Genomic DNA, 243,793 nt, shown 5'->3' on the forward strand with positions numbered 1-243,793 from the left:
CGTTTAAAACCTTGACTTGAGAGAGACTGTCAACGATTACAGCAAAGAGCTGCCGTTTTTATGAGTTTATGTTTTCTTACTCAGCAATGTCAACACTTTGTATTCAATACTTTTATAACCCATAAAATGCGCGTTTTTTTTTTATTTCCACTGAGCGCTACAACAAGCAGTGCAGCAGTAATGAAGGAGTAGGAAAGTGTATCTATAGGTTTGCGTTGTTGTTATTATTAGTGGCTTGGGTCTTTTTTAATATCAAGGAATATTTCACGTTCTCTGTTCATAAGAGTAACAGAAATAATGCGGTGCGACTCGAGTTTCGCCATCAGCTGGAAGACGGTGTCCCTTTTTGGTCAGTGTCAGTGGAGGAAAGGGAGAGCGGAGGGATGTTGAGAGACGGACCCTCAGTCTGCTGCTGTCACCCTCCGCTGAGACTGACAATCAGATGAAGGCACCATCAGCCCAGTAAAATAATTTAAATGTATGCTCACTCAGCTGTGCCTCACAAGTAATACAACAAATGGATCGGTGTGATCATATAGCCTTCCTCAAATTTTGAAATATAATTTTAAAAAATGTTCTGAACAACAATGCATTGACAGGTAAATTCAAGTAAAGCAGTATGCGGTGATAATGTATTGATGTATTTATGTATTTTTTAGGTCATGTTAATCAAAAAATCCGAGCGGTAGATCTCTGCATGCATTTTGACTCAGAAAGTGATCTTGACTCAGAAAAGGTTGGTGACCACTGTTTTATATTGTTCAATTCAACTTCAACCTAAAATAATGTCCTGCATCTCCATCAATTTCTGCATTTCCTGCACACATTTGAGATCATTTCCCCTCTGCCACAATATGGGCAAAAATACTATTCTTTATTTTTAACCAAATGTTGCAATTGCGAATTAGATCAAACAATTAGGTGAACTTTTGGAATAATGGAAATATCATGTTTATTATAATTCTATAGTTACAATATAACTAATGGTGGGCACTTTGAATACAGTGTTGTTTGACATGACAACAAATGAAAATGCCATGGACGAGATATTGTGACAGGGTAGGAACCAAAGTGATGTTCAGTGTTTCCTAGGGGACCCTATAATCTTTGGCTACATTAAATCTTTATTCATATAGCCAACATATTCATGCTTCGCCTATTCTTCTTTGATTTAGAAGATACTGTGGCACAAATGACATGTATTAGCTAGCTACGTTTGCTCTGACTCAGTACTTTTATTAGCTAACTAGCAATTAGCATTAGTGGCTAACACAATTTAGCTTAACTTGCTAAGAAATTACAAACTTGCTGTTTGCAGATTTAAGAAACACAAACTATATTGCAATTATAGAACACTTGTGGATTTACAGTGAAGCATGATTTACAGTGAAGCATGGTGGTGGCAGCATCATGAAGTGGGGAAGCTTTTCAGAGGCAGGGACTGGGAGACTAATCAGGATGGAGGGAAAGATGAACAGAGCAAAGTACAGAGAGATCCTTGATGAAAGCCTGCCCCAGAGCACTCAGGACCTCAGACTGTGCCGAAGGTTCACCTTCCAATAGGACAACGACCCTAAGCACACAGCCAAGACGATGCAGGAGTGGTTTCGGGACAAGTCTCTGAATGTCCTTGAGTGGCCCAGCCAGAGCCCGGCTGTGAACCCGATCGAACATCTCTGGAAAGACCTGAAAATAGTTGTGCAATGCTCCCCACCCAACCTGACAGAGCTTGAGAGGATCTGCAGAGAAGAATGGGAGAAACTCCCCAAATACAGGTGTACCAAGCTTGTAGTGTCATGCCCAAGAAGACTCAAGGCTGTAATCACTGCCAAAGGTGATTCAACAAAGTACTGAGTACTGAGTAAATTTTTTGTCATTGTGTCATTTAATATTTTTTTTAAATTTAGTATAAGGCTGTAATGTAATGAAATGTGGAAAAAGTCAAGGGGTCTGAATACTTTCCCGAAGGCACTGTATTCACATGTTGCATCTTAACCAACTATATATATATATATATTGTCTCTAGACACAAACTGCATGTTTTCAGTAGCCAGCAAGATCTAAATATCACATTTAGAGTTTTTTGGGGGGGGGAAATGTAATATATCGCAGCACTGTGGCATAATAATGGGGGCAATTCTGACTTGAATAGTGTTGAACAGAGATCACAGGTACAGAAGTTGCACTGATCATTCTGATCAAGCACAGATCACACATGGGCCCTATTACATACATGTTTGGTATGAGCTGTGTGCACCTGAACTGGCCATAGGCCTTTAGACTTTTCCCCCCTTAGTACAAAGACACGATATTCCTCCAAACCCACTCAAAAGGCAAAAAAGCAAACAGCTCTTACTATTCATCTTTCTCTGTAGAGCAATGTGCGTATGCATATCAAAGTGTATGCACTACTGTACGTCACTTTGGACAAAAGAGTCTGCTTAATGGCATATAAAGACGTGTTATTACATTGGTACGAGACAACCAGTAAACTTACATTTTTAAATAAGAGGAAATGGCTCAGATCAGGCACTGAGTGTGTGTGTTGGATCAATACAGGAGGGGCCATTGGAAGAGGAGTGCTTGGCTTGACGGGAGGGTTCAGCCTTGGAGTGGATGGAACGGGGAGGGAACTCGTGGGCTCATGGTCTAGTAAGAACAGCGTGGGGTAAAAGCACTCCCAGACTGAGCATAGTAGGTGTGAGGGAAACAGCAAGCCCGCTCCTGTGAAGATATCGCAGACCTGTGTTTCGTAGCAAGGGTTAAGGTAAGAAAATAGTTTTTTTCCCCAGCAAAGATTATGTTGAATTCTAATTTGAGGGCTATTCTGTATATTTGGTATGAATGAAGACTTGGTTGGATTTCATGATCATAGAGATTACACTAAAATTGTAATGGGAGCAATGTTAAATTGGGTGCACATCCGCAGTGTACTCTATCTACAGTATGAAGCATCATTCATTTATAACTATTTGATGCTTATACATACATCTCTGTCTTGCTCAATATGGCATTTGTGGTTGTTCTTGCGATCCAGTATTGAAATAAATAATGAATTGAGACCTCAAGCTGATTTATCCTTTACCCTACTCTTTTTACTATAGTCTTTCTAGTTTGTGTGTATAGTTGAAAAGGCTGAAAGAAATTACATATTTCTGTTGACATTCCATTTGGACAAGAGCCAATGAACTCCCTGTAAAGGGATTCACTTGAATTGATGACTTCCATTTGAATATTGGGAATAAACGTTTAAAACAATTGTGCAATAAGTATTTGAATGTATTTGACACGTATGTATTTGACCCATGTCCGATGTTAACAGAAATCCCATCAAATATTAGGGTCTGTGCGGACACAAAATGATCATGAATGCAAACTGAAGACACATTTTGTCTTGCATAGTAGCCTATTTGTAGCCTGCTTTGTTTTGAAAGTCAATTGCAGTTTTTACGTGTAAGTACGCAAACTCACTGGGAAGACCATGTGTTCCTAAGAAATATGACTGGTCTTTAACAGTATGTGTTCCAAATGCTCCATGAGAAGTAATACAACGGCAGAACAGTGCACACTGTTGAACACAATAGCTCTCAAAAGATTAGAAAACCGCCTTACTCTTGGGAGACCTCATTGTCACGTCTCAGGCCCTTTCGAGTGCACGGTACCAGAATCAAATCATATTGTCTTTATTTTCAGTTCTTGTGACAAGACAATGCCGAACCATAGGGGGGCCAAGTTCGGTATCCATTGCTAATCCAGCCGCTCCAATTTAGCTTTGTCTTCCCACCGTTTTCCCTTGTTAACGGCAAGAAAGGACTCAGAACCTCAGGCCTGGAACAAATCACGAATGTCATCTCTGCTCATGCAGATTGCAATTGTTTGTGGGCAACCCGCAGCCCTGAGGTCTTGGGACCTGAAGAGCGTAAGGAGGGCAAGGGGTGTGCTCCAGGGGTGTGTATTCGACCCCTTCCAACACCTCTTCGGTCCAGTTCAGTTCCTTACCCCACCGACGGCCCCAAACAAACGATACAATAGCCTCTCCAGGAGGCAAGTCCATCTCCGAATCTCCCCATAATTCACATGGAAGGGTCAATTGTACAGTAGCCCTTTGAGAATGACCACCAACCGACACAACTTATTCTTTGGGGGGAAAAAGTGGGGGTGACTGAAAAAATGTATGGAAAAATACAGAGGCACAAAACAGTGCATGGGTAGACAATCGCACTACCCCGTTCAGTTATGGAAAGTGCCAGTAAGGTTGGCCTTCAAAGTCTTCATAATCCACTGAATGCAAATGTAATGGATTATTTGAGGTGTTTATTAATGATGACAATACGTTGTATAAGGGTTTCTTGCTGCTGCATTATGCAGATGTTTGTTTAAAGATACACTATGAAAGTAGATCTATTCTGGAAGTTTAGTTAATTACGACAAATTTGGGCTTGAATGTGGCTGTATGGGTTCATACACATAAAATATTTCTGACTGTCCATTTGGTGGACCCCTTTTGTTTGAAGAGAACACGTTGGTCTCCTTTTTCGGCTGCCGTTAAGGCGGCACTAGTCTTAAACGCACGTTAGTTTGTAATTTCGTCATGTAAAAACTGTCGCACTGGCATTTTCTAGCCCTAAAACAAAATGTTTTACCTGTCTTATATCAGTTCCTTGTACTCAGATAGGCTGGGGGGAAGTATTTGAGGTGTGTCCTTAAAAAACGTGATCCAAAGTGCTAATTTTAGGCAGGAATATTTCAGATCAACCAAAATCTGGTTTGAGCGTTAGGCTACGTGTCCATGCCCATCATGAAATGAGAGATGAGAACATCGGTAAGAGTGAACCTTGTATTTAAAAGTTATTTTCCTGTGACAATTGCTTGTTTTCCGTTTCATATGTTTTACAGCCCAAGCCCTCCCTTACCTTAGGCCTACTGTAGCGAAAGGCTGGTTCAACAGCAATGTATGTATTTTTTAATCCCGGCGATTCTATGATGTCATTACATTTTACATTTATTTATTGTTGTTTATTGTTTCATTTCATTACAACCAAACTTATCAGAATGATTCAACCTCCTGGTTTTATGGTGACGCATTCAATGCAACTCCTGGAGATGTGTGAATATGATCTGATCTGTAAGATGGTTCTGAATGTTCATAAAACATATTTGGCAGCAGTATAACGGGTGAGTGGACATTCTCCCTTTCTCTTTATATTGGATCCGGCTACTGTGAAAAGTTTGGTTGTGAGTAAAACCCTCCGTTCTCTCCGTTGTTTTAATAGTAGGCCCACGGGGAGAAATGATGGCCCCTGTAAGTGTGACATGGCCTATTTTAAAACAAGTTGTTGTTTTCGTTTTGTTCTGAATTTGATGAGAATTATTCGTTACGGTCACGGATTCTCCCAGTACTGCTGTTCATTCAATGCACCAGTTCCGGAGGTCTACGTTACCAGCCTCTAGGCATCACTGAACTGTCTCATTATGCACACCTGATTCCAGATCCCCTGATTAGTAATTGTATACAGTTGAAGTTGGAAGTTTACATACACTTAGGTTGGAGTCATTAAAACTCGCTTTTCAACCACTCCACAAATTTCTTGTTAACAAACTTTTGGCAAGTCGGTTAGGACATTTTTCTAACAATTGCTTACAGACAGATTATTTCACTTATAATTCACTGTATCACAATTCCAGTGGGTCAAAAGTTTACATACACTAGGTTGACTGTGCCTTTAAACAGCTTGGAAAATTCCAGAACATTTTGTAATGGCTTTAGAAGCTTCTGATAGGCTAATTGACATCATTTGAGTCAATTGGAGGTGTACCTGTGGATGTATTTCAAGGCATACCTTCAAACTCAGTGCCTCTTTGCTTGACATCATGGGAAAATAAAAGAAATCAGCCCAGAGCTCAGAAAAAGAATTGTAGACCTTCACAAGTCTGATTCATCCTTGGAAGAAATTTCCCAAACGGCTGAAGGTACCACGTTCATCTGTACAAATATTAGCACACAAGTATAAACACCATGGGACCACGCAGCCATCATACCGCTCAGGAAGTAGACATGTTCTGTCTCCTAGAGATGAACGCACTTTGGTGCGAAAAGTGCAAATCAATCCCAGAACAACCGCAAAGGACCTTGTGAAGATGCTGGAGGAAACAGGTACAAAAGTATCTATATCCACAGTAAAACGAGTCCTATATTGACATAACCTGAAAGGCCGCTCAGCAAGGAAGAAGCCACTACTCCAAAACCGCCATAAAAAAAGCCAGACTACGGTTTGCAACTGCACATGGGAACAAAGATCGTAATTTTTGGAGAATTGTCCTCTGGTCTGATGAAACAAAAATAAAACTGTTTGGCCATAATGGCCATCGTTATGTTTGGAGGAAAAAGGGTGAGGCTTGCAAGCCGAAGAACACCATCCCAACCATGAAGCACGGGGGTGGCAGCATCATGTTTTGGGGGTGCTTTGCTGCAGGAGGGACTGGTGCACTTCACAAAATAGATGGCATCATGAGGGAGGAAAATTATGTGGGTATATTGAAGCAACATCTCAAGACATCAGTCAGGAAGTTAAAGCTTGGTCGCAAATGGGTCCTCCAAATGGACAATGACCCCAAGCATACTTCCAGTTGTGGCAAAATGGCTTAAGGACAACAAAGTCAAGTTATTGGAGTGGCCTTCACAAAGCCCTGACCTCAATCCCATAGAAAAAGTGTGGGCAGAACTGAAAAAGTGTGTACGAGCAAGGAGGCCTTCAAACCTGACTCAGTTACACCAGCTCTGTCAGGAGGAATGGGCCAAAATTCAACCTACTTATTGTGGGAAGCTTGTGGAAGGCTACCCAAAACATTTGACACAAGTTAACCAATTTAACGGCAATGCTACCAAATACTAATGTAAACTTCTGACCCACTGGGAATGTGATGAAATAAATAAAAGCTGAAATAAATCACTCTCTGATATTATTCTGACATTTCACATTCTTAAAATGAAATGGTGATCCTAACTGACATAAAACAGGGCATTTTTACTTAGATTAAATGTCAGGAATTGTGAAACTGAGTTTAAATGTATTTGGCTAAGGTGTATGTAAACTTCCGACTTCAACTGTATATGTGCCCTCTTTTCACCATTGTCTTGTTGGTTATTGTTCCCCTATCCGTTGGTCTTGTGAGTACCCGTGCTTTGTTTCGGCTTTTGTGCTGCGTGTATTGAGTCCTCGTTGTTACGGGTCTCGTCCTATATATTGTGCTGCACTTGTTATTACAGGTCTCGTCCCGTGTATTGTTATTACGGGTCCTAGGTCTTGTTATTACGGGTCTCGTCCCGTGTATTGTTATTACGGGTCCTGGGTCTTGTTATTACAGGTCTCGTCCCGTGTATTGTTATTACGGGTCCTGGGTCTTGTTATTACGGGTCTCCTCCTGTGTATTGTTATTACGGGTCCTGGGTCTTGTTATTACGGGTCTCCTCCTGTGTATTGTTATTACGGGTCCTGGGTCTTGTTATTACGGGTCTCCTCCTGTGTATTGTTATTACGGGTCCTGGGTCTTGTTATTACAGGTCTTGTCCCGTGTATTGTTATTACGGGTCCTGGGTCTTGTTATTACGGGTCTCCTCCTGTGTATTTATTAGAGGTTTAACCTCGCTCTTTTGTTTGGGTTACATCCCTGTATTTTTGTACATGTCTTTGTTTTAGGCTTCGTCCCCGTGCCTTTCATGGCATGTTGTGTCTTTGGATGGAGTATTAAAACCCCCTATTATGTATCGCTGCGCCTGTCTCCAGGCAGTTATACAACGTGACAAATGGTAACATTACCCACTACTGTATACTGTGATAACTACCACATCTGGGAAACTTCACTTTGATAAACAAAATGTTCCTCAAACAGTAGCTCAACGTTTGCATGTACATCGGCCTCATACCCTGCACACACTGAAATACGTGCCCTTCAAGTAAGGCATCTATCTCGCTTGAAAGCTTATTTTCCTCCTTTTTTGCCAAATGTAATATGTATGCATATCTATTCAATACATTTACATCTTGTCTCCAATGACCAAAAAACATAGGGATGAAAACATTGGCCATCGATTTTGAAGCCTGTCATAGTCAATGTTTTGAAAAGTCAATCCTGCTCAAGCGAGGCCATTAAACAATGCATATGCTTTTTGTTGTAATGTTTACTGTTTGAACTAAAGCGTGTGTTGTGGGGTGGGGGTGGGGGGGGTACTGTTATGGCAAACTCTACTGTTCTGACAGATGGTGGCGAGCGTGTGAGTCCTACTGTGCTCTGCGGGGCTTGAAGCTTACGAGGGTAGGACTGTCAAAAAGACTCAGCCGATTGAGCGAATAACAATGCTTTTATTACTTGAGAAGACCCAATTCTCTGTCATCACTCCCAAAATGAATAGCCTTGTATTGTGTGTAAGTTATATTTTAAAGAATAGATCATGTTTGATTACACTTTATACAGTATGCAGATAGCATGTTGTGAATAGACAGTAATTATTTGATAAACTTTGTAGACAATTTGGCCTGATTCCTATTTTTAGTCATGTCTGCATATACAGATATTGTACTCAATAAAGTATGTGTGCCTATAGAAAGTACAACAAGTATCCCTTCCCCTTAACTTCCTGGAATTATGTACTTATACTGTATCTTTTTAGTTGTATCTGACATCCACAAACTTAGTGGACAAATTGTTTAATTTACAATGAACCAGAAAGGAGACAAGTTTATTACTATTGAATTGACGTTAAACTGGAATCATTTTAGTGAATTTCAGTAGAGGGACATTTTAGGTGTTGGAAATCAATAAATTCAACAGTTAAAACCAAACTGAAATATCTTTCAGTATCTCCAAACAAATGTACTGCTCTATGTTGACATTTTGTTCTAAATCACCAAACATCTGATCCAGGACAAATAGTCTGATCTGGTTTAGGAACACTGCCATGTGCTACTGTTGAATGTATTCTCTGAAAGTGTGTCTCTCTCTCTTCCCAACTCCTCTATTCCCCCTCTTTCCTTTGCCCTATCCCTCTCAATTTGTTGCAGTGGTCCGGAGGTGTCAAAAGGCCAGGGACCGTGACTTTTAAGGTGACCCCGGAGCTCTCTGACAATGAGGGACCCCCATTTGCTATGGTAACGAGTGGTGGTGGATGAACCTTCTGGATGGATTGAGGTGAGGGCTGTTTTTTGGGGGGGAGGGGGTTAGTGGTCTCCTGGAGGGGTCTTTTCTAAGTACAGGGGGCACGCGCCAGCTGGCACCGGTGGGGAGACGCCTTTTTGCACACCAGCTGGAAGCAGGATTTAACGCCCCCCCCCCCCCCCAATCCGACCCCTCCTTCATGGTTTGAGGGGCGTGTGGATTAGGTTCACTGCTGTTTGTTTACGGCACACTTCTATTGTTATGGCCGTTTACATATGTATATGTTTGGGGCCCGCCCAAGGGACAGACCTGCCCATAGTAGTCCTCCTCCAACTCAGCTGCCAGCCCGTCATTGGCTTTTAAGTCCTGCTTGGCTTCAAAAGAGAGAGTATCACCGCTGCCAATAGAATCTCCATGCTCGGTGTTACTGTGTATTGTGGTTTGGGTAACCCTTTAATAAGATTCTAGGTTGTGTTCATTGGGGCACACTGCTTTAAAACGTTTCATGACAGTAAATTAAAATGAGTGTTTTTATTGGACATCAGATAATGTTCAGATAATGCCTTCACGTTTCACTACGTTTTGGAGTGTGTTCCTACTGAACACGACCCAGGTATTTTTAAATGCATCATGTGAACCGATCAGTGGCCACATCTGGTTTGATGAGGTCACAATGGCCAGGTTCATGTTCATTAGGCACCAAGCGGAAATAACTAAAACAGGGAGGGAGTAACTGGACTAAATACATTTTGTTTCAAAATGTTTTTAAAAAATTATATTGTGTGTTCTAATGAACATGACCCATGTGTGGGCACTTTTGGGACAGATTGGGATTCATTAGATCGAAGGGAGCGATCTCCTGAGAAAGACAAGGGCATTGTAGCTGAGTGTGTGGGGCTCCATGGATAGACTGGGTAATCTCTGCAGGCAACTGTGATGTCTTATGGTTTCTCACATTGACCTGGAGAGGTTCTGCAGTTCGTCTGCTCATACATCCTCTCGTTCGGAGTGAAAAACACAAAATAATGTAGATCATTCTATAACATGGATCCCAATGCATCCATCTATCTGTCTTATCATAACTAAGAGTTATGTACACTATACCTCTGCAATAGTTTTTTGTGAAAAATAGACATGTCAATCATTGGGTGGATGAAGACCACTTACACATCATGTGTACCTCACGCAAATTTCATTTGTGACTCGAGCCGGGGCAGAAATGGCTGGTAAGTGCAACTGCTGTTTCTGTCTCAGGAGCCCCTTTTGGAGACTATGGAAGATTATTGGTTTGCTCAACTCCTCCATCGTCTCCTCGCCTCCTTTTAAAAAAAGTAAAAGGTAACCGAGGAGAGGAGGGGAGGAGAGGAAATGTGGAAACAAATGCACTTGTATGAAATGAGACCATCCTTCTTCATTCACACGTCATCATGCAAATTATGTTTACAGGGGTGGAATCCCAAATGAAATGTGTGAAGTAGTAAAAAATACATGTAGCTAGTTGTCCTAGACATTTTATAGATAAAGGGATAAGTTGCATATCGTTTTTAAATATGTGCCTCCTTTTCTCCTCCCAAGTAAACAGTTGATTCAAAGGGGGTGTGGCAGATCCCATAACTCTTTCGCAAAGGACTCCGGTAGGATACTCTTGTGCTTATTCGGCGGGAGGAAGCTATGGAGGAGGTGAGTACACTCTGTTTGTCTACTAACTAACTGATACTCTCCTCAACCACTTATCGGTTTCCGGGTCAGAGGAGAGAGGACGGAGGAGTCCAGGAGAGGACGGTCTTTTGCCCCAAATGAGAATCTCCCTTTGAGTATAAACAGTCAACTGCCTCTTACACCTCCACGTAATGGATCAAATTCCAACTTGATTAGACGTCCGATGAGTTGCTGTGATTTGGCCTAATCTCAGCTGGCAACTGTGAGCAGTTCAGTGTTTCCTCTCACAGTGGCTACTGGGGTTCTGCTAAACGCAGATGTTTGCCTCTCCTGCACCACAATACAGTCCAGTACAGTAGGTCCCTGGCTGGAACAAGCTTTTGGAGAGGCGCCCAGTCTCCAAGGCGTCAATAGAGATGACCTGCCGCCGCAGTGTCCTTCCTTCAAAATTGTCACTGGTGTTAGCACTTAACATGGGATAGTCCCCTACTGATGGTTTACGGATGTTGAAAAAACTATCAACAAATTGTTTAACTATCCACTAACCATATCCATAAGTCAAATGTTTTGTTTATTTTTTATTACAGAGTTCAAATTTGCAATTGCAGCATTGACACATTTTTTTTTAAAACAAAGAACAGCTCAATCCCTCGCCTCCACCTACCCCAGTCCCACCCTCCCTTTCCATCCCAGATTAATATATATATGGCCTCATAACTCCAATTCTATACCTAACCATAACACAAAATCTAACCCTAACACTGGCAGGTCATGGCATATCAACAAAGCTGCAGTTAGTTAGTTTGAGCCTCTATAGAGCTACTGTGGGGGCTATCCAATAAAGTGGGGGTGTCTCTTTTAACTCGTCCATTTCCTCTCCTAATCTTGTTTTAACCATTTACTAACTCCCTCATTTGCCCACTTGCAGTTGGTTCTTTTTGAGCCAGAATGGAACCCCGGTTTCCATGACTGAATGCAGAGCTTTCTGATGTTGATGATACTGCATCAGGAACTGATTGGATGATGTCGATGGGCCATCAGTTCTTGATGCATTGCCTTCAGCATTGAAAGAAACACCACACAGTGTGTTGCTCTTTAAAAATATGATTTTCTAGTTTTTTCCATGTATGTTGTCTTGTAATTCATGTAAAAAATAACAATAATTCAAAATACTGTAATTGAGTATCATGAGTTTTATGTTTTGTAAACTTGAATGAATAAGCCTTTTTAAATGTTTAGTCACGTTTATAAATGTTTACAAATAAATGTGGAATTGTTTATGAGTAGTTTAATGCTTATTCATGATAATTATTATAAAGTGTTACCAATGTTTTGTTAAGGCAAAGATTAGGACACCAGGTACTTTGAGATAATTAAGGAATAGAAGCTGTCATTGTACCTTTTGGTTAGAATTTGTGTTAAAGAGAATGCTTGTTATGAATGGTTTGACATATACAAAAAAAATGCAATCACATATGTCCATCATTGATTTGGGGTAAATGTGTGGTGTGCAATGCAGAATGATGACGCTATTAAAGGATGTTGTATAAGTTTAGTATGCTGTAGTGTACCTCAAGTAAATGTTCTCATGGCTATTCAGACCACAGGAGGCTGCCGAGGGGAGGACAGCTCATAATAATGGCCGGAACAGAGCAAATAGAATGGCATTAAACACATGGAAATCATGTGTTTAATGTATTTGATACCATTCCACTAATTCTTATCCAGCCATTACCACAAGCCTGTTCTCCCCAATTAAGGTGCCACCAACCTTCAAATGCTTTAGTTCAGATGAAAATTGCTGCAAACATGACAATCGACTTCAAGACAGAATTAAGAACTGTAATACCATAACCAATGACAAGGGCGCCACCTGCCAGTCACAATATGAATGTATCTATTTTCATATTGTGCATTTTTTTAAAGCAAAGACAGGAAGGGAAAGGGGGATACCTAGTCAGTTGTCCAACTGAAATGTGTCTTCTGCATTTAACCCAACCCTTCTGAATCAGGACACACTCAATCAATACCATCTATGGAGTAAGTGCATTACATTTTCACATGCAAATACTGTCTGATTTCTGTATATCAAACATTCCATAAGAGCAACTACTTTTTAAAACATGTGAAGCTATCCATAAATTCTTTACAATAATAGGTCCTTCATTTTGGATTATGGTGTGTGTGGGTGGCATGTGCACACATGTAGCCTAACTAAGGTAAAACAGTTGATCTCCTATTGTCACAAGGCCTCTAAGTAAAGCTCACAATGAATTGATACTAGCTTTATCACTGAATAGGTGTTACTATCCTCACAAACGATGCTGAATCAAACCATAACCCAGGATATAGGGGCTGAGTGAATGTGGTCTGGAATTTGTGGAGGAGGGTCATTGTGTCAGAGATGTTGTAGAAGGACAGAGTTCCGGCACTGTGGTTCAGGTACACTCCTACTCTAGAGGAGCAAGGAACATCCATTCTCCGTTATTTTGGAAGAAACAAGTGTAGGGCGGAGGGGAGCAGTATATCCTCCAGGATTGATCATTGATCCCAAAACAATTCTGATAACCTACTTTCCAGATCTCTTCATTTGACACTACTATATCAGGGGATTGCCCATTATACTCTACCTCTCAGTAGACGCAGGCTCCAGACAGACTCTCTCTATACAACACCTGAGGGTGGTTGATCAATCTGACTCGATGGTACGAATAGGAAAATTCGTGGTCACTTTTCTATACCCCGCAGACACAAATTAATTTACTGTATTGGGATCCAATGTCAGCTGGCAAGAGTCTAGACTTCAGACACTATGGAGACAGGCCGACTCAACTTATAGCGCACATGGTTGAAGAATTGACTCATGTTAAATCAAGCGGCCAGAATATGATTGTGTGGATGTTCATTTTGGCACTTTGCACAATTATTTTGTCCTATGAAAATGTTGCCCTAAGTATCCTAAGGTGAAAGCCTGTAAGAAGTTCTGTGAGAGGGTTTAGTACATGCAGGAACATTCATGTACGCTTTTAAAGTAATACTGCAGGAAGGATAAACCGATATACCTTGCTAATCAGTTTCATATACAGTGCATTCTGAAAGTATTCATTCCCCTTCACTTTTTCCACATTTTGTTACGCTACAGCCTTATTGTAAATGTATTAAATAAAAATAAATCCTCATCAATCTACACACAAAACCCCATAAATGACAAAGCGAAAACAGTGTTTTTAGAAATGTTTTCAAATGTATAATTAAATGTCACACAGAAATACCTAATTTACATAAGTATTCAGACCCTTTACTATGAGACTCGAAATTTAGCTCAAGTGCACCTGTTTCCAGTGATCATCCTTGAGCTGTTTCTACAACTTTGAGTCCCCCTGTCATAAATTCAATTGATTGGACATGATTTGGAAAGGCACACCTGTTTATATAAGGTCCCACAGTTGATAGTGCATGTCTGAACAAAAACCAAGCCATGAGGTCGATGGAATCGTCCGTAGAGCTCCGAGACAGGATTGTGTAGAGGATTGTGTCAAGGCACAGATCTGGGGAAGGGTATCAAAAAAGGTCCCCAAGAACACAGTGGCCTCCACTGTGGGTAGTGCGTACAGCCCAGTACATCGCCGGGTCCAAGCTTCCTGCCATCCAGGACCTCTATACCAGGTGGTGTCAGAGGAAGGCCCTAAAAATCATCAAAGACTCCAGCCACCCCAGTCACAGACTGTTCTCTCTGCTTCCGCACGGCAAGCAGTACTGAAGCGCCAAGAGGTCCAAGAGGCTTCTAAACAGCTTCTACCCCCAAGCCATAAGACTCCAGAACAGCTAATCTAATGGCTACCCAGACTATTTGCCCCCCCCCCCCCGCTACTACTCTCTGTTATTATACCCTACCTGCATGGACATAATACTCTGTACCGGTACCCCCTGTATATAGTCCTGCTATTGTTATTCACTGCTGCTCTTTAATTGTTTGTTTTTCTTATCTTACTTTTTTCATTCATTTTTATTGATTGGTATTTTATTAAAACTGCATCGTTGGTTAAGGGCTTGTAAGTAAGCATTTCACTGTAAGGTCTACACCTGTTGTATTTGGCGAATGTGACAAATACAATTTGATTTGATTCTTAAATGGAAGAGGTTTGGAACCACCAAGACTCTTCCTAGAGCTGGCTGCCCGGCCAAACTGAGCAATCAGGGGAGAAGGGCCTTGGTCAGGGAGGTGACCAAGAACCTGATGGTCACTGACAGAGTTCCAAAGTTCCTCTGTGGAGATGGGAGAACCTTCCAAAAGCACAACCATGTCTGCAGCACTCCACCAGTGCTCCAAAAGTTCACCTTCCAGCAGGACAACGACCCTAAGCACACAGCCAGGACAGCGCAGGAGTGGCTTCAGACAAGTCTCTGGATGTCCTTGAGTGGCCCAGCAAGAGCCCGGACTTGAACCAGATCGAACATCTTTGGAGAGACCTGAAAATTGCTGTGCAACGACACTCCCCATTCAACCTGACAGAGCTTAAGAGGATCTGCTGGGAGAAATTAGCCAAAAACAGGTGTGCCAAGCTTGTAGTGTCATTGTCACGTAGAGTAGGCCAGAAGACTATACTGGAAAACCTAACCTCTATCAAAATAAAAAGATGGTAGAGTTCTTCTATGCAAGGGTGTTTATTTACAAAGTGATTCCGGAACAAAAACAACAGTACTGCCATCAAACATATACCTTATGGGACAACTTTTTAAAAAACAACACAAAAAACAGTGCTGCCCCATTCACAGCTCAATCCAAAATGGCCTCTCCATGAACTGAAAGAGAGGCTCCTTTTGTAGGGCTAGCCCCTCCCCTCAGAACAATTAACCCTAATTAATTAATCAATTACCTCGTCAAACCTACATTTTCCATTAACTAAACATACTAAAGTATATACATTGCAACATGTTTATGAAACAATATCACAACATAACAGTTACAAAATGACATCACTACTGACAGTGTCTTTCAATATGCACATTTACATTAATGAGCCATTTGGGACAGGCACTACAAAGTCAGATCAATTCCCTTTGCTCGGGGCCTTATCCAGCATACCCGGAAGCTACAGAGATAGAGAGAGGAACAGAACAGAACAGAACACAACAGAACAGAACAGAACAGAACAAACAACGCGCTCATCCATAACGTCGATAAGTAAAATACATATTGCCTATATTAAATATTGTTGGATTCCGGGTTTTACATTATAGCCATTACCATATATATGATTCAATATTATCTGCTGTTGGCTTGTGTGGATGTATGTATGTGTTATGCAACATAGCTGACTTGAAACATTGTTAACAGTTTCAGGGCCATGGGCCTTTCTCATGATGGAAAAATACAGAGTAGCATGAAGACAGGAACTGTGCAATGAGTTGGGGGGGGGGCACATTCAGAGCGTGGTATTGCGAGAACAAACGGTCTTTTTAACAGGAGCCAGGTGCGAGATAACGGTATCGAGCATGAGCGCATGGATGTTCTTCACAGCAACAGTTACATCTATCAACTGAAGCACTTAGGGGGCTGGGACCAGCTTCTGCGCCAACAATCAACAATAGGCTGGGTGAGTCTAAACCACGCCCAGTCTCTACTTTGACAGGCCGGCTCGGAAGCAGGAACTACTGTCATCAGGGTATATTATAATATCAGGAACAAGTCAGTTGTCAGGAACAAGTCAGTTCTCTGTTCTGCCCTGCTTGGTATTACAGTGAGCCCGTATATACGAAAGTTGCATTTGCCATTTATTACTTAGCTAATAAAAAATACATAGTATACAATCGGTGACTCATTGTTATATTTATCCTAATACCCGATTCTAATTTACGCAACTCTAACAATATGAACATTGACAAGTGTGAAATGTATCTATTAAGACAGAAAAGTTAACTTGTGTGTCGACCCACATTGTTACCTTATCTGATAATGGAGCAGGGAGGAGTGATGAATGTGTGTGTGCGTTAAAGAACCAAATGCTGCCAGCGGCCAGTGACGGACTTCTACGTCACAGTCATAACCAAGAAGACTCGAGGCTGTAGTTGCCAAAGAGGGGTCTGAGTACTTTCCGAATGTAGATATACCTTGATTATCATATCATTTTGAAGAATTATCAATAGCGATGCCCACCACAACAGTCACCCTCGAAGCATCGTTACCCATCGCTCCACAAAAGCCGCGGCCCTTGCAGAGCAAGGGGCGAGGGGACGTGCACCCCGACCTGGGCGCCCGTCCCCTCGCCCCAGGGACGCTCTGCACACGTCAACAGTCACCCTCGAAGCATCATTACCCATCGCTCCACAAAAGCCCGGCCCTTGCAGAGCAAGGGGAACCACTACTTCAAGGTCTCAGGGCAAGTGACGTCACCGATTGAAACGCCACTAGGCGCGCACCACCGCTAACTAGCTAGCCATTTCACATTGGCTACACTTAGGTATACCACGAGTATGACAAAATGTTTAGTTTTGCTGCTCTAATTACGTTGGCAACCAGTTTATAATACCAATAAGGCTCCTCTGGGGTTTGTGATAAATGGCCAATATACTGTACTACGGCTAAGGGCTGTATCCAGGCACTCTGCATTGCGTCATGCTTAAGAACAGCCCTTGGTGGGGCTGCAGGTAGCCCCACCAGTGTTGGGCCAGCAACCGGAAGGTTGCTAGATCGAATCCCCCGAGTTGACAAGGTAAAAAATCTGTAGTTCTGCCCCTGAACAAGGCAGGTAACCCACTTGTTCTTAACTGACTTGCCTAGTTAAAAAAATATATATTTAAAAAAAAGTGGTGGTATTATTGCTTAAATAACACACTGTATATTTGCACAGTAGAAATCAATGGCTATAGTTCGTACATATTCTATGTGTGTGCTGCTTTTGAAAGCAAAAGTCGAATTTAAAACATTGTCATTGTTGAATTCGATGTTCATAATAGCAAGCCAGGACTGATGGTTTGGTTAGCTAAACTAGCAAGTTTCTTTGTTTGGTTACCAAGGAAACTACTGTAGCGACCTAGTAAACTTGCTTGCTACTTCAGTGAATTGAACACATTTCTACCGGCAAATGAACACACTTCTAGCGGTAAATGTTTTAAATTATAGCCTGGTATAAAATGGATAATCAACTCGGGGCTCTATGCGTTCTCTGGAAAATAATGCTGGTCCGTAGAAGGTTAGGTCCACTCCGCTAACAGCAGCGTGTCATGGAACACACCTTCCACGGCGTTCATTATTTTCCAGAGAACGCATAGCCCCTCGTTGATCACTCCTTAAATATTGTCCTAGCACTAGTCTCTCTATTTAACATGAGTAGCTGGCTAGCAAGCATATGAGGTTTGATTATACGTGTTGAGATTACCATAGCACGAATACTAAAGGTTGCAGTAGTGTGAGATTGACAACGTATTCCTTGACAACGAAAAAACTGTTTTTTTCTCTTTGTTCTAGAAATTCATTTGACCAACCTTTCCCTGGTATTTTGGCCGTTTTCTCCATGCTAGTAAAAGTCTACACACCCGTTGCACAGTCTTAACTTTTTGCTGCCTTAAAATGTAATCTAAAAAATTTTTTAAAGATTTTTTCCCCCCTACCGAGCTACACAACCTTCTCCATATGTTCAAAGTGAAACCAAATTAATAAAAACTAAGAAATAAACATGTATTGATTCACACCCCAGGGTTAATACTTGGTGCAAGCACCTTAGGCAGCCATTACAGCTGTGAATACGTTTTAATAAGATTCTACCAACCTTGCACAACTCTTGGGGCAATATATATCCATTGTTTTTGTCAATATTATTGAAGCTCATTACATTTGGTTGGGAATTATTGATAGACACTAATATTCAAACCGTGTCACTGATTTTCAAGCATCTTTAAGCGGGGACTGCGACTAGACCATCCAGGAACACCTCTTCGAAAGCCGTTCTGGTCTAAAACTCCATCGCAGGGTTAGGTTTTCAGAAGACTGGCAGGTTTTCCTCTAACTTTACCCTGGGCTTTGCTCCTTTCATATTTTTTTTTTATCCTAACGTACTCCCCAGTCCCTGCCGGTGACAAACACACCCATAACATAATGCTGCCCCCACAATACTTGAAAATACAGACCATCAACAATATTGCATTCAGTCAACATTGCTGGCCTATATGACAAAGTGAAAAGAAGGAAGCCTGTGTTACAAAATGCAGTGAAACCCTCTGTATTGTCAAGTACTAGCATCATGTTATTGGTGTGTTTGTCACCAGCAAGGACTGGGGAGTTTGTCAGGATCAAAAGGAATATGAGAGGAGCAAAGCCCTGGTAAGCGTTAGAGGTAAACCCACCTCAGACTTCTGAATACATAACCCTGGGATTAGCAATATGCATGCTCCACCCACCTGAGGACCTGTCTTTTTCAGCCATCTATTTCCTGTGTTTGAGGGGTGCAAAATCCACTTGTCACTTAAATCTCGCTGGATTTATTGTTTTCATTTTACTCCTGCAACTCTTTCATACTCTTGCTTGTGCCTGATTTTCCCATTAAAAGTTCCGGCCGCATAAATGTTTTAATGACTTGCCAAACACACCCGGTAATGGCTGAAATGGGCTCAGTGGAATACATCTATAAGAACGTTAAAACTCCAGCGATAATTGAGCTCCGGCGATAATTGAACACATCCTCTCGACACTTACATCACAAGAAAGAGAAGAAAGATAGCTTTATTTTTATGAGTGTTCATTTTTTTGTGGAATTCAAGAAAGTTATCATTTAATACAGTTGAAATGTTTACAAATGAGATCCGATTAAATGAAAGCATCTTCCGAAAATGAACACTTGGATTATAATGATATTATGTCTGATCTCGCAAACAATGTAAAGTATGTATAGATAGGTGTAATCTAGAGCCAAGCATGTTCATTTTTAATCTGAGGATATGCTGCTATTCACATGTTGAACATGACAACAGCAGTAATTAATGGGGCGGTCTAGACAGCACAGGTGAGTACAGGTAGGCCTGGACAGAGCAAGTGTTTGGTGGTTGCAGCCTAGTTCAACCCCTTTATCTTAATGTATTCATATATGCAAATACTCCCAGTGTATTTATGCAAAGCTGGCACATATACTTGCTTTTATTTTAACACAAAATATTAAAAAAGGTACCTGATACCATTAGAAAATGTATATATGAGTGCATTCTAAGAAAACATTAGTAAAATTTTACAATAAATTACCTGAATTCCCACCAACATCGCTGACATTATTTGTTTGTGCAAGAAAACATTTTGTCTTTATCTGATGGATTTTAAAAGTGCTAAAAGTTTTGATTATTTTCATCCATTGTCCAACTGTTGCATTTATTAGAATTATTTTGAAAACCATTTAATAATTTTGATGACCATGAATGCTCTGGCGCGGGACGTGGACCCCACTCCACCATAGTCCTTCTCCACCTCCGTGGCCTCTTTATCGCGGCAACCCTCGCCGCCGACCTCGGACTGGGGACCCAAACCACGGGTCCCGAATGGACGGAAGATTCTGGCAGCACCGAATGGACGGAAGATTCCGGCAGCACCGGACAGGTGGGCGATTCCGGCAGCTCCTGGCGGCTCTGGCAGCTCAGGAGAGACGGGAGACTCTGGCAGCTCAGGAGAGACGGGCGACTCTGGCAGCTCAGGACAGACGGGCGACTCTGGCAGCTCAGGACAGACGGGCGACTCTGGCAGCTCAGGACAGACGGGCGACTCTGGCAGCTCAGGACAGAGCTGCCTCACGGCATAACACGGTGCCTGCCCGGTCCCTCTCTCTCCACGGTAAGCACGGGGAGTTGGCGCAGGTCTCCTACCTGACTACCCAATACATTTTTGGGGCTGCCTCTCTGGCTTCCAGCTGCGCTGCCGTGCTGCCTACTCATACCGCCGCCTCTCAGATTTCGCTGCCTCCAGCTCTGCCTTGGGACGGCGATATTCCCCAGCCTGTGCCCAGGGTCCTTTGCCGTCCAGGATCTCCTTCCATGTCCAGGAGTCCTGAGATCGCTGCTGCTGCTGCTGCCCGTTACCACGCTGCTTGGTCCTTTGGTGGTGGGTGCTTCTGTAATATTCGTCGTCTTCCTCTGATGAGGAGTAAGAGAGATCGGACCAATTTGCAGCGTGGTAAGTGTCCATTTTAATAAGACAAACTGAACACTATAAAAATATAAAAATAACTAAATGAAACAAACAAAACGTTCCCATGTGGTAACAAAGACTAACACGGAAAATAATCACCCACAACTCAAAAGTGAAACCAGGCTACCTAAATATGGTTCTCAATCAGGGTCAACGATAAACAGCTGCTTCTGATTGAGAACCATACCAGGCCAAACACAGAAATCCCAAAACATAGAAAAAGGAACATAGACAACCCACCCAACTCACGCCCTGACCATACTAAAACAAAGACATAATAAAATAACTAAGGTCAGAACGTGACAGTCACCCAGTAAAATACTACTTGAGTAAAAGTCTAAAAGTATTTGGTTTTAAATATACTTAAGTGTCAAAATTAAATATAATTGATAAAATATAATTAAATATCAGAAGTAAAAGTATACATCATTTAAAAGTCAGGGAAAATGTATGGAGTATAACGTACATCATTTTCTTTAGGAATGTAGTGAAGTAAAAGTAAAAGATCTCTCAAATATAAATGGTAAAGTAAAGTGCAGATACCCCAAAAAATGACTTAAGTAGTACTTTTAAGTATTTTTACTTATGTACTTTACCCCACTTATGATTCCAAACCAAATGTATCGTGCACGCGCTCGTGCGTCTGCGTGCGCCATCGTGCGCATGTTGATTTTGTCCCCCCACACCAGGTCGAAATATCAAAACAAACTATGAAACAATTATATTAATTTGGGGACAGGTCGAAAAGCATTAAACATTTCTGGCAATTTAGCTAGCTAGCTTTCTGTTGCTAGCTAATTTGTCCTGGGATATAAACATTGTGTCGTTATTTTATCTGAAATGCACAAGGTCCTCTACTGCAACAATTAATCCACAGCTAAAACAGTCAACCGAGTCTGTTTCTTGTAATCTCTCCTCCTTCAGGCTTCTTCTTCTTTGGACTTCATATGGCAGTTGGCAATCAACTTCAAGGGGCATTATCACAACTGACTGGACTGGAGTGTAAACCTCAGTTCATCTTTCAATCATCCACGTGGGTGGGTATATGCTCCTAAAAACCAATGTGGAGATGGCACGTGGGTATATGCTCCTAAAACCCAATGAGGTGGGAGAGGCAGGACTTGCAGTGCATCCAGCGTCACAAATAGAACCAAGTTCTATTTTAGCGCCTGGCTACGCAGACGCTCATTGACGTGGACGAGCAATGTGGGTGCAATGATTGAGTAACATGTATGTATACATTTATTTAGCAACACTCGCACAGATGACACGAGCGGTGTGTTCAGCATGTAAGAGTTGTGCAAAGTTGGTAGAATCATATTAAAAAAGATTCACAGCTGTAATGGCTGCCAAAGGTGCATCCGCCAAGTACGAACTCTGGGGTATGAAGGCATACACAATCTATTTATCTATTTATTTTATTGCTTTTTAAAAAATTTGACATTTTCTTTCACTTTGAAAATGTGGAGTAGGTTTTTTAGATCTGTGTGGGGAAACCCAGTTGAATCCCTTTTAAATTAAATGTTAAGGCAGCAAAATGAGAAGACTGCAAGGTATGTGTAGTTTTTCACTGGGTGTGTAGACTTTCACTCAACACTGTAGGGTGGCAGATAGCCTAGTTGTTAAGAGACTTGGGCCAGTAACAGGTTCGAAACCCCAAGCCAACTAGGTGAAAAATCAGTTGATATGCTTTGTTTTGGATAAGAGTGTGTGCTAAATGTAAAAATGTTTGTCCTGTAGCTGATCTTTCAGTTTCTTAAAGATGTGGGGAAATGTATGGATAGAGAGGCCTCAGATCCGGTAGAGACACAGAGAGACTGGAAACTCTACGGAGAGGCAAATGGGTAGAATAGATTATGAAAGACAAACTTTACTTTAGATCAAGCTCATTTCAAAGAAAAATAAGTCTGGTCAAAGATAGCCATTACAGGGTATTTTGGGGGACACCTAATTTATAGATGACACCTGGAGGAAATGGATTTGATCTTCTGAGTTTGAGAGCTGCTCCAGGTCAGCATTTCAACTCAACTCACTTCAGACTTTTCCTGGGCTTTGATCAGCTCCTTCACATCAGAGAGCCTTCTCTCAATGGAGTGCATGAGCTCAATAAACATCCTCTCACTGTCTTCCACAGCTGCCAGTGCAGAGTGCTGTACGGAATCATAAACACAGAGGTGGGGTGGAGTCCATTTCAACCAACCCATTCACTCAGCTCTTACCTGGATCCCAGACAGAATGTAAATGTAAACATGTAAATAATTGATATAGATGACCCTAACACTTATCTTTAGAGAGGCCACAGCCTGTTTCATGTCTTGCATCTCCTTCTGTCTCTCCTGGATTGTCTGCGGGATTTCGGATGTTTCTCCCCCAACTGTTTGCCTATAAATAAATCCTATGAATGTGAAATGCCTTTAGCCATTTATATTTGGAAACTATTCATATTCTGGTGTTTGTCATGTTTGAAATATGTTATGCCCTATATGAACTCAATGTGAGGATTGGCAACAACAACTCTCCCACGCTAACTCTTAACTCAGCCCCCGGGGTATGTCTTCAGTCCACTGCTGTACTTTCTGTTCACCCACGACTGTGTGGTGGTGTCATGACAACAACCTCTCCCTCAGCGTCAGCAAAACAAAGGAGTTGATTGTTGACTTCAGGAAAAAGAGGAGGGAACATGGCCCGGTCCACATCAATGGAACTGCAGTAGAAAGAGTCACAAGTTTTAAGTTCCTTGACGTCCACATCACCAAGGACTTGTCATGGACCAACAACACCACTCTTGTCAAGAGAGCGCAACAGTGTCTCTACCTTCTTAGGCTACTGAAGAAATTTGGCGTGCTGCCCCGGGTCCTCTCCAAATACTACAGCTGCACCATTGAGAGCGTCCTGACAGGTTGTATCACGGCCTGGTACGGGAAGTGATCCTTCCACGACTGCAATGCCCCCCAGCCACGAGGTGTTCTCTCCTTTACCGTTGGGCAGACGGTATCAGAGCATGAGGTCTGATACCAACAGGCTCAGAGACCGTTTCTATCTACAAGCCAGTTTCTCACTACAAGATGCTGAACACTTGAACTGTACTGACTACCTGCTTTTGATTCTCCGCACCTTAGCACACATGCACTCACTCATACACACATACATTCATGATACACACACATCACAACTGCTGCTACCAGGCTCTTATTTTATACTGCCCCCACCCCCCCTTCCCCAATACACATGTAAATATTGGACTATAAATTGTGTCTTCCTGTATGATACTTATAAGTTATAAAGGTTTATTGTATTCTACTGAGCCATTTACTTTATGTTTGTATTCTTATATTTTATTATATAATGTTGTGGTATTGTCGAAAAGGAACCTGCAAGTAGGCATTTCATTGGACGATGTATACCATATGTATCCCGTACATACGACTAATAATACAACTTGAAACAATGAGATTAAATGTATTCCTAAAAGACAACTGAAGTTTATCCTGACAACAGTTAATGATTGATATTTTATATATTGTACATTGATATTTTCTGGTCGTTGGCTGTTGTTTTTTGTTCGTCCAGTTACAGTATATCACCTCAGCAAAAACACTTCCATTTAATTATCAATATACTGCATGCTTGCAAAAGTATTCATCCCCCTTGGTGTTTTTCTGATTTTGCCATAGCATGGTATTCTTTCACTGTAATAGCTACTGTAAATGGAACAGTGCAGTTAGATGAACAAGAATTTAAGCTTTCTGCCAATATCATATATGTCTATGTCCTGGGAAATGTTCGTGTCACTTACAACCTCATGCTAATCGCATTAGCCTACGTTAGCTCAACCATCCCATGGGAGCGACACCGATCCCAAAGAATTATTTTTATTTAAGTACTTTACACCACTGGTTTTTGAGACAGGGTGTCACCCAAAGCTGTAATCATTAGGTATTTTGTCGCAAAAAATAAATATATATATATTTATGTATATATATATATATTTATGAAAATACACAAGGACCAGAGGACTCAGCTGCTTTCACTGTAGATTGCTGTAATTCATATCACATATCATATGTAGTTTTTATACATTATAATCAATTTGCATGAAAATGAATTGTTATGAAAAATTCCATAATTGTCACATGCTGTTACAGTATCTCTAACCCTGGGGTTATGTTAAGCCCCCCAACGTTCTGTATTGTTCAGTTGAAGTTCTAATTAAAAGACTACAGTTAGCTATGACACTTGTGGTCATGTCTATCATTCAAACATAACACCTATAAATCAAGGGGTCGTTCATTCATTTAAATCAATGTAAATCTTACAGAGGCTGTCAGAGGAAGTGTGATATTGGGAGAATCGCAATTGTCCCCTCTAACCTTCTTCTCCAATGGGTTTTGAGAATGAAGTGAGAAGAGCGGACTTGAGGAGTATGCAATTGGGATTTTCCCTATGTTGTCAATGTAAGGATGAAAATTGGATGTTCATCATTGACAATTGTGTAAATCACTTAAGTAGTACTTCAAAGTATTTTTACTTAAGTCATTTTGGGGGTTTCTGTACTTTACTATTTATATTTTTGACAACTTTTACTTCACTACATTCCTTAAAGAAACAAATGTACTTTTCACTCCTTACATTTTCCACGACACCCAAAAGTACTCGTTACATTTTGAATGCTTAGCAGGACAGAAAATGTTCCAATTCACACACTTATCAACAGAACCTCCCTGGTCATTCCTACTGCCTCTGATCTGGCAGACTCACTAAACACAAATGCATCGTTTGGAACATACGTCTGACTGTTGGAGTGTGCCCCTGGCTATCTGTAAATAAAAAATGTAATTGTGCCATATGGTTTGCTTAATATAAGGAATTTGAAATTATTCTTACTTTTACTCTTGATACTTAAGTATATTTAAAACCAAATAATGTTTTACTTTTACTCAAGTAGTAATTTACTAGGTGACTTTCACTTTTACTTTAGTCATTTTCTATTATTTTACTCAAGTATGACAATTGGGTACTTTTTCCACCACTGATCATTGACCTGTGTCTATAAAATCCTGTCTGTCACCTGAACTAATTGAGAAGGTGGTTGCATGTCAAGAATAAAGTTACGATTTATAGAGCTCCTGTATGCTGCCTCTGGTCTTAGACTTCATATAGTTGACGCTACATTCTCTGAACCCTCCAAACTGCGCTTACATTAACAATGACATTGTAACAAAAACATTCTGGCACTCACTTATTTTCACATCTCCGGTAGAGGGGGCGCAATGCTTTTTATTAGATACAGTAGAAATTACTATGCAATGTTAAAGAGACAAAAACATTTGACGCGGATGTAGAGAGTGTGTAACCTGTAAAGATAGCACCACCTCCCGATCATTTTGTTAGGCTGTGATACCCTGGTAATTTGTACATACATTTACCGATTTCGGGGAGAAGTTGCTTCTTCAGATTCACCATCACTTCTGACGGGACCCTCCGGAGGATAATAATCAATTGAGTATTGATACACACCCAACTAAAAAGTAATTTTACAGGTAAATTGCAACCCTATCGAATGCAAATGAAACCGTACCTTGCATAGCCTAACATTACATTTTGCACAACTCCAAAATAGGTTGCATGCTTTTAGAATACTAACCTACACTTGATCTGTTGACTTGAAAGCGCATTGTTCAGGAGACGTTAAATAGTTTATTATAAATCCAACAGATTGTTATTATTTTTATTTATTTTGCATCATAGTCATAATCGGAAATTGGTTTTGTTTATCATCGCTGCATCAGACATTCGCACAATGTCGGTATTGCTAGGTTTCTATTCAATTTATTTATTTGACAGGGACAATGCACATTAATTAACAGTTCCCTAAATGTGCCAGATTTAGGCAGTTTGGTAGTTTTCATCTGTAGTCCCTAGGCAGATAGTTGCTATCTAGTATCTAGCCTGTGGTTTATCTTGTAACTCAAACTTTACTACGTGGGGCGATTAGTGTTAAAATATGTTATGTTGATAACGCTAAATATGACACCAATAAGATATAATGATTTATAAGACTTTAAAGTAATTACATTATGAACAAGAGCTAAACGCGGAATGGGGATGCACTTCCAGAGAAAACACATGAAACTGATAGGGTGATTCAGAAGATAGCTGGAGGGGGATTTGAACCTTTGCCAATAAAAAAGTGAATGCTGCAACCTGGTCTCAGAGCATTTCGTATCCATCTGTATTTAATTTGAAATACTCTTACATTTCGTATGGTATGTATTAATTTGTGGATGTCCAGGGTTAGGGGAAGGATTAGCTAACATGCTAAGTAGTTGCCAGTTAGTTTAAAAAGTAGTAAGTAATTAACAAAAATGCAAAAGTTGTCTATGATGAGATTCAAAAATACAACCTTTTGGTTTGCTAGATGTTCGCATTGTTATACACCCAACCAACCACCCTCCCTCCTTCCGATTTTCCCTTAAGTAACCTTCTGTCTTATGTAACCATACCAAACAGAACATAGTAGGTAGCCTAGTGGTTAGAGGGTTAGGCCAGTAACCGAAACGTTGCTGGATTGAATCCAGGGCTGACAAGGTAAAAGTATATAGTTCTACCCCTGAGCAAGGCAGTTAACCCACTGATGCCGAAGACTTGGATGTTGATTTTGGCAGCCCCCTGCACCTCTCTGATTCAGAGGGGTTGGAATAAATGCAGAAGGCATTCATTCAGTTGTACAACTGACTAGGTATCCCCCTTTCCCATATCACACCAAATTGAGTGTCCCGGATTTACTTTTACTATGTTACGTCTTGTCTCTGAGACAAGGCTCTGCTCCCAAAGGAGATGTTTGTACTTGCCTAACAATTCCTCTCCTGATGGAATTATTTTTCTTAACGACATACACCAACTGATGGTGCAATAAAGACGCTTTACAATTGGTTTTCACTCTACACGCATGCAAACACACACACACACACACTGGTAGGCAATTATTCTGTAGTCAAATTCACTGTTGTAAATATGGAGGAGAATGGCAGAGTCGTAGTTGTATGATTTACTAGTGTCTGCATCCCAGCTGACCCACTATTTGGGACACCCTTATTAATAGATATCTACTTTTTCAGACACTGGATACACAATATCCATATGCCAGCATCAGCTACTTGAGCATTAGGTATTGTGGTATTACTGTAAGTTTGCCCCAGGTCATGCCCAGGAATTTGAACATGATTTTCCAAGCACTTCCTGTTTGCAATGAAGGAACATTGTGCAGATGGGATGTTGCTCTAACCAGCTTAGGAAAATAGTTGAGAGAAAAGATAATAAAGGAAATAATAGAATGTGCTGAATTCTTCATTAAGTACGTGTTTTGCTATACAGGTCATAATGCCAATGTTAATGTATGCAGCATATAATGTTATAATGAGCATATAGTCATATTCTATATAATTTCATGATCATTTATAAAATGGACAGAGCTATGAATTTGGTTTGTGAGAATGATGTCCATGTTGACACAGATCTCAACATAGTGCCTTCCTCAGCAGGTGTTAGAAAACTGGAGTGAGTACTGGCCATGGGATTCTCACAGGAAGGTTGTGGACTACCATTTGGGAAACATAAAGATAACTGAACCAAATTAGATGTATTCTGCAACCATTTTGCCACATTTTGGAACATCTTGAGACTCAACGTGTTCACAAGGACACTTACTCAAAAAACACATTTTCTCACTCAATCTTTCTCTTAATGTTGCAGGGACGTCAAAATGCTACGGATTTACTTGTGCTTGAGTGTTGTTGTCAACGTGGCCGTCTCGCAGGAAGCTGAGGAACCCATCTCATACACGGCAAGTACCCCTCTCACAACCTCCACATGCAAACACTGCAGTGCCTGCTGCCAAAAAATAGAGTGGGTTTCCCGGAGCCTAGTTCCAGTGCCAGACTAAAATGCACATTCAATGGCGATCCTCCATTGGAGACTATAGGCTTAATCTGGGAAACTGGCACTAAAAGACGCAGCCCCTTACCGGAAAAAAATGGCTTCTGTCAAACGGTTGTGGCAACTCTTTGGTAAATTTTCCGCAAATTTGCGCTAAGCTCATATTTTCACATTCAAATTACTTTTGTGGCAAACTGTGGCGTCAAATTTGCGGTGACGTGAACTTCTGGCAAACCATCCTGGAAAGCTTGTAGCAAACATGACTGTTTCCTGCAAAATAAGAAAAGACTAATTAGTTCAGATTTTTGGTTAGTTTGTGTATTAACAACATTTTATGCAGCGTTGGGGAGTAGTGAACTACATGTACACTGACAAAAAATATTAACGCAACGTGCAACAATTTCAACAATTTTACTGAGTTACATTTTAAAGAAATTAATTAGGCACCAAACTATGGATTTCACATGACTGGGACTACAGATATGATTATGTTGGGTCACAGACACCTTACAAAAAAGGTAGGGGCGTGGATCAGAAAATCAGTCAGTATTTGGTGTGACCACCATTTGCCTCAGGCAGCGTGACACATCTCCTTCGCATAGAGTTGATCAGGTTGATTGTGGCCTGTAGAATGTTGTCCCACTCCACTTCAATGGCTGTGCGAAGTTGCTGGATATTGGCAGGAACTGGAACACACGGTCATAAACATCGATCCAGAACAACTCCGACATTGATCGTCCTAATATTTATATATTTCTTAATTCCATTCTTTTACTTTTAGATGTGTGTATTTGTTGTGAATTATTAGATACTAGTGCACTGTTGGAGCTAGGAACACAAGCATTTCACTACACCCACAATAACATCTGCTAAATATGTGTATGTGACCAATACATTTGCTTCCCAAACATGTTCAATGGGTGACATGTCTGGTGAGTGTGCAGGCCATGGAAGAACTGGGACATGTTCAACTTCCAAGAATTGTGTACAGATCCTTGCGACATGGAGCCGTGCAATATCATGCTGAAACATGAGGTGATGGCAGCGGATAAATGGCATGACAATGGGCCTCAGGATCTCGTCACAATATCTCTGTGCATTCAAATTACCATCGATAAAATGCAACTGTGTTTGTTGTCCGTAGCTTATTCCTGCCTATACCATAACCCCAATGCCACCATGGGGCATTCTGTTCAGCAAACCGCTCGGCCATATGACGCCATGTACGCTGTCTGCCATCTGCCTGGTACAGTTGAAACCGGGATTCTTCTGTGAAGAGCACACTTCTCCAGCATGCCAGTGTCCATCGAGGGGTGAGCATTTGCCCACTGAAGTTGGTTACAATGCCGAACTGCAGTCAGGTCCAGACCCTGCAGAAATTCTTTGGTTGTGCAAACCGACACTTTCATCAGCTGTCTGGGTAGCTGGTCTTAGACGATCCTTCAGGTGAAGAAGCCGGATGTGTAAGTCCTGGGCTAGCGTGGTCACACATGGTCTGCGATTGTGAGGCCGATTTGGATGTACTGACAAATTCTCTAAAACAGCTTATGGTAGAGAAATTAACGTTACGTTTTTTGGCAACAGCTCTGGTGGACATTCCTGCAGTCAGCATGCCAATTGCACACTCCCTCAAAACTTGAGACATCTGTGCCATTGTGCTGTATGGCAAAACTGCACATTTTAGTGGCCTTTTTTGTGTGTCCCCAGCACAAGGTGCACCTGTGTAATAATCATGCTTAATCAGCTTCTTGATATGCCACACCTGTCAGGTGGATGAATTATCTTGTGAAGGAGAAATGCTCACAATTTGAGAGAAATACGTTTTTCTGTGCATGGAACATTTCTGGGATCTTTTATTTCAGCTCATGAAACATGGGACCAACACTTTACATGTTGTGTTTATATTCTTGTTCAGTATAGTTAAACTAGTAATTTAACTACATTTCCAGTAGCTTGGTGGTAGTTGAGCTAAATTCAAATCTAGGTAGTGCTCTAAGTAGTTTAAGCATATTTTGTAATATTTCTAAACATTTATTTGAAAATGCAAAGTTCATCATCAATATAAATGACAACACTAACCGTTGTGAATTTAGAAAACATGAACACTAAATGGGAACAAAGTTTGCGTGTGTGTGATGCTTACTTATGCTGTCTTACAAACAACAAGCCTGTGACTCTGCTCTTTGCAGACAGGTGTGTTGCACTGAGAACACCAGTAGCTGACTTTTCTATCCTTTGCGCTTGGGCAGAGCTGGCACCTCTTCCTCTTCTGGCCCTGGCTGCTCTGAGTGGTGGTAGCATGGCTCTCTTTCATCACCCCACAGCTTTCTATTGCCTCAGTTCTTCTATGGAGATGGGAGAACCTTCCAGAAGGACAACCATCTCTGCAGCACACCAACAATCAAGCCTTTATGGTAGAGTGGCCAGACGGAAGCCACTCCTCAGTAAAAGGCACATGACAGCCACCTAAAGGACTCTCAGACCATGAGAAACAAGAGTCTCTGGTCTGATGAAACCAAGACTGAACTCTTTGGATAGAAGGCCAAGCGTCACGTCTGGAGGAAAGCTGCTCATCCACTGTGACGCAGTGTTCACTCCAGTAAGACCCCTTTTTACTCAGTCTATTTGACTGGTTTTCACTCTCCTCAGAGGGGGAGTACTCCCCATCTGTAGAATCATCTAGGACAGCTGGACTACCAGGTGCATCCACAACTCCAACTTTAGCCACAGGCACATAGTCTGTGCCATCTGAATTGGATACCTCTGATTCTGAGTCAGAGGCAGCATTGGCTTCCTCATCCAGCATGTGTAAAACCATTTTGGTTGTATATCTGGCAGCATTCTTATGAGCCTCCTTATGATACTCCTTTTACTCAATGAGTTAAAAAGGATAAATGAAAACGGTTATTAATGAACATTATAAACAAGATATATGATAAATATTTGATTAACTACTTTGATTTTATTGTTGTAGCAAAAAGAATGTGCAATGCAGTGGATTCCATAAGAAATACACATGGGTCATATTTGATCCACATTTGAAAACTTGGGGTAAGGAATTCCTGGAATATTAGATAATAAAAAATAAAAAAATGTTTTGGGGGGGGGTCAATACAGCAACAACAAAAAACATTAGGCCGGGTCATTTTGATCCGGCATATGCATCCTAGGGTTAATAGTCTAAATTAAACATTCTGTTAAGATATGACCCCAACGTGATCTGTCCTTGAAATTTGTAGTCTATGACATTTCAGATTTACATGGTGATCATTTTTCACGAGGTAGTTTGAATGTAGTGAACTACTTTTTCAAAGTAACTTTAGGTAGCCTTTTACACTCGCACCTGTACACAGGTTGAAAATGGCAGATGTGGACACTGATAAGAGTGTAAATTTCAACACAGTGGCTGTACAGTAACATGCTTTACATGACGTCAGATCTCAAGGGTCTCCGCTTCACAGATCTGTATAGGTTTTGACTGACAGCCGTTCTGAAATTGAAAGCCACGCGCTAATGATGCTTGGGCTGACTCATAACCTGCAGACCCCACAGTTATATTGCGGGGCAGGCAGGTTTAGGGTCATGAAATATTGTGTGAATGAAGGGCGGGTGGGTGGCGGGTTGAATAAAGAGAAAACAATAGCCTACTGTAGCCTACTGTTCAGATGGATTAAATGGAAACTGAAATCTGACTGTAGGTCTATAACCTGCAGAATTAAGCATTTCTTCCATTAAAATTATACACCAAATGTAGGCAAAATTAGGACTCAGGAACAGGAGTGGAGAAATATGATTTCTTTCTTTCAGCATCTTGAGAGAATGTGAATGCGCAGTTAGATACCTTCTGTAGAGGTGCTATCTTAATCAGCATCATAAAAGCTGATTGTATTTCAACCACATAAAATATACATCCAAGCCGAACTTAAATCTTATCAGAAACAAGTTGGGTCGTTTTCACAGCTTTCTATTTCCTTTCCTTACATTTTAGTATTTTTTTATAGCATTTTCTCACCGGTCCCTTAACGTCTTTGCTCCATGAAAGAAGCGGAGATGACAGAAAACTTTACCAATGTCAACTAGATTGAAGCATTCATTCTATCGGTTTATGACGGTTTATGACGGTTTATGACATTCTTCTGGCGAGCAAGGGTTTATTTAGTCACATATAATGACAGAAGAGAAGCGGCATGTATCTATAGACAAATTGACTAACAAATAGCCTACGAAAATGTCAAAAATTATAAGTAGAAACATACCTAAATCAGGAAAAAAAGCATGGACCCCTGTCAAAAATCTTTCTGCCTACAGCAAATGTTTTTCTATATTATGGGTTAGGGTCGGTTGTGGGCCTCCAGATTTTCACTTTATCGCTTATAGTCAGGCGGGTGGGGATGGGTTATTAGCAATTGCGAGCGTGTGCACCCCCACCATGCGCGACAAGAAGTTGCCCCCATCCCCATCCCCCACTTATTGGGCAGCTTTAGCTACATTTTGGTTGTCTGAGTGAGGGAAATGCTGTAAATTAAGAGGACTCTATGTATTTTGAAAGTTGAGACATTGAGATTATAATACATCAACCGTGTAACCCGTGATACAAGTATTCAAAGTCCTTCACATGGATGGCTGACTCGTGTCCCAGGTGACCTGGTTGAGGATGTTGGGATATGACATGGAAAGCCACTAGGGGCAACAGTGAGCACTGTTACCTTCAAGAAGGTTTCGGTTTTGCTATGGCGGGGTTTCCCAAACTTGGTTCTCAGGACTCCAAAGGATGCATGTTTTGGTTTTTGTCCTATCATTACACAGTTGATTCAAATAATGAACTAATGATCAAGCTTTGATCATTTTAATCAGCTATGTAGTGTTAGGGCAAAAAACTAAACGTGCACCCTTTGGGTTCCCGGGGACCGAGTTTGGTCGTGCCAGGGTGTTGTGGACAGGGATGGCAAATGGGTGTATGCATCTGCCTCTGATTCCAAAGGTTGCAAGTTCAAATCCAACGATAGAAAGTTTTTTATTTATTTTTGTTTTAAGCCTATCCCAAAACTTAACTCTTTCCTTGGGGTGGCAGGTAGCCTAGTGGTTAGAGCATTGGACTAGTAACTGAAAGGTTTCAAAATCAAATCCCCGAGCTGACAAGTTACAAATCTGTCGTTCTGCCCCTGAACAAGGTAGTTAACCCACTGTTCCTAGGCTGTCATTGAAAATAAGAATTTGTTCTTAACTGACTTGCCTAGTTAAATAAAGGTAAAATAAATTTTTAAAACATTCAGAGTTAATGCCTAAACTTAACCCTAACTTTAAAAATTCAGAGTTAATGCCTAAACTTAACCCTACCTTAAAAATTCAGAGTTAATGCAACAACTTTGAAATTTGAGAAACATGGATGAATGTCTAATTCTGAGATATAGTTAAGTAAACAATATTTTTCTTAAGGGTAGTTTAACTTATTCCAGTGTGAAGTAATTGGTAGCTTGGTAAACTATATTTTCAGAGTAGCTTCCTCAACACTAATTAAATGTCTTATATGCATAAACCAAATCACATATAACTTTAAATGAACTTGCTATTTTAGAAGCTAAACTAAACATACTTAATGTACTAAATATACTAAACTACATGTATTAAATGTCTTAATAACAGATAAAAAAAAATATCCTGAAAAATCCTTATCTTGAAATGATTATCAGCATGCTAATGAAAAAGAGCAATAACTGAATATTCCCCAAATAAATAGTTTATTTCATATTTTTATGTAGCTACAATATTTACATGAGAGAAATGTGAACACTATGGGTTATGGGGATTTTAACCTTAGGATGTTTATGTTCATGAACTAAGTGATTACTGATGAGAAATTAGCTTTCAACCAATGGAAGTGAAAAAATAATAATATACACACAAAAAAAACTATTGCCTTTTTGAGTGAACTTTGGAGATGGCGGCCTTGTGGAAGTCCTTCGTCCAAAGCTTAATAACTGCATGCACTGAAACAATCAGAAAACACAAAACCAAAACAACATTAAGATCCTGAAAACAATCACTGAAAACTTCTTTCTGAAACTTCCATTCTATATTCTATATTTTCAACAATAAATCAATTATTCTGCCTTGTGTAAATGCTATACTAATAAAGAAAAATGTAGCTAGCATAACCTGGGACGCAGGCCTATTAAATCTAAATTTAAATATGTGGCCAACTGTTCCTAGAGAGCCACAACACATTTGATTCAAACTAATCAATCGATCAACAAGAGCTATAAGTTTAAAGAGCAATGAAATATCTATTTTTTTGCAAAGAATAAATGTATAGCAGGCTACATTTATGAGAATAACTCATGTATGCATTTGCTTACCTTATCAAACTTGAAGAAGATTACATTACACTCATTTATCGCAAAAAAAACAACTGTTATGAGTGAATGCACCACAAACATATTTCCAGGGTGTTGATGCATCCTCTTCCCAATGCAGCCTCTTCCAACACGACGGGTAGGGGAAGGGTATCCATCTGCAAGAGTGAAGTTTTGCTCTGATGTCAAGTCAGCTCATATTTCTTGTTGCTACTTTAACTTAGCTGTTATGCTAGCTAACATGGTACTGAACAGTGACGCTAGCATATTGACATTTGTTATTACAAGACAGCAAGTCTTTACCTAAAAATATAACGTTAAGTGTTTAGGTAAATCATTAGTTAGCTAGCTAGCTATCACATTAATTGTGCAAAAAGCCAGCCAGTGGCGCTGACAAGTTGCAACAAAATGTGTTTCACTCTATCCCATAAAACATGACACTGCTAAACAGGCATCAATTAGATAACACGATGTTTAAGTTTATTAGAATGTTTAATAAGTTAGACACTCACTGTACAACTTGGAAGGTAGATCACTTCAATAGATTTTTCTTCTCCCACTAACTGGTCATCAATGCTTACTGGTCTTGGAACTACTTCTGGCAAGCTGTTTGCCACTAGTGGCATTACATACTATTGTTGCCTAAGGTTTGCTGCAGATTCACCACTGGTGGCAAACATTTGCAAACTTCTGGCAACATTTATTTGCAGCAAATTTGCCATAAACTTATTTTTGTAAAGGGCAGCACAAGCAAAAGTCAATATTGAAGGACAATATAAGCTTTTTAAAGTGGGATTTAATTCAAGTCAAGGATGGGGTCAATTAAATGTTTTAATTCAGGAAGTGAATTGAAATTGAATTAAAAAATTGAAAAATCGTCATTGTAAAACATTTGGACAATTTGTATTTCATGAAGTAAAATGTTCATTTTGAGTTGACCCCAACCCTGATTCATGTACCAAGTGAATGTTCGTGAAAATGAACAGAGGGTTTGGAATAGACATTGATGGGATGGGATAGCATTGGCATGTCTCCAGTGGAGGATGTCTCCTTCTCGACAAATGACTGTAGTCGAAGTTGTTGTTGTTGGAGCTGTTGAATTATGGAGGTAATAACATCTGGACTCATGGAGACTGGAGACAACACGTGCCTGTGCACACACAGTGGCAAGTCCCATGACTCAGACGAGAGCGAGCGAGGCGAGCAGACATTCCTCCCTGGATGGCAACAGACTAAGCAAATTGTTTTGGGTGAATTAAGGTGTTCTCCAGGCTGACTCCTTAATTGCTGTCTGTCTGATTTCCTAATATACAGGCTCAAAGTGGCATAACAAAGGAGGGTAAGACTACATCTTTAATGAGATGTAGACTGTAAAGCTTCAGAGATATGTGATACGTATTTTGTAGATCAATTAATCAATCAATCCTTCAATCAATCAACAAACCAATCAATTGAGTACCAGATACTTATCCTCTCTTATTTATGTTCACAGTGTACAGATGGCTATACATTTGACATGGAACGACAAGAATGCAAAGGTAAGAGGTGCTTATCCACACTTTGTCAAATGTCCTTGTACGTTTCTGACTTAATGAATAGATTGATTAGTAGAGGAATTGAATAGCACTGTGGAAGAGATAGGATCAGTTCTAGCAGACACTGATACAGTATGTGTATACCAAGAATACCCGGCAGTCTCTATGGGGGTGCCACAGGGTTCAATTCTTGGACCGACACTCTTCTCTATATACATCAATGATGTCTCTCTAGCTGCTGGTGAGTCTCTGATCCACCTGTACGCAGATGACACCATTCTGTATTCTTCCGGCCCTTCTTTGGACACTGTGCTAATAACCCTCCAGACAAGCTTCAATGCCATACAACTCTCCTTCCGTGGCCTCCAATTGCTCTTAAATACAAGTTAAACTAAATGCATGCTCTTCAACTGATCGCTGCCTGCACCTGCCCGCCCGTCCAACATCACTACTCTGGACGGCTCTGACTTAGAATATGTGGACAACTACAAATACCTAGGTGTCTGGTTAGACTGTAAACTCTCCTTCCAGACTCACATCAAACATCTCCAATCCAAAGTTAAATCTAGAATTGGCTTCCTATTTCGCAACAAAGCATCCTTCACTCATGCTGCCAAACATACCCTTGTAAAACTGACCATCCTACCGATCCTCGACTTCGGCGATGTCATTTACAAAATTGCCTCCAATACCCTACTCAAAGAATTGGATGCAGTCTATCACAGTGCCATCCGTTTTGTCACCAAAGCCCCATATACTACTCACCACTGCGACCTGTACGCTCTCGTTGGCTGGCCCTCGCTTCATACTCGTCGCCAAACCCACTGGCTCCAGGTCATCTACAAGACCCTGCTAGGTAAAGTCCCCCCTTATCTCAGCTCGCTGGTCAACATAGCAGCACCCACCCGTAGCACACGCTCCAGCAGGTATTTCTCTCTGGTCACCCACAAAACCAATTATTTCTTTGGCCGCCTCTCCTTTCCAGTTCTCTGCTGCCAATGACTGGAAAGAACTACAAAAATCTCTGAAACTGGAAACAATTATCTCCCTCACTAGCTTTAAGCACCAGCTGTCAGAGCAGCTCACAGATTACTGCACCTGTACATAGCCCATCTATAATTTAGCCCAAACAACTACCTCTCCCCCTACTGTATTTATTTATTTTGCTCCTTTGCACCCCATTATTTCTATCTCTACTTTGCACATTCTTTCCAGTTTTTTACTTGCTACATTATATTTACTTCGCCACCATGGCCTTTTTTTTGCCTTTACCTCCCTTATCTCACCTCATTTGCTCACATTGTATATAGACTTATCTTTCTACTGTATTATTGACTATGTTTGTTTTACTCCATGTGTAACTCTGTGTTGTTGTATGTGTCGAACTGCTTTGCTTTATCTTGGCCAGGTCGCAATTGTAAATGAGAACTTGTTCTCAACTGCCAACCTGGTTAAATAAAGGTGAAATAAATACAAATATTGATGGTGGAGGTGGTGGTTTTCCTGGTATACCCATGCTGACTTGGTGGTGTTACACTGACCAGACCTGTGTTGAAATACATTTTTTTTTTCCAACCTGGAGTGACAGGTGGGTGGTATTTGCACTTTTGGGGCTATTCCACTGGCAAGCTCAATCAAGCACAGCTTATGTAGTTGAAAGAAAACATACCGTGGCTTACTATATGAACCCAGGTCTGTCTCTGACGGCGGTCCTCCCTTTTTCAGACATCAACGAGTGTACCACGGTGCCCGATGCCTGCAAGGGCGGCATGAGGTGCATCAATCATTTCGGAGGCTACTTCTGCCTGCCCCAGAATGCCCAGATCATCGTTAGTAATGGTGACGACGAGCCCACCGTGGCCCCTCTGGTGGAAGAACAGCCTCCTCTGGCACCCGCCCCTGCTTTGCCTGTCCAACGGGTCATCCAGAGCTCTTTCCAAAGCCAGGGCACCATGCAGTGTGCTGCAGGGTTCGTGGTGGACGAGCTCAACTACTGCCGTGGTAAGAGTAAGCCCATGCAACTTAACTGGGGTGTGTTTATTAGGACTAGGGCACACTATAGTAAAATGTTGAAAATGAGTGTTTCTAATTGGACAAGTACCCTGATTCGTTATGGAAGTGTCCAGCATCATTTTAATCCTACATACAAATATCCCATCAGTCTGATGTAATTTGAAGTATATAGGAATGGATCTGCCAAACAGTTATAAGCGGACTGTAGTGCAGTGCAGTTATACAAACTCAGTAGTAAGGCTAAAGTACAAACTCAGCATTGCAGGGGCCCTAGTTTAAATGAGCAATACCAGCAGGCAGATTTCCTTCTGGAATACTGCCGATGCTAGTTTATAAACAGATATTGAGGCAAAAGATAGTCATCTCAGATTGTCATTCAGTCACATTCAGGATTCATTCCAATTGGAATTCATTCAAAATGATTGCAGTCCCTTTTCAAGTTTAGAGCACTTTGTATGAAAACAGTTCTAGTGAAAATGCAATTGATTGAACCGTTTGAACAGTTTATGCGCTATCTGCAGGTTATGAAGATGCATTGTATTTGATCTGTAAAGTGGGGAACCACTTAACTTCCATTTACCCCTTTGCTCTTTTTCTTTGGATGATGGATTTGCAGCCGTCATTAAAGAATGTCATAATTTGTGTGTGTGCGTGTGTGTGTGTGTGTGTGTGTGTGTGTGTGTGTGTGTGTGTGTGTGTGTGTGTGTGTGTGTGTGTGTGTGTGTGTGTGTGTGTGTGTGTGTGTGTGGTGTGTGCGTGCGTGCGTGCGTGCGTGTGTGCGTGCGTGCGTGCGGGTGCGTCCTCCAATCTCCTGTTGGCAAACTGCGCAAGATTTTAGTCAGGTTGCAACATGCCAAATCCTGGCGGTAGAGGGAAACAATTGCTGTTACATAAACCATTCAATCAGCATGGGGCTACAGCCAAGCTGAGCTCAGGGAAGGAAGGAGATGATCGCCAACAACACATTCCTGAAACATATTTTTTTCTCATTTAATCATAATGTTTCTTTCATCAGAGGGACTGTCTTTAAGTTGGAGTGATTCACAAACTAAAGGCAGACAGATTAGGGGTATTATGATATGTACTATACAGTATTATACAGTATCAGATACAAGATAAAAATGATGCTACATCCCCTAAAAGAATGGCATTAGTGATTTGCATTGATACTTTTCCAGTTTAACATCACAATCAAAACGTACACTGTAACCGAGGAAGATTATTGCAGTGTCTTGTTCTTACAACTGGTAAACATTTGCCACATGCTACATGCGATTCTGGTAACTAATGCTAATAAGACCGTGGCACTTGACCATGAAAACAAGTTCACAGGGCTGAATTCAACTCCAGCATTAATTCTTCAATGTTTACAGATCTGGAAAGGTTTAAGCAGTGTAGTGGTATAGCTTCATCAAATTGCTTGCACCTTCCAGATCAGCGAACATTGAAGGGTTAGGGCCAAGAGGAAGGGATAGGGAGGGAATTGGATTAGTGATTTGTCATTTCTCCCCGAGGAAGGAAGGACATATTTCTAAAGTATTGGAACAGAGCCTGATTATTCTATTGTTCAATACATTGACTGTAAGGTTCAATAGCAACTGGTTATTGAAGCACTACAAAGAGGAGACAACCAGCAGACACTGACTACAGCCAGAGAGGACTTTGGTGGTGGTGCATCCTTTCATCGCACATCTCATCCACCTCAGACATGGACAGATAGATAGGTCTACCAAAACAGTAGTCACGACATCACTGCATGTGCGTACTTATGGGCTTTAGTCTTTAGCATTTGATTTGGTCTGCGGCATATTCTTTCAGAAGCTTAGTTCCCTTGTTTACTCTCTTTCATAATTACATCCCTCTTTTATCTCTATCTGAGGCCATTGAACACAAAGGAAGAGCTGGTGCCCTTCTCAAAACAGTAGTTTCTCATCCTGGATGTTGACATATTTGAAGGGGGGGGGGCTTCCCTCAGTAGTCCCCTTGCGATGAAACATTTTGAACCTGACACCTTGACGGAAACCGAATATATAGGGGTGCCTGGCACGGCATTCTTGCAAGGATACAGGGATCTTTGTAAACCAAGCTTTTTGTTTGAAAAGTGCTCGTTTTGGAGGCTGGGGGTGGGTGGGGGAATATATGTGCATAGACTGTAGTGCGGCAGTATTTCAACATTGTAGTTTTGGCAAATTCTGGCAAGAAGTACTGTATTTGAAGGTGTCATGTTCTTTGCACTCTTATTTCTGGCACAGTGTGTTAATTATTATTATTATGTTAACTATTATGCTACATAGAACTCAAGTTTGATTTTAGGATTGGTTCACCTCTGTCAGCATGTCAACTTTTCACTGGTCTTAATTCATTTCTGTGAAAGAAAGGTTGTAGGGCGACTGTATTGTCACTTCTTCACCCCATACTGTACATGCTGAGTGGAGGCCAGCTTTGTTCATTAGGGCTATTCACCTCCCAATCAGGGCCAAAAGCAGGGTCAGCCGGGCTTTGTTAAGTGTGTGTGTGTGTGTGTGTGTGTGTGTGTGTGTGTGTGTGTGTGTGTGTGTGTGTGTGTGTGTGTGTGTGTGTGTGTGTGTGTGTGTGTGTGTGTGTGTGTGTGTGTGTGTGTGTGTGTGTGTGTGTGTGTGTGTTTGAAAGGGGAACTTGTTTACACAGACTTCCAGCCTCCAGGAGGACAATTCTCACATTGTGTCCATCACTGTCGTCAACAAATGAGTTACATCAGCAGGGTAAGAGTAGCCTGGTCTCAGATCTGTTTGTTCTGTCAATGGCCTTAGGATTTGGCAATAAATACAGCACGAACATATCTGGGAGCAGGCAAGGGTATGAGGGAATTGGTGTGTTTAGCCTTTGAGCTTTCTGTACAGACTTGGTGTTCTCTCCCACACATCTAACACCTCCAACTCCCTGTATATGAATTCCCTATTTTTAGTTCTTTGTATATAGAGACCACCCCGGAGTGGGACTGCAAGGGAACACTGTCTGTGTTGCATTCAGAAAAATGCTTTTGTTGAGCCAGGAAACGGAATATCAGGGGTCTGGACTGCAGAGTGTGTTTTGGAGCAATTTGTCCCATGTTATATTTTTAGATAACAAAAATAAATGGTAAATCATGTAGGGGGGGGGGGGTGATTGGGAAATAATTTTGACATGCAACCAATGTGCATTTTACATTGAATTCAAGGAGTGAACTAATGTTGTACAAATCCCAGAGATACTCCCCACCCTCCCATTTCCACCCCTGGGTGTGCCCCCTGAATCATAATGAATAATAGTACCAAGCAAACAGAAGATGTAATCAAATCAGGTGAATTCAGCTGAAGTCTGTTTTTGTTACATGAAGGTTCCTGGTGGAGAGCCAGACACGATTACCAGGATGTAACACGGGAGCCTCACTGTGGTGGCAGTCCGCCTGCTCCTTCTGACGGTCTACGGCACGCTGGAGTCTCATGTGGGCATCATTCCAAACCTCCTATGCGAGTCTGAACCACTGGTCCACCGCAGGTGCTTCGGTCTGGCTCGGTTCCACTACGGCTCTCCAGGGCTGGCTGATATCCCAGGACACACTGGAAGGGGGTCAGCCCGGTGGAGGAGTGACGCAGTGAATTCTGGGCGTACTCCGCCCAGGGAAGGAACCGGCCTGTGAATTGGGGACCACGGTCGGAGACGATGTCCTCTGGAAGGCCATACTGCCGGAAGACCTGCTGGAACTGTGCCTCAGCGACCTGGAGAGCCATAGGGAGACCAGAGAGAGGGATAAAACGGCAGGATTTAGAGAATCTGTCCACAACAACCGTAATAGTAGTGAAACCATCAGAAGAGGGGAGATCAGTGATGAAATCTGCAGGACTCCACACCAACTTACGGGGGTCACCCTTGAGGGGAGAGAAGAGGCGATGGAGCTGATGTTCTTAATGAAGCGACTGTAGAAGTTGGGAAACCCTAAAAACCATTGTAGTCCCTTTATGGTGGTTGGGACTGACTGCCTCAACCTTCCTTTCATCCATAACTACTCCCTGTGGGCTGATCCGGTATCCGAAGAAGGAGACAGTGGCTTGATGGAACTGGTACTTCTCTGCTTTGACGTACAGGTGGTTCTCCAGGAGGCGTCCCAGGACTACCCGGACTTGGGCCGGGGACGATGAGCAGGGAGACAGGTGGCACAGGTCTTGGAGCAAACCTCCCGGAGATTCTGGTAAACCTCTGGGATGTTGGCATGGAGGGAAACCACAGGACTATCGACTGACATGGAATCACAGGGTAAGGGAAAGCAGGTCTTTCGACATCTGTGTGCCCAGGCAGTGATCTCCATCCTCAACCAGGTGATGGTGGAGACGTGACTTTGGAGCCACAGGAGGACGAGGATTACTTTGTGTAGGGGTGCCTCGATGATGAGGAAGGGAAGGCTTTCTTGGTGCAGGGGTCCTATGGTGATAGTGAGTGTTGCTGTGATGTGTCTGATTGTACCAGATCCCAGGGGTTGACTATCCAGTGCTTGAACCGGAAAAGGAGAGGAGTTCAAGTAACAGACACATCTCAACATCAACTGTTCAGAGGAGACTGTGTGAATCAGGCCTTCATGGTCGAATTGCTGCAAAGAAACCACTACTAAAGGACACTAATAAGAAGAAGAGACTTGCTTGGGCCAAGAAACACGAGAAATGGACATTAGACCGGTGGTAGGTGAGACGCAGAGTAGGTGAACGGTTGATCTCATGTGTGGTTCCCACTGTGAAGCATGAAGGAGGGGGTGTGATGGTGTGGGGGTGCTTTGCTGGTGACCCTGTCAGTGTTCAAATTCAAGTTCAAATTCAAGGCACACTTAACCAACATAGCTACCACAGCATTCTGCAGCGATACGCCATCCCATCTGGTTTGCGCTTAGTGGGACTATAATTTGTTTTTCAAGAGGACAATGACCCAACATACCTCCGGGCTGTGTAAGGGCTATTTGACCAAGTAGAAGAGTGATGGAGTGCTGCATCAGATGGCCTCACCCGACCTCAACCCAATTTAGATGGTTTGGGATTGGACTGCAGAGTGAAGGAAAAGCAGCCAAGAAGTGCTCAGCATATGTGGGAACTCCTTCAAGAATGTTGGAAAAGCATTCCAGGTGAAGCTGTTTCAGAGAATGCCAAGAGTGTGCAAAGTTGTCATCAAGGCAAAGGGTGGCTACTTTGAAGAATCTCAAATCTAAAATATATTTTGATTTGTTTAACACTTTTCTGGTCACTACATGATTCCATATGTGTTATTTCATAGTTTTCATGTCTCCACTATTATTCTACAATGTAGAAAATAGTAAGAATAAAGAAAAACCCTTGAATGAGTAGGTGTGTCGAAACTTTTGACTGGTACTGTAAATGCCAAGTTGTTCTCACAGAATATCATAATGGATGACTTTCTCTACTTCCGCTCTGCCTTTCTGCCATTTCTCTTTAATTTATTAGTCCCTCCTTGTCTTGCAGATGTGAACGAGTGTGAGGGGAGCAATCCCTGTCAACACCAGTGCTACAACATCATGGGCTCCTTCATCTGCCAGTGTGAGCAGGGTTATGAGCTAGCCTCCAACCAAGCCTCCTGCCAAGGTACTGCAAATAAATATTAGGAAAGTGTTCCTAATGTTTGGTATACTCAATGTATAACTATCAGTACCTTCATTTATCAGTACCTTATTGATAATGTATACTGATACAATTTTACAATCCCCCACCCCCCGCTCACACCTAATATTTTCTTTCCTGAGAAGTTTCTGTCAGACTCCCTTTAAGGGTTGACTACGTAATATTTATCTATTCGTAGACATTGATGAATGCGCCTTCTCGAGTTACATGTGCCAGTGGCAGTGTGTGAATCAGCCCGGAGGGTATGTCTGTACCTGTCCCGAGGGATACCAGCTCCAAGGCAACCGAATGTGCCAAGGTAATGTGCCTGTTTCAACTAGTAAAATATCTAGCCCTCTCTTACAACAGCAGGAAGTCGTACATCATAATAATGAATCTTAATACCTTTAAACTGAATCCCCAATGATAACTCATTGGCTTTATGCCTAGATTTGTACTTGTATCTTGGTATAAAGTCAGTATTGACACTTGATTGATTAACTAACAGTCCATGAGATAGACATGATAGTTTGAAATGTAGTTTTAAGCTACGCATTGCTTGTTTACAAAGACTACAAGACCGTTGTACTAAGCTCATAAGCTATTTTAAGTTATTTTCTTATTGAAATGACCATTGACTACATTTTCTCTCAGTAACAACATTTTCTTTCCATTAACAGACATAGATGAGTGTGAAACAGGAAACAACTGCCGCGAGGACGAGATGTGTTGGAACTACTTTGGTGGTTTCCGCTGCTACCCCAGGAACCCTTGCCACGAGCCCTATGTGAAGACAGGAGAGGGGTGAGTATGGTCCGGTGAAATGCATGATGATGATCACATGATGAGTAAACTGGACTGGGACCTGAAGTCTTAGTGGGCTAACACAGTCTTGTGGGGTGCAGGAGACCCAGGTTCAAATCAACGTCAGCAAGACAAAAGAGCTGATCGTAGACTACGGTAAACAGAGTCTAGAACCAACAGGACCCTGAACAGCTTCTACCCCAAGCCATACGACTGCTAAGTAGTTAGTTAAATAGTTAACCAAATAGCTACCCGGACTATCTGCATTGACACTTTTTTTGACCCATCACATACAGCACCTTCAGAAAGTATTCCCACCCCTTGACTTTTCCCACATTTTGTTAGGTTAGAACCTGAATTTAAAATGGATTAAATTGAGATGTTTGGGTCAATGGCTTACACACAATACCCCATACTGTCAAAGTGGAATTATGTTTTTCAACATTTCTGCAAATGAATTACAAATAAAAAGCCTTGAGTCAATAAGTATTCAATGCCTTTGTTATGGCAAGCCTAAATACTGCATGTTCAGTAGTAAAAATGTGCAAGTCACATAATACATTGCATGGACTCATTCTGTATGCAATAATAGTGTTTAACATGATTTTTGAATGACTACCTCATCTCTGTATTCCACACACACAATTATCTGTAATGTCCCTCAGTCGAGCAGTGCATTTCAAACACAGATTCAACCACAAAGACCAGGGAGGTTTGCCTATTGGTTTTGCCTAATGTGACATTGAATATCCCTTTGAGCATGGTGAAGTTATTAATTACACTTTGGATGGTGTATCAATACACCCAGTCACTACAAAGATACAGGCGTCCTTCCTAACTCAGTTGCCGTAGAGGAAGGAAACCGCTCAGGGATTTTTACCATGAGGCCAATGGTGACTTTAAAACAGCTGCAGAGTTTAATTGTTGTGATAGGAGAAACTGAGGATGGATCAACAACAGTGTAGTTACTCCATAATAATAACCTAGTTCACAGAGTGAAAAGAAGGAAACCTGTACAGAATAAAAAATATGACAAAACATGCATACAAAGTGTTATTTGGGGCAAATCCAATACACAATACAACACATTACTGAGTACCGCTCTCCATATTTTCAAGCATAGTGGTGTCTGCATCATGTTATGGGTATGTTTGTAATCGTTAAGGACTGGGGAGTTTCAGGATTTAAAAAAATGGATTGGCACTAAGCACAGACAAAATCTTAGAGGAAAACCGTCTGCTTTCCACCAGACACTGGAAGATGAATTCACCTTCCAGCAAAACAATAACCGAAACACAAGGCCAAATCTATACTAAAGTTGCTTACCAAGAAGACAGTGAATGTTCCTGAGTGGCCGACTTACAGTTTTGACTTAAAAAGTTTCTACTTTAAAATCTATGGCAAGACCTGAAAATGCTTGTCTAGGAAACGATCAACAACCAATTTGACAGAGCTTCAAAAATATTTTTGAAAAGAATAATGGGCAAATGGTGCAGAATCCAAGTGTGGAAAGCTCTTGGAGACTTACCCAGCAAGACTCACAGCTGTAATTGATGCCAAATGGGCTTTTACAAAGGATTGACTCAGGGGTGTAAATACTTGTGTAAATTAGATATTTCTATGTTTCATTTTCAATAAATTTGCAAACATTTCTAAAAACATGTTTTCACTTTGTCATTATGGGGCATTGGGTGTAGGTGGGTGAGAGGGAAAAAATCAATTGAATCCATTTTGAATTCAGGCTGTAAAACAACACATTTTTAATAAGTCAATGGGTATGAATACTTTCTGAAGGCACTGTACTCTGCTGCTAATGTTTACTATTTATCCTGTTGCCTTGTCACATTATTCCTAGTTATATGTACATGTCCACCTCCATTACCTCGTACCCCTGCACATCGACTCGGCACTGGTACCCCGTGTATATAGCCAAGATATCCTTAGTCATTGTGTGTTTATTATTACTTTTATTACGTGTTATTACCTTTCTATTATTTCTATATTTTCTTTCTCTCTGCATTGTTGGGGATGAATTATTTCACTGTTAGTCTACACCTGTTGTTTACGAAGCATGTGACAAATAACATTTGATTTGATTTTGAGGATACCTTTGCCCGTGCACTAAACAACCTTACGCATGTGTTACTTTACGCAACAACAAAAAACTTTACACAGCTGCTGCTCCCCCGCTGGTCCCTCACTCAATCTTCCCGTGAATTCGAAAACATTCCCCAAAATTAGGAGGACATGAAACTCATTTGTCTGTTGTAACTGTTAAGGTTAAGATTACATCATTTGAAATATAAGCAGGAGGCAGCCAGGCAGTGTAAGTTGTGTTATTTTCCCCGCTTTTCAGTCAGTATGTAGGCTCCAACATAAGTTACACACATTGGTGGGGAGTTACAGACAGCATGGACCACATGGGTAAAAGTGTCAGCTAAAATGACCTCATAGCTAAAACTACATGTATTAAAGTGCTAAAAAATACAATTTACACAAAACCACATGGACCACATCAATAAAAGTGCTAGCTAAAAAAAAACACATACTGAAGTCAAAACCACAAGGACCAGATTGATAAAGTGTCTGCTAAAATGACCACATAGCTTAAAACCACATATATGCAACATGTATAAAAGTATCTGCTAACGTGACCATACCCAATGGTTCTCTCTGTCTCTGCATGTCTGTAGGCGTTGCAGCTGCCAGTCGCTCACAATTTGCCGAGGCCTGCCGCCGTCCATCGTCTACAAGTACATGAGCATCTCGTCGGAGCGCTCCGTCCCAGCCGACATCTTCCAGATCCAGGCAACGAGCGTCTACCCTAACATGCACAATACATTCAGGGTCAAGTCTGGCAACGAGGGAGGAGAGTTCATCCTCAGGGTGAGCCCAGAGATGTTTCAGTCACTCAACAGGTATTAACGTTACCATCATGTCAGATGGTGTCAGCATTTGTCACTTGCTTTTCTACCTAAGTGGTAGCGTAATTGAATGATCTCTCGTCTACTGTGTCATTGAAACACTTATTTAAGGTAGGTGTTGGTTTCAGATGTTTTGGCTGCCCTTTGCTATTTAGGGAATATCTTGTGAGATTGCATTTTGAGTGGACAATCCCTTTAATGAAATAATCTTTTGACTTCCCCTGATTGCTATCCCTTACCCTTAAATGGATAGCTCACACACATTTCCCACTTACATCATTATTATTGGATACCTAAAAAGTAGTTTATAGGTAGGTTTGAAGTTAATATTCTAATATTCGCACCAAAAATTATGCTAATTTTACTGGCAGTGGTGTGTTTCCATCAAACTGACTTCTTGCAACTTAAAAGCTGTGCATAATGACGTAGTGCACATAAAAAGGTACTTTGTCGTGTACCTTTTAATTTACAGAATAAAAAAACAGTTCTATGTGTTTCCATCCCACTTTGAACTTGGTCGATAGTGTTGGCACAAAAAGTCTGCGATTAACAGCCAGCTCATAGACACTGCACATAGTGCAAAGGATACATGATGAGATTCTGGATAAGCGCAAGATCATTTTTAATTGTCAATTGGCAGCCATGCACCGATCATCATGTCACCAGCATACAAATGAAGACCCTCAATATTTATTGGAAAGGAGCATCAAGGAAAACAGAAAGGAAAACACGGCACACTGCTGCTCATGCTCCCGGGTGATATTTATTTACAACAACGTTTCGACCCTTAGGTCTTCATCAGGCATACATATCCCAAGTGGGGGTGGAAGGTCCTATATATATATAGGGGCAGTACTCAGTGACATCACTTCCTGAAACAGGAGGTAAAGAAAATGTAGTTTCACAATATTAACACTCAATGTATCAAAATATATGATCATGCACAGGGAATGTGATCAATATTTACAGTAATATGCTTATACATAAAATATTAAATTAGGATAAAAAAAAACACAATTTAGACATATTGAAACTATAAAAGTCAAATTCCTCTCAATGTCCCCTCCCCTGTGTGACATATTGACCATTTTTATTCCAATGTATCTCAGAGAACTAAATAGGATGTCCAGCTTGTTCAAAATGAGCAGCAACCAGATTTTTTTTGTCTCACCTGTCCGTATATTTCTGTGGTGCTCACTGTCTCGAGGCTTCTAAAGGTCTTCCCTATATAAAACAGACCACAAGGGGACATTTCAACATGTAAATAACATTGATGCGGCTTTACGTACAAATGCAACTCATTTACCCACCCCCGCACAGGACAAAGATTTAAGATCAAGGGCCTGATTACCTGCATGTCCACCAATGTTATTTACATGTTGAAATGTCCTTGTGGTCTGTCTTACACGGGGGAAACCCTGTAGCCTAATAAACTGTGGCGTTTTCCTTTCTGTTTTCCTTGAGTTGGCCTACAACTCCAGCACGTATATTCTTCAGCTTTCGCAAAGGAACATCAAGCTCATCACTCTGAACTTTCACCAGTCTGTAAAATGTATCAATAATTATTTCATCTATAGCCTAATAAACTGTGCGTTGTTTTTCCAAGTTGTAGTAGAAGGACATTACGTCTGGTGACGGCAAATTTACTGCGACAAATGCGCCAAAAAAAGGGTTTTCACTGCCATTTGTTGCATTATCTATTTCACTGATTCACCCCGGTCTAGCGTCTTTTGTTCTATCGACATTTTAAGAATGTTTATCGACAATTGCTGTTCCCATCAGACGTGTTGTACATTGTTTTATCCAACAGGTACTTTACTAGCATTAAAATGGTTGGATGGAAACATGGTTTGTGGACCCGGAGGGTCAGTGACCCCAGATTTGTACATTAGCATTAACATCAATGAGTGTAAAATAATGGTAGTGGTAGGACCCTTGTTAGCATCCTCAGAACATGCTAACCAAATAATCCCTTTAACCTACCAGCGCTCCAGTAACGTCAGTGCCATGCTAGTGATGACCAAGCCGCTGACCGGACCGCGGGAGCATGTGGTTGACCTGGAGATGGTCACCCACAACAATGTCCTCAACTACCGCTCCAGCTCTCTGCTCCGGCTCACCATCATCGTGGGACCCTATGCCTTCTAAGTTCCAGTTACAAATTGCTCTTAGGCACAGATCTTAAATCAGTTTACCTGTCCCCATATCTCATATTATCCATTAGAGGATAAAAGGCTAAACTGGCCTTAGATCAGTGCCTAGGGGCACTTTCATCCTACTCAGCCCTCTTACTCCCTCCTAGACCCTCACAAGGCCTAACACTCTCTGTACTGCTTGGATCTAATAGAGATATCCACATACTCCCTGCAAGGGTTTCCCATTCATGGTCCTTGTCCTGTGTTGGCTAGTTTTCATTCAAATGGATGGCTGTATAAATTGGGATTGAATGTATATTGTCTGATCTGCTGGTTGAGCACTGGACTGGGTGAAATTGTTTTGTTTTAGCTCAAAGCGTGTAGTCCTTTCTTGGAGATGGAACCATTGGATATTTGCAGTGAAAACCAACACCCACACAGAGCACATACTGGAGGAGCAGGAGGGTGAAATAGCCAGGCCACGATATCACTGGCTAATGATAACATTGTAAGAGCATAACGTGACTTAAACTGAACACAACTCTTTCTTAATCATCCTTTGCTAAACGTACGTATTGCACTGTAGTAGGAGAATGAGTTCTCGTCACATTTGAAATCGTTGTGAAATCTCTCAACATTAGTCTAGTCAAGATGTGTTTTCCTGCAGAGAAATGACCAGTGTTTGAAATCACACTTGCCCTTTTTATCTTTTTACCATAGTTGCCAAGTGAGATTCACAATCACATCATATCCCCTTTAAGATCACTGATTTTGTTTGTTTGGAGAGCTTTTCATTTATGTAGTTGAAAAGAAACGTACAGTAATGCAATGTGAAGTCAATATAAATACCAATTGTCATTGAAAAGAGATATCTGTTTCAGTTTTCTTGAAGAGAGATAATCTCTATTGGACAGACTATGAGCTTCTGACCAAACTACGTGAGATTTTAGTTCTGGGTTAACCGAGATTAGAAGAGAGACAAAGGCACCTAAAACAGTCAAGCTTATTGGTGAAGTGTGATTTAATGGGTTACAAGTATAGTGATTTGGTGAGGACTGTGATGGAACCGTTTGCAGTGTGTAGTAATCCAATGGCATCCTTAACGAATGGAAATGTATGATCACGTCAACCCTCATCGGAGAGTTGCTCGGCAACCTCTGTCCAATGGGAATAAAGCAATAATGCTTTTGGACGCAAAAGTGATATTTTCAGGAAATCATTGGCAGTGTTGTTTGGTCATATAGGCAGGGGAATTGTTGCTTAACATGTCTGTATGTGTGCCAGAGTGCCTCTTGATCCTGCACAGAACTTCCAGTCAGCGATCAGCCACAAACAGTTAGTCAGGTCATTTCGACACAGAGTTCCTTTCATAAGGAGTCATTGAATCACAATTTTTTTTTAGTAGAGGATTTGACTCCATGAGACTTTTTGAAATAAATATCATGTTTGACAATCAACAAGGAAGCTCAATTGAATCAAAAGGTTCCCACTCCGAATGACATGCAATTTCAACTGTGTATGTACTATATATAGGTAGGTACAGTGTAAGTACAGTATTCCATATCTCTGTGGTTGGAACAGTCAATTTGAGCAAATGTATGTTTATAAAAACTGTTAAAAAGGTAACAGTTGAAGACCTACCATAAATAACAATGTGTACCTACACTGTGGTTGCAATGTACCAGCCTATATAATATACCTATATAATTACCATGTAGATACATAGTTCTGGCAACAATATTATGTGGAAACAAATGTGGTTACATTCCAATATGAAAATGATTTATTGGGGTGATAATAAAATGTAATTGAAGACTGAAAATTGGCAATATAAATGTATATCTTATTTTATACGAAGGAAGTCCACGTGTAGCTCTAATATATAAAACATTCATGCGACTTAACATTGTTATATATATTTACACCAAGCACAAGTTTGTCACAGCTTTTGAGAATATTTACTTCTTTTTTTATTTTTTATAAAAGATACATTTTACTTTGTCTTAGTCATGTACTGTTATTTATTCAAAATAAAGATCTAGTAAGCATACTTGAAGGAATAGATAGTAATAATAATAACAATAGATAGTTTTACTGTTGTCATATTACAAATGGACAACAACAATAGTCCATATCTGTCATCATACAAAATGCCTTCATTTTCCATTACATTTCTATCTGTACTGTCCACAGTTTGTCCACTGAACTGCTCTCCTGCTGTCTCTTGGACTAGAGCATAGTTAACACATCATTTCATTATTTTAGTCCCCATGCTGTCACGCCTTGGTCTTAGGTTTTTGTGTTTTCGTTATATATTTTGGTCAGGCCAGGGTGTGACATGGGTTTACGTGTTGTAATTCGTATTGGGGTTTGTAGTATTTGGGATCGCGGCTGGGGTGTTGTATAGGCTTGGCTGCCTGAGGCGGTTCTCAATCAGCTGTCAGGTGATTCTCGTTGCCTCTGATTGGGAACCGTATTTAGGTAGCCTGAGTTTCGCTTTGTCTTGTGTGGGTGATTGTTCCTGTCTCTGTGTAGTGTTCACCAGATAGGCTGTATTAGGTTTCACGTTCTGTTAGTTTTTTTTTTGTTGTATTTATCGTTATTTCATGTACCGTCACTTTTTTCATTAAAGACATGAGTAACCACCACGCTGCATTTCGGTCCGACTCTCTTTCAACAAACGAAGAACGCCGTTACAGAATCACCCACCACACACGGACCGAGCAGCGTGGAAACAGGCAGCGACCGCAGGAAAAGCGAAAGGAGAAATGGACATGGGAAGACGTATTGGATGGCAAAGGTTGTTACACTTGGGAGGAGATACTGGCTGGAAGAGATCGCCTCCCATGGGAACAGGTGGAAGCACTGAGGAGAGCAGAGGCAGCCGGAGATAAGAGTCGACGATACGAGGGAACACGGTTGGCAAGGAAACCCGAAAAGCAGCCCCAAAAATTTATTGGGGGGGGGCTCAGAGGGAGAGTGGCTGAGTCGGGTGTCAGACCTGAGCCAACTCTCCCTGCTAATCGTGAAGAGCAGTTGCAGTGGGAGAGGCTGCATCACTTGGAGAATTGGACATGGGAGGAGGAACTGGACGGAAAAGGACCCTGGGCTCAGCCTGGAGAATATCGCCGTCCCAAGGAAGAACTAGAGGCGGCTAAAGCAGAGAGACGCTGGTATGAAGAGGCAGCACGGCGACGCGGATGGAAGCCTGAGAGTCGGCCCCAAAGATGTATTGGGGGGGGGGGCTTACAGGGAGTATGGCTATGCCAGGTAGGAGACCTCCCTGTGCTTACCGGGGGGCTAAAGAGACCGGGCAGGCACCGTGTTATGCTAGTGAGCGCACGGTGTCTCCAGTGCGGGTGCATAGCCCGGTACGGTTCATACCAGCCCTTCGTATTGGTCGGGCTAGAGTGGGCATCGAGCCAGGTAAGCTTGGGCAGGCTCGGTGCTCAAGAGCTCCAGTGCGCCTGCACGGTCCGGTCTATCCAGAGCCACCTCCACACACCAGTCCTCCGGTAGCAGCTCCCCGCACCAGGCTTCCTGTGCGTGTCCTCGCTCCAGTATTACCAGTGCCCGCACCACGCATCAGGCCTACAGTGCGCCTCGCCTCTCCTGCTCTGTCGGAGTCTCCCGCCTGTTCAGCACAGCCAGAGCCTTCCTTCCCTCCTGCGCTGTCGGAGTCTCCCGCCTGTTCAGCGCAGCCAGCGTTTTCCTCCTCTACAGCGCTGCCGGAGCCTCCTGCCTGTTTGAAGCAGCCTGAGCTGCCAGTCTGCAGGGTGCTGCCAGCCTGCATGGAGCAGTTAGAGCTGTCAGTCTGCATGAAGCAGCCAGAGCTGTCAGTCTGCAAGGAGCTGTCAGTCTGCAAGGAGCTGTCAGTCTGCAAGGAGCTGCCAGTCTGCAAGGAGCTGCCAGTCTGCAAGGAGCTGTCAGCCTGCATGGAGCAGTCAGAGCTGTCAGTCTGCAAGGAGCTGCCAGTCTGCAGGGAGCTGTCAGTCTGCAAGGAGCTGTCAGTCTGCAAGGAGCTGTCAGCCTGCATGGAGCAGTCAGAGCTGTCAGTCTGCAAGGAGCTGTCAGTCTGCAAGGAGCTGCCAGTCTGCAAGGAGCTGTCAGTCTGCATGAAGCAGCCAGAGCTGTCAGTCTGCAAGGAGCTGCCAGTCTGCAAGGAGCTGCCAGTCTGCAGGGAGCTGTCAGTCTGCAAGGAGCTGCAAGTCTGCAAGGAGCTGCCAGTCTGCAAGGAGCTGCCAGTCTGCAAGGAGCTGCCAGTCTGCAAGGAGCTGCCAGTCTGCAAGGAGCTGTCAGTCTGCAAGGAGCTGTCAGCCTGCATGGAGCAGTCAGAGCTGTCAGTCTGCAAGGAGCTGCCAGTCTGCAAGGAGCTGCCAGTCTGCAAGGAGCTGCCAGTCTGCAAGGAGCTGTCATTCTGCAAGGAGCTGTCAGCCTGCATGGAGCAGTCAGAGCTGTCAGTCTGCAAGGAGCTGCCAGTCTGCAGGGAGCTGCCAGTCTGCAAGGAGCTGTCAGTCTGCAAGGAGCTGTCAGCCTGCATGGAGCAGTCAGAGCTGTCAGTCTGCAAAGAGCTGCCAGTCTGCAACGAGCTGTCAGCCTGCATGGAGCAGTCAGAGCTGTCAGTCTGCATAGAGCCGCTAGATCCACCAGTCAACCAGAATCTTCCAGATCTGCTAGTCAACCAGAATCTTCCAGATCTGCTAGTCAACCTGAATCTTCCAGATCCGCCAGCCAGCCAGGATCTACCGGAGCCTACTACCTACCTGAGCTTCATCTCAGTTCCGGGCTGCCCCTCAGTCCCGAGCTGCCCCTCAGTCCCGAGCTGCCCCTCAGTCCCGAGCTGCCCCTCAGTTCTGTGGGGTTCTGGGTGAGGACTATTAGGCCATGGTCGGTGGCGAGGGTGGATTATCCCAGGACGCGAAGGGGAGGAACTATGACATTTATGGAGTGGGGTCCACGTCCCGAGCCGGAGCCGCCACCAATGACAGACGCCCACCCGGACCCTCCCTATGGTTTTGAGGTGCGTCCGGGAGTCCGCACCTTGGGGGGGGGGGGTTCTGTCACGCCTTGGTCTTAGGTTTTCGGTTTTTAGCTCCTTGCGTTCTGTTTTTTTTTTTTTTTGTATTTATCGTTATTTCATGTACCGTCACTTTTTTCATTAAAGACATGAGTAACCACCACGCTACATTTCGGTCCGACTCTCTTTCAACAAACGAAGAACGCCGTTACACATGCCACATTTGAGATATGACATACTAACTAGACACTTTACATTAAGCAGAATCAATTATTAAGTGTGTGGGCAGGATGGTTCTTCAATTAACGGTGGTATTAGGGCATGGCATTTTGGGATACAAATATATATACACTACCGTTCAAAAATTTCGGGTCACTTAGAAATGTCCTTGTTTTTGAAAGAAAAGCACTCTTTTGTCCATTAAAATAACATCAAATTGATCAGAAATACAGTGGAGACATTGTTATTGTTGTAAAGGACTATTGTAGCTGGAAATTGCAGATTTTTTAAAGGAATATCTACATATGCGTATAGAGGCCCATTATCAGCAATCATCACTCCTGTGTTCCAATGGCACGTTGTGTTAGCTAATCCAAGTTTATCATTTTAAAAGGCTAATTGATCATAAGAAAACCCTTTTGCAATTATGTTAGCACAGCTGAAAACTTGTCCTGATTAAAGAAGAAATAAAACTGTCCGTCTTTAGACTAGTTGAGTATCTGGAGCATCAGCATTTGTGGCTCAAAATGGCCACAAAGATAGTATAGCCCACAAAGATCTCCGCCATGGCACAACCCAAGGGGGGGCGCCAACCCAGACAGGATGACCACATCAGTGAATCAACCCACTCAGGTGACGCACCCCTTCCAGGGACAGCATGAGAGAGCCCCAGTAAGCCAGTGACTCAGCCCCTGTAATAGGGTTAGAGGCAGAGAATCCCAGTGGAAAGAGCTGAACCGGCCAGGCAGAGACAGCAAGGGCGGTTCGTTGCTCCAGAGCCTTTCCGTTCACGTTCCCACTCCTGGGCCAGACTACACTCAATCATATGACCCACTGAAGAGATGAGTCTTCAGTAAAGACTTAAAGGTTGAGACCGAGTTTGTGTCTCTGACATGGGTAGGCAGACCGTTCCATAAAAATGGAGCTCTATAGGAGAAAGCCCTGCCTCCAGCTGTTTGCTTAGAAATTCTAGGGACAATTAGGAGGCCTGCGTCTTGTGAGCGTAGCGTACGTGTAGGTATGTACGGCAGGACCAAATCAGAGAGATAGGTAGGAGCAAGCCCATGTAATGCTTTGTAGGTTAGCAGTAAAACCTTGAAATCAGCCCTTGCTTTGACAGGAAGCCAGTGTAGAGAGGCTAGTACTGGAGTAATATGATCAAATTTTTTGGTTCTAGTCAGGATTCTAGCAGCCGTATTTAGCACCAACTGAAGTTTATTTAGTGCTTTATCCGGGTAGCCGGAAAGTAGAGCATTGCAGTAGTCTAACCTTGTCACGACTTCCGTCGAGGTTGGCTCTCCTGCCCGTTCGGGCGGTGCTCGGCGGTCGTTGTCACCGTCCTACTAGCCACTACCGATCCCTTTTCGTGTATCTGTTGGTTTTGTCTGATTGGTTTCACCTGTGTGTTGTTTAGTTAATTAGTGTCTGTATATAATGTAGGTTGTCCCACCCTTGTTTTGTGCGGGATTGTTTATTTTGTCATTCGTTTTCGTCTGTCGTGCTTATCGTGTTTTCTTATTCTCCGGTTGACCGTGTTTGTTTGTTCACCGGAGAATAAACTTTATTATCGCATTCTGCTCTCTGCGCCTGATTCCACCCACCTTGATTAGACGTGACAGAATCCCGCACCACCATGGAATCAGCAGGAGCAGCAGCGTCTCCTCTCCCATCGATGGAAGAGAGGGTCCTCCATCATACCAGCGTGATTCACCGGATTGGTTCTGCTATGGACCAAATGATGGAGAGAATGGATCGATGGGAGAGGAGTGGCCTCCCCACCTCATCTTTAGCAACCCCTTCTCCAGCACCTCCTGTTTCTGCGACCACATCTGGCTCTGGGGCTCTTCGGCTGACACTCCCACGGGAGTTTGACGGATCGGCGGCTGGGTGCCAGGGTTTCCTCCTTCAGCTGGAACTATACCTGGCTACCGTGCGTCCTGCTCCCTCTGGAGAGGAGAGCGTGTGCGCCCTCGTCTCCTGTTTGACTGGGCGAGCCCTCGAGTGGGCCAACGCAGTGTGGAATGGTCCGGACTCGGCTAAGGATAATTACCCAGAGTTCGGCTGTTTCACCTGCGTCAGGAGACGAGGAGCGTACAGGATTTTGCCCTAGAGTTTAGGACTTTGGCAGCAGGAGCAGGATGGAACGACAGGGCCTTGATTGATCATTTTAGATGTAGTCTCAGTGAGGACGTCCGCAGGGAGCTGGCATGTCGGGACACCACATTCACACTGGATGGACTTATCGATCTGGCTATCCGTCTCGACAACCTGTTGGCTGCTCGCGGGCGTTCGGATCAGGTCCTGTCGTTTCCAATCCCCAGCCCCCCTGTTCCTATCCCTATGGAATTAGGAGGTACGGCTTCAAGGGGGACCGGAGGAGGAGTGTCCTCCTGCACCAGTTGTGGTCGACGAGGGCACACGTCCGACCGGTGCTGGAGGAACTCGTCTAGGAGTCGGGAGGACAGGCGGAACACTGCTCAATCACCCCAGGTGAGTAAGCACCAAACTCATTCAGAGCTTCCTGTCGGTCATGTGTTTGTATTGATTTCTTTCCCTGGTTTTTCCCCCTCTCTACAGCATAAGGCGCTAGTTGATTCAGGCGCAGCTGGGAATTTTATGGATCGTGGGCTTGCGTTAAGGCTAGGGATTCCCCTGGTGTCGTTAGATCGACCTTTCCCCGTGCACTCCTTAGATAGCCGACCATTAGGGTCAGGAGTAATTAGGGAGGCTACGGTGCCGCTGGACATGGTAACGCAGGGTGATCATAAGGAGCAGATTAGCCTGTTCCTTATAGATTCACCTGCGTTTCCAGTGGTGTTGGGGGTTCCCTGGTTAGCTCAACACAATGCGGTGATTTTCTGGCGACAGGGGGCTCTTAAGGGGTGGTCAGAGGAGTGTTCAGGTAGGTGTATAGGAGTTGCCATTGGTGCGACTACGGTGGAGAGTCCAGACCAAGTTTCCACCGTGCGCATTCCCTCTGAATATGCCGATTTGGCTATCGCCTTCAGTAAAGGGAAGGCGACCCAATTACCACCTCATCGTCGAGAGGACTGCGCGATAAACCTTCTGGAAAATGCTGCACTTCCTAGGAGTCACGTGTATCCATTGTCCCAGGAGGAGACAGTTGCGATGGAAACATATGTTTCCGAATCGCTGGGACAGGGGTACATTCAGCCCTCCATATCACCCGTCTCCTCAAGCTTCTTTTTTGTGAAGAAGAAGGATGGAGGTCTGCGTCCGTGTATTGATTATAGAGGTCTAAATTCCATCACAGTGGGGTTTAGTTACCCACTACCTCTCATCGCTACGGCAATGGAATCATTTCACGGGGCGCGATTCTTCACAAAACTGGACCTGACGAGCGCGTATAATCTGGTACGTATCCGGGGAGGAGATGAGTGGAAGACCGCATTTAGTACTACTTCTGGTCATTATGAGTACTGCGTCATGCCATACGGGTTGAAGAATGCTCCAGCCGTTTTCCAATCCTTCGTAGATGAGATTCTCTGAGACCTGCTCGGGCAGGGAGTGGTAGTGTACATTGATGACATCTTGATCTATTCTGCCACACGCGCGGAGCATGTGTCTCTGGTGCGTAAGGTACTTGGGCGACTACTGGAGCATGACCTGTATTGCAAGGCGGAGAAATGTGAGTTTTTCAAACAGTCCGTTTCCTTCCTGGGTTATCGTATTTACACCTCTGGGGTGGTGATGGAGGATGATCGCGTTACAGCCGTGCGTAATTGGCCGACTCCGACCACGGTGAAAGAAGTGCAGCGGTTTTTAGGGTTTGCCAATTACTACCGGAGGTTTATCCGGGGTTTTGGTCAGGTGGCTGCTCCCATCACCTCACTGCTGAAGGGAGGACCGGTGCGCTTGCGCTGGTCAGCAGAGGCGGGCAGAGCTTTCAGTCGTCTGAGAGAGCTGTTCACCAATGCGCCCGTGTTGGCGCATCCGGACCCCTCTTTAGCGTTCATAGTGGAGGTGGATGCGTCCGAGGCTGGGGTTGGAGCCGTGCTGTCCCAACGCTCGGGCGTGCCATCCAAACTCAGCCCGTGTGCTTTCTTTTCGAGCAAGCTCAGCCCAGCGGAGCGAAACTATGATGTGGGGGACCGGGAGTTGTTAGCTGTAGTCAAGGCTCTGAAGGTGTGGAGACATTGGCTTGAGGGGGCTAAACACCCTTTTCTCATCTGGACTGACCATCGTAATCTCGAGTACATCCGGGCAGCTAAGAGACTAAATCCACGTCAGGCTAGATGGGCCATGTTTTTTACTAGGTTCCAGTTTACCCTCACATATCGGCCAGGCTCCCAAAACACTAAAGCTGACGCACTGTCTCGCCTCTATTATACCGAGGAACGGTCAGTAGAGCCAACTCCCATCATTCCACCGTCATGTCTCGTGGCACCGGTGGTATGGGAGGTGGATGCTGAGATAGAGAGGGCCTCACTGTCAGAGCCGGCTCCTCCTAACTGTCCAGTAGGGACCAAGTACGTGCCGAGGGTGGTCCGGGACAAGCTGATTAGGTGGGCTCATACTCTTCCCTCCTCGGGTCATCCTGGTATCAAGAGGACAGTGCAGAGTCTGAGAGGGAGATACTGGTGGCCCACACTGGCTAAAGACGTGAGATTTTATGTCTCCTCCTGCTCAGTGTGTGCTCAGAGCAAGGCTCCTCAGCACCTACCTAGAGGGAAATTACAACCCCTCCCCGTTCCACAACGGCCGTGGACACATTTATCGGTGATTTTCTCACCGACCTTCCCCCGTCCCAGGGAAGTACTACGATCCTGGTCGTTGTGGATCGGTTTTCTAAGTCCTGTCGTCTCATTCCGTTGCCCGGTCTTCCTACGGCCCTGCAGACTGCTGAGGCGTTGTTTACCCATGTCTTCCGGCACTATGGGGTGACTGAGGACATCGTCTCTGATCGGGGTCCCCAATTCACGTCCAGAGTGTGGAGGGCATTTATGGAGAGACTGGGGGTCTCGGTTAGCTTAACCTCAGGTTTTCACCCCGAGAGTAATGGGCAGGTGGAACGCGTTAACCAGGATGTGGGCAGGTTTCTGCGGTCCTATTGTCGGGACCGGCCTGGTGAGTGGGCTAGGTATGTTCCATGGGCCGAACTAGCCCAGAACTCCTTACGCCACTCCTCTACTAACTTGTGTTAGGCTACCAGCCGGTCCTGGCTCCATGGCATCAGAGTCAGACCGAGGCTCCTGCGGTGGAGGAATGGGTACAGCGCTCCAAGGACACCTGGAAAGCCGTTCAGGACTCATTACGGTTAGCGGGAGAACGGCAGAAGAGGAGCGCTGACCAACACCGCAGTGAGACCCCCGTGTTTGCACCGGGGGACAGGGTCTGGCTCTCGACCCGAAACCTGTCTCTCCGCCTGCCCTGTCAGAAGCTGGGGCTGCAGTGTGTGGGGCCGTTCAAAGTCCTGAGGAGAATAAACGAGGTGTGTTATAGGTTACAACTTCCTAGGTATTACCGTATTAACCCCTCGTTTCATGTGTCTCTCCTCAGGCCGGTGGTGGCTGGTCCCCTGCAAGAAGGTGAGGTGTCTGAGGTCCCTCCGCCCCCTCTGGACATCGAGGGGCGCCCGGCGTATACAGTTCGAGGCATTCTGGATTCGAGACGCCGGGTGGGGGGCCTACAGTACCTCGTGGACTGGGAGGGGTACGGCCCGGAGGAGAGATGCTGGGTTCCGGTGAGGGACATTTTGGACCCTTCTCTCCTGATAGAATTTCACCGCCTCCACCTGGATCGCCCAGCACCTTGTCCTCCGGGTCGTCCTCGAGGACGGTGGCGGCGCGCTGCGGGAGCCGCGCGTCAGGGGGGGGTACTGTCACGACTTCCGCCGAGGTTGGCTCTCCTGCCCGTTCGGGCGGTGCTCGGCGGTCGTCGTCACCGTCCTACTAGCCACTACCGATCCCTTTTTGTGTATATGTTGGTTTTGTCTGATTGGTTTCACCTGTGTGTTGTTTAGTTAATTAGTGTCTGTATATAATGTAGGTTGTCCCACCCTTGTTTTGTGCGGGATTGTTTATTTTGTCATTCGTTTTCGTCTGTCGTGGTTATCGTGTTTTCTTATTCTCCGGTTAGTCTGTTATCCTGTGTTGGATAATTTCACCCTGTGTGTGTTTGGGTTGACCGTGTTTGTTTGTTCACCGGAGAATAAACTTTATTATCGCATTCTGCTCTCTGCGCCTGATTCCACCCACCTTGATTAGACGTGACAAACCTAGAAGTGACAAAAGCATGGATTAATTTTTCTGCATCATTTTTGGACAGAAAGTTTCTGATTTTTGCAATGTTACGTAGATGGAAAAAAGCTGTCCTTGAAATGGTCTTTATATGTTCTTCAAAAGAGAGATCATGGTCCAGAGTTATGCCGAGGTCCTTCACAGTTTTATTTGAGACGACTGTACAACCATTAAGATTAATTTTCAGATTCAACAGAAGATCTCTTTGCTTCTTGGGACCTAGAACAAGCATCTCTGTTTTGTCCGAGTTTAAAAGTAGAAAGTTTGCAGCCATCCACTTCCTTATGTCTGAAACACATGCTTCTAGCAAGGGCAATTTTGGGGCTTCACCATGTTTCATTGAAATGTACAGCTGTGTGTCATCCGCATAGCAGTGAAAGTTAACATTATGTTTTCGAATAACATCCCCAAGAGGTAAAATATATAGTGAAAACAATAGTGGTCCTAAAGCGGAACCTTGAGGAACACCGAAATTTACAGTTGATTTGTCAGAGAACAAACCATTCACAGAGACAAACTGATATCTTTCCGACAGATAAGATCTAAACCAGGCCAGAACTTGTCCGTGTAGACCAATTTGGCTTTCCAATCTCTCCAAAAGAATGTGGTGATCGATGGTATCAAAAGCAGCACTAAGGTCTAGGAGCACGAGGACAGATGCAGAGCCTCGGTCCGATGCCATTAAAATGTCATTTACCACCTTCACAAGTGCCGTCTCAGTGCTATGATGGGGTCTAAAACCAGACTGAAGCATTTCGTATACATTGTTTGTCTTCAGGAAGGCAGTAAGTTGCTGCGCAACAGCCTTTTCAAAAAATTTTGAGAGGAATGGAAGATTCGATATAGGCCGATAGTTTTTTATATTTTCTGGGTCAAGGTTTGGCTTTTTCAAGAGAGGCTTTATTACTGCCACTTTTAGTGAGTTTGGTACACATCCGGTGGATAGAGAGCCATTTATTATGTTCAACATAGGAGGGCCAAGCACAGGAAGCAGCTAATGTACTTGTCCTCTTGCTCTGTTGTGCACCGGGGCCTCCCACTCCTCTTTCTATTCTGGTTAGTGCCAGTTTGCACTGTTCTGTGACGGGTGTAGTACACAGCATTGTACCAGATTGTAACGGGTGTCGTCGTCGGATGAGGAGGAATCGGACCAAAACACAGCGTGGTAAGTGTTCATGACTTTTACTGAACTGAGCACTGAAACAAAAATAACAAAGTGAATAAACGAAACCGAAACAGTCCTGTCAGGTGCAGAACACTAAACAGAAAACAACTACCCACAAAACATAGGTGGGAAAAAGCTACCTAAGTATGGTTCCCAATCAGAGACAACGATAGTCAGCTGTCCCTGATTGAGAACCATACCCAGCCAAAACAAAGAAATACAAAACATAGATAAAGGAACATAGAATGCCCACCCAAATCACACCCTGACCAAACCAAAATAGAGACATGAAAAGTTCTCTAAGGTCAGGGCGTGACACAGATCTTCAAATATATGGACCACCCAAAACACAGGGTGCCAGGTCCAGAACACACCGAAATAATTTTGTGTGTGCGTTAGTTAGGTGTGTTCGTGTTCTGGACCTGGCACCCTGTGTTTTGGGTGGTCCATATATTTCCGCGCCCTGTGTTGTAGGCTTGTTTGTTTGTGCCAGATTAAAGTGCACTTTTTCCCTGTGGAACTCTCTGCACCTGATTCCTTCCTCACACACCTAGTCCCACGTGACAGAATCCCACACCTGGCCAAACACATAGAAATAGAAAATCATAGAACATAGACTGCCCACCCAAATCACACCCTGACCAAACCAAAATAGAGAAATAAAACGGTCTCTACGGTCAGGGCGTGACACACACAGTATGTGTGCATTCTATCTTTTTATAGTTTTGTAGTAAATCAAGGGTCATTTCCAACCAACTAATGGATATACGTAGTTCAAAGAAACCCCAATGCTTTAAAAAAAAAAATCTAAAATGTAGTACTGCACTTTAGTGTGTGTGGTTAGATAGTTACAGTACCTATGGAAAGTCTACACCCACTTTACATTTTTTATCATTTTTTTTAGTTACAAAGTTGGATTGAAATAGATTTTTTTAAATTAATTTTTTATTGATCTACCCAAAATACTCAAAGTCAAAGTGAAAATGTATAAACAATATATAACTAAAATCTAGTTGTTGCATAAGTATTCACACCCTTGTTTAGGCAAGCCTAAATTAGTTCAGAAGTCAAGTTTGGCTTAACAAATCACATAAGTTATATGGACTCACTCTGTGAAATAATAGGGATTGACATTATTTTTGAATAATAGCCTCCAGTATTTATGCTGCAGTAGTTTATGTGTCGGGGGGCTGGGGTCAGTTTGTTATATCTGGAGTACTTCTCCTGTCCTATTCGGTGTCCTGTCTGAATCTAAGTGTGCGTTCTCTAATTCTCTCCTTCTCTCTTTCTTTCTCTCTCTCGGAGGACCTGAGCCCTAGGACCATGCCCCAGGACTACCTGACATGATGACTCCTTGCTGTCCCCAGTCCACCTGGCCATGCTGCTGCTCCAGTTTCAACTTCCACCTGACTGTGCTGCTGCTCTAGTTTCAACTGTTCTGCCTTATTATTATTTGACCATGCTGGTCATTTATGAACATTTGAACATCTTGGCCATGTTCTGTTATAATCTCCACCCGGCACAGCCAGAAGAGGACTGGCCACCCCACATAGCCTGGTTCCTCTCTAGGTTTCTTCCTAGGTGTTGGCCTTTCTAGGGAGTTTTTCCTAGCCACCGTGCTTCTACACCTGCATTGCTTGCTGTTTGGGGTTTTAGGCTGGGTTTCTGTACAGCACTTTGAGATATCAGCTGATGTACGAAGGGCTATATAAATAAATTTGATTTGATTTGATTTGAAGTAATCTAACTAACAATTCCAAAACTACTGTCTTATACACACAAGTGTAAGGGGATAAAGAATATGTACATAAAGATATATGAATGAGTGATGGTACAGAGCGGCATAGGCAAGATACAGTAGATGGTATCGAGTAAAGTATATACATATGAGATGAGTATGTAAACAAAGTGGCATAGTTAAAGTGGCTAGTGATACATGTATTACATAAAGATGCAGTAGATGATATAGAGTACAGTATATACGTATACATATGAGATGAATAATGTAGGGTATGTAAACATTATATTAGGTAGCATTGTTTAAAGTGGCTAGTGATATATTTACATCATTTCCCATCAATTCCCATTATTAAAGTGGCTGGAGTTGAGTCAGTGTGTTGGCAGCAGCCACTCAATGTTAGTGGTGGCTGTTTAACAGTCTGATGACCTTGAGATAGAAGCTGTTTTTCAGTCTCTCGGTTCCAGCTTTGATGCACCTGTACTGACCTCGCCTTCTGGATGATAGCGGGGTGAACAGGCAGTGGCTCGGGTGGTTGTGGTCCTTGATGATCTTTATGGCCTTCCTGTAACATCGGGTGGTGTAGGTGTCCTGGAGGGCAGGTAGTTTGCCCCCGGTGATGCGTTGTGCAGACCTCACTACCCTCTGGAGAGCCTTACGGTTGTGGGCGGAGCAGTTGCCGTACCAGGCGGTGATACAGCCCGCCAGGATGCTCTCGATTGTGCATCTGTAGAAGTTTGTGAGTGCTTTTGGTGACAAGCCGAATTTCTTCAGCCTCCTGAGGCTTCACGATGCTGTCTGTGTGGGTGGACCAATTCAGTTTGTCTGTGATGTGTATGCCGAGGAACTTAAAACTTGCTACCCTCTCCACTACTGTTCCATCGATGTGGATAGGGGGGGTGTTCCCTCTGTTGTTTCCTGAAGTCCATAATCATCTCCTTAGTTTTGTTGACGTTGAGTGTGAGGTTATTTTCCTGACACCACACTCCGAGGGCCCTCACCTCCTCCCTGTAGGCCGTCTCGTCGTTGTTGGTAATCAAGCCTACCACTGTTGTGTCGTCCGCAAACTTGATGATTGAGTTGGAGGCGTGTGTGGCCACGCAGTCGTGGGTGAACAGGGAGTACAGGAGAGGGCTCAGAACGCACCCTTGTGGGGCCCCAGTGTTGAGGATCAGCGGGGTGGAGATGTTGTTGCCTACCCTCACCACCTGGTGAAGGTAGGCAACAAAGCACAGATTCAACTACAAAGACTATGGACTTTTTTGAAAATCTCATAAAGAAGGGCAGTGATTGGTAGATGAGTAACAATAACAAATCAGACATTGAATATATCTTTAAAGCATGGTCAAGTGAATAATTATTCTGTTAATAATTATTCCGATGCAGTTGTCCTTCTGACCTAAGCTGCAGGACAGGAAGGAAACTGCTTAATTAAGGATGTCACCATGATGCCATTGATGATTTTAAAACAGCTACAGAGTTCAATGCCTGTGATGAGAGAAAACTGAGGATGGTTCATCAACATTGTAGTGACTTTAAAATAATGACCTAAATGACAGAGTCAAAAGAAGAATAAATATATTCCAAAACATGCATCTTGTATGCAACAAGGCTCTCAAGTAATACTGCAACAACAACAAAAACACGTCAAAGTAATACACTTTTTGGCCTAAATGCAAAGCCTTATGTTTGGGACAAGTACAACACAACATGTCACTGAGTAACTGTCTCCTTTTTGTTCCTATTTGGAATTTTGCTTGATATTTTGAGTAAACTCAGTTATGTTACTCAATACCTGTGTCCTGCGCCTGACTCCGCTATATCTCTGCACCCAATCGCTTACAGGTGGCTGCATCATGGTATGGGTATGCTTGACATCGGCAAAGACTGGGGAGTTTTTCAGAATGAAAAGAAACGGGATGGAGCTAAGAGCAGTGTTGTGAAATCTGTGAATTTATTGTAATGTTTTTCTAATTGTATAACTGCCTTATTTTTGCTGGACCTCAGAAAGAGTAGCTGCTGCCTTGGTTGGGAGAGGAATTCACCTTTCAGCAGGACAATAACCTGCAACACACAGCCAGATCTACACTCGAGTTGTTTACCAAGAGGACAGTGAATGTTCCCGAGTGGCCAAGTTACAGTTTGGACTTAAATCTGCTTGTAAATCTATGGCAAGACTTGACAATTGCTGTATAGTCATGATCCCCAACACCTTGACAGAGTGTGAAGAATTTTGAAAAGAAGAATGGGCAAATATTGCCAAAGGTATTTCTAACATGTATTGACTGAAGGTGGTGAATACTTATCTAATCAAGGTATATTAGTGTTTTATGTTTCATTCATCTTTAAAAAATATGTATATAATTGTTCTTCCACTTTGACATTACAGAGTATTTTGTGTAGATTGTTGACAAAAAAATGACAATTGAATCAGTTTTAATCCCACTTTGTAACGCAACAACATTTTTAAAGAAGTTCAAGACGGTGCAGACTTTCTGAAGGCACTGTCCGTCCAATGATGTGTATCAACCCATGATTTTTCCAATGCTATGTAATGACCAATAAGAGGCTTTGAAACCACTGGCCGCCATATTGGCACTCCCCAGAATGTGCAGTCCTCCATAGGAATGAATGGAATTCTACAGTATTTCAATCAAATGTTTCAAGGACAAAATGACATGTATTTAAGTATTTATTTGTTGTAGTGGGGACAGTAATATTAGTACTCTCCTAAAAATATATTTCAAGGAATATGTTTGAGTGAATATGTTTATATAAAAAATGTAATGTTCAGTTCAATATCATTTTAAAAGTATGCGTCAAGGAATCTGTAATAGAATATACTTGTCAAAAACGAATGTAGACAATTAATGCATGTCTCATCAGTGTGAGAAATGTGTCAGTGTGAGAAGTTTGTTCACTTGAAAGGAGGCCTAAACTTCCTTATGCACATTTCAATAGCACAAATCCAATTGCTATAACACAACTAACAGGTTTTCTATTTAACCAAATCATAATTTAGGCATTGTCAGCAACCTGTGAGAGGCAGCTATAACTCTGAGGTAGATGCGGACGTCTCACTCGTTCGACATCCAGGTGACCTATACCGTCTGTCTTGGAGCCCTGGGACATAACTGTCTCGTTCAACTTCCGCGTCCAGTTCAACATACACTCGAGGGCTCCCCCTGGTGGGGCCGTCCTGGTGAGCTATTTTTTATTTTATTTTTTTATTTCACCTTTATTTAACCAGGTAGGCTAGTTGAGAACAAGTTCTCATTTGCAACTGCGACCTGGCCAAGATAATGCATAGCAGTGTGAACAGACAACACAGAGTTACACATGGAGTAAACAATTAACAAGTCAATAACACAATAGAAAAAGTCTATATACATTGTGTGCAAAAGGCATGAGGAGGTAGGCGAATAATTACAATTTTGCAGATTAACACTGGAGTGGCTAGAAGGGATGTGGAAGTGTAATCAGATCTGAACGGATTGGGCATTGCCAAAATCCCAAAGTATCCCTTTAAATTGAACAAGCCGCAGTATGGCTGTGATGGTGACCCCTGACGAGCTGACTGCCCTGCTGATGGAGAGGGGCGCCAAACTGGATTAGGTCAACGATGAGGGATACATTCCACTCATAGAGTCTGCACGAGGAGATGGTGGTGCTGCTTTTGGCACAAGGTATGGCCTTCTCTCTCTCCCTCTCTTTCTCTCTTTCTCTCTTTGAATTAAGCCAGTACTTCTGTTTTTGAGATTTGACCTACCATGTCCAAGCTCAGTGTCGAGGCAAAATACAAAACCCCTCATTCGGAAAACAACATTGATTATATTCAGATACAGTTTTAAGCTCCTGATCTTATTGAGTTGACAAGCTGGCTTTTCCAAATCAATTTGAAATAATTATTCTGGGGTCAATAGCCAACAGTGGGAATAGATTAGTGCTCCTTTAAAAGTGTGTTCCCTGCAAAACGATCTTGAATCCTCCCTCTATATTGTCTCTGTTTTCTGCAGCTGCCAACATCAACTGCTGGGGCCGACATCGAGCTGGGCTGCTCAACGTCTTGAGCTGAATACCTGCTGGATGTAGGTGAGCAGAACCTCTCCTAACTGGACTGCCTCTCTGTTCGGCTCTCTCAAACCAAACCACTAATCTCTATTTGAGATTCGCTCATCCTCAATTCATCCATTATCGAAATTCACTTGGCTATCACCGAAACCTCCAAATTCACTTGGCTATCACCGAAACCTCCAAATTCACTTGGCTATCACCGAAACCTCCAAAGTTTTGCTTTGTTAACCTGATCACACACACAACCCTCTGTGTGTAATTTGACACCTGTGCTCTTGTCCTCAGGAGCCAATGTCCATGCCACAACGGCAACAGGATATACGGCGCTGACGTACGCTTGTGAGAACGGATGTGGCTGAGGTGCTGCTGCAGATGGGGGCTGACCTGGTGAGACCTCACCCTCTGGCCTCATCTCTATGAAGCACAGTTCATGTCAATACACATCCTTTTTGCATGAGTTGTTCACACGTTTGCATAAGTGTGGGTGTGCCTCCCAAATCTCACCATATTCCCTTCATAGTGCACTACTTTTTACCAGGGCACTCAGGGCTCTGGTCAAAAGTAGTGCACTTTATAGGGTATGTGTCAAACACAAGGCCTGTGGGTTGAAACTGCCTGTGAAACAATTCTATCCTGCCTGCAGAATGATTAAGGTTGTCAATTCATTTTGGCCTGCTTCCATACTGCCCCGCGATGAGCTGCACTACAAGCCACAGCAAGCACTGCCAATGTGATGCACGCCAAACAGTAGTGCATTGCCACACACTTCCCAGACACACACACACACACACTAGAGCCAGCCAGTGCGATATATCATATCATTACTAATGGCACTGACCAAATCTCCTACCGGGCCAAAAGTTTAAAGGGTTATAGGCTTAACGTCCATGCCAAGTTAAGCTTCTGAAGATTCATTGCTGTAGCCTACAGAAAATGTAATCTTGCTTGTCAACATATTGTAAAATAAAGGATTCACACATGGGTATAAATTACTACTTAATGACAATAGGACACACAAACGAGTATAAATGAGTCAACAGTTGAGCCATCTACTTTATAGAATTACAGCCTGATGCGCTTGCATCTTTGAATTCAACGTCAATTACGCCGCTTTTGTATGTCCAGTTAACAGCACGCAGCGGAGGGAAAGTGTACATAGATACATGCCACAGTCCTAGCTAGGCTACTAAAATGTTGCAGTCTGGCTTTTTAAACTTGACAATGAATCAAAACAGAAAAAACGGTATGTATTAATTTGGGAATGTTCATCACCCATTTCGTATGATATGTTACAAATTCAAAATTTGGATTATATGTTACAAATTCGAAAAACATACAATATATTACGAATTTGAAAAATGTATAATATGTTACGAATTCTAGCTAAGTGGCTTACGTTTGCTAGGTCATTAGGGAAAGGGTTAGCTAAATGGGTTAAGGTTAGGGTTAGGTGAGGGGTTAGCTAAAAGGGTTAAGGTTAGGGTTAGGGGAAGTGTTAGCTAACATGCTAAGTAGTTGCAAAGTAGCTCATAAGTAGTAAGTAGTTGAAAAGTTGCTAATTAGCTAAAACACTATAGATGTCCATGACGAGATTTGAACTCGCAACCTTTGGGTTGCTAGACGTTAGCATTGTACTCCCACACATCCACATCCACCCCAACCAACCACCCTACTTTGTTTTTGCCTTAAGTAAATCAAATCAAATGTATTTATATAGCCCTTCTTACATAGGCTGATATATCAAAGTGCTGTACAGAAACACAGCCTAAAACCCCAAACAGCAAGCAATGCAGGTGTAGAAGCACGGTAACCATCTGTCTTATGTAACCATACAGTACCAAACTGTAATAAAATATCATACTAAATTAAGTATTCCGGATTTACATACAGAATAATACGAAATGCTCTGAGACCAGGTTGGTCCATCCATGCAATCCATAAAAACAATAAACATGTTTTATGTTTAAATATTTCAACAACCTAGCTACATTTGGGTTATTTTGAGTTTTGATTATGCACATCTAGCAGCAAAGGCTGGACACGTTAATTATCTCTTCTTTTGTTTTAATATGCTAAATTGCTCTATACAGTATCCTACAGTATGTACATAAGTAGACATAAAGGTCTATGTTTTTTTCTAACTAAACAATGGCCAGTTTGGGTGGCAATTGTATGCATGTTGTTTTGTAAAAACAGACCTATGTCTGGCCTGCAAATTTGTTGTGTTTTTTCACTATGGCCTGTGTGCTGATTCAGTTTGACACCCTTGTTATAGGGAATAGGGTGCCATTTAGGGCGTAGGCTGGGTGTTGTTTAGATGCATGACTGCTTGAATACGCTCATATGTTTCCATGTGTCCGTTTTACTCGCTCCTGTTTGTCTTGCAGAGACATGAATGGTAGGGGGACAGAACCCCTCTAATGAAAGTCAAGAAGGACCAATGTTTGGCGGGGTCATTTGCAGAATCCAAATTGTCAGCATTGTGTATCCTACTTTTGTGTCAAATAGTTATGAAGAAATTGTGGTCAGTTAACAAATACTATGTCTTGTTTGATTTTTTTTGGCCCGGTGCTAGCCAAGGCCAATGTTAATATGCATGTATTTTTTGCTAATAAAGTCTCACAATTGGTAACATTTTTAGCTGAATGCGCATGCATTTAGATGTTATTGCGTGTTCTATATTTTCAGTCACACTGTTGCATGAAAGGAGATCCATGAAGTTAACATTGACAGCATCTCTAAGCCTGAGTTCCTGTCGAGTAAACCTAAGGAGGGCTCACCTAGGGAACTCTGCACTCACAATTCCATTTAGTTCAGGAACTGAATGGCCATTCTTATGGGGAAATCAAATGTCTCATTCAACTGAATTGAGATTAAATTGATCTGTAACTCTTGATTTGCTCTGGCTACTCCCAGTATTGAATGGGGCAGTGCATTTCCTCAAAATCAAGGTGGTCCCTGACAGTTGGAAGACGGACATGAACGAGATATTAGAATCGTCCAGCAGCGACGAGGAGGACACGGAAGGAAAGGAGAGTGAAGAGGAGAAGAAGGTGCTAAGGGTGGTCACACCATTGTGGTGTCCTACCTCCTCCACTAACCCAACAACATCCTGTCGGTCCCCACGCAAGACCTATCCCCTCCCATGACACCTCTCAGGTAGGGACCGCTAGTTACTAACAGACAAATAACTACTGTACTTCTACAAACATGTTTGTTTATTTGTCTGGATGGAGTTGTATTGACACCAAGTTGATACCAAATATTGATACCAACTATACTTTTGTAATATCTCCTTACATCTTATGAGTTCCAAGCTCTGGCCATTGTGGAGCCAGAGAGTATCTTCTAACATTCCAACACCTGCACCCGTCATCACAAAAGGTCAGCCCAACAGTAAATATAGGTCTAACTTTGTTAATTCCCTGACCAAGAAGACAACCTAACACCAGTTGACTACACAAGGCATCAAAGCATTATAATGATTGCTGTAATATTAGATGGTACAACCTTGTAACTAACTAGTTGTGTTGTCCTGTGTGGCTGTCTCAGGTGGCTCCAAGCAGAGGCAGTGCCCCCTACAGGATAACCCTGTCATTGCAGACAGTCCAGACAGACATGCTGCCCCCCTTCCACCCGTACCAGCCCTTGGAGTCCATTGTGAAAGAGACAGAGTGCAAGCTGATCTCCAGCCATAGAGAAGACCCAGCTGCAGAATAAGATGATCCTCAAGGGGCAGTAAACTAAAGAGTAAATGAAGGCCGAAGGCCTGAACGATGACCCGGGCAGCCCCTTTGCACTTTGGCCTCCCAGCAGTCCAGACTTTAGTACAGCAGACTACCCCGACAGCTCCAGCCCTGACCTGCTGATGCTGATGGTGAGTCAGCAGTAGATGTTGGGGCAGCAGTTGACAGGCCTGGGACCGGCCTTCTCACCCAGGCCCCCGACGGACTACTAGTGGCCTTCCCCCTACAGATCGTCACAGACACACCGGTTGACATCATGGTAGATACAGTGCCTTCCAAAAGTATTCACACCCTTTTCAGCACATTTTGTTGTGTTACAAAGTGGGATACAAATTGATTTAATTGTCATTTTTTGTCAACGACTGTAACACTTGTAAAAATGTACAGTTTAAAAAAGGAAAATAAAACACTTGATTAGATAAGTATTCAACCCCCTGAGTTAATACACCTTTTGCAGCATTTACAGCAGTGAGTCTTTCTGGGTAAGTCTCTAAGAGCTTTGCATACCTGAATTGTACAATATTTGCCAATTATTCTTTTTTAAATTCTTCAAGCTTTTTAAATTCTTCAAGTTGGTTGTTGATCATTGCTAGATAGCCATTTTCAAGTCTTGCCATAGATTTTCAAGACGATTTCTAGTCAAAACCACTCAGGAACATTCAATGTCTGCTTGGTAAGCAACTCCAGTGTATATTTGGCCTTGTTTTTTAGGATTTTGTCCTGCTGAAAGATGTCTGTTGGAAAGCAAACTGAACCAAGTTTTCCACTAAGATTTTGCCTATGCTTAGGTACTTAGTGATGTGTTGTGTTGGATTTTCCCCAATCATAACGCTTTGTATTCAGGACAAAAAGTTCATTTTTTTGCCACATTTTTTGCAGTATTACTTTAGTGCCTTGTTGCAAACAGGATGCATGTTTGGGAATATTTGTATTATGTACAGGCTTCCTTCTTTTCACTCTGTCATTTAGGTTAGTATTGTGGAGTAACTACAATGTTGTTGATCCATCCTCAGTTTTCTCCTATCACTCAGCCATTAAACTTTGCAACTGTTTTATAATCACCATTGGCCTCATGGTTAAATCCCTGAGCGGTGTCCTTCTTCTCTGTCAATAGAGTTACTGAAGGACGCCTGTATCTTTGTAGTGACTCTGTGTATTGACAAACCATCCAAAGTGTAATTAATAACTGCACCATGCTCAAAGGGATATTCAATGTCTGATGATTTTTTTTTACACATCTACAAATAGGTGCCCTTCTTTGCGAACCGTTGGAAAACTTCCATGGTCTTTCTGGTTGAATCTGTGCTCAAAATTCACTGCTCGACTGAGGGACTTTACAGATACAGTGGATTCGGAAAGTATTCAGACCCCTTGACTTTTTCCACATTTTGTTACCTTACGGCTTTATTCTAAAAAGGATTAAATAGTTTTTCCCCTCATCAATCTATACACAATATCCCATAATGACAAAGCAAAAACAGGTTTTTAGAAATGTTTGCAAATTTATTAAAAATAAAAAATGGAAATATCACATTACATAAGTATTCAGACCCTTTACTCAGTACTTTGTTGAAGCACCTTTGGCAGCGATTACAGCCTTGAGTCTACTTGTTATGACGATACAAGCTTGGCACATCTGTATTTGTGGAGTTTCTCCCATTCTTCTCTGCAGATCCTCTCAAACTCTGTCAGGTTGGATGGGGAGCGTTTCTGCACAGCTATTTTCAGGTCTCTCTAAAGATGTTCGATCGGGTTCAAGTCCGGGTTCTGGCTGGGCCACTCAAGGACATTCAGAGACTTGTCCCGAAACCACACCTGCGTTGTCTTGGTAGTGTGCTTAGGGTCTTTGTCCTGTTGGAAGGTGAACCTTCGCTCCAGTCTGAGGTCCTGAGCACTCTGGAGTAGGTTTTCAAAGCTGTCATCAAGGCAAAGGGTGGCTACTTTGAAGAATCTCAAATCTCAAATATATTTATATTTGTTTAACATCCTTTTTTGGTTACTACATGATTCCATATGTGTTATTTCATAGTTTTGATTATTCTACAATGTAGAAAATAGTAAAAACAAAGAAAAACCCTGGAATGAGTGTAACGGCTCTCTTCTATCTCCTCCTCTGACGAAGAGGTAGAACAAGGATCGGACCAAAATGCAGCGTGATGATGATTCATGATATATTTTAATGAAGGAAAACCTATACATACAGAAACTACAAAACTAACTAAATGAAATAATGAAAACCGAAACAGCCCTATCTGGTGCAAACACAAAGACAGGAACAATCACCCACAAAATACACAGTGAAACCCCCGCTACCTAAATATGGTTCCCAATCAGAGACAACGAGAATCACCTGACTCTGATTGAGAACCGCCTCAGGCAGCCAAACCTATGCTACACCCCTACTCAGCCGCAATCCCAATGCCTACAAAACCCCAATACGAAACACAACAAAATAAACCCATATCACACCCTGGCCTGACCAAATAAATATATAAACACAAAATACTAAGACCAGGGCGTGACAATGAGTAGGTATGTCCAAACTTTTGACTGGTACTGTGTGTTTGTACAATTTCAAGACAGATGCTGGATATAACTGAGCCGGGTGCTGGATGTAACTCTCAGCTGGATGCTGGATATAACTTATTGCTGGATGCTGGATGTAACTCTAAGATAGAAACTGGATGTAACTGAGTCTGATGCTGGATATAACTATGAGCTGGATGCTATACTGGATGCTAAATCCAGCATCCAGTATCCAGCTCAGTGTTACAGACCCTACTGCAACCTGTCAAACCTGGAATCTGATCAGTAGGGTGCATTGTTACAGAACGTCAGCAGTTGAGATAGAAACATATTGCGTGAACAGGTATGTTATGTGGACACCCCTTCAAATTAGTGGATTCGACAATTTCAGCCACACCCGTTGCTGACAGGTGTAAAAAAAAAAATCGAGCACACAGCCATTCAATCTCCATAGACAAACACTGACAGTAGAATGTCCCATACTGAAGATCTCAGTGACTTTCAACATGGACCCATCATAGGATGCCACCTTTCAAACAAGTAAGTTCATAAAATTTCTTCCCCACTAGAGCAGAACCGGTCAGCTGTAAGTGCTGTTATTGTGAAGTGGAAACGTCTAGGAGCAACAACGGCTCATTCCCGAAGTGGTTCCAAACTGCCTCTGGAAGCAACGTCAGCACAATAAATTCGTCAGGAATTTCATGAAATGGGTTTTCATGGCCGAGCAACCGCACACAAACTTCATCATGCACAATGCCAAGCGTTGTCTGGAGTGAACTCTGGAGCAGTGGAAACACTTACTCTGGAGTGATGAATCACACTTCACCATCTGGCAGTCCGACAGATAAATCTGGGTTTGGCGAATTCCAGGAGAACGCTACCTACCCCATTGCATAGTGCCAACAGTAAAATTTGGTGGAGGAACAGTGGTCTGGGGATGTTTTTCATGGTTCGGGCTAGACCCCTTATTTCCAGTGAAGGGAAATCTTAACACTACAGCATACAATGACATTTTAGACGATTCTGTGCTTCCAACTTTGTGGCAACAGTTTGGGGGAAGGCCCTTTCCTGTTTCAGCATGACAATTCCCCCGTTCACAAAGGGTGGTGCTTTGTCGAGATTAGTGTTGGAAGAACTTGACTGGCCTGCACAGAGCCCTGACATCAACCCCATCAAACACCTTTTGGTATGAATTGAAACACCAACTGCGAGCCAGGCCTAATCGCCTAACATCAGTTTCCGACATCACTAATACTCTTGTGGCTAAATGCAAGCAAGTCCCCGCAGCAATGTTCCAACATCTAGTGGAAATCCATCCCAGAAGAGTAGGGGCTATTATAGCAGCAAAGAGGGGACCAACTCCATATTAATGGGCATGATTTTGGAATGAGATGTTCGACAAGCAGGTGTCCACATACTTTTGGTCATGTGCTGTATGATTGTCTGTCAGGTAGAGTAGGTTAGAACAATGTGTTTTTATGAACTTGGTGCATGAGGTTGTAGGTCACACCATGTTCTTAAGGCATTAAGGCAGCATGTCTTGTGGTAGAATGACAATGCACAAGTGGAGGCTGCTGAGGGGAGGGCAGTTCATAATAATGGCTAGAGCCGAGCAAATGGAATGTCATTAAACACATGAAACCAATTGTTTGATGTATTTAATACCATTCCACTCATTCCGGTTCATCCACTGCAATGAGCCTGTCCTCCCAATTAAGGTGCTACCAACCCCCTGGAATGCACATCTCGTTTGGAACCAGTGCTGGAGAAAGTGTTTGCATGTTGCATCAAAATGCAGCATGAGTGCTATAACAGTTGTTTTGTTGTATGTATGGTTACATGCAAAGTTTGCCTTGCTTAAGCCTGAACAAAAAATAAACGTGGCTTGCCTTACAACCTCCTTGACTGTGGAAATCATACTTATACCGCCACCTTGTGGTTACAGCAAAGTCTACAGTCTTTAGTGAAACTGAATTTGTTTGATGAATCTCTTCAAGACAACTCGTAAATAGATACATTTGGAATACTTCATGTTGCATGGTTGTTTTCCTTTGAATTCACATGGTGTCCCAAATATGGAATAAGAATCGATATGGGTCCAACACTGTTGACAAATGCTGTATGTCGTTTTATTTACTGTTCCAATATGAGTAAATAAAAAAGTATTGCTGTGATTAAAAATGCTAGAGAATTTATCATCACATTTACACTGGGGTGTATTTGACTTGACGTCCTATTTTCAGAACACAGGAAAAGTTGGTAGTTTACGGGCAACACTATTCAAATGTCACTGGGGGAACATTTTTAAAATAACTTTTATCCAATTAAAACGCTCATTTTGTCTCTTTTCAATGACGAAATTATGTGGATGCATTTTCGCCCAATCACAACCAAGTTAAGGGCAAAGATTATCTATTATATTTCCAAGATAACCGAGTGTCCTCTCTTAACAATGGAAATGCATGTCCTCGATGATTGAAGGCAGGCGAGATCAGGTGGGACCATTCTAGAAAATGAGAGTGCATATACGCGTGATAATAACATGTACAACCACGTAGTTTTTCTCAAAGTTGCCGGAATGCCATGTGCATCCACTTATATTAGTACATTTGTAACGGCCTAACCATGACGAGACTTCTATTCGCTCAAATAAGCCTCACGCAATTCGACACTGTCATGGACCTTTAAACAAAAAGGGCTGATCTCACGCAGACAGATTTTGAGCGGAGTAAATGCTCTCGCTTCTTCTCTTCCTCTCTGTTCGGAGCTATGACTCACCAAATAAGGAGCGACAACACCATAAAAGGAAATGTACGGCTGTATATGGCGGAAAGTAGATCTCGAAAGAACGTTTCCCAAGATATAATTCATGCGCGCTAAATGTGTTGCTCTTGTACATCTAAAATGTATTTTCAAAGGGAGACTATTTGCAGATGTTAATAGCATAAATTATCTATTTTGGAAGAGAGACTGGGAATGGTCAAGCGTTTTCGTTGTGAACTATATGGGATCGCGGAGTAATACCAATGGGTGTAAATCGAAATGTCCTTATGTGGAGAAGAGTAGGGGGTTGGGTTTGATTGATTAGTTGTAGGCGGAAACAACTTCTAACTACAACTTTGCACAGTTATGGTAAATTATATGCCATGGACAATTTCTTTCGTTTACACTAATCTGTGCTAATTCATTTGACCGTGTTTCCTAAAGCTCACAGAGAACACGCAACAGCACTATATAGCTAGCTAGCTAGGCTTTACTTGTTGATAAAGTCGCTAGCTAAATGACATTTAACTAGCTAGCTATCTCTCGGTTAGTTGGATTTCACGGCAATTTGCACCAACAAATTGAGGAATGGACAGTTTTTGAATAATTTCTGTTCGATCACAACATCGCTCATTTACGCATAAACCCAGTGGGTCCATCGACCGCGGCGGCGCGAGAGGTTTGAAGGCCTGGGGGACAGGTTCGGAATGTTGGGGGGAAACGGGGCAGGATTAGGTACAAGAGCAGGGGGCGCACGACCTGGAAATGGGACTGGGTTGACAGCTCTGCAAGTTAATAACCCAGGAACGAACATGAGTGGTGCCGAAGGTGGAAGGTTTGACGACCGAATCAGAGAATACTCAGCCGAGGTGGTGTACAGCGGCTCTGAACCAGAGTCCGACTCCGGGGATGATGATGATACCATGGGTTCAGCCGGGGACCGAAGAGGGGTGAAACGAGAGAGAGCTGAGATGGAAGTCGCTGCATCGACGACGTCTATGGGGCAACCCCCGGGAGGTTATGGTGGTGTCACGGGAGGTGCAACAGGGGCAAAGCCAGGCAAGAAAACCCGCGGACGAGTCAAGATCAAAATGGAATTTATAGACAACAAACTTCGGCGGTACACAACTTTTAGCAAGAGGAAGACTGGCATTATGAAGAAGGTTAGTTGTCAGTCATCTATCTATGTTTTCATTGTAGACATGCTGCCAACCTGTGCTCATGCTCCCACACCTGCGCAGACGTTTCATTTCACAGCCACAAGTGTTGACGCTATAGTAAACATTCATAAAAACAAAAATGTGCCTATTGGTCTTAATTTAAGGTTAGGCATAAGGTTAGCAGTGTGCTTAGGTTTAAAATCAATTTTACGAGAAATTGTAAAAATAGACGGGGGCTATGGTAACTAGTAATGACCTGACAGCTAACTAATTGATTTAACCTGTATTTTATTTTTATTTTTTATCCCTGAGTCATACAGAGACCAAGGTCTCTGAATTGCATAAATTACAGGAAAATGCACATCAAAATGCAAACAGAAAGAAAAACACTGTCATAAAAAAGAAACGCATTCATCAGTAATAAGGTCCTCAATCAGCTTTCTGAATTGCGCTAGAAGCACCAGAACATCACCTTTTGAAGATTGTTCAACAAATATGGTACAAGAAAGGAAAATCGGCTTTTAGTTAACTCAGTAGAGACGGCCATCCCCGAGACTGGGTGTGGTAATTTGTATGTCTCAAGTTTAGTAATGATGTTAGGTACAGTGGGACTTTATGTAAAAGGGCTTTATAAATGAGAACATAGAAATGTATCAACCTACGTGACATCAGAGGGCCAACCAACTTTCTGGTAGAGAATGCAGTGATGAGTACTAAAATTGTCGCCCGTAATAAAGCACTATGATAAACTGCATCTAACTGCTTGAATGAAGTGGTAGCCTCATTCATATAGGTGATGTCGCCATAGTCTGTTCAGTCTGCCGTCGGTCCTAATCTGCCTTCTACTATTTAGCGAGAGGCAGGACCTATTTCTATAGAAACTCAATTCTCAGTTTCTTAACTAACTCATCAATATGCATTTTAAAAGACAGCTTTTCATCTAACCAGATGCTAAGATATTTTTAAGCACGGACACTATCTATATGGACACCATCCAAAGTACATATGCTTAAATCAGACATATTTTTATGCGCTCTAGAAAACCACATATACTTACTTATAGATGCATTCACTACTAATTTGACAAAGTTTTTCTGTAATACAATAAAGGCAGACTGTGGTTCAGAGAGCCTGGTCAACCGAGGGGCCAATAGCATAAGCAACAGTATCATCGGCATACAAGTACAGGTAATTATTTTTTACAGACAAGTCTATTGTTAATGTAAACATTAAAGTACAGGGCCCAGAATCGACCCCCTGCGGGACACCTTTTCTCATTTCCAGGAAACCTGATTTAACACCATCAATAGAACTCAATCTCTATCTGCCAAGTATAATTATTTTATGTGGTAACGTACAGCGAACTCATTTGAGTTCAATGGCCCCATTATAGATGATATTGATAAAACAATGTTTTCATGAAGGGTTCTTGATTAGGCTGTCCAGAGTAGCTACTTTTCATGAGCTGCTATATAGTTCCAGGACTTGATTAGCTTTGTAGAACAATTCAGCTTCTACAGAGGATCAATAGAGACTGGTGAGAAGAACATTTTAATGCATTCCAGCAATCACCTCCCCAAGTTATAGCCCAGTAAAAACCTGAGCATGAAAATACTTGCTGCCAAAGCCACTTTCTTTTCAAGGCAGCTCAATATTGTTTGATCTGGCCTGTTTGGTTAGGTATGACACTATTTGCGTTTAGGTTGGGTCATCATGTGTAGGGCGATAACCTCATCCTAGATAAGTCTGTCAAATGGGACTACAGCAGCAGCATGCCTGTCACAAGTACACTGAAATGCCTTTCTTGCAAGCTCTACAAAATAACAAGGTAGAACAAAAACATGCAAAAGTAAGAAGCTGTATACAGGGTCAGTTCCAATAACATATTTACAATATGCAGGGATACTGGAGTGACAGAGTTAGGTATGTATACGGGTAAGGTGACTAGGCATCTGGATATATGATAAACAGAGTAGCAGGAGTGTAAATGATTGTGTGTGTAGTGTAAGGTCGATCAATTAATCGGCAGGGCCGGTTTCAAGTTTTCATAACAATCGGTAATCTGCATTTTTGGATGCCGATTACATTGCACTCCGCGAGGAGTCTGCTGTGGCAGGCTGACCACCTGTTACGTGAATGCAGCAAGGAGGCAAGGTAAGTTGCAAGCTAGCATTAAACTTCTCTTATAAAAAAAACAATCAATCTTAACATAATCACTAGTTAACTACACGTGGTTGATGATATTACTAGTTTATCTAGCTTATCCTGCGTTGCATATAATCAATATGGTGCCTGTTAATTTATCATCGAATCACAGCCTACTTTGCCAAACGGGTGATGATTTAACAAGTGCATTGGTGAAAAAAGCACTGTCGTTGCACCAATGTGTACCTAACCATAAACATCAATGCCTTTCTTAAAATCAATACACAAGTATATATTTTTAAACCTGCATATTTAGTTAATATTGCGTGCTAACATGAATTTCTTATATATATTTAGACTTAGGGATGCCACTCGTTAGATAATTTTTTTTTTTTGAAATTATAGTTTCTGGATTTAACTATTAATGACCTAAGGCTCATATTTCTGTGTTTATTATAATTAAGTCTATGATTTGATAGAGCAGTCTGACTGAGCAGTGGTAAGCAGCAGCAGGCTCGTAAGCATTCATTCAAACTGCACTTTCCTATGTTTGCCAGCAGCTCTTTGCTGTGCTTCAAGCATTGCGCTGTTTTTGACTTCAAGCCTATCTACTCCCGAGATTAGACTGGCAATACTATAGTGACTATAAGAACATCCAATAGTCTAAGGTATATGAAATACAAATGGTATAGAGGGAAATATTCCGATAATAACTGCAACCTAAAGCTTCATACCTGGGAATATTGAAGACTAATGTTAAAAGGAACCACCAGCTTTCATATGTTCTCATGTTCTGAGCAAGGAACTTAAACATTAGCTTTCTTACATGGCACATATTGCACTTTTACTTTCTTCTCCAACACTTTGTTTTTGCATTATTTAAACCAAATTGAACATGTTTCATTATTTATTTGAGACCAATTTAAGTTAAAATAAGTGTTAATTCAGTATTGTTGTTATTGTCATTATTACAAATGTGTGTATATATAAATATCAGCCGATTTAATCGGTATTGGCTTTTTTTGGTCCTCCAATAATCGGTATCGGCGTTGAAAAATCAGTCGGCCGACCTCTAGTGTAGAGTCAGTATAAATGTGTGTGCTGGAGTGTCAGTGCTATTTAGCAGTCTTATGCCATGGGGATAGAAGCTGTTCAGGAGTCTGTTGGTGTCAGACTTGATGCGGAGACAAGTCTTTGGCTTTGGTGGCTGGAGTCTTTAACGATTTCCCTAGGTCTTCCTTTCACACCACCTGATAAGAGGTCCTGGATGGCAGGGTGCTCTGTCCCAGTGATGTGCTGGGCTGTCTGCACTACCCTCTGTAGTGCCATGCGATTGAGGGCGGTGCTGTTGCCATACAAAGCAATGATTATTTTAAAAATCTTTATTTAACTAGGCAAGTCAGTTAAGAACAAATTCTTATTTACAATGACGGCCTACCAGGGAACAGTGGGTTAACTGTCTTGTTCACGGGCAGAACGACAGATTTTTACCTTGTCATCTCTGGGCTTCGATCCAGAAACCTTATGCAGCCAGTCAGTTATTATGCAGCCAGTCAAGATGCTCTCAATGTGTAACTTTTTGAGAATTTGAGGGCCCATGCCAAACCTTTTCAACTTCCTGAGGGGGAAGAGGAGCTGTCGCCATTTGGACAATTTTAAGTCCTTTAGTGATTTGCACACAAGGAACTTGAAGCTCTCAACCCTTGTTCGCAGGCTAGTAAGTGTGTGGTGAAGGAGATCATTTGGTTTGAGAAGCAGGGAGGTATTTAGGTTGGGAATTAATGTTTCCTACTCAAAGGGGCTTTAAGCTCAGGGAACTTGGCCAGTTATCTGTTAGGCTACCTAAACTGTACAATGAGTAGATTACATTAAGGCCTTTGCAAAGACAAAATGTCCACTTTTGTTGTTGACCAAATACTTATTTTCCTTCATAATTTGCAAATAAATTCATAAAAAATCCTACAATGTGATTTTCTGGAATTTTTTTCTTCTCATTTTGTCTGTCATAGTTGAAGTGTACCTATGATGAAAATTACAGGCCTATCATCTTTTTAAGTGGGATAACTTGCACAATTGGTGGCTGACTAAATACTTTTTTGCCCCACTGTAAATGCACATTCTTCCACAGCAACCATGTTATTTTGAGGAAGCCTATTTTTGATTCTGAGTTCGGACATAAAGTTTGAACTATTTGTAAGATGCATACTTTCAGTTATTTTCTGAACTCCATTCACTCGTGCCTGAGCATTGAGTGAGACTGGTGCTGTCGACACGTACAGATCAAATACACCGCTGCAGATGACGTAGCCTCGCAAGCTAACCGCCGAATGTGACGACAGAACCGAAGCAAATCATACAATCTGGCCAGGTTGATATCAATATTTTAATTTGCTAATATTGCACAGTGTAACGCGATACTCTTAAGACCGATTCTTACGTACAGTCTGCGAAGGCCTTCAGGAGTTAAACAATCCCGCTCAGGGCAGGGGTACTTCACAGATTTTCGTACCCAGGTATGCTGTATGCAACAGGGAGGGGCAAAAAAAAGTTTGATAACCTCTGTTACAAAACAGGCAATGAAAGGGGCTACCTAAGTCAGTCAGTTGCACAACTGAATGCATTCAACTGAAATGTGTCTTCCACTTTTAACCCATCTCCTCTGATTCAGAGAGTTGTAGGAGGCTGCCTAAATCTACATCCACGGCGCCCGGGGAGCAGTTGTCTTTGGGGGTGTGCCTGTGTACGCAACAGGCTACCTGCTACCCCAGGAGGCTTTGGATCGCTTGGAAAATCGGACTGCAATGTGGAAGATGGAGTAAGGCGCTACTTTGATGTGCCACATCTTTGAGCCATCACTGCTTCTCCATGGTGCACTGCCAACGTGCCCCCCCCCTTACAGAGCGATACTGTGTAGGCGCCTAGGCAACCACAAGGTTCCTTCCCCTCTGCAATGATGCAATGCCACTTGTGCATATACTGTGTTGGAAAGGGGATACCTAGTCAGTTGAACAACTGAATGCATTCAACCAAAATGTGTCTTCCACATTTATCCCAACCCCTCTGAATCAGAGAGGTGCAGGCAGCTGCCGTAATTGACATCATCAGGGCCCAGAGAGAAGTTGTGTTGCTCAAGGGTGAACGGCAGATCTTTCCACCAAGCTGGTTTGGGGATTCGAACCAGCGATCTTTGTTACTGGCCCAACGCTCTTAACCACTAGGTTAAGAGCGTTACCTGCCAGCCCAGGGTTGGTGTGTGGGTGAGTGTCCGCACAAATGACAACCTACAGAAAGTGTTGCTGCAAAGTGGAGGATACAGGAGAGCTAGGCCTAACTCGCTCAATCTCTTCAACTCTATATTCTCCTTCCTATCGTTTGCCACTTCCTGTCTTTGTAGCCTTGTTTTCTAACTAACACTGGTTGCTTTCTGATGTCGTTCCAGTTTTATGAGCACCATAAAGTGCTTGAATTCATTGAATAGCATACACAGCCAACTGGCCAATGGCTGCTGCCAAAAAAGATCCCCTCCCCTCCTACTACAATAGTGCCTGGGAGCTCTGAGCTTGTTAGAGCCATGCTTCCTGCTGCGTACACAGGCACAATGTTATGCATGGCTGTGGGGTTCCCCTTAGAAACAACAGCTTGTGCTCAACGAGATCCTGTTAAAAGCTTTTAAGAAATAGCTATGCATGTTGGAAGGAAGCTTGGTCTAGGCTGCATTAAGTAGGGCACTGGGTTGTGGTACTAATAGCCTGTGTGGAACAAACATGACCTTCTGACATTCTAAGTAAGGAATCCCGTTAGTTCTATTCATGACATTTCTATTTGCAATTATCCACAACGTTTGCCATCTGAACGTGGCCTTGCACTGCTCTAAGCAACTAATGCGCTTGTTCAGAAACATTTACCTCTTACTCTCCCAATAATCATTAGCCTGACTCTCTCCACTTGTAGGACCACAGCCCAGAGACCACGTTCATTGTTCTCTCCAATATCAATATATACTTGTTAGTTAGAAGATGTGCTTGCTGCCACACAACATTGCATCAGTGCTAAGGAATTCTGTGTGTTTGCGCCTAAAGTGTTGTCAGAGCACATTTGTAGAATGTTTGCATTGAATATCAATGTACTGTCATTTTGATTTAGGGATTAAGCTGGTTAGAAAAAGGAATAACTTGTCATAAATTAGGGAAATGATTTGGGCTGTGTAGAGCTCAATGAAGCCAGTTATGAGTGATTGTCTACAGGTAAAGGGAACAGTTAGTGTTGCTCAGGAGTTTGTATGAATGGTTTTGCATTTATATCAAATCAAACTTTATTTGTCACATGGCCGAATACAACAAGTGTAGACTTCACTGTGAAATGCTTACTTATAAGCCCTTAACCAACAGTGCAGTTCAAGAAGAGCTAGACATTTTTTACCACGTGGACTAAAATAAAAAAGTAGCACAATAACGAGGCCATATACAGGGGCCACCGGTACCGAGTCAGTGCGGGGATACAGGTTAGTTGAGGTCATTTGTACATGTAGGTGGGGGTGAAGTGACTATGCATTGATAATAAACAGCGAGTAGCAGCAATGTACAAAAGGGAAGGGGGGTGTCAATGTAAATAGTCCGGTGGCGATTTTATTAATTGTTCAGCAGTCTTATGGCTTGGGGTAGAAGCTGTTAAGGAGCCTTTTAGACCTAGACCTGGCGCTCTGCTACCGCTTGTCGTGCGGTAGCAGAGAAAACGGTCTATAACTTGGGTGACTGGAGTCTCTGACAATTTTATGGGCTTTCCGTTGACACCGCCTAATTGGGGCCGATTTCAAGTTTTCATAACAATCGGAAATCGGTATTTTTGGGCACCGATTTACGATTTATTTTTTATACATAACGGACTTGCCTAGTTAAATAAAAGTTAAGAACACATTCTTATTTTCAATGACTGCCTAGGAACTGTGGGTTAACTGCCTTGTTCAGGGGCAGAACGAAAGATCATTACCTTGTCAGCTCAGGAGTTCCAATCTTGCAACCGCACAGTTAACTAGTCCAACGCTCTAACCATTGCACTCCACGAGTAGCCTGCCTGTTACGCGAATGCAGTAGAAGCCAAGGTAAATTGCTAGCTAGCATTAAACTTACCGTATAATAAACAATCAATCATAATCACTAGTTATAACTACTGATCCAGTTTAGCAGGCAATATTAACCAGGTGAAATTGTGTCATTTCTCTTGCGTTCATTGCACGCAGAGTCAGGGTATATGCAACAGTTTGAGCTGCCTGGCTCATTGCGAACTAATTTGCCACAATGTTACGTAAGTATGACATACATTGAAGGTTGTGCAATGTAACAAGAATATTTAGACTTAGAGATGCCACCCGTTAGATGAAATACTGAACGGTTCCGTATTTCACTGAAATAATAAATGTTTGGTTTTTGAAATGATAGTTTCTGTATTCGATCATATTAATGACCAAAGGCTCGTATTTCTGTGTGTTATGTTATAATTAAGTCTGATTCAACAGAGCAGTCTGACTGAGCAGCAGCAGACCTGTAATCATTCATTCAAACAGCACTTTCGTGCGTTTTGCCAGCAGCTCTTCGCAAGCACAGCGCTGTTTATGACTTCAAGCCTAGCAGCCTAATGGCTGGTGTAACCAATGTGAAATGGCTAGATGGTGTGCGCTAATACTGTTTCAAACGTCACTCGCGTTTAGATTTGGAGTAGTTATTCCCATTGCGCTGCATGGTCCGCGGCTTTTGTGGAGTGATGGGTAACGATGCTTCGAGTGTGGCTGTTGTCGACGTGTTCCTGGTTCGAGCCCAGGTAGGGGCGAGGAGGGGGACGGAAGCTTTACTGTTACACTGGCAAGTGCCTATAAGAACATCCAATAGTCAAAGGTATATGAAATACAAATGGTATAGAGAGAAATAGTCCTATATATATACTATATTAACTACAACCTAAAACCTCTTACCTTGGAATATTGAAGTCTCATGTTAAAAGGAACCACCAACTTTAATATGTTCTCATGTTCTGAGCAAGGAACTTAAACGTTAGCTTTTTTACATGGCACATATTTTACATGGAACACATTTTTACATGGCACATATTACTTTCTTCTCCAACACTTTGTTTTCGCATTATTTAAACCAAATTGAACATGTTTCATTATTTATTTGAGGCTAAATTGATTTTATTGATGTTTTATATTAAGTTAAAATAAGTGTTAATTCAGTTTTGTTGTAATTGTCATTATTACAAATAAATAAAAATGTTTAAATCAGCCGATTAATCGGTATCGGCTTTTTTGCTCCTTCAATAATTATCGGTATCTGCGTTGAAAAATCATCATAATCGGTCGACCTCTAGTTTGGACCATGATAGTTTGTTGGTGATGTGGACAAAAAGGTACTTGAAACTCTCGACCCGCTCCACTACAGCCCCGTCGTTGTTAACGGGGGCCTGTTCGGCCCGCCTTTTCCTGTAGTCCACGATCAGCTCCTTTGTGTTGCTCACATTGAGGGACAGGTTGTTGTCCTGCCAGTTCTTTGACTTCCATCTTATAGGCGGTTTCATTGTTGTCGGTGATCAGGCCTACCTACCACTGTTGTGTTGTCAGCAAACTTGATGGTGTTGGAGTTGTGTTTGGCCATGCAGTTGTGGGTGAACAGGGAATACAGGAGGGGACTAAGTACACACCCCTGAGGGGCCCCAGTGTTAAGAATTAGCGTGGCAGACGTGTTGTTGCCTACTCTTACCACTTGCGGGCCGCCCGCCAGGAAGTCCAGGATCCAGTTGCAGAGGAAGGTGTTTAGTCCCATGGTCCTTAGCTTAGTGATGAGCTTTGTCGGCACTATGGTGTTGAACACTGAGCTGTAGTCAATGAACAGCATTCTCACATAGGTGTTCCTTTTGTCCAGGTGGGAAAGGGGAGTGTGATTAAGATTGTGTCATGTGGATCTGTTTGGGCGGTATGGGAATTGGAGTGGGTCTAGGGTATCCTGGGGGATACTGTTGATGTGAGCCATGACCAGCCTTTCAAAGCACTTCATGGCTACTGACGTGAGTGCCACTGGGTGGTAATCATTTAGGCAGTCTACCTTCTATTCCTAGGGCACAGGGACTATGGTGGTCTGCTTGAAACATATAGGTATTACAGATTCGGTCAGGGAGAGGTTGAAAATTTCAATGAAGACACTTGCCAGTTGGTCCGTGCATGCTTTGAGTACATGTCCTGGTAATCTGACTGGCCAAGCGGCTTTGAATGTTGACCTGTTTTCAAAGGTTTTGTTCACATCGGCTACCGTGTACGTTATCACACAGTCATCCAGAACAGCTGGTGTTCCCGTGCATGCTTCAGTGTTGCTTGCCTCGAAGTGAGCATAAATGGCATTTAGCTCATCTGGTAGGCTCACATCACTGAGCAGCTCGCGTCTGTGTTTCCCTTTGTAGTCCGTAATTGTTTTCAAGCCCTGCCACATCCGACGAGCGTCAGAGCCTGTGTAGTAGGATTCAATCTTAATCCTGTATTGACTTTTTGCTTGTTTGATGGTTCGTCTGAGGGCATAGCGGGATTTATAAGATTCCGAATTAGTGTCCGGCTCCTTGAAAGCGGCAGTTCTATCCTTTAGCTCAATGCTAATGTTGCCTGTAATCCATGGCTTCTGGATGGGATGTGTACGTACGGTCACTGTGGAGACGACGTCGTCGATGCACCCATTGATGAAGCCGATGACTGAGGTGGTATACTCCAATGCTATTGGATGAATCCCGGAACATATTCCAGTCTGTGCTTGCAAAACAGTCCTGTAGCATAGCATCGGCATCATCTGACCACTTCCATATTGAGCGAGTCACTGGTACTTCCTGCTTTAGTTTTTGCTTGTAAGCGGGAATCTGGAGGATAGAATTATGGTCAGATTTGCCAAATGGAGGGCAGGGGAGCGCTTTGTATGCATCTCTGTGTGTGGAGTAAAGGTGGTCTAGGATTCTTTTTTGTTCTTTCTCTGATTGCACATGTGACATGCTGGTAAAAATGTGTTAAAACTGATTTAAGTTTGCCTGCATTAAAGTCCCCGGCTACTAGGAGCGACGCTTCTGGGTGAGCATTTTCCTCTTTGCTTATAGCCTTATAGAGTTGGTTGAGAGCGGTCTTATTGCCAGCTTCGTTCTGTGGTGGTAAATAGACAGCTATGAGTAGTATAGATGAGCATTCTCTGTATACAGCTTTTCATGAGGTCTCAAATGACTTTGCATTGAGACCCTGTGAACAAAAACTCTAGGCCTATATCCTAAATGCAAATCGATTTAGTAATCCATCCATTTTGTCTTACACAACTATTCACTGCAACTGTAGGGTAATGCAATAGGTACAGTATAGCCTATCACAAATGTTACAATATATTGATAAATATACATGCAAGGGCCTGTTAATATCTATTGACGCCCAACTTGATGACCTCTGTATATCCATAGAAACATCAGTGTCCAAGTGCTGTTCGCCGTTAACGAAAGAAGTCTGCTCAGACAAGCGTCTGTCCGATGGGATTTTTCTTGATGAAGCAGTTCATTTATTTATTTATTAGAATTAGACTATTTTTAACATGTGTTTTGCAATTAAAATTGATAAATGGATAATTAATTTGTGCACTGAAAATCACATTTTCTCTTTTATTGTGTTACTGTAAAGTGTATTGCACTTTCAAAGGCATTTTTAGCCCCTTACACTCCCGGAAATTGGCCTATGTGGATAGGGCCCAATTGAAATGTTTCTAACAGAAGAACTATAAAAAACATATGCATAACCAGAACATGAGATTATGGGGAAATGATTACATTTTGGTTATTTCAGATCAAAGGTGAGGACACTAAGACTGAATCCAAACCTTACACTCTGATTTTGTGCATTTTTAATTTATTGTGCTTTTCACAGCATTTGTCAATGACATATTAAAAATACTTGGATACTGCACATTCAGTAACATAATAAGAATATTAATTTATATTTTGGAGTAGGTGCAAGATAGGAAAACGATTACAATGGTTTTGAGTGAGAGGTCGAACTGGTGTCTCCAAGAGGTCACACACCTCTCCAAACTGTGTACAGTTCCTAAGTCATTTCAATGCACGTTTGACTCAAGGAAAGAACTTTCAACTATAAGGTGCTTTTTTTGAGCTCTCCTAGCTTTGCCATTGAGGAACTGAGGCAAGCACACTTGTAGTTTTTTATTTTTGAACACAGCTCTGTGTCCCCACCGTCATACCATTGCTGTTTACATTTATATGTCGCAATCTGGGTCAGGTGGGCATAATTTGAACGCTTATTCTATTGCCAACATGGCTAGCCACGTTATAAAATACGATCTCAGTCTTAGGCTTTCAAAAGGTACTTCAGAGAAACAGATTGTAATTTTGGTGCATATAGAATTAGTGCATTTAAGTACGTGTTTGCGTCTAATTTTCTTCACAATACGACAAACATAAGCTCATTGTGTTCAGGACAACCCAGGGTATAACGCATATCATCCTTGTAACTGTGGATCAAACAGCGCTCATAAAGCTTGATACTGTAAATGTATGTATTCAAATATGGAAATGTGAAGCACACATCAAAGCGATATTTATTATAACCCTCAATGTCTCATCTTTCAGAACACATCGACTCCTCTCGATTTACAGCATTTCCCTCACTCAGACAACAAATGTGCAAAAGTAGCCCAGTTTAGACGGAAGGATGGGGGGCATCTTGTTGTTGCACACATGGTCAAGTTTAGAACAGCTGTCAGTCAACCCATACAGCGCTGTGAAGTGGTGAACCTGAGCTCTGTACCATGTATAGCATGTTACTCTACAGGCACTGCGTTCCAATGTAGGCACTTATCAATGACAAACATTTTTCAACCTGTATATGGGATGACAGGGACAGTGGGTGGAAAGGGCTACATTAAGTTTGATTTAATGCCTGGCGCTCTCTCATCCCTCTTCCCACTCCCCCAGGCCTACGAGCTCTCCACTCTAACGGGCACCCAGGTCCTCCTCCTGGTGGCCAGCGAGACGGGCCACGTCTACACGTTTGCCACGCGCAAGCTCCAGCCCATGATTACCAGTGAGACGGGCAAGGCGCTCATCCAGACGTGCCTCAACTCGCCCGATTCGCCGCCCCGCAACGACCCGTCCACCGACCAGCGCATGAGCGCCACAGGCTTCGAGGAGACGGACCTCACCTACCAGGTGTCGGAGGGTGACAGCTGCGCGGAGCCCCCCAAGGTGAGGTGGTTAGACAGTCTCCTGGGATTAACGCAATGGATAGCTGCTTCAGAGCACCTGGCTTACCACGCATCGAGTTGCCGAATGCTGTCTTTATATGGGGATTTTAGCATAGCAGTTGCATGGAGGTGATTTTCAAAGTAATAGATTAACAAACATGTCACTCTTTGGCCTACTGTGCATAATAATAATGTGGAAGAGGTGTATTGTTGCTCTGTTCATTCTTTCTCCTGTTGGGAAATGGGCACAGGCTTCAGAACCGAAGAGGTTTGCTAGGTTACTATGCAGTGCCGGAAAGAAAACCAGTGTAGAATGTCATCACTTGTAGTTGCATTCAGCATCCCTTGAAAAGGGTGTTGGCTGTCTTAATCTCAGACTGTGTTAGAATTAAAGGCACTCGCCAGTGGTAGCTTCACCATCTTATTCTGGTTAAATGTGTGGGAGAACAAACTTTAAGCCAGAGAACTTTTGTAGCCACCAATTTTTTATTTATTTACGCAACAACAACAAATCGTTGGATCAAAGTCATAGTTCAACCTCACAGGATATAATATTGCTTAAACGGTTGACATCACTACAGGGTCCTTTAACCAAAGCTGACCGATGGGTTAACTGTTAAGTCTCCTTAGACTTCACTGTTATTCATGAGCATATGAAAAATAAACACATCTGAAATGCTTCACAGCAGATTGATAAAAATAAGATTTGGCCTCTTTGTCCATATATGGGATGGTTTCCTCTAGTTCCTCTCTTGGCAGATGGCTGCTTGCATTCCATATACGCTGCAGCTGTTTTCAGAGTTGGTTGGAGACTGTGATTTTCAAAGAAACATGGTGAGCTCTATGTGAGGAGGTTCAGCGACGTACACCTACCCGAAGCGAAGTCTTTTGCTTGAGTAAATAAAAAGGGCGTTTCGTTGGGCTAGTCTTGAGCCTTATTGTCCACTTGAGGTCAAAGTTTCATCTCTCACCTGGTTTAATGCAGAGGGGAAGAAATGGTCGCTTCCTCGGATGGTCATGTAGTTGGCTTCATTTACCAGGCACAGGCCTACACTTTCACTTTGGAATTATAGCGTGAGCTACACAAGTTCACATCAATATTTTTGTATTAATGACTGGCCCATTGACCCCCATTTTAGAGCAGTGAAGCTTATGACCAGTGACAACAAATCATGTCATCATGATGCGCAGTTTGATTAAATGGAAACTAATTCTGTGTTAGATTATCAGTGTTTGTGGCTAGGATTCGGGGGATTTTTCTGCTCATTAAGCTTCTTTACTCAACCAAGAGCCAGACTTGCTTTGAAATATAATTGGTTGTTGATGAACCACGGTACTACTTCGGCTCACAGCTGATGTGGTGGGAGGAATCCTCACTGTTCACTCTGGAGAGGAAATTGCTTTTCAAATGAGGTTAAATGGTTGTCTGACTAGTCACCTCTGTCGTGGTGTTGTGCAAAGCACTGATAGAAAGACGGTACAGACGACAAGGTAGAGCCGCACGCTGGTGCAAGGAAGCTGTTGTCACAGGAACACTGAAATACAGATGGACAGGGACGCTATTCAGGAGCAAAAGTGGGCTTGGCTGGGGTTCTGGACTCAATCAATCAGACCACAGCCAGACAGACGCCCACAGTCGGTGTCATAACAAGAAACAGGCCATCCAACGCAAACTTAGTAGGGCATAACACTCGTAACCTAGGTTTTAATTGTTTGCTTTACTCTCGGTAAAGAGACCGGCTATGAGCTCGTGAGGTGGTGGTATTCCCTGACAGGAGGTGAGCCGCGAGACCCCGGGTTGTTTGTTTACTAGTTTTGTCCCCTCTCTTTTGGAAGAGACTCGTTCAGCAACTATTTTTGGAGGAAGAAATGTACTTATGCTCGGAGGGATAACAAAACTTTATTCAAAACTTTATTTAACTAGGCAAGTCAGTTAAGAACACATTCTTATTTACAAGGACAGCCTACCAAAAGGCCTCCTGAGAGGACGGGGGCCTGGGATTAAAAATTAAAAATAAATACAGGCTGTAGATGTCCTCTAGAAAGAAAAGGAAACCAAGTGCCCTAGACTAGAATGCACGATAATGAATGCAAGACAATTAATGCGGTCAGTTGAGTCTGTTCAATATGTTAGTACGTACTAACTCAAACACTCCATTTCCCAACAGGATTGTGTTCAGTAGGGCACACCGTAGCAAAACGTTTTGCAAACCAGGAAGCAACCATTTTTGTTCTAATTGGACACATTCAGGTAGTATATGTGTCAAACTCATTCCACGGAGGCCCGAGTGTCTGCGGGTTTTCGCTCCTACCTTGTAATTAGTAAGGAACTCCTATCACCTGGTTGTCTAGGTTTAAATTGAAAGGGGAAAAACAACACAACTTAGACACTCGGCCCTCTGTGGAATGAGTTTGCACCCCTGAAGTAGTACCTCCCTGTGGGCCCCCAAAAACAGCCATGGTTAAAATGTCCCATCGTTGAGAGGTTCATTTTACATGCTGTACCTTCAATAAGTTTCACCACTAACGAATGTTATTTTGACATTACCATAAGCGCTTCAAACGTAAATTTTTAGCGCTGCTGGATCAAAGGTGCGTGCGGCTGAATGCAGCATTGCTGTCGGCACACTTGACATGTCCTGCAGTTGACTAGAAGCCAGCCAGCCTACTGCCCAAGTATTGCTGTACAAGTTTCGGGAGGACTGCGGCACACATCTGCATTTTGCTCTCCGATGCGCTACAAACGGGACACACGTTAACAGTGCAGTTGACAGTGAATACACCCAATGCAAGCTCAGAAAGTACATGGCAACTATTAAAGTGGCACTCCAGTCTCCTTTTCATCTCATTTAACACCTGATTCACTTAAAGCTGCAATATGTCACATTTTGGTGACCTGGCCAAATTCACATAGAAATGTGTGTTATAAATCTGTCATTCTGATTGAAAGCAAGTCTATGAAGCAGTATATCTGTTTTATATGCGCTATTTCTATGCTTGCTGTACTTAAGTTTTTTTGTTGTCTTTTTTACCTAAGTTAAAAACTTCAAGGATTGTACCCTTTTATTTTAATTTTTTTACCATTTTCGCCTAAAATGACATACCCAAATCTAAGTGCCTGTAGCTCAAGACCTGAAGCAAGGATATGCATATTCCTGATACCATTTGAAAGAAGACACTTTGAAGTGTGTGGAAATGTGAAATGAATGTCGGAGAATTTAACACCTTAGCTCTTGTAGAAGATAATACAAACAAAAAAACATGAATTCCCCCCCCCCCCCCCAATCATCTTTGAGATGCAAGCGGAAGGCCATACTTTAAGGTGGGAGTCTAGCTGTAGTTTAGATGTGTGCAAAGTTTCAGACTGAAGAATTACATTACTGCGCACTGTTATGTATCAAGTCTGCCAGGAGTTTGCCCAAATGTGTCGAATTTATCAAATTTAAGTACATAACTATAGAGAACATACAAAAATGCAATTGTCATAAAAACATTAAGTTGACACACTCCCAGGAATGTCATACATAATGGATAATTAGCTTATACCCTTTCACACATCTAGATGTCTGAGCAGGGTTGGTGTGGAGCCAGACAGCTGTGGGGTCAAACTGTAGATCCCAGGTCCTACATTTGAACATACAAATGTATTTTATCAAACAAAACTATGCTACAGTTTGTCTGGGATCCTCAGGATGACAAATCAGAGCAAGATTACTGAATGGAAGTACATTATTTACCTTCAGATGGGAATGTATCAAACCTGTTGCCGTGATAAAAAAAAAATGTTTTGTTGTTGTGCACTCAAACAATAGCATGGTCTTTTTTTCACTGTAATAGCTACTGTTAATTGGACACTGCATTTAGATTAACAGTAATTTAAGCATATGTCTATGTCCTGGAACATTGGTTGTTGTATTTAGCGTCATTCTAGTCACATTAGCGCACGTTAGCAACAACCGTCCCGGTTTAGAGATGCCCATCCCGTAGAGGTAAAAGTTTTGTACAGCAGCTTAAAATATTATATTTTGGGTTATGGAAAATATCATTTGCATCGGTTTAGATGGTACAATGATTCTCTACACCACAGACGGCCGTGTGTCTTTGGGTTTTTTCTCAAGATTTTACTGAGTTACTGTTCATAAGAAGTCAGTAAATTGAAATAAATTCATTAAGCCCTAATCTATAGATTTTATATGACTGCAGTGGCACCGCCATGGGTGGGCCTGGGGAGCCAGGCCCAGCCAATCAAGGTTTTCCCCCATAAAATAGTTTTATTACACAGAAATACTTATAGAAATGCTCACCAACATGTATGAAAACAAACTTGTGCCCAACATTTGAGAAATAAGCTTTTTGTGCGTTTGGAAAAATCTTGTATTTCAGCTCATGAAACATGGGACCAACATTCCATGTTGCATTTTATTTTTTATTTTTTTAGGGGTAAATAGGCTTTAATATTGCAGATATATTGATAGAAGCCACAATGTAATTGTCTGCATCATTTCCAATCCCCCCATATATTTAAAAATTGAATCTCATCTCATCATCCCCAGACTCAAATTTGCTTTGCTTGATTTTCATGAAGATAGTTAGCATGCCAGCTTGCTCACAAACTACTTGTGTTCAGGAGTTGAAGCTTAGCCCTTCAATGGAATCTTTGACGTGTATCAGCAACTTGTCAAATCTAAAAACACTCCAACTGTGCTGACTGAGATGGACAGAGTGCGTAATTTATCTGCATTGTTTTTTGGCATGAGAAAAAGCAAATACATTTGGTTGGTACATCCCCTTATCTGTATTAATGTGGCTATCAAATTATCTACATATCATAAGCTATGTAAGTAGACTCTCTTCAAATGCACTGTTAACAGATCAATATCGTAAATATCTCTCTCCTGCTTTCTCCATTTCTCAGGACATGATGAAGCCGACGTTCACCATGGCCAATCTGGCTGCCGGTGTCAACACCCAACCCACGTCGACCTCCTCATCCTCCACTTCCTCCTCCTCTGTGGCCATGCACTTGCAGAACAGCATCCCTGCCACCTGCTGGCAGGTCTCGGCGGGCATCAATACTCACAGTGCCACCAGCAGTGCCAACGGCACGGTGCTGAAGACCTCGGCCACGTCAACGAGCGTCATGCTACCCGGAGGGTTCACCCTCATGTCCGGTGAGTGAAGGGGGGTATCCTGTTTTTTGTTTTTTTTAATCCCACTTTCTTTGCCTTATCATTTACCCCCTCCATGTTGCACCCAACTTTGTTTACTTCTGTTCACCCCCCTGAAATTGTTCCCTTGCTTCAGAATTGTCTTCTTTTAAAAAAAAATTGTTTTTGAGAATATTGCACCCTAAGCTCCTCTGGAGCTTTTTGGCTGTGTGTGTTTGTGCATGTGGTTTGTCTGTTTTGTGTGCATGGCTGTGTTTTGACAGTGTTTTGTTGTCTGTGACTTTGTCTGGCTGTGTTTTGACAGTGTTTTGTTGTCTGTGACTTTGTCTGGCTGTGTTTTGACAGTGTTTTGTTGTCTGTGACTTTGTCTGGCTGTGTTTTGACAGTGTTTTGTTGTCTGTGACTTTGTCTGGCTGTGTTTTGACAGTGTTTTGTTGTCTGTGACTTTGTCTGGCTGTGTTTTGACAGTGTTTTGTTGTCTGTGACTTTGTCTGGCTGTGTTTTGACAGTGTTTTGTTGTCTGTGACTTTGTCTGGCTGTGTTTTTTTTCTGTAACTGTATTTTTCTGTGAAGCTGTCTGTATTTTGTCTGAGGCTTTGTTCTGTCTGTGAGGCTGTGTTATGTCTGACTGTGTTTGAGTATGTTTTGCCAGTCATGCTGTGTTATGTGGCTGTGTCCGTTTTCCCTCTATCTTGGTCTTTCTCACTGTGTTATGTGTTTTGAGTTCTTGGTCTATGTGCCGGTTCCACTGCTAGAGACCTGTGCACCGCTAATTTTCTCTGCACGTCCTCTAGGCGCAACGCTTCCCCCTGGCACGCACACCATTCCTCTCAGTCACCTGCAGGCCCTCCAGGGCCCCTTGGCCCAGACCAGCATCACCACCGCTACCGCAGGGCACACACAGCAGGGCCAGCAGACCACCCTGCTCCGCCTACCTGCAACTGTCTCGCTCACAGGTCAGGGGCTTCTTCACCCCGCCGCGTTTTGTTTCCATGCCACGACACTTCCAAGCATCAACTCTCCTTGAATTGCAAATCAACCCCTATCTCCTACACTTTTGGCAAGCAATATGGCAACAATTCTGCCTTTTTTAATGAAATGGTCTGCACAACATAAATAATTTTCAATGATTCATTTATTCTCTGTGCGACCGCAGCCACCTTAAGTGTACAGCTTAACCAATTTTGTTATTCTGCCTTACCTATCAGGGCATGATGGAGCTACCACTATTGCTACACACATTCGATCTTCTCCGATCTACACCCAGGGGTTGACTTGGGATTTAGGGTTTATCGCTCTCTGTCTGCATGCATCTCTCACTCTAAGATTGTGTCGAGTGTCTTCAAATTGAGCCCGGTTTGTTTGCATCTAGGATCCCAGTCATTTCTCTGTAGCTATCTCTTGTCGCTGTTCAGAACTGTATCTCCATGCCTGTCTGTTAGCGTCCTTTTCTAGGTTTGCCTTTGCCTCACTGTCCCTCTATGCATCTCTGTCTCTCTCTGTATGTTTGTTTGAGCTTGCATCAGTGTCTCTTCCTGGGCTTATGTCTGTATCTCTTTACATATCGATAAAGGCAAAAAAAACTAACATTTACAATGCAGTGAGATAGCAGGTTTGAATGAACTCTTATGAGGTTTAAATATGGTGCTCTGCTTGCAAACAGTCACAGGAGAGGCCTCATTTGTTGACGGGACAAAGGGAGGCAGTAAGGATGGATAATAAAGACTCATGGAAGGGTAAACAGGAGCTATATTTTAGGGACGAGGAGCGGGAGGAGTAGCAGTCAGTGTGTAGATGGGGGACAGGAATATAGGAGAGAGGATATTTTAGTCTGTTCACTCGTCAGTGTTTGTTACTGAATGAGGGTGTGAGGGGTGCGCATTAAGGCTGTTACTGATTGTGTGTAGTAGCACCACTGTTATCACAAGAAATAGAAAAGATGGGGAGTCTGCTTGCATATGTGGACAAAGCCACGTTATTTGTTTTATCAGTTGTCTTAGCGAAAGGGGGAAAAGCGGGAGTTGAAAAAGTTCCACACTTGTGTCCAATGTTTTTTTTTTTTCTGCACTTGAATGTTGTGAAAACATCCAGCGTGCGGTTACTGTGAACACTGAGGCTATAGCTACTTTAAGTTAGTTTTAAGTGGCCAAGTAGGCTACTGTGTACCAGAGTGACCTACCATCAAAAACAATGGAGAAAATGCATCCCATAAACTTCTAGCACAGCGATAGAACAGCTATCATTCAGCCTTCAGTAGCAGCCAATGGGTGGTGTTCAATGTAGGCCTACATTCCATGAGACGCTGCAGGGTTTGACATTAACCTGTTTATCCACTTGTCCTTCAGACGAGGAGGTGACTGAAAATCTTGTTGTGGTGTTTGATGCAATAATACACTTTACAAAATAAAATGCATTATTATTCCCATACCATTTATTACAGAGAATCAGACAAATTATGCTCCCCTCTGCCTATTGGCTACTAAACTTATTCAAGACTGTCTCACAATATAACTCTACCCCTTTTAAGAATATGTTTAGAAAGCACTTTTTTTGTACTCTTGTAGGAAGCAATCACTACCCTATTGCTGACTATAAATTATCTATAACTGGGCTAATAACTCACTAACTAGCAAAGGATATGAACAAAATGTGCACACGTGGCTACATGCAGCTCTTGCTTTGATCTCAAAACAAGCGCATCTACTCACAATCGCTCATGCTGTAAACACAGTCCAGTTCAAAGTAAATTTCCCAGATCCATCTACTGTATGGCAATGGTATATTTGCCTTCAGGCCTACTGCAACTCTGATTGGATATCTGCACCGGTCTGTGTAGAGTATGGGCTGAGTCGTGTGTCAATGCGATAGATTCCTACTCTGATGCGTTCTGCCTACAACAGAATCTCTTACGTAGTTAGTTTTGCATTCAAAGTCTTGCATAGTTTGTTTCGGTATGTTGCATTAAAAGTGACTAATATTGCGTTGATTCGATCACAATTGCCACAGTAAAGGGAAACATTGATAGTGTTAACGAACAGGGAAAACTCTAGAAAGTTGAGTCTCGTGCTTCTGTCAGCGGATGCGTGCAGCTTAGATGGAACATTGCTTGTGTCAGTTTTATATCTCACTTGGTGTTCATCTTCATGAACTGTAGTGAAAGTAGGCTAACAGCTGTGTACATTCTTTAAAATTGTCAGTAGGAATATCCCAAGTACTTCATTTGTAAAATCACAACGGCTGAAAAGGGAACACATTTTTTGTGTTAAATAGCATACATGACAGCTGTATAGACGGGGATTCTACTTTTCAGTAGGTCAGTTAACCCTTGCTCAGCCACTTAAGTGGTCCACTTCACTGGTACACACTCATAACTAACCCGTTCATATTTACCACCCAACTGTAGTGATGTACCTAGCAGAGGTAACATGCAAACTTGACCTCTATAATGAGTGTGCAAAAATAGCAGAATGGTTGAATGGAAAATTAATATTCTCACTCTAGGTATGTGTGCGTCTTTCTCAGGTGGAGGGATGGGCCAGCAGCTGCAGGCCATTCAGGTTCACCCCAGCAGTCAGCAGAGCTCTGTGAGCCACAGTGACCTCTCCCACATCACAAGCAGCTCCACGGGTAAACAACAACAACTATACACTCTCACAGCAGCCTGTCTGTGCTTATGAGCCATTTTACTGTTATGCCAATGTGATTTGAGGGGGGGGGGACAGCACTGCACTGCGATAATATTATTAGTATAATGAGGAGAGGGGGAAAAAGTTTCATGTTAAATTGTTATATGATTACTAGTAGGCTATTTACCCCACTCTCAAATGCGACAAGCAGCGGTCTGTTTACAAGTTGATGTAATAATGAAATGGGCTCCTTGATGGACCCAATCCCAAGGAGGAGGGTCTGGAATGACGGGTGCAGCAGAGCAGTAGCCCAATCTAGAGGGGACAATAGAGAGACTGACATGAGAATCTGAAATCGACCTCTAGGCTCTAGCTCTTCCTCACTAGGCATTCCTGTAGTTTTGAAAGGACTGGACAGGTATGAACATTATGGTAATTGCTTCTCCTTGCCTTCTCATAGGCAGAAATACTGTATATAATGGTATGGTTGTGTCTCCGCCCTAACAATGGGGGGAGTCCCAATGGCGGGAAGGCAGGTGGTCTGCTTATCGTTGACAGATTTTGATGGAGTAAACCCTCTTGCTATTGGGCCCAGTTTTTCAAAACTTTTCTGATTTCGGCAATCGGATTGGATTAAATGTTCGATTTTGGTATTTCAAAACAGAAAAACTAAAATGATACTGATCATTTGGATTGGGATTTGGTAATCCAATCTGACCTTTTTTAATCAAGATTAACCAAAGATGTGTGTATATATAAACCCTGGATTGCTGATGCTATGTATTGACCAACGGAAGGCTTTGAAGCCACCGGCCGCCACATTGGTACTCCTCAGAAGGAGCAGTTCTCCATAGGAGTGAATGGAATTCTACAGTATTTCATTAATGTTTCAAGGTCAAAGTTATTCATATTTCAGTATTTCTTTGTGGACAGTAACATTGGTACTCTTTAAAAAATGACGTTAAGGAATAGGTTTTAAAATGTTCAGTTCACATAATATAATTTTAAAAGTATGCATTAAGGTGTCTGTAATAGAATATACTTGTCAAATGAATGTTGACATTTAATTAATGCATTTCTAAAGCAACCAAAATGGCTGCGTTGTGTCTTCAATACAGCTCTCCCTGTCAGTCATCCAGGGTTCATACACATCATTAAAATGATTTAAAGGAGAAGTTTCCTTTTTTTACAACCAAATCCCTATTTTGATGTAAATGGCATGTTATAGAAGGGTCCAGACACCCTGTTGTGATTTCACATGTTTTTGAGAAAGATTAGGGAGGTAAGGCAATAAATAGGCCGTAGTGGCGAAATAATTACAATTTCACAAATTAACACTGGAGTGATGGATGTGCAGAAGATGAATGTGCAAGTAGAGATTTTTTTAATGTAAATAAAATAAGTAACAATATGGGGATGAGGTAGTTCGATGGCTATTTACAGATGGGCTATGTACAGGTGCAATGATCTGTAAGCTGCTCTGATAGCTGATGCTTAAAGTTAGTGAGGGAGATATAAGTCTCCAGCTTCAGTGATTATTATTTTAAAAAATTAAATACTTTTTTTTTGTGCAATTTGTTCCAGTCATTTGCAGCAGAGAACTGGAAGGAAAGGCAGCCAAAGCAGGAATTGTGTTTAGGGGTGACCAGCGAAATATACCTGCTGCAGCGTGTGCTATGGGTGGGTGCTGCTATGGTGACCAGTGAGCTGAGATAATGCGGGGCTTTAACTAATAAGGACTTATAGATGACCTGGAGCCAGTGGGTTTGGCAACGAATATAAAGCGAGGGCCAGCCAACGAGAGCATACAGGTCGCAGTGGTGGGTAATATATGGGGCTTTGGTGACGAAACAGATGGCACTGTGATAGACTGCATCCAATTTGCTGAGTAGATTGTTGGAGGCTATTTTGTAAATGACATCGCCAAAGTCAAGGATCGGTAGGATAGTCAGTTTTACGAGAGTGTGTTTGGCAACATGAGTGAAGGATGCTTTGTTGCGAAATAGGAAGATTTTATTTTGGATTGGAGATGCTTAATATGAGTCTGGAAGGAGAGTTTATAGTCTAACCAGACACCTAGTATTTGTACTTGTCCACATAGAATATATGTCAGAAGTGTCCAGAGTAGTGATGCTAGTTGGGCAGGTGGGTGCGGGCAGAAATAGTTTGAAGAGCATCCACTTAGTTTTACTTGCATTTAAGATCAGTTGGAGGCAACGGAAGGAGTGTTGTAATGGCATTGAAGCTCGTCTGGAGGCTAGTTAACACACAAAAATGGGCCAGAAGTATACAGAATGGTGTCGTCTGCGTAGAGGTGGATCAGAGAATCACCAGCCGCAAGAGCGACATCATTGATGTATACAGAGAAAAGAGTAAGCCCGAGAATTGAACCCTGTGGCACCACCATAGAGACTGCCAGAGGTCTGGACAACAGGCCCTCCGATTTGACACACTGAACTCTATCTGAGAAGTCGTTTGTGAACCAGGCAAGGCAGTCATTTGAGAAACCAAGGCTGTTGAGTCTGCCTATAAGAATGCAGTGATTGACAGAGTTGAAAGCCTTGGCCAGGTTGATGAATACGACTGCACAGTATTGTCTTTTGTCGATGGTGATTATGATATCGTTTAGGACCTTGAGCGTGGCTGAGGTGCACCCATGACCAGCTCGGAAACCAGATTGCATAGCGGAGAAGGTACAGTGGGATTTGAAATGGTCGGTGATCTGTTTAACTTGCCTTTCGAAGACCTTAGAAAGGCAGGGTAGGATGGATATAGGACTGTAACAGTTTTGGTCTAGAGTGTCTCCCCCTTTTGAAGAGGGAGATGACCGCGGCATCTTTAGAGGTTGTACAAATGAAATTCTCATTCCTAACTTTATCCGCATGTTATATTCCCTTTTTGTGTTTCTCAAAAACGTGACATCACAAAGGTGTCTGGACCACCTTCTATAATAGATATTTGGTTGTGAAACAGTTTTTCCAAACTCAAAGGTACTGATTAGGATAGTTTTGATACCATAAATGTGGATAATGTTGATCCCACTGGAAGGGTGGATATAGAAATGTGAAAGGCACGAAGGTGGGGAGATCAAACAACAGTATTCCATCTGAAAACCAAAGGTAACTAATTGTATTAAATGCTTGATTGTGGTATGTATGTGGTCATTTGTTACATTGAGAAGTATCAAAGAAATGTCATGTACTTGCAGTACAAGTGATATGCAGGCTCTATTTTTGGCCTTAGTTGCCTTTTTGTTAACAGTTTTCGTTTTCACTGACCTGTTCTACATGTTGAAGTCACCATTCATAATTGTATAAATGAACCTTACAGAATATTGATATGCACACCTCATTGCCCGTGTTGTCCTGTCTCCCTGCTCCAGTGAGCCTCCCCACCACCATCGTCACGTCCTCGGTGCCCTCATCGATGGGTGGTCACATGATGTACCCCGGCGCCCACACTGTCATGTACGCCACACCTACGACCTCGTTGGGCGACGGCAGTCTGACCGTGCTCAACACCTTCCCACAGACAGCCCATACGCAGTCCCATGACCCCGGTGAGCCAATCAGAGTCCAGACACCACAGCTGGCCTAACAGGGCACTGATATACAGTGAGCTCAAAGTATTGGTTCACAACTTTTTGTCAACTTTTTTGTTGTTTTGGCTCTGTACTCCAGAATTTGGATTTGAAATGACACAATGACTGAGGTTAAAATGCAGATTGTCAATAATAATTTGCAGGTATTTTCATCCATGCTGGGTGAACCGTTTAGAAATTACAGCACTTTTTGTACATAGACCTCCCTCCATTTTGGGGCACCAAAAGTATTGGGACAATTTCCCTTATGTGTATTAAAGTAGTAAAAATGTAAGTAGGAAGGTGTTCCTAATGTTTGGTATAGTCTATCTATTTCCGCTGTAGAGACTTGAGCACATGAGAAAACAAGTTTTGATCAGTCAGCTATAGGATAACAAATACCGGAGTTTAGGTGCAGGTAGAGCCGGTTAGCGCTAGCTAGTTGGAGTCAAATATCTATACTGTCGTCCAAAAAATATTGTAATGTAACCATTTTTTTTTCTCCCCATTAGTTTTTAGTGTGTCCGATCCTATAGAAATAGACTTCGGATTTTAGTCCAGATCATCTGACATTTGAGAGAAGACATTCTGACCGGACATTTTGTGCTGCTTCGGTGAAACTTTTAGCTCTGTCTACATTGTGCTCTTGCATTCTGTAAATATAACATTTATTGAAATAGGCTATAACAAATAGAAATATAGGCAATTTTCTCAGAATGTCACCCATGCACTACCCCTGCTGTGTGCTGCCTGATTCTACTCTTTACTGCATGGTGGCATGCAGTCAAGTTGAAATAGCTTAGTCTCGTCTGTCATGATGTTGTCACTGTCAATGATGGCTGTCAATCATCCTCAATAGATGATACTATCGTGATCGCGGCCAACCCTACTGGTTTGTATATGCGCGATTCATTTATTGGATCCCCCCCCCCCCCCCCCCCCCCCCCCCCAGGTGCTGTATCGCAGGTGTTCCTCACAGGACATCCTGGGACAGTTCAGATCCCTGTGTCGGCAGTGCAGCTCCACCCGGTAATGACACGCATGTCCCTCTGTCACCACAACTCTACTGTCATTACTGTCACCTCAACATTAATGTCACCTAATCCCTCTCCTTTTGACCTGTAGATGCTGATTGGTCAGCAGTCAAGCAGCAGCAACCTCACAGAGCTTCAAGTGGTCAACCTGGATGCCCATCACTCAAAGGACGATTGACCCGCCCACATATAGACTGCTTTACCAAGACACACATTTGAATGCACACACGCCAGGGGATCACTGACGCCTTGCCAACAGACTGCCACCCCCTATTTATTACTGCCTTTTCACCGCAATCATTTTGTTTAAAAAAAATAAACCTTGTAATATGCACACACTTACAATGGTTTTACAGAGAATTAAGGTGTGGTGCTGCCATTTTACTTTGTATATTTGTCTTTTATTTTCTTCCTCTGCAAGATTTTCTTGGCTTGACATATCCACATATTGCTGAGGCTACAGCTTCACATTTCAATCGGAGACGTGTAGTGTGTACACATACCGGTTGTATGTATTTGAACTGAAGAGGTTTTGATATTGTTTTTCTTACGAGTGTATTCTCTTTTATGCCCCATGTGCATCCTAACGTTGATTACTTATATTTTTCTTATGTTGGCATATGAATGATAACTTTACAATACCAGTTGCTGTCATTAGGGTAATCATATCATTTTTATTTCATTTCTGGGGGGAAATGTGCAATTGATGCCAGTATCTACTCGCTGATAATGCTACAGTTAAATTAATTTATATAGTTGAAGTCGGAAGTTTACGTACACCTTAGCCAAATACATTTAAACTCAGTTTTTCACAATCCCTGACATTTAATCCTAGTAAAAATGCCCTGTTTTAGGTCTGTTAGGATCACCACTTTATTTTAAGAATGTGAAATGTCAGAATAAGAATCTTTTATTTATTTCATCACATTCCCAGTGGGTCAGAAGTTTACATACACTAAATTAGTATTTGGTAGCATTGCCTTTTAAATTGTTTAACTTGGGTCAAACGTTTTAAGTAGCCTTCCACAAGCTTCCCACAATAAGTTGGGTGAATGTTGGCCCATTCCTCCTGACAGAGCTGGTGTAACTGAGTCAGGTTTGTAAGCCTCCTTGCTCGCACAAGGTTTTTCAGTTCTGCCCACAATTTCTATAGGATTGAGGTCAGGGCATTGTTATGGCCACTCCAATACCTTGACGTTGTTGTCCTTGAGCCGTTTTGCCACTATGCTTGGGGTCATTGTCCATTTGGAAGACCCATTTGCGACCAAGCTTTCCTGACTGATTTCTTGATGTTGCTTCAATATATCCACATCATTTTCTCTCCTCATGATGCCATCTATTTTGTGAAGTGCACCAGTCCCTCCTGCAGCAATGCACCCCCACAACATGTTGCCACCCCCGTGCTTCACGGTTGGGATTGTGTTCTTCGGGCTTGCAAGTCTCCCCCTTTTTCCTCCAAAACATAACAATGGTCATTATGGCCAAACAGTTCTGTTTTTGTTTCATCAGACCAGAGGACATTTCTCCTAAAATTACAATCTTTGTCCCCATGTGCAGTTAAAAACCGTAGTCTGGCTTTTTTATGGTGGTTTTGGAGCAGTGGCTTCTTCCTTGCTGAGCGGCCTTTCGGGTTATGTTGATATTGGACTAGTTTTTTCCCAAGGATGAACCAGACTTGTGGAGGTCTACAATTGTTTTCTGAGGTCTTGGCTGATTTCTTTGCTTTTTCCCATGATGTCAAGTGAAGAGGCACTGAGTTTGAAGGTAGGCATTGAAATCCATCCACAGGTACACCTCCAATTGACTTAGGCTAATTGACATCATTTATCAGAAGCTTCTAAAGCCATGACATCATTTTCTGGAATTTTCCAAGCTGTTTAAATGCACAGTCAACTTAGTGTATGTAAACTTCTGACCCACTGAAATTGTGATACAGTGGATTGTAAGTGAAATAATCTGTCTGTAAGCAATTGTGTCATGCACAAAGTAATGTCCTAACCGACTTGCCAAAACTATAGTTTATAAACAAGAAATGTATGGAGTGGTTGAAAAACAAGTTTTAATGACTCCAATCTATGTAAACTTCTGACTTCAACTGTATATATACACACAGAAACAAAGCATTACCTTTCAAAATCAAGCTTATGTCAGATTCACACATTTGTACATCTATGACTCTGCACTGACTATGCCATGTAGCTTGACTGTGCTACACTTCTATGCTGTGCTAGAGTGGGCCGATACACTGACTTGCCCTTGTACACTGGCAGGGTACCACCACTGGTTTAGGTAATGCCCTATCATGCTGTAGGTTAAGGTTATTACTTTAGAACATCACAAAGTTCATCTGGAAGACTGACACAGGCACTTTTTCTCTTCTCTGTGTGAATCTACAGCACTTGCTGGGTTGCTGCATAGATAGTACTGTATTTCCCAATAACTACTGAACTATTACCCCAATTGTAAGGGGGTGTTTTCAGGATGCTGGTTACGATTTCAATATTGAAGGACATTGTTTTAGTACCTACTTACAGTATCATACCCTATGCCAGTCTAGATTGCCGTTGACATATTCCAGGATTTTGAAGATTTAACTATGTGTTGTGTTCCTTAGGCACCAAATTGAAGAAAAACTATCATATCAAAACCTGTTTAGCCCATATTTTAGAAATATGCTCTGCATGTTGGGTGTTAGTAGAACTGCACAAGTGTGGTTTTTAAAGAGGAAATCAACAAGTCAGTATTTATCAGTGTGGTTCTCTTGGGCTCAACCATTGCCTTCATGAGGGAAAAGCAACAGCATCAAACTGTTTAATAGGTAATAATGTTAATTGGACTTTTGTGCGAATCCTTGAAGGGCAAGCACCACTGTCTATCACTTGGCTTGCTTGAACAAAGACACACAGCTTTATGCCCACATTCTCTACCACTTGAACATCTTCTGAGATGATTTTTGACTGTTAACCATTGTCACCTATGTCAAATCTATATTCTTCAATTTAAATGTATGAATAAAAATGTTTGTAGTTGGACACCAATATTTCCCTGCTTCCTGTATGAAACTAACTGAAAAACAATGACCATAATATGGGCTCCCGAGTGGCGCAGCGGTCTAGGGCACTGTATCTAGAGGTGGCACTACAGACCCCGGTTCGATTCCAGGCTGTATCACAACCGGCCGTGATCTGGAGTCCCATAGGGCAGCGCACAATTGGCCCAGCGTCGTCCTGGTTAGGCTTTGGCCGTGTAGGCCAATAATTAAGAATTTAATTAAGAATTTGTTCTTAACGGACTTGCCTAGTTAAATAAATAATTTGTACACTTTAAGTACATTAAATTCCAATGCAACACTGAATTTGCCTTGCAGCTTTGCTTTGCAGAGGCAGTTTCAGTGCTTTCTGTGTGGTGCATAGGTTGGATTCCGCTTGACAGAAATGGTAGCAGAAGGTGAATGTTTAAACTTTTGTTGCACATATATCCAGATGATGCTGCTTATCATTTTGCGCAATAATGCTGTTGGTGGGATCAGAGCGTTATGGTACTTCTGGTGTACCAAAATGCAAAAATACTGTAGGTGTGATCAAGGCATAAACCAGAAACAATAAGACAGTGGCAAAATAAATTGAACGCCTTCGTTTCCTCATAAAACCGGAGAGAAATATCTATTTGGAGGAGTCCACAAAGCATATTGCATGTAACACAGTAATATGACCGACAGCATGGTCAATCAAGTTAATGTTTTCCACATGTTTAGACTACTAAACAACTATTGATTTAGATCACTAGTTTCAAAGAAAACAGGAGCTGCCTCCACTAATCCAGTACCATTTCAACATTATCAAATCGCTTATGCTTAGTCTAATACAGTGACAACTAAAATATACCAAAAACAATTTAGTCCAATCAACGTAAGCTAAATATCATGTGGCTGTCCATGTTCTGTGTGTGTGCGTGCCTAAGTAGAAAAACATGTTGACTCACCCTACTTGTAGAGAAATGCCAATACCATCCTCCTTGTCCTAAGCTACCTGGCTAAAATGCTTGCTCGCTCGTCAAATTTTATTTAATGTACAATAAAGAGCAAGCTAGTTAACATCTAGCTACAGTACCAGTCAAAAGTTTGGACACACCTACTCAAGTAATTTTTTAAAACTAATTACTACATTGTAGACTAATAGTGAAGACAAAAAACTAAACTAACACACATGGAATCATGTAGTCACCAAAAAAAGTGTTAAACAAATCAAAATATATGTTATATTCTTCAAAGTAGACACACTTTGCCTTGATGACAGCTTTGCACACTCTTGGCATTCTCTCAACCAGCTTCATGAGGAATGCTTTTCCAACAGTCTTGAAGGAGTTACCACATATGCTGAGCACTTGTTGGCTGCTTTTCCTTCACTCGGTGGTCCAACTCATCCCGAACCATCTCAATTGGGTTGAGGTCGGGTGATTGTTGAGGCCAGGTCATCTGATCAGGTCATCTGAGCCCTTACACAGCCTGTAGGTTTGTTTTGGGTACTTGTCCTGTTGAAAAATAAATGATCGTCCCAATAAGCTCAAACCAGATGGGATGGCGTATTGCTGCAGAATGCTGTGGTAGCCATGCTGGTTGTGTGCCTTGAATTCTAGATAAATCACAGTGTCACCAGGAAAGCACCCCCAAAACCTCTTCCATGCTTCACAGAGGGAACCACACAGGCGGAGATCATCCGTTCACCTACTCTGCGCATCTGAAAGACATGGCGGTTGGAACCAAAAATCTCAAATTTGGACTCATCAGACCAAATCACAGATTTCCACTGGTCTAATGTTCATTGCTCGTGTTTTTGGCCCAAGCAAGTCTCTTATTATTTGTGTCCTTTAGGGGAAAGAGGGATACCTAGTCAACTGAATGCATTCAACTGAAATGTGTCTCTGAATCAGAGAGGTGCGAGTACTGCCTTAATCGACATCCACGTCATCGGCGCCTGGGGAACAGTGGGTAACTGCCTTGCTCAGGGGCAGAACGACAGATTTTTACCTTGTCAGCTTGGGGATTCGATCCAGCAACCTTTCAGTTACTGGCTCAACACTCCTACCCACCAGGCTACCTGCCGCCCCTAGTAGTGGTTACTTTGCAGCAGTTCGACCATGAAGGTCTGATTCACGCAGTCTCCTCTGAACAGTTGATCTTGAGATGTGTCTGTTACTTGAACTCTGTGAAGCATTTATTTGGGATGCAATCTGAGATGTAGTTAACTCTAGTGAACTTATCCTCTGCAGCAGAGGTAACTCTGGGTCTTCCTTTCCTGTGGCGGTCCTCATGAGAGCTAGTTTCATCATAGCGCTTGATGGTTTTTGCGACTCCACTTCCAAAGTAATTGAAATTTTCTGTATTGTCTAAAATGGACTGTCGTTTCTCTTTGCTTATTTGAGCTGTTCTTGCCATAATATGGACTTGGTATTTTACCATATAGGGCTATCTTCTGTATACCACCCCTACTTTTTCACAACACACCTGATTGGCTTAAACGCATTAAGAAGGAAAGAAATTCCACAAATTAACTTTAAAAAAGGCATACCTGTTAATAGTAATGTATTCCAGGTGACAAACTTATGAGGCTGGTTGAGAGAATGCCAAGCGTGTGCAACGCTGTCATCAAGGCAAAGGGTGGCTACTTTGAAGAATCTCAAATATAAAATCTATTTTGATTTGTTTAACACTTTTTTTTTGGTTACTACATGATTCTATATGTGTTATTTCATAGTTTTGATATCTTCACTTATTGTACAATGTAGAAAATAGTTTTGTTTTTTTACTTTTAGAAAACTGGAATTAGTAGGTGTGTCAACTTTTGACTGGAACTGTACATTTTGAATTTCCATCCTCTCAGGCCAGTGGAACAATGTATGGATATATGGTTGTATCAGAATCGCAATTATAATCATTGGCCAGTATAGAGAATCACATCAAATCAAATATTATTGGTCGCATACACATGTTTAGCGGATGTTATTGCAGGTGTAAGGAAATGCTTAGCTCCAACACTGCAGTAATATCTAACAATACACAACAATACACACAAATCTAAAAGTAAAAGAATGGAATAAAAAAATAAAAAAAGATTGCTAGCTATCTAGCCACCGGAGGACAACAACAGAACGAGATGCAACAATTCAAAATGTTTTTGTTTATGATGTTTGGCTTTTGATGTGATGTGATTGGTGTGAAGCTAAATCCAAACTGGCTTCCACCTTTTGTTTTTTTGGTGAGCCAGGACCATTCCCAGTTGAGCTCACTTTTTTGCTCAATGATGCTCGCTGGCTTCACTTGCATTCAATGCTATGGGCGGCAACAATGTCATACTCTTTTTGACCAGATAGCATCAGATAGATGGGCTCACATACAGAGACAGAAGGGCGCTGAAGGAAAATTATGAAACACAGAGAGACGAAGGATACATTCATTTTTTTGTGGAAGCCTGGTTTCCCTTGGCATCCATGAATACATGCCATTGACTGTCATTAATACGTTTAGACTATTAAGATCTTAGCGAAAATAATAATGAACAGAATAAATGGGGTTCTTGATACCATAACAGAAAAAGAGTAAAGGGCATTTCATGTGGGACAACATCTGTATGGCTCGGAGGACCTGAGCCCTAGGACCATGCCTCAGGACTACCTGGCATGATGACTCCTTGCTGTCCCCAGTCCACCTGGCCGTGCGGCTGATCCAGTTTCAACTGTTCTGCCTGTGGCTATGGAACCCTGACCTGTTCACCAGACGTGCTACCTGTCCCAGACCTGCTGTTTTCAACTTTCTAGAGACAGCAGGAGCGGTAGAGATACTCTTAATGAACGGCTATGAAAAGCCAACTGACATTTACTCCTGAGGTGCTGACTTGCTGCACCCTCGACAACCACTGTGATTATTATTATTTGACCATGCTGGTCATTTATGAACATTTGAACATCTTGGCCATGTTCTGTTATAATCTCCACCCGGCACAGCCAGAAGAGGACTGGCCACCCCACATAGCCTGGTTCCTCTCTAGGTTTCTTCCTAGGTTTTGGCCTTTCTAGGGAGTTTTTCCTAGCCACCGTGCTTCTACACCTGCATTGCTTGCTGTTTGGGGTTTTAGGCTGGGTTTCTGTACAGCACTTTGAGATATCAGCTGATTTAAGAAGGGCTATATAAATACATTTGATTTGAAAGATATTACTACATCCACATCTGAATGTGATTTCTACATTTTGTGTCTTGTTGAGAAAAATGATTTTAATTATGTTTCATGTGAATATTGACAGTTTGTCATGAAATGTTATGGGTTCCCAAGTCCATTAATTTGCAGACTTGTTGCTGTGCGTTTTGTTGCCAACCTATTTTGCTACCTGACAACTTCACGGTTTTTACTTTTTAATTACCGTTTAGATTTTAGTTTTTTTTTTCCTCAACTTTTTCACTCCGGACGCTTTATCTGGACACGATTCGTCAGGACCTCCAACAGCCGAAGCTAAGTAGTAACATTAACATGATTGCCTTCTAATTGCAGTCGCTGTACTCGCCTTACGGCGAGGATAGCTGTGCTGCAAGCCCAGCTTCAGACGCAATCGTTAGGCAAGGGTAATTTCAGTGTAGGAAAGGATGAAACAGCGTCTGTGCCATCAGTAAGTACAGATAGTAGTATAAATCCCCTGGCACAGTCCCCGCAGCCGGACAACTTTCTCACGGTTTCTGGAAGGAAATGCTGTAGGAACGCTCAACCGGTGTCGCTCATTCAGCCGACAGAAACTTTCAACCGGTTTTCCCCATTAAGCAGCGAGTCGGAGTCAGAGGCCGAGTCTTCTCTGGTCTCTACTCCTCTCGTTACGGGGTCTGAGACGCCGAAGCTTCCCACCATTAGCTCTGACAAATTGAAAACTCTAGTCATTGGCGACTCCATTACCCGCAGTATTAGACTTAAAACGAATCATCCAGCGATCATACACTGTTTACCGGGGGGCAGGGCTACCGACGTTAAGGCTAATCTGAAGATGGTGCTGGCTAAAGCTAAAACTGGCGAGTGTAGAGAGTATAGAGATATTGTTATCCACGTCGGCACCAACGATGTTAGGATGAAACAGTCAGAGATCACCAAGCGCACATTCGAGTAATTGTCTCTGGCCCCCTCCCAGTTAGGGGGAGTGATGAGCTCTACAGCAGAGCCTCACAACTCAATCGCTGGTTGAAAACTGTTTTCTGCCCCTCCCAAAAGATAGAATTTGTAGATAATTGGCCCTCTTTCTGGGACTCACCCACAAACAGGACCAAGCCTGACCTGCTGAGGAGTGACGGACTCCATCCTAGCTGGAGGGGTGCTCTCATCTTATCTACCAACAGACAGGGCTCTAACTCCTCTAGCTCCACAATGAAATAGGGTGCAGGCCAGGCAGCAGGCTGTTAGCCAGCCTGCCAGCATAGCGGAGTCTGCCACTAGCACAGTCAGTGTAGTCAGCTAAGCTATCACCATTGAGACCGTGTCTGTGCCTCGACCTGGGTTGGGCAAAACTAAACATGGCGGTGTTCGCCTTAGCAATCTCACTAGGATAAAGACCACCTCCATTCCTGTCAGTATTGAAAGAGATCATGATACCTCACATCTCAAAATAGGCCTACTTAATGTTAGATCCCTTACTTCAAAGGCAATTATATTCAATTAACTAATCACTGATCATAATCTTGATGTGATTGGCCTGACTGAAACATGGCTTAAGCCTGATGAATTTACTGTGTTAAATGAGGCCTCACCTCCTGGCTACACTAGTGACCATATCCCCCGTGCATCCCGCAAAGGCGGAGGTGTTGCTAACATTTACGATAGCAAATTTCAATTTACAAAAAAAAAAGGACGTTTTCGTCTTTTGAGCTTCTAGTCATGAAATCTATGCAGCCTACTCAATCACTTTTTATAGCTACTGTTTAAAGGCCTCCTGGGCCATATACAGCGTTCCTCACTGAGTTCCCTGAATTCCTATCGGACCTTGTAGTCATAGCAGATAATATTCTAATCTTTGGTGACTTTAATATGCACATGGAAAAGTCCACAGACCCACTCCAAAAGGCTTTCGGAGCCATCATCGACTCAGTGGGTTTTGTCCAACATGTCTCTGGACCCACTCACTGTCACAGTCATACGCTGGACCTAGTTTTGTCCCATGGAATAAATGTTGTGGATCTTAATGTTTTTCCTCATAATCCTGGACTATCGGACCACCATTTTATTACGTTTGCAATTGCAACAAATAATCTGCTCAGACCCCAACCAAGGAACATCAAAAGTTGTGCTATAAATTCACAGACTACACAAAGAGTAGAGTCCTTCCAGATTCCCTCTGTCTACCCAAGGACGCCAGAGGACAAAAAACAGTTAACCACCTAACTGAGGAACTCAATTTAACCTTGCGCAATACCCTAGATGCAGTTGCACCCCTAAAAACTAAAAACATTTCTCATAAGAAACTAGCTCCCTGGTACACAGAAAATACCCGAGCTCTGAAGCAAGCTTCCAGAAATTTTTTACGGAAATGGCGCCACACCAAACTGGAAGTCTTCCGACTAGCTTGGAAAGACAGTACCGTGCAGTACCGAAGAGCCCTTACTGCTGCTCGATCATCCTATTTTTCGAACTTAATTGAGGAAAATAAGAACAATCCGAAATTCCTTTTTGATACTGTCGCAAAGCTAACTAAAAAGCAGCATTCCCCAAGAGAGGATGACTTTCACTTTAGCAGTGATAAATTCATGAACTTCTTTGAGGAAAAGATTATGATTATTAGAAAGCAAATTACGGACTCCTCTTTAAATCTGCGTATTCCTTCAAAGCTCAGTTGTCCTGAGTCTGCACAACTCTCCCAGGACCTAGGATCAAGAGAGACGCTCAAGTGTTTTAGTAATATATCTCTTGACACAATGAGGAAAATAATCATGGCCTCTAAACCTTCAAGCTGCATACTGGACCCTATTCTAACTAAACTACTGAAAGAGCTGCTTCCTGTGCTTGGCCCTCCTATGTTGAACATAATAAACGGCTCTCTATCCACCGGATGTGTACCAAACTCACTAAAAGTGGCAGTAATAAAGCCTCTCTTGAAAAAGCCAAATCTTGATCCAGAAAATATAAAAAACTATCGGCCTATATCGAATCTTCCATTCCTCTCAGATTTTTTAGAAATGGCTGTTGCGCAGCAACTTACTGCCTTCCTGAAGACAAACAATGTATACGAAATGCTTCAGTCTGGTTTTAGACCCCATCATAGCACTGAGACGGCACTTGTGAAGGTGGTAAATTACATTTTAATGGCATCGGACCGAGGCTCTGCATCTGTCCTCGTGCTCCTAGACCTTAGTGCTGCTTTTGATACCATCGATCACCACATTCTTTTGGAGAGATTGGAAACCCAAAATGGTCTACATGGACAAGTTCTGGCCTGGTTTAGATCTTATCTGTCGGAAAGATATCAGTTTGTCTCTGTGAATGGTTTGTCCTCTGACAAATCAACTGTAAATTTCGGTGTTCCTCAAGGTTCCGTTTTAGGACCACTATTGTTTTCACTATATATTTTACCTTTTGGGGATGTTATTCAAAAACATAATGTTAACTTTCACTGCTATGCGGACGACACACAGCTGTACATTTCAATGAAACATGGTGAAGCCCCCAAATTGCCCTTGCTAGAAGCATGTGTTTCAGACATAAGGAAGTGGATGGCTGCAAACTTTCTACTTTTAAACTCGGACAAAACAGAGATGCTTGTTCTAGGTCCCAAGAAACAAAGAGATCTTCTGTTGAATCTGACAATTAATCTTAATGGTTGTACAGTCGTCTCAAATAAAACTGTGAAGGACCTCGGCGTTACTCTGGACCCTGATCTCTCTTTTGAAGAACATATCAAGACCATTTCAAGGACAGCTTTTTTCCATCTACGTAACATTGCAAAAATCTGAAACGTTCTGTCCAAAAATGATGCAGAAAAATTAATCCATGCTTTTGTCACATCTAGGTTAGACTATTGCAATGCTCTACTTTCCGGCTACCCGGATAAAGCACTAAATAAACTTCAGTTGGTGCTAAATACGGCTGCTAGAATCCTGACTAGAACCAAAAAATGTGATCATATTACTCCAGTGCTAGCCTCTCTACACTGGCTTCCTGTCAAAGCAAGGGCTGATTTCAAGGTTTTACTGCTAACCTACAAAGCATTACATGGGCTTGATCCTACCTATCTCTCTGATTTGGTCCTGCCGTACATACCTACACGTACGCTACGCTCACAAGACGCAGGCCTCCTAATTGTCCCTAGAATTTCTAAGCAAACAGCTGGAGGTAGGGCTTTCTCCTATAGAGCTCCATTTTTATGGAACGGTCTGCCTACCCATGTCAGAGACGCAAACTCGGTCTCAACCTTTAAGTCTTTACTGAAGACTCATCTCTTCAGTGGGTCATATGATTGAGTGTAGTCTGGCCCAGGAGTGGGAAGGTGAACGGAAAGGCTCTGGAGCAACGAACCGCCCTTACTGTCTCTGCCTGGCCGGTTCCCCTCTTTCCACTGGGATTCTCTGCCTCTAACCCTATTACAGGGGCTGAGTCACTGGCTTACTGTGGCGCTCTCATGCCGTCCCTGGAAGGGGTGCGTCACCTGAATGGGTTGATTCACTGATGTGGTCATCCTGTCTGGGTTGGCGCCCCCCCTTGGGTTGTGCCATGGCGGAGATCTTTGTGGGCTATACTCGGCCCTGTCTCAGGATGGTAGGTTGGTGGTTGAAGATATCCCTCTAGTGGTGTGGGGGCTGTGCTTTGGCAAAGTGGGTGGGGTTATATCCTTCCTGTTTGGCCCTGTCCGGGGGTGTCCTCGGATGGGTCCACAGTGTCTCCTGACCCCTCCTGTCTCAGCCTCCAGTATTTATGCTGCAGTAGTTTATGTGTCGGGGGGCTAGGGTCAGTTTGTTATATCTGGAGTACTTCTCTCGTCCTATTCGGTGTCCTGTGTGAATCTAAGTGTGCGTTCTCTAATTCTCTCCTTCTTTCTCTCTCTCGGAGGACCTGAGCCCTAGGACCATGCCCCAGGATTACCTGGCATGATGACTCCTTGCTGTCCCCAGTACACCTGGCCGTGCTGCTGCTCCAGTTTCAACTGTTCTGCCTTCTTATTAATCGAACATGCTGGTCATTTATGAACATTTGAACATCTTGGCCATGTTCTGTTATAATCTCCACCCGGCACAGCCAGAAGAGGACTGGCCACCCCACATATGCTCTCTCTAATTCTCTCTTTTTTTCTCTCTCTCGGAGGACCTGAGCCCTAGGACCATGCCCCAGGACTACCTGACATGATGACTCCTTGCTGTCCCCAGTCCATCTGACCGTGCTGCTGCTCCAGTTTCAACTGTTCTGCCTTATTATTATACAACCATGCTGGTCATTTATGAACATTTGAACATCTTGGCCATGTTCTGTTATAATCTCCACCCGGCACAGCCAGAAGAGGACTGGCCACCCCACATAGCCTGGTTCCTCTCTAGGTTTCTTCCTAGGTTTTGGCCTTTCTAGGGAGTTTTTCCTAGCCACCGTGCTTCTACACCTGCATTGCTTGCTGTTTGGAGTTTTAGGCTGGGTTTCTGTACAGCACTTTGAGATATCAGCTTATGTACGAAGGGCTATATAAATAAATTTGATTTGATTTGATTAAATTACTATAAGCCGATCTATTGTCCAAGTTAATGTAAATGGTTTCCTGACCGAACCTTTTGAAATTGAAAGGGGGGGGGGGGGGTGAAGCAGGGTTGCCCACTTAGCACAGCCTTCCATGTAATAGCTACTAGCCCTCTTCTAAAGCAAATTAAAGATTATCTAAGTATTCAAGGTACTATCACCAGCTCTAGACAGCCCATTGTCGCACTTGCTTATGCCGATGATGTGTCTGTCATAATCAGAAATCAAGATGAGTTGAATAGATGAAACAATCATTTTAATTTATACAAAGAAGTCGCTGGAGCTAAATTGAACCAAGATAAAATGGACGGTGTTTGGATTGGAACTCCAATAAACATACATGGAAGGGATGAAATTAGAATTTTGGGTGTATAAATATGTAAATTAAGCGCATATCGAATGGTCTGCTCTATCCATAACAGTCATACCAAGCATAGGGTTGGTTGCTATAAGATTGAAATTGGAAATGTAACCGTGAAAAAAACTATGAAATTGCTCCCCAGTACCGTCTGATGTATATATTTAATGTATTACATGAATGGTGATGACAGACCTTCCGAAATTTTTAACCGTGTTATAATGCAATTTGTTTCCAACCTGCTCCATGTATTCAATTTATTCCATTTCAAATGTGGCTCCTACTGCGGCTTCACTTCCGAGCTATTATGAAGCATCTGACCGTTCCTTCTCTGTATTGCCACGTTCCTGTGCTAGTCAGAACTAGGAAACTCTGACTTTTCTGATTTGCTAACTGGGTGTAACTATACACTTGCTGTGTTCAACCAGTTAGCAAATCAGAAATGTTTCAAGTTTTCTTTGTCTCGACTAGTACGTGAACGCAGCATATATTCCTAGTTAGCAACCAGGAAATGGCGGAGCGATTTCTGCATAGAACAATGAGACAGATATTTCACTGGATGTATAAATGTGAAGCATCCGGTTGGCATCTCCACTCAATATGGGAGGGGATGTAGTTTGGCCGAAATTCTGCACATTTTCTCATCGATTAAACATTCGATCTCAATATAGTTTTCTGTTCGCAAACTAGAATATGTTATGAACAGAATGGACTACGTTTTGTAGACTGTACCCTTTTCAAACGTTTTTAAAAATCGCGCTGTTTAGAAGGAGTACAGATTATAATTGTGTTATTGCACACGGGCAATTCACAGAGTAGGCCTTCCGTAACGGAAATATGCAGATACATACTAGAACGCCTATAGGATATCGCTAGCGGGTGCTTGGCTCTGCCCACCTCCTTGTTTGTTCTGCTCACTCCGACTCATTTGCTTCCATTGGAAACGACATGTGGTGGTCTATCTTGATTAACTTCTAAAAAGTCTTTGGTACACCTTTACTCGTCATGCAAATTATTGTCTCTTGCTTTCGGCGTCACTAAAGCGACGCATGCGGCGGTCTTTTTTCTACTTCCCGCAGCAGAACTCGAGTTGGTGAAGTTGTCGATTTCCTTCTTATTTTGTGAAAACGCTCACAAAAGCCATGGAAGTAGCCACCGTACCACGCACGAGGCGTCTATTGAAGGAGGAAGACATGACCAAGATCGAGTTTGAGACCAGCGAGGAGGTCGATGTTACTCCTACCTTCGACACAATGGGCCTACGAGAGGATCTCCTCCGTGGGATCTACGCATACGGTAGGTCCGGGGTTTTGTTTGGTACAGTGGGCCCATGTAGGCAACTACCCAAGTAAGTTATTTGGACACATTTTCTGTGCTTCATGACTCAGTTGCACACCCAGAACAAACACATACTGCGAGTATTGTAATGAAAAAAAAAGACAGAATGCTGGATTTGTTTTTCTTTAGTTAGCCAACTACCTTGCCAACGTTAGCTCGGTTTAACGAAGCTAATTAACTAGCTAACTCACAAACGTTAGCTGATATTAGCTAACTGGCATACTCCACCCCATTTAGGATTTAGTACATGTTGCATTTTCCTCACTTGTTGACTTAATATTTTTGTGTGAGCATTTTGCTCTTCCATCTGATCTAGCCAGTGCTAAAACCCTTTGACACTGTCTGCACAACAGATAAAATAATCAGTACTACCAGCTATATTTTTCAGTTACTATTCATGTAATCCTTTGACCATGTAATGTTTATTGAAAGATTTCACTGGAAAGAGTGTCGTGGGCCTACATAATTAACCATCTTTTATTTCTTATTGTTAGGTTTCGAGAAGCCTTCCGCAATCCAACAAAGAGCAATTAAACAGATCATCAAGGGAAGAGATGTCATTGCACAGTAAGTCGTGACTGTTTATGCTAGAGAACCACAACGTCCAGAGCTACAGACTAAATCTATAGTTAAATGTTTGGAACTTTGGCTATTCATTAGTCGGATTCTGTTGCAAAACATTTAGTCTTGGGCCATGGTTCAAATGTTTTATTGTGGATGTTGAATACCATCTTTCTCTGTTCTGCAACACCTTTCTTTCTTTTAGGTCTCAGTCAGGAACAGGAAAGACTGCCACGTTTTGCGTATCGGTGCTGCAGTGTCTTGACATTCAGGTATTTGAGTAAGGTTGTCGGTATGTGCAGACTAGGGCGTCTCAGAGTAGGAGTGCTGATCTAGTATCCGTTGTTCCTTTGAGATCATAACGAATAATTTTATATGACACGTAGGATGAGATCCTAGATCAGAACTCTTACTCGGAGAGGCTACACAAATACAAGCCCGGTTGTAGGTACTGATGTGCCGTTATCATCACATAGCAGTTTTGGATCATCCAACAACATCTTGTGTTGTGAAATTTTCTCGCACTCTGAATATGTGGAGTTTGGACAGCATGAGCAAAATGTGATTATTTTTTTGTTTTTGTAACAGGTGCGTGAAACCCAAGCACTGATCCTGGCTCCCACCAGAGAGTTGGCTGGACAGATACAGAAGGTATGTGACTGAATATCAAGTGTCTTCTGATGTACTGGGGAAAACCCCTCATCTTCCAAAGCAGTTGTGTTCAGTAGGGCACACAGTAGCAAACTGTATGAAAACAAAGTGTTTCTATTGGGACAGGTTCGGGTCCTGTTCATTTGGTAACACTGTAGCAAATACTTCAAAACGCTGTGCAATGGGAACAAGTGTTTATTATTTATTTATGTTCAGATAGTACCTCCCAGTTTTCCTCAGTTTCAAAACGGTTTCTCCTGTTCTATGTCGACTGAGTGCTGCCCAGATCAGAACACTGGCAAAGGATTGTATTGGTGAAAGCCTTGGCTGGGGGGGGGTTTCCACCATTGTTAAATCCATGACTGGGAATGTGCAACACTGGTAGAAAATTGGGACACAGCCATTATCTCCTAATATTCAGATGTTAAACCCCTCCCAGGTGCTCCTAGCCCTCGGTGACTACATGAACGTCCAGTGTCATTCCTGCATCGGCGGGACAAACGTGGGTGAGGACATCCGCAAACTGGACTATGGCCAGCACGTAGTAGCAGGGACCCCTGGGAGAGTGTTTGGTGAGTTCCCTGGACCCTAACCTTCTAGTATCTATCTCCCAACCACAGGTATGAATGTCTGTGTCTGCCCAATTATGCAGACTAGACATGTAATATCTCAGAATTCTGTCACAGGATCAAAACTGAATTTTGTTGTTTCACTTCGTGGGTTCAGTCTGGATCTGCCTTCCTTGAAACAGTTTGTACCTTATGTAATGAGGCTACTCTGCATACTCAGGACAACAGTATATATTTTTATTTAACTAGGCAAGTCAGAAAACAAACAAACAAAGAAAACAAATTCTTATTTACAATGACGTCATACCGGGGACCAGTGGGTTAATTGCCTTGTTCAGGGACGGAACAACAGATTTTTACCTTGTCAGCTCGAGAATTCGATCACGCAACCTTTCGGGTTACTGGCCTAAAGCTCTAACCACTAGGCTACCTGCCGCACCAAAAGTAAAGAAAATAATCATTTTTGCACTGTTCGTAACCTGGCTCAGTCCTCAGTGTGAGCTTTGGGTTCCATTCCAGTGCCACAGTAAAGCCCAGAGAGTGGCAGGGGTCCAGTACGTCTTGTACCGTTTCTCTGTTCACTTTCTGGTAACATGACCCCCCCCCCCCCCCCCCCCCGTAACACACAGGGGAAAGAAGGATGGTAAATCAATGACTTAAGGTCCCACTGCAATCTCCCGATCTCAATTTTTTTACGATTTACCTGATACCAGAACATTTAATTTCAAAGGAAGGTAACTAGAAAATATGCATGAGTAGACAATCATGAATTAGGCTCACTGTAGTCACCGCAAGGGTCGTGTATGAGTTGAGTAGCCTCCATTTTCCCACAGCGGGCTGACTAATGCAGGCACTGCTCTCCCTCTCTCTGTTCTTTAGATATGATCCGCAGGAGGAGTTTGAGGACGCGTGCCATCAAGATGCTGGTGCTGGACGAAGCAGACGAAATGCTCAACAAGGGTAAGCCAGAGACGCTATTGTGCATTACTGAGATGACGCAAAAGACGTCTGCCAGTTTGTGTTTTTGCACAGGAAAGTCGTTTTGACGGTCTGCGTGACATTTATTTTAATTTTACTAGGCAAGTCAGTTAAGAACAAATTCTTATTTTCAATGACGGCCTAGGAACAGTGGGTTAACTGCCTGTTCAGGGCCAGAACGACAGATTTGTACCTTGTCAGCTCTGGGATTTGAACTTGCAACCTTCCGTTTACTAGTCCAACGCTCTAACCACTAGGCTACCCTGCCGCTACCCTGGAAGCCTAGTGTAATATGAAGGGGATACTGAATAGCTTTACCTTAACTGTCTGACAGGTTTCAAAGAGCAGATCTACGACGTGTACCGGTACCTGCCCCCCGCCACCCAGGTGTGTCTGATCAGCGCCACCCTGCCCCACGAGATCCTGGAGATGACCAACAAGTTCATGACCGACCCCATCCGCATCCTGGTCAAACGGTGAGTCAAGTGTTACTCGGCTGTATATATTAGGAAGTACCACCCCGGGTTTCTAGCCTAGTGGAACCAGCCTGATCGCTGTTTTGAGAATGATGACCAGGCTACCTTGTTCCTGGAGTTAGACTTGTTCAAGTTGTGTATCCTAGAGGGCAGCATTGTATAATGTATACGGCGGGGGGGGGGGGGTAAATCAGCCGGTCCTAAATTGCTCTCTACCCCATGGCCCTAACCCTTCGTTTCTGCAGGTCTTGTAAGGTGGAAGCAATATAGTGGATGCTTCACCCCTGAACTGCTTATATGTAATCCAGACCCTACACATCTGCAATCATCCAGGGATTAGGGGCGAGGGAGGGATTTGGGACCAGCTTAGTCTGAATACATATACTTAGTCTGAATACAAACCCTCATATAGTCATCAGAGAATAAACCATGCTAAAATCGACTAAGGCCCTCCACCTTTCCTGCGGGACCTTTCAGAAGAGAAGGACGAAATATTCTGTCTTATATAGAAGTATTTCTGACTATTATATAGGCGAGTCAAGGAAATCTTTATTTTTGGCACTGTTCGTAACCTGGCTCAGTCCTCAGTGTGAGCTGTGGGTTCCATTCCAGTGCCACAGTAAAGCCCAGAGGGTGGCAGGGGTCCAGTACGTCTTGTACCGTTTCTCTGTTCACTCTCTGGGAACATGAACCAAAACCCCCTGTCATGGCAAACTACATGCTGCTCTCCTTTAAAAAAAGTTTATTTTTGTTTTTTAATAAAGGTATGGTTGTTCTTTTTGGGGCCTTTGCACCCTGCCTAGGAAATATTTATATGGGAAGAAATGAGTTAACTGGGATAGGAAGACCTGCACTCACTGGAAAAAGCCTTTATATGTGTTCCTCTAGCAGCAGAAGAAGTCCAATACCTAGTTAACCCCTCTTCCCTTTCCCTCTCCCAGTGATGAGTTGACTCTGGAGGGCATCAAGCAGTTCTTTGTGGCAGTAGAGAGGGAGGAGTGGAAGTTTGACACCCTGTGTGACCTGTATGACACCCTCACCATCACGCAGGCTGTCATCTTCTGCAACACCAAGCGGAAGGTCTGTACACAACTTAAACCTAGTTGCCCCTAAATGCTGATTTTCGGTTAGTTTTGCATTTGCCCCAATAATAGTTAAGGTTAGGATTAGAGGAGGGGAAGCTGACCCTAGATCTGTGCCCGGGAAAACTACTTGGTTGTTGGCAGCTGTTGATAGTTATTGTATGTTTTTCCTCCTAGTGAGTACTGTCTCCCTTTGCCTATATGTACTGGTAAGAAATGGGGATGGTCAGGAGTACGTCATTGAAGGTTTGTATTCAATCAGTAATGTGTACTTGACTATTTTTGACTAACTATTTAGCAGGTAATTTGTAAGCAATGTCCCAACACGAAGATGTTTGTTTGTGGAATATGTCAAGCGCAGTGAAGATATGTTACGTTTAGTTTTTCAGTTGTGTATCATAACAAAATACATTCTTTCAAATGCCCACCATTGTAATTATTATGGTTTTTAAAAATCAATTTTTTATGAAATTAAACTGAAAGAAGAGGTCTCAGCGCTTCCGTCTCCCCGGGGGCCAACATGCTTTGACATTGTTAGTTTGACAACCTCTCGTTGATCTTGCCCATCACACCGATGAATGTCAAGAAAATCTTCCATTGCACTGTTCGTAACCTGGCTCAGTCCTCAGTGTGAGCTGTGGGTTCCATTCCAGTGCCACAGTAAAGCCCAGAGGGTGGCAGAGGTCCGGTACGTCTTGTACCGTTTCTCTGTTTACTCTCTGGGAACATGACAAGTCCTAAACGGCACCCGATTCCCTACGTTATACATTTCAGGGATCATTTTTTAGCATGATCCCTGAAATGCATTGTCAGAGGCGCAGGCCAAACTCATATCTGTCCTCGCTCTGCGTGCGATAGGTTGACTGGCTGACTGAGAAGATGAGGGAGGCCAACTTCACCGTTTCCTCCATGCATGGAGACATGCCCCAGAAGGAGAGGGAGTCCATCATGAAAGAGTTCCGGTCCGGTGCCAGGTAATAATGATGAAATAGTGTGTTTTTAGCAGCCCAGTGAAGGCTATTCAATAAGATTTGAGTGTTTCTATTTTTTAGATTTTGTGTGTATGACCACTGGGTCCATATTGATCAATAGTGAATGTGCTCCCGTGTCAGTAGTTACTGTGTTATACTTCTATGATAAAGTAGAAGCTGGTCTTATACTCATTTTTTAAAAACGGATTATAAAGGGTGCAATCACCAACAATTTGCACATGTAGCTGTGTAATCTAGAGTCGTGTCCATCTTGTGATGCCAGAGACAGCTTAGTTTAGCTTAGTTGTTTGGACAGTTGGTTGAGTTTCTTAGTGGGAGAAACATTTAGATCCTATGTACTGTATCGTGTGGATTCTTTCTGCTCCACCTGATATAGTATGGTCTTTCCTATACAATACCGGACAGTTTCCCACACTAGATAAAGCGTACTAGTGGACTAAACACTTAAACGGGCGTTCTTCATTGCACTGTTCGTAACCTGGCTCAGTCCTCAGTGTGAGCTGTGGGTTCCATTCCAGTGCCACAGTAAAGCCCAGAGGGTGGCAGGGGTCCGGTACGTCTTGTGCCGTTTCTCTGTTCACTTTCTGGGAACAAGTTTACGCATTGTTCTTTTAAATCTCCCAGGGGTTGACTTGGGTCGTGATTTTTTTTTTTTGGTGCAAATTTCAGATCGTCTTTCCTTGTTTGAGCCTGTTCGGTTCCAGGTGAATACGACTTTGGTTTGTCCTAACATGGATCTCTCCTCTTCTCCCCCCCATCCCCAATAGCCGAGTGCTTATCTCAACTGATGTGTGGGCCCGAGGTCTGGATGTGCCCCAGGTGTCCCTCATCATCAACTACGACCTGCCCAACAACAGAGAGCTGTACATCCACAGGTACGTCTGGCTGCCCAGAACAACTGTAGAAACTAAGCGATATTAAGTATGCAATGTGGCTATTCGGTCAACCGTGAAGTCGGGGGAAATCATCTTTTTGCACTGTTCGTAACCTGGCTCAGTCCTCAGTGAGCTGTGGGTTCCATTCCAGTGCCACAGTAAAGCCCAGAAAGTAGCAGAGGTCCAGTACGTTTTGTGCTGTTTCTCTGTACACTAAAAGCACATTTTTGTATTTCAAAAAAAACTGGGGTCAATCCGACATCAGCAGTGGTTACAGCGAAGCAGATTCTGCAGAAGTCCGAGCATTCATACTTCTTGCGCTTCGGCGGGCTGTCATATGCATGCAATAAATTGGTCTCCAGGGCACCACTTGTAGTGATTCAAAGCCATCCAGCTAATTGCGAGCAACTGGCTAAACGAAAATACAAGACCTTACCTCTTCAGATGTTTGGAGTCCGTTTCCCGGTGCTTGACATAGGAGCTCAGCCAAGATGGCATTTAGTAAAAAAGGCTGCACTGTTTTCGCACCTGAATCTCCCCCATTGCCTCCCAGAGAAACGTGCCTACATTTAGGCAGTTTGTGTATTTCATACGATTTTAAGTAAAAAATAAGAGTATAATCGTTTTTGAATATCAACCCAAGTACATGTTCTTGTCATCAATCAACTGCATTACAGTTAGTTTTTTTAAGAAGAAAAAAAGACTGACTACTACCACAAATTTCTGTATGCTAGCTATGCTACTAGCTTATACAAACAGGAGTTAGCATTTAGCAGTCGCGTTTTCTAAACATGGAAAGGGACAACTTCTAAATGTTATGCAGCGAAAACAGCCAAATATATCCACATTGGATTTTAATAACCGCGCTGTGATCCTGTTAAAATACATCATAACAGATCTGACACATCCACTTAGATCAGATTAGTTGAATATAGGCCAATCCAGCGTCCTTCTCTCCACCATGGTCTGCATTCCATTGACCTCTTTACTGCATCTATCCTCTACCTCCCCAATCTCTTTCCAGGAGCTTCTGGCCCGCATAGCCGGATCAAGCAAAAATCGGCTTGTCAGGGCAAACATTTACTGGCGTTTTTGTCCTTCAACCTCTCCTCTCTTCATAGGATTGGCCGATCGGGTCGTTATGGCCGCAAGGGTGTGGCCATCAACTTTGTGAAGAACGACGACATCCGTATTCTCCGTGACATTGAGCAGTACTATTCCACACAGATCGATGAAATGCCAATGAACGGTAAATTAGCATTTGTCAATTAAATATTCAGGCAGAAGATTAACAATGTTGATATGTTTAGTATTGATGTTTTGGTTGTTCAAGGAACTAAATGTACATTTTGTTTCAACCATATACTGGGTTTCCAGATTTAGGGCCATAAAGACCTGGGGTTCTTTTACAAAATGGGCATTGACATTAGATGGCTGTCATTAACATAAAATATTTTCTCCTCAGTGGCTGACCTGATCTAAGGCGGTGGTGACGGAAGTGGAGAGACCGCTTTGATTACACTTTGGACCCCTTTTATTTACTGTTGGAATTCTTGTCTCATTTGTTTTGTTTTTAATAGTAGCTTTGGAACAACCTTTACTATTGTATTCTTAGGGAAATGCCTACTGCAACCTTCCAGTTGTTTTGTAAATAAAGAACATTTTGTTTCCCATTTGAATGCCAGTTGATTTCTTTTCCCTGTTTTTTTAAAGGGGCAATCTGGGCTTTGAAACTAACGAAATTCGCAACACAACCATTTTGTTTTGTTAAACAGTTGAGGGATTGGGCTGGAGAAATGTAACCACTTTCAAATTCATAGAAAGAGCTATACTATCAAAGTATAGTTTTAACCATGTTATGAGGGTATAGTATTTTTCAATTACATTGTCTTCTGATGGGGTATGATGGATGAACTAAGACCATAAGTTAAATTACTTTACAATCACATCTTCTTTTAGACTTCCATAGGCCTCCAGGTGCAACTGTCAGTCATTCCAGGATTCAATCCAATATGTGTTATAGAGCAGTGTGTTGGACAGCTGACAAAGATGTAATTTAAATGCAATTTCCCAGGCGTTTGCAGTGATTCCTTTCATGGATCCCTGCGACTGTCAGATCAAGTGTTGATTACCTGTTAAAATGCATAATTGACTGTCCAGTGCGCTGCTCTATAAAGTGCCTTGGATTGAAATATGGCCATGGTTTCATATTGAGTTTATTTACCAGATCCGTTGTTTTATAATGTCATTGATGATTAATGGGGGTGGATGTGATGCGGAGGTGGCTGTGACTGGGGTGATGGGAGTTGGTATAGCTGAGTCTAGTACTGTTGTAGTAGATACTGGAAAATATGCATGAAAAGTTGAATCTATAGTGCAGTGGTTCTTAACTGATTTTGTCACAGGACTCTCATTTCAGTGTGTCACCTCAGTAGTGACCAAATACACTGCTCAAAAAAACAAGGGAACACTAACATAACACATCCTAGATCTGAATGAATGAAATATTCTTATTAAATACTTTTTTCTTTACATAGTTGAATGTGCTGACAACAAAATCACACAAATGATAAATGGAAATCAAATTTATCAACCCATGGAGGTCTGGATTTGGAGTCACACTCAAAATTAAAGTGGAAAACCACACAGGCTGATCCAACTTTGTAATGTCCTTAAAACAAGTCAAAATGAGGCTCCGTAGTGTGTGTGTGGCCTCCACGTGCCTGTATGACCTCCCTACAACGCCTGGGCATGCTCCTGATGAGGTGGCGGATGGTCTCCTGAGGGATCTCCCAGACCTGGACTAAAGCATCTGCCAACTCCTGGACAGTGGTGCAACGTTGGTGAATGGAGCGAGACATGATGTCCCAGGTGTGCTCAATTGGATTCAGGTCTGGGGAATGGGCGGGCCAGTCCATAGCATCAATGCCTTCCTCTTGCAAGAACTGCTGACACACTCCAGCCACATGAGGTCCAGCATTGTCTTGCATTAGGAGGAACCCAGGGCCAACAGCACCAGCATATGGTCTCACAAGGGGTCTGAGGATCTCATCTCGGCTACCTCTGGCGACACATGGAGGGCTGTGCGGCCCCCCAAAGAAATGCCACCCCACACCATGACTGACCCACCGCCAAACCGGTCATGCTGGAGGATGTTACAGGCAGCAGAACGTTCTCCACGGTGTCTCCAGACTATGTCACGTCTGTCACGTGCTCAGTGTGAACCTGCTTTCATCTGTGAAGAGCATAGGGCGCCAGTGGCGAATTTGCCAATCTTGGTGTTCTCTGGCAAATGCCAAACGTCCTGCACGGTGTTGGGCTGTAAGCACAACCCCCACCTGTGGACGTCGGGCCCTCATACCACCCTCATGGAGTCTGTTTCTGACCGTTTGAGCAGACACATGCACATTTGTGGCCTGCTGGAGGTCAATTTGCAGGGCTCTGGCAGTGCTCCTCCTTGCACAAAGGCGGAGGTAGCGGTCCTGCTGCTGGGTTGTTTCCCTCCTACGGCCTCCTCCACATCTCCTGATGTACTGGCCTGTCTCCTGGTAGCGCCTCCATGCTCTGGACACTACGCTGACAGACACAGCAAACCTTCTTGCCACAGCTCGCATTGATGTGCCATCCTGGATGAGCTGCACTACCTGAGCCACTTGTGTGGGCTGTAGACTCCGTCTCATGCTACCACTAGAGTGAAAGCAACGCCAGCATTCAAAGTGACCAAAACATCAGCCAGGAATCATAGGAACTGAGAAGTGGTCTATGGTCACCACCTGCAGAACCACTCCTTTATTGGGGGTGTCTTGCTAATTGCCTATAATTTCCACCTGTTGCCTATTCCATTTGCACAACAGCATGTGAAATGTATTGTTAACCAGTGTTGCTTCCTAAGTGGACAGTTTGATTTCACAGAAGTGTGATTGACTTGGAGTTACATTGTGTTGTTTAAGTGTTCCCTTTATTTCTTTGAGCAGTGTACTAGCGGAACAGGAAAATTCACCAAAAGTTAGGTTTTGGGCCAAAATGCAATGTAGGAAACTAAAACTCATCAAAAAAAAGAAACGTCCTCACTGTCAACTGCTTTTATTTTCAGCAAACTTAACGTGTAAATATTTGTATGAACATAAGATTCAACAACTGAGACATAAACTGAACAAGTTCCTCACACATGTGACTAACAAATGGAATAATGTGTCCTTTGGCCAGCAGCTGCATTAAGTACTGCAGTGCATCTCCTCATGGACTGCACCAGATTTGACAGTCCTTGCTGTGAGATGTTACCCCACTCTTCCACCAAGGCACCTGCAAGTTCCCGGACATTTCTGGGGGGAATGGCCATAGCCCTCACCCTCCGATCCAACAGGTCCCAGATATGCTCAATGGGTTTGAGATCCAGGCTCTTCGCTGGCCATGGCAGAACACTGACATATCTGTCTTGCAGGAAATCATGCACAGAACGAGCAGTTTGGCTGGTGGCATTGTCATACTGGAGGGTCATGTCAGGATGAGCCTGCAGGAAGGGTGCCACATGAGGGAGGAGGATGTCTTCCCTGTAACGCACAGTTTGAGATTGCCTGCAATGGCAACAAGCCCAGTCCAATGATGTGGTGACACACCGCCCCAGACCATGACGGACCCTCCACATCCAAATCGATCCCGCTCCAGAGTACAGGCCTCGGTGTAACATTCATTCCTTCGACGATAAACGCAAATCCGACCATCACCCCTGGTGAGACAAAACCGTGACTCGTCTGTCAGTGAATAGCACTTTTTGCCAGTCCTGTCTGGTCCAGCGACGGTGGGTTTGTGCCCAAAGGCGCCGTTGATGCCGGTGATGTCTGGTGAGGACCTGCCTTACAACAGGCCTACAAGCCCTGTCCAGCCTCTCTCAGCCTATTGCGGACAGTCTGAGTACGGATTGAGGGATTGTGCGTTCTTGGTGTAACTCAGGCAGTTGTTTCCATCCTGTACCTGTCCCAGAGGTGTGATGTTCGGATGTACTGATCCTGTGCAGGTGTTGTCACACGTGACCTGACACTGCGAGGACGATCGGCTGTCCGTCCTGTAGCGCTGTCTCACAGTATGGACATTGCAATTTATTTCCTCATGCTTCCTTGCAGCATGCCTAAGCCACATTCACGCAGATAAGCAGGGACCCTTGGTGTTTTTCAGAGTCAGTAGCCTTTTTAGTGTCCTGAGTTTTCATAACTGTGACCTTAATTGCCTACCGTCTGAAAGCTGTCAGTGTCTTAACGACCGGTCCAATGGTTAATTGAACAAGTACAGGAAACCGTGTTTAAAACCTTTACAATGAAGATCTGTGAAGTTATTTGGATTTTTATTTATACTTTTACCCCCTTTTTCTCCCCAATTTCGTGGTATCCAATTGTTAGTAGTTACTGTCTTGTCTCATTGCTGCAACTCCCATACAGACTCGGGAGAGGCAAAGGTCGAGAGCCTCCGAAACACAACCCAACCAAGACGCACTGCTTCTTAACACAGCCCGCATCCAACCCGGAAGCCAGCCGCACCAATGTGTCGGAGGAAACACCGTACACCTAGCGACCTGGTCAGCGTGCACTATGCCCGGCCTGCCACAGGAGTCGCTAGTGCGTGATGAGACAAGGATATTCCTGCCGGCCAAAACCTCCCTAACCCGGACGACGCTGGGCCAATTGTGTGCCGCCCCATGGGCCTCCCGGTCGCGGCCGGCTGCAACAGAACCTGGGCTCGAACCCAGAGTCTGGTGGCACAGCTAGCACTGCAATGCACTGGAGGCCAGTTATTTGGATTTTTATGAATTATCTTTGAAATACAGTGTCCTTGAAAAGTGACGTTTCTTTTTTTGCTGAGTTTAGTTAGAATGCTCTATTGATAATGAATGTAACAAGATAACAAAATGCTTTGCTGAAGGGCACTGCTACAGATCGTTTATCTTTGTCAGCTCAGGTATTCAAACCAGCAATGTTTTGGTTAGTGGACCTAACACTTTAACCTTGAGGCCACCTGCCACCATATTGACTGGAGAAACAATTTCCATTTTCAATAATTCTGTACTGCTCAACCTCCCACCACTCATTTTGGTTGAGAATCACTGCCTGCGCTACAGACAGCTATATCGGTACTGGACTACCTTCGTGAAAAAATTTTTATTTCCCGCGTCTATGCTCATGTCCAGGGCCCCTGACCTCCGGGGGCCCCCACTGATTATGTTAATCACTCTCCCTCAGATGTCATATTAGTCAAGGCAACATATGTAGAATTGCAGGAAATTAGCTTTTTAAACTGCAAAACGTTTTCTGCTTACAGATCCCCCGTGTAGCATCTAATTGTATTGCTAATAGGCTGTTTGTAGATCAACTGAGGTGAATGAAGCTACAGCAGTCACTGTGATAATGGCTGGGTACATATTATTATTTTAAATTCTGTTCTCCAAATAGCATTTTTGAGATTTTAAATTGTATAAAAATGAAGTAAATGAGCTTCAACTGTCTTCATTTTATTTATTTTTTTTCAAGTTATGTGGCTCACTCCTGCCTATGGATGTCACATTCTTTTTACTGCTTACAATAGTAAGCTGATAAAGATGGGTAAGATATTGTATCTGAAACCATTTTCAAAGTTGGATTTTCTAGTGATAAGGGATGGAAAACCAACACCTTAGTTGAGGCAGTGGTGGGAAAAGCATCACATTTTCATGCTTGGTACCTTAATAGAAAATGACTCAAGTAAAAGTCACCCAGTAAATACTACTTGAGTAAAAGCCTAAGTATTTGGTTTTAAATATACTCAAGTATCAAAAGTATAAATAGTGAAGCCATAATTTGCAAATAAATTCATAAAAAATCCTACAGTGTGATTTTATGGATTTTTTTTCTCATTTTGTCTGTCATAGTTGAAGTGTACCTATGATGAAAATTACAGGACTCTCATCTTTTTAAGTGGGAGAACTTGCACAATTGGTGGCTGACTAAATATTTTTTTGCCCCACTGTATATACAGAGAAGAGAGTCGGCCCAAGAATTGAACCCTGTTGTACCCCCATAGAAACTGCCAGAGGACAACAGGCCCTCCGATTTGACACACTGAACTCTATCTGAGAAGCAGTTGGTGAACCAGGCGAGGCAGTCTTTTGAGAAACAAAGGCTGTTGAGTCTGCCGATAAGAATACGGTGATTGACAGAGTCAAAAGCCTTTGCCAGGTCGAAGAAGACGGCTGCATAGTACAGTCTTTTATTGATGGCGGTTATGATATCGTTTAGTATCTTGATGGTAGCTGAGGTGCACCCGTGACCAGCTCCAAAATAGTGGAGGGTTGTTAAACATAATTTTTGATGCTTTGTGGATCGTTTTTTTAATTTTTTATTGAGCACAGTAGAGGGTAATGCCTGCTCTTTTGCAGGTTCTTCTATATAATTTCTTCCATCCTAGCCAAATTTCCTCATCTGCTTGCATTCGCCTCCCCTATATCAAGGTGTTTTGGTACTTCCCTCATTCCACAGGTCAATATAGTCTACCAGTCTATCCTCCCCTCTATCCACCATTCATAGTGACAATAGTGCAGTGAAAATGTCATTTGAATAATGACGCAAAAGCCCTGTTATTTGCATGTTTCATTCGATTTGGATCAGTTGTGGATCTAATCTCAACAGTTTATAAGGTCTTGAAAGGCACAGTAGCAGGCCTGTCTGGCAGCATTTTTCCTGCTGATACTGAATCCTCTCTCTGTTACAGATCATCATTCTCCCATGTTGTCCAATATACAATGTGGCCACATGTGCTCCTGGCAGGCCCAGTTATTCAAGAAAAGCTTAACACAGGTCCGCCTCCTCTCCAATCCGAGCGGCTATTCCTCGCGCACCGAGAACCTTCAATATAGCCAAAATATTTAGGATTGTACTTTATCAATGTATTTATTACCTTTTATATGTGGCATAAACACAACCAGTCACATTTCTTTTTATCTGATTAGGCTACTTCAAAAGTCTCCTGTAGGCAGGTACATATGTTCATCCAAAATATAATTTCAGCATCCTCAAAATGGCTTGATGTTAACCAGATTTCCATTCAACCTTTTTATGCAAGTAAAGCAGCCTATATGAATTTGACCTTTCGGGTAGGATTGATGAGTTTCATTTGGAGAACAATTTTTGGTGGGGTGAATAATTTGAGTGCCATATTCCCTACATCAATTTATATTATGAGCAATTTGAGGGATATGGAAATGACGTCGACATTTTGACAAAGTCCTCAATCTTACGTGATAGCCTAGGTAGCCGATAGTGGGCGCTAGATCTGCACTATCATCTAGGTTTGATGTGTCCAGCCGGTAATACACTCGTGTCCCCCATGGACCAGCTCGTACATAAAGCATCATCACTTTCAGTCTGCAAAGGCATCATTTCCCTCCTTAACTAAATTTAATGGCGGGCCGACCCCAAAAAACGGGGAAAATATTTGTACTGTCTTAATAAAACATTTTCCACCAACATTTTCGGGTTTTCTGACAATTTAGGCTTACTTATTTAGGTGGCTAATATTTGGGTTGTGACAAATTTCTACAAATCAAATAATATCCTAAAAATTCTATAATGTCATTCCTTAATAAAAATATGTATTGCTATGGAGTTGGTTTAGATTTTTTTCTTTCTACACTGAACAAAAATATAAATGCAACATACAACAATTTCAAATATTTTACTGAGCTACAGTTCATATAAGGAAATCAGTCAATTGAAATAAACGGATTAGGCCCTAATCTATGGATTTAATATGACTGGGAATACAGATATGTATCTGTTGGTCACAAGGTAAATGGCCCCCCTCGGGTTCATGCCGTGGGGGAGATCTTCGTGGGCTATACCCGACCTTGTCTCAGAGTAGTAGGTTGATGGTTGAAGATATCCCTCTAGTGGTGTGAGGGCTGTGCTTTGGCAAAGTGGGTGGGGTTATATCCTGCCTGTTTGGCCCGGTCTGGTGGTATCATCGGACAGAGCCACAGTGTCTCCCGACCCCTCCGGTATCGGTATTTATCCTGCAATAGTTTGTGTCAGGGGGATTTGGTCAGTCTGTTATATCTGTAATATTTCTCCTGTCTTATCCAGTGTCCTGTGTGAATTGAAGTATGCTCCCTCTAATTCTCTCTCTCTCGGGAGGACCTGAGCCCTAGGACCATGCCTCAGGACTACCTGGCCTGACGACTCCTTGCTGTCCCCAGTCCACCTGGTCATGCTGCTGCTCCAGTTTCAACTGTTCTGTCTGTGGCTATTGAACCCTGACCTGTTCACTGGATGTGCTACCTTGTCCCGGACCTGCTGTTTTGACTCTCTACCGCAGTTGCTAACTCTGAATGATCGTCAATGAAAAGCCAACTGACATTTACTACCTGTTGCACCCTTGTTCTTATTCTCAATTAGGTTAGAAAAATAGGTTGATCGAGCAGCAGTGAGGGTTCTTCGATATTGCACGGTACCGTCTTTCCAAGCTTCCAGTTTGGTTTAGCATCATTTCCGTTCCAATTTTCTGGAATCTTGATTCCGGGCACGAGTATTTTCTGTATACCAGGGAGCTCATGTCTTGTGACAAATGTTTTTTAGGGGTGCGACTGCATCTAGGGTATTACACAAGGTTCAATTTAGATCCTAAGGTGGTTAACCGATTTTTGTAATCAGACATCCTTGGGTAGATGGAGTCTGGAATGATATCTAGGAATCTTTGTCTGAGAATTTATAGCGCTGCTTGGGATAATCCTTGGTTGGGGTCTGAGCAGATCATTGGTTTGCGATTGCAAACGTAATAAAATGGTGGTCCGAAAGTCCAGGATTATTAGGAAAAACATTTAGATCCACAGGACACAACTAAATCCAGAGAATCACTGTGGCAATGTGTAGGTCCGGAGACATGTTGGACAAACCCAGAGTCGATGATGGCTTTGAAAGCCTTTTGGAGTAGGTCTGTGGACTTCCCCATCGGAATATAGAAAATGGGATTATCTGCCATGACTACAAATTCCGATAGGAATTCAAACAACTGTCAGGAACGCTGTATACGGCCCAGGAGGCCCATAAACAGTAGCTATAATTTGTTATGTTATCAACACCTCTGCTTTTGCAGGATATGGTCACTCGTGTAACCAGGAGAGACCTCATTTAACACAATCAATTCATCAGGCTTGAGCCATGTTTCAGTCAGGCCAATCACATCAAGGTTATGATCAGTGATTAGTTCAGTGGCTATGACTGCCTTGGAAGAGAGGGATCTAACATTAAGTAGCCCTATTTTGAGATGCGAGATATCACAAGCTCTTCCAATAATGACAGGAATCGATTATGTCTTTATTCTAGTGAGATTGCTAAAGCGAACACCGCCATGTTTAGTTTTGCCCAACCTAGATTGAGGCACAGACAGTCTCAATAGGGATAGCGGAGCTGACTACACAGACTGCTAGTGGCAGACTCCACTAACATGGCAGGGTGGCTAACAGTCTGCTGCCTGTCCTGCACCCTGTCTCATTGTGGAACTAGAGGAGTTAGAGAAGATTATCAATTTCCTCACTATACGTTACACAATGAAGCCACAATTCAAGACAATTTCATTTCCCCAATATTCTTGCCCCGGTATAGCCAAGTTGTACAAATGACGTACAACCAGTGGAGGCTGGTGGGAGGAGCTATAGGAGGATGGGCACATTGTGGTGGCTGGAATAGTATGAAACCACATTTGACGCAGTTCCATTAATGGCATGCCAGCCCTTACAATGAGCCCATCCTTCTATAGTATAGCCCACCAGCCTCCTGTGCGTACAACGGTTGTGATACAATGGAGTTTTTCTGCACAAAAATTACAAGTGTTGCGAAGACAAATGGCTGGGTAAACATTGCATAAACAAACTTTATAAAGTCAATTTGAAAAAGTAGTTCACATCCCAAACTACTGCTTGATAAATTACATCTAAATCTAAAATTTCTACCAATTGCAAGAACGGATCATGCTGGAGTCAGATGTTAAATGTAATTTTGCCTATTAAAACAAAAACGGTTCCAAATGATAATTAGGCAGGTCTGACGCCAAAAAAGGAAATTGCCTACTTCACCTAGATTTGATTTCCTTTAGCAAAAAAAGGGCCTCCGTTTGTACAAACAAACCAATCAAGCATTACTTCATATACTGTAGTGTTTTAATCTCGTCTTGAAAAATAAATTAACGATAATAACTTTAAACTGCAACAGAAGAAAATTAAGTTTACAAACATTCTTTGCCAGCAGGGGTGGAATTGCAGTGCTCAATGTAGATTACTTTACAAATGTATATAAAAAGAATTTATTGGACATACACAAATCACGAAAGCATTCATTTAAATACAGTAAACTGCACAGTGGCCTACCACGAAACCATTGTTCTCCCAGCTACAAAAAAGGTATAGAAAATGTATTTATATATGTATATTTCGTACACATGCCCCATTAGGGATGAGTAGAAAAAATTAAATAAAAAAAAAACTGTACAAAACAGCACACATTGGCGGTAATGGTCTGGATGGAATAATTGCAACAGAATAAGAATTCTAATACTTCAATAGAAATACAAAATGATTCACCTTAAGAGCAGCTGGTTGAGAGATGTGGTGGGAGGTGGGAGAGTGACGCTGAACTAATAGGCAGGCTACAACTAGCTATACCTTGATCGGTGTGTAACTGTGTAGTCGCAAAACGCCAATGGCAAGTGTTAGTGAAAGAGAACAGTGGTTGTTCTTACATTGATTAATATCCATTCACTCAGACAAGTAGGAAGGAAAACGAGAAAGATCTTAGACAAGGAGTACATTGTAGCTTAAATAGTCCTCTAAACGCTGCATGTCCCAGACAACCACTAATAAAACTACTGAGCTGTAAATTGGCCCCGCTTAAATAAAACTACCACAAAATGTCCTGTCACTATAACAATAATAATAATAGTTTCCATTGACTGGAGGGGGGGGAAGATGCATCTCACAAAACATCCAATCAGCAGTCTGATCAAAGAAAAGGAGGCGGGCTCATCCTTCTCCACACTGCCAACCGCTCGTAATGCCACCTTCTCATTGGGTGCCCAAGTTAAGTGACGAGCGGCTAGGACCAATTACAGAGGGTAAAGCTGTAAACTTTGGTTCTACGGGCGAGTTGACACTTAATGTGGGCAGTGGGTCTCCCATTTACTCTAACTTGCCGTGCTGTGACAACGGCTCGCTCAGACAAGCAGAGACTGTTGACCACACTCAGCCTAATTTTATCCTCCATATAGTTATCGCCCAGAGGCTTCAACACCTGGGGAGAGAGACAAGAGTGGTGGGAAAGAAAAGGAGAAGACCATGAAAGGGAGGGGGAAAGGAGGATAAAACCAACAAGTGGAGGTGGAGAGAAAGGAGCAAAGAAAGGAAAGCAAGCTTCATTTGTTTGTTCGTACATTCATCCATACCAAAAATGGAAATGGTGGCAGCTTATCATGAGAGCGCACACACTCCCCGATGTCACCCTACCCACCCTAAACCCCACAACATATGAGAAATCAACCATGAAAGTGCCAACCTGTATTCCACATTTGTGGTGCGAACCAGGTATAAAATGCAGTTTTTAAATACTAAACCAGCATGGCATGGGGACCATGAGCTATCAAAAAAGAAAACATTTATATATGGTCCTAAAAAATGGACACTGGAAACCAAGCGAAGGGGGGGGGGGGCAGGTGCTAGTTTTTCTTCTTGACATTGTTGTTCGAGGCCAGTCTCGTTCTCTGGGCCGTTATCAAGGAATCCAACGAGACTCGACTCCTCGCCACCTCAAAGAGTTTGGAAAAGATCTGAAAACAAGGCAAGGGAAGTATTGTGGAACGTGTTAATGACATTAGTAGTGACGTTTGAAGTTATTTCTGCCTCAGAAAAGGAGCCCTTTTCCCCTCTGTCCACCTCTTACCTTTCGTGGCGTCCTCTGTGGCAAGCACAACGTTTTTAAAAAAAAGATAAAAAGAGGGAAGACTAATTAGTGGGGAAAGTAGTGAGGGAGGTGTCCCAATTATCTTTCCCTCCTTCCAAAGTGTGCACTTGCACCCTCCCTCTCATGGATTTAACAATGGTTGAAACTCCCTCAAGCCTCAAGCTTACACCAATACATTTATTTTAAATCCATGGCGGGCGCACACATCTGGAGAAAGGGTAAAGAATCAGGGTGCAACCAGAGAGACAAAGGCAGATAGGGAACGGGGAAAGGGAAGAGAGAGGCTGATGAGGAAAATAAACTTGATTTGGGAAGATTCTGGTTTGAGGGGGAGGAAAGAGAATCACATTCAGTCACATCCAAACAGGTTAGGAAAAGAACAGGACAAAGAGCTTGGGAGGAAACGCTCTCTGTAAAAGAGTAAGCAGGAGAGGGACATGGTGTGAGACAGGGAAAGGGAAGAGTGAGGGGGTAGAAAGAAAGAGCGAAAGGGAGGAAAAGAAAAGAGAAAGAGGCATACATTAAAAAGGGAGATAAGAGGTGGTCAAATAGGAGTGAAAGAGCCCGAGCAAGAGAAACAGAACATGCATAATATTCTGACTGATCAAGAGACGTGCGGCAGTCATTTCTTGCCCCCCCACCCTCCACTCCCGGGTCACCCACCTGCTCCCACAGGGTCTCGGCCACCTGGTCGATGACACTGCCCACCTCACGGAACTCGCCGGAATACTTCACATAGGCCCAAAGGCAGAGCGCAGCCAGTGCCACGCCCATAATGAGATTACACACCGTGGCCACTGTGTTGATACCCAGGAAGCCCGTGACCAGCGACGCCACGTACATGGCGAACATGACGGCGAAGAGCGTGGCGGGCGTGCGCGCAGCGTAGAAGATGTTCTTGCCATCGTTGTGTTTGATGAAGTTAGTGAAGGCCTCGTCCAGCTCTGCTTCCAGCTGCTCCTGGTAGCACCGGCAGAAGTCCTCGCCGCCCATTTTCTTGACCGAGCGGAAGTGTTTGACCGCCACCTGCAGCAGGTTTGCGTGGCCGCACTCCAGTTGATCGGGGGCCATGTAGGGCTTGTCGCCTCCGCACACCTGGGAGAAAGGAGAGTTCGCCATGAGGGACAAACATACTGCAACTCATTTACTTATTTGAATATTCAGTGTTTTATAAGCCCATATGGGCTGGGCATCTGACAGATGCAAGACAATTTAATGGCAATTAAATCATACACGCAATTCCAATCGCAGGTCAACCCCTAGCCTCTAAGTCTAGACACGTCTCTTTGCCACTCAGATGTGGGATAAATACAATACCGGTCAAAAGTTTTAGAACACCTACTCACTCATTCAAGGGTTTGTTTATTTTGTATTATTTTCTACATTGTAGAATAATAATAGAGAAGATATCAAAACTATGAAATAATGTAGTAACCAAAAAATAAACAAATCAAAATATATTTTATATTCTTCAAAGTAGCCACACTTTGCCTTGAGAGCTTTGCACACTCTTGGCATTCTTTCAAACAGCTTCACCTGGAATACTTTACCAACAGTCTTGAAGGAGTTCCCACATGTGCTGAGCACTTGTTGGCTGCTTTTCCTTTATTCTGCAGTCCAACTTATCCCAAACCATCTCAATTTGGTTGAGGTCTGGGGATTGTGGAGGCCAGGTCATGTGATGCAGCACTACATCACTCTCCTTGGTAAAATAGCCATTACACAGCCTGGAGGTGTGTGTTGGGTCATTGTCCTGTTGAAAAACAAATGATAGCCCCACGAAGCGCAAACCAGATGGGATGGCGTATCGCTGCAGTAGCCATGCTGGTTAGGTGTGCCTTGAATTCTAAATTAAATCAGACAGTGTCACCAGCAAAGCAACCCCACACAACCTCCATGCTTTAAAGTGGGAAAAACATATGCAGAAATCATCCGTTCACCCACACCGCGTCTCAAAGACACGGCGGATGGAACCAAAAATCTCCAATTTGGACTCCAGACCAAAGTACAAATTTCCACAAGTCTAATATCCATTGCTCGTGTTTCTTGGCCCAAGCAAGTTCTTATTGGTGTCCTTTAGTAGTGGTTTATATGCAGCAATTCGACCATGAAGGCCTGATTCACACAGTCTCCTCTGAACAGTTGATGCTGAGATTGGTCTGTTAATTGAACTCTGAAGGATTTATTTGGGGTGCAATTTCTGAGGCTGGTAACTAATGAACTTATTCTCTGCAGCAGAGGTAACTCTGGGTCTTCCTTTCCTGTGGCGGTCCTCATGAGAGCCAGTTTCATCATAGCGCTTGATGGTTGTTGCGACTGCACTTGAAGAAACTTTAAAAGTTCTTGACATTTTCTGTATTGATTGACATGCATGTCTTAAAGTAATGGACTGTCATTTCTCTTCGCTTATTTTGGCTGTTCACCAAATGGGGCCATCTTCTGTATACCACTCCTACATCACAACTGACTGACTCAAACTCATTAAGGAAAGAAATTTCAAATGAATTAACCTGTTGAGTGTAGGGGGCAGTATTTTGATGAAAAACATACCCAAATGAAACGGCCTATTTCTCAGGCCCAGAATACGCATATAATTGTCAGATTAGGATAGAAAACACTAAAGTTTCCAAAACTGTCAAAATATTGTCTGTGAGTATAAGAGAACTGATATTGCAGGCGAACACGCTGTTTTTCCAGAAAGCTCTGTTCCATTGCCTGCCTTCGCGCCATTTAAAGGGATATCAACCAGATTCCCTTTCCCATGGCTTCCCCATGGTGTGAACAGTCTTTAGACATAGTTTCAGGCTTTTATTTTGAAAAATGAGAGAGAAAGATCATATCGCGTCATTGTATGGCTGGGTGCCAGCAGCGTTTTGCATGCGCAACAGCTTGGAGCAGACATTTTCTCACTCTCTCTCCTATTGAAGAAGCTACAGTTCCGGTTTAAATATTATCGATTATATATTGTAAAAATAACCTGAGGATTGATTATAAAAACGTTTGACATGTTTCTACGAACTTTACGGATACGATTTGGAATTTTCATCTGCCCGGTCGTGACCAAATGGAGGTATTTTGGATATAAAAATAATCTTTATGGAACAAAAGGAACATTTATTGTGTAACTGGGAGTCTCGTGAGTGCAAACATCTGAAGATCAAAGGTAAGCGATTCATTTTATTGCTTTTCTGACTTCCGTGACCAATCTACTCGGCTGCTAGCTGTTTCTAATGTTTTGTCTGCTGAGAGAGATGTCCTTACATAAACGGTTGGTATGCTTTCGCCGAAAAGCTTTTTTGAAATCTGACACGCCAGGTGGATGGATTAACAACAAGCTAAGCTGTGTTTTGCTATATTGCACTTGTGATTTCATGAAGATTTAATTTGGATTTGGATGTTGACGAAAATGATCCCGGTAACGGGATGTGTGCATCAAGAAGTTAATTGAAAGGCATACCAGGGGACTACCTCATGAAGCTGGTTGAGAGAATGCCAAGAGTGTGCAAAGCTGTCATCAAGGCAAAGGGTGGCTATTTGAAGAATCTCAAATATATTTGGATTTGTTTAACACTTTGGTTACTACGTTATTTCATAGTTTTGATGTCTTCACTATTATTCTACAATGTAGAAAATCGTTGTTTTTTTAAAAAAGGTTGAATGAGTATCGTTCTAAAAACTTGGACCGGTAGTGTACACTGAAATAAAATATTAAAAGCAACATGTTGTGTTGGTCCCATGTTTCATGGAGCTGAAATAGAAGATCTCAGAAATGTTCCATACAAAGCTTATTTCGCTTAATTTCATGCACAAATTAGTTTACATCCCTGTTAGTATTTCTCCTTTGCCAAAATAATCCATCTACCTGACAGGCGTGGCATATCAAGAAGAGGATTAAACAGCAATAATCATTACACAGTTGCACCTTGTGCTAGGGACAATAAAAGGCCACTAAAATGTGCAGTTTGTCACAACAGCACCACATACATCTCAAGTTGAGGGAGCGTGCATTTGGCATGCTGAGTGCAGGAATGTCCACCAGAGCTGTTGCCAGTGAATTTCATGGTTATTTCTCTACCATAAACAGCCTCCAACATTGTTTTAGAGAATTTGGCAGTACGTTCAACCGTCCTCACAACCGCAGACCACGTGTAACCACGCCAACCCAGGACTTCCACATCCAGCTTCTTCACCTGTGGGAGAGTCAGACCAGCCACCCGAACAGCTGATGAAACTGAGGAGTATTTCTGTCTGTAATAAAGTATTTTAATGGGGAAAAGCTCATTCTGATTGGCTGGGCCTAGCTCCCCAGTGGGTGGGCCTATGCCCTCGCAGTTCCACCCATGGCTGCGCCCCTGCCCAGTCATGTAAAATCTATAGATTAGGATCTAATGAGTTTTTCATTTGACTGATTACCTTGTGAACTGTAACTCAGTAAAATCATAAAAATTGTTGCATTTCTATTTTTGGTTAGTATAGATCAATACAGAAGAAACAACGTAAATGTGAACATCAGCACACCAGACTACACAGGAGTGCTATACACGGGACTAAATCAACCAAATCCTTTCAGATCTACAAGGAGCCAGCGCATAGCTAGATGTAGGAGCTAGGAGGACAAAACTTTGCTGAGAGCAAAAACAGAGCTATTTCCGAGTTTATTTAGAGCCGTCTAATGAAGATTGATGGTTAAATGGACAACAAAAAAAAACGAAACAAAAAAGCTTTGACTAAATCAATCTTGAGTAAAATGTAGCTAGGAACACACGCCACAACTCATCCGCACAGATGAAAACGCTTCGACTGCTTTTATTAGTCAGTCATATGCTAAATTGGATGCTCAAAACAGAAAGTAATTGTTCAATTACCTGCTCCATGCCTTTGTTGTAAATGTCTTTTGCTCCTGCAACAGCTGCGAGGTTGTTGGCTTCAGCCGTTGCCTAGGTGACAGCGGGAGAAAGCAGAGGGGAAAACGCAGCCGTCCTGAGATTAGGTTCCTTTGGTGCATCAACGTTCTCCTACATTCACATGAAATTCGACTCAAAGTTTTAAAGAGCCTATATGGAATACGTGTTGCCTCTGGAGGTATTCTTGAGCCAAACGGGCCCTCTAAATAGACAAATATTGGTCAGAAATGACTTCATAGGACAGAAATGGGCACAACTCCCCACACCCATGAGTAAAAGCATATAGTTTGCTAATCTCTCATTGACTAAGTAACTTAAAATGGTATCAAAAAGCATCGGGATGCAATGAATGTTCATGGCACAATACATTTTGTCAACTACAAGTGAAAACATGAGAATGTTTCAGGGCTATATTTACAAGAACATTTTGCAACAGAAAACAAGCTTTCTAATTGGATAAATTCAGGTAGTGCCTCCCAGTTTTACCCCCGGTCTCAAACTATTCTATTCCATTTTGTGCCTACTGAACACAATCCAGTTATTTGTTAGGGGAATTTATCATTGACTATCTGGAGAGTGAACTACCTGTAACATTGACTTGGGATGAGGCAGCTCCTCCCCTTGGTATATTTTCATGTATGCCTGTGCCGAAAAAAATAAACAAGCAACATTTGTTTCAGAAGAGGAAAATTAATTGAGGAAAGGTATAGGAGGAAAAAAGGGTATATAAAAGTTGAGGTATAGAGTAAATAAAATGTTATTGGTAACACACATATTTAGCAGATGTTATTGAGGTTGTAGTGAAATGCTTGAGTTCCTAGCTCCAACAGTGCAGTAGTATCCAACAATACACACGAATCGCAAAGTAAAAGAATGGAATTAAGAAATATATAACTATTAGAACGAGCAATGTCGGAGTGGCATCGACTAGAATACAGTATCTACATACATACGGTTTTACTCATTTTGTAAGCATTATTAAAGTGACCAGTGATTCCACATCTATGTCCATAGGGCAGCATCCTCTAAGGTGCAGGGTTGAGTAACTAGCCGGCTAATGATGGCAAGGAATAAGCTCAGAAGGAATGCTTGAAACAATCAACTTACTTTAAAATACTGTACAAGGTCTCGGCAAGTCACTTTGGATCCTCCGATTTCTTTCTCCACCAAGTTCTCCGGGGACAACAAGATGGGCACTAGGTTGACTAGCTCAGTCTTGAAATCGTCATCAATATCTAGAGGGGGAGACAAGTGGGGAAATGCATTTCTTATTAAAAGGTCTGGACATTTTCCTTTTAAAAAACACCACCAGACCTTAAATGCAACTATATAAAGGCAAACGTGTTGTTTTAGAACTTTGAAAGGTGACCTTCGTATTGTAATAGATGGCATTTATGTAGCACTTTTCCTCTAAGATCCAAAAATACAAGTCTGCAGTGAACCATCTTCCCTAGGCACACCTGGATATCTGAGATGATTGACATAGCATTATGGTAATCGCTTCACCGTACCTTCTGATTGGCTAGGTAGACATTTGATCATAGTGATTAGACCCATCCAATCACTTCAGATTGACAGGAGTGCCTTGGGGTAGGGGCTGGTTTATTTGGAATTGACAGAGTTGACTAGGGGGTACATTGACTAAAGCCTGTTTTAACATGGGCAGCGCCATCAACTGTCAACACACTCCGAAGTAGAAGAGGAAATTGACTCCTTAATAATAGAGACAGCCCTGAATGGCGCCGTTCATGCTCTCAGAGACAGGTGTGCAATCTTTCCACAAGGGTAATTGAGCAACCTTTTCCGACAGCGTACCTGTGAGTCTGCCATCAAAGTTGGGGTTGGTGGCCACCTTGAGGCCGGGGTGGGGCAGGAGGAAGCAGCCAATGTTCGAGAAGCAGGAATGGATGTGCTTCCTGACATTCTGCAGCTCCTCGTGCTGGTTCTGTTTCACCTGCACACAGTGGAGAGACCCTTGCTTATTCAAGTAAATGGTTGGACAAATATAGTTCGAATTGGCCTGGTCTCAGATCTGTCTGCGCTAAAAACCCTGACGAAGGCAGCATAGCTGTCAGAGTGTTGGCATCTATTCTTTCAGAACCCAAGTGTGCAGCCTTGTAGCTAGAATCACCTCTCCATGTGCTGTATAGCCTACTACTGGTCGTTGTCGTGCCAATGACCATAGGAGTTGGCAAGACCGCACAAGCATAGGACACCAGGCTGTTTGAACAGCAGATGCAAAATTAGAATGTGTGTGTAAGTGCTTTAGTTCCTGAAATGTCAGATGTTAAAGCTCTTATTTTCTTAGAATGGAGCAAGTGAAAAAAAATACATACTTGTAATCTCTTCTCCAGGAAACTCTTCCCTCCCTCTAAGCCGTAAGAATGCTCGTAAGGGTAGCTCCAGTCTCTTATAAGAAACATTAAAGTCTGTTGTGGAAGTCAAGGAATAAATATTAAACAAGATACTACATGACTATTGATTTTTCACAAAATGTCAAGTAATGGCAGCCATATTGAATAAGACTCTAGAGATGCCCATTAGCTCCATCTCAATTACTTAAAAATCTCGTCATTATTATCCAATAAGAAAGGCATTACATGCCATTCATTCAGGAAAGGCAGCAGAGAAATGCGATTATACCTGAAATGGTTTCTCGTAGATTTCTTCTAAGGCCAGCCTCCCATATTCAGTGAAGAGCTAGGTAGGGGAAAAACAAAAAGTCAAGCATAAAGCAGAGTAATACTCCACGTTCTTGTCAAAAAGGACAACAGTCAGTCGATCTATTAATAACAAGGAGCCGTCTTGCAGCGGACTGTTGCCGTCTAATAGGATAGTAATGTTAGTAACAAGCTTAATTTCAGAGTCGTCTGTTGAGTAGGTTTTAAAGAGGCTACATATACACATATAAATAACTTTTGCTTCTAGGGGTGCTCGAGTCAAAAGGGGTACAGTCACATTTCAAGTCAAAATGTGACGTTAAAGATATGGACGTTTGAAATGCTAAGTGAACAAGGGAGAAAGCAGCTATATACTTCCATACAAGCGCTCTAATTGTGACCCACTTAAGTACAATAGTTCCAACTGCATGGTTGATCATCAAAGGAACATCATGTAGACATTTCCCCCCCCCCGGAGGGCTGTGATAACCTCAAAGTAAAGATCCTTTTCAAGTTGTTTGTGGAGTTCAACGTCCAAGGCAGTGTTGAAGATTGGATTGTTCTGGAAGGGGGACTTAAACATGGACACACACAAACCTGGAGATGTTGAAGGTCGTCTTCCTGCACATTCTGAGACAAGTTGTAAACCTAACGGGTGACAAAACATCAACCTGAAGTCTACATAGATCACATTTTCAATCACTGTTTTGCCTGAATTGAAAAGTTGGTACAGGGAGAGGGCAAAGTCTGGTATTCAATCACAGTCTAGAACTAGCACATGACAGTATAACTTCAACTGTTTATTTAGCATGCAATAACATGCACCAAGTCTCGGGAAAAAAGCCAATTTTTCAATCCAGATACTTACTGGCGAAAAGGGGGATAGGTAGAGTGGCATTCCTCATCCAAACAGCCTAGAATCACCCAGTTCCCTACTATTGTGTTTGTTCAATACTGGCAAATTAAACATACACACATTGTAGATCTCCCCTACTTCTTTGAGCAGTGAACACCTTAATATAAAGGGTACACAATACTGTGGGGGGGAGCGTCATACCTGTACAGAGCTGGTCATGGTGCTCAACGCAAACAGCGTCGCACAATCTTTGATTGTCGATTGGCTGTCGAAAGCCCCCTGTGTGTCGATTAGAAGAACAGCAACCTGCAGGGAAAGGATAAATCAATGAATAAGTCGCATTCGTTACCAAATCAAGGGGTATTAAATCAGTTGAAATAACCAATGGACAACTGGAAATCTTAAATCGTGTCTTTAAAGGGACATTGCACTCGAAAATCAAAGTTCGTAAATCTGTTTTGGAAATCCAGCTATATGCCGCAATCCAAAATGAATCGAGACAACAGCATATCATTTCCACATTTTACAGGTGGTGTTTGATATGGACTCATCTTGATTGTTTTAGCGGTCTGAAAATATCAAACAAACTTTGATTTTGGAGTGCAAAGTCTTAACAATTCAAACCTTAGTTGGGAGAAAACGTGTGCCCTTCCAAGGGAAAAGCGACTTTGTATTTACCTTGCTCCCGTCTGGCTTGTCCACCACAAACACCTCGCTCCAGGCCAGGATGCCCGTGGTCTCCCTCTCGCAGCCCCCCCGCCAGGTGAAGCCCGTTAGTGGCTCCTCGTGCCCACCCAGCCAGGAGCAAGATGTCTGAAGAGGACACATCAAAGCAGGAGATGGGCAATCATATGAGCCATGTAGCTACAGTACCACGACTCTCGTTGGCTGAAACGGTCCTCACAGGCCCTGCCCAGAAACAACCTCTAGCCATTTTCCCTAGACAATTAATGTAAACCTGAACGGTATAAGCGAGCAATATGGTCAAGGCCCTACCAAGCCTATTAGAGGGCAAGAAATACTACCATCTACTACAGTACCTGCTTAGACCCATCAGATGTATTCCAGATATCCTTGAAGTGTCTAGAAGCTAGATATTTTTTCTCTGGACCCTACTCTCATATTGAACAACCCTAACCCAGGCCCTCCTGTTTGTTAGCATACCCGAGTGGCATATTGATGGTAATCCCCGCTCAAACCTTGAGGGCCACACACACAAAAGCAGCCTTTATGTTCTTGCAAAAGCGGGCCACAGTCCCAAGCATTGTGCTGCCCAAAAATCAGCTTTAAGCACAGCTCAAATGGATTACGGTCACCCCCCCCTAAACAAGTTATGAACAGCAAACAGGTTTAGCAAGTTGTGGCAGAAATCCTGATAAGTTTACTCCCTAAGCATCCAATGAATGGAGTGAATTAATTCCTCACAGCTCTTAGTTTCACTGATTGAAAAATATGAAGGACAATGTTTTCCAAACTCAAGATAAGTATCTCTGGTTGGTTGTGTGATTTCATCTAATGAGCGGTTTGAAGTCCATGTAAAAATGTTCTAGCAGGGCCAATAGTGTACTGAATTTCAAAGGACACTTCATGTTAGCAGATGTTCCAAAGCACCGCCAGGTAGCCCAAAGCACCAGGCAATATTTTCAATAAGTAATACTGGATCATTTCACAGCGCATCTGCAGAAAATAGCTCTTCAATGCGGCGAAACACCACAGGTCATAAAGCACTCAGACTCACAAAGGTCACCAGACATGTGACATGAGCTGTGCTCCCGTTCTCACAAGGGTTTGAAAATGGGTTCTCTCTAGTCGGGGCAAGTAGGCCAGAAGTCTACTGGTCAAGTGAATTTCTACTTGGAAATCTACTGGCATCTACAAAAGCATGAGTTTACTATCAACAAAAAAAACAGGCGAGAGTTAATGTTGAACCCTGCCTCATATTCTAGTATGTTCCAGACTGGCAGGTTGAGGGCCACTGTGTTTGCATTCTAACCTGTGTATTTCCATACCTGATGGGTCAGAGCAGGTGTGTGGTCAGTATAGGCTGCACACAAACACGCATGTGGCCACTTTATGTGTTGTGAAAAGTGTTTTAAATTGTATTTTCCTTAACTTCTTGAGGGCCGGGGGCAGTATTCGGAAATTCGGATGACTGACATACCCAAAGTAAACTGCCTGTTACTCAGGCCCAGAAGCAGTCTGTGATTATAACAGAACTGATATGGCAGGCGAAAACCCAAGGAGAATCCATCCGGATTTTTTTTTTTTTTAGGTGTCTGCCCATTCAAATCCTTGTTATTGGGAGAATCAGATTGCAGTTCCTAGGGCTACTACTAGATGTCAGTCTTTAGAAAGATTTCCAGGCTGTTTAAAAAAAAAAAAAGAGCTAGAATTTGTTGTTAGTCTAGGTGGCTCCCATTTTGACTGTAGTTTTGTGTCGCGCGTGGATGAGAGCGCGCACTTCGTTATTTATCTCCGGTAATGAACATAAAATTTAAGACGGAAAATAGTATTGTTTATTTACATATTAGGGTACCGGAGGATTGATCAGAAACGTTGTTCGACTTGTTTGGACAAAGTTTATTGGTAACTTTTGGGATTCATTGTACTGAATCAAGTGCGCCAACTAAACCCAACTTTTTTGGGATATAAAGAAGGACTTTATCGAACAAAACGACCATTTGATGTGTAGCTGGGACCCTTGGGATTGCAAACAGAGGAAGATCTTCAAAGGTAAGTGATTTATTTTATCGCTATTTCTGACACCTCTGCTTGTTTGGAAAATGTTTAATGCTTTTGTACAAGGGGCGCTGTTAGCAGATAATCACATGGTATGCTTTTGCCGTAAAGCCATTTGAAATCTGACAAAGCAGCGGGATTAACAAGAAATTAAGCTTTTAAACGATGTAAGACACTTGTATTTTTATGAATGTTTAATATTTCGATTTTGTATTTTTAATTTGGCGCACTCCCGATTTCACCAGATGTTGTCGAATTTGATCCCGGATAGGGGGCAGTATTTTCACGTCCAGATGAAAAGCATACCCAAGGTAAACTGCCTGCTACTCAGGCCCAAAAGCTAGGATATGCATATAATTGGTAGTATTGGATAGAAAACACTATGACGTTTCTAAAACTGTTAGAATAATGTCTATGAGTATAACAGAACTGGTTGTAGAGCACAATCCAGCCAGGGAAAAAAAATTGAGGTCATTGTTTTCCAATGTTTTTCTACGCGAGACCCGATTTATTAGGGCCCAGACTGCAGTTCCTATGGCTTCCACTAGATGTCAACAGTCTAGAAATTGTTCTATGTTTCTCTTTTGAGAAATGAAGTAGGGCTGTTAACGGGATTTCCATACTAAGAGGTTAATGTTGCTGGTCCCCAGGAGGAATAGCTGGAATCCTTAATAAAGACTAATTCTACAACTTATTCTACATGTAACGATGTATGCCTATGTACATATACTACATAAGCCTGTGTGTATCCTCTCCTGGTTCTAGGTCACATGTATAACAGTCCTGGTTATACATATAGGCCGGTGTGTTGAGAGAAATTACATATTTACCTGATTTGTTTGATATTAATAGTTAGCAATTAATACTTAAATAAGAAATAATTTCTATCCTGTTAGTGTCTGTTTTTTAAACATTATTTTACCCCTTTTAGCCCCAATTTCGTGGTATCCAATTGTTAGTAGTTACTGTCTTGTCTCGTCGCTACAACTCCCGAACGGGCATGGGAGAGACGAAGGTCGAAAGCCTTGCGTCCTCCGAAACACAACCCAACCAAGCCACACTGCTTCTTAACACAGCCCGCATCCAACCCGGAAGCCAGCCGCACCAATGTGTCGGAGGAAACACAGTGCACCTGGCGACCTGGTTAGCGTGCACTGCGCCCAGCCCGCCACAGGAGTCGCTAGTGCGCGATGAGACAAGGATATCCCTACCAGCCAAACCCTCCCTAACCCGGACGACGCTAGGCCAATTGTGCGTCGCCCCACGGACCCCCCGGTCGCAGCCGGCTATTATTGCAATAATTAATCCATATTAAATATAGATGATTGTTTGAAGAAATGACACTTGATTAGAATATTCCACCACAGTGTAGCTTTACATGTATAGTATGACAAGCTTTCATCTAGCGTCACCTTGTTGTAGACAGGGCCTAAAATAAACACCCGCATCTAGATTGACAGTAAGATGTCAAACGGGTGGTCAGGGCTCCAGTGCGAGCACTGGCACAGGCATAAAAGGTCTAATTTACTTTAAACGAAAGTCTACTGAAGTGAGACTTTGTCCTTGTGTTTCTTGGCTATTTACATTGTTAGGTAGGTTGTTTTTCAAATGTTTGAATTTCAACTGCTAGGGAAGAGAAGACAAGAGCTACTAGTCAGACTCAGTCTCCCAGGCAGAAAGTCACATTACCAAGGTAACCTGTAAACATTTGTCTCATCTGATATTTTTGGTTTAAAAAAAACGCAGGGTCACAAACATATGAAATATATTACTTCTTACTAGTAATACATATGTTTCAGTAACATTACAAAGCACGCACAGCCATTTTAATGGGTTGTCATTTCAAAGAAAAAAATATTTTGGCTGGTCAAACAAAATCTGGCTGGTAGATTTACCTGCCACAGTGACTGGTGGACCAAAAAGTAAATTTTAGCCTGTACAAGGAAAGCCAGTGTATAACCTCACCTGGTTGTACATGAAGCGCAGCATGAAGTCCAGCAGGAAGGACTTGCCCTTGCGGAAGGCACCAGCCACCGACACCACCACCACGTTGAGGTCGCGCACATGCTCCTGCAGCAGGATGCGCTCCAGCGCCGCCTCGTCGAGCTCAAAGGCGTGGTCGTCCTCGTGAGCCACAACAATCTGGACCGGCCTGGCCGACAAGGCCTCTTCCTCATCTTCCTCCGACAACAGGACCTCCTCTTCCTCAGGGCTCATCTTATGAGGCACACCCTCCACCCCATGCTCACCTGGTAGAGATGTGTAGAATCGTTAAAGGGAAGATCCTCAATTCATAGAGAATGTCCATCCTCAAATCAGAGTTTGTTAAACATTTTCAAACCTGAAAGTGGTTACTGGTTAGATAAAGTGGATATTGCACACAGATACCTGCATGTGCCTACTAGTTCACCGACAATATAAATTCAACTGTGTTACTTTAACTTCATTTTCAGGGCATAATAAGCCGTTATCCATTATCTTTTTCCATTCAACAATGTCAAAATAATCTGTAGCCATGTTAAACCTAAATCTTGGATTACTGGAACTAGGCCAAATCTTGGAACTATAGTATCCTTTAAAACAAAAAGGTACAGTGGTTCCTCCTTTAAGTTGCGTCATACTGCGGCACAACTTGCGGGCTGCTGCAGCATGCTATTTATTTGTCAGCAATTTTTTCTGTGAATGCATGTCATTGCTAGTTTGACCACCAGAGGGCATCTTTGAGAAGCATTTGATAGTCTTCCGTATCGGCATTACCAGAGAATTTAAAACCTTTTGTAATCACGTCGTATATGGGATTGATTTGAAGAAATTTGGCTTAACATTATGTTTCTAGTCAAAGAAAAAAGAAACCATCAGGGTTTCCGTTAGGATGGGAATGGAAAATATGGCGCTGTACAACAGGACGGAGGAGTAGGCTGCCCTTGTAAATAAGAATTTGTTCTTAACAGACTTGCCTAGCTAAATAAAAAAAGGTTACACTAACATAACATTTCTGCACCCTCATTTTCTAATTCTTGTCTAAACAATACCCAAAACAGAGATTAAGTGAAAATAAAAATCTTATTGATTTATCAAGACCAGTCCCCATGCTTGTCTCAGAAGAGCACGAAACATGCTAAAATATTTGTAGTCTTTTGCTTCTAACTTCAATATGCTCTTTAAATAAGACCTACACCATTTAACAGTACATCTAAAAAATATTTTTCTCAATGATTACAATAGTTACATTTAAAGGATTGGAGGACTATTAACATCTAAAGGGCATTCTCCGTTAGGATCTGTGAGAATATCGGAGAACATCTAAGGGGCTTTTATATAATTCTAAATTAATTCATAATAAATCGCTTTGTTTAAAAAGTAACGATATTGGAGATTTCGTTTTCAGTTAACCTGGAGTGAGCGAGAAAAGGGCAATTCTTGAACATGGGATGAGACACTCACTAATTTGTAAATAAAGCCAGTTTGTCATTTAGAATTATTTATTTCTGGAGAAACCTAACTTGATTATTTAGCAGATATCACTTGCTTAAATTCAGTCAACACATATCTTAAGAATATTATATTTGAACATTTGTTTCTCCATGCTTGTCTCAGAGCAGCGCGAAACGGTGCTGAAATAGACGTCCACAGCGGGAAGGCTATGTATTCTGTGCCCACTCGTGTTCTCTCTTAGGTTACACATCCGTGGAATAGCAGAACAGCATAACGGTCCGGGCGGCCCTAGAGTCACAATCCATGCCAGGCACAACTGTGAGCTCTGGAACTACAACTCCGACAGGTAGAGTTAACATACGTGGCGGGTTCGTCAGGTCTTCTGTTCACCCTGACATTTCCATTCTTCTTCTGACAACAGAACTTGACCAACTGCTCACCAGGCACAACTGGTGAACTAGTGTAGCCGATGTGAATTGGCTAGCTAGTTAGCGGTGGTGCGCGCTAGTGGCGTGTCAATCGGTGACGTCACTTGCTCTGAAACCTTGAAGTAGTGGTTCCCCTTGCTCTGCAAAGGCCCCGGCTTTTGTGGAGCGATGGGTAACGATGCTTCGAGGGTGACTGTTGACGTGTGCAGAGCTTCCCTGGTTCGCTCCCAGGTTCGGCGTGAGGGGACGGACGTAAAGTCTATACTGTCACACTAGCATCAGCTTATAATTTTACACCATAATGATTTATTTAAACTCCATCTCATTCCTCGCCCTTTTCAACACGAGTGAGTCAATGATTTGTCTGACAAACAAAGAACTTTGTGTCCTGCAAGCCCAGGCATGGATCAAAGCTGGTGAGACATTCAATAGCGTCATCGTCACAGACAAATCAACCGTGGCTTTTGACTAATTTGATAAAAATTGCCACAGAAAAAAAAGATAGATTAACGAAAGCATAAAGACGTTTAAGAAATGTTTTGAGTTAGAAATGTAACCCTTTAGAGTACTTAAGCATGGAATACATTTCAAATTTAGGGATTTTCACAACAGTAACCGGGCTATAAAAAGTCTATTGTCCTGATAATAGGAAACATTTGCATGATGGGCTACATTATTGTAACCACAATGTCACAATTTGTATCTACCTTTCCAATTACGTTTAGAGTTTGGGATTTACAAATGTGCGCTTTCATTAATTAGTTACATTGTTTTAGTTCGAACAAGCAGATTCTTTAAATTGTTTTTATGTAGGATGCTACATTTGACCAGTTGCAATTATAAGTTGGCCAAATAAAAACAAATTCTACTTCTATGAGGCTGTTAACTGTCTGTGGTAGGCTGAGACTTAACTTATTTTATATTAGGTCTAGGCTCTGAGGAAATAGACTCCAATTAAGCCCTTTTGTTGCTTGTAAAGTCAAATTAAAATGAAGATTGTTGAAATGAATTGCTCGACTGGTGTAGGATCTCCATCTGTTGGTGTGCAACACTTGCATAACAAGTTAGATAGGTTTTAAGCACCAGGCACTGTTCACTTATTGATTGCCGCAGCCAGTTTTTTTAAATTGAACCTTTATTTAACTAGGCAAGTCAGGTAAGAACCAATTCTGATTTACGATGATGGCTTACCGTGGCCAAACCCGGAAGACACTGGGCCAATTATTCACCGCCCTATGGCACTCCCAATCACGGACGGATGTGATACAGCCTGAATTCAAACCAGGGACTGTGGTAAAGCCTCTTGCATCGAGATGCAGTGCCTTAGACGGCTGCGCCACCTGGGAGCAATAACCAAAATATATAAACCCAGCAAAAAAAGAAACGTCCCCTTTTCAGGACCCTGTCTTTCAAAGATATTTGAATTTTTACGAATTAACTTCACAGAACTTTGTAAAGGGTTTAAACACAGTTTCCAATGCTTGTTCAATGAACCACAAACAATTAATGAACATGCACCTGTGGAACAGTTAAGAAACAGCTTACAGACGGTAGGCAATTAAAGTCACAGTTATGAAAACTTAAGACACAAAAGAGACCTTTCTACTGACTCTGAAAATTACCACAAGAAAGATGCCCAGGGTCCCTGCTCATCTGCGTGAATGTGCCTCAGTCATGTTGCAAGGAAGCATGAGGACTGCAGATGTGGCCAGGGCAATAAATTGCTATGTCTGTACTGTGAGACACCTAAGACAGAGCTACAAGGAGACAGGTCGGACAGCTGATCGTCCTCGCAGTGGCAGACCACGTGTAACACCTGCACAGGATCGATACACCCGAACATCACACCTGCCTGAGATACACCAGGAATGCACAATCCTTTCATCAGTGTGCAGACTGTCCGCAACAGGCTGAGAGAGACTGGACTGAGGGCTTGTAGGCCTGTTCTAAGGCAGGTCCTCACCGTCGCTGGCCCAGACAGGACTGGCAAAAAGTGCTCTCCACTGATGAGTTCGCAGGAATGAGCGTTACACCGAGGCCTGTCCTCTGGAGCGGGATCGATTTGGAGGTGGAGGGTCCCTCATTGTGTGGGGCGGTGTGCCACAGCATCATCGGACTGAGCTTGCGTTCATTGCAGGCAATCAACGCTGTGCATTACAGGGAAGACATCCTCCTCCCTCATGTGGTACCTTTCCTGCAGGCTCATCCTACATGACACTCCAACATGACAATGCCACCAGCCATACTGCTCGTTCTGTGCGTGATTTCCTGCAAGACAGCAAGTCTGGGACCGGTTGGGTCGGAGGGTGAGTGCTGGGCCATTCCCCCCAGAAATGTCCAGGAACTTGCAGGTGCCTTGGTGGAAGAGTGGGGTAACATCTCACAGCAAATAAATGCAGCTGACAGTGAGAGGACGTTTGTGTTTTTGCTGAGTGTACACACACACGTTTTTCCCCAGAACATTAACTGTGTGTAGGTAGATGTGGAAAGATTGATACAAATGATTTGTTGCAAGTTGGGGGGCGATTTCACACCTGGCTTGGCTATTAGACTATTTTTTTAGTAAAGGTTGAATAGTGTTTACTGCGCCTGGGACATCAATGATTACACATTGTAACTATGCAATATACTGTTCAGCTAATGGCCCATCCTGCTATGCTTGTGAAAAACAAACACTTTTCCACATGTTAAAGAATCCAATTGATAGTATTTTTTTGCAACAATCAGCCTCAACATCAATTAGTACATTTGGGCACAGTTGATAGCATACTGGGCTTCGGGCTAGAATGTTGAGGGTTCGAAACCTGGTCCCTGCTTATTTCATTACATTATGTCATCTCAGGGCAAATATCCTGGATTGTTACTCCCATCTCATTCATCGTCCTCTTCCATGTGTCATTCTTCGCCTGAGTGGCTTGTTTGTGGGCGTGCTGGCAGGATGTACTGTTTTTTATTCTGTATATATGAATTACAAATCAGCCTTTACTTAAATCATGTTTCTAGTCTATTGCATAGTTACAATGTGTAATCATTGATGTCCCAGGCGCAGTAAACACGGTTGAAGTGTATAATTGTAATACATACATGCAGACACAGCATCATTCAAAGAATGGAGTTTGATACTCCCGGTATTGGATATGGCTGAAACTTGCCAAATAGCGACTTTTGTAAAATGTACTTTATGACAAAAGAAATATGCACAATCATTTGTCTCTACATTAACTAACATTCCTCTCAATTGTACATTTTTTGCTTGACTCGTTATGACGTTATAATTACTTAAATTTGCTTCCTCCGTAATGTTTTGTCATCCATCTTTGCTGAAGAAAGTCACCATGGAAGGGTGGCTCACATCAAATTTGTCATTGGAACCACTCAATATTTATTTATTTATTTAACCAGGTAGGTAAGTTGAGAACAAGTTCTCATTTACAATTGCGACCTGGCCAAGATAAAGCAAAGCAGTTCGACAGATACACATGGAGTAAAACAAACATACAGTCAATAATACAGTATAAACAAGTCTATATACAATGTGAGCAAATGAGGTGAGAAGGGAGGTAAAGGCAAAAAAGGCCATGGTGGCAAAGTAAATACAATATAGCAAGTAAAACACTGGAATGGTAGTTTTGCAATGGAAGAATGTGCAAAGTAGAAATAAAAAATAATGGGGTGCAAAGGAGCAAAATAAATAAATAAATTAAATACAGTTGGGAAAGAGGTAGTTGTTTGGGCTAAATTATAGGTGGGCTATGTACAGGTGCAGTAATCTGTGAGCTGCTCTGACAGTTGGTGCTTAAAGCTAGTGAGGGAGATAAGCGTTTCCAGTTTCAGAGATTTTTGTAGTTCGTTCCAGTCATTGGTAGCAGAGAACTGGAAGGAGAGGCGGCCAAAGAAATAATTGGTTTTGGGGGTGACTAGAGAGATATACCTGCTGGAGCGTGTGCTACAGGTGGGAGATGCTATGGTGACCAGCGAGCTGAGATAAGGGGGGACTTTACCTAGCAGGGTCTTGTAGATGACATGGAGCCAGTGGGTTTGGCGACGAGTATGAAGCGAGGGCCAGCCAACGAGAGCATACAGGTCGCAATGGTGGGTAGTATATGGGGCTTTGGTGACAAAACGGATTGCACTGTGATAGACTGCATCCAATTTGTTGAGTAGGGTATTGGAGGCTATTTTGTAAATGACATCGCCAAAGTCGAGGATTGGTAGGATGGTCAGTTTTACAAGGGTATGTTTGGCAGCATGAGTGAAGGATGCTTTGTTGCGAAATAGGAAGCCAATTCTAGATTTAACTTTGGATTGGAGATGTTTGATATGGGTCTGGAAGGAGAGTTTACAGTCTAACCAGACACCTAAGTATTTGTAGTTGTCCACGTATTCTAAGTCAGAGCCGTCCAGAGTAGTGATGTTGGACAGGCGGGTAGGTGCAGGTAGCGATCGGTTGAAGAGCATGCATTTAGTTTTACTTATATTTAAGAGCAATTGGAGGCCACGGAAGGAGAGTTGTATGGCATTGAAGCTTGCCTGGAGGGTTGTTAACACAGTGTCCAAAGAAGGGCCGGAAGTACACCCATGCATGCACCCATGACCAGCTCTGAAACCAGATTGCATAGCAGAGAAGGTATGGTGAGTTTCGAAATGGTCGGTAATCTGTTTGTTGACTTGGCTTTCGAAGACCTTAGAAAGGCATGGTAGGATAGATATAGGTCTGTAGCAGTTTGGGTCAAGAGTGTCCCCCCCCTTTGAAGAGGGGGATGACCGCAGCTGCTTTCCAATCTTTGGGAATCTCAGACGACACGAAAGAGAGGTTGAACAGGCTAGTAATAGGGGTGGCAACAATTTCGGCAGATAATTTTAGAAAGAAAGGGTCCAGATTGTCTAGCCCGGCTGATTTGTAGGGGTCCAGATTTTGCAGCTCTTTCAGTACATCAGCTGAATGGATTTGGGAGAAGGAGAAATGGGGAAGGCTTGGGCGAGTTGCTGTTGGGGGTGCAGTGCTGTTGACCGGGGTAGGAGTAGCCAGGTGGAAAGCATGGCCAGCCGTAGAAAAATGCTTATTGAAATTCTCAATTATGGTGGATTTATCAGTGGTGACAGTGTTTCCTATCTTCAGTGCAGTGGGCAGCTGAGAGGAGGTGTTCTTATTCTCCATGGACTTTAGTGTCCCAGAACTTTTTTTAGTTAGTGTTGCAGGAAGCAAATTTCTGCTTGAAAAAGCTAGCCTTGGCTTTTCTAACTGCCTGTGTATAATGGTTTCTAGCTTCCCTGAACAGCTGCATATCACGGGGGCTGTTTGATGCTAATACAGAACGCCATAGGATGTTTTTGATTGGATATATAAAAACCTTGGGACCCAAAAGCATAATGAGTGCTCCAACTCCCCCTTGCGGTGGTCTGGAGCAATGAAGCAGTGATGCTGGGTACCTCTAAGCACCACGGTGTGAGCTCGAAACTTTTAAAAGAAGGAACCCCTGTACTCTGCAGTGAACCCGATCAAGATGCCCGGATGTCAAAGGGGTTGGTGTCTGTCTGCTTCCTGTTTCTCTACGGTGTGGTTTAGACAGGTAGTCTATGGTCTGAGAGGTAGTCTACGCAAACTCCGATCACACCAGTAAGGTTCTTGAAAGAGATGAAAATAGTTTAATTTGTGGGAGTCTTCTATTTAAAACAGAAACAGCAGACTGCAGTCATAACAATAATGGGTCCCAGTCATAAGTCACAAGTTTTGATGTCAAAATTTCTTGAATTCAGACATGTCAGCATGCCAAAGCAACAACATTCAAGTCAAATGATACAAGAGCAGTAATCATGAGTAGGCCTAAATGACTATCTATTCATGATTCATCTGATGGATGCAATTCAATGAAGTTGAACTACAATATATGCTGATGTTCTCTGAATAGTTGAGCTGCTCTTTGGGTGAAACAGAGCTGAAAGAATACTGTCTGTACCACACACTCACTGAAACAGGAAACAAAAAACAAAGTTTGCGAACAGGTAAGAAACAAACATTGGTTAGAGCAGTTAGAACACACACACCTAGCAGGCAGACTGTGCAGCCCTGCCAGTGGGACATCAACTCGGCCTCCCCAGCCCAATTGTTTCATTAATAAAGTCTGTGGGCTCTGGTTCGGTTCCCCCTGTCCTTTCAAGGGCAGTTAGCCCATTTGGGGGGGGGGGGGGGGGGGCATAATGAGGGGCACACGCAGCCACCCTCATCACATTACAGTAGATGACACTGCAGTAATCGCCATCCAGTCAGGGAGAACGCAAGACAAATAAAGCCCCCGTCGTTTCAATAGGATCAGCACAACAGGAGTGCGACATTTAAGGGGGTTTAAAGGCAAAGCAACCAGTCATGTGCTAATTGAACAACTTGATAGACATCTACACAACAAGCAACTGTTCATCATATCCATGGCCTTGACTGACCATGACTGATGGGGGGGTGGGGATTTGACCACCATGACCGGACCCATTGTATATACTTAATATGGGCAATAAGGGTGCTTGACTGGGCACCTCAATGGGCATCTAATAGGCTTAAAATAAATACTAGTCTCAGACCAGGTCAATCAATCAAAACGCATAAGTCTCAGACCAGAGCACAGCAGGACAACTCCGACAAACCTAAACTTGGACTAAAAAGCACATTCAATGGAGAATCCTGTGGCCGGAAAATGTCTGTAGAGGCATAGGCCGACACCTAGCGCAGCACCAGAATGGGCATCCACAGCCGTGGAGGGTTCAAAGTGTGCACAGGCCTTTGTTCGTGACCAGCACTAGCTAAACGCACCTGGAGTCGCATTGTTACAACTGGAATGGAACAGAAGCCAGCACACACGGCGGCCCTCCCGGAAACCTAATCTAGAGTAACGGCCAGAGGATGACCAATCACAATGTCTCCATCTGGCTAGGCTGCATTCCAAACTTGAAAGCCTACTCACTAGCCTCCGTCGCAGTCTACTCTACCTTCAGAGATCTGAAAGGACTGAATGGGTTTAGGCCTATGCCATAGCTGGCTGGGCAATATGGCTTTCAGATTATAAAGGGATTTGGAAGATGGACTGAAAAGGGTTAGCAGAGGGAAGGAGATTTGAGATGGGATTCGACACAGTTTCATAAAACTGGTGAACCCATTGGTTCTAACAGTAGAACAAACCACCTATGAGGATAAAAGCGCCTTTGGCCAAATTAGCAGCTGAATGTCAATGCTGCTGGGAGGAGCGAGCAATGAACGATTTGACTAAGTACAGGATGAGAGCGAGTTCTCATGGCTGAGGACGACTTTCTGCATTTAGAGCGCTTTACTCATATACCAACGTGTCATCATGCCAAACGTCAGGGGACCAGCCAAGATGGGTGACAAAAGAAGAGTCAACTAGAAGGTGCTTTTTTGAGCTCTCCTAGCGGTGCCGTTGAGGAACTACAGCAAGCACATTGGTTTTGTTTGGAACAACGCCTGCAGCCCCACCCTCACGCAATTACCATTTCCGCAACCCAAAAAACATCTCATTATAAATATCGCAATTTGGGTCAGGTGGGCATAATTTGAAAGCTTGTTCTATTGCCAAGTTCTAAAATACAATCTTAGTTTTAGGCTTTCACGGGGCAGTTCAGAGAAACCGATCGTCATTTCAGTGCACATAGAAAGGAGTCATGCGCGCATTCAGTAGTGACAAGGGCAAGAAACAAAATAGCTATAGAGTTACATTATCTGAACATACTGCAATATTATCAAAACGATATGATGTATTATTTTTTGCACTAGTTGTCTGTATCTTCACCAAAACACCAGTATACGTCCTTGATAGCTTATTGCCTTCTTTTTAAATAGAGAACCAATTGGTTTCCAACACTTATTTCCATGACTGATTTTCTCATGGTTCCCTAGTCCCTCTGCAGCAGACATATTGTGATCAATAGCCTGTTTAGTACGTTGCAATAAAAATCACCGTATAGAATCTCAAAACATATCGTATCGGCACAAAAGTATCACGATGATATCGTGAGGTCCCTGGCAATTCCCAGCCCTAGCATTCAGATGTGTTCTGTGGCAAATGTTCCTTACAATAGACAAAGTGAAAAACAAGCTCACTGTTCAGAACCACCCAGGGTATGACGCCATGTCATCATGTAACTGTACATCAAACATAGCGATCATAAACACGGACACTGTATATGACAAGTCTCATGATACGGAAATGTGAAGTGCACATTTGGACTCTCGGGTGTTTGGCCGAAATGACATCAGTGGCATGTAGTATTATAGCCTAATCTTCAACATCTCATCTTTCAAAATACAGTTCTCTTAATTTTACAGAATTTCCCTCAGACAACAAAAGATTTGCAAAAGTCACCCAAATAGTAGGAGGGACGGGAACAACTTGTCTCGTGCGGTGCTGAAGTTCAGAACGGCAGTCAGTCAAAACCCACACAGTGCTTATGGTGAAAAAAAATGAAAAAAAAGATCAGTCTCCAAATATGCCATTTTCAACCCCTATGCGGGTACGAGTGTTAAGGGGTTAAGGGGGATTTGGAGAAGTCCAGGTGTTCTATTGGTCGGTGTAGATTAGGGACGTGCATCATTCCCCTTCAAGACCATTTGATATGCATCTAGATACATGGGCTCTGATACAGGAACGAGACGTTTTAATTTGAAATGATTCGGTGTGATTAGAGAAAAACCTAGTCGATGCACTAACACGTTGCGTAAACATTCATTTTCCAATCAAATGTATTTTTGTTATTATTATTTAATTGGCTGCTCATGAGCTGAATCTGTGTGTATAAATTATGTAGGTCTATGGTGTATGTGTGTATCGTGAATTATGTATGATTATAGTGTATGAACCATCTAGGCACCTGATCTGAGCCATAAAAGGAGATTAGGCATCTACCACCACACTACCACTGTCAGATTAGGGGGAGCAATTTAGTCCGTTTTTTTGTTGCTCCATTTTGGTTCTGAAATCACCCACTAATTAACTTCTCATTTTTGCAGATTAAGTGTTTGAGCTAGTAGTGTATGAATATTTATCATTTACAAAAAAAAGCTATGACATAGCCAATGAATATATAGCGCAACTTGGATTTCACCCCCTCTCAAAATCAAATTGTTTTGACCGTTTGGAAGTTTAGTGAGCTTACTTTCTCGCCCTGCTGCTTTGGCCATGCAGAGTGCCTCGCAAAGTGATTGCTGTCTAAGTTATGAAAAAAGGTCAAAGTTACCCTGTATATCTAAAAATGACTATATACACAGATTGCTTAATGCAAAACTACCAAAACTATTGCTGATGGTGAACCTGAACAATCAAAATAAAATTAAGCCCTGTTCAGCAGGTAGCCTATAGCCAGATGAGAGTTGTGTCTACGGTAGCTTACTACACAATGTTCAACAGAGCATAGAGAATTTACATAGGTTGTCACTAATAAAGCCAAATATCACCATTTTAGCATTAAATGCTGAAGATGTGCAAGATCAGGAACCGACCAACTACTGTACGTTGGTCAGCGTGCAAAACTGGGCACAGTTTGACTAGGCTACTGATCATCCCTGTGGTTGTTTGGCATGCAAAATTACTTTTAGATCAATGACTGTCAGCACAGTTACATGCTTAGTGCGATACTGAAGGAGAGGACCGATCAGTTATCACAAAATGGGGAGGACTTTTCGGAAGGTAGAAAAGTAATGAGCAATAGAAAGTGAATCGGTGAATTATAACATTCAAAAATCTATTTTCTGACAAATGCATGCTACATTTGGATCGGTTTTGGGACCGATCCAAATGTCTTAGCGTAAACATTTGAATCAGTGAATCGTGACAAACCTAGTGTAGAGCGGGACTGGTTTTGTGAGCTTTGGAAGCGTGCCTCAAGCACTTTATCCAAAGGGCATCAACACCAGAGAGAGTTGTCAAGGTGGGGAGAAAAAGTACAAGAGGGATACAGTGGTGGCAGTAAACTATAGGGTGCTGCGCAACTACTGAACAGCAGTCGTCGCCACAAATCGGAGAAATCCATAATCAAATACCATAAACATGAAGCAAGATATTGGGCAAGATGAGACCTATAACCCGTATTACATCTCAACATCAGAGAGAAAAAAAGAAAAAACGATCTAGGCTAGAGTTCAATGGCACTTCAGATGTGCTGGCATGACTCCCTGCCAACAGTCTAGAGGAATCAACCATTCTTAATATGTTAGCTATGATGTATTATTGGGACATCCCTACCCTAAACACTAATCTTACCCACTTTAAAAGTTAAACATCAATGGGGTAGGGACGTTAATCTGTTAATCCAAACGAAACCATGCCATAGGTCAAATGGAGCTAACCTAGGCCCTGAAATGTTGTTCACTTAGGCCAATGTTCTCTGGCTCACTCACCAGTGTAGGCCAAAGTTGCAGACACTGCTCTCGTTCAGTTTTCCATTTTCCCTACTAATTGGTTAAGGTTAGGATTATGAGAGGGGAAGCTGATCCTAGTCAATAAAATGCATTTAGAGCCCTTTTTCATCAGCCGATGTCACAAAGCACTGTACAGAAACCCAGCCTAAAACCCCAAACAGCAAGCAATGCAGATGTAAAAGCACGGTGGCTAGGAAAAACACCCTAAAAAGGCCGTTACATAGGAAGAAACCTAGAGAGGAACCAGGCTCTGAGGAGTGGCCAGTCCTCTTCTGGCTGTGCCGGGTGGAGAATATAACAGAACATGGCCAAGATGTTCAAATATTCATAGATGACCAGCAGGGTCAGATAATAATCATAGGTTGTGCAACAGGTCTGCACCTTAGGAATAAATGTCAGTTGGCTTTTCATAGCCGATCATTCCGAGTTAGAGAGAGCTGGGGCGGTAGAGAGAGAGTCCAAAACAGCAGGTCCAGGACAAGGTAGCACGTCAAGTCAACAGGTCAGGGTTACATAGCCGCAGGCAGAACAGTTGAAACTGGAGCAGTAGCATGACCAGGTGGACTGGGGACAGCAAGGAGTCATCAGGCCAGGTAGTCCTGAGGCATGGTCCTAAGGCTCAGGTCCACAGAGAAAGAGAGAGAACGCAAGCCATCCTAGAGCCAGAGATCTCTTCCGTCAGCAGTTGTCCACTGAGACAGCTGTGTCAGAGATACATGCCATGTTAGAATGATGACGGGACTCCCTTTTTAAGAGTCTGTGCCTTGCAGTGATGCAACTCGCACACCTGGAACTCGCCTCAGTCAAGTACAATTTATTGCTAGTCAGTAGACAGTCTAAGCACACAAATTAAAGCATACTCTGTCATTACTGCAGGGGAGGTATGTTGGTTGAGAGAGTAAGCTAGGCTAAATGCCTACACCAACTAAGCTAGCTAGCTCATAAAATGTTAGCCAATAGGTGCAAAAGCTTGGCCTAGGTCTTAAAGGTGGAAATGGGGAGAAAATTGGATAGGGAAAATTTTTATTGGACAGCCAGTCAGAAGACTGGAGCCTCAAGTTGCCTATAGAAACAGGAAATGGGCTCCAGCCCTATGGTCCATCCTAGCGCAAGCCTCGGACAAGGCTTAGCCTACTTCTTAGACAGAGGCAAAAGATCCCAATAATAGCTTTGCTATTGCCATCCTCTTAATCTCCCATGCTTGGATGGATGGTCAGACAGTTCTCTCCTTGTAAAGGAACATTTCTATTCCTAACAATTCCATGAAGTTTTAATTCCTACACCTCTGACCTTGGCTCATTTCAAGAAGACCAAATGAAGTCCAAATTAGCAGAAACAATTTAAAGGGATACTTCAGGATTTTGGCAATGAGGCCCTTAATCTACTTCCCCAGAGTCAGATGAACTTTTGGATAGCATATATATTTTAAAATATAAATATATGTTAGTTTGAAGGAAGTCGCTTTTACAATTACTAGCTAACATTATCACAATGACTGGAAGTCTATGGGTATCTGCTAGCCAACGCTAGTTAGCATTGGCTCACAAAACTTATTCTAACTTCTTCATACTGGACACAGATAAAAATGGTATCCACGAGTTCATCGGACTATGGGGAAGTATCCCTTTAAAACATGAGCTCGAGCCACCCCCCTCCTCCTCCTCCTCCTCCTCCTCCATTCAACCATGCAATCCCATGGTATGACTGGCTAGGTCAATGTTCGAAAACACACCATGTAGAATAGACCCTAGACTTGTGCAGCAAAGCAACAGGAACAGCTGCTGCAAGTAAACAAACTTGTTCTCTAAGGGCTTTAGTGGAAGCAGTGAAAGTGTAATGGCCTACTTCAATGCTTGTTTGTATGCAGTCAGTATTGAAACAGTTAATGATACAGTAGTTGGCAAGCTAAAGTATCACAAGTACGCACAGTATTCCAACATCGATGGTCAACTGGCTAGGCAAATTAGCTAGCTAATCCTCTTGAGAGGTTGCGTAAGAGAGAAGACCAGCAACTATAGCAGCCAACTAACGTCTAGCTGGCCAAATTAATTCCAAGTAGGCAAGACAGTAGACTAACTGCAGTAGACTAACGTTAGAGCATTAGGGTCCTTGGCCTCTTTACCTTCTAATAAACCTTTAACAGGTTAGCAAGCTATCCACCTAAATTAGCTAGCTAGCTACACAAAACTCTTATGCAACTCGTGTCATCCTGTACTTAGGCAGATCATTCATTTTAAACTAGGCAATAATACTAGCTAGCTAGCAGTCTCAACGTTTACAAGCTCACGATAGCTAACAGTAGTAGCTATCTAATAATGGCATTGACACCTGAATAGTACCGTTAGCTTTGACATAAGGTGGATCATGCCTTCACATACTGCACAGTACCAATGTTGGCTAATGGGTAGATCGCTAGATAACAAAACAATTAGATTAGCTGGATTTACTAAAACTAGCAAGTACGACAAAAAAAATGGTCAGCCAGCTAACATCAATTAGCTAGCTAGCATTACAAAAAGGAACACCCAGCTTATTATGTAGCGCTAACTTATTAACTGCTAGCTAGCTTTGACTTTGTTTGACCGAGACATTTTGGATATCATATTTAGTTTGACACAATCAAGACGTTAATGTTAATTCATTTTTTTCTTCCCAAAATGTAAAGGTGATGTTGAGTAGGAAACGAATAATGGGATGGGATGCTCTACACTGGAACTCGATAGCATTCCCTCGTCCATGACAACGTTAGCTCAGAATGAAAATAACAGGGATATTATCGTCAATCCCACAAAACAACCTAATTGTATTCATGTTTCCATATCATTTACTACCTAAGGACAAATAATACCTTCGCCGAAAATGCTGTTTTTGCAATTTTGCGGAGAGTGATTCCGATGCTGCAACCTGCTCTCCTCCGCCATCTTGACCCGTTGAAAATAATCAAATTCAGTTAACGTCAAAAAAAACAAACCCCCCACTTGCCTTTATCAAGTTCAAACGATGAGGTTTTCCGCGGGGTCCTAAATGAATGAATGGACTATGTAGAAGCATTGTTTGCTCTTTGATTGAAAGCCTCAACCTTCTGATTGACTTTAGTATTTTTTTTATTATGGTCTGATAATGGACATTGTTCTTGCCATATACACACACACACACACACACAAATGCCAAAACTAAATTGAAATATATTCAATTTATTAAATAACCTTTAATGAAAATCATGTTTTGATGTTCTATTTGATGTTTAGAGATCTAGGATGGTAATGAGTGATATTTGAGTTGCCCATGTGATCATGCATTTTTCAGTTGCGGTCCCAATTACTGAACTATGTAGACTGTATATTTTTTGTAAATGAGAGAACAAAGTAATGACAATTCCCCCCACACACAAAATATACAGACAGACTGTAGAACGTAAAATAAAAATATACAGAAATAATAAAACTCCATGTCATTTATCACCAACTCCGCAGGTGTACAAAAACTGAAAGAGAAATATGCTAACTATAATCCATAATTAGACATGGGCCGGTATTGTGAAGGTAGCGAGCCATCAATAATCTAGCGCATGTGAACCAATATAACAACCTAAAGCATCATATTTATATAACTAGGCTACATTCATTTTCATCCCCTTAACTGTGATACATAAAGCGAAGCAAGCAGGGGATTGTAATGTTATGTTTCACGCTTCACTGACTAGACACGTTAAAAAAGTCAATGATGTAAAGTTTGACTCAGTGGTCTTCCCATATTGATCCAAAATGTTCCTTTTTTTGTCACATTTAAATGGTTGATTAAAGGATTAAAACCTACAAAGTCAAGCGTGCATCTTCGTGGACCATTGTTAGTTTGTGGGACGAGCTAAATGGAGGATGCCATGTGATGCAAATAAGTGGTGTTAGGAAAAGTCCTTGCAAATGCATTGGCCATTTCACTATCAAAGCACTCAGACCTTTTAGATAGAAGCCAATGTGTACATTTACATGCACACTAATAATTCGATATTAAACTGATTATGGCAGAAAGCCAAGTATGGCATTAGTCATGTAAAAACCTTACTCTGCTCATCTTAATCGGCGTAAGGTCATAATCGAAGTAAGCATGCGCCGACTAAAAAAACGTAGTAATTCTGAGAAATATTTCGAATTATTAGGACATGTAATAAGACAGTTTAATCGACGTTCCAGCGGTGTATCTGATCTGCGCATGTGCACAACACTGTACGCGCGAGTGAAGTTAGTTCAGAAAAAGTGAAAGTATGCATCTTATAAATAGTTTTCACATTCAAACTTTAAATTAACACAGAATCAAATATTCTTAGTAAAAACTAATATGGTCACTGTGATTTCAGATGTGTCCATGTAAACAGGATTATTAGACAAGTCATTCTTCTTGCAAAGCATGTTTTAAACGAGCTATTATATTAACCTGACTATCCATCACAGTAATCGCACTATTGTGTACATGTAACCGTGCACGATGAGTATGATTGCCTCTTAGGGATCGGTCGAAATTTACCCAATTATTACCCAGAGGAAAATGGTGGAGGGTCGTGTTTTTTTTTTTTTCAATTTCACTCAGGGGAAGGGTTTAGTATTTTTTTGTATTTCATCCATGGGAGGGTAATGTAATTTGTTATCATTAAATGTCAGCATTTTGGAATTTAAGTATTGAATTTGACTATGTATAACTTTGGTGTACAACCCTCCCAGCTAGCAATGCGGAATCGGCCCATAAACGGGGCTGGAATGGATTGAATTGGCCCGGTGTCGGACTCGGGAATCAAAATTTATGTCTGCCCAGAATTGGCCCATGTACACTTGGCCATTTCCGTCTACCGGAATTCAGCCGACTTTGCCGGAATCTTACCAGAATCCCCCCCTGAAGCGGCCTGATGCAAATTTAAATACATCTATACAAAATTAACCGATTTAGTCATTTTAAATATTATGATTATACTTTTTATGCATACAAATTATACCCATCCACCAAAAAAAAAGGTTATGTCGGAGGAAACACTGTACACCTGGTGACCGCAGGCACAGGAGTTGCTACAGAGCAATGGGACGAGGACATCCCGGCTGGCCAAACCCTCCCCTAAATCGGACGACACTGGGTCAATTGTGTGTCGTCTCATGGGTCTCCTTGTTGTGGCCGGCACTGGTATCAAACTAGCATCTGTGGCAACGCAGTTTGCACTGCGATGCAGTGTCTTAGACCGCAGCGCCACTCAGGAGGCTTCGTCAACATTTGTTTTTAATGCTTATCAAATGCCTCTTAAAGAATTTAATTTAAATGTTAATCGTATTTTTTGATCACAGAAGCAATGAGAAAATATGGAAAAATAAATAACCAGTGTAATCATCTGCCAGAGAGGAACCCCAATCGGCCCGAGACCCAAGTAATACATTTGGGCCAGATAACTCACACGAATCCTGAGCTCAATCCCCACATCATAGCCATAAGTAATACTGCCTAAAACGGCCCACATGATGTAGGCCGAGTCTGACTCTCAGCCGAGTGCCTCGACTCTCATTCGGAATCGGCCCAGATCCACTGTGCTAGCTGAGCTGTTCTCTCCCACTCATTCTTTCTCTTGCTTTTTACCTTTCCATTGGCTGTTCAATCAGTCCCTCTTTGTGCTTGGCCTATCCAGCACATGGGCATGTAGAGTATCTGGCAAATAAAGTAGTGCTGGTAGTAATGATGTAGAGGTCTAGTTCGCAACAGAAATGCTGCATTCAAAACAACTGGGAACACTGAAATCGAATTTATGCACTTATTTCAGCATGAAACATTAAAAACATGCCATTCGAGCGGTTATTGTCTTGTTCTTCACTGTAATCAGAGGGCTAATATCAGTACTTTGCATGCCAGTCTCTCTTGGCTAAAAGTAAAGGAGAGACCGACTGCATCACTTTTTGTTTTAAAGTAAAACCGCTCCTACCGCTCCTTGAAAGCGGTAGCTCTACCCTTTAGCTCAGTGTGAATTTAGCCCGTAATCCATGGCTTCTGGTTGGGGTATGTACGTACAGTCACTGTGGGGACGCAGTTCTCAATGCACTTATTGATGAAGCCAGTGACTGATGTGGTGTACTCCTCAATGCCATCGGAAGAATCCCGGAACATATTCCAGTCTGTGATAGCAAAACAGTCCTGTAGTTTAACATCTGCTTCATCTGACCACTTTTTTATTGACAGAGTCACTGGTGCTTCCTGCTTTAATTTTTGCTTGTAAGCAGGAATCAGGAGGATATAATTATGGTCAGATTTGCCAAATGGAGGGCGAGGGAGTGTGTGGTGTAAAGTTGGTCTGGATGTTTTTCTCCTCTGGTTGCGCGTTTAACATGCTGATAGAAATGAGGTAAAACTGATTTAAGTTTCCCTGCATTAAAACATAGCGCTTGATGGTTTTTGCCATCAACTGACCTTCATGACTGACTGACCTTCATGTCTTAAAGTAATGATGGACTGTCATTTCTCTTTGCTTATTTGAGCTGTTCTTGCCAAATTATGGCCTTGGTGTTTTACCAAATAGGGATATCTTCTGTATACCACCCCTACCTTGTCACAACACAACTGAAGGAAATTATTTCTACAAATTAACTTTTAACAAGGCACACCTGTTAATTGAAATGCATTCCAGGTGACTACCTCATGAATCTGGTTGAGAGAATGTCAAGCATGTGCAAAGCTGTCATTTCATAGTATTGATGTCTTCACTATTATTCTACAATGTAGAAGATAGTAAAAAATTATTTGGCTATTTCTGACGGTGATGGATGTTGTGCTTATCTTGAAAATAGCCCATGTCAAGATGAATTACTTTGAAAAGCAGTGCTGCTGTTTAAATTTTTACCTAAAACAGATAAGTCCTCTCTTTTCAGCCATAAGCATTTGCTTTCAAAATGGAACGTTTTTTTTGCAAACAGACTGCAAACAGACAGCTGCAAACAACCATAGAAATGTAACACATAGATGGCAGTTCCCATTCAAGTCTTGACTGGCAGCCATTGCGAGTGTACCTTTGAGTTCAATAGTCCAATTGCCAGGGTTAGAAGATCTGAAGCCGTCTATGGATTGATTATATGTCTATATGTCTACAATGAAACAAATTCTATGTTTTGTTAGCATGCTGGCCAAATTGCAGCCTTTCTGACTGCCACTTGTAGACTCTATGCCAAGGCACATTGAAGCTGTTCTGGCAGCTTGTGGTGGCCAAACACCCTTTTTAAGACACTATGTGGGTGTTTATTTTATTTTGGCAGTTGCCTACATGTACTTGTGATAAAATTGTATCCACAGTAAGTTGGAAAAATTATGCTCTCTGTTGTATTTTGTATTTTGAACATTGACAGTGGGCTGCTATGGTTGGGCCCCCTTTAGGATTGGGCCCAGCCCCTGACTCACACAATTGATGTATTATGCAGTTTTTATTTTTATTGTTTCTTTATGAATCATTTACCCAATCAAGGCACGCCCCCCCCCAGTTACCATCGTGTGCCCCCTACCTCCTCTACTCCCCCCATCTGACGAACAGCAGAGCGGCAGCAGGCAGGAGCAGACTCCTGAATCCTCCTGTGCTTGGCGGTTGCAGTAAAAAATAAATAATATATATATATATATATAGTGAATATATATATGGTAGTGAATATATATACGGTAGTATATATATATATATATATATATATATATATATATATATATATATATATATTCACTACCGTTCAAAAAGTTTACCGTTAGAAATGTCCTTGTTTTTCAAAGAAAAGCACATTTTTTGGCTATTAAAATAACATCAAATTGATCAGAAATACAGTGTTAATGTTGTAGATGATTGTAGCTGGAAATGGCTGATTTTTAATGGAATATCTACATAGTCTTGCAGAGGCCCATTATCAGCAACCATCACTCCTGTGTTCCAATGGTACGTTGTGTTAGCTATTCCAAGTTTATCATTTTAAAATGCTAATTGATCATTAGAAAACCCTTTTGCAATTATGGAGTCAGGGTAGCCTAGTGGTTAGAGCGTTGGACTAGTAACCGGAAGTAACTGACTAGTAACTGCAAGTTCAAATCCCCGAGCTGACAAGGTACAAATCTGTCGTTCTGCCCCTGAACAGGCAGTTAACCCACTGTTCCTAGGCTGCCATTGAAAATAAGAATTTGTTCTTAACTTACTTGCCTAGTTAAATAAATAAAATATGTTAGCATAGCTGAAAACAGTTGTTCTGATTAAAGAAGCAATTAAACAGTCTTTCTTTAGACTATTTCAGTATTTGGAGCTTCAGCATTTGTGGGTTTGATTACAGGCTCAAAATGGCCAGAAACAAAGACCTTTCTTCTGAAACTCATCAGTCTATTCTTGTTCTGAGAAATGAAGGCTATGAAGGCCATGCGAGAAATTGTCAAGAAACTGAACATCTCGTACAACGCTGTGTCCTACTCCCTTCACAGAACAGCGCAAACGGTCTCTAACCAGAATAGAAAGAGGAATGGGAGACCCTGGTGCACAACTGAGCAAGAGGACAAGTACATTAGAGTGTCTAGTTTGAGAAACAGACGCCTCATAAATAGGTGCAGCTTCATTAAATAGGTCCCGTAAAACACCAGTCTCAACGTCAACAGTGAAGAGGCGACTCCGGGATGCTGGCCTTCTAGTCAGAGTTGCAAAGAAAAAGAATAAGATGACAAAAGAACACAAACAGAGGAAGATTGGAAAAAAGTGTTATGGACAGACGAATCTAAGTTTGAGGTGTTCGGATCACAAAGAAGAACATTCGTGAGAAGCAGAAAAAATTTAAATATTCTGGAAGAGTGCTTGACGCCATCTGTCAAGCATGGTGGAGGCAATGTGATGGTCTGGGGGTGCTTTGATGGTGGTAAAGTGGCCGATTTGTACAGGGTAAAAGGAATCTAGAAGAAGGAAGGCTGTCACTCTATTTTGAAACACCATGCCGTACCCTGTGGACACGGCTTAATTGGAGCCAATTTCCTCCTACAACAGGACAATGACCCAAAGCACAGCTCCAAACTATGCAAGAACTATTTATAGAAGAAGCAGTCAGCTGGTATTCTGTCTATAATGGAGTGGCCAGCACAGTCACCGGATCTCCCTATTGAGCTGTTGTGGGAGCAGCTTGACCATATGGTACGTAGGAAGTGCCCATCAAGCCAATCCAACTTGTGGGAGGTGCTTCAGGAAGCATGGGGTGAATCTCTTCAGATTACCTCAACAAATTGACAACTAGAATGCCAAAGGTCTGAAAGGCTGTAATTGCTGCAAATGGAGGATTCTTTGACGAGAGCAAAGTTTGAAGGACACATATTTCAACTAAAAAACATTATTTATAACCTTGTTAACGTCTTGACTATATTTCTTATTCATTTTGCAACTCATTTCATGTATGTTTTCATGGAAAACAAGGACTAAGTGACCCCAAACTTTTGAACGGTAGTTTTTGTAAATGTGATATCTCAGGTTTTATTTTTAATACGTTTGCTTACATTTCTAAACCTGTTTTTGCTTTGTCATTATGGGTTATTGTGTGTAGATTGATGAGGAAAAAAACTATTGTACCAACTATTGTACCAACAAGGCTGTAACGTAACAAAATGTGGAAAAAGTGAAGGGGTCTGAATATTTTCCGAATGCACTATAAGACCATATATGGTCATAAACAATTTAAACACTGCACCCAACGACCACATGGCAACACACCTGTCAATAAACACAAATCATTGATAAAATCAATAAACCCCATCATCCTACCCTTGGAACACGTTAGTAACATCACATCATGTGTCCAAATCGTAAATACTAGCATCAATGCCCTCTGGTTGACCTTCACCCATGTCAGTGTTCTCTTTGGACATACAGAGGAACAGGGTGTTTTCACAGGTCTTTCTGTGGTGGAGAATAGAGAATAGAGCCGTAATGGCAGTCATTTCACACAGTGCTGACCTGTTTTTCCGTGTTTTCCTCTCTCTTAGTGGCCTGGGGCACTAGGAAGCCCTGTGCCCATGTCATGTGATGGGGGCCCGACCTGGGCAAGTGAGGGTGATTGAATCATACTGATATACTGAGAAATGTCAAGGCCCGGAGCTGTCCTGATACACACGCACATCCACACACAATGACTAACAGACACACGCACACACACAAAGACATTTACCAAAGCAACATTTACACAAAGGCTTACTCACAAAGGCTTACTCACGGAGCCCTCAAACTCCATTGAGAGAAAATGTTTGGACAGGGAGATTTGATTAGACGTGGGCGAACCATTCTAAAGGCCACCACTTTCATGCTACAGCTGTTACTAATAGTGATGGACATTTACCCCAATGGACATTGATCATTGTTACAGTTGTAAATATGTATTTAAAACTACAATTTATTATTTAATTAGTGTCATTAGTAGTGTTAGTGTATTATTATTATTGTTTCATTCACATGGAGCTCTGAGCTTAAGAATTTCACTGTATCCTGCAACTAAAACTGTGACCCTGTGACTAATAGAATCGAATCTAATGAAATTACAGTTGATTTTCACATTTGGAGTAATTTAACTGCCCATCGATATGAATCGTGGTAGATAACATGTATGTATATGTCTGTCGCTGTATATTTGCAACCATTCTCATCATTATTAGACAATCATTTGCAACAGCATGACTACTGACTACTGTAATTCGCTGTATATTAGATTGGATTAGATTTATGAAAAGTGACTTTATTTTGGTCAGATTAATTTTGTTGTTATAGCATAATAAATATAATTGTTGTCAAATGAATTGGTTTAGAGTGTTTGTTCAGACATATTTTCAGGATTTTCAGACAAAACACAATATTTTTATCAAATACCTAAGTAAGTGAAATATAGATCCAACATCTGTGTCAGAGATAAGACTTCAGCCAAGTAGAACACCCTTTAAAACACTACAGCCAGCATAAAAATACTTTTTCAGTCCAACCCCATTTACAACAATAACAGAGACACCTTCCGTCTTCCTTCGAGGTGATTGGTCACATGGACTGGGGATGAAAAATGGAGTCCTCGCAGCCTAGTATTTATCTGTGACCTTTGATGCATGGGTGAGTTCATTAGGATAGTGATGTACAATGGACCGGTAAGAGATCAATACCAACACTGTGTTCCAAATGGCACCCTTTTCACTACTTCTGACCAGGGTCAATAGGACTCTGGTCAAAGATAGTGCACAAGGTAGGGAACAGGGTGACATTTGGAATGTCACAGGTCTGCTGACGTGGTGAGGGCAACATGGAGTGGCACACTTTCCTTGCTGTAATATGTTGTTTTCTGTAGCTCCCTATTGATCTAGTTTGGCTAATGACCTCAGGGTTGGCTAAGGCTCTGGTCTTAGCTCGTTAAGCAATACTGCAGAACTCTGCATGGACCTGTGTAAAACTGGTGTTAGGGTTCCAGGGACATAGTGTATATATACAGCCTTCAAACCTTAATTGTTAGTACAAGTTTCTAAGCCACTTTGCTCAGCCTGCTAGCCTGGGGCGGTATGAAATAAGCATCTCAGAGTAGGAGTGTTGATTTAGGATTAGTTTTGCCTTTTGATTATAAACAATAAGACTAAATGGACGGTGGAGGACTTGCAAACCATTACAGACTACGAAGGACAGCCGAGAGCTGCCCAATGACACAAGCCTACCAGACAAGCTAAACTACTTCTATGCTCGATTCGAGGCAAATAACACTGAAACATGCATGAGAGCATCAGCTGTTCCGGAAGACTGTGTGATCACTCTCTCCTCAGCCGATGTGAGTAAGACCGTTAAACAGGTCAACATTCACAAGGCTGCAGGGCCAGACGGATTACCAAGATGTGTACTCAGAGCATGCGCTGACCAACTGGCAAGTGTCTTCACTGACATTTTAAACCTCTCCCTGTCTGAGTCCGTAATACCAACATGTAATACCACCATAGTGCCTGTGCCCAAGAACACTAAGGTAACCTGCCTAAATGACTACCGACCCGTAGCACTCACGTCTGTAGCCATGAAGTGCTTTGAAAGGCTGGTCATGGCTCACATCAACACCATCATCCCAGTAACCCTAGACCCACTCCAATTTGCATACCGCCTCAACAGATCCACAGATGATGCAATCTCTATTGCACTACACACTGCCTTTTCCAACTTGGACAAAAGGAACACCTATGTGAGAATGCTATTCATTGACTACAGCACAGCGTTCAACACCATAGTGCCCTCAAAGCTTATCAATAAGCTAAGGACCCTGGGACTAAACACCTTCCTCTGCAACTGGATCCTGGACTTCCTGACGGGCCGCCCCCAGGTGGTAAGGGTAGGTAACAACACATCCGCCACGCTGATCCTCAACACAGGGGCCCCTCAGGGGTGCGTGCTCATTCCCCTCCTCTACTCCCTGTTCACTCCTGACTGAAAGGCCAGGCACGACTCCAACAGCATCATTAAATTTGCCGATGACACAACAGTGGTAGGCCTGATCACCGACAACGACTACAGCCTATAGGGAGGAGGTCAGAGACCTGTCTGTGTGGTACCAGAACAACAACCTCTCCGTCAACGTGATCAAGACAAAGGAGATGATTGTGGACTACAGGAAAAGGAGGACCGAGCACGGCCCCATTGTCATCGACGGGGCTGTAGTGGAGCAGGTTTAGAGCTTCAAGTTCCTTTCTGTCCACATCACCAACAAACTAACATGGTCCAAGCACACCAAGACAGCCGTGAAGAGGGTATGACAAAACATCCCCCCCCCCCCACCCAGGAGACTGAAAAGATTTGGCATGGGTCCTCAGATGCTCAAAAGGTTCTACAGCTGCACCGTCGAGAGCATGGTTGACTGGTTGCATCACTGCCTGGTATGGCAACTGCTCGGCCTTCAACCGCAAGGCACTACAGAGGGTAGTGTGTACAGCCCAGTACATCACTGCGGCCAAGCTTCCTGCCATACAGGAGCTCTATACCAGGCTGTGTCAGAGGAAGGCCCTAAAAATCGCCAAAGACTCCAGCCACCCTGGTCATAGACTGTTCTCTCTGCTACCGGCACGGCAAGCGATACTGGAGTGCCAAGTCTAGGTCCAAGAGTCTTCTAAACAGCTTCTACCCCCAAGTCACAAGACTCCTGAACGTCTAGTCAAATGGCTACCCAAACTATTTGAATTTTCCCCCCACCCACCCTTTACACCACTTTAACTCTCTGTTGTCATCTATGCGTAGTCACTTTTATAACTCGACCTACATGTACATATTACCTCAACTAACAGGTGTCCCCGCACATTGACTCTGTACCGGTACCCCCTGTAAATAGTCTCGCTATTGTTATTTTACTGCTGCTCTTTAATTACTTGTTACTTCTATCTCTTATTGTTATCCATATATTTTTTAAACTGCATTGTTGGTTAGGGGCTAGTAAGTAAGCATTTCACTGTAAGGTCTACCTCTACCTGTTGTATTTGGAGCATGTGACTAATAACATTTGAGTTTATTTGATTTGGAGAGCTGATCCTATATCAGCACAATTTGCTTGATACTGTACATACGGCCCCTGGTCCCAGATCTATTTGTGCTGTAGAGCAAACTCCTGTGGTCATTATCATGTTGTGCACAAATATCCCTTTAAAAAAGGCAACAGTCAAAACTTCAGGGCTGGATTCGATCATGGATTCAATAAAATAATATATATATATTTTTTGTGTGCAACCTAATTCAACTATTTCCATTATTATGGTGGTTTGCTACCATCCGGTCACTACAAGCGTCACTACAGACCCTGTAGTGAGGCGTCATTAAATACCCTGGTTCGATTCCAGGCTGTATCACAAGTGGCCGTGATTGTGAGTCCCATAAGGCAGCGCACAATTGGCCCAGCGTCGTCCGGGTTAGGGTTTGACGGGGTAGGCCGTCACTGTAAATAAGATTTTTTTCTTAGCTGACTTGCCTAGTAAAATAAAGGTAAAATAAAAAATAAAATAAAAAACAGCAACTAACAGATCTGGGAGCAGGCTATTAGCCTCATGCCCCGGCCAGCAGATATCCCTTCCTTAAAGTGACAGTCCAGTCTCCGTTTCCTTCCATTTTTTTTTTGTCTTTAGTATGTGTCCTTTACTGTATTTATACTTGGGATATCGCTTTTCAACAGAAAAAGTTTTTAAAAAATGGCTGGAGGACGTCTTTACGGCCCTGTATCAGAGGCTATTTATATGGTCGGTCAGGGGTTTGAAGAAGGCCACACTGGTCCTAAGACTAAGGACTTCAATTAAGGTCAATGGGAACATGATCCCGTGTGGCTCAGTTGGTGGGCACATGGCACTATCAATGCCAGGTTAGTGGTTTCGATTCCCACTGGGGACACATACACAAAAAATGTATGCACTCACTGTACTGTACATTGAATTTGGTAAAGTGTGGCTATATGGCATATTTTATACATTATGGGGTGGTTTCCCAGACACAGATTCAGTTTAGTCCAGTTTAGTCCTGGAGATTCTCATTTGACAATGCTTTTTAGTCTTGGACTAGGCTTAATCTGTGTCTGGGAAACCGGCCCTAAAACATTCAAATAGCATCATAGTGAAGCAATGACTGTATATATGAATGGACAAAGACATCGATCGCGTGACAACATTCATTCCTATGTGAAAAGTCAATTGCGCACTGAAGCCAAATGAAGTTGATTAAGATAGCGTCTCATGGAGACATAACATGCGTAGTTTGAGCTACTCCAGGAAGTGACATTGCAGGGTAGCTCAGTGTTGCTCCCTGTCATTGAATAACTAAAGTAGAAGGCTGACCGGGGTACTGCAGGCTGCTATTAGCAACTATATAAAACTTATTCTAGTGTAACTAGTGTAATTTTTAAATAATCGGTTCAAGGACATGGTGTCTTAAAAGCAAATATTGGTAACTATTGTACCAAGACTGTCTTAAAAAAAAAAATTATTTACACAATGATTGACCACGAATATAAATTTTTTTCCTTTCACTATAACGGGGGATCTTGTGTTCTGCTAACAATGTCTCGTTTAACAACCGTGGCTTCAATGAGAAGGGGCAGTCGTTCTCCCTTGCAGTGAAGACATATGTTTATTTATTTACAGGGGCATTGGCAAGACATAGAAAACTGCTTTGAATCTGCATGCCACCATTTTGGCAGGGCCGAGATATGGCCTGATTACACTCTGATCCCAAGACAGGTATGAGTTATCCTGGGGTGTGCGGAAGTGTGTCAGAGGAGTATGTTTTAGCCCAAGTATTACTGTCCTTGTAAGTGTGTGTGTGTGTGTGTGGGGGGGGGGGGGGGTAGTTGGTAGTTACAGTCTTGTCCCATCACTGCAACTCCCGTTCGGAGAGAGCCATGCGACCCCCGAAACAATACCCTGCCAAGCCGAACTGCTTCTTGACACTGCCTGCTTAACCCGGAAACCAGCCGCACCAATGTGTCGGAGGAAACCACGAACAACTGGAGACTGTGTGCATGTGCCTGGCCCACCACAGGAGTCGCTAGAGCGCGATGGGACAAGGACATCCCGGCCGGCCAACCCCTCCCCTAACCCGGATTACGCTGGGCCAATTGTGCATCGCCTCATGGGTCTCCCTGTCGCAGCTGGCTGCAGCACAGCCCAGGATCAAACTCGGATCTCTGGTGACGCCTCAAGTATTGCGATGCAGTGCCTTAGACCGCTGCGCCACTCGGGAGACCATGAGTAGAATAATCTAAAGAAAGCCTAGTGTAGACTAGATGCAAACCAGGTGAGTTTTTACCTCCTCCCAGTGAAAATGAAGATGACTGTTCAAAGGGCTGACACAAACTGTAGCAGAAGCCAATAGGGTGTAAACTAAGAAGAATCTATATTTAAGGTGAGAAAGTCTTTATATATTCTATATATCGTAGCGATCCTCGCTATATGAGCCACGTTACAATCCCCACCAAGTGGGTTAACCCAATCGGTGCGATGCACAGGGTGTTTGCCTTTCACACCATCGACCTGAGTTTCCCTGCAATGTTGCCCGTGAGGCTATCGGAGGCTATCGGAGAGGCGCGTAGAAAAGTGAATGAAGATGCACTCCTGAAAGAACGGGGGTAATGTAGCGATCTTAACACAACACCTACCAACCTCTTTCAGGTTTTGACCTATGGGCGTAAATTGTAGGCTTGGCAGTCGCTGCACCAGTGTTCGAGTCCCGGTCAGCGGTACCCTCCAAATTCGCTACAATATACAGTAAGAGATTATTAATTTGACATTTTATTCAAACATTTTTCCCCCTATATTTCTTGTCAGTCCACCAGCAGTATGGTCTCAAAATGCAATTATTTTGCACATAAAAGCCTCATAGCTATATTAATCTCAGGCCTGTGTTTACTTCCTGGAAAAGTTTCTTGATGATAAAAAATGAATCATCATAAGACTTTTTTCCTCTCGCTTGATTTTTGGGCCCAGTTTAAAAAAACACATTTAAACCAGATCAAAAGGATCCTGTGTTGTGTTATATTCGCTCCTTGTTTTTTGGTGCAATTTTAAGCAATAATTTAACCATAACTCTAATATACTACATCATCTTCTGCAACAAAGATCATGTTATAAAATCTCATGACAAGTTTATTTCTGTGTCCAGGGAACAGAATTTAATGGGGTATCAGAATTTAGAAAACACAGGATCATAGGATGTGGATTAAATGTTTTAGAAAAGTGGGCCCAGTAGGCTGAAAGTAATATCTTAAAAACTATAACAATGATATGTTGAACTGTATCAAAAGTGGACTAATGAAAAATCTACAGTACCAGTCAAAAGTTTGGACACACCTACTCATTCAAGGGTTTTTCTTTATTTTTCACTATTTCCTACATTGTAGAATAATAGTGAAGACATCGAAACTATGAAATAACACATATGGAATCATGTAGTAACCAAAAAGAACATGTTAAACAAATCAAAATACATTTTATATTTGAGATTCTTCAAAGTAGCCACCCTTTGCCTCAACCGCAGCTTTGTACACTCTTAGCATTCTCTCAACCAGCTTCATGAGGTTGGAATGCATTTCAATTAACAGATGTGCCATTTTAAAAGATCATTTGTGGAATTTATTTCCTTCTTAATGTCTCTGAGCCTGTCAGTTGTGTTGAGACAAGGTAGGGGTGATATACAGAATATAGCCCCATTTGGTAAAAGACCAAGTCCATACTATGGCAAAAACAGCTCAAATAAGCAAAGAGAAACGACGGTCCATCATTATTTTAAGACATGAAGATCAGTCAATCTGGAACATTTCAAGAACTTTGAAAGTTTCAAGTGCAGTCGCAAAAACCATCAAGCACTATGACGAAACTGGCTCTCATGAGGACAGCCACAGGAAAGGAAGACCCAGAGACCTTCTGCTGCAGAGGATAAGATCATTTGAGTTACCAGCTTCAGAAATTGCAGCATCAACTGTTCAGAGGAAACTGCATGAATCAGGCCTTCATGGTTGAATTGCTGCAAAGAAACTGCTACTAAAGGACACTGATAAGAAGAAGCGATGTGCTTGGGCCAAGAAACACGATCAATGGATATTAGATCTGGTCTGATGAGTCCAAATGTGAGATTTTTTGTTCCAACCGTTTGTGAGACGCGGAGTAGGTGAACGGATGATCTCCGCATGTGTGGTTCCAACTGTGAAGCATGGAGGAGGAGGTGTGATGGTGTGGGGGTGCTTTGCTGGCGACACTGTAAGTGATTTATTTAGAATTCAAGGTACCCTTAACGAGCATGGCTACCACAGAATTCTGTAGCGATACGCCATCCCATCTGGTTTGCGTTTAGTGGGACAATAATTAGTTTTTCAACAGGACAAGGACCCAAAACACACCTCCAGGCTGTGTAAGGGTTATTTGACCAATGAGAGTGATGGAGTGCTGCATCAGATGACCTGGCCTCCACAATCACCCGACCTCAACCCAATTGAGATGGTTTGGGATGAGTTGGACCGCAGAGTAAAGGAAAAGCAGCCAACAAGTGCTCAGCATATGTGGGAACTCTGTTGGAAAGCATTCCAGGTGAAGCTGGTTGAGAGAATGCCAATAGTGTACAAAGCTGTCATCAATGCAAAGGGTGACTACTTTGAAGAATATAAAATATCTTTTGATTTGTAGAACACTTTTTTGGTTACTGCATGTTTCCATATCTGATATTTCATAGTTATAATGTAGAAAATAGTACAAATAAATAAAAACCCTTGACTGAGTAGATGTATCCAAACATTTGACTGGTACAGTATATATTTTTTATTTTGAGTAAAGTGCCCCTTTAAGGGTTACACACCCACCATCAACAATTAATATTACCAAAAAGCTTCCAATAAACATGTTTTCTGAAATAATAACCTGATGGTTTCTGGAATTCATTGTGATTGTATATTACGAGTAAGGTGCCACATGTAACAGAGAAAAAGAGAGTTGTTGGTTTTCTTCATCTGCTTGTGTGTAGTGAGCTTTTGATACTCCAGTGTGGTCTTGAGGGAGAAAATCAACTCTGGCAAAACTAGACCACATAGTTCTACAGCGGAGAATTTCTATGACATGGGTGACTGAAGGCCATAATCTCCTTCGCTCTCTCTCTCTCTCTGATGGCTCAAGAGGACTTCTTCGCACTTCTCATCTTCTCTCTATCAGTACATTGAGTACATTTTTACATCTCAAAGGGGTCAGGCATAGCCTACAAAGTCACGCCACATTAGTGGCCCATTTTGGCTACTCACACTATAGACTAGCTGGGCTATTCTCTCACTGCCGCAGGAGGAACCCAGGTTATAACTCAAAAGCCAGCGCAGTAATGGAAACTGACCGATGACGAGGCATGTCGCTGCACTATGTCGCTGCACTGTAAACAAACATTGTCTGACACTCGTCCCATATGCAAATCGACCTGGTCCCCGTGACTGCTGCTGATTTACACATATTTGTGGCACTAGGCCTTTGTCATTTTAGAAATTTACAAAGACCTATTGCCGTTGACGACGGTAGCAGGTTGGGGTTTATTTAGAGCCAGATCATCCAATCTCAGGCTCCCACAGCTGGGTCGTATACATTAGTGCAAAATATAGCTAAATGTGTTGGAACGGATTTCAGTCTGTTTTCTTCCGTTTGTGCCAAGTGAATATGACCCCAGTGAGAAAAACATGGATCGCTACAGCCAGGGAAGTGTGAAAAAAGAGAAGAGGGAATTAAGGGAGGCCAGACGGTTGCTTTTCACGCTTCACTGAAGCACAAAGACACGCTGAGTGGGTTTGGTCTTTTTGGGACACAGCTGTGTTTACCCCACACACATCTTCTCAAGACCTCAAGACCAGAGGGGCAGCCGGGCAGGAGACACTACCATGGGCTGCCGTGGTTATAGTTGAATACAGAGCAGAGATGCAGATGGATGGTCTCCAGATAATTTTTTCACAAACCTCTCCCAAAGTACCAGCATCAGTGCTTAACAAACCTCTGCTCAAGGACCCCCCGCTATTCCACATATTGGGTCTAGTCCAGCACTAGCACTCCTGATTCAACTAATTAAAAACGTGATTAGTTGACCAGTTGAATCAGGTGTGCTGGTACAGGAATAGATCAAATAAATGGAACAACTGGGGGTCCTCAAGGAAATGTCTGGGAAACACTGTTCTCGATAATGCAACCCAGAGCTACAGTTAATTCGGGAAGTATTCAGACCTCTTGACTTGTTGCACATTTTGCTACGTTACAGCCTTATTCTAAAATTGATTAAATACATTTCCCCCCCATCAATCTACACACAATACCCCATAATGACAAATTCAATTGATTGGACATGATTTGGAAAGGCACACACCTGTCTATATAAGGTCCCACAGTTGACAGTGCATGTCAGAGCAAAAGACAAGACGTGAGGTCGAAGGATTTGTCCATAGAGCTCCAACACATGATTGTGTCGAGGCACGGATTTGGGGAAGGGTACCAAAAAACCTCTGCAGCATTGAAGGTCCCCAAGAACACAGTGGCCTCCATTATTCTTTCATGGAAGAAGTTTGGAACCACCAAGACTTGTCATAGAGCTGAGCAATTGGGGAAGGGCCTTGTTCAGGGAGCCAAGAACCCGATGGTCACTCTGACATAACTCCAGAGTTCCTCTGTGGAGATGGGAGGACCTTCCAAAAGGACAACCATCTCTGCAGCACTCTAACAATCAGAACTTCATTGTAGAGTGGCCAGACAGAAGCCACACCTCAGTAAAAGGCACATGACAGCCTGCTTGGAGTTTTCCAAAAGGCACCTAAAGGACTCTCAGACAATGAGAAACAAGATTCTCTGGTCTGATGAAACCAATATTGAACTCTTTGTTCTAAATGCCAAGTGTCACGTCTGGAGGAAACCTGGCACCGTCCCTACAGTGAAGCATAGTGGTGGCAGCATCATGCAGTGGGGATGTTTTTCAGCGGCAGGGACTGGGAGACTAGCCAGGATCAAGGGAAATATGAATGGAGCAAAGTATAGAGTCATCCTTTATGAAAACCTGCTCCAGAGTGCTCAGTACCTGGGGCAAAGGTTCACCGTCCAACAGGACAACGACCCTAAGCACACAGCCAAAACAACACTTGAACCTGATCGAACATCTCTGGAGAGACCAGAAAATAGCTGTGCAGTGATGCTCCCCATCCAACCTGACATAGCTTGAGAGATCTGAAGAGAAGAATGGGAGAAACTCCCCAAATACAGGTGTGCAATGCTTGTAGCGTCATACCCAAGAAAACTCGAGGCTGTAATTGCTGCGAAAGGTGTTTCAACAAAGTACTGAGTAAAGGGTCTCAACCCTTATGCAAATGTGATTTTTTAGTTTTTTATATTATATACTTTTGCAAACATTTCTAAAAACATGTTTTTGCTTTGTCATTATGGGGTATTGTGTGTAGATCGATGAGGGGAGAAAACTGTTTAGTATAAGGCTGTAAAGTAACAAAATGTGTAAAAAGTCAAGGGGTCTGAATACTTTCCCGAATGTATTGCATATTGATAGTTTGGCAATTGCTTTTCCAAGCAAGATGCTTTGCAAACCTCTTCACTGTGGGGACCAGCCGAATGCCAAGATGCGACCAAAATTGACGACGACTATATCCTCAAATCGTTTTGCTCATAATCATAATATGATTTGCCTGCTCAATTGCTTCCACATAACTTCCAGGACACCAAATTCTTGGTCAGAAACTGCCAGTCCAACTTTGATCTAGCTAAACTGCTGAATTTCCCTCTCTGTATCATGAAACATGACAAAGCAGCAGAAATCTCAAGTCTCACTGTTCTCATTGTTCAAATGAAATTTAGTAGCGATATGATGCTCTATAAATGTTTAATTAAATAATAAACAAATGATAACCCCTTAAAGGTAACCTTATTGCAAAGTGTTACCAGAACTGAATATATAATAGAATGCTAATTGGATAGGCACCTATCGGAATAAGAATAAAATGACATCGTTGTGTATCGACTGGCAAATGTTTTAATGACTGCACATGCTCACAGTGAATTCTTCAGACGTGGTGGTGGTGTGCCAAGTACAAACATGGAGACACAGTATAACTGGGAACACTAAACACATCCAACCCGCATGGACCTTCAGGGTTTGGAACGCTTGAAACACAGTTTGAAATGTCTTCTTCTTCAAAAAATGTAGTCTTGAGAGAAGACAGACGTCTCGTAACGGCTGAGTATTTTCCAACCCTAGATCCAGGGACCGACATGGCGGGTTGCTGCTGACCATCAGATAGTAAGCTGACAGTCTCAAGTGTTCATTTTAGTTTTAATTCAAATGGCCCTCCGAAGAAGAGGACCATCGACAGAAAAAGTTTAGAAACACCCCTTACAGAAAAACCACCTGATTTCACATGTGGAAAATCATATGATTTGAAATCACATGTGAAATGTAGTTTTTTCCATAAGGAACTGCTCTTATTAACATAGTGCCCAGACACCCACTCAACTGCTATACACACATATGTACAATATAATGTGAACAGGTTGTTCATCTACAAACACTGAGTAATCTCTTATATTGCAGAGTTAGGCACACGCATTTCCACTAGTTTCCACCAGTGTTTCCCCTAGCTGAGAGCAGGCCTCCACCGCCTAAATTGTTTTGCCCTCCATTGGTTTCAATTTGTAATTTTTTATCCCAGCTGCCCTTTGGGAATCTTCTGAAAGTTATAAAACTGGCCACTGGCCATTGACATCAGTTTAGGAATGAAAATGTACCGTAGGCCACTGTCTTTTGACCACTAAAATAGGTCACGCAACAAAAAGACAGAAGTCAAATTCGGCCCTCATCAAGTCAGCACAGGAAATGTCAAATCAATTGTGGTGCAGAGTAAGCAGCCCTGCTAGGATGCATAGTTGGGCTTTCCTCTCCCTCTGCCAGTTACAACTGTCAGCCCAACCACTGCAGCTCCTTCAAATAATTTTTGTAAACAAAGGAAAAAATACAACAAAAATAATCCATTAAGATAGTTCATATGGGGGGGGGGGGTGATCTTGAGTGTTTTTAACTCCTCGCTCTTCCATTCTAAGGTCCGAGAAAGTGTGTTGACTCTCCACTCTCGCGTTGTTTCTTTCGCTCTCCTTCATTGGGTGCTCTTCCTTTCTCCCCGATCCGCTTCTCTCCTTGTTGATGGCGTACTAGTGCGGCGGCCATCTTGGTTTTTCCAGGTCTCAGAGGTGTGAGGAAGTGGAGAAGCAAAGCTTGAGGGTGTAAGGGTTGGAACCATCTGCAGATGGAAAGACAGAATAGGAAGAAGGGATGAGGAGAAGATTTAAAAAATACATGACTTGCACACACCTTTAACTCAATTCATTTACTTTGTGGGGTGTGTGTGTGTGTGTGTGTGTGTGTAGTTGTGTGTTTGCTCGTTAGATTTCCTAGATCACAGGGGAGGTAGCCTGCAGGTATAATTGTTTACTTCTTGTTATAAGCATGCACAAGCCTTTATAATGTTTTTAATAATGCTTATAACATGTCATGTCTCTTTATGCATCAACATTTCAACGGAATGCCTGGTATTTACTAGTCTGGATCATGTTTCAAGTTTTAATGTCACATGCACAAGTTCAGTGAAATGCATACTATAAGCATACTATATACAGGAAATATTTAAAAAGTCAGTTCCAATACCATATTTACATGTGCAGGGATACTGGAGTGACGGAGGTAAATATGTATAGGGGTAAGGTGATAGGCAACAGGATGTGTGTGTAGAGTTAGTATGCATGTACAGTGGGGCAAAAAAGTATTTAGTCAGCCACCAATTGTGCAAGTTCTCCCACTTAAAAAGATGAGAGAGGCCTGTAATGTTCATCATAGGTACACTTCAACTATGACAGACAAAATGAGAAAAAAAATTCCAGAAAATCACATTGTAGGATTTTTTATGAATTTATTTGCAAATTATGGTGGAAAATAAGTATTTGGTCAATAACAAAAGTTTATCTCAATATTTTGTTATATACCCTTTGTTGGCAATGACAGAGGTCAAACGTTTTTTGTGAGTCTTCACAAGGTTTTCACACACTGTTGCTGGTATTTTGGCCCATTCCTTCATGCAGATCTCCTCTAGAGCAGTGATGTTTTGTGGCTGTTGCTGGGCAACACGGACTTTCAACTCCCTCCAAAGATTTTCTATGGGGTTGAGATCTGGAGACTGGCTAGGCCACTCCAGGACCTTGAAATGCTTCTTACGAAGCCACTCCTTCGTTGCCCGGTCGGTGTGTTTGGGATCATTGTCATGCTGAAAGACCCAGCCACGTTTCATCTTCAATGCCCTTGCTGATAGAAGGAGGTTTTCACTCAAAATCTCACGATACATGGCCCCATTCATTCTTTCCTTTACACAGATCAGTCGTCCTGGTCCCTTTGCAGAAAAACAGCCCCAAAGCATGATGTTTCCACCCCCATGCTTCACAGTAGGTATGGTGTTCCTTGGATGCAACTCAGCATTCTTTGTCCTCCAAACACGACGAGTTGAGTTTTTACCAAAAAGTTATATTTTGGTTTCAACTGACCATATGACATTCTCCCAATCTTCTTCTGGATCATCCAAATGCTCTCTAGCCAACTTCAGACAGGCCTGGACATGTACTGGCTTAAGCAGGGGGACACATCTGGCACTGCAGGATTCGAGTCCCTGGCGGCGTAGTGTGTTACTGATGGTAGGCTTTGTTACTTTGGCCCCAGCTCTCTGCAGGTCATTCACTAGGTCCCCCCGTGTGGTTCTGGGATTTTTGCTCACCGTTCTTGTGATCATTTTGACCCCATGGGGTGAGATCTTGCGTGGAGCCCCAGATCGAGGGAGATTATCAGTGGTCTTGTATGTCTTCCATTTCCTAATAATTGCTCCCACAGTTGATTTCTTCAAACCAAGCTGCTTACCTATTACAGATTCAGTCTTCCCAGCCTGGTGCAGGTCTACAATTTTGTTTCTGGTGTCCTTTGACAGCTCTTTGGTAGTGGCCATAGTGGAGTTTGGAGTGTGACTGTTTGAGGTTGTGGACAGGTGTCTTTTATACTGATAACAAGTTCAAACAGGTGCCATTAATACCGAGTGGAGGACAGAGGAGCCTCTTAAAGAAGAAGTTACAGGTCTGTGAGAGCCAGAAATCTTGCTTGGTTGTAGGTGACCAAATACTTATTTTCCACCATCATTTGCAAATAAATTCATTAAAAGTCCGACAATGTGATTTTCTGGATTTTTTTGCCTCATTTTGTCTGTTATAGTTGAAGTGTATATATGATGAAAATTACAGGCCTTTCTCATCTTTTTAAGTGGGAGAACTTGCACAATTGGTGGCTGACTAAATACTTTTTTGCCCCACTGTATGTACATATTATGTGTGAGTGAGCGAATGATGGAGTGAGTGTTTGTGTGTGTGTTGTGTTGCCTCAAGGGGTTATTCCTTATATTCTGTATTCTGACTATTTTCAGGTAACTGGGGACCTTACACCTGCCACCCACAAAGAGACTGTGGCTTGAGGCTGTCTGTATGAAAGCCATTATTACTAGAGAACACAAAGCTTTCTCCTGCAATTTTCCTCCTCTGCCACAAAAACAAATAATGGAAGCACAAGATGGGGTTGTTTGAGGGGGGCTCCATTTTTGTTTTGCCTCACAGTAAAAAGAAAATAAAAAAAGACCCAAAGTCTACTGGCTTTTGTTTGTGTTGTCAGGCCAGTGTGAAGGTGAATACCTGCTGTGTATGGGAGGAGCACAAGGGAAGAATCAAACAAACATGTCTTTAACTTGTATTGTAGTCGAAAAATAGAGAGAGTGAACACATGTGAACGATGATGAAGGCCAGTGATGAACAGGCGTCTAGCGACTAGCCTGGCGTGTTGATTCTATTTGACATTGTCCGGGTGGATGGCGGTATATTCAAGCGGTTAGGATTCCTGGTTTTCACCCAGGCGGCCTGGGTTTGACTCCCGGTATGGGGACGAGTCTTTGGGATCCCGAGTGACGCAGCAGTCTTAAGGCACTGCATTTCAGTGCTAGAGGCGTCACTATAGACCCTGGTTTGATTCCAGGCTGTATCACAACCGGCCATGGTTGGGAGTCCCATAGGGCGGCATACAATTGGCGTCGTCCGGGTTAGGGTTTGGCCGGGGTAGGCCGTCATTGTAAATAAGAATTTGTTCTTAACTGACTTGCCTAGCTAAATAAAGGTTACATAAATTAAAAAATTGTATATTGGGTTGACAGGTTATTATGCACGTTCCTGTTGTCCATCATAAACATTCAAATTGAGTTGATTATATAAGAATCTGGGTGTGTTGTTCCTACCTTTTGTTTTCACTAGTAAAGTGTTAAGAAGTGTTCATTCAGATTGGGGGTGCGTTCCCGCTTGAATTTGGTTAAGAGGGAAGTGAATTTGCCCACACTTTGAGAACTTGCTACCAAGCTCTTACGTGTATCAGACACACACAGTTTTTTTTCTCTGAAGAGATGATTCTGAAACTGAAGACGTGTGTAACCACGTGAAGTCTTAGCCTATTGGTGATAGTCATTTACTCTGCGTTATGCTGTAACGTATCACGTATTTCATGTACACTGTAATTGTTTGAATCTCATTGATTTCGTGACTAATACATTAATATTAGTTGAATTGAGTAAATGCATTCCTCGTTCTACAGAGTCATTATTTGATTGACTCTTTGCTTTTCATTTGATAGTTGTTAATTACACTAAACACATAGACCAGGCTTGTAACACCTTCACATCCCTGAGCTGCACGCCTCAATAAATTCATGCTAGGATATTGGTCGCCAGGATTAGCTATTTTTATCTAGCCTCTTAAATAATTGCATTTGTATTATGCTAATTAGATTTCCGTGTGGGTGTCAACCTTAAATATATATTATTTTTAGGTGGATATTTGCAGTCAGAGCCATGTTAAATGTCTCGAAGATGTCATTTAAAAAGAGACAGAGGAGTTGGCATGGGTTTTCTAGCGGTTTTCTAGGGCTGCAGTCTCTGGCACACATATGGTGCTGGCAGAGGTTTGAATCCAGCCTACTGCCTTGTGACCCATTCTCTTTCTGTCATTCTCTCATCATCTCTCGCTCTACTTTTCTGTCATTGAAGCAAGCATTCTCTCCGGAGTAAGACACAGGACTTACTTGGTATTCTGATCTGGTGGTGGTTGAGGACTGTTAGAACCTCCACAGCGTGTGTCTTGTTGTCAAATTCGAATAAGCCTGAGATCGTTTTGGAGCTGGCTAGAGGGGAGAGGGAAAAACATCGGCCATCTTGAAAAGACAGTGATTGAAAAAGATAACTTGTTTGTTAATAATAAATAACTATATGTTATGCGCATTTATTAAGTATTTCATCATTCGTAAACATTGATTCGCATTACAATTTATAAGCATTTGCAACATGTATGATTTGGAAAGCATTTATGGAAAAGCATCCATAGTGGTCTATTCATATCAATCATAGTAGAATACTATTTATCTATTTATTTTATTCCTTGTTAATTACATTTAGCTGCCTAGCTGTTGCTGACACAATTAGAAAAACAGCTGAATGTCTACAAGTACCTCTACTGAATTGACTCATGCTGTATATCGTCCATTTAGTCCAACACAATGAATGGAATGAGCACTTACGTTTTGCATCGAAGACTTTGAACTTGATGAAACCGGGTACCTCATGCTCTGTACATAACTAAACATAAAGCACACAACAGAAAGGATTCAGCTATTGCGTCAACATTGCTTCATTCGGTGTTTTGTATAAATAATCCACTAGATGGCGATGGTATGATGTGAATCTCAACACCGGACAATAAATAGGCTACTACAGGCAAGTGTTATTCAAACCTGGTCTTGGAGGGCCACTGGGCCACTGTCTGTCTGATGCCAAATAACTTATTGCAAACATATTGCAAACATATTGCAAACATTTTAATGCCTGTTTATTAAAATGTTAAGAACAATCGCCCCACTTACTTGTGTCCTCTCTACCCTATAGGCAAGAGTCTCCTGTTACCCATTCTCAGGGTCATCCAAACATTTAATTCCACTATAGAAAGGGTTCAACCTCCCCTTAACCCAACCTCCCACCTCTCTAGACATCAGTCACCATTCCAGCCTAAACAGCCACCCCTTCCTTCCTTCCTCCCTCCCCTCCACACCCACCCTCTGCAGCTCGTCCTCAGTGATGCAGGGCGGGACATTGTAGAAGTGCAGCACAGTGGCGGGTGGCTGGATGATGTTCTTGGACGCCTGGCCCACGCTGCTGAAGCGGTTGTTCCGGGTCATGCCGAAGTCCTTGTAGCTGCTGCTGCCGTCCTCCAGCTCAAACACCTGACTGGGGATGACCGCGTGCTGCTTGGACACACTGGAGGGAGGGAAAGATCGAGGAAGGGAGGTATGAATGGATAGAGCAATAGATAGATAGACAGATAGATAGAGCGTGTGTAACAGGAATGATAAACAAGGGAAGGGAGGGATGGGGAAGAGATAAGAAGATGAGTAAAGGAGAGGAATCAGAAGGCAGCTGATAGTTTTCCAGCCATAGAACATCTATATGTAATTCTATGTTTCCAGCTCTCATTTAGTGGGTGAACAAAAAGGAAGCATTTTAAATGGGGTTTATACCCACCCGTCCAGCATCACTACTCTGGACGGCTCTGACTTAGAATACGTGGACAACTAAAAATACCTAGGTGTCTGGGTAGACTGTAAACTCTCCTTCCAGACTCACATTAAGCACCTCCAATCCAAAATTAAATCTAGAATTGGCTTCCTATTTCGCAACAAAGAATCCTTCACTCATGCTGCCAAACTCGTAAAACTGACCATCCTACCGATCCTCGACTTCGGCGATGTCATCTATAAAATAGCCTCCAACACTCTACCCAACAAATTGGATGGAGTCTATCACAGTGCCATCCATTCTGTCACCAAAGCCCCATACACTACCCACGGCTGCGACCTGTACTCTCATTGGTTGGCCCTCGCTTCATACTCTGCTAGGTAAATCCCTGCCTTATCTCAGCTCACTGGTCACCATAGCAGCACCCACTCGTAGCACGCGCTCCAGCAGGTATATCTCACTGGTCACCCCCAACGCCAATTCCTCCTTTGGTCGCCTTTCCTTCCAGTTCTCTCGTGCCAATGACTGGAATTAACTGCAAAAATCACTGAAGCTGGAGACTCATATCTCCCTCACTAGCTTTAAGCACCAGCTGTTAGAGCAGCTCACAGATCACTGCACCTGTACATAGCCCATCTGTAAACAGCCCATCTATCTACCTCATCTCCATACTGTATTTATTTATTTATATTGCTCGTTTGCACCCCAGTATCACTACTTGCACATTCATCTTCTGCACATCTACCATTCCATTGCTATATTGTAATTACTTCGCCACCATGGCCTATTTATTGCCTTAACTCCCTTATCTTACCTCATTTGCACTCACTGTATATAGACTTTCCCCCCCCTTTTTTGCCTTACTGTATTATTGACTATGTTTTGTTATTCCATGTGTAACTCTGTGTTGTTGTATGTGTCGAATTGCTTTGTGTCAAACGCTTTGTCTTTGCCAGGTCGCAGTTGCAAATGAGAACTTGTTCTCAACTAGCCTACCTGGCTAAATAAAGGTGAAACAAATAAAAAGAATATACATTCATGAGGCCAAGGTACAGATAGGTATAGGAAGACGTGTCTTGACCCTCGAATAACAAATTGTCTCTCAAGGGCCGAGGGGAACAAGAGGTTAGGTACGTATCGGCTTAGTGCTGCAAGAGACAAACTCCCAACGCGTTGAAGCGGATTTATGAAATGCCCTTTAGGTTTTCCAATGATATGCAGTCTCTCATTTAGAGGCCTAGTGATATAACTATTGCAGCACAGTTCTTTTAACATGCCATAATTATTCTGGCATTGTTTGTATTGTAACATTCTATACTATTTTGGGGCATTGTTTATAACATGCTATGGAAAACGATGTGTTTTATGCCACGAAATCCATTTCTTTCACAACATATAGCATGTTATAATCAACGCCCCACATGTTGCAGCAATGTCTTCAGATTGGGTATGCAGTCGGTTGGTGGTGGACCGTCCGCCAACATAATGAAACGCTGTTTGAATTCCTTGCGGTGAGTTTGAGGCCCAGTGGAGCTGAACGAAGCCTCATCTAAACTGGATCTAGCAGCTAAGGCAATTCATTATTCTGATAGATGGAGGCTGCCAATTTGATAGGACAGCGCAACGCAACCCACACAGAGGCTTTGAACAGCCAACGCTGTCGAGACAAATAAGTGCAACTCCTCTGTCCTTTTGTCTCTAACGCTTTTGAAGATTCCAAAACACAAACTTGCTAAAGCAACAGATTGATGATAATGATTATGGTAATAGCTATTTTTATTTAATAGCTATTTCTAAGTAAATGTTGACATTTTTTATCGAAACGTAAGAATGTTATATTTAGGTCATAAATTACAACATTTACTGAAGGAGCGTTTTATTTTATGTAAGGCCAAACTATACATTTTGGTTTCTGTTGCTTTAGCGAACGCATGCTGTTAAGTATCATGGTATAGGCCCTGTTAAAATCCTTTCTTTCCTTCCTTCCTAGAAGTAATTACTGATCTAAAATTAGACGAAACCAAGGGGACCAATAGGTTCTAAGCGTTCAAACAATGTCTCTTTCAAAAAATGACCTTGCATCCTCCCTTCTTGCCTCCTTCTCAAAACGCATTTGAGGAGAAGATCCAAGGTTCTTCCCTTACACCTGTTCATCCAACGTATTTTGACAAGGAAGGAGGCAAGGAAAGATGAACGTCACGCTCATCAAGCTATGGGTTCAAGGGGTGGGGGTCAAAGGTGAAACATGTAACCTCCTCACCAGACGTTGAGCCTCTTGCTGAACACCTTGATGCTGTTAAGGTGTGTGATGGATCGGTCCACAGCGTACTCATCTCCCATCTCTACCAGTGCGGTGCCCGGGACGCTCTTCATAAACTTCACCTGGGGGGCGTAAATAAGACCGAATGGCATCACTGTGAATCAATACAGACCGTCCGATATTCTACTAGGCGACACTGATCTTGGGTCAGTTTTGCATTTCCTCTACTGATGGCTTCTCTTCGACTACGCCAGTACTACTCCAGTACCAGCACACTTGATTCAATTGGTCAACTAATCACTAAGCACACTTTTGTTTTTAATCCACGTTAATACAGAGACCAAATGAAATAAGTCTCAATCTAAAACATATTACGGTTCAGGGTTCAATTGAATCAAACTGGTAGGTACTCCCCTCACAGTGGTAGGTTGCTGGCAGTGATTCTGTAACCAAAGCTACTGCATAAAGATTGCCATGGCAACTTTGATTGTATCCACCCCCTATTCACACTAGCTGTCATTCGACTGCCCTCAACCCTCTCATTTAAAAGGGGCAATCCAATCTAGCTTTAATCGCATGTGAAAACAGTTGCTGACACTGACCTTCTCAATATTCCCGTACAGGCAGAAGAGGTTGAAGATGCGGGTGCAGTTCATCTTGGCGGGGTGCAGGCCGCTCACCATGGCGACCGACGAGCTGGAGCCGTGGCCCATATAGGAGGAGGTCTGGGGCAGGGGGTAAGCGACCACCTCTTGGGCGTCATGGAGAGAGCTCCTCTTGTACCTGTTATTGCTGGGCACGGGCAGCAGGGGGCAGTGTGGCCCTGGAGCGTGGGAGAGAGAGAGTGAGAGGGAGAGAATAAGACAATGAGAGAAAGTGAGAAAGAGGGAGATGAGGATAGGGGATAGAGAGAGAGAGACAGAGAGAGAAAATATAGATGAGGGGAGAGAGAGAAAGTGGGAGAGAAAAATAAATAGAGTGAGAGAGAGAGAGAGTGGGTGAGAGAGGGAGAGGCAGAGGGGGCAGAGAGAGAGAGAGAGAGAGAGAGAGAGAGAGAGAGAAAGAACAAGAAAAAGCTGCCATAGACATAGGATGACCGTATTGGGGATGGTTGAGATGACAGTGCAAACTTCTCCCCTCAGCCCTCAGCCCCCAGCCCCCCAGCCCCTCAGCCCTCAGCCCCCCAGCCCCTCAGCCCTCAGCCCCCAGCCCCTCAGCCCCGCAGCCCTCCAGCCCTCAGCCCCCAGCCCTCAGACCCCAGCCCCCCATTCCTCAGCCCCTCAGCCCCCAGCCCGTCAGCCCCCCAGCCCCTCAGCCCCCAGCCCCCAGCCCTCCACAAAGAAGGAGAGAAAATTCCAGCAGTACTAAAAAAGGTCCTAGACCATTTTCTACACCACTGCACCCTGTTTCCCCTGCAGATCTTGCTAATTATCAAGGGCCTTCAAGAGTAGCCGCTCACATCACCACACTCACCAAACTACCGACACACACATATACACACACACACACACACACACACACACACACACACACACACACACACACACACACACACACACACACACACACACACACACACACACACACACACACACACACACACACCTATGACTATATGACACATGCACACACACACACACACACACACACACACACCTATGACTATATGACACATGCACACACACACACACACACACACACACACACACACACACACACACACACACACACACACACACCTATGACTATATGACACATGCACACACACACGCAGACACCACCCATCCTCCCCCTGTTTTTCCATCCATCCAACCTCCACCACCTCCTCCAGATGTAAGTGTCTGTAGGGGATGGAGCTTAATTACAGGATACCCAAAGCCCAGCTGCACAATGACAGAGAGAGAGAGAGAGAGAGAGCGAGAGAGAGAGAGAGAGCGAGGGGGATGGATGGATGGACGGATAAAGAGAGATTCTGAGAAAGAGAGCGATGATGAGTCTGAGAGAGGTATACAGAGAAAGGGAGAGGCTGGGAGAAAGAAAGGTGGAAGAAGAGAGACTGAAAGAGAGGAGACTGAAAGAGGGATCTAGAGAGAGAGAGATGCTGAGAGGGGGAGCGAGAGATGGAGAAAGAGAGAGGTGAGTCAATGAGAGGGATAAAGAGAGAGGGAGTAAGCGTGTGTTCCCTCGTGTGTGTGTTTGTGTGTGTGAGGGAGAGACATGAGACAAAAAAGAGAGAACGAGCTAGGGAGGGAGGTAGGGATAAAGAGAGGAGGCTAATTTGAGCGACACTGACCATAGCCGTTGTCGCTGTAGGAGGACGGATGCTCTCCCAGAATGGCCTGGCGTTGCCTCCCCTTCCCCCGCTCTGCAACACAGAGAGAATACACAGTGTAAGGCAAATGTGAAGTGACAATGCCACCAGGTGCCAACTGCACATCCATCCCCTCAAAATGCACAGACACACACAGATACACACACATGGAGACTAACAGACACAGGCACACACACACATGCACACATGGGATTAACACACACAAGTCTAACACACAAGCACATATACGCACACACACACACAAATTGGCACATTTGCACGCCAGCCTAGAAATGACTGAAAACCATAGCACCACACTACGCAAGCAGATTCGATTTATTAACAGCAAATCTAGACACTACTTGACACTTGTGGTAATTGGCATAACAGCAAAACAAGACACGTTTGGTTCACATTTGGCCTTTCAGTTCAAATGACACATTTCTCTTCCTTGGCTGACTGAGCCTGGGTGAATTGCAGAGGAACGATAAAAAAGTGTGTGTGTGTGTGTGTGTGTGGGGGGGGGCCGGGAAGAGGGGTGTGTGAAAATGACAGTTAAAATGTCACAGTTACAGTTCAATGGCCTCGGGTGGAAACGTTGACCCAGATAGGAGGGAAAATGCATTGACATGGAAAAAGGTATATCAAGCAGCCTTCTACCCTAATCCTCTTACTGTGAACCAGGAAGGGGACAAACAGAACAAAGATAAGAGTCTTTTCAGCCCGTCTTTTCCCCAATGCAGCTTACTGGCAAAGTCGCAGACAAACCCACTCTAGGTGCTGTCAGAACTAAGACTGAAGCATATGTAATGTAATTGTTTTCATGTAAGGTGTCCCAATGAAGTTACAGACTACCATATGGAGCATTGCTGGAAATAGCCTCCGTCTTTGTTAGCCTGGTCCCAGATCTGTTTGTGCTGTATACCTCTATGGGGCTTTGTCTGTACAGTACAAGCAGATATAGGTACCAGGCTATCTCACTGCATCCTTCACTCATCAAACAAATACGAAAGGATTCCATAACATTTTCGAGGTGCTGGTGGGAGATGGACGGCGTGAGTATTTCAATGACCTATGCACAGCCGTCAACTCAGTGAACCCCGTTACACTGGGGATTTGAGAGAAATGTGTGTACCAGACTGCGTGTGCGCGTGCTGTTCACGTGCACGTGTCTTTCAACGCAAGCACCAATGACTCAACCTGCGCTACATCATTTGAACATAATTTCAAAGTCTCATTTCAACAATGCAAGGGAGAACTGGTGCTGCTCACGCAGACACAAACGGAAGGTGCAGCGCTGAGTTAAAAGAGAACGCATGTCGTCCACAGGGGACCGAGCTCATGCAGAACTAAGCTAATTGGTACAAAACGAGCAGTTAGGCAGGCAGGAACCGGTGGGATTGGTGGGATGCCGTACTTGTACAGAAACCCCAAAGAGAGGGTAGAAAAGAAGGATTAACTGAGAGGAGAGGAGGAGTGGCCTTGATGCCTGCACTGAGCCGAAAGGTTCGCCATTCGCCTGACAGTGGCAAAGAGAGAGAAAGAGAGAGGGGGGGGGGAGAGCGAGAGAGACGGCGGAGAGAGCGAGGAGGGGAGAGAGAGAGAAAGAGAGAGGGGGGAGGAAGAGCAAGAGAGACGGCGGGAGAGAGCGAGGAGGGGAGAGAGGGGGGGGGGAGAGCAAGAGAGACGGCGGGAGAGAGCGAGGAGGGGAGAGAGAGAGAGAGAGAGAGAGAGAGAGAGAGGGGGGAGGAAGAGCGAGAGAGACGGCGGGAGAGAGCGAGGAGGGGAGAGAGAGGGGGGGGAAGAGCGAGAGAGACGGCGGGAGAGAGCGAGGAGGGGAGAGAGAGAGAGAGAGAGAGGGGGGAGGAAGAGCGAGAGAGACGGCGGGAGAGAGCGAGAGGGGAGAGAGAGGGGGGGAGGAAGAGCGAGAGAGACGGCGGGAGAGAGCGAGGAGGGGGGAGAGAGAGAGAGAGAGGGGGGGAGGAAGACCGAGAGAGACGGCGGGAGAGAGCGAGGAGGGGAGAGAGAGAGAGACGGCAGGAGAGAGCGAGGAGGAGAGAGAGAGAGAGAGAGAGAGAGAGAGAGAGAGCGAGAGCGAGAAGATACAGAGGCCTCTGACAATGACGTCATCCCAATAGTTGGGATAAATCTATGGAAATTGTATCTGCCCACATAAACCTGGCAGTACATAGGGGATCAATACATTTAAAAAACGATAGAGCGGCAAAAACATTTTTTTTTTTTTAACAGATAAGGGGTAAGAGATGTGTGGAACACACCTGACGTGTTTCTCTCGTGTCTTATCAAAATATTTAATAAGGCACGTCCCCTGTAGGTGTGAATACACTTTGAGACTTTACTTGGAAGTGTTTGAGGCAATGTTCTTGAGTACCTTCGAGGCAATGTACTCAAAAGAACGAACGAGAGGTTTGAAAGACAACATCCATAAACTACTATGTGATTCTGATGAGAAGAATTACATCTATTTACACGCTGTCCTTCTCTATGTTTGTATAATAAGATACTGTATAGACACCGGACAAATCCTTTTTGAAAAGCATCTGATATGGTAAGGGCCTCAAGTGCGAATATAGCATTTAAATTTCCCCAAAATGCAAGCTGATTAGGATTCAAATTGACCGTCTGTGGCTCAAGAGGATTGTGTGGGGCTGTTTTATGTTAATTTCTCTCTGTTTGCACTAAAGTGCTTCCAACCCATTATTATTCAGCCTTTTTTCATGTCAGCATTTTATTTTCAGCTTCTTGCTATTTTTCTAGTTGCTTGTCTGTCTCCTTCCTCCGGTCAATAGAAACCATTTCTAAGCTGACCACACATCTTCAACTCCACGGCAAAAAAGTCCTTGATGCCGTCAAAGTCAAACAGACCTTCAAATCCAATACACGGCAAGGCGATCGATTGGAGAGCAGCCCTGGCTTGTGGGTGATAAGACACTGTTTACCCTCCATTTGTGGCGAGAGAATTGGAATCGGGGTTGGCGTGTCAATCACACCGTCCAACGGACGTTTAATCAAGCCCAAGTCACACAAGGCAGGCTTTCTGCTTGGTTAAAAACCATGCTCCCGTTTATATGGATATAATTATGGGCTGTAGTCTATCTACAGCACCTCATATTGTTAAAGCAGCCCCAGTACATGAAAGCTTCAAATTCAGAGACCAAGGCTTCTCTTTTATTAAGCATTGCAAAGCTATAATATTTGATGTGGGGACAATGCTATTGTACAGTGCATTCGGAAAGTATTCAGACCCCTTGACTTTTTACACATTTTGTTACGTTACAGCCTTATTCTAAAATTGATTCAATCATTTTTTTCCCCTTGTCAATCTACACACAATACCCCATAATGACAAAGCAAAAACAGGTTTTTAGAACATTTTGCAAATGTATAAATACCCCTCCCCCAAAAATATCACAGTATTATATCACAAAGTATTCAGACCCTTTACTCAGTACTTTGTTGAAGCACCTTTGGTAGTGATTACAGCCTCAAGTCTTCTTGGGTATGATGCTACAAGCTTGGCACAACTGTATTTGGGGAGTTTCTCCCATTCTTCTCTGCAGATCCTCTCAAGCTCTGTCAGGTTGGATGGGGAGTGTCGATGCACAGCTATTTTCAGGTCTTTCCAGAGATGTTTGATCGGGTTCAAGAACGGGCTTTGGCTGGGCCACTCAAGGACATTCAGAGACTTGTCCCATAGCCACTTCTGCATTGTCATGGCTGTGTGCTTAGGGTCGTTGTCCTGTTGGAAGGTGAACCTTCGCCCCAGTCTGAGGTCCTGCTCTGGAGCAGGTTTTCATCAAGGATCTCTCTGTACTTTGCTCCGTTCATCTTTCTCTCAATCCTGACTAGTCTCCCAGTCCCTGCCGCTGAAAAACATTCCCACAGCATGATGCTGCCACCACCATGTTTCACCGTATGGACGGTGCCAGGTTTCCTCCAGATGTGACGCTTGGCAGTCAGGGCAAAGAGTTCAATCTTGGTTTCATCAGACCAGAGAATCTTGTTTCTCATGGTCTGAGAGTCCTAGGTGCCTTTTGGAAAACTCCAAGCGGGCTGTCATGTGCCTTTTACTGAGGAGTGGCTTCCGTCTGACCACTCTACCATAAAGTCCTAATTGGTGGAGTGCTGCAGAGATGGTTGTCCTTCTGGAAGGTCCTCCCATCTCCACAGAGGAACTCTTGAGCTCTGTCAGAGTGACCATCTGGTATTTGGTCACCTCCCTAACCAAGGCCCTTCTCCCCCGATTGCTCAGTTTGGCCGGGCAGACAGCTTTAGGAAGAGTCTTGGTGGTTCAAAACGTATTCTATTTAAGAATGATGGAGACCACTGTGTTCTTGGAACTTCTTGGAACTTTAATGCTGTAGATATTTTTTGGGCCCCTTCCCCAGATCGGTGCCTCGACACAATCCTGTCTCGGAGCTCTACGGACAATACCCTCGACCTCATGGCTTGCTTTTGCTCTGACATGCACTGTCAACTGTGGGACCTTATAAAAAACAGGTGTCTGCCGTTCCAAACCATGTCCAGTTAATTGAATGTACCACAGGTGGACTAATCAAGTTGTAGAAACATCTCACCGATGATGAATGGAAACAGGATGCACTTGAGCTCAATTCCGAGTCTCATTGCAAAAGGTCTGTATACTTATGTAAATAAGGTATTTCTGTTTTTTAAAATATTTTTTTTATGTGCAAAAATGTCCCCAAAAAAATTTGCTTTGTCATTATGGGGTAGGTGTAGGTGTGTAGATTGCTGAGAATGAAAAACATTTTTAATCCATTTAAGTATAAGGCTGTAACGTAACAAAATGTGGAAGAAAGGGAAAGGGGTCAGAATACTTCCCGAATGCACTGTGTATCTGTATATCAAATTAATATGCATCAATTCATTGGTATGGGCTCAGCAAAGGGACAGGGGAATAGGCTCTGTTATGAACAGAAGTTTTCGCCGATTGAGTAGTAAGATAGATAGATAAGAAAATTTAAGATTAAAGGGGGGGGGGGGGGGGGGGTTCAATATTTCCTGTCAGAATTTGTACCCTGCAATGTAGGCTACCATGGCCACGGCAAAGGGATGAATTGTTTTCTTTTTCAAAGACGGGCTGTATTAGATAAAAACATACAATGTTTCCATGAAGATTTGTTCAAGGACAGACTGATAGAAGTGGAGGCATATTCATGGGATGCACCTCCATCAGTCGCGTCATTGCCAGATGCTGCAGCATATTGATGTCTGGTTGTTAATGCTGAGTCTGAATGGGGGCTAATGACTGTTTCATCAAATGTACACTATAGTGACCTGGAAATACAATGACATTGCTAAAGTAGACAAATCATTTGTGGAAAACAACTTAGCCATCAAGTTTATTTTAGAGAGATGGCAATTTTGCCCTCAGCTACAAAAGTTTGTCAGAAATAGCTAGCAATGCTAACGTTAGCTAGCTAAAATGTCAGCGCTCTCCCCTCAATCTTAGCTAGCTAGCTGAAGTTATACGGTATCTAAAGTAAATCTGGCGACATCACAATGACAAAAGCTTGTCTTAAAAATGATTTGCCTCCTTTTGAAATGTCATTGGGTTTCAAAGCCACAGTGATGCACTTTAGACAAAATCTTCATCAGCATTCATTGAGACTGCATTGAGCAGAATGCTCAGCTGTGCATCAGTCCTAAAAAGGACAGTTCAAAACAATATTGTGACGAAACGACGAATAAACATATCTGTTATTCATCTGTTATTCACCACAGATACTTTAATCATTTCTCGGCTATGAAAAGCCAACTGACATTTACTCCTGAGGTGTTAAACTATTGACCATGTTGGTCATCTATGAACGTCTTGAAGAACGATCTGGCCTAAATGACCATGTACTGTTATAATTTCCACCTGGCACAGGCAGACGAGGACTGGCCACCCCTCAGAGCCTGTTCCTCTCTAGGTTCCTTCCTCGGTTCCTTCCTTTCTAGGGCGTTTTTCCTAGCCACTGTGCTTCAACATCTGCATTGCTTGCTGTTTGGAGTTTTAGGCTGGGTATCTGTATAGCACTTTGTGACAACTGTTGATGTGAAAAGAGCTTTATAAAATAAATGTGATGGATTGGTTGCAATAAAATATTTATTTGAGTACGTGTACACAATCAGGACTTGATTCAATCAGATGGCTCTCTTCCTAACTATATACATAAACACATGTGGATAAGATAAGGTTGGGGTTAGTGGATAAAATACAATTTGTGATAAAAAATTGAAGGTACTACTAAACCTGGGTTTCCCAAACTCGGTCCTGGGGCCCTGCCCGGGGGCACATTATTTTTTTTTACCCAATAACTAACTACACAGCTGATTCAAACAATCAAATCTTGATGATGAGTTTGGGAAACTCTGTTCTAGACAGTGACAACTGGGCCGTACCCGCTCTGATCTGCAGCACTGAGAAGTAGGGGACGCTAAAGCGACAGCGAGCTACAGCACTATAAGCACAGGAAGTGGTACACAGAGAGGGTGACCATCATCAGCAAAATCTGACATTTCTATTAACAATTCATGCGTAAAACAGTAGGATCTGTATGTAACCAAGGTTCTCTGATGGAACAAGTGCGGATGACTGAAAGAGAAAATGTCATTTTGACTCATTTTAGTTAGGCAATGAAGAAGACTAGGCAGGGACAATGACTGAGGCCTAATGTTGAAGAGAAATCAAGAGACGAAATTGAGATTCATGGCCACTCTTTAAGGAACGAATGTAAAACCACAATGGCGGAACTCACTTCTTGTCACAGCCCATTTCAACTGATTATGTGTCTGTAGGAGTGTGAAGGTTGAAATGGTTTTGAAATGGTTTGACAACCACGGCTACAGATTTGAGGGTTGCTCTGCTCACCATATTTTAATTTCAGCTCTTTGTAAAACAGAAGTGACACACACAACGCGCACACACAAATGTCGTATTCATTAGAGCTGCAACGGGAGAATAGTTTAAAACATTTTGCAACAGAGAACTAAAATGTGCGTTTCTTATTGGACACGTCCAGGTAGTCTCTCCTTGTTCTAGTCCGTTTTCTTCAATTTGCTACCTAATGAATACGACCCTAGTACATGAAGAGATTCAGCAGGAAGGAAGGATGTCGTACCTCGCCTGACGAGAAAGGGCTTGGTGTAGTCCCAGCTATCATTGTCGTTGCGGAGGACGTTGAGTCGCGTGGGCTGCATGGGGAGAGAGAGCAGAGCACCGGTGCATGTGTGTTAGGGGTCCACAGGAATCCTGGTGGAGTGTGTGTGAGCACTGTGTGTGTATGTGGGTTTGTGAGTGTGTTTACCCGAGCGTATTCCATCTTCAGGGTACAGCAGCCGGCGTATATGTCTGCTCCGTTGAGTGCTGATTTTGCCTTCTGGGCATTTTTGACAGTTTCGAACGTGGCGACACCATTAAGGAAGAGCAACTAGGAGGATCTCAGTGGAATAATTGAAAACATTGTGTGGCAAACAGAATAGATCAGTGTAGAATCACAAATGACCAGAAGGCAATAACATAAGAGATGGAGCAAGAACCACAAGTCATACCTGCAGATGACTAAGGCTGCTCGCATACTCTTAGGTCACTCAGCCCAATGAAGTTATGCTTCGGCGAAGCTGTAATCAGCTCAGCAATTGCAGATTTGTTTATAGAATAGGGTCCGGTTCAAATCCTCCTAAAAAGCATTCTCCTCCCTCGCTTCCTTGTAAGTAATCACTCATCTGACATGGCATAATTGGTGCAATACAATGGAAAGCTTGCTTACGTCAATCCATTCATGTCAGATCAGTAATTAGCTGAAGAAGGTAGGAAGGAAGGATTCATTTTTAAGAGTGTTTGAACAAGGCCCTATTCTACTCCAGCTACTCTAAAGCACAGTTGCACTGGGTTGTGTGACTCTTGTCTCTAACCATCAGGAAATCTGATCAAGCTGCTCTGGTTCCAGTAAAATCCAGACGGCTAGATCTTTATGCAAATTTGGTAGTAAAAGTAAAATGCAGTATATAAAAACCTAAGAGCATAAAAAGGTCCAAAATGGCTGTGGTAATATAATCTAATTGAAATCTAATTGAGGCGGGCCAAATTGTCTTTCTGTTTCTCGCTTGTTGAGCCAATGTCTTCAATGTTATATGATAAAATACAGTATGTGATGGTACTCCCATTGGAACACACACACACACACACACACACACACACACACACACACACACACACACACACACACACACACAGATCAGATCAGATCAAACACACATGCAACACAGAGCGCCTTAGAAACCCCCATTGCCGCGGCAACCACCTCCCAGTGGCAATAAAACAGGGGATTTTATTGCATCCATCTCCCATAAGCATCCATCTCCCATAAAACCCCGAACCTGAAACAACAGTGACAACAATCCCTTGTCTCCTGAGTTTCCATTGGCCAATCTCTGCTCCTAGTGGTACCATTAGCAAGAAACTGGACTGATATCTGTACATAATCCACATAATGAGCCAACTTGGGGACAACGTGAAATGTCTTATAATGCTAGACAGTAAATATAAACAGAGGCCCATTGCGTTACAATGCAACTACAAATAAGGGAACAATATGGGAATTAGTTATCAAATGTCTATTTATGTAATTTTATATCACCTTTATTTAACCAGGTAGGCCAGCTGAGAACAAGTTCTCATTTACAACTGCGACCTGGCCAAGATTAAGCAAAGCAGTGCGGCAAAAACAACACAGAGTTACACATAAACAAACGTACAGTCAATAACACAACAGAAAAGAAAATTATAAAGATCTATTACAGTGTGTGCAAATGTAGAGGAGTAGGGAGGTAGGCAATAAATAGGCCATAGAGGGGTAAATAATTACAAATTAGCATTACTACTGGAGTGATATATGTGCAGATGATGATGTGCAAGTAGAGATACTGGGGTGCAAAAGAACAAGAGGTTAAGTAATAATATGGGGATGAGGTAGTTGGGTGTGCTATTTACAGATTGGCTGTGTACAGGTACGGTGATCGGTAAGCTGCTCTGACAGCTGATGCTTAAAGTTAGAGAGGGAGATATAAGACTCCAGCTTCCGAGATTTTTGCAATTCGTTCCAGTCATTGGCACCAGAGAACTGGAAGGAAAGGCGGCCAAAGGAAATGTTGGCTTTGGGGATGACCCGTGCAATATACCTGCTGGAGCGCGTGCTATGGGTGGGTGTTGCTATGTGAGCTGAGATAAGGCGGGGCTTTACCTAGCAAAGACTTATAGATGACCTGGATCCAGTGGGTTTGGCGACAGATATGTAGTGAGGGCCGGCCAATGAGAGCGTACAGTTCGCAGTGGTGGGTAGTATATGGATGGATATGTATAACGGATGTCACTGTGATAGACTACATCCAGTTTGCTGAGTAGAGTGTTGGAATCTATTTTGTAAATGACATGGTCGAAGTCAAGGATCGGTAGGATAGTCAGTTTTACGGGGTTATGTTTGGCGGCATGAGTGAAGGAGGCTTTGTTGCGAAATAGGAAGCCGATTCTAGATTTAATTTTGGATTGGAAATGCTTAATGTGAGTCTAGAAGGAGAGTTTACAGTCTAACAGTCTACTATGAACTAAGTATATCAGTACTTCAGTATATCAGTTAAAAAGTACTTCCCATTGTTGATAATTATTCCAAGAATATACAAAAACTCCAGAACTATATGCACTGACTGGCCTACAACATGCTAAATATTACATAGATTGTTATAAGGTTGATATAAGGCTTGCATAATGAAAAGTGTGTTGAAATATGGCCTCTAACCCACTGCACATACTGGAGGTGTGCAAACCATAATAGACACACACACACACTGCTTCCGACATATAAGTGAGCGCTGATGCTGTCAGGTGTTTATTCATGCTAGATGTGTGTGCGCCAGGAGTGTGTGTGATGCCGAGAGACAGTCATCCATATTTGATGAAGGGCCATCTCGTCCACTGGAATGCTGCTCCAGCGCTCTCGAGGACCCGGTCGAGTGGAGTGGGTTCTGCTCCTCTACTCTGAAGCTTTTTACAGCCTGAGTGTGTGTGTGTGTGTGCGCGTGCATGTGTGTGTTTCTGTGTGGGGCCAGCACTGACTGACAGCTTGTTTCCCACTCCAAAGTGACATACTGATGCAGGTGTGTATACTCACACAAACCCACAGGGAGACATACACAGACATGTACGCAAAAAAATCACTCATACAGACAGACTCCTGAATCCACACACATGTACATGCATCCACAGTAGATGCATCCTCGTCACACACCCGTGCATGCACGAACACACACACACACACACGCACGCACACACACACACACACGCACGCCTGCAGTAGCCCAGCTTGACTCCAGAAAGGATATTCCACCATGGCCTGGATTCCATTGCGTTTGAAGATGACAATGCGCAGTACGTTGCCTATGGGATTGCAGACTGTGTACAGAACATCCTAGGAAGACAGAAGAGCAACGACAGGGTTCTGACTAATGCCGAACTGAACACAATAATAAGTCGCAATTCAGGGGTGAGTTTCCTGAAAGCTTAGTAGTTCATGTGGTATTTTTCTAGATGACCCAGACCAACAACGCACGTCAAAGTATTTCATCTGGCATATTTTGATTATATTTGTTCATATTTGTTCATTTTGATTATATTTGTTCATTGGCTGTCAGTTAAACATACATTTTAGACTTTACGTTAGTCTCTTGTGGCTGAGCAGCTGGGTTGTCGAGATAGATAACATGCCACATTAGCTACAAGGCTTTCGGGAAACCCAAGCTAAATCGCTGTAAACGAAATCATCGTAAGCAACACCATTGTAAAGTTATACCATTCTGAACTTAAACATTGTTAACTATTGTGACCAAAACCATTGCTGAACTATCACAAATTTAACCATTGTATTGTGAACTAAACCATCGTAAGCTAAATTACTGTAAGCTAAACCATCGTAAGCTAAATTACTGTAAGCTAAACCATCGTAAGCTAAATTACTGTAAGCTAAACCATCGTAAGCAAACCTATCATGGATTAAAACATTATGAACGAAACTATCGTAAGCCATACCATTGTGAACTAAACTATTTTAAATTAAACCATTGTAAACTAAACCATTGTGAACAAAATCCTTGCAAGCTTCCCACTGGGCACACAACATCATTTCAACATGGAGAATTGGGTAATATTTGGTAGATACGTTGATCAATGTGATTCCAACCTATTTACACACACTCAAAAAGACGGCCAAAAGTTTGTTGAATTCCCAGCGTGTTATCACCGCGCTTTCAACCATTCAAAAGCACACCAAAGTTCAAATTGGAATGTCAGATACTTAGTTCACCTAGATACAACAACTTAATGTGTTATCACTGTGCTTGATCTAATAGCACAACCACATGACCTAGATTGCAGTAACCTGAGACTACATTAAAGAACATGGTGGATAAATGGCATTTGAGTTTTTGTACAGATTATTATTGCAATTGCAAAGATTTCTACAGACCTGCGACCCTGAACGCTTTCTATAAGAATACATTTATAGTTACAGTAAACTCAAAATGTAGTCTTGGATGTGTTACTCATTGTTGAGGTTGAATAAATACTGTTATTTTAGTTTGTAAAGATAGTCTTAACATTATGCCATTTACTGTCTTACAAAGGAAATATTGAATTGTGTTTGGTTGACAATGCAATCAAATATCAACATTTAAAGGATATGTATCTACTTCTTGGATAGTTCCATCTGGGCCATTGGCTTTATTCTAGTCTTTAACATATATTGTTTGGTTGCGATGGAGACGTGAATCCAACATATCATTTGTTAACTTGTCGACAAGTTAATAGGCTATTTACCGTGTTGCCAAAGCGATATTGAATTGTGTTTGGTTGTCAACACAACCAAATATCAACATTTGAAGGAGATGCATCTTCTGCTTGGATAGCACTATTAACTCGTAGATTCCATTTCAAAATAAACTCAAGCGTGAAACCCTAGGCGTACATGCATTGTCTATTTTTTGTTGAATCCTGGGCTGAATTTAAACAACAGCTGTTGATTACGTCCCAAATGCTACATAGGCCTAAATAGTGTCATTGATGATACACAGAATGATCGATAAAGTATGGTTACATTCCATTTGCTCTGTGACCCTCTCTGTGACCCTCTCTGTGACCCTACCCTTTGGAATGACTTTCATAGCAACAATGAGATTTCTCAACAATCATTCTCACGATAGCACATTGGCAAAGACAGAATCGCTAAATTTGCACGACAATCGTGTGCCGTATTCTGTAGGTGTAATCTCTGAACCTATGACCACGTTCCATGCTAGTTACCTATCTACATTTTCTAAATTTGGTCTGTCACTAGAGATCAGCCTCGGTGTTGCGGCGGGTTACTAATTTGTGCCTTTGTCAATGGTTCTTCCTTTGACAGCGATGTCATGATGATGGCGTTCAAGCGCCAGGCGCTGGTGGAGTTTAAAGCCACGGACAGTGCCGACCAGTGTGCGACATGCGGCGCCAACAAAGTTGTCCTGTATGGCTCAGTTATGTAATGTAATGAATGTAATGTAATGCAATGTAATGAAACAGCAGTGAGCAGGTCTCGCACCCTCGACCTTCTAGCCCGGCGTGCTATCGACTGTGCCACAAAAGCATGCTCGAGCGGCAGAGTCGATTTCCGCGCGCTTATAAACCCAGGGTCGTCTCAGTAGTGCATGGCGCTTGAAAAGCCGGGATTGTGGGTTCGAGTCCCTGGACCATCCACAGGGCCACCCACAAGTAAAGTGTATGCATGCATTACTGTAAGTCGATTTGGATGAAAGCATCTGCTAAATGGCATATATATTATTATATTATGGTTAAAAGTCAGTGACATATATCAATGCTAAGCAGGGCTTGGTTAAAACCCTGGATGGGAGACTGAAGGAATAGCTGTAGATAGATCGACTGTCCAGTAGGAGGTGCTGCCCAGTCTATTGTTTTTTTCTTATAGTGGATATTACGTTGAAAATATGATGTTGTTAAAATTTGTACAAATTCAACATATTTTATACAAGGTTTGTCTATGTTGAAAATTGGTTACCTTGATGACATAATCCTGTGGTTGAAATGACACCCCTCAAAACAACAGTTGATGACAATTGATTACTTTTTTCAAATCCAATGTATTTTCCACGTAGATTCCACATCACAATATGTTGACAAATTACGTTGAAACAACATTGATTTAACCAGCTTGTGCCCAGTGGGTTAACTACCGTAATTTAAACTATTGAAAGCTAAACATTGTAAACTAAACCATAGTGAACTAAACTATTGTCAACATTGTAAACTCAACCATTGCACTGAACTGGCATGAAGTTCATGAACTTACAGTGGTGATGGGATAGAGGGGGTTCTGAATGGAGAGGAGCAGGACTTTGTTGCCACTGTTGGGGTCATCGGCGTTAGTTGGCCGCGTGATCCTCTTACTGGTGGAGTAGTTGAAGAACGCCTGCTGGCCGGCAATGTAGACCGCTTCGTTGGCACCGCATGTCACGCACTGGTCGGCACTCTCCATGGCTTCAAACTCCACCAGCGCCTGACGCTTGAACGGCATCATCATGACGTAGCTGTCAAAGGAAGACCCAATGACAAAGACACAATTAGTAACCCACCGCAACATCGAGGCTGACCTCTGGTGACTGATGAAATTTAGAAAATGTTGATAGCTAACTCACCCCATTCCGTACAAATGTGCGCAACCGCAACATTCAAACGAGGCTACAAAGAAAACTAATGGGACTGTAACGACTGTGTTGACGTCAAAACTAGGTTTCTATTCAAGCGTTGATCGACATGGTAATGGCTCTATAGTATTGGAGAAAAGTTTAAAAAACGGACCCTCCGTTACATCTTGACGTGTCATGTCGTAACGTACAGCACAGATAAAGCAACTATTTCTGTTTTACAATCTCTCTCCACCAGGTGTAGCACTTCTATCATCCTTTAAAAACAAGAAATGGACAGTGGGGGGGGGTAAGGGGGGATACCTAGTATTTTTTGCATCATCACTGCATGCGATCATCATTCTCAGAGCCGCTGTTTACTTCTAAGATCACTTTAGCACCGCCCTAAAAACCCGATTCAAATTCGACACAAACCTTCAAATAGGTTTGTAATGACACATTATATAAACTCTATAGTGTTTTATTTACATTTTAGAGGCAATAAGGTGATTCGTTGGACAGATCGAGTGAAAAAAAGCCATTTTCCCACACAACATCTCTCCTTCTCACTATCACGCATTAGTTTCGCTTCCCCACCCGCCATTTTTAAAAAGACCCGACGGGGCTCATTGCCTGCTTGAATTATGCAGAAACGGGCAGCGTTTAGGTCATGTTATTGATTCTGTTGGAAAGAGGAGATATTGTGCTTTACAATGGTATTGACATTACAGTTGATCTGGAAGTATTACGTTTTTGGGGCGCTAAAATAAGGGCAATTGTGCAGACCAAGGCGATGTACGAGTTTACGTGAGTTTACTAATCAGACTGCAATATCTGTTGAAAACAGTGATAGTGGAAACTACCTGGAGTCTACAGTACCTGCCATCTTTCTGCCAAAGAGGACCAGAATGGAAATAAACCTCAGGGCGTTAATGTGTTTTTATCCTCAATCATGTTTTATGTATGTGATGTTGTAGATGCTGGAGCAGCCACTTTTAATAATCTAATACATCCAATCAATCAATAAATCAATCAACAAACATGTTACAGACATTTGATGATTGTCAAACAACAGTCCACATTTTTTTTTGGGGGGGGGGGGTTGGGGTTATAACAACATTTGTCACAAAGTGCTTTACAGTAACATGGCCTAGTCCCCCAAAAAGCAAGCAAAAGGAAAAAACTCCCTAGGAGGAAGATATCCTCTTCCATTGATGTACAATCCATAACCATACTATCATCCTCAACTTTAGAATTAGTAAGCAACAAGCCCTACAGCTAATATGTTTCTCTTTACACAGCTCTCCTTTGGCAACAATCATATCGATCAGAATCAGCATTCGGGAATCATCTACATCCTGCCACAGGAAACAGAGACAGCATTCATACACAGTAAGCGTCCCCACACACTGAAGACCTAGCCAGTGTTTCACTCAGTGGCCCATATTCAATTTTAGCTCCCCCAGTTCCCTAGTTAGACATCTCAATGTTTTTCTTATACAGACTCCATGCAGAGATGGTAAAACAAAACTGGATGCTTGTGTGAGAATTTGTCTCGTCTAACAGAACCCCAAAACACACTGAGGTTATTGCTTTGTAACTCAACATTTGTGAAGAGACCCCAGATAGAAACCAAACTCTTTTCTAGTTCTTGCCTCTCCGGAGGTGCTGTTGTTCACCGTGCATTCTATTTTTGTTGAACTAGAAAGAGTTCAACATAAGTTAAAATAAAATGTCCCTCTGGTTATGCTTTATTTTACAGTCAACAACTATTCATCGAGCTAGTATCTTACAATGTATACTAAGAATGGCTGGTATTGGATGATTGTGATTATAAGACATTATAAGGTGGTCATCCCTGCATTATACCCGCTGGCCCAAAAATATATACCTTATTGATTTTTGAAAGAACAACAAAAAGTACCAGAGAATGCGCTACTTAAATTGCAGACAGAGCACACTCCACCCCCATAAATAACATTGCACAATAAAGCTTCCCCATCATTCTAATCGGAATGCTGTCTTTGAGGCTACTGTTTGAGTGGAGCTGACAGCTCCCGTTCAACGTGTCACAATATGTCTGCCTAAGGCGTTCTCGGAGGGAGGGGTCTACAGTATATCGATATTGCACCGACCTAAAAATAACCTCGCCTGATCTCAATTCCGACTACAGCACCGGGAAACCTACTCTACCAGTGCGCAAGTCAAGTCCTTTGCAATCAAATCCACATCCCGTAATATCCTCAAAGCGGTGACCCCTCCGAGTTACGGAAATATCAAGTGACACTGGGATGGATGGAGACAGAGAGATATTTACAATAATCACAGGCATATTGGCCCCGTACACACTAAGGTTGTAAAACTGATGTACAACGCATTTGACACAATGGTTGTGAGACAACTGCTATGTTTGTGTTACAATGGAGAGTTTGTCTGCATAAAAAAGTCTACACAACCATTGTTGTCTCCGCAAAACGTGTGTATCAATACTTCTGTGCAGAAAAACTCTTCCTTGTGTCACAACCGTTGCGTCGAATGCGTTGTATATCAGTTGTGCAACTTAAATGTGTCTACGGGGTGTCATTGTCTTTTTCCAAATCTCACCCAAATTCACCTCAACTTCAAATCCAAAACTTTCTAGATTCTCTAAGTGAACATGAAGGGGCTCTCTGCAAATAGGCCTCTGCTGTGTGTTCCCCGTTGTGTGAGTGCCCCAAATGAGGCTTCCTCAGGCAGTCCACGCAATAAGAATATCATATGTTTGTCCCCTGAGCAGCTATACTCTTGAGGAAACATGTGTGGTCTGATGTTAAAAGCAGGCAATTTAGAGGACAGACATGAGCTAAAAATACAGGTCCTAAATGGCACACGTCAATGTTTTCCAAGCCCTTAATGGCCCTTGTTCTACGAGAAATATGATAACTGGGAGATTGTTATTAGATTTAAATGGATTCAAAATGGATTCCCCAAGAAATGGCTAATGGGAGATTATTTTTTTTAAATCAAGAAAAAGGGAGTTGTATTCTAACAGGACAAAGAGTCCAGTCCGACTAGCTATGTTGGAGAAAAACAATCAAACTGCACACAGGGAGAAAATATGCATCTCAATACATTCTGTTGATGCATTCAATCAGTGAGCTGCTCAGAAACATAATAGTATTAGAATACTAAGTAAAATGTATAGTCACAAGTATTTCGCTCCACTCGCAATAACATCCTCTAACCATGTGTATGTGACCAATAAAATGTGATTTGATTTTAGTAATATAATAGTTGGTAAGTGGAAACTCACAGTAAGTGCCACTCTGAACTACGAATACAGTTTTGTAATGCACTACAGTTCTATAGCACATTTAAAATAATCATATGCACAGGCATCCATGTAATGGAAATGAGGCAAAAGATTGCCACATGTCCCTCAAAGCAGAACAGACAACAAGAAACATCACCTACCAGATGTTGCCAAACTTCTCCAGGGCCTCCACCAGGTCCCCTTCCACCACTGACTCACAGAGCCCCCGCACGTGGACCACCGGAGAAGGGGCGATCCTGTGGGCATCCTCCCCATTGTCCTGGAGGAGAGAGGGGGGACACCGGTCAAATGGGGTTCAAAGGTCAAAGGTCAAATGAGGTATACCACAAGGTACATACGAAGGCCGCTTTCACAGCAAAGAAGGTTTAACATAACGGAAATGTAACCAAACGCCAAAGCCCTCGTCAGCACTGGCACTGAGCACCGTTGGCATGCTGTTGGAGTGCACGGAATTGCAGAATGTTCCCTTGTCAATGCCTTAACGCTGTTTTCTGCATGTTTATAGTTAATTTGTTTGTGTTTTGTAGCAATGTTGGTTTGGTTTGAATGACTTCAATCAACATTATTTTTTTTTTAACTCATTATTGAGGCCTAAGGAAATTCAGCCTCTTCAGATTCCTTGACATGAGGGCCACCTACAGACCGGCAAGCAAATACAGCGCCTTCGGGAAGTATTCAGATTCCTTGACATGAGGGCCACCTACAGACCGGCAAGCAAATACAGCGCCTTCGGGAAGTATTCAGATTCCTTGACATGAGGGCCACCTACAGACCGGCAAGCAAATACAGCGCCTTCGGGAAGTATTCAGATTCCTTGACATGAGGGCCACCTACAGACCGGCAAGCAAATACAGCGCCTTCGGGAAGTATTCAGATTCCTTGACATGAGGGCCACCTACAGACCGGCAAGCAAATACAGCGCCTTCGGGAAGTATTCAGATTCCTTGACATGAGGGCCACCTACAGACCGGCAAGCATATACGGCGCACATTACAATTTGATTTGATTTTACACACAATACCCCATAATGACAAATCGAAAACAGGTTTTTAGAAATGTTAGCAAATTCACTACAAATAAAATACAGAAATACCTTGTTTACATAAGTACTCAGACCCTTTGCTATGAGACTCGAAATTGAATTGCAAAAATCACTGAAGCTGGAGACTTACATTTCCCTCACTAACTTCAAAAATCAGCTATCTGAACAGCTAACCGATCGCTGCAGCTGTACATAGTCCATCTGTAAATAGCCCACCCAATCTACCTACCTCATCCCCATATTGTTTTTATTTACTTTGCTGCTCTTTTGCACACCAGTATTTCTACTTACACACCATCATCTGCTCATCATCATCTGCTCATCTATCACTCCAGTGTTAATCTGCTAAATTGTAATTACTTTGCTACTGTGGCCTATTTATTGCCATACCTCCTCATGCCATTTGTACACACTGTATATAGACTTTCTTGTTTTTCTATTGTGTTATTGACTGTACGCTTGTTTATTCCATGTAACTCTGTGTTGTTGTTTCTGTCACACTGCTTTGCTTTATCTTGGCCAGGTCGCAGTTGTAAATGAGAACTTGTTCTCAACTAGCTTACCTGGTTAAATAAAGGTGAAAAAAAAATATAAGAAAAATAAAATTGAGCTCAGGTGCATCCCGTTTCCGTTGATCATGCTTGAGATGTTTCTACAACTGGATTGGAATCCACCTGTAGTAAATTCAATTGATTGGACATGACTTGGAAAGGCACACATCTGTCTATATAAATCAAATAACATTTTGTTAATCACATGCGCCGAATACAACAGATGTAGACCTTACAGTGAAATGCTTACTAATGAGCCCCTAACCAACAGTGCAGTTTGAAAAGATATGGATAAGAATAAGAGATCAAAATAACAAGTATTTAAAGAGCAGCAGTAAAAAATAACAATATATACAAGGGGGTGACAGTACAGAGTCAATGTTCATGTAGGTAGAGTTAATTAAAGTGACTATGCATAAATGACAACAGAGAGTGGCAGTGGTGTGCTGTGGGGGGGAGCAATGCAAATAGTCTGGGTAGCCATTTGACTAGATGTTCAGAGTTTTTTGGCTTGGGGGTAGAAGCTGTTAAGAAGCCTCTTGTCTTGCACCTAGACTTGGCGCTCTGGTACCGCTTGCCATGTGGTAGCAGAGATAACAGTCTATGACTAGGGTGGCTGGAGTCTTTGACATTTTTTAGGGCCTTCCTCTGACACTGCCTGGTATAGAGGTCCTGGATGGCAGGAAGCTTGGCCCCAGTGATGTACTGGGCCATTCACACTACCTTCTGCAGTGCCTTGCGGTCAGAGGCCGAGCAGTTGCCATACCAGGCAGTGACGCAACCAGTCAGGATGCTCTCGATGGTGCAGCTGTAGAACCTTTCGAGGATCGTAGAACCTTTTGAAGATCCCACAGTAAAAGGCACATGACAGCCCACTTGGAGTTTTCCTAAAAGCACCTAAAGAACAGAATTCTCTGGTCTGATAAAACCAAGATTGAAATATTTGGCCTGAATGCCAAGTGTCACGTCTGGAGGAAACCTGGCACCACCCCTACGGTAAAGCATAGGGGTGGCAGCATCATGCTGTGGGGGATGTCTTTCAGGGAAAGATGAACGGAGTAAAGTACAGAGAGATCCTTGTTGAAAACCTGCTCCAGAGCGCTCAGGACCTCAGACTGGACGAAGGTTCACCTTCCAACAGGACAACGACCCTAAGCACACAGCCAAGACAATGCAGGAGTGACTTCAGGAGAAGTCTGAATGTCCTTGAGGGGCCCAAACAGAGCTCGGACTTGAACATCTCTGGAGAGACCTGAAAATAACTGTGCAGTGATGCTCCCCATCCAACCTGACAGACCTTGAGAGGATCTGCAGAGAAGAATGGGATAAACTCCCCAAATACAGGTGTGCCAAGCGGGTATCGTCATACCCCAAAAGACACGAGGCTGTAATCGCTGCCACAGGTGCTTCAACAAAGTACTGAGTAAAGGGTCTGAATACTTATGTAAATCTCAGTAGAACTACTGATTTTCAGAGGGTTCGTTGTCCGGCAGAGGTGAAAGAGAGAAAAGGAAGGAAATATACGCATGAGGAAGGAAGAGAGGGATCTGCATACTTTCCGAATGCACTGTATATCCTGGTCTGTCACACAACTTAAATGTAACATAATTTAAACCTAACACTACTGAAAGCCTTGTCTTGCAGCTGGATGTTGTTCAATCGCAGCACAGGCTGTTAATCCGTAGTTCTTCACACCTGTTTTACAGTGGCTTCACAACTCACACGCCCTTCACACTTTTCTCAAAGTGAGGAAAATATGCTAATGATGAAAACCTCTAGGGGAAGGACTTCTGAAAGAATCACTTTGTAAACTGTTGCACGACACCTTTGTGAGCTGTTTGAAAATTCATGAATGCTTACATACGACAATACAAGGGGAATTGAAAGTAGAGGAAAATCATATCTGAATACTCACTGATACATCCATGTTGGACTGGCTATTCAGGCATTCAAATATGTATGTTGAAATATAAAAGAAAACTGTTCTGAGTCATTGCCAACATTGCTTATATGCTTCACAGACCAACCATGAAAATGCAAGTCTGGCAACAGCACCAAAAGCCAATACCTAAAAATTACACAATTCATCTGCGAATTGAACGCTGTAACATGCAACAAGCTTTTCTTAGTCTCCAATTAAATTGGAAAACAGATTACAAACAATGATGAACAGCACACATAAAAAATATTTAAAAAAAATAATGATCCACTAAAAGCCGCTATGAAACAAGAGGAGTGAAATTGGGAAGGCCAATATGAAATTACTCTAAAACCACTTCACGATGAATGAATGACCTCAGCCCAATTTTAAGTAATAAGATTTTTTTTCAGAATCACAATGAACGTACAAAGAAAAAGCAGCAGCTGCGGTGAACAGGTTACAGCATCCATTCTTATATATCTTCCAAATGGATGCAAATTGTGGGAATGAAGAAACATGTCACCCCGATGACACTGGAGCTACAATACATAAGAAAAGAAGCTAACAGTAATTGTAATCAGACTGTCTTGACGCTGTATTCTTCAGACGACTCGGTCTGCCTTGTTTCTACCGTAGACCGGTTTTGAGAAACCGCATCGATAAGGGCCACAGCACTTCTGAGGCAACCAATTACTTGGCCCTCTTCTTTGTTCGAAGCTAGCTCTTCCAGAAGCCCAGGATGGTTCATTACGGGAGCTGTCCGTCGCAACGAATTCCTCCCGCCTAGTCTAACCCTCCATGCGCTCTGGGACAACGCCGAGCCCCACACGGCTCTACTTCAGACACAGAGACAAATTGAATCCTCGCCGACAGGCACTGTGCTTAAGATGATATTCGTTTACAATTGACCACATTCTTACCCCCCAGCCTATCTAGAAAGAGAGATAGATAGGCTGTGTCCCGATTCACCACCCTTCTCCCGGAATATGCACTTGCACACTTTCTTCCATGGATTTAACAATGATGGAAACTCCCTACAGCCAATGTTTACACCGATCATTAGCTTTCAAATCCATAACGGCGAGTGTGTGAGTGCACACTTTTGGAAAAGTGTGGAGAATCAGGACGCAGGCAAAACGTCCCTGAAAACAACTCAAAAACGCCCTAGAAATGACAACCACAATCCGGGGACGGTGTTTGTCTGAAGTAGAGCGTCAATTCATTCTGAAAGCAACATGTAGCTCAACAAGATCCTGTAAAGACGTTGATATATTCATATCCCTTTCCTGAAGATCTTTTTAATGCTCAGGAAATTGGAGAGATGGAGGGGGGACATGCAAAACTGCCGGCTGTCACAGTGGTAAAGGAAAGACTCAAGTTTCTTTTGTGTAGTTCTATGACACGCCGAGACAGACGACGAATAACAGAATAACTGGTGTGCTTTTCGCTGGGGTAAAATTAAGCATAGAAAACTATTTCAAAGCTGCTTTGTGGCTCTCGAGCAGTTGCTTGTTTGGAAAATATCTGAGCTGTCTTCTTTTGATGCCTGCACTTGAACACAGTCAGGCATACCTACCACTACTTTAACTACCCGAACTTTCAAGGGTGTCTTCAAAACTGAACGTGTCTCTCTGCACCGTTCCCTCTTCCATTTCTTTCGTTCCTTGTTCCCTCTTTCTTACTATCGAGACTTTCTTCCTGTCTTCAGTTGTATTTCTTCCTCCTCCTTCCTCTCTTTCACTCTGTCTGTCTGTATTTCTTTCTTTCCTTCCTTTCCTTCATCTCTCTCTCTCTCTCTCTCTCTCTCTCTCTCTCTCTCTCTCTCTGTCTCTCACACCTAGACAGACATTGGCCCCTTTTGTCAGTCCCATGTGCAAAGCTATTTTCACCAACTGACACTTGCAGTCTGCCTCTTCCCTCCTTTAAAAATAGCACTGAGGAGACGTGGACAAAAGTTCTGTCCCCACAAGAAATGGGGTCTTGGAGCAACGATTCATCCCATGAATCCAGCCAATAATCCAGTGCAGCCAGCCGAGGAGATAAAATGCAATGTCACAAGAGGTTAAGGCACTCTTGTATTTGTAAACAGTACCTGTTCACATTGTTCACACACTCCTCTCCCACGGTAGCTGATAATGACAATTCCCACTGATTCAGGCTCAACCGCAGTGACAGGCTTATGCTGCTGCTGTTGTGAAACAGCATCCAGACGAACACAGCAGCAGAGGGCCTAGCAGGCCACACACACAACAGGATACACATCTCCCCGGCTCTGTTTTGCAGTTTGATCTGAGACATAGCTACATCAAAGGCTGTTGCACCACTTACTCCACCTCTACTGCTATGCAAGCCATGTCCCTCTGGCTTTACACCCTGCAGAACAATGCCCTATTGAGCAATATTCTCACAAAGTGTTTATTTTTTATTTTTTTTGAATTTTTGATACATGCTTTACTCCCTGTCATGTTGAAACAGTACCTCTTATGTCATCCGAGAGACCCGCTAATTCAGAAGTCCTTTTTTTGGTTTATCTGAACAGTCAGCAGTTGCGGTCGGAAAATCCCCTCACTCAAAATGGTGAAAACAACAACGAAATAACAAAATGTCAACCTTCCTAAGCTTTGCCACTAACACCTTAGCATGAGCAAAAGCACGAGAGCGTGCAGTTTTTGCTCGATGCAGACCTCGACCTTGTTTCCGGCAGCTGAATTGAAGGCTTTGTGAGGCCATACTACCTCATCTCACGATACGGTACAAAACCTGGGAGACAACCATCTGCCAACACTAAACACACAGACACACACTTTGGTTTGTCGCTGCTTGAGCAACCTTTTTGGGATAACTCTGCTAAAGACTCTTTAAAGTATTCTAGTGTAGATATAACCATTGCCTGCCACAAAGCACATCTCAAGAACCCATTGTTACAATCCACACATACACACACACATTATTGATTGGGATCCTTTTTAGATGTTATAGAACTGTCTCAAAAGGGTTCAATATAGAATAATTTGACAAACCATCCCCAAAAACAAGTAACCTCTCCAGCAGCCTTCTAAGCAAAGTGTGCACTTTAACATCAGGTGTCAGCATCAGATATCTCTTCTCTTCTAAACATGTTATATTTAGAATGATGCAGACACTCAAAGAGCAACTTATGGCAAACAGGGTTCTGTCAGAGAATAGACACTTAGCCATGTTTAACAGTGTGGTGTAACTGTAGGCTAGATACAGGGGTTGACATACTGTTTGTGTGTGTGTGTGTGTGTGTGTGTGTGTGTGTGTGTGTGTGTGTGTGTGTGTGTGTGTGTGTGTGTGTGTGTGTGTGTGTGTGTGTGTGTGTGAGAGAGAGAGAGAGAGAGAGAGAGAGAGTGCACGAGTGTGTATGTGCATGTTGGTGTGTGTGAGAGAGAGAAAGAGTGTGCATTTGTGAGAGCATGTATGTGTGCCAGGTTATGTGTGTGTATGTTTGTGTTTGTGAGAGAGTGTGTCTACACACTGTCTACACCGCCTTATGCATACCCCAGGGGTATGACCAATGCCGTCGGGGGATACGCCAAATAAAACAGGGCTATACATTTGGGTGATGTTTTTGTCTCGCCTGAGTAGCCTCGTTTCACTGCCAAAAATAAAAATAAACCATCTAGTGTTCAGCAAAATAACAACACAATGTCAAGTACAGGTAGCCAAGTCAAATAATTAACATCCAATTAACCGTTACTCTCTCGCGGGAATTCCACTAACGGTCCGTATGGAGCCAAAAGTAGCTGCTGCTCTTTCCTTTTTCTCTAAAATTGATAAATGGTCCAAAAAAAAGTAAGGCCTGTCTCCATAGAGACTCATACCAGCTCTACTGGTAGTACTGCTACTACCAGCAGTACTACACCTGCACCTGTCAACTGCACAAGTTGTTCTGCTTCCACAAGCACATTCAGTGCTAGCATCAGTAATTCTACATTTGTTGCTAGCCCAGTTAGCATGGACACTGACAGTTGTGAATCTGATGCAGCTGAAGAGCTACTGCCCCCTTACCCGGGAAAACACCCAACAACAGACAGGGACGTTGGACCATCGCAAATATGATGAGAACTACATTGATCTGGGGTTCACTTATATTGGGAGTAGTGCCTTTCCTCAGCCACAGTGTGTTATATGTGCAAAAGTACTATCTCACAACTCGATGAAACCTTCACTCTTGCACAGACATTTAGAAACTACACATGCCAAGTAGAAAAATAAGCCACAGGAGTTTTTTGAGCGAGAATTATGATGACTTTTGAGTAGTAAGACGTGTATAAAAGCAACAGATACCATTAATAAGAAGGGGCTAGAAGCGTCTTATATGGTGAGCTACCGAGTGGCTAGGACAGGCAAGCCCCATACTATTGTGGAGGACTTCATTCTTCCTGCTGCCGTGGATATGGCTGGGACAAGTCAGTGAATTCTATGCATTACAGCTGGATGAGTCAACAGATGTGGCCGGCCTGGCACAGCTCCTGGTATATGTCCGTTACGTTTATGGGGGGGTCATTTAAGGAAGACATCCTCTTCTGCAAACCACTGGAAACCAGGACAACAGGAGAGTTGTACTGGACAGCTTTGTGACATCAAGTGGACTTTGGTGGTCAAGATGTGTTGGTATGTGTACTGATGGCGCAAAAGTCATGACAGGGAGACATAGTGGAGTGGTAACGAGCGTGCAAGCAGTTGCTCCCGACGCCACTTGGGTACACTGCAGCATCCATCTATACTGCAGCATCCACCTATACTTCAGCATCCACCTACACTGCAGCATCCACCTATACTTCAGCATCCACCTATACTGCAGCATCCACCTATACTGCAGCATCCACCTATACTGCAGCATCCACCTATACTTTAGCATCTGCCTATACTGCAGCATCCACCTATACTTCAGCATCCACCTACATTGCAGCATCCACCTACATTGCAGCATCCACCTATACTGCAGCATCCACCTATACTTCAGCATCCACCAATGCTGCAGCATCCACCTATACTTCAGCATCCACCTACATTGCAGCATCCACCTACATTGCAGCATCCACCTATACTGCAGCATCCACCTATACTGCAGCATCCACCTATACTTCAGCATCCACCTATACTTCAGCATCCACCTATACTTTAGCATCCATCTATCTTGCAGCATCCACCTATACTTCAGCATCCACCTATACTGCAGCATGCACCTATACTTCAGCATCCACCTACATTGCAGCATCCACCTTTACTGCAGCATCCACCTATACTGCAGCATCCACCTATACTTCAGCATCCACCTATACTTCAGCATCCACCTATACTGCAGCATCCACCTATACTTCAGCATCCACCTATACTGCAGCATCCACCTATACTTCAGCATCCACCTATACTGCAGCATCCACCTATACTTCAGCATCCACCTACACTGCAGCATCCACCTATACTTCAGCATCCACCTATACTTTAGCATCCACCTATCTTGCAGCATCCACCTATACTTCAACATCCACCTATACTGCAGCATCCACCTATACTGCAGCATGCACCTATACTTCAGCATCCACCTACATTGCAGCATCCACCTATACTGCAGCATCCACCAATACTTCAGCATCCACCTACATTGCAGCATCCACCTATACTTCAGCATCCACCTACGCTGCAGCATCCACCTATACTTCAGCATCCACCTACACTGCAGCATCCACCTATACTTCAGCATCCACCTATACTTCAGCATCCACCTACACTGCAGCATCCACCAATACTTCAGCATCCACCTATACTTCAGCATCCACCTATACTGCAGCATCCACCTATACTTCAGCATCCACCTATACTGCAGCATCCACCTATACTGCAGCATCCACCTATACTTCAGCATCCACCTATACTTCAGCATCCACCTACATTGCAGCATCCACCTATACTTCAGCATCCACCTACACTGCAGCATCCACCTATACTGCAGCATCCACCTATACTTCAGCATCCACCTACATTCCATCATCCACCTATACTGCAGCATCCACCTATACTGCAGCATCCACCTATACTGCAGCATCCACCTATACTTCAGCATCCACCTACATTGCAGCATCCACCTATACTTCAGCATCCACCTATACTGCAGCAACCACCTATACTTCAGCATCCACATACATTGCAGCATCCACCTATACTGCAGCATCCACCTATACTGCAGCATGCACCTATACTTCAGCATCCACCTACATTGCAGCATCCACCTATACTGCAGCGTCCACCTATGCTGCAGCATCCACCTATACTTCAGCATCCACCTATACTTCAGCATCCACATACATTGCAGCATCCACCTATACTTCAGCATCCACCTATTCTGCAGCATCCACCTATACTTCAGCATCCACCTACACTGCAGCATCCACCTATACTTCAGCATCCACCTAAACTGCAGCATCCACCTATACTGCAGCATCCACCTATACTTCAGCATCCACCTATATTGCAGCATCCACCTACACTGCAGCATCCACCTACACTGCAGCATCCACCTATACTTCAGCATCCACCTATACTGCAGCGACCATGTAACACTTTTACTACATACAGAAGAGTGCTGGTTATCAAGGGGCAAAGTATTGACACGTTTTTCTTTAAATTGAGAGAAAAGATTAAAGTTTTGTTTACCAACCATCATTTTCACTTGTCTGCATGATGACGAGTTTCTCACACAACTGGCCTATCTGATGTTTTTTCTCGCCTGAATGATCTGAATCTAGAATTACAGCAACTATATTCAATGTACGAGAAAAAATTGAGGCTATGATTAAGAAGGACAACACACAGGTCTTTTCATCATTGTATGATTTTTTTTGTGTGTAAAATGAACGCAAGCTTACAGATAATGTCAAATCTGATACAGCGAGCATCTCAGTGAGTTGGGTGTGCAATTACGGAGGTACTTTCCTAAAACAGACGACACAAACAGCTGGATTCGTTATCCCTTTCATGCCCTGCCTCCAGTCTACTTACCGATATCTGAACAAGAGAGACTCATCGAAATTGCAACAAGCAGCCCTGTGAAAAAGGTATTTAATCAGAAGCCACTGCCAGATTTCTGGATTGGGCTGCTCTCAGAGCATCCTGCCTTGGCAAATCGCACTGTTAAAACACTGATGCCCTTTGCAACCACGTACCTATGCGAGAGTGGATTCTCGGCCCACACTAGCATGAAAACTAAATACAGGCACAGACTGTGTGTGGAAAATTATTTAAGACAGACTCTCTCCAATACAACCCAACATTGCAGTTATGTGCATCCTTTCAAGCATACCCTTCTCATTAACCTGTGGTGAGTTATTCACAATTCTTGATGAACAAATAAGGTTTTATATGTAAGATGGCTAAATAAAGAGCAACATTATTAATTCTTATTATTTGTTCCCTGGTCCTATAAGAGCTCTTTGCCACTTCCCACGAGCCGGGTTGTGACAAACACTCATGCTTATATTTAATACATGTATTGTATAATGTGTGTGGGGCTTACAATGATGGTAAAAAACAACATTTGAGAGTGGCTGACCCTGGTGCTAGAGGGGGTACGCAGCTGGTTGTTGAATGCTTGAAGGGGTAGGGGACTACAAAACATTTGGGAACCGCTGATCTACACCATAAAATCTACGGTAGAGATTTCATTAGAGAGGAACCAATCTAGAAACCAACAGATTATCAACTTCGAGCTACAAATATCCAATACTTTCTCTAACTGCACAGCCTGCCAGCCCAAATGCATGGAGAAAACCTTACGGCATTGATTATTCGCTCTGGCTCTATGCTCACCGCAATGCCCTGCCTGCTGAAGCACGACCTCTCCTGTCACTGGCTGGATGTGGTTTTCTGCTGAGTCAGTCACCATTCGGGCCAGACAGTCTCTTCACGCATCACTTTCCGTTCAGGTTGGGCTGAGTTGGAACATGGCCTTTTATAACGCATTAACTGTCTCAAAGCAGTTCCCCACACAAAGTTAGAATTAAATTGAGAGCAGGTTTTTTGTTGTTGTCATTGCTGGCTAGCTCACTAGCACTTAGCCTTTGGGACCAGAGCAGCAGAGTAGAGCAGAGGGTGATGCTAGCTGTAGGTCATCAGTGAAACATCCCTGACAACCGTAAAGCCTGTGGCATTAATCACTGTGGCAGTTTGTTTCACATGACGTTAGTAGGGGTCGGCGGTTTTATCGTCCGTGCCAGGCGAGACGACTATGTGTCTACCCCTCGCGCACACACACACTACCACCACCATCAGACAGAACAGAGTGGATATGACAGGAGAACAGCTATCTCATAGTCGCCGCACAGCCGCGGCAAAGGGCATTGTGTACCACCCCCCGCTCCCCTCCTTTGCCCTTTTCTCCATCTCCTTAGCAACAGGATCTCCACTTTTTGGGGGGAGGAATAAGGGGTGAGGGGGTGACAAGCTTTGACACATCCCTTTCAGTGACATTTGCGATCAAGGACGGATGTATGTATAATTACAATTTTAACATACATATTCATCATCAGTGCTTGCTACTTAGTTTCTAGGCACCCGTTGATTTGCAACTAACAGGCATTTTGGTTTTGCCGAGCGAGGGCCATTAACTAATCTCTCTTTTATTTTTTCGTCCTCCTTCTCTTCCAGAATGTTTCTCATTAAACCTGGCCTTGTCTGCTACCGCTAAATGAGAGCGGTAAACATTTGCCAGGTCAAACGCTGCACAAACAGGGCTAACAAGGCAGAAGTAATGCATAATTTATCTCGCCAACAGCCAGGGTTCCACAGAACAAACAATCTGACGAGGGAACATTTGTTTTAGTGCGGTTTTTCGAGAGTCGTCATTAATTTAACCATTCTGATAATGTCTCAGATCGCGTCCCAAATGGCACACTATTCCCTATATATTGCACTACTGTTAACCAGGGCTCATAGGGCTCTAGTCAAATGTAGTGTGCTATATAGGGAATAGTGTGTAAATATAAAATGGCAGATGAAGATTTCCTTCAGGCTGTCGGATAGAATGGAAGAAAATCAGGAAGTGCAAGTAGTGTGAAATATCTTGGGCTTTCTTTTGTCAAAAGCGATTACTTTTCTGGGGATGACATGAAAACAAGGCTCCTCTTCTACTGCATGCAACCACATTTGAATTCATATATTTTGGTCATGAACTATTAACATTGTTTTATTGAGCAAACCTGGTAGGCGGGTAGTAGAGACTGCATAACCACATTTGAAACTGAATTTGAAGATTATATAGAGAGTCATATACGTATATAACAAAGATACAACATGAATTGGTTCCTAAACGTAGATACCATTGCGTAGTAGCAGTTCTTATAATTTGTAGTAGTTGTAGTTGTAGTAATTGGTTGTAATATGGTTATATGATGTCTCCTCAACCAGAAAACCAGTTTACAACGAGAAAATGAAGTCCCCATATGCCAAAAGTTTGACACACTTTAATCACATAAAATAAAAAATGGTTCTGGATTGTTCTCCAATCAAGCATGTGGTTTAGCCGACAAATTAAATGCCCCCGTCATATTCAATTATTCTGCTCGCCACTTGGGTTTGGAAGGGCCCCATTTCTGTTAGAACAATCCTGGTTAAATATTTTATATTGTTTCCTCATGCAACAAACCCCCTCAACCCCCTTCTTCTCTGATACCCCCATGTCACATTAGTTCAGCTGCACCATCGAGAGCATCCTGACTGGTGCATCAATGTCTAGTATGGCAACTACTCGGCATCCGACCGTAAGGCGCTACAGAGGGTAGTGCGTACGGCCCAATACTTCACTGGGGCCAAGCTTCCTGCCATCCAGGACCTACAGTATATACTAGGCGGTGTCAGAGGAAGGCCCAAAAAATGGTCAAAGACTCCAGTCACCCAAGTTATAGACTGTTCTCTCTGCTACCGCATGGTACCAGAGCGCCAAATCTAGGTCTAAAAGGCTCCTTAACAGCTTCTACCCCAAGCTATAAGACTGCAGAACAATTAATCAAATGGCCACCCAGACTATTTACATTGACCCCCCACCCCCTTTGTTTTTACACTCCTGCTACTTGCTGTTTATTGTCTATGCATAGTCACTTTACCCCTACCTACATGTACAAACTACCTCGACTAACCTGTACCCCCCCCCCCCCCCACACTGACTCTGTACCGGTACCCCCTGTACATAGACTCGTAATTTTTATGTAATTTTATTGTGTGACTTTTTAAAAACTTTAGTGTATTTAGTAATATTTTCTTAACTCTATTTCTTGAACTGCATTGTTGGTTGTGACAAATACAAAATGGTATTTTATTTGATGGACAAGGCAAGACAAGGCAGATAAAGAGAGCCTAGCTCACACCACCAGACCTGGGTTCCAGTACTATTAGATCTAGTCAAATACCTCAAGCGTTTCCTCTAGCCTGCCTGGATTGCCAGATGGGTGTGGTTTCAGTCAAGATGAAGTATTTAAAAGGATTTCCAATAGTATTTGAACCCAGGTCTGCACCATACACAGGATATTGAACCCAACCATCTTTCCTGCTTTGGACAAATTAGTATTTCAGGCAGAATTCCAGAGGCCAGAAGGTGAGACAAGACGGCATTTTGAAGCTTTTGTTCTCTGCCAGTACCTATCTGTGTTTTTTCAGGTCAAGGGAGAACGTGGACACTAGTGTTTCAGGCACTCTGGGACAATATCCTTCCATTAAAACTTCTTCATGAAATATACAAACTGAGGATGAGTATACAAAACAGAGGTTTGCTTCAAGTCTTTCATATGAGAAAAGATGGACCATTGTTCATTTGGTTCAATTAAAGGCACTTCCCCCCAAAAATGTAAGTAGATAATTTCCCAAAGTCCTTGAACACAGGAGAGGAGATCTCCACTCATCTATTTGTCAATCAATTTTGGTGTGTGTGTGTGTGCCTCTCAGACACACACATACACACGCGCACACATCCACACAAACACACGGCCCAATCTTTTCAACTCCTCAACCCAGAACTGCAGAGTATGGGCATAGCAAGCAATATCCTGCACAATACATCACTTAGGGACGCCTTCGAAGCCAGCTGTCAGAAAAATACTGCATTGCATTGGCCAATGTCAACTCCCCTCCGCAGCCATGGTAATCAACAAGGTTCAAACAGTGTTAGCATCATCAGGCTAAGGCCACAGCAGACACAAACACAACTCAAGAAAGGGCTATAGTGTGATCCCTATCCTTAATGCCCTTTGATTTTATGCTGGAGGCTATTTTTGTATCCTTCTTCATTAAATAGATGGCTATTCTCTCAAACAATCATCTGGAGGGCAATTGGGAGAGCACACGACCCTGCAGTGTAATAGACACACACGCACCCATACACACACACACACAGCGCCTTAAAGGGATAGTTCATGATTTTGGCAATGAAGCTCTGTATCTACTCCCCAGAGTCAGATAAACCCGTGGATACCATTTTTATGTCTCTGCGTCCTGTATAAATGAAGTTAGAGGTATTTTCACGAGACAATGCTAACTAGCATTAGCGCAATGACAACCTAACCCCAGCGGGACTCTGGACTTTTGCCCACTCGAAGGTAGTGCGCCATCCAATAAATTATAACTCATCACTGTTTCCTCTATATGAGAGTGGGCTGGCCTTCCTTAGCTCTTCGGAGACTAAGGAAGGCCAGACTAACTAAGGTTTTATTAATAAGGCCAAACTGAGACAGCTCCCATTTAACCTGTCCATCAGACAAAAGACAACTATTGCCTGTGCTCATATTACAGGGTTTGGTTGACTGTGCTTTAGGCCCCTACAGTTCCAGTTATCAACACCTTCCGCTTGGAATGAGCTACAAAAGGCCCTGAAGTTACAGGAGCTCATCCCTTAAAATGAGTTTAAAGGTAAGATAAACACTTTGATGGAAAATTAAGTGGGGGGCTGTCGATAATTTGAACCCTAGTTGCTCCACACCTCCCCAAACCATCTTGCTGCTCAATGTGTAAATGTATGCTTTTAAACTGTAGTGCTTTGTTTTTTTATGCTGTAAAAGTGTCGGAAACTTTGTGTGCTACTACTTCGGCCAGGTCTCTTGTAAAATAGATGTTTAATTATATTGAGACTAACCTGCTAAAATAAAATAAATAAAAGAACAGAAACTGGGTGAAGGCACAACATATCCCCATCGTCCAGCTTCCCGTGCCCTTTCTGCCTATGGGCCCTGGTCAAAAGTGATGCAGAGAATAGGATGCCATTGGAGATGTACACCTTCTCTCTCCTTTCCTTCTCACCCATTCAGCCACAGAGGTTATTAATATGGATATGATTGGATTCTATGCCCTACTTTTGAAGTTACACATTGACATTCGGGAGGAATTTTCCACCGCTTTGATGATCTTCACAGACCCCCTCCCCATCTCTTTCTCTATATTGTTTTAACGTTGTGCTCGCCGAAGCTTGCTTTTATATTTTCACTTCAAAGGGGAAGCCTATTTTCACAAGGCCGCAGGCTTTTGGATTGTTTCTGTGTAGTTGCGTGCACAACAAAACTTATCAATGATCATGCGTTTTTTTGGCATGTGAAAAAAAATAGGCTTTAAAGAGACTGCGATGCGCACGGTGCATTGCAATCGATGTGTGTATTTTTGAAAATCATTCAAGGTCGTTGTCTATGATAATCCCCATATTCAAATTGATCATCAGCCTTTGACAGAAAGTTGCTTGAAAAACATGATAACTGTCCATAGATCTTATCTGATGGACCAGGGCCTGTATGATAATAATCATAATCATAATTTGGGGGTGCTTACTGTATATAGTCTTGTTTCACTATATGTACAAGTGGGTAACCTATACAGGTGTGAGGTTTTTGACATTTCCCTCTCCCCCTGAGATCTCCTCGGAGAGGGTCAGGGAGTGTCAATATAGGATCAGTTTGGCTTTTTAGATCATGATACGATTATATGGGCGGGGGGCACCTGATCCAAGAGCCGAGATGCTTTTTGGTTTCTTGATTTTTCTTCTGTGTAAAGATTCTAGTTGCATGGATGGAAAATATCCCTACATTGCTGTTTGAATATGATAATTGTTCTATTCATTTAATTCAAACAGCAGTGCAGTTACCACCATATTGCTTTTCCTCTCGTTGATTACAATGTATTCAGAGTTAATACATCCCAGTGCTCCTTTGAGAAACATCACCTTCAACCTCGAAGTTAAATAATGTCCCCACTGATCAGCATATCTTTTGAATGTGAGGTTAATAACTACTTAGTATTAGAGAGAACATGCTTTACATACATCCTAACACCACACCCACACACACGCACACACACACAGACACACTAGCCATATGCCTCAGTGGCTCAACATTGGAATGTGCCTTTGACTTCTAATTATCTCAGAAGAAAAAAGATTCTCATCCAATTTTAATTTGGGTAACATCATTGGCATGCAGGTCTGTCTGAAATGCAAATGTCCTATAATTATGCCAACGTAAAAAAGGGACAAACTTGTCAACAGATGTGGTGGAATATTCATTCTCATATCTTTACATATCAGATGAGTATTTTTAATCACTCAAACGCATAATCACCCTAATCACACGAAGAGATAACAAAACGATTGTTATTCTCATCAGACTCTGTCTAAAACATACAGGAAAAGGTGAAGAGGACCTTTACTACCAGATGAGTGAACGTGTAATGAGGTGGAACCATTCTCATGAGATGACTAACCTTGCCAGAGGCCTGAGGATTTGGGTTAACTTCACGAGCTAATGACCAGCCTTGGCTATAGCTCAGCGAGCTAGTAGTCTTGTGACACGCGAGAGACCCTGATACGAACCATGGTTGGAACCATACTGAAACAGCCATTGAAACGCAGCTATTCAATATAAACTAATGTTCCAAATGTTTCAGAAGGGCCAGTGAGGTGTGTCCGTCTCTTACTCAGTTCAGGCCATCATTAAGATGTGCCATTATGTAGCCTGGTTGCATTTCAAGCTGAAAATGGACAATAAATGCTAAGCATTTCCTTGATTATTGATTGGCAGACTTGGATGATGTTGGTCCATTGTTTTGAGGCTGACAGAAACAGTAAAGACAGTGGCCAGGATTGGTGTAGCAGTTACTGTTGCTGTCGGCTTCAGAGCACATGTACAGGTGTACCTGATGTACAGATTCATTTGATCACTCTGTTGTTGCAGAGAATCCTCCTGCACAGCGGGAAATGTAAACTTGTATTAGAGGTTTAAAAAGGCGTCTAAAGTTTGTAATTTCCACTTTAAAAAGTGAAAAATTTATCAAATTAATTACAATCCACATAATAATTCACATTTCCTGTTACTGCAGGATTATTTCCCTACATGTACATTTTAGTCATTTAGCAGACACTCTTATGCAGAAGGACTTACAATAGTGAGTGCATACATTCCTGCTGTGAGAAACTGGTCAAATTAAGATATGACATATGCAGGTGTTGGCGTTTGAATTTAGTTCGCACCGTACCCATACTTTCCTGTCTCCCTTCACTATCTCTGTCTAGTAAAACTATTTTTAAATTTTTAAATACGTAAATGCGTTTGAGAGTGATGGTGATAGTGAAGGGAAGGGCCCGGCCATACGATCTCACAGTGGGTTACATCACGGAATGTTGCCACTACAACCAAAGTCACACCTGGTTGAGGAATCTCGAGAAGGCCACCGGCTTGTTCATCATGCTGACAGACCAGCAGGATTTAGCCGAGTGCCAATATACCCTCATACTGAATTCTTATTATTTTTTGGGACTGAATCACGCTCATTGTCTCCAATACTCCAAATGCCATACGTTTTTTTTTCACTTCTATAACTGACTACAATGTCTCCTAGAAGTTGGCGGTGTGAGGGGGAATCATTTTGATATCATGGATGGTCAGTCCTTGCATCCATAGCTCTGTCTATGCACTGAGGAGTGGTTACATTTCTAATGCCCCATCCCTCAGCTTTTTACCGAAACAGGGGCGTAGAGTATGCTTTATTATTGTTTCAACTGCTGCTTGCCGCTTTAATGTAGAATCTAGTGCGGGGAAGACTGGGACCAGAAATCAGCCCAGCATTTCTAACACACCGGGATATTTTTTTCCCTCCAGGCCCCCGTTATTAGCCAAATAATGATCATTTTGCGCAAAACCCCCAATTTAGACAAGCCAAATGGGCAAAAAAATGGCCCTATGGCCAGTCCGTCTCTGATGTGCTACAGCTTTCTCCAGGTGTATCTTACTTCATCTTACTAATGGTAGTGAATCTCCTTCTACACATACAATAAGAATGCAGTACTTTCCCCAAACAGAAAATGTATAAATAAATCAGCAGCAATAACAACATATGTAATATCCTCATCTCGTCTGTTTGGTGTTCTTGCGTTGGAAAATCAAAAAATCGTATTGACAAAATGCCAACAGCTACTATATGTTAATAAAGCCTCCTCAAAATGTAAATTAGTCAGAAATGTGTCTCTGCTTCGAGCACATCCTCAACACCTGTTTCAGTAAGTGTGCCTCTCTCTGCATGACGTTTACCATGGTTAACAACACCAAAAACAAAATAAATGGTGCAGAAAAAACAACATTTCATCTCTAGGCTTCCACCTGACGTTAGCTTTGGAGAAGCATTAATAGGCGAGGGCACAGGCCTCATTTACATATACTTCAATAAACCACACAAAATAAAAAACTGTCGGGATCAGCATTAATTCCAGCGCCGGATTACATAAGACACTGACTCGCAAAAGCCAAGGAATACTAAGAAACGCCTCTCCGCCAGTATCTCTGATGTCAGAAAGGGTTGGGAGAAATAACGTCCCGCAGTGCGATGTGCCAGCTAAGTAGGGCATGTCGGGAGCTGCCACCGCCAGCCCGCCTGCCTTCAGAACTCTCCTTTTGCAAGGGGGCGAACTGCTGCTTTCAAGCTCTCCCTCTGAAGACGATGCTGAGATCACAGAGTTGCGGAGATAAAGCGCCTGTGATTCTACTCCCCCACCTCCATCCCCTTCCCTCCTGCGCCCCACCCCCACTCGAGTCTCAAAATTAAACTTGAAAAGACAGACAGGGCAGCAGAGTTAATATGGAGCTGTGCTGCCCGGTCCCTGGCTGGTTGCAGTGCAATGACGAGCAGCCAAAGTTCAGCAGCACAGCCTTGAAGTCAGGCTGGTACCCAGTGAATGTAGCCAAGTTATCGTTACTCATTGTGTATTTATTATTACTTTTATTAATACGTGTTATTACTTTATTTTATTTTATTATTTCTCTTTTTTTTTCTTCTCTCTTCATTGTTCGGAAGGGCCCGTCAGTAAGCATTTCACTGTTAGCTACACTTGTTGTTTACGAAGCATGTGACAAATAAAATTGGATTTGATTGGATTGAGAGAGTTGGCCAGACCAGTCGCTGTATGCTTATGAAGGGAGTCTCGAAGAAAATGGTGGCCACTGGCAAGGCCACAACCAACACCACCTATATCATTTCAGCCCTTGCTAATATTACCATTGAATTGCTGTTCAAAACAAATTCTGGGGTACCAGTATTGCCTCAAGAGATTTTCCATCTTGCTTTGTTTGGACTGGCACCGTAGAAAATAGGTGAAATGCACTGCAATTTTACATCTAGGCATTGCTTTGTAGGTGTGTAGCCTTAGGAAATGTTGAATAACAGTCCAAAGAAAAGAAGCGCTCTCTCACTGCGCTTGCAGAGTATCACTTATTTATTGAATGCCGACGTTTCAGCCTCACCGACCGTCATCAGAGATCTTAACCAGTATTTCCTAACACATCGCCATGTCAGTCTTGGAAGGGGGAACGGACTCGGACTCACACTATTCCCCATGTCTTACAGCAGTGGCTTCATCAAGCGCAAGCTCTTGGCATACTCTGGCCGTGACGCTGCAACTACTGCTGTACTTGTGTTCACAGGAGAGAGAGATGGAGAGAGGGATAGAGAAAGGGAGGGAGTGAAAGGGAGATGGAGAATGAGAGAAAGGGAGAGGCCCAAGGCAGAGGGGGAGGCCTCTGCAAAAGAGAGGGCGAGTTGGACAGAGAGCCTTATCCCGGTAATGAATAGGGACGGTCAACAAAGCCACCAGCAAAAATCCTATCCCTCTCTCCCTCTGCTACAGTCATCTGTTAATGTTTGCCTTTTCAATTGTTTGCACAGTGATTTCCGATGGGAATACACTTCACAGCACTAGCCTCTCAGTTCTTGTTACACTCTTCAATTGGACAGTAGTACTGTTTTCCTGTTTTTAGGGACAATAGCTTTAGGCGATCTCAACATCACGGCCATCTTTACAGACTAGGTTTCAAAATGTGTATTTCTGTGGCATTACAGCTCTAGCATGGTCCCGTATCTCTTTGCGCTGTCATGCTAACGGCCATAGCACTAGAAACACAGAGGCAGAAAGGTTGACTGCATATTCAATTCAAATTGAAATCTCTCTTTTTAAAGTCATCCTCCCCCCCACCTTCCTCGACTTTTCCTAAATAAGTCTATTTAACGCAGGTATGTTCCGCAGAGCATCAAATCCTCTTGCAGAGTCACATGCAGGTAAGACGTTTTGATTTCTAGATATTATCAGAAAGAGCAGATTCCGAAGTTTCCAAAACACTGACCTTTGACAATAACTCTCAAGATTGAAGAGATTAGCTCTATTTCAAAATGTCACTTTTTCAGAGAATAGCCCCTGTTCCATGCACTACACATAATGAGCATGTGGCAGCAGGGAGCCTACAACAACTTCATGAAAATGCCATTGTGTTCTTTGAATTTATGTATTCATTTATTCTAATGTTATCAAATACCTCCACAAACACAACCAAATAGCATATACGATAGCATATATGAAATGTGCCTATTAGACTTATACTTGAATGTCTCAGTCAAAATGACCGCTCATTGGCTCAAAGCGGGGTCCCTGCTTTTCTAGTGATAGGAGTGCTACGGAGCACAAACAGTTCTGGGATTAGACTGCAATACCTCATTTTCCCTACTGATTTGGGAGCAATACAAAAATGATATCAAATAGAAAACAGTCCAATAGTTACAGTGTTCATAGAAAGACATTCACAGCGGGCATAGCTGCCTCGCTGCCTCACAGCTTGACACTTATGGGGCCAGCTAAGCTACTGGAGGAAAAGGAAGAGACAATAGATCGAGAGACTGAAAGAGAATGGGGAAAGGTGGAGAATTTCGTTACACTCAGGCTTCGGCTGAGTTTAAATCATAAGCTCCTAAGTGACTCCTGATAACATCAGCACAGTGGGAATCTGCCCAAGAGCCTGTCAGCAAGGAAGACGAAGAAGAAGAAGAAGAAGGGTAGGAGATAGAAAAAAAAATGACGATAATGATTCACTTCAAACACCACCCTGGGAGCATTAAGCCTTCCCACTACAGCTCAATGAATTTAGGAGAGAGAGACTGAGAGATAGAGAGAGACAGACAGAGAGCGAGACAGAGACAGAGAGAGAGACAGAGACAGAGTGCTGGAAAGCAAACAGCGAAGCTAAGAAAGATAGCATCAGTTGAACACTTCCTCTGGTGCGTGGAAGTCAAAAGGAAAGAAGAAAAAAATGAGCCACAACCACTTTAATATAAGCCATCTTTGGCATCTTCAGCATCTGTCGTAGGTAATAGTATTTCTTAAGAGGTCAACAGATGCTTGCGTTGTAACTACCTTGTGGTGGAATGTGGAAAACAAGCGTACTAGACTGAGCGAACAGAATGACACTTAGCAACACAGACATGTTCTTCAACCTTGACAGTGTTGATTGCTGGTTCGTCAAACATGAAACTCCTTGGAGTCTCCTTTATCTCAGCTCAAACGTAGGTTTTTAGTTTCTAACAACTTTACATCGCTCCTTGAATGTAACATATTTTCTAAATGATTCTCTTTTTTTATTGTGTAATACTAGATTACCGATTGCCTGTCCCTGACACTCATCTTTATGACAGGATAAAAGCATACGATTTCAGATTTTATTTTGATCGAAGACAACACATTGGGATTGGATCACTTTCAATGCAAACCAGCATACTTTATACAGGTACAGGCCAAGACAAATACTGATTGGTATACTTCAGTCTGCCTCAGAATGACAGGATGTCAGGAGGCAGAGACTGTGGGTTCAGCCCATCTGTGACAAATGGGCAATTCTACGGCGACAGAAAGACGCCAAGACTCTGACTTTTCCACTTTAAAAGGATGCCAAACAAAAACAATTGATTTCAAAGTTAAACAAACCATACAACTCAAGGACTTTCAACAGAACATTTGACAAAAACAGATTTAATCGAAAAACTGTGAAGAGTAACAGAATGACGTTTTCCAACAACTCTATCAAATACTGCATCTAATCCAAAGTAATATTCAAAGATGTCTGCATAAACAATGGGGTGTCAGATATGATATGACACCTTGACTTTGATCCAAATCTATTTTGGTTATTGAACTACAGTAAGTGCAGTGGATTAACACCCAGTAACAGAATGATGGTAGCAGAGTGACATCATTGGTCCAGCCCTGGTCGGTACTATACAGAAATGCATGGTGGTGTTTCCTGAATAGGTACACAAAGCTAGAACAATGATATTTCCTCCTTTGCATGGTTGGGTATTATTCTACACACTAGCTATTATTATAATGAGCTCAGACCCCAAATAATACCACATTTGGTTGGTCCGAAACGGACCAAATCTGTGCCAATCATAGACGTCTATGTTTCACAAGTTTGGACATCCCAGTACAACACAGTAGAGCACAGTACAGTACAATACAGTGGAGTTCAGTACAGTAAAATACAGTGGAGTTCAGTACAGTACAGTTTAGTAGACTATAAGCTAGTTTAGTACAGTAAAGTACAGTACAATACAGTAAATTATACTGTACTTTACTTGTGTGCTCTACTGTGCTGTACTAAACCATTATCTACTGTACAGTAAAGTACTGTACTTTATTGCACTGACCAATACTATACTCTACTGTAGTGTATTGTGCTGTTCAAACATGAAGCAGATGTCTATGATTGGTCCAGATTTGAACTGACCATATTTTCACTACTTTTCAATGTCCATGGATGTCCGGTGTCGGTCAGGGCTCAGTGAGTGAGAGGGCTGGCTACAGTACATGGAAAGAGAGGGGGCTCATGGGTAGGTGTCAGTGGTGACGGGGGAAAGATCTATACAGTTACATATTGGTATATTATTTGACGATATATCGTATAGTAACGTTTGACAATATCGCAATAGAATTGTTTGCGCTAGTTTGCTGTACCGGCACAAAAACTCCAGTATTTTTCCTTCATAGCTTGTTCTCCATCTTCTTTTTAAACAGGAAGCCAATTTGTTTTGGGCACTTTTAGTTCCATGACTGATCAAAGCTAGTTTTCTCATGGCTCACTCTTGTCCCTCCGCAGCAGACATGTGGTGAGCAATATGTTTGGAACATCGCATCGCAATAAATCACAGTATGGAATTGCAATACATATAGAATTGTGAGAATCGCACTACATATCATATTGGCATCTAAGTATCATCATAATATCGTATCGTGAGGTCCCTGGTAATTCTCAGCCCTAAGTGTCAATAAGAGCTGGAAGTGGTGACATTAACTGGAGAGAGAGTAGATAGACAGGGAGAGGAGAGAGGGAGGTGGTGTCCAGACTGTTTTCACACTCTTGGTTTGACCATGAGACAGAAGGAGAAAGTAAACAGTAATGGGCTGAACATAACAGTATGCTAGTGGAAGGGAGGACAGTAGAAGGTAACCCAACTGTGGTTTGAGACTACTATAAATTTTCATTGCAGCCATTTCAGTTCAGTCATTCTGTTACTGATTTGGTAACAGAATAACACACTATAATCACATAATAAATCATAAACCAAGTGTTATCCGCAAAAACACTATAACTAATTAGCAGGTCTACCTTTACAGTACGTGTTACTTCTGTGAACTTTCATCATCCTCCCTCCTCATGAAGGACAGAAATGAGAAAATATCTTAAAGATATGTGGTGTTTTGGTAACAGAATGACAAGACACTAGGCAATATTTTTTAAACTTACAGATGGCAAATCATTTTGGCAAAACTAAATATAAATGATATTAGTTGGTAGGGGGACATTACTTCAGCATTATTGTGTTTTGGTGTATTTCTAATACCCTTTAAGACTGTTTCTGCTGGATGTTTTCGAAGATCCATTTTCTATCTGTTTGACCAGAAATCAAAGCCTTTGCTTATTCCTCATTTTTAAGATGGAAAATGTAGAGACATTTATTTATGCCTTAATTTCTCAAAAGGTATTTACTCTTAGATGTCATTTGACACCCAATTTGATGTGCTCCTGTGAACTTCTCATGTCAGTGCTAATGGGTCTTTTTACATTAAAATTCCCAAATCTAGTGAAGGAAGTAGACCAGACACTGGTAAATTAGCCTGGTCCTAGATCCGTTTATGCGATGTAGAATAAAATAGAATAACTTTTAGCAGAAATGTAAATACAAGCAAGGCACTCAAACTCATTTACAGTAAAATAATTACACATGTACAGTACATTGGAAGGGGATATGCAGAGCAAAGTTTTGAATTGAGAAAATGTACGTTTGTAGCGTTCGATCTAATGTCCGCAGTTAGTATGGATATTGGAATATAGTCCCAGTCAAAATTCTCCCAGAGCTGTGTCACCCAGATCCACACTGAAGCTAATTTCTTAGCTAAGCTACCGCAGCTTTGAAAACAGGTTTCATGCAGCCCAAAGCTGAGGCTTTAGTCACACTGGTATGAGGTGCAGTTTGTAACATGCTATATTCTGTGGAAATCATTAATTCCTTGTCACAAAATGCAAACATTGCCATCTTTTGTGTCCACAAAATGCCAAACGGTTATACACCGAAACCCCATGAGGGACTGTATGCCTCCCAAATGGCACCCTATTCCCTATATAGTTCACTACTTTTGACCAGGGCCCATATTTCTGTGGTCAAAAGTAGTGCACTATATAGGGAAAATTTTGCCATTTGGGAGATCCATCCCGGCATCTGAACAAAGCTCTGCCTCGCACCCAGATGTTTATCAGCCAGGGCCCTTGGCTTTATGAGATAGTGCCGTAGCGTCGCGCCATAGTGGCATTACTACCATCCACGAGACCACGATGTAATTCCCTCTTTGCATATGCCAATGGGATACGATTAAGAATGCAAACTGCACCTCGATCTATCTCTCCCTATCAAACACACCCACGAGGCTCATTGTTAGGCACGTAATAAAAATGTTAATGTTCTATTGAGCCCCGATAAGGCCTACCGCCGCCCACCTAGGCTCTTCTGATGTGCTTGTCAGGGCTGCGGATCACTTTCACATAGGGGACGCTATCTGGCAGCATTCCAAATGGCACCCTATTCCTCATATAGTGCACTGCTTTTGACCAGGGCCCTGACATTTGGGATGCAACGGCTGCCATTGCCCAAACTGAGGAGCTATTGTTGCAAAGCCAAGTAGGAGATTGATATACCAATAAAAAAAGTGTAGCGAATTAAACCATATAGGAAGTCTCCACTTCCCCCTTCCTCGTGCCAATAAAAAATGATAGACAATCAGTTACCAGAGGGTGATGGTGATAATCCGATTAACAGGCAGGCTATTAAAAGAGGAGCGGAAGTAACCGTAGCAACATGCTACTGTTGAACACATGAGAGGGTGTGATGTCATGTGTTATACCATGGTTGAAAAGTGTTTCCCCTTGATTAGACTCTTATTGATAATCCTTTAACGGACAATCTGTCAAAAGGGGAGCGGTGCTACCGTTGAACACAGGGGAGGTGTCAATGTCACGTATACTCCCTCTCCGGTCTCTAGGTCACCCGGCTGCTGATTATCCCGCACACCTGTCACCATCGTCTCGCGCACCAGCGCCTCATCACACTCACCTGGACTCCATCACCTCCTTGATTGTCTTCCCGATATCTGTCACTCCCCTTGGTTCTTTCTTCAGGTGTTACTGACTCGGTTTCATGTCGGTGCGTTGGTTGTGGCTATTGTTTTGTTTATTTATTAAAACACTCACTCCCTGTACTTGCTTCCCGACTCTCAGGGCGCTCGTTACAGTCAAAGCATGCCAAAGAGGAAAAGTGTTCCCTCTTTTTTAATTTTTTTTATTTCACCTTTATTTAACCAGGTAGGCTAGTTGAGAACTCTTGATTTAACTCTTTATTAAATTACCAATTTGAGGCATCAGGGCGAAATACAAAAATCTATTTTATTTTATTAACTCTTATTTTACTAAGTACTAGGTTGACTAAGGACACATATTATTACAGCAACAGTTTGGGGAAGGATATCCAATATCCAAGATTGAGAACATTTGGGACAGTTTTTCAGACACAGATTAGGCAGAGTCTTGGACTAAAATGTGCTTTCAATTGAAAATATCCATTGAGAATGTTTTTTTACTCCAGGACTAGGACAGAAATGTTTAAAATTAATGTTTCATTTATTTAGACTGTGGGTCTTTAAGAAATGCAAGGAGGAACACACTGGATTTCTTGGCAGCCCACAAAGGTACGGACTGGTCCAAAGATTGAACAAGAGTGTGTGTTTTCGGTTGATTGGACGAGTGATAGCGCTATCTGTGGCTTCACAGGGAGCAGCAAATGTCAAATACGGCAAGATAAGCAGTGCTCAACCAGGCAGACTCCATGACCACTTTGTATTCAAATAGTTACATTTCTCTTACTACTCTCTCTGGAGATGGACCTGATGCAGCATGTGTGATTTGGAATCATAAGCTAACCCTCCTGTATTTCTCATAAAGTATCCTAGACCACAAATCTAGAATACTTAGGGTTTTGAAGTCTATTTCAGCATGTGGATAAACATATATGTTCATAGTTTTGTATATAACCGTGTAAATACATATTTATGAGAATAATACTATGTTGTGACTGTGAATGTGAATGTACGTACTTCAGAGCATCTCTGTCATACTCTTTGGTGAAACAATGTTAGCCTTGGGTGAGAAATGGGATATGGTTCTTCACAGTGACATTCATCCAAATGTTATAATAAATATTTTAAGCCCCAGTTCATAGCGTTTGTCTAAATTTAGTTAAGCTAAGACACCCACGGATACATTTCTTCAGGGGGTAGTCTCTAAATCGATGGTAGCCTGCGTATTATTTGTCTCATTATTATTAAGACAAAATAGATTTCAAGCCGCCAGACTGTCGGGGACACTAATGTAAAATCAAATTACGGGGTAACGAAGTTAAATAGCGTGCTTCGTTCGGCAGAGAACTCCCAAGTCTTGTGTTCTGATAGATATGAGCTACACAGCTCCACACACTTTCTATGGACAATTTTAGATCTTTCATTTTTATTTTGTAAGCTTTCTAAAGAAAATTGCGAGATATATTGGACACAAAACTAAATTGTCATTATTGGAAATCAGTCCTTAAATAATCAAGTAGCCTAAAGATTCTCAGAACTGCAGCTGGATCAAAGGCCCATCTGTCAATACAAGTCAAAAAAACTTTATTGAAGACTGTCACTTGCCCAGAGATAGAGATAGATAGAAAACAACACTGACTTGTTTCTTTGAATATGGTCATTGATGATGCTCACTTTCTTTTTCAAAGCCAAGCATCCATCTAAGGAACATAAGACAATGGGCAATGTTATGTCTACACCCACCTTTCTTCCAGACCCATATTTTTTTGTTGACCACCGGGCCCGGTTTTCCCCGGCGGTCCCCGTAGCATCCTCCTCATCTCCTAGTAGCCCCGCGGAAGCTGTATCTGAATCCTCCCCCTCCTCCAAATCCTCTCCCTCCTCCACATCCATCGTCTTGAGACGCTTAGGCGCTCTCTCGTATTCCCCTTCCTCGTATTCCTCAATGAGAGACATTGTTGATGAATAGCAACAATTTTTTGGTATTATATTAATTCAACACCTGAGAAATAAATCACAAAAAGCAGTCCGGAAAGTTGCATGCACGTGGCTCTAAAACAGAATGTCGACCAAGCGAACTAGAATTCTGACAGCTGTGCGCATTGACGGTAATGCCACCCTCCAATACGCCCCCTTCTTGTGCGTGCACGTTCACTCTTTTTTTCACATTGCAGATTTTCTTCCATTGGACAACCTATGCTTCTGTTCTGAATATAGTCGTTGATTGGCTATGGTGGTTAGGCGTAAAAAGCGAATATATGATAGAAGCTTCTGTATCGCGGAAGACGAGCCACAGTCTGTAGTCTACGTGCATACCATCAAAGAGTAGAACACTAGGCCTAATTAAAAGGTAAACAATGAAGCAAATGTATCCCATGACACTTCACATTTTAGTCATTTAGCAGATGCTCTGACTTACTGGAGCAATTATAGTTACGTAACCGACCTACCCAGTTAGCTCAGGAATTTCGAACCAGCGACCTTTTTAACAGCTAGGTGACCTGCCGCCCTACTTTCACATGCAAATAGCACTTCATTTCGATAGGCAATCCATAGGCTATTGGTCAAGTACTATTCTGTTATTACTATGTACTAGTACAGTAGTATTAGACTTAGAACTACACAATGAAGAAAACAGTCTAGTTGTTTCAACTAATTATTAAGTAACTGGATCCACGTGTTAGGCCTACCTGAACTTAAAAAAATATTTGGAGCAAACTTAGCTCCCAAATGTATTTGGGAATCTTACCTAAAAAGGCTGTGGAACCAGCAGGGTTGGAATAATGCAGGGGCTTACCGGGGCTGAAGCCCCTGGGCCCAGGCCAGTGGGGGGCCCAAGAGGTAACACTTTTGTATTTAAGTAAACAAATATATATATATTTGTATATATATATATATATATAGTACCAGTCAAAAGTTTGGACACAGCAAACATTCCAGGATTTTTCTTTATTTTTACTATTTTCTATAATTGTGAGGACACCAAACAATGAAATAACACATATGGAATCATGTAGTAACCAAAAAAGTGTTAAACAAATCAAAATATATTTTATATTTAAAATTCTTAAAAGTAGCCACCCTTTGCCTTGATGACAGCTTTGCACACGCTTGGCATTCTCTCAACTAGCTTCATGAGGTAGTCACCTGGAATGCATTTCAATTAACAGGTGTATCTTGTTAAAAGTTCATTTGTGGAATTTCTTTCCTTCTTAACCCTTTCATGCATGAGTTCCAAATATCTCTAACGGTCGTACCAGCGTGAGTTTTTTAATCCACGTGATGTTAGAACGTTCCCTCCATTCCAGAATGTGATTGTTACACAACAGTACATTTAATCCGCGCTGCCCTTAAACCAAGGAATTTAGACAGCTTTTATTTCAACCTCAATTTCAAATTATTTTCTAACAAGTTTTTATTTTCTAAGAACAGTTTGAATTGAGGTGTGTTCCGCCTCCGCATTCATTTACATAAAAATAGTCATTTTTACTTTTGCGGACAACTTCTTTTTTGGGACATTTCTGACCCCGACAAAATTCCCCAAGCACTTCCCAATTGTTTGTGCAGTTCAAGTCTGCAGACATTTGCGCTTCTTCTGTCAGAACAGGATCTGCACACGTGTTCACATTTTCCACCTGTTGCCCGCATCGCAGTCATTGTTGTTTTAGTTACTAATAATAACTTTGGAAATGTGTGTGTTT

General features: G+C 42.6%; 5 protein-coding genes, 2 long non-coding RNA genes and 4 other non-coding genes across 18 annotated transcripts; 8 read left to right on the forward strand and 3 right to left on the reverse strand.

Moving 5' to 3' along the window:
* Positions 1 to 26,308: 26,308 nt before the first annotated feature.
* Positions 26,309 to 52,287, forward strand: LOC109890464 (EGF-containing fibulin-like extracellular matrix protein 2). 2 transcript variants are annotated; one of them, XM_031828166.1, is made up of 9 exons: positions 26,309 to 26,505; positions 28,730 to 28,820; positions 36,758 to 36,803; positions 38,526 to 38,801; positions 44,294 to 44,413; positions 44,628 to 44,747; positions 45,109 to 45,232; positions 47,926 to 48,118; positions 50,143 to 52,287. In XM_031828166.1, exons 2-9 carry the CDS (start codon positions 28,740 to 28,742, stop codon positions 50,302 to 50,304), a joined length of 1,122 nt encoding a protein of 373 aa, XP_031684026.1. In that variant the 5' UTR covers positions 26,309 to 26,505; positions 28,730 to 28,739; the 3' UTR covers positions 50,305 to 52,287. The 2 variants fall into 2 exon arrangements, with proteins under 2 accessions (XP_031684026.1, XP_020337987.1); XM_020482398.2 differs by having other exon boundaries at positions 26,310 to 26,517.
* LOC109890472 (uncharacterized) lies at positions 34,675 to 35,945 on the reverse strand. The gene is made up of 3 exons (XR_002255411.2): positions 35,778 to 35,945; positions 35,269 to 35,423; positions 34,675 to 34,899 (listed from the first exon to the last, which is right to left on the reverse strand). It is a non-coding gene; the product is annotated as an uncharacterized LOC109890472 (long non-coding RNA).
* A 15,771-nt stretch (positions 52,288 to 68,058) lies between the features above and the next one.
* LOC109890453 (uncharacterized) lies at positions 68,059 to 74,046 on the forward strand. Of its 4 annotated transcripts, none has more exons than XR_004210509.1 (4): positions 68,059 to 68,376; positions 68,707 to 68,782; positions 69,050 to 72,148; positions 72,317 to 74,046. It is a non-coding gene; the product is annotated as an uncharacterized LOC109890453 (long non-coding RNA). The 4 variants fall into 4 exon arrangements; XR_004210508.1 differs by having other exon boundaries at positions 68,059 to 68,782; positions 69,050 to 70,007; positions 71,681 to 72,148; positions 72,317 to 72,997; XR_004210507.1 differs by having other exon boundaries at positions 68,059 to 68,782.
* Positions 74,047 to 77,933: 3,887 nt separating this feature from the next.
* LOC109890424 (serum response factor) lies at positions 77,934 to 105,152 on the forward strand. Of its 3 annotated transcripts, XM_020482370.2 has the most exons (8): positions 78,099 to 78,962; positions 91,092 to 91,361; positions 96,276 to 96,531; positions 97,323 to 97,484; positions 100,051 to 100,155; positions 103,537 to 103,713; positions 104,687 to 104,763; positions 104,860 to 105,152. In XM_020482370.2, the coding sequence occupies exons 1-8, from the start codon at positions 78,507 to 78,509 to the stop codon at positions 104,944 to 104,946; spliced, it is 1,590 nt and encodes a 529-aa protein (XP_020337959.1). In that variant the 5' UTR covers positions 78,099 to 78,506; the 3' UTR covers positions 104,947 to 105,152. The 3 variants fall into 3 exon arrangements, with proteins under 3 accessions (XP_020337966.1, XP_020337959.1, XP_031684049.1); XM_020482377.2 differs by lacking the exon at positions 97,323 to 97,484 and having other exon boundaries at positions 77,934 to 78,962; XM_031828189.1 differs by lacking the exon at positions 104,687 to 104,763.
* Positions 105,153 to 118,454: 13,302 nt separating this feature from the next.
* On the forward strand, positions 118,455 to 127,064 carry LOC109890442 (eukaryotic initiation factor 4A-III). Its single transcript, XM_020482383.2, has 12 exons — positions 118,455 to 119,159; positions 119,696 to 119,768; positions 119,968 to 120,034; positions 120,351 to 120,413; positions 120,853 to 120,985; positions 121,862 to 121,942; positions 122,295 to 122,436; positions 123,378 to 123,516; positions 124,377 to 124,492; positions 125,278 to 125,385; positions 126,507 to 126,634; positions 126,851 to 127,064. Exons 1-12 carry the CDS (start codon positions 119,006 to 119,008, stop codon positions 126,865 to 126,867), a joined length of 1,221 nt encoding a protein of 406 aa, XP_020337972.1. The 5' UTR covers positions 118,455 to 119,005; the 3' UTR covers positions 126,868 to 127,064.
* Positions 121,446 to 121,579, forward strand: LOC116376246 (small nucleolar RNA SNORA54). Its single transcript, XR_004211643.1, has one exon. It is a non-coding gene; the product is annotated as a small nucleolar RNA SNORA54 (small nucleolar RNA).
* Positions 122,993 to 123,126, forward strand: LOC116376248 (small nucleolar RNA SNORA54). Its single transcript, XR_004211645.1, has one exon. It is a non-coding gene; the product is annotated as a small nucleolar RNA SNORA54 (small nucleolar RNA).
* LOC116376313 (small nucleolar RNA SNORA54) lies at positions 124,116 to 124,249 on the forward strand. Its single transcript, XR_004211737.1, has one exon. It is a non-coding gene; the product is annotated as a small nucleolar RNA SNORA54 (small nucleolar RNA).
* LOC116376247 (small nucleolar RNA SNORA54) lies at positions 124,973 to 125,106 on the forward strand. The gene has a single exon (XR_004211644.1). It is a non-coding gene; the product is annotated as a small nucleolar RNA SNORA54 (small nucleolar RNA).
* A 9,405-nt stretch (positions 127,065 to 136,469) lies between the features above and the next one.
* Positions 136,470 to 166,801, reverse strand: LOC109890403 (atlastin-2). Of its 2 annotated transcripts, XM_031828212.1 has the most exons (14): positions 166,641 to 166,761; positions 151,478 to 151,761; positions 147,452 to 147,586; positions 146,975 to 147,079; positions 146,515 to 146,565; positions 145,901 to 145,957; positions 145,594 to 145,686; positions 145,073 to 145,211; positions 144,365 to 144,492; positions 143,843 to 143,899; positions 143,219 to 143,290; positions 139,017 to 139,448; positions 138,333 to 138,347; positions 136,470 to 138,219 (listed from the first exon to the last, which is right to left on the reverse strand). In XM_031828212.1, the coding sequence occupies exons 1-14, from the start codon at positions 166,711 to 166,713 to the stop codon at positions 138,109 to 138,111; spliced, it is 1,752 nt and encodes a 583-aa protein (XP_031684072.1). In that variant the 5' UTR covers positions 166,714 to 166,761; the 3' UTR covers positions 136,470 to 138,108. The 2 variants fall into 2 exon arrangements, with proteins under 2 accessions (XP_031684072.1, XP_020337945.1); XM_020482356.2 differs by lacking the exon at positions 138,333 to 138,347 and having other exon boundaries at positions 166,641 to 166,801.
* Positions 166,802 to 185,289: 18,488 nt separating this feature from the next.
* Positions 185,290 to 242,218, reverse strand: LOC109890392 (heterogeneous nuclear ribonucleoprotein L-like). The gene is made up of 13 exons (XM_020482349.2): positions 241,836 to 242,218; positions 213,735 to 213,853; positions 209,948 to 210,185; positions 206,934 to 207,019; positions 203,864 to 203,960; positions 203,678 to 203,750; positions 196,512 to 196,583; positions 194,821 to 195,041; positions 194,219 to 194,340; positions 191,499 to 191,700; positions 190,968 to 191,025; positions 190,476 to 190,574; positions 185,290 to 186,573 (listed from the first exon to the last, which is right to left on the reverse strand). Exons 1-13 carry the CDS (start codon positions 242,046 to 242,048, stop codon positions 186,518 to 186,520), a joined length of 1,656 nt encoding a protein of 551 aa, XP_020337938.1. The 5' UTR covers positions 242,049 to 242,218; the 3' UTR covers positions 185,290 to 186,517.
* Positions 242,219 to 243,793: the final 1,575 nt, after the last annotated feature.

Source organism: Oncorhynchus kisutch, linkage group LG1 (genome assembly GCF_002021735.2).
Source record: "Oncorhynchus kisutch isolate 150728-3 linkage group LG1, Okis_V2, whole genome shotgun sequence".
Classification (NCBI taxonomy): Eukaryota; Metazoa; Chordata; class Actinopteri; order Salmoniformes; family Salmonidae; genus Oncorhynchus; species Oncorhynchus kisutch.

Excerpts from the sequence above, each read along its gene's own strand:
- LOC109890464 (XM_031828166.1), top strand. The coding sequence starts at position 28,740 with ATGCTACGGATTTACTTGTGCTTGAGTGTTGTTGTCAACGTGGCCGTC. Across the intron at positions 28,821-36,757 it reads AGGAACCCATCTCATACACG|TGTACAGATGGCTATACATT; the intron begins GCAAGTACCCCT and ends TTATGTTCACAG. Across the intron at positions 44,748-45,108 it reads AGGCAACCGAATGTGCCAAG|ACATAGATGAGTGTGAAACA; the intron begins GTAATGTGCCTG and ends TTCCATTAACAG.
- LOC109890424 (XM_020482370.2), top strand. The coding sequence starts at position 78,507 with ATGTTGGGGGGAAACGGGGCAGGATTAGGTACAAGAGCAGGGGGCGCA. Across the intron at positions 78,963-91,091 it reads AGACTGGCATTATGAAGAAG|GCCTACGAGCTCTCCACTCT; the intron begins GTTAGTTGTCAG and ends CCACTCCCCCAG. Across the intron at positions 104,764-104,859 it reads CGGCAGTGCAGCTCCACCCG|ATGCTGATTGGTCAGCAGTC; the intron begins GTAATGACACGC and ends TTTGACCTGTAG.
- LOC109890442 (XM_020482383.2), top strand. The coding sequence starts at position 119,006 with ATGGAAGTAGCCACCGTACCACGCACGAGGCGTCTATTGAAGGAGGAA. Across the intron at positions 120,986-121,861 it reads GACCCCTGGGAGAGTGTTTG|ATATGATCCGCAGGAGGAGT; the intron begins GTGAGTTCCCTG and ends TCTGTTCTTTAG. Across the intron at positions 121,943-122,294 it reads AGACGAAATGCTCAACAAGG|GTTTCAAAGAGCAGATCTAC; the intron begins GTAAGCCAGAGA and ends ACTGTCTGACAG.
- LOC109890403 (XM_031828212.1), bottom strand. The coding sequence starts at position 166,713 with ATGGCGGAGGAGAGCAGGTTGCAGCATCGGAATCACTCTCCGCAAAAT. Across the intron at positions 147,080-147,451 it reads ACAAGCCAGACGGGAGCAAG|GTTGCTGTTCTTCTAATCGA; the intron begins GTAAATACAAAG and ends CTTTCCCTGCAG. Across the intron at positions 145,958-146,514 it reads ACGACCTTCAACATCTCCAG|CTCTTCACTGAATATGGGAG; the intron begins GTTTGTGTGTGT and ends TCCCCTACCTAG.
- LOC109890392 (XM_020482349.2), bottom strand. The coding sequence starts at position 242,048 with ATGTCTCTCATTGAGGAATACGAGGAAGGGGAATACGAGAGAGCGCCT. Across the intron at positions 207,020-209,947 it reads CCCTCTATCCCATCACCACT|GATGTTCTGTACACAGTCTG; the intron begins GTAAGTTCATGA and ends CTGTCTTCCTAG. Across the intron at positions 190,575-190,967 it reads CAAAGTCTTCGATGCAAAAC|CCAGCTCCAAAACGATCTCA; the intron begins GTAAGTGCTCAT and ends TCTCCCCTCTAG.